This window comes from Onychostruthus taczanowskii, unplaced genomic scaffold (genome assembly GCF_017590055.1).
Source record: "Onychostruthus taczanowskii isolate IOZ18803 unplaced genomic scaffold, ASM1759005v1 scaffold48, whole genome shotgun sequence".
Taxonomy (NCBI): Eukaryota; Metazoa; Chordata; class Aves; order Passeriformes; family Passeridae; genus Onychostruthus; species Onychostruthus taczanowskii.
Genome location: NW_024502347.1, coordinates 1,405,242 through 1,693,599, shown reverse-complemented (window position 1 = coordinate 1,693,599; position 288,358 = coordinate 1,405,242). Strand labels below are relative to the sequence as shown.

At 40.6% G+C, this 288,358-nt stretch overlaps 4 protein-coding genes and 1 long non-coding RNA gene across 9 annotated transcripts in view; 3 read left to right on the top strand and 2 right to left on the bottom strand.

Annotated features, from left to right (window-relative positions):
• FOXO3 (forkhead box O3) overlaps window positions 1-30,243 on the top strand; it is an 88,868-nt gene extending 58,625 nt beyond the window's left edge. The window contains exons 2-3 of the mRNA XM_041414922.1: window positions 13,366-14,800; window positions 26,085-30,243. Of these exons, the coding sequence (XP_041270856.1) occupies window positions 13,366-14,766 (1,401 nt within the window). The 3' untranslated portion in view covers window positions 14,767-14,800; window positions 26,085-30,243. The remainder of the gene's footprint in view (window positions 1-13,365; window positions 14,801-26,084) is intronic.
• A 44,264-nt stretch (window positions 30,244-74,507) lies between these two features.
• Window positions 74,508-77,595, bottom strand: LOC121341429. Its single transcript, XR_005953423.1, has 2 exons — window positions 76,901-77,595; window positions 74,508-75,718 (listed from the first exon to the last, which is right to left on the bottom strand). It is a non-coding gene; the product is annotated as an uncharacterized LOC121341429 (long non-coding RNA).
• A 31,633-nt stretch (window positions 77,596-109,228) lies between these two features.
• On the top strand, window positions 109,229-178,271 carry ARMC2 (armadillo repeat containing 2). Of its 2 annotated transcripts, XM_041414931.1 has the most exons (21): window positions 109,229-109,368; window positions 109,612-109,664; window positions 112,155-112,402; window positions 113,020-113,092; window positions 115,275-115,446; window positions 116,611-116,821; window positions 129,216-129,286; window positions 133,072-133,164; window positions 135,989-136,167; window positions 137,386-137,488; window positions 139,938-140,158; window positions 141,453-141,573; window positions 144,414-144,552; window positions 146,746-146,845; window positions 159,056-159,371; window positions 160,779-160,901; window positions 162,679-162,792; window positions 164,096-164,228; window positions 166,227-166,381; window positions 170,443-170,617; window positions 178,149-178,271. In XM_041414931.1, exons 3-20 carry the CDS (start codon window positions 112,185-112,187, stop codon window positions 170,574-170,576), a joined length of 2,676 nt encoding a protein of 891 aa, XP_041270865.1. In that variant the 5' UTR covers window positions 109,229-109,368; window positions 109,612-109,664; window positions 112,155-112,184; the 3' UTR covers window positions 170,577-170,617; window positions 178,149-178,271. The 2 variants fall into 2 exon arrangements, with proteins under 2 accessions (XP_041270865.1, XP_041270866.1); XM_041414932.1 differs by lacking the exon at window positions 141,453-141,573 and having other exon boundaries at window positions 144,407-144,552.
• Window positions 173,750-252,446, bottom strand: SESN1 (sestrin 1). Of its 4 annotated transcripts, none has more exons than XM_041414933.1 (10): window positions 251,938-252,446; window positions 183,203-183,268; window positions 182,118-182,318; window positions 181,017-181,199; window positions 179,605-179,847; window positions 178,214-178,361; window positions 177,265-177,377; window positions 176,834-177,024; window positions 176,459-176,603; window positions 173,750-174,874 (listed from the first exon to the last, which is right to left on the bottom strand). In XM_041414933.1, the coding sequence occupies exons 1-10, from the start codon at window positions 252,337-252,339 to the stop codon at window positions 174,788-174,790; spliced, it is 1,779 nt and encodes a 592-aa protein (XP_041270867.1). In that variant the 5' UTR covers window positions 252,340-252,446; the 3' UTR covers window positions 173,750-174,787. The 4 variants fall into 4 exon arrangements, with proteins under 4 accessions (XP_041270867.1, XP_041270868.1, XP_041270869.1 ...); XM_041414934.1 differs by lacking the exon at window positions 251,938-252,446 and adding an exon at window positions 190,476-190,529; XM_041414935.1 differs by lacking the exon at window positions 251,938-252,446 and adding an exon at window positions 188,627-188,696.
• A 7,540-nt stretch (window positions 252,447-259,986) lies between these two features.
• On the top strand, window positions 259,987-276,928 carry CEP57L1 (centrosomal protein 57 like 1). Its single transcript, XM_041414873.1, has 11 exons — window positions 259,987-260,184; window positions 265,889-266,033; window positions 267,936-268,115; window positions 268,703-268,812; window positions 269,233-269,349; window positions 269,622-269,699; window positions 271,424-271,522; window positions 272,244-272,321; window positions 272,424-272,644; window positions 274,225-274,369; window positions 276,505-276,928. Exons 1-11 carry the CDS (start codon window positions 260,005-260,007, stop codon window positions 276,718-276,720), a joined length of 1,569 nt encoding a protein of 522 aa, XP_041270807.1. The 5' UTR covers window positions 259,987-260,004; the 3' UTR covers window positions 276,721-276,928.
• Window positions 276,929-288,358: the final 11,430 nt, after the last annotated feature.

Sequence of the window (288,358 nt, the reverse complement as noted above, 5' to 3'; positions counted from 1 at the left end):
TATAGGGTCTCCTAACACAGAAGGCCTTGTCAGTTGATTTTGTGTAGAATTAGCTTCAGTCCTTACTTTTCTGCTGAACAGATATTTTCTAGAGTATGCATATATTTCTTAGCTACTTCACTAAAATGCAACTTACTAAAATGCAGCTTGCAGCATGGAGTCCAAAGTGCCCAACACTTCTGTGGTGTTGGTAAAAAGATGCTCCTCTGTACACAGAGCCTTAAGGTTTCTTGCATTCCTGACTTTAATTGCTTTTGACACACTCATTTAAGGGTAGTGGGGCAGGGAGGGGACGCAGCTCTTCCATGTGAGTTAAACAAGAGGACCCCAAGTGCTGCCTGCTCCAGCTCGTGCAGGCAGAGTGCCACGGGGCAGCAGCTGATGAAGATAGCAGCTGATGAAGATGGCAGCTGCTGCAGATGCAGGAAAAGACCTGTACCCAGCTGCTCCCTGCTGCGCCTTCCCCCTGTGTTGACAGTATAGCTGTTTGTCCTGCTGAATCCTTGTGTGGCTATCACAACCTGTCTCCCCAAAGACCAGAGTATGGTGAAAGGCCAGGCTGCTCCCAGTCTCTTCCTCCTTATTTATGTGTCACAGGAGGAAAAAACCTAGATGGAGATAGGGTGTTTGGGGTCATCCTGTTGTAGTCACAATGATGGCAACAATTCACAGCTGAAGCATTTGATTTGTTAACCTTATAAAAATATGCCATTAAATACTGTATTTAGCTCCTCAGGGGAAGTAGCCTAGTTTCTTTTTCATTTTCCTTTTCTTATCCCTGTTTTAGCACTAGTGACTCAGCTGTCACTCTCCTGTGGAAGGGCTGCTGGTGTCATAGCTGTGATTGGATGGCACCAAAAACCCATTTCTGCTGAAAATAATTAATATGGTGCATTTTCACCTCAAAAAGATCCTGTTACAAAACTACTAGAAGGTTTTCATTAACTTTTTCAAGCTTTGAAGCTTCCCTGTGTAACAAAATTGGAAATTTCTGTGTGTCTCCTTGTGTTTATCCTTGTCGACAAGGCAGAGTCCGGCAAAGGCTGGTGCACATTTACCCTACACATTGAGGGCATTCCTGTTCAAGCACACAAAGTAGTTCATATTCATTTAGACATGCAAAAAAGCCTTTGCAGGTGAGAATCTCACTTTACAACAGGCACATAAGCAGATCCTCGTAAAGAGAATTAATTTCCACTAGCTCTGAAAAAAGTCAAACTGGAGATGAGTGTGGACTCTTCCACCTCTTTATTTTTTTCATTCCCCTTTTTCTAACTTTGATCAGAACAGGGCTGGTTCATTTCTTTTTTTCTAGATATCCCATCTCCTCTAAACTTCAGTCATGGTGGGTGGGGGGGCGGAAGAAGAAGGAAAGAAAAAGCACAAAGCTTAGTAAGCCCATTTTATATTTTGCATATTGTCTCATGTTGCAAAAGTATTAGCAGACCTGTCCATAAAGTAAGAACATCTCAGGGTTCTTGGTGTAGTGGGTTCTTTCCCCTTCCAAAGGAGGGAAAATATCCCCAGAAGTATTTGCCATTGCTCATTCTTTTTGCCCACATCTATTCAACTGCACCTTGAAGGTGCTTGTTTCTTGTGTACTTTGCTTATGAAAATGATACCTGGCATACTTAGGAGGCCTTGCATTCTTGAACTGTGAATGCTGTGAACAGTGTCATAAGAAAAAGATGATGTACAAAGGCATCATCATTCTTGGCACTGTCCTTTAAAATTTGCCCTGTGTCTTGGACGTGTAGGTGTTGAAAAAGAGCTTACTTCAAGCAGTGTAGTTCCATTAATAAAACACATCAGTTTTCCCCTAAAAACCAGATGTGGCCTGTGTCCACCCAACCCATGTGAGATCTGGGTTAGTTTCTCTAAGAAGCAGAAAGTTATCTGAGAGAGAATATATCTGGAGGAATTGTAGGGGCATCTCAAAGTGCATACAGCTACTGCAACCCCAAAATGCGTAGATTTTGATTCAGCAAGTCAAAACTTTGAATTTTCTGGGGTATAAGATGGTGTCTGTGAAGTTGGCTCAAGGCCTGTCCCAAAGGGCAGGGAAGACAAGGGTGGTTTGTGCTAGCAAATGAAAGCAAAGCAAGTCTCTTGATTTTATTTTCTGTAGAATCTTTATGGAGTTAGTGCTTCTTTGTCTGCCTCTTGAGGCTGTAAACTTTCACATGCAAGTGTCTTCTACTGGTGCAGTCCTTCCTACACTTGGAGCTCAACCAGACTGCATCCTATAGAGTAGATAATTCTTGTCATATTACCTGGTGAGGGCTCTTGCTGTTGACACAGTCGAGGTCCTAAAACCCATTGTCCTATGGCTCCACAGCTGCCTCTGAAAAAGGCATGTGTGGAGCAATACAAGGACCCCATTGTGGCCCGAGTATTGGCCTCAGGAGGGATTACTCATGCGTACAGGTTCAAATCCAGAACATGAAAAGGCTCCTCCACTCATCATTCTGCTATTCAGGCTCTGGTGTTGGGGTGGGGCTTGAACAAAGCATCGAGTGCTGAAGCATTTTGACGCAGTCTGGCTTTAAGCTCAACATTCAGCACTTGGGATTATGATTGTATCGATGACGGTGGTCTTGTTTTCTCAAATTAGGTAAACGGCTTTAAAAAAAAAAAAAAAAAAGATGACTTTCATACTTGTGCATTTACCTGGATTGTGAGGTTTCTGGGATGGTGCTGCTGCCAGTTACATGCGAAACAGGAATGTCCTGCTTGCTGCAGCAAAGGTCTGATTCATTGGCATTGTAATAGGTGTCATATTCCCTTTTGTCAGCTCCTCGGGTATATTTTGCCCTTGCAGTAAACAGAAAATAAATTTAAAAAATCCAGTAGAACCAGTAACATGCAAGTCATCTGAGTCAGGTGAGGTTCAATGAAAACTAAACCAGTTCATAAGTGGGGTTAGGTGAGGCTGGGATGAATGCGGAGATGTAGAGTTTGGTTTGCTTGCAGAGGAGCTCTCTGAAGCTGCCATGCCCTGGGAGGCACTGGGAGTCACCATCCCAAAACCTGCCTGCCAGAGGATGAGATCTACTCCCACCAGCAGAGCGGGTCAGGTGCTCTTAGATGAAAACAGGAGGACAGGCTGGTGGGCCTGTTTGGTGGAGGTGCCCCTTTCTCCCCAGGGCTCCCAAGGGTGGCTGGTGTCACTAGCTCCAGGTCTGACCTGGAGCTGCCCAGATTTTAAGTCTGCAGAAAGGCTTTTTCCATAGGGAGGGAAAAAGAATCAAGTGCTGTCATCTTGGAGATTACATCCAGGTCATCACAGCATGGAAACTAACGCCATGTGCCTTGGGTGGTGAGTTTCTGGGCAGACCTGGTTTTGGAACTGAGTGCCCTGATGCAATGTATCAGTGGAAGTGAGATCAAAGAATGGGCTGGGGCAAGACTGCTGGAGTAAACCCACCTTGCTCGTCTTGTAAAAACGGTGTGAAGATGGATATTTTTGTCCACCCATGTCATCTGGCACAGCATGAGCTGTGTTTATGTATACGGAAAGCAAATCTGTAGGATTCTTTAAATATACTCCTAAGTGCAGTGTTTAAAACATGTTCCCCAATGCCGAGGGAAAATACAGGAATCTATGTAACCAAGAGGCTAGGGAGGACACGTGTTATTCTCAGAATGAAAGCAGAATGCACATCAGAATACATCAGAAGGAAAACTGATCACTTTCTACTTTAGAAAGGCATTAATATTTTACAGCTGCCATTACGTTTTGAAGAGTGCTCAGGTATTTACTGGTAGCTGTCCAGTCTGGAGTCATGAAGGAGATACCTGTTTTTCAAGTTGTTCTGTTCACTTATCCCTTGTCTCCTAATTGACACCCTGTCCACAGCAGTGCTGCAATAACTCGGTGGATATCTGGAGTCACAGCTGCGTGTTCCCACACCAGCTGCCCTTTGGGAGGCTCCCAAGGGTTTTTTGCCTGTAAAAGTCAGTGGGTCAGACCCACTGAGAGCCACACTTAGGTGCATTCCCAGCTTCCCCCAGAGCTCAGGTCTGTGGAGCAGGACCATTCCCTTTGCCACCTCAGCTACCAGCTGAAGCACATCATATTTTAAAATGCTGTTGTTTTTTTTTTTTTTTTTTTTAAATGAGAGAGTATCTTCTGGTTCAATAATAAAGTAATTATGTGCTTAAAATAGCACAGGAGAGGGGTCCTGTTTCAGATTAGCTGACAGAGCAGAAATGCTGGGGGCTGGTTTGGAGGTTGCTTGTGGGCTTTCTCATGAGAAGGTCTCAGGTGCCTGTGCTGGCTTCTGAAGGGCTTGCTGCAGCCTGATCAAACTCAGTCAGGCGACAGTGTATCAGATCTATTCCTCTCATCAGTCACATGTTTGCTGTAACTGTCACCAGATTCACAATTTAGTGTGTGCAGCTCAACACTTCCAATTAATCCAGGCCGGGTGTTTAACAATCTATCATTTCAGAGCTAGCACTTTGCAGAGCTGTGTGCAGGGCAGCCTTGAGCTTGGCTTCCAGGAGTCCTGGAATGCTGTCTCCATGCACATAGATTTTATTCTTCCCCTGCCACTGTGTGGTGGGAGTTGTTGCTGGTTTAGTTGCATTTCATAGAAAGTGTTAAAAAAATCAACCCATGACTGCAAAAGATTTCAAAAAATGAGGATTTATAATAGGTGATTCAGCAGTGAGAGGCTTTTGTGATCTTCCAAGGGAAGCTGCTATTTTTAGTGAATTATTATAAGCAGTAGCATCACTCACATTTATTTATAAAGGCATGAAAGAACGCCCATACGTGTTTCTAAATAGTCAATGTATAGTAACAGCCATATGCTGAGAATGAGTAAAAATAGAATTGAACACTCTGGCTTCCACAATGATACGTGAGAGTTGTGCTGGGATCTTTGCATCTAGGGTATGAAAAACAGAGGCTTTTTTTTATTTTTTTCTCCCTAGATCTTCTTTCTAGCAATACAAACCCAAAGCCTTCATGGTGAAATTCTGCCTTGCAGTAAAATTTAGGATAGAGGACACAATCTCAAGTTAGGTCAGGGAAGGTGTAGGTTGGATATTAGGAAAAAAATTTTCACCAGAATAATAAAGTTCTGGAGTGCTCTTCCCAGGGAGGTGGTAGAATCACTATCTCTGGATGTGTTTAAAAAAAGTCAAGGACATGGCACTTGGTGCTGTAGTCTATTGAGGTGTTAGGACATAGGTTGGACTCATTGATCTCAGAGGTCTGTTCCAACCTCATTATTCTGTGAAAATTGCATTGTTTTCATTAAGGTCAGTGGTCTGGGTGACCACTGAGGTTTGGGAGGACTCTTCCAGTAGCTTCAGCAGCTGGTGGATTGGGGCTGTGCTGACAGGAGTAGCTGTTTTTTGGGGTGTTACTGTTATGTACAGTGTTCAGGTTGATTACTTGTGTGTGCTTGCACTTCTCTGGGAGCTCTGTGGTGTGGTGGAGAAGTGCAGCAATGCTGTGCTGAAAGAGCTCCACAAATAAAGCATGGTGTTATTTCCAAAGTTCCTGCAGTGGAAACATTTGAAATGCTGTGGCTTGCCATTGAGAAACAATAGGAGAAAATAAAGATGTTATCTGCTGGTGATACCACTCCTGAACAGAAATTACAAGTGTTTTGCTCTGGCTCTGTAAAGACCCAGCCCTGTGTGTCCATTGCAGCCTTTTTGTATGCAATCCTTGGGTTTAAGTTCAATAAGGGCAACATCTCCCACTTTCTTGCTGACTCTGTTCATGTCCCAGTCAAGCCTGTGAGTTCCCTTGGGATTTCACCTTACAAGAGCAATGCCTCGCAGTAAATTCTTGCTCATAATTAAGTTAAATCCTTTTATTTAAATCAGCTGTGGTTTTGAGTTTTGGGCAGCCACAATATGAAGTGGGTGGAAGGGACTGAAAAAGATGCCTCTTGACAAGGTACCCTAGTAACCTCAGTGACAGTGCCTGCCTCCTGATTCCCAAATCCTATTCTAATGTGGAAAAGCATTGCCACAGCATGCAGAGGATAACACTTTATTTTTTAGGGGACTTCCTATAGCAAAGGGTGCTGAGGTACCTGGCTCCTGACACTGCTGGGGGTTGCTGGAGAGCCTGACCTTCCTGGTCTGCAGCTGCGTTAAAGTATCAGCATTTTCCTTGCACTCTGCTTCCCGTCTCCCAACACCCAGTGTAAATGACAGCCAGCATGCTCTACTCACAGCAAAACAAATGTTATTTATTGGAGTCCTCATGTGGTCAGAGCATGTCTGACTGTAAAATAACTGGAGATTTTTCTGCTAACTGGAAGCGTGGTGCTCTGAGGCAATTTCCAGGCAGTGTATATTTTCAGCTAAGTTTTATTTACGTCAGCGTAGCAATTTGCAATATCACTGTTTGCAAAGAGTGAAGCAGTGGTTGTTTTAACTAGAATTAATTTTTTTACTTTTCCTACTTTTTTTTTTAGGAAAAACTTTCAAGTCATGACTCAATTCCCATAGGTCCATGCTTTGAGATGCTTTTCTTTTGAAAGAGGAGGGCACAAACCCCCTTGGTGGGCAGGTGGCTCGCTGCCTGCCCTCGTGGCCAGCGCAGCTGGGGAAGCGTGGTGTGCGTGTCGGGGAGGGTTTGTTTTCCCTGTGCTAATCACTTTCTCCTGTTGGAATTTGGCACGGCGCAGTGCCCCGTGTGCGGGACGCAGGAGGCAGATCCATGTACTGCTCTCCTGTCCGAGCACATTTCAGGGAATAAACCTTTTCTGGACTTGCTGTTCTCCCAAGGAGCTTAAATCCCTCAAGGCTCTACTCTTCTGGGGTGGGGGACAATGAGCAGAGGTGCAGGCAGAGCTGATCACAGTGCAGGCATCTTCTGGTGTTCTTCCCCTACCACCAAGGTCAGAAAACTCCTCTGAAGAGAGGATGAGGAGGGGAAACCACAGAACCACCCTTCACATGCGAAGCTGACTTTCTTAAATCTGTGGGATATTTTTTTCCCGTTTTCCTGAAGGAGGGCGTGCTTGGGTAGGGCTGAGCCTGCGTCACCCCACATGTGCCGGAGTGTGAGGATGGTGCCTTTGCCAGCTGGGTGTGAAGGGGTGTACCCTGCAGGAATCTGGTGTGCTCTGCCTGCCTGCTCCTGCTGAACAGCTGGTGGGATTTTTGAGAGCTGCCTTAGGAGCATGCAGACGATACTAAGCATCAGGCATCAAAACCACTTTGGGTGTCAGGAAAGATTTCTTTTTCTGTGTGTAATTTTCTTAATGCTTGTTTTGTCCCTGCAGCTTCCATACTTTAGGGAAAATATAACAATCTGGAACACATAATACTTTTTTTAATATAGAAAATAGGTATATCAGGACAACATGGCTGCATAGATATTGCGGGAGAACTCTCTTTATATTTTAGTTCTTGATTTTTCTGTATCTGCAGAGCACCCTCACTACTTTATTAAATTATATACATTTTTTCTGGTTTGAAAAAACTCATAGGAAAGAGGAAGAAATTTGGAGGCCACTTTGGGACTTCAAGGTTCTTTGAGAAGTATAGCACTGCAGCCTTATGCAGCTAGGCAACAAGGGACTGTATGGAACCAATAGATTGGTACTTCCTAAAGATCAGCTTCCCTAGGCTTGCAAATCCCTTTCACCAGGAGTTCGTATGTGTATGCACACAGTTGGCAACTTCAGCCACTGCATCTGTTTTCTTGTTTACTTGCAACTGAATCTCCTTGGGGACTTTAAAGCAAACAAAATGTAAAATATGTGAAATGTAAAATGTGATTGTCCCACTGTGCTCTGCACTGATGCAGCATCCCCTTTAGTCCTGTGTGCAGTTTTGGGCACCACAGTGTAAAAAAGACACTGAGCTATTAGAGAGTGTCCAAAGGAGGGCCACAAGGATGGGGAAGGGCCTTGAGGAGAAGCCATAGGAGGAGCACTGAGGTCACTTGGTCTGTTCAGCCTGGAGAAAAAAGAGACTTGGGGAAGACCTCATTGCATCTGCAACTTCCTTGTGAGAGGAGGGGCAGACACTGGTCTCTTCTTTGTAGTGACCAGTGGCAGAGAATGGCATGAAGCTGTTCCAGGGGAGGGTTAGGTTGGATATCAGGAACAGGTTTTTCACCCTGAGGGTGGTTGGGCTCCCCAGCTAAGTGGTCACAGCATCACTTGTCTGAGTTCAAGTGTTTGGACAATGCTCTCAGGCACATGGTGTGACCCTTGGGGTGTCCTGTGCAGGGCTGGGTGTTGGACTTGATGATTCTCATGTTTCCCTTCCAACTCAGCTTATTCTGTGATTCTATGATTCTGTGAAAACTGGTAGTTGAAGCAAGTTTTGAGTTACTTCATGAGAAGGCACAGACCCTGGTCTGGACAGGTGGGCAAAATGTGTTGGATTATTAACAGACTCCAGTTTCATCAACCACTGAATGCAAAAAAAGTAGGCTTTTCGTAAAGAAAATAGTTTTTTGGTGAAAGCTGTTTCTAGGGGTGTTCATCACCTAGATGACAGCATTTTGAACAAGATGACATAAGCTGAAAACTGAAATTCAAGTGAGCAAGCAGAACCATGGAGAAGTTGGACTGCCTCTGTTCAGCTGGAGGCTGATAAGCTGGAGTTATTTTCATGGCTTCTTTTCAGTGGTATTAGATCTGGTGCCTTTCTCTGCTGCATGGCTACCAAACAACTTCATATGATGAAGTGAAAACATTATGCATGTTAATACAGGATAAAATAAAGTGTAATTCTCCCAAATGAGCATTAGCAGCATTTATGGGTCTGCAGATAGTGTTTGTTTTTCTCCCACCATGTCTTAATATCCCACTTGTTAAACTACTGCTTTTGAATTTTAGCCCTAACTTTACAGTTTAGGAGCCCATATCTGAAATTGCAAATTTGCTGCTCACTACAAAACACTGAAAGAAAAACAGACCAGTGTGTAACTTGGACTCATCAGCCAGCAGCTGCACCTCATCTTGCTGATCTTTGGGCTTTTATTTTTCTTTTTTTTTTTTTTTTTTTTTTTTTTTTTTTTTTTTTTTTTTTTTAAAAAAAGGCAGGGACTTTTAAGAGTTAAGTTACACAACTCTCATTTTATTTTTAAAGTGAGTGGATTCCTTGTTGCGTTGTCGAGGATGATAAATTGATACCACATGTTGCTTCCAGACAAAAAAGACTCTGTACTGCAGTGGAAGCACTTGCAGCTGGTGTCTGAGTTAGTGGACAGGCTCCACAAGGTAAACACTGCTTGGAAGAGGCTGAAATGGGCACAGGGAGGGGGAATTTTCTCCATTTTAAAAGCTCAAACATTTGCTGCTGTTGTCTGACTGAGTCTGAGTGTTGAAATAACACACAGTCCCAGCCTCCTTGGGAGACTCATTCAGTTGTTTGTATCAGATTAGGGACAGGGCACTTTGGAAGTGCTTGAGTGTCCTCTCTGTCAGCTTGCCTGTTTGCAATCTTATCAAAATATTGAGAGAGGCTCGTGTAATTAGGACATGCTAGCTGATCTGGGGGGATTTTCTTGCGAGCAAAGTGTAGCTGGATCCCTCGCGGAGTATTAACCAAATAAAACACAGTACAGTGGATCAACATTTGTTGAAGTTGAGAACGTGTCCCTGAGTTTGGGGAAAGTGGTATAAGGCCTGGTGTTGCTGCCCTGGCTGTTCTGGCCCCCAGCTCACCCTTTCTCCTGGTGCCATCAGCCTAAGCCAAGGGAGAACAGCAGCACTGCTTGCCTGTGGCACTGCACCAACCTCTGCTCACACCAGTTCTGCCTGGTCTCTGTGTTCCTCTGCCCTGAGTCTTCCTTGTCTCCAGGGACAGTCCCTCTTCTTGCAGGACCACTTTCAAAGGGGACTTCAACCCAGCTGGTCTGGCCTCAGGGCAGTACATGATGCTCTAGATGTTATCTGCAGGAACCTCAGCCTTCTGGCTTTCAGTAGAGCACACAACATTCTTCAAGTCCAGTATAAATAGTAACACTAATAAAGGGAGGAGCTCATCATATTTCTTTTTTGCTCTTCTCGAGTACAGTCCATATGTTGTACCCATCGGTGGTATCCGAGCTGTCTGCAGCCTGGCTAGCATCTCTCCCATCTACATATGGTCTCCAGGACAGATGATGGAAGTTCCTTTATGGATTTTTTAAAGCTTCTCATTGCATTTTGGCATGGAAAAATGTGTTAAGTTTCCATCATCATGGCCTAATTCATCTCCCACATAAGTCAAAGACAAATCCCCATTAATTTCATCAGCAGTGGGTTCAAATGATAAACCGTATTTTCTTTGCTTCCGCACCTCCTTTGTGGTTTGTTGCATGGTCGTATATTAGTAATGCCCGTAGTTGTGAGCAGCAATTGTCCCCATATACTTTCCTGTCTTTTAAGCAGATGGGAATATTTTCTGACAGCTCAGAAAACAGGTAGAAAATACAGTTATTTCCATCCAGATGGCCACCTGGTAGCACAGTGCAACAGCCTTCACTGATGTGAGTTGTCAATCCTGGTGGCTTCTGTAGCAAAACTTGCATGAGAAAGGATAATAGGATCCAGCCCTGATCTGATTTGGCAGGGCACCCAACAGAAGGAGAAACCAAAAAACTCAGATACTGTTGCTGAAGAGGTTAGTGGGGGAGGTTACGTGAAAGAAGTGGGTTTTAAGGCAGTGTTTGAACAGAGGGTGGAGATGGGGTACACAAAAATAAATTAGCCCACAATTATGCTTAAGAAAATCTTCCTGCAGAAGAAAAGCAAAGAAAAACAGAAGCAGGATTGTAAGTGGCATAGTGCTTAATGTAAAGGAAAACAAACTGCTTGGATTTTTTTATAGCTAGCAATTTCCAGTGCAGAACGATTATTACATTCTTTTATTATTTGAGTAAAACCGACACTGAGCAAAAAGATGTAGTAAGAAAATTACACATGTGCATATACATATCCACACATGAAGCAGTCCTCATCCTGAAAGGTGCCTCAGTCTCACAATTTTACCATTTAGGATTTTCATGGTTTTATGCCAAATACTTTCGTACTACGGATACCAGCAGCAGAAATAAGCCCTTTTATGAGAATACTATAGGCTAAAAACTGTTAGCTGCTGGCACTTTGGCTGAGTGTTTTTATATCTGAAGCTGTGCATGGCACGCTGCATATGCCACTTCAGGTGTTTATCCTCTCTTAAGATTTATTTTTCATTAGCAAGAGTCATGATGCCATGTATTCTTATACCCAGCATTTGTAGGTGGGGAACAGAATGGTTCATATGGCTTTTGAAGCCTGACGTGGAGTTTGCATGGAGAAATCCCCATGCAGATGTTCTCACAAGTGGTTGTCCATGGAAGTTACAGGGAGTGAGGATGAGAGCTACCTGCAGAGATGCAGTACAAGCTGGAATATCAAGAAAGGTTATTTTCTAAAAAAACATTGGTTCTCCAGCTGGTTTTACAGGGAGAAACCTGAGAAAGTAAGGAGTGGTACCTAGTTATTAGAAGGTAGACTGTTGCCAGACTCAAAATATTGTTAAAATGCCATCAGTTAAACAATAAAAAGCTTTTTCCCTCCTTAAACTGAAGAATTATTATGATGCAGCTCAATCCACCATATTCTGATGGCATGGTAGTCCCTCAGGAATGGACATGTTTATAGCTGAGGCACTGACCCAAACTTCTCTTGAGCATGTCAGCAAAGTCTGATCAGTTGCTTTGTGTAAATTGTTTAAAACATAACAGTTGCTGTTCTGAAGCATGGTCCATATGATTTCTCTTTTCATTAAGTGAGAATCACAACCACGTCTGCTGTCTGCGTGCGAGAATTTCAGGCATGTTTTCCATTTCACAATCTGACAAAAACCACAAAACAGTGGGAAAAGAAAGGCATTTTATACTGAAAAGAATTGTTTTTAAAAAAAGCTGGGCTGTGCCTCTTTATATGTATCTCCAGTTTATTTATGCCAAGCATCCGTGTTTCCTAAGGATGCAAATATTGAGGTGATGGTGAATGATTTGTTGACTGATTCGTTCTTTGCCCATTTAAATCTGGAGTTTCTTCAGTGTTTTGTAAACGAAGGGCGCTTGTTCTGAATGGTTTGATTGTGTTATAGTCTTGCTGACTTTGTGTTTTTAAAAGTTGATAGGACAAATGTGATTTTATCCTTTTCATAGATACACCTGGTAATTGCCAAAATTTAAGAAAAAAGAACTCTACACGCTTTAAACTTAAAGGAATAGCACAAGGGGTTTCTCAAAGGAATATGGGATAGCTCCAAAAATCTTTTGGATTTCCACATGAGAAAAAAAAAGTTGGTTTACCAGACCTGGAAGCATTCACACTAACAAATACTATTTGCCTTTCTTTTCTTTGATCCATATTTTAAGCACAAGATCAGCAGGATGAGTGAACTGGGATTTTCTTCTGAGTTATTGTGGTTTAAATCCAGTGCCGTTTCTCTGGGGATACTGTGGACTGGTTTCTCAGGCTCTTTCTGATTCTGGGGTGATTATCATTGGTTTGAGCCAATGTGGTGTTTGGGCAGTTTGATACTGCTGACTGGTGCAAGCAGGTACAACGCAAGAGCAAGCTGTGTGCAGGCTCCCCTGAGAGCCCTGTGTTCCATGGCATCCTGTACAGCACGGAGTATCCGGCTGTGCACAGCAGCTTCATCCAGCTCTGTATCCAGCAGCTTACGGGGACAGGGATATCGTTGCAAACTGTGTCACATCATGTTTTGAAGACGGTGAGGATACTATAGTGAGGGGACAGCTGGCCAGCTACTGCCGTATGGGCATAATTCTGGTGCCTCTAATCAAGAGAGAAAGTACAGCTTAGTCATGCACAGAGTGCCTGTGGGAGAGGAGCAACAGCACTTGCAGTTTTCTCAGGAATTATTATAACAAATATACAGCACACGTGCCCATGAAGAATTAAAAAGACATTTGCAGAGGCTGTGATGAGTGTGACTACCCCTCCAGCCAGATTTTTGCTGTGCCTTCACACTTCTTATTTCAAGGAACTGATGGCAAGATTACTGATAATAGTTTGTCCTGAGTAAAAAGTGAAGGAGAAACATCTAGCTCCTTTCTAGCAGGAATGTCACTCTCTTAGGAATGTCATCTTTTCTTAGGGTGAAGCTTTTAGGAGTGTGGAGGTGGGCACAAGGAGTGCACAGCTAGTGCAATTTGGGGCTTGCTTTACAGCAGGACACTACCATGCCACAGTCACACTCCAGCCCTCCCATATCCAGCACCTGAGAAATTCATGAAGATGTCCAGGAGGGTCCAATGATTTTATTCATGTGGCTGTTATCATGGGATGTTAGTTTAATGATTGAGATTTGGGTTGTAAAATAAGTGGGGTGCTGGTCTTGATGCTTTATTTTCTTCCTTTCCTGCAGAATTCGATCCGGCACAACTTGTCACTCCACAGCCGATTCGTCAGGGTGCAGAATGAAGGCACCGGGAAAAGCTCTTGGTGGATGATCAATCCAGATGGTGGAAAAGGCGGCAAGGCGCCGCGGAGACGCGCTGTGTCAATGGACAACAGCAACAAGTACACCAAGAGCAGAGGGCGGGCGGCAAAGAAAAAGGCAGCCCTGCAGACAGCCCAGGAGACGAGTGAGGACAGTCCTTCCCAGCTCTCCAAGTGGCCAGGGAGTCCCACCTCCCGCAGCAGCGACGAGCTGGATGCGTGGACAGATTTTCGCTCCCGTACTAATTCAAACGCCAGTACGATCAGTGGCCGCTTGTCACCAATTTTGGCAAGCACCGAGCTCGATGATGTTCAGGATGATGATGCTCCACTTTCTCCCATGCTGTACAGCAGTCCATCGAGCTTGTCCCCATCGGTAAACAAACCGTGTACTGTGGAGTTGCCTAGGTTGACTGATATGGCTGGGACAATGAACTTGAATGATGGACTGACTGATAACCTCATGGATGATCTCTTGGACAATATAACACTCCCTCCCTCCCAGCAGTCACCCACAGGAGGGATAATGCAGAGAAGCTCCAGTTTTCCTTATGGTTCCAAAGGTTCAGGGCTGGGCTCCCCGTCAAGTAGTTTCAACAACGCTGTGTTTGGGCCGTCGTCCCTGAACTCCCTCCGCCAGTCACCCATGCAGACAATTCAGGAGAACAAGCAGGCCACCTTCTCTTCCATTTCTCATTACAACAACCAGACGCTGCAGGATCTCCTCACCTCTGATGCGCTTAGTCACAGCGATGTCATGATGACGCAGTCTGACCCACTCATGTCCCAAGCCAGCACAGCTGTGTCCGCCCAGAATTCCCGCAGGAATATAATGCTCCGCAACGACCCCATGATGTCGTTCGCCGCGCAGTCCAGCCAGGGCGGTTTGGTCAATCAGAACCTGTCCCATCACCAGCACCAGTCCCACAACTCCTCTCTTAGTGGCAGCCGTGCCTTGTCCAATTCCATCAGTAACATAGGCTTGAGTGACTCCAACAGCTTGGGATCCACCAAACATCAGCAGTCACCTGTCAATCAGTCTATGCAAACACTTTCTGACCCGCTGTCAGGCTCCTCTTTGTACTCCTCTAGCGTGAACCTCCCGGTCATGGGACATGAGAAGTTCCCGAGTGACTTGGACCTGGATATTTTCAATGGGAGCCTGGAGTGTGATATGGAGTCCATTATCCGCAGTGAACTCATGGATGCCGATGGGCTGGATTTTAACTTTGATTCCCTCATCTCAGCTCAGAACGTTGTCAGTCTGAATGTGGGGAACTTCACTGGTGCTAAACAGGCTTCATCACAGAGTTGGGTACCAGGCTGAAGAATCTTTGAGAACAGGGAAAACGGGCAAACAGGTCAGTGCCCCGTAGACGTGGTAAAATAATTGGTTCCTTAGTTTTATTGGAGTTTGCACCGAACCCTTAGTAGTTAGTGCACACTAATAATAGTAATTTGGCTTGTGATGGCATTGCTGTGTGTTGGTATGCAACAGGCACAGCCAAGAAACGTGGAGGTGTGGAGGGAAACGAGGCTAAGCTATAAAAGCTGCTCGACTGCAACACTGTCAGCACGCATCTGGTGTTCAGCGCCCTTCTTAAATTAGGCATGCGAAATGTTAATGACAAATCAGGCAAACCAAGGTGGAATACTTGTGGTTTTTAGGAATAACAGAGCTCTAACTCGTCTTCTTTGAAGTCGCAACAGATGGATTCCCTCTTGCAGCCGATGCCACGTGTAGCCAAGCTGTGTTACGCAGGGATGGGCGAGGGGCTCTGCAGTCAGTGGAGCAGTGTTGCTGTGGGGGAGGAGGAAGAGTGTCTTTGCAAGATCAGAGCACTCACTTGGGATAAGGTGTGTGGGACAGATCTGGACAGAAGCAGTGTTGTGCTGCTGCTGTGGTATAGCAGCACTAGCAAAGTTGTTTGGGTTTGTTTTTTCATAAAATTATGTGTCTTGGCTAAAAAAAAGTATCAAATGGAGGAGTTATATATTGGTGGGATCCTGGTCTCAGGAATGTCCTGGCCTACTTAATGTTTTAAGTATGAAATAACTGTTTTCCTTCTCCCCCCATCCCTTAATGGGGTAGTTGTCTTTTTCTTTTGGACTCCTCCAAGAGAATATCTGTAGGTTTGAGTTCTGACATAGGTGTTTTTCAAATGTTAGCTTCTTCAGATTATTTTTTTTCAAGATTGATGTGGTTTTTTCCATTGCTTATTTTCCACAGCTGGGGACTTGTAATCATTGTTTCTGTCATTCTTTTGTGATTCTTCGGGATCCTGCCCATACCTCTGCCTGCTCACACATACATATTCCCTGACTCATAGGGCAGGTGCCACACAAAGGGCCCTTTCTCCTTTGTTTATTTATTAGTTTAAGGGAGTAAATTTCAAAATGTAGTAGGATAAAAGGTTAGCTATAAATTATTGAAAGTGTTCTATTAACTTCAGAATAGTATGTAGAGCATCTCAGTGGTGAGGTTAAATGATGCATTCATTCAGTTTACAGCTTACTTCCAGCTTTCTTATTTTCCAGGTGAAGGACAGGAAGGAGTCAGTGTCCTTTGACTTTACAGTGCCTAATTTGCCCCTTTCATCTTTAATTGTGTTTTCATTCACTGTTTCACAGTTAGATGTTCAAGGGGAAGCTTTGTGGTAGGTGAGCAGCAGTGGTGAACCTGAAGAATGTTCTCCTGTTTCCTGTGCGTACGGAGCACCTCAGGAGACGTGCTGTGATCTGCTGTCTGTGAGGGACAACAAGGCTGCCCAGGCAGCCTCCTTTCAGTCGATCTGCAAAGCTGCTGTGCTCCAATGGAGTTGTTGGTGTGCACAGTCCTTTCTCTGTCAGTGCAAGGATATCCTCTGGTTCTTGCACATCTTAGCAAGAGCATTGCAGTGCACAGCCAGGAGACAGGCTGCAGAGAAGGGCTGTAGAGGACACTGTGTCCCACAGACCGTGAGCAAAGCAGCAATTTGGCGATGCCAGGGCCAAACATGAATTTTGGGGTTTCCTCAGTTCTGGTAGTTCTGGAGAATTTAGGAAAAGAAAGTGCGGGGGGGGGGGAGGGGGAAGGGGAAGAGACTTGATTCAAAATTGAGGAAGCAAAAGTTTGCAGCAGATCATGCTTGCTGACCAGTTCTCTCTTCCTTCAGGTGCGTGAGCTGCTTGGACTTAAAAACCTTCTTTGCCCAAAGTAAAAAAAAAAAAGGCTGTAGGGACTTTATTGCTGTGCAACATCCAGCAGTACAGTCTGTCAAATGGGGCCTGAAAAATAGATGTTGCTGACAGTTTTGCTTGGCACAGGCAAATAGGGCAGCCTCTTGCTTCCATAGCTTCATGTGCTGCATGTAGGTAGTGGCCACCAAGGGGGACTTGTGTGGGCAGCATGGAGGAGACACAGCACCCCACCTCACTGATGCTCCCTTCTGCCTCTTCACCCTGGTCTCTGGCATCCATGGAAAGCATAGCTGCCATGATCTTCTTCAGGCTGCTCCCTCTGAATAAAGGAACTGACACATCTGTGTGAGCAGAGTCTCATTGCAGAGGACAGATTTATTAACGAGACAGCTCTCCTCGGCCGATTGCTGTCCAGTCATCTGTGGAAGCCTCTCTCCCTCTCCCTGACAAGTGGACCGGCTGCTGTGGGGTGCCTCTGGTATCAGGTGCAAGCGCAGATGATTTCTGCTGAGCTGGTTCATCATGCACCCTTCCTCATCTGTTAAGCAGCGCTGTTTGAGAGTTTGCCTCCCTGTGCGCATCTCGTGTTTTGATAGGGGCTTCTCACATGACATCAGATGCCATCGTTCTGAATTGCTTTTCTTGGTTACTTCTCCAGTAGGGATCCCTGATTTAAAATATTCTCTCAGCAATGTTCATGACCCCAGTAATGAATCTTTGCAAGCCCAAAGACTGGGGAATGCTTTTGGCAGAACAGCCTGGCAGTTACTTACGCTAAATCTGTTTCACAAGGGTAGACAGGTGTGTTTTGCAGGCAGGCAAAAGCGGTTACAATGGATTATTGGTATACCTAGGAATAGTGAGTGCTGTGTTCTATTAAAAATAAGAGAAACATTGGAGTCAGTTTTCAGGAAGAAAAGAAAGAAGGCAAATACACAGGTATTTAATTTATACATACTTAGGTATAGAGAGAGGTTTACTTTGGAAGAAAATCAACTACAGTTTCTTCATAGGGAAATTAAAAAACCCTGCAGGAGATGCCACTGTTGCAGGTTTAGTGGCTGTGCACATTTGCTGCACACAAGCCTGTGCATGGCCCCTGCAAAGAACCCTGGCCAATCCCACTCCACCAACCTGTGCCCATGAGGCTGCCCAGGCCCAGCCTTTCAGAGCGCCCTCATTGAGGCATATAAATGAATTTGGGTTTGGTTTGGTTTTTTTTCTCTTACAAGAAGGAATAGAGAAAATCAATTTTTTTTTTCTTGCTTTATTTGCTCAGTCATAATTTTTCCCTCTTATACTGCCTGGGGCCTCTGTTCCTCTCTCTCTACCTGCTTTCCAAAATAAAATGGATAATGCCCTCCACCCACTCAGATAATCATCACCTTGGTATTTCAGAGGCTTTAGCAATAAATAGACATCAGTATTCCCTCACCTGTCTCTATAATACCTTTTATTTTGAAATTAATGGGTCCTTCTTTTAGTCTGGGATTCCCACAACTCTGCACTTTGCTCCGGGGTCTGTCTCACCTGGCAAGTTCAGAGGGACTTGGCTTTTGCCGAAGAATAATCCCCAAAGAGAGCATCAGGGAAGACTATTCAGGACATGTGCTGCTGCCTGGAAGGTCAGGAGCTGGTGAGCAGTTGCTGCATGGGCAAACATTTTCTCTAGCACCAAAACCCATCCAAGAAGTTGCTTTTACCTGGATTGTTTCAGTGATGTTCAGTGATCAATCCAGTTTACAATGGCATCATGTAGGCAGCAGTGCTGCCAGGGTTAGACATAGGGTGGAGAAAGGCTCAGCACGAGCAGGGCAGGAACTTCTTGAGTTGGTGTCATAGGCTGAAAAACTCATCTAAGCTGTTTCTTCTGAAGGAGGTTTCAATGTGTCATTTATCAGGGTGCCTCTGGGCTCTGTAACAGAGCTGTGCTGGACTCACGTTGACTTATTTGAAAATTACATGTAAAATACCTGACAGGTGAGTTAAAGTCACTCATTTTCCACTAGTATCATCTAGGTCCCACATCTTCTTATTGCAGAATGCACAAGCTGCAAACAGCAACGTCGTGTAATGTTCACACTTGGTGACTAACATCTCTGGTGAAAAAAAATCCTAGGAAACCTAACAAAATGTCTGTTAGTCTTTCATTAGTCCATATCAGCTTGTACTACTTGCCAGTTTGTTACTTGGTGTTCAGCCTGTTTCTGTGAACAATTCATACCTAAGACAAATTGGTCTGAGAATGACTTCACATTTACAACACCATCTTAAAAGTGAAAATAGGTAGTCAAAGATCTCCATTTGGATGGAGTTTTGAATCAGAGAGTTCTGTATAGTTTGCCACAAAGAAAATGATTTTTGTTTTCTGCCAGAAAACATCTGCCCATGAAAGCTGAATTACTGGATTTCTTACGTGATGACCTGTGACTGCCTCAGGATCATAGCTGCACTTCCTTCTTTCTTATTTTCAAAAATGAGGTCTTAGGGATAGGGCTGCCAGGTTTCTTACACAGAGCTAAGGTGGGGCTCTCTGCCTTCAAAAAATTAAAGGAAATTCATGAGCAGCACATTCTTCTGCTCTGTTTCTAGTAGGCTAGTGGTTAAGGTGGTGGCACTTGTAACGTTTAAATGTTGTTTCTGCCAGCCCAAGTTTTGAAAGATGGTTTTGTGACTACCTGAACTCCACACATGCCAAGTTTGTTCTTTGAACAAAAATATCTATGTAGAAAATGTATTTTGTGGGCAATAGGGATCCCTTCATCTCCAAGGAGGGCCTGCCCTGAGCAGGCTCCTCAGTGGCTGGGGACATCAGTGGCACAGGAACAAACTTTGTGCTTGTGGCTGCTGGGGAGGAGGAGAGGGGAAATCGGGGCAAACCCTATTGGGACTGCCCCCCCTGACGCTGATCAAAGCCCCTTGCGTACAGAGGCCAGTCCTGGGCTTGCAGGGATGCTGTGACTTTTGCTGTGTGAGGACAGCAGGAGCTGACACACAAATGAGTTGCTCACTCCTTCTGGGAGTAGGGCTTTTTTGTTCTGGTATGTTTTTAATCTGGGTTTATTGTTTGGGGTTTTATTAACCCAGGAAAGAGATCTGTAAAAACTAGGATTGGCTCCACAGGCTTGTGTTGTGAGTGTAAAGCAGCTGAAGCCAGGACAGCGGTCTTATCCTGTGGTTTGGGTGTTCTTCTGTTGGTGTTTTATATAGATGTATTTTTTAGAACCTCATGCTTTGTCATGTGATTCAGCAGCAATAATTAGGCAGAAACTTGCTGTCCCTGCAGATGCTAAGATTACAGGATGACATACTCTCACCAGATGACAGCACAAACTGATATTTTTAGAACAGCCCGCATCAACTGGTCTCCCCAGTGCTTTCCTCCTTGGATCAGCAGTGCACAGGTTTTGTTACAGAATGAGTCTTCGCAAATCGTCTGTCTTATGTGAATGAGCCATAATGATTGTTTAGAGCTGCAGATCAGTGTTGGTCCCTCGGTATGTGGTTTGCCTGATAACTCGGCTGGTTACAGGTGGCTTTTCTTTGTTCATTCCTTCCTTTGAGCCAGACTTTTAAATAGCCCCCATGAAAGCATGTTTTCTTGAAGAAGTGCGTAATAGGAGCTCCTTTTTAGAAACATAGCGTCACGCAGCTGAGGAAAGGTCAGGATCTTTTTTTCATATCAATTGGGCACTCGGCCCAGGTGATGAGCTGACAGCTGGAGAGGTGCAGGTCTTGTGTTGATGCCAGCCAAAAAGCCCAGGTACAGTGTGGCAGTGGGAGTGCACGTTTGAGTAGTACTGATAGCCAGCCTTTCTGTCCTAGCCTGGGGAAGGGGGATGAAGGATGAGCCACCCTGGGCTCCTGGTGCCAACGGTGAAGGTTCTCCAGCAGGATGTTCCCATCAGCACTGTCCCTGATCAAGTCCCGAGCGGTGTGTGGGGACGCTGACCCCGTTAAATCAGGTACCTGTGGTGGGTGGTGGGAATGCCCTGCTCTGGTCCGGTCTGCCGGGGCTGTTTAATCAGCTTTTCCACTCAGATTGCTGCACGGGGTGGCAGTTATTGGAGTCTGGCAGAGGGGACATCTGCTGAGCAGGAATCGGACAGGGACACAGCTCGGCTAGCGGAAGCCGCTGTGCAGCCGCGGCTGTCTGCCGTTCCTCCAGGAAAAAGGCCACTTTTCCCAGATGATGCTGCAGAGAATGGCTTGTGCATATGCACTTCTACAGCTGAGCTGAATGTCTTGCCCATTGTTTTTCCCTTGCACTGCCTGCATCTCCTGGCTTTTATCTACATAGAAATGTAGATAAAATCTGGGTTTGAGGTAGGACCTTTTCTCTCTTGCCTTTTCTCCCACTTGTAAGTTACGATAGAAGATGTCCATGGTATTGGCCTCTCATTTTCAATTTACCACACAGAAACAAGAAGATTCCATAGCATGGAAGATGTTTTTAAAATAGGCTTGGTACCTGGCAAAGAAAAAGAAGCTGTCTATGAGCACATTCAGAATAACGGGTACATAGCATGTTCCATAGCACTATAAACCCATAATTCAGGATGTCTCTAGCCATGCAGGTACCTCTCACTCTAAAATGTGACTCTTTTTCTTCAGATTCAAAAATGCAAGCAAAATTCTTCTCTGGTCTTGCACAGGTGCAGTAGTTGCACATCTTTTTGTGATCCACAGTAGACAGCTCCTTCCCAGTGCTCCCGAGTGCCTAAAGAAAGCACAGTTATTCCAGCTGATGGGCTTTACCCTTAAAATAAGATGTATTTTTTAAATCTTTTTGGCCTTCTTCATCTAGTCCAGCAGCATCCTGCCTTAAAAGGGCTGTGTTGAACACCCGGGCTGATGTCTCTCAGTCACTGGCAGTGTCACCCATAACTGGCAGGATTTCCATCCCACTCTTTGGGCTCCTGAGCAAAATAAAGGGGATAAAATTGACCAAAAAGTTGTCAAATAAGAAACTTGATGACCTTGTGGAGAGAAGTTGTCCTGTATCTAAGCTCTCCTGCGTTAGCCAGGGCAGAGGATTAAACCCAGCCAGATGTGATGGTTCTCAATAGTAATTGTCTGTCAGCAGGGCTCAGAGTTTCCTTTTCAACTGTAAAATGGGTAGATGGGATTTTTCCCACCTTTGTGGGTAAAATGAACTGCCCAGAGGAGCAGTGGATCCTCGTGTGCTGGGAATACTCCATACATGACAGGATCCTGAATAATCTTACCTAAGGCCCTGCCTTGAACAGAACACTGGACCAGATGATGCTGATCCCTTCCAGCCTGGACTTTTATATGGTGCTGTAGAGCAGTGGGATATCAGAATAACCTGCTTAGAAATAGTTGTGGCACCTCACTACAGTTCTGGCCTTTCCCAGGGCACTAGTACAGGATGAGAGAATGATCTGCTGTCTTAAGTTACATTTACTTCCAAAATACTTGGTTGTCTCCTATGGTTTGCAGTGTTTCTTGGAAGAAGAGCAGCAACAGAAGGAAAAGAGACACTTTTGTGCCTTGCATGCTTATGCAGCTACAAGCACTGCAACATTTTAGCTCCCATAAGTCCTGGTTCTTTGCTGGCATTCTTCCTCTTTCCATCCTTCAACCCTTACTCTCTGCCCCCAGTTCTGAGCTGGGAAAAATCTATTTTTGTGAGCAGAATTGAAAGAGAAAAAGCGAAATTGCAACATGCCTGAAAGTTCAGGAAATAAAGCCACATTAAGTTGCCAACTCTTTTTTTTGTCCGTGGGCTTTGTCCCCTAACCTCAGTGTTGTCCCTCAGCACCAGGCCATCCTGTGGCATGGTGTCACTGTGGCATACCTGCTGTGGCATTGGGATTTGCAATTTTTATTGTGCTTGAAATATAAATCTCATGCTGTAATTTTGTCATTACAGAAAGACTGGCCATGATAGTTATCTTTCTTAGCTGTTTTTAAGCAAATTCTGTGTATTTTTCAGTCTTCAGCTGTGAAACCTGAGGCAGAATATTAACTTGTAACCATACATAATCAAGTCTTGCTTTTTGACCCTACCCCCACTTTGGAGTAGAAGCTCTGTTGCAAGAAGTGATGACAAATCGAAGGGCAGAGGCACCAGAACAAATGCACATCTGTCACTGAAGGACACACGTTTCCTTGAAAATGTTTGTGTCCCAAGTGTCTAGACAGTAAAAGTAGTTACTGGGATTTCCTGTCCCTGGAGAGTTGTTGCAGAGTGATGCCCAGGGAGACCGCTTGTTTTACAGACCTCTAAAGGGTGATATTTTCCAAGATGAGGTCCACTCAACAAGCCAAATCAGGAGATCCATGTTAGGCTGCCGTACAGAGGAGCTGTGTGTTGGCAGTGCAGATTCTCATACCATAACTGTGTAAAGGAGCACACAGCTTTTCTTCCAGCAGAAAATTTTATGTACTGGGGGCTGTGTTGGCTCACTGATAAACCAAGGGCACATTATCTATGCCCTGCTTTGGGGAGCATTTGCACACCACCTTTCTGTTCTGAAGAAATTTCCAGTGCTTCATAATTGGCACCATTGGGAATCAAAGGGAGAAAGCAACAGGTGGCAAATGATTCTTCAGAGCTGCTCTGATGGTGCACAAGGTGGCTTGGGGCTTGGGAGTCCAGTTAAGTGGCGGAATGATGTGAGGCAGAAGTAAAGAAATGTTGTTGCTGGAGGGATATTAGAACTGGTCAGCTTGGCCACAGAGTAAAATGGGAGTAGCATTTGTAACTGGTCAGTGGGAAGGTAGAGGATGGGAGGGCAGAGAATAGGACAGAAGAAAGGGGCATCTCGTCTCCTGCATGACTGTTTGCAAAGCTTTTAGCAGGGCCTGTTGCAGTAGGACAAGGGTAATGGTTTTAAACCAGAAGAGGGTAGATTCAGATAAAATAAAAGGAAAGCGTTTTTTACAATGAGGGTGGTAAAACACCACAACAGGTTGCCCAGTGAGGTGGTGGATGACCCACCCCTGAAACTGCTCCCATCCAGGTTGGATGGGGCTCTGAGCAGCCTGATCTAGTTAAAGATGTTCTTGCTCACTTCGTGGGGATTGGACTAGACAATCTACGAGGTCCCTGCCAGCCCAACCATTCTATGATTCGGTGATAAATGAAGATGTAACTGGAGCACGCGTTTCCGTGCCTTGATACAGTTTTCATCTCTGTGGGGTAGCTAAGTCAGGGTAAGTAGGCTTTTTGTGGTGAGGCAGAAAGCAAGGCTGTGTGAGTCTGTTACAGGCTTTAACAGGGTAATTTGAAGGCAGGCAAGTTAAGACTTTGATCTAGCTCTTTTCATTTTTAATCCATTTGCAAAGTCCATGTAAGCAGAGCTGTGAAAATGGAACATAGTTTGGTTCTGCTATATGATGCACACCTCAGCTGTGCATCTGTCTCCAAAATGTTGGCACTGTCTGAAGTACAGGTCCCACAAGAAAAAATATTTGGCGGTGCCACTTCCACAAAAGATGGTCAACTTAACCCATCCTCCAGAGTTTTTTCTCATCACTTGGTTTCATAGTATAATGCTGCACATAGATTTTTAATTTAAACGTTAAGCAATGCGCTGGTGCTTTATTGGGAGTTTCTGTACTCCTTTACTTTAAATCAATAGCTTTTTTCAAAGTCAGCAAGGCTTCTCACACATGCCACAGTTAAGCCCATGCTCAACATAACTGGCAGCTGCCTGAGAGGGAGCTGACTTGCTGGGCTGTGGCATTTGGGACACGAGCCTTGCCTTCAGAGGATGTTGTGCTTTGCGAGGTCACTTATTTCCAGCCCCCTCTGGTGCTCAGGTTTTAAGAAGTAGAGAAATGGGCTTGCACTTGCTTGAGCCGCTTACGAGCCACTAGCCAGGTTTTACTGGGGCTGCCAGGCCTGTCTGGGTATCTTCTGCTGACCCTGTTACGGCCATCGGGGCAAGCAAATGGAGTCATCGGCAGGCAGTCACATTAACCAACAGCCAGCGTTAATTTGCCCTTTGAAAATGAAGAAATCAATATGTTGATCCAGTTGGAAATCCCTTTATTCACAAAACAGTCTACCCCAAACCCCTCTACATAATTAAGGCTAAAGCCAAATTTTGTTTGGGTGAAATGCACAATCTGTCTGCTCCCTAAGCTGTGCTGAATGAAGTTCTCCCCCAATGGCACAGGCAGCAGCTGTCACGCTGTTGCTTTAATAACCATGAGACAAAATGATTAAATTTCCATCAATCATTTAGCATTATCAGAATAGATCATTTTAATAAATTGTTATCATAGGATCAGTGCCTTGTACCTTAGACAGGAGACAGTTTGAGTGATCCTCCTTGCAGGAGATGCCTGTCCTGGTTAAAGCAGCAGTTCCACTAAATCCACGATTTTTCGTGAGGGTGCCTGCTAGCTGGGTCTTTTGAAAGTAAAGACAGTCCTGTAATCAACTCAGTGGCTTTTGGTTTCAGGCAGTGTCCCCTTGTTCTTGCACTGTATAAAAAAATCATCAATCTTTTGTCTTGGGGAAAATCCTCAAAAGGTAGTAAGTGTGAGGTGTGAGGGAACTAAACCCTGTTTTCAGAAGCCTTTTCAGAGCCAGAAGCTACATGCCCAGCAATACAGATGTCTACCAACTGAGCTTTCTGAGAAAGTGAGAGGATTTCATGGGAATGTTTAAATGTACATATTTTTTAAAACCCTGTGTCCTGCCTGCCTATATCTCTAAGCCACTGCGTACCTTTAAAACTCTGTCCCCTTGGCCCCCTTGGTTGAAATGTTCATCTGTTTTCAGTGTTTTACCTACTTACCTTGTTTCTTCATAGTCATCTCCGTGGTGTATCCAAGGTGTCTTCCCCATGCTTCTCTCTCCTCAGAGAAGTTTCTTGGCTAGAGAATAAGATAGACCCTAACCCAGTTTTTAAAGCCAACTGGACCCTGTCTGTTACTGGTGTGTTGTGTGAGCAGGAAAATGGAAAACTCCAAAGTCCACACTGAAATTCATTACTCCTTACTGTTTGTCTTAAGCATTCTCTTCATCTGTCCTTCAAGGGTGGTGGTGGATGTCAAACACTTACAGATTTATTCAGCTTTTTGGTGATGCTGAGAAAAGGTGATCATGAAAAATGGAGAAAAGCTGGAAGATCCTTCATTGCTTCTACCTGGAAATACATTTAACAAATAGACAGTGCACTGGGTTTCTGTAAATCAGACTTGACCGTCATTTTTCATTGGAGAGAGGGTTTTTGCTGTCCTGTTTGGGAGCAGCTAAGCCATCAAAGAAACACATGAACCTTGGCAAGAGAAAAGTATTTTCAGGCAGGGTCATCTTATTCCTTGCTGTATGTTTGAAGCTCCTGGGTGCAAACATGTGCCTGCAATGTTCCCCAGTGTAAGCTGTTGTTTTGTTTGAATGTTTGCTTGGTTGCCTTTTTTGTTGTGGTTTTTTTTTCCCTTTGTGCAATAATCTCACTGTCTTTTCTTCGTTTTCTTCTCCAGGCCCTCAAACTGACACGAGATGTAGAGAGAGAACCCTTTGCCAAATCTGCTGTCAGCAAGTGGACAGTGATACTGTTTACAGCTTACGACCTTTGTGAACCCTGCATTATTTTCCTAATGAAGCAGACTGTTAATAGGCCCTTTACTGGAGTGAAGAACCTACTTTTTTTTTTTTCCCCTTTTCTTTTTTTTTTTCTTTTGTTGTTGAAATTGAACTCATTCTGAAGTATGCAAAATCTTCCTTTTCTGGGATGGCCAAGCACCTGCTGTGGAGACAATGTTCAGCACCATCCTGTTGAGAACACACTGTGTAGCCTTTACACTAGTTACTTGTCAATGAGTATGTGGTGTTTCAATATATTAATGGTTTATGGGATGTTTTAAGTTGGCTTTTCTTTTTGGAGGTTTTCCCTGTCTGCCCACCCTCCCCTCTACAGCCTCCAGTTTGATTTCTGTAGATTTTTAACCATTTTTGCTTTCTCTCCCTGGGGAATCTGAGGCACTGTGCACATGCATGGAAATGACTGTGACCCAGCACTGCTCAGGTGTCAGGGTTTTCTGAAGGCACAGCGTTTGCTAGTCCTGTCAGCCAGCTGGATTCCAGAGAGGGGATGTGTGTGGCCCGTTTGTTTGTTGGGTTGGTTGGTTTGTTTCTTTCTTATTCTTTCCTTAAGTTTAATGGTACACCCCTGTTTTCCGTAAGGGTCAACCCAGAGCTGGTTGCAAAGCAAGGGAAGCTGGCGAGTGTTGCCTCTTGGCTCACGAGGACGGACTGATAGCGGGTGCCACTGCCCTGACACACACCGAGGCACGAGCCCCTTTCCTGCCCGCTGGAGCAGGCTGCCCTCCTGCCTTAGGTTGGCAAAGCTGCCCTCACTGCCGTGGGGAGCTGCTGAGGAGTCACGGGCTGAGCTGCCGCACGAGGTGGATGCAGTCACCTGTAGAGATGTGTTTGGAAGCACAGAAATTAAAGGAAACCGAGCGGCTGGGCGTCGGCAGGTGACTTGCAGTGACAATGCCAGGAGCTGAGGCACAGATCACTGCAGGGTGTGTTATGGCATTAGTGATCCTGTTTATTTTTGTTGTTGTTGTTTTGGACATATCCTTGATTATTTTTTCCTTCTCATTATGTATAATCCATTGTGGCAGAAGCAGGAGTGGGAATGGCACAGTATCATACAAATGGCTTTTCGTATGAGCGTAGATTGTAGCAGGATAAATGACACTGAAAGACAAGGCAGTTTTATATATTTTGCTTCTAAGATTTTCTTTTGTAAAATGAATAATAATTAATAATAATAATGAATAAAAGGTATGGTGCTGTATAGATCCTCTCTATAATCTGGAAAGTTTGATTACTTTTTATTAGTATCTGGGGGGGGAGGGATACAAAAAAAGAGGGGAAAACACCAGTGGTACACAGGGATTTGGTATGAAGAGGTTCTGAATAGGACAGTGTATACATAATTCTCCAAAGCGATATATGAAGTTTTTTTTTTCCTTTGCATAAAAGCATTATGCATATAAATATATAAATATATTTTATTATGTACAGAAATGGATCATTATGCATGGATGTTAGGAAAACAAAACTAGCATTTTAACCCAAGGTCTCAGTGCATGAGTTCCCACCGACCCGTGTCCCATGCAATGTGGAGTGACTCCCTCTGGCCACTGCCACCACACATGCACAGTCACGCACCAACACTCACACGCATTCGTGGGCCCTTCCTCACTCCTTACTTTCCAGGTCCCTGAGGTGATTTTGGTGAAACAACGGCTCCCAGTGTGATGGAAGTTTTGGTTTTGTACCGTAACACCCATGCTGTTCTCTCATAAAGGTGCACCTCTTGGTTTCTCCCCCCAGTTACGACCGTGTAGGCTCTGTGCAGTTGTGGTTAGCATAGCCCTGTAGTATATCAACTCTTTCAAGCAGCCAAGGGTTTATCATTTGCCTTTAAAAAACATTCTCTTTTCTTTTTACACTGAGGGGTTTTATTTGTTAGCACGTGGCCTAGTTTATTGCATTCGTTGGAGCTGACTGGTGCACATTGCCCATGTCTATCACCAGCCAGCTTCCCAGGATGCTTGTGTGGCACAGCTGGGCACCCAGCTTAACCGAGTGCAGTTGCAGGCACCTTTTACTGAAATCGGTCAAGAGTTCATCACTGGCCTCCCCTGAGCGTGTGCCATTAGCTCTTAGCTTCCTGGTGCACCCCAAAATTTGAGTGTATGCTGAAGGACTTCCCTCTGGTGTTTCTTTCACTGAGGCTTCTCTGCAGCTGCTGCCCTGTGGCTGGACTTGTGCCCCAGCCCCATGTTTTGGCTGTCAGCAGAGCTCAATTGGTGGCTCCCCATGCTGAGGTGCAGCTTTTGATCCCTACACAGATGAGCCTCCAGTGAGACCCGTGGTGCTGCCCAAAGAGCCACTGTCACTGACAGATCAGTAAAGCCTGACTCGATGATATGGCCAAAGTGACCAAACCCCATAATTTGTTTTTTTTTCTTGGTACAGATTCAGTTCTTGTCCAAGGCAAGGGAAGGTCTGTTGAAAACTTAAATGAAAAGGCTGCAAATTCTGCTCTGTTCCAGCAACTTAGCCTGCTTGGGTTCAGAGGAACTGCTTTCCACTGGCAGAAATGAGAGACAAAATGATGGCCTGCTCTGTTCAGAAAATGGAGAAAAAACACTTGGTTTAGAGACAGCCCATCAATGGCAGAGAAGTTTTTTTTAAGAAGAAATAATAAAAGCATTAGTGGCTGAAAGGCTTAACCTGCCCCCCAGCAATGTCAAGGGGAGCATTTCCATTGGCGTGGCTGGGACAGCTTGGGCCCCTGCTTTGCAGAACATCCCAGCACTCACTGAAGAGGGATGGACTTGGCCAGCCTCTTCGGTTTGGTTTGGTTTCTATTGCTCAGTTTTGGGGCCAGAATTTTCAAGCAGAAGTGCCTGGTGTCAGGCACCAAACATCAGGGAGTCCAGCGTGGTCGCAGGGGACGAGCTGCTCTGCTCTCATGGCTTCTTGAAGGAAGGGGAGGGGACAGGTCCCCCCAGGCCCAAGGGAAGGTCATCGTCCTCTGCACCTGCTGAGGTGCCCAGCAAAGGCCCTTTACTCCAGAGGTGCTAAATAAATCTCCCTGAATTCAAAGGGCCCGTTATTTAGGTGTCAGAATTAAGCCTTGAATAGTTAGTTTGGGGAACCTACATTTTGAAAATTTGGCCTTTCAGTCTTTGAACGTTTAAGCCTAGAAGTTGTCCTTGTGAAATCATGTAAAACAGATGAAGGTCAAGGTCACAATTACATGGTTGTCTTTTGAACACTTGATCTAAACAAAAGGTCTTAAAAGGTGTTATTTATGCAGTTTCTAATCACAGGTTGGGGCTTGATTTAATGATTTTGTAAAAGAAATTTTCTCCTAAGAATAATCGGATAGTTAAACACTGCTTAACTCCAGAAATTTTTGTGCCACTGCTTAAAAAAGTTACCTTTTAGGTCATGTATTTCTCCAAAATTATATCATTGCTTGGCAATTGGTGTCCTGTAAGTGTTTCAAGTACACAATATACCTTTGGAATTGCCAACAGATGCGAAGGGGGACCAGATACATTTCGTAACTATGGGTTGGAAAAAATGGATTGTACATTTGGCTTCACATGTTTAACTTTTTTTTAAAAAGTTGCATGATTGGAAAAAATATGTATACAGTATCTGTAAAACTGTTTTATCTGTTTCTGTTTCAAGCCATGTAAATTGGAAGAATATTAAATCCACAGCCTTATCGCGCATGGCCGTCTTTACATACCGAAGAGCTGAACAGTTTATACTTTTCATTTGGGCTATCTTGTACTTTCATTTGAAAGCAGACACTCTCACGTTGCAGTCTTACTGAGGATTTTATATTAAAAAAAAAAAAGAAAAAAAAGAAAACAAAGAAAAAAGATGCTGCCCTGGAGGAATATATTACCTTGCTACTCAGAGGTTGGAAGGAAGTTTGTTTTGGAGCAAAACCTGCCCCTTTCCAAATGAAGTAGAGATGCAGTGCTTACTCCACTTGGTGTTAGTAGATATTGCCTTGTGTATTCCATTTTAAATTGTAATCTAGTTTGTAAAAGAGATGGTGACGCATGTAAATAAAGCATAATGGATCTCTACATTGCACATTTGCCTTTGCTGTTTTATTGTGTCACACACAGGACCTGGAGAAGGGGTGACTTTCAAGCAGCAAGTGAAAGTGGCTGGTGGGGTGCTTGGGGCTGGGCAGGGGTCCCCAGCCTGCATCCAGCAATATCTGTCAGTCCATATTGACATGGGCCTCAGCCCTTCAATCCTTCAGCCAAGCCAGTGTAGTTTTGGTGGTCAAATACCCCCAAGGGGGATCATTTACTGCTGCTAAAAAATCACAAAGTTTTCTTGAATCTGGGGACAGAGGGGGTTGTCCCCAGGGGTGGCAGCTGCACGCTGCAGCTGCAGACCAGCTCGCCTGAGCTGGGAGAGAACCCGTCCGACCACAGACCTGTCCAGAGAAGGGTTACAGCCCCACCATGGCTTGGCTGGGTTTCAGACTGTCTTTGAAAAATGCCTGGAGTACTTGAAACCACCCGTTTGGGATTTGGGATAATGAAACCAGCAGCCTGACTCAGCAGGAAGTTATACTGAGGGCTCTGGCTGAGGCACTGGAGAACGTGCTCAGAAATGAGAGACATGTCAACAAAAAAAAACTCTTCTCCCACCCTGATGGGAAGCCAGAGATGTACATGGTCTTTTTGACTCCTTTTTCAGGAGGAAATTGTATTTTCAAGAAAGAGGAGCCTTTCATCACAGGAGGGAGGGGGTTTTCATTACTCCAGGGGGACAAACTGTGATGGTGTCCTTGCAGAGCCCACAGGAACATTACGCTGAAGTAAGCAACAATAAAGAGCAGCTTGGGGATATCCCTTGTTAAACACAGCAAGAGCTGTTCAGGTTTTGATCTAACTAGAGATAGCCTGAAACATGACAAGATCCAGACAGAGTAAATAGCCTTTGACCAGGAGAAAGTGTGCATTAAACTTGCCAGAGTGAGAGTGCACTTGCCCTGCAGCAACTACAGCTTCCCATCACAAACAGAGCTGTTTTGCTTGGTTTTTTCAGAAGGCTTCTCCAACAAGGCTCTGCCAGGGAAGGACTCGGGCCCTCTGCCTTGGTATTGCTGCGCTGATATTTGGGACACTGATATTGTGATTGTTTGGCCTAGTGAGGTGCCTTGGCCTAGTGAGGTGCCTTGGCCTAGTGAGGTGCCAAGTCAAAGGGACTCAGCTTTAACCTGAATTTAGGCAGGGGTGGCCACAGTAACGAAGATGAGCTGATCAGCTCCTGAGCAAGTTTTGTGCTGAACCTACTTGGGTCTGTTGTGCAATGCCTTAGCTGTGACCTTCAGTTCACACGGCCTTGGAATAGATCATGCTTATCTTTCACAGTACTTTCAAAATAAGTCCAAACATTTTAAAACTTCTCCAAGTTATCCCAGAAGGCAAAAGACTTTTCACGTTGCTGCTGAGGCTGGTGAGGCAACAGAGAGCTATTTTGGGAGCTCCCCACCGCATATGCTGAGTCGTGAGTTCAGCCAGGCCAGGGAAAACAGTATTTTACAGCTCTTGTTTGGTTACGGCTGCCAAGGAAGTTAGGGGTGCTTTCAAGAAGGCTGAGATAAGTAAATCTGGGAGGCTACCTCTTTTACTGGTTGGAGCCATCATGGCTGGAATCTCCCCCTTCAAAAGGAAGTCTTCCTGGATGAAGTGGAGCCCAAGCCAGATGGAGTAGATACTGCTCTTGCTGGTACACACGTTCATCCCACTGCCAGCGGCTTCTGCGCTGTTTCATGGCATCTCTCTGCCCAACCCAGCCCACAGAGCTTTTTTTCCCACTGGGTCTGCCTGTGGAATTTTTAAAAATGAAAATATATTAATCACATAAGTACAAAGCATAGAAAATTCCACTAGAGCAACAAAAAGACCAAGTAAGCTTTTTTAAATTTTTTTTTTACTGTGGTTTAAATCTTTGAGAAACTTTGGAATTGTCTGGCAAAATTCAGAATCTCCGGATTGGAATTTTCATTTTTGCACCTGGATTTTCTTTGCATACTCATGACATGAGCAGTTTTGCATATGTCAAAACATTTACTTACTAGAACAAAGTGTTTCCTGCTTTTATTTTTTGATGGTTTGATGGCATACCAAGGACCTGATTTAATCTAGAAAATGAGATAAAATGTCCCAGTTCAGTAGGAACAGCTGGCATGAATGAGGTTAACTGTTGTAACATTCTTTTAATGTTACAATATGCCATGCAGGTTTAAAGATGCCTATGTCCTATGAGTGACATGGTGAAATGGGGGAAAACTAAAAATACATGACATCTCATAAAAATGTTTCCAACTTCCAAGACAAATACAATGCTGATCAGGAGTATTTTCCCTCAGTTTTCACTCTTTTTGAGGCAATACCTTAGAATTTTGTTTTTGCTGAAACTTAAAGCACAGAGCAATTCCCACATGTTGCCTTTCCCTGGGGATCAGCTTTCCAGCAGTGCTCTCTGCAATGGGCATTGATGCTGCTGCTGGCGCCTGTGGACCCTGGCAGCGCAGAATGTCAGAGTTTGGCTCTATTTCATGCTCTGAGGACCACTGTAAACCCTCAGTTGTCCCATGGCTGGTGCAGCAGGGTCCAGCACTGGAGGATGGGAAGGACATCAGTGGGAGCAAACCCAGCAGATACCAGCTCCTTGCTCTGGTGTGTGATAACGTCTCTAAAGATTCACCTGCTGCATGGACAGTGGTTCCTTCTGCTGTTCCTAACCACCTTGGAGAAGGATGGCATTGGTTACAAAGTGCTAGTTAAGAAATACAGGTGTACTCTACCTCTGACCCCCAAAGCAGAAGATGGAGAGAAAGTGTTGTGCGTTGGCAGAGTCACCTCAGAGGTGCTCCCTGGAGAGCAGCAGAGGAAGCTGCTCCTGACACCTTCCCCTCCAGAAGGGAGAAGTCCAGCCATTCCAAGCCTCTGCCATGAATGACTGGCCTGATGTTTGTCTTGGATTTGTTGTTTCAGAAGAAAATTCATACTTCACCAGCACTTTATCTTAAATCTCTCTTAGGCCTCTCTTACTTAAGGTTAACCAGGCTTGTACACCATTAACTAATTCATGGATGAATGTCCTGGAGAAAAGTCACTGCTTAGGAAGCAATAAAGCAATTCATAAAAGACATACAATAAAAAACCAAAGTCCTTTTACTCATTAAATTAAACCCATTGTCAGTCACACTTCTCTGGAGAGTCATATTTGCAATATCAAATTGTGTTATCAACCTCAGTGTGCATCTGTTAGTCAGAATTTATGGCGAGGCTGCCTTGTTTATACAGAAGTTTTTGCCATGCACTGTCACTCAGCCTAGCAGACTCCCATGGAAAAGCCACAATTGAAGTTAAAATTCTACTCTGCCATAGCAGTTATAAAATTATAGTGGCTTTCAGAACTGGACAAAGTCTCTTCCTGAGCAAGGCAGTACCTTTGGGTGTCTTCTCTGAAGCTTCTGCCTCTGGGGAAAGCAGCAGAGGGGAGGTCAGGCATGGATGTAGAGGGGATGTGCAGGGAGCTGTGTTTGCTCTGCAGCCTGGGCACGTGGCTGTCACCAAAGGGCCGGCACTAACCAAGTCACACAGACAGGAGCGGTCGTGTGGGAAGTTTCCTGGAGTAACACCAATGCAGAGCTTCTTTTCCCTCCTCCTCACCCTTAACAAGCACTTCAGGGTGAGCCCATTTCACTTGGTTTTTCACCAAAGGACATCAAGGTGAGAAGATGCCTGCAGAAAGTGCCCTGAATTGCTGGGTCCTGGGGGACGTGGCTGCATTTCCAGCCTCTTAAATCTCCTACCAGAACATCTTTGCTTTTCCACAATGTCTTCACCTTTCCTTGCCAAAGCTTTGTTCCCTTATTAAGAAAGGGCCTCTGGGATGACAAGATGATGTTGCTGTTAGCAGGAGACTCTCAAGGTTTGGTTTTCCCCCACAAAGGGATGTGTAAGGAGCAAGGGGGTGGGCAGCTCCCACCTTATGGATCTCATGGACCATGCATCCAAGGGGGTTTCTCCTTGGGTGCAGAGGAAATGTGAAGAGATGTGAGCCCACAGGAGTGAAAAACAAGGTGACAAATGGAAAGGGTTTAGTAAAATACTACTCTTTAAATGATACAATGCCATGGGGGCATCTGAACCACTTTCTCATTCCCTTTGGTCATTCTTCAATCCATATCTAAAGTCACCAGTGATTTTCATTGCTGTCAGCAATGATCTTCCTATCTTTTAGTCCTCATGAACCCTTTTTGTAAATAAATTTTTTTTTCTTCTTTTTTTTTTTTTAAATTTTCTTTTATTGATTCTTTTTTACATTTTCTGTTTTTCTAAGACCGGTTATTATAATGTTTGTTGGGTCAATTATATAAATTGTGGACATGGTTATTTTTTTTTTAAGCAAGAAGCCCAGGTAACACAGTTACCTGGTAAGAACTCACTACCAGCACAAGTCGCACCATTCCAGCTACACTAGGAAGAAACACTCCTTGTTTTGCTGCTTCAAGCAGCAGCTGAGTCTGAAGACAAAGTTTGCTGCTCTAGCTGCATAAGCCACCCTTTCCTAAGACAGGCTAAACGCTGGACATTGCTTCACTTGGAATAGTAAAGCTTGCAGCCAGTGTGGTCTGGTGGCTGTGTTCACAGGTCTGCTAAGGTAAGGAGAGGTAGAGCTGAGACTACAAATGGTTTGTGGATCTTTTACCAGGTATGGCAGCTCAAAGGGACCCCAGCCCACCACTTCACAGCAAACTCCCACAGACAAATAAATGGGAAAGAAATTAATGCCTTGTTCTTTTAGGAAGTGTCTCTCTTTGTTCATGTTCTGCCAGGTTTTTCTGTGAGAAATGAATATTGTGAAGTAACTTTACACAGTTCAGGTGCAGCCCAGAACAACCAGCTGCAGAGTTGACAGGGGTGTCTGCTCTCTGGCAGTGCTGGCACGTGCGACGTGGGCCATAAACTGCAAAATAAGATTGAAAACCTTTGATTCTCTCTATTTCAGTGAGTCAAGAATCTGCAAACTTTTCCAACTGAAGGTTATCAGAAATTGAACATTTAATGCTGATCACCTCATCCATAAGCTAACAAAGGGCTTATCTGTTTCTTTTCCACAATAACTGACAGCCCTTTGTAGGCACATGTTCAGCATTTCAAGACTAACTTAAAGGTCAAATTTACCGTACGGGCAGAGTGGGTGAGCTCATGGTTGAGGAAAGACCATCTAAGGGTGACTTGTCTAACATCAGTGTGTGTACACACACACACACACACTCTCAGAGGTCACACTCATTTCTTTTTGGTCTAGCCTTGTCCCAGACATGACCCATGTGCCAGAGTATCAGGATAAAGCTGTGCTAGAAGTGTTAGATGTGGGTTGAATCTGGCACCTGAAATACAAGAGTCTGACAAAAGAAATGTTTGAAGAAAGAGATGGTGCCAAATTACATTGTTCTGACCACTCTTATCTGAAACCTGAATTATGACAAATTGCTGAAGCCCTCTGTGTTCAAGCAGTTTACTCCCAGATTTTGGGTAGGCCATTATGGGATGCAGACTCTTATGCTGGGAAACAATGACCAGTTCCTACATTTTGGGGATTTCTCCACTGTGTCCCACAAACTTTTTGGCCAATTGTCAGTTTTCAGCCCCTCTACCTTTCACCTGGCAGGAAAACCACAGGTGCTTGACCAGAGAAGAGGAGTTTGGAGATAACAACTGCTTTTTCACCGAGGCACTTCAATACCTACTGGCTTGCCTGTGTGCATCTCTAAAAGTTGGACTTGTGTGCCATCTCCCCTTCCAACTGTCCCTTCTATTCTCCTGTGAGCCTAATCTTGTGCCACACTTGTCCCCCTGCTCCTCCTGCCACCTGCCCCACCCAGCCTTGGCTGGATGCCATGGCCATGGGGCCCTGGAAACCCAAAATTTGGCAGCAGCCTCCGAGTGCTGGTGCAGGGTGAGGCAGCCCAGCAGCTGGGGGACACGTGCCCAGCACCCTGCAAGGGCCACATGCAGAATGAGGACTGCCACCACGTGCCAGCACGGGGAACTGGGAGGGAAAATCAGCCAGGTGAGACTCAGCAGACAAAGATGCTGTGCTGAGGAGAGAGACCAGCTGGCAAACGCCAAGTGGGGCTCAAGCAGCAGCCCTGGAAAAAAGGTGTTGTGGGACCAATGAGGTGGAAACTGTCTGAGCTGCTGCTGTGGACTTGTGGCACTGGGACCCCTCAGATGTTTAAGCCAGGCTGGAGAGGAGCAAGAATGAGCAGGGCAGTGAGGATGGGGACCAGTGGGAGAAGGCTGATGTTATTTGTAAGAACAAGTTGAGAGGGGACACATTCATGCATTACTTCATGAAGGAAATTACTTAAAACCCCCACCCTTCATACCCACTAAGGAGAGGACACAGCCGTGTTTCATCTACAGGAAATTTAGGTTATGTTCTCTTAGCTATGAAGATAATTAACACATTTCCTAGAGGTGTGGACTTTTCTTCATTAAGGGTGTTTTTTGGGAGCAAAATGTTTGCCTGGATTTTCCACGGCCCTGCCTCAGAGCAGGAGGATGATCTCCCGAGGTCGCTTCTAACCTCATGCTCCTATGACTTGCCTTAAGGACTTAAAGCGGCTTTAAAACAAGACAAAAAAATTTTAAAAAGCACAGAGGCTTCTGTCTTTTCCTACCTAAGGCACAGGTCTCTATGTACAGTAGCAAAGTGTTATCTTTTCTGTTGGTTTGCCTGTAACAGGTATTGGGTAATGTTGTCCCACCGTGCTGACGCATGAGGCAGGGTATGCCCCCGACCCCAGGGAGGTATTGATGTAGCACAATCACGGAATCACGGAATCTGCTGACTTGGAAGGGACTCTCCAGGATCATGGAGCCTGACTCCTTCTGGACCAGAGGTATAAATACAGGTGAAAATATAGATATTCCTGCAGTGGGTCAGGTTTGTTTCGGAGTTGGCCTGCTTTCCCTGCTGAGGGCACGTGTTGGCCCTCCTGGCAGGGCCAATGGACCAGACCAGGAAAAGGTGCAAGCAGCAAAGCCCCACTGACTGTGAGCAGCAGGACTGGAGTGGGCAGGGACATGTCAGGGAGAGGCAGCTTTGGGTGAGCACCAGCTTATCAGAAAACCCAGGCCCTGGTGAAAGATGCAGGCTGAAGCCTTTTGGGGTGTCCCCATCACTGCTGCCAGGCCACCAAGGCAGGTGTTTGGGAGGGTGACTTTCTGGGCCAGGAGGATCCAGACAGTCCATAATGGCAACTGTGGGCAAACTCCGGTGCCTGAGCAAACAAATTATGCCGGAGGACGAGAAGTGGGCCAGGAGGATCCAGACAGTCCATAATGGCAACTGTGGGCAAAGCTCCGGTGCCATGCTCATGGCAGCAGCAGCCTCCTCTGCTGCTGGCAAACAAGAGCGATGGCTGCCTCCATGCCCAGCAGCAACCTCACCACACAAGGGCCCAGCACAGTCAGCCAGTAAACTGTACCAGACTCGGGCTCCCAGACAGAAAAAACAACCCCCTGCCTGTGCGATGTTTACATTAGAAGTTTATTTTACAGTTCATTTCACAATCCGTTTCTCTTCTCCCTTTGCTGTGAGGTGATTTATGGTGCTGCAGATCCTATCTGCCTGCCCTGCCCAGGGCACTAACCTGGAGAGAAACCTGCCAGGGCTCTGTCCTTGTCCTTGCTGCTCTTTCCTCCACAGCTGCCCTTACCTGTGAGTAAAACTAGAGCAGTTCCTTCCAAATAATGATAAATTAGTCTCTGGCTCCCTTGTGCTGGTGGTATTTTGAGGGGTGGGCAACTCAGGGTCTCTGGAGAGAATGAGCAAACAAGCAAACCTGAGCTTCCCTGTGGCTGACTGCTCTCCTGGTCCCACTGGTGGGGTGCTGGGGACTCCTGGCTTGCTGTGGCACTGCAGACCCCGTGCCCTGGGCGAGGAGGTGCCATTCCTGGCTGTGAAGCTGTTGCCATGATCCATGGCTGCAGGACACGGCTGGTCCCTGCCCATCCTGTGCTGTAAGGGACTTCCAGGGGCTGGTGGGATTAAGTGGGATTAGTTGCTCCATGGTACATTTAGATGCTGATTTTTATGTTTCCCTGTTTTAGCGACATTCAGGGAGGTGGTTTAGCTTCACTAGTTTAATCAAGAGCTCCAGAGCTGAACGTGCAAAAATGATGTGCTGCATTTTACTGAGAAAATAAGAGATCTGATCAGAAGATCTGGTGAGAAATCCCTGAGTAATACTTGACCTTCCTTGCTGTCTGTGTGCTTTGAAGGCAAAGGATTTAGTGCTTCCTTGTGCAGAGCCAGGTGTTCCCTATGAATAACTGGACCCAACCTAAAAGCAGAAGGAAGTGTATTTAAAAAAAACAGAGGTGTGGTAATGACACTATCAAGCTTTCTGTGTGTTGTGTAATCCACGGCTCCTGAAGAGCCTGCTCCCCAGTCATGCCTCAATCACTGCATCAAAACAATAACAAAAACCTAATAAGTTGACTGGCAAGAGGGGTTTGCTCCTTTTCCCCAAGAAAATGGTGTTCACCTCACATAAATATGAAGTTCTGTGGACTGAATGCTCATGTGACAGACAGGGTGCCTTGTAAACATCAAAGCCAAAAGTTCTGAAAGAAGTTTTCTCTTACAGTTTTCTTTATCACCACTAATTGCCCTGATGATGATGATGTGTGCAGATGGTAAGAAACAGAAGAGTTTCATGAAGAGGCCACTGAGAACCTATGATTACCTATATTAACAGCTAAATAAGTGTCTCTTCATAAATGTTAGCAATTTACACCTTTTGAATTGCAGTTGTACCAAGTGTGGGGGGGTTAATGTTAAGAACCTTAAGAAGAAATTGGTCTCTTGTTCAGCCTAATGCAAACTAGAAGTCTAGAAAAAGGGCATCGATTTGGCAATACTTGTGTTTGGGCTTTAGGTCCAAATTTATCCATTCCTACAATGTTAACAGTTCTTAAAGGCAATATAAAAATACCTGCTTTTTCCTCCTTTCCTACAAAAAGCACATGGGAGTTAACTGTAGAATGATTCTTTCTTGTGTGTAATAATTCTCCAGACACTGGAGAATGATGTTGGAAATAGAGACACAAAATGGTCAGGTAAGTACAAACTTCTCTGCTTTTATACACATGACTTAATACTTGAAGGGAAGATCATTCCACCATTAATTTCACCATCTAATGTGTCAATTATACCACCAAACAGTGCACTAAAATAATAAACTAACACTCTAGCTATAGAAATTTACTTTAAATTAGCTAGAATTCTATCTGATAAGCCCCAGTAAATCTTAAACCATTTGCACCACTACTATGAAGCTGAGATAGGTGTTGGGGTTTATTTTCCTCTAACTGAAAGTGCACATTTTAGGAAAGGCAGCAAAGCTGGCACTGCTCAGCAGCCTTGGTGGAGACATTCTTAAAAGCTTGTAAGGAAGTCAAAGGTAGAACTGAAAAGCTGAGGGATGGCAGCATCAGCAAAGGCAAGGATGATTTCTGCAGGACGAGCAGGAGGTGCATTTCATAAGAGAGAAACCTTCTCCCTGGATAGTTTTTCATAGCTAGCAACCATGAATTGCAGTTTCTATGTTGCAACACAAGCTGTCTGCAAAGATTGTGTCTCCCTACCTGACCTGCATGCCCTGAAAGAGGGCCATGAAGCCTCAGGGGAAAAACACAGCCCTGGGGTGTCCTGCGGACCCCAAATAACCTCTCAAACCTGGTGTAAACTCTGCCCAAGAGGCACTTGCAGAAAACAGGCTTCCTCCTTGCAAACCTGCCTTCATGTGGAGCAAAAGTGGAGAGGTTGTCCCCTTCACCTCCTGCCAACCTCTCTGGCCAGACCAAACTCAAAACCCCAAGGGAAAAGATTCAGCTGGTGTGTTGCAACATCCTTCCTCTGTTTTTGCCAATCCTATTTCTCAGTCTCTTGGCTAAGGTCCAGTGTAATATCTCAAGGACACCCCAGTTCCATGGGGGGAATAGGAGAGATGCAAACACTTTTTGAAAACACTTGTTTACATTATTTGGTAGTTTTTTGGGAATCTTAAATTAAATTCAACCACCCATGAAATGAAAATAACCCAAGGGAAAATGTTAGTAAAGGGCTTGCCAATATATCCAGTGAGGACTACAACATGGTAAACACGTTGCTACTAAAAGGAACAGAGGTATACATGCCAAAGTCTGGGTTTCTCTGGTTTGTAAGTGGGATTTAATTCAACTCAAATTTGCTCAAATTCAGATTTAGTGCCCATTGAGGGTGTCCACTTCCCAGTTCCTAAACAGTTTCTGAACAGTTCTTGAACTACTGATTCTTGCAGTAGTCTCTGTAGGTTTGAGTCTCCACAGTTCTTTTCTACAAAAATCCTGGCAGTTCATGAGGAATGGTTTTCTAGCACTTTATTCTATCACACCTCTCAAGAATTTAGTGTAGGATTCAGACAAATCTCTGATATATTTTCAGAGCAGTTTGCATTTAGCAGTGCAATACATGTAAAACTTACACAGGTAAACCTTCCCCTAAAGGTACGTGCTGGACAAAGGGGTAAGCACAGGGCTCTGCCAGCCTTGGCACTGGAAGGAGCCAGGTGGGACAGGGCTCCAGCAGCTGCATCCAGGGAAGGATAGCTTCATGTGGGACTGGCAGCCCCGGGATCTGCTGTGGAGCAAGCTGTGAGGGCTGGGGACCATGGGCATGCAGGCCAGATGTAAAGGAGCAAACTGCTGGCGTTAAAAGAGCTCCTGCTCTTTGTTTGGATCCAGAAATGGCCGATGATACTGGGAAGGAATGGATTACAGATCTGTGGAGCTCTACTTTTTCATACTGATTGAAGGGGACTGCATTAATAGGGCTGCTGAATGTTGATAAGGGCTGCTACAGTGAGAGAAGTCAACTGATATGATAAGACATGCATTTTTGTGTCGTGTTTCAAGCCATTTAATAGCATTGGGTGGGAGTGGGGTGAACAGGAGCAAAAGTTGGGTTAAAAGATGTCCTTCGTGTTAGAGAAACCTATTTGAACTTGCTTTCCTGTAGTCTAAATGAAAAACTGGGTTAAATTAATTCTGATAAAGCACTATCTGCATGAATTATTGTTCACAGGCAGGAAAAGTGCAAATTTCTATCACTATTCTGCCCGTGCGTCGTTTTGGGTTTGGGGAGGGTTTTTTATTATCCCACACAGGACAGTACTTGGGGCCTTTCCCAAATAATAGCATCAATTGCAAGACACTGCATATGAGGATTTTGCATTGCCACTAGCCCAGGCACAAGGATGCCAAACTTGTTTTCATTGGAGATGATTTGATTAATCTTTTATTGAGTCCGTGAAAGGCTATTGAACCGACTCGGACATGGTTTCTGTGTTTCAGAGACCCAAGGTGTTTTTTTATCCAGTCCCTCCCCTTTCCCTCCGAGCCCAAAATTCCTGCAATTACAGGCAGTTTTCAAGGATGGCAGCTTTTGCTGACAGCCAGGACTTGTTGGGGCGCAGAGTGGAGGAGCTGGATTGCACTTGGACCAGAATGAAAGCTATTCCAAATGGTGCCACTCCACCCCCCAGGGCTGGGACCTCCCCTCATTTCTGGATGTGCAGGCTTGGAAGCCAGGATTTGGCCTTGGAGCAGGCATGTTTTTTGATTCTAGCTGCAATCAGTTGCTCCTCTGCTGTGGGAATAGGCACCCAGTGAATCCATATGCACTTCCATGTCCTCTGCTAGCTCCCCTAACTCCTCTGGTCCTGCCCCCCTCTGCAAACCAGGAAAGGTTTGCATGAAAACTCTCAGGGACTGGGTGATTACAGAGATCCTCAGTCCTGCCATGCTTGACCAAGAACAGGCAATGGTTTCAAAAGCTGCTGTAGGAGTGTCTGACCTTGTACCACTTGCTTGTGTAGAAAACCCAGCCTGAACAAATCTTGAGCAGGCCTGAGTGCCTTTGGAGAAGATGAGATTTATTAATTTGTCTCCTGTTGCCTGGAGGCCTCAGGATTAGGGTCTGGGTCTTTCCATGACCTTTTCCAAGCTCCCCTTCAAAGCCTTACCTGCAGCTTTTGAAGGTGCTGGCAGCTGGCCACCAAGAGGCTGTGGTGGTGTGGGCTTGTGGCAACACAGGTGAGACCCTTCAAAGCCTTACCTGCAGCTTTTGAAGGTGCTGGCAGCTGGCGTTTATCCATCAAGAGGCTGTGGTAGTGTGGGCTTGTGGCAACACAGGTGAGGACACAAAAAGGGCATTACCAGAGGGAGAGGGAAGGACACCATCTGTGCGCTCTGGTCTTCTCAATGAACCTCAGGACCCTCCATTAGAGGGTGGTGACCTGCTCCTAAAACTTTGCAGTGGTGAAGCAGCTCCCTTTGTAGGACTCACCACCCTGCTCTGATGAATCTCAGCCTACATCCAAATCTAGGTGTCCTGGTGGGTGCTTCGTGGTGTCACATTTGTCTCTGGATGGGATCTGTCTCTGTCACTGCAGACAGCTCTGCCCTTTCAGCCTGCAGTCGAGATATTTACATGATTTTTACAACAGTGCAGTATGCTCATAGAGGCAAGGCAATTTTTTCCTCCTTGCAGAGGCAGTTCTGGGTCTTTCTGGCAGCTTTCTCTCTTGGCTCACAGGGTCATTAATGCTGTTAATGGTTGTAAAATTACTGTACCCATTCCTAATATCAGTTGACTTTGGCCTGGAGAGATGGTGCTACCCTTTACACTTTAGCATTTCACAAAGACTTTAAATGCTGGCAGAGAGAGCTCAGCATGAACTAATCTGGGCAGCAAGTTACAGGTTGCTTCACTTAAGCTTTTCCACGTGTTGACATCAGGATCATAGTTACTGTATGATTCCACTGATGTAAATGTGAGAGTTCATTTTTCCCCCTGCATTTGTGACTGAGCTTGAAAAATTAGTTCCTCTGAAAGCCAGTGTGTTTTAGCATTTGCTAAAGTGAACCTTTCCTTCCAGGCAAGTGGAGTACTGGGCTAAGATTGAGCTTTGTGATGCAATCCTGCAACTTGCAGCCACTCCTCACCCTTGGCATGAGGTTGAGGTGACATAAGGTACAGATCATTTCCTTCAAATAAAAAGCAAAATGTTCTTCTAAGAAGGCCTGAAATATCCTTGGTCTGAAAGTTTCTTTGGGAATATAATTTATGGTGCCTGTTTTGGTGTAGGGGTGTCAGGTAGACATATCTCATACATTTTTATCTGCACAATGTGCATGTTTCTTTCTATGATCCTTCACCCAGAATTGTATTTTAATGTTACAACTGAAGACGCATATTTAATTATTGTGGTGCTCGTAAGGAACTCCTCTGAAGTCCTCTGACAGTGCAAAGTGTTGCACAATGCATGAAGAGGTAATTTGCATGGAGAACCAATATGTTAATTATTGTGTCAGCGCTTATTGTTTTGGCGTGTTTGTTGCTCCTTGTCCCAGGGTACACAGCCACGTATGGCCCCAATTCCTCTGCGAGGTGTGAGATGTGCCTTGGCTCTGCGACAGTCACAGGACTTGTTAAAAGAGATGCAAACCAAAGAAGACTGGCACAGCTTGTACTGCCTTACCCAGGCTAGCTTCATTCTGTCAGGGAACATCAATTAAATCAGATGAAGAAATTAGGGAGCTTTTGTCTAGCTGGTGAGTTAAATAAATATTGATTAAAATAAAAAGATTGCTAAGCAGATGAGTCAAAATAACCACCATACCAATTTGTATGTTTATATAAAGCCAAGTGGTGTGGGAATACAAGTGTCAAATATAGGCCCAGAGATGTTCTCCTTCTTCGTTTTATTTATTTCAAAGATGGTTGTGCTCTGAGTCAGGGACCAGGAATAGTTGTGCCAGGCGCTGCCTCGGAACAAAAGGATGAACTTTGTCTCTTGGCTTTGTCGGCAGCCTGGCGGCTCTTTGGGACACCGGGGCCAGGCACACGGGAGGAGCGTGAGAAACAGGCAGGCAGTACAGCTCTAACACCCTGGATCCCAGCAGGAAACCCGGGGTACAGCCTGGACACAGGTACAAACACAGGGCACACACAGCCTGTGCTGCAGAGCTTTGGGCTGCTGAGTTTCTGACAGATAACGCCATGATGGGGCTGGGAGCCACCCAGGACGACAGCCCAAATTGTCCTGGGAGCTTGGAAAAAGCCACCAGAAAACACTATGTCTCTCTGCTAGCCCTGTTAGTTCCTAATTGCTCCACAGCAACTAATAACTGAGCTACCTAGGAAGAATTACAGTGCAGACTTGGATTATGCTTCCAGTTTTAAAGTGCTTGCTTTAGGGACTGTGGATACGTGTGGGGCATGGGGAAGGCTGGTGGAGAGGTGCTGTGGATTGGGATAAGAAGTCATAAGAGAAGAATGTGGCTCTTTTCTCACCCTTACTGTCCCTGGATGCAACAAAAAGTGCAGGCAAAAGGGACACCTGAGAGCTCCCTGTTGTCCAGGTGTTCACAGCACAAATGAGTGTGGCTGGACTTCCTGCATTTGGCCAAATGTCCACTGCAAACTTTCTGGCAGATCACTTTTTGTGATCTGACAGACCACTTCTGTTTCCCCCTCACCTGGGAAAAAGGCTGCTGGATTACTGTTTTGCCAGCCAGCTGCTAAATTGCTGAACTAGCAGCACACAGTCAAGTCTGACACCCCACCTGACCCAAGTTTGCTTACCAAACCCTGTTACTCACCTCCCAAGGAACAGAATGGCTCCTACACCCACCCTGCATATGTCTTCCCTGGGACACACATTTGTTGTGGATCCCAGACTTGGGGGGCCAGGCCAGAGGCTGGTGGGGGTGATGCTGAGTCAGTCTTGCACCTTCTCCATGCTTACTCCCCACCTCCAGCATGAGGAAAATAGTTATTTACTCTCCCTCTACTGTAAAGACAAAAAGCAAGGGCAGGGAAGAGTTTCTAATATATTTATATTCACTAATAATTTTCAGGTATACTTTTTCTAAGTCTCTGTGATCAAGAGCTACGGTAAAAACATTTGTAAATGGTGCTACTCTGAACCTCAGGCAACCATCAAAGATTTCTTTTCACAAGTACTTCTAGCTTTACTTTATCAAGGCTTCCAAGGGCTTTCTGAGCCTAATGACAAGTCTTTTAATTTGAACAAGCACATCTTGGGTGGGTTTCCTCCCAAAACTTGAGAGATTATATACATGCAGGGTGAAGCTAACCTAGAGATTATCTGCCCTGCTGTTGGCTAATCTCTTTTTTTTTTTTTTTCTCTGATTTGTTTTGGGTTTGTTTTACTGGAAAATTTCAGGGCTACATTTGTTAGGCTCATGTTCTAACACTTCATATTTTTCCTCTACATGTCAGCTTTTAATTTTCAAATTGCCAGCTACTATCAGGTAACTGAGGTCAACAGAGGTCTCTTTCTTTAGCTGTAACTTAGAAAGCAGAGGAAGAGTAGAGACTATTGAGAAGTCCCACTCGAAATTTGGCAGGGTGCTTTTGCTCCTTTACCTGCAGTAATTAAGCTGGCCCCCCACAGCCTCTGGAAAGCAGCTCTGCCAGCGGGACACCTCCGGCAGCCACTCTCACAGGTGAGCACAAAGACTCGCAGAGCAGAAACGCCGTCGGGCCCCTGGCATGTCAATAGGTCTGCTCAGCTATGCCGAGTTTAGTCATGCATTTTAAGTTTCTTCCTGAACCCGGGTCTTAATTCTTGTGCCATTTTACTGGAACAAAGAGGTCAGATTATTTATAGGTCGGTCGCCTTTGTGTGCACGGAGCTAGCAATGCCTTCAGTGCTCCAATTTCTGGGACTCTTTTTCCCTCGGGCTCTTAAGTCCCGGCTATTCTTTCCTAATGCAATAACAGTAATTATCCTATCGCCGGCCGCTGCAGCACCCTGCATTAGCGCCTGCCTCACCTAGTGCACAGCGAGGCTGGCAGCCAGGTAAAACCCCTGTAATTTATAGCTCATCAGAGAAGCCAGCCAGCCCACGGTCTTCCTGTTTTGCAAAGAGACAGACTTATCACCCAGACGCTGCTGCGATGGGAGCACTGGAAAGGCAGGAAGATAAACTAGTGCACATGCAAGCTCTGGCCCCATCTCTGTTTGTGTTCTCTGTTGTTTCATCCAGGCATGCAGTCAAGCAAAATCATCATGGCTCGATGCAACCAGGAGACAATATTGATGTGTTTGTGCTTCCCAGTAGACCCATGACATTTCACAATGTAATTGTTGTTTCGCATCCGGCTGCTGAGTGCGGAATGAGGGATGTGGAGCCGGCCATGCCAGGGTGTCTCTGCTAAGGCTTGGATTCAGATGGGAACATCTCAGATGTTTTATGTGACTGGTGTCCTATGGCACCCTAAAGGGTGTGCTGTAGGATGCATGGACTGACTTCTTCAGCCCCTGTACAGTTTGATGAGCAGAGAGCTGGAGCACCTCTTCTATGCAGACTGGCTGGGAGAGTTGGAGTTGCTCAGCCTAGAGAAGCGAAGGCTCTGGGGAGACCTTACAGGACCTTCCAGTGCTGAAAATGGGTTACAAGAGGTCTTGTTCAAGGACATGAAGTGAAAGGACAAGGGGGAATGGCTTTGAACTGGAAGAGGACAGGTTTAGATTAGATATCAGGAAGAAATTCTTCACTATGATGGTGGTGAGACACTGGAACAGGTTGCTCAGAGAAGTTGTGGAAACCCCATCCCTGGAAGTGTTCAAGACTTGCTGGATGGGGCTGTGAGCAGTCTGCTCTAGTGGAAGGCGTCCCTGTCCACGGCAGAGGGTTGGAACCAGATGGTCTCTAAGGTCTCCTTCCAGCCCAAACCATTCTATGATTCTATGGAATTCTACATGACAGCACTTGTGGTGAGTCTCGTGAGGCAAAGATGTTTTCTTTTACTGCTAGGCTGACAGCAGGATTTGGAGGACAGCAGTATTTGATGAGGATAGATGAAATTAGGAGCAGATTTTGAAAGAATCACTGTTGACACTTATCCCAGCCTCATGCAGGCAAGGTCAGACAGTCCTTTGTGCAGAGGTTGCAAACACACACACATCTGCACTGGAGACAACAGTCAAGCAAAACCTTCTCCTACCCTTTGGACTTGGCCTGCTGCTTCAGATAGCAAAGAGAATTTTCTGACATGCCTTAGAACACCTTAGCTTAGGATGATAAGCAAAAAATTACTAGCAAAGAAGTTTCTGGGTATTTTGCTGAGCAGCTTTTGCACTTCTGATTGTCCCATGGCCTCTGAAACTCAGCAGGAGCAAAGCTGCAGGGTCACAAGTGCACTTTCTCTTGACTCCTTTAGCTGCTGTTCATGTTTTTGGCTGAGATAAAAACTCTTTTGGAAATTATTCATATCTTCGTTCAGTGCTTTGGCAATCTGAGGAGCCTCCATTACTCAATGATGCTTCAAATTAGCAATGGTAGGGCCCAGATACCCTTGGATTTGACAACCAACAAACATCTTCATCAGTGAAGTCATACAAGGCGATGCTGTTTTGATGTGCAATTAAGTTACTAGAGATCTAGTCGCAGAGCAGAGCTTTGAACTAAGTAGCTCTCTCTGTTTGAAGCAAATGGGGAGAATAAACACAAATATGTGTGTGTCTGAGCTCAGTTTGCCAGCGGGCAAGCTGACAAGTGGGGCAACGTTCCTCAGCAAAGCTGACTCGAGTGGAGAAAGTGGAGGCTTCTGTGCAGGGGAGGCACAAACAGGGGTGTGGAGGTGAGGCATCCTGCACCCTGCCTGCTCACTCCACATGACTGGGATGCTCAGTTCTCTGGTTAATTCTGGAAAGCCTGGCAGAAAGAGGGCTTTATCCTCTAGAGGCCGAAAAATAGTAAGTGTAAGCATCAGAAGCAAACCTGAACTGAAAATTGCAAAGCATTCCAGAAAAAAATATGGGAAAAACTTCTTCAGTGTAAGAAAGGAAGAAAAACAAAGTCAGACTGTTGTGCAGTAAATGAAATTAAGATAATTTAGGCATGGCCTGCAATCAAAGGAGTATTTTACCTCTGCTCTGGTTTAAGGAAGACAAATCCTAGGGGTAAAAGAAGGCTGGTTAATGGGAATAGGGATATGGAAATAGAATTGTTACTGTGCTCAAAGAGCAGGCGGTGTTCCTCTCGGGAAGGCAGGTCATGCCTGTCCAGGAGTTCTGGAAAGACCAGCATGAGAGGTGGCACGTCTACTAGCAACTGTTTTTATAGATCTGCCAAGTCAGAGAGGGACCCTGTGACTTCAGGATATCCATTACAACGTGTTCAGTTGTGCAGGGTTAAAAAATAATCCAGCCAACCATCGGCGCCCTTGTAGCTCTGACCTCACTGGTATGCGGGGCCTTGGAACATGCCTTGAAGGTTAATTAAAAATGCAAAGGCACATCAAAAATGGGATGAAATGCAACTAAAGGCACATCCTGCCAGACTAACCCGATGGTTTTCTTTGATAAAACAATTATTTTTCCAGACAGGTGATATCTGCCAGATTTCCTTTATCTAGACTACTTTAATGTATTTGCTGTGATGTCAAGTGAGAAACCACTGATGTTGCTGGAGACAAAATAGATTATTAGAGAAATTGTGTTGTTGGTAAGAGGAGGAGACAATGAGTGCTGAGGCTGGAGATCTCAGGTTAGGAGAAGCTGTCTGTGAGAGTTCTTCAAACAGTAGTTTTGGGACCAATTTTGTTTCACTGTTTGCCTTAATGGCATGCTCCTGGAGCATGTGAGCACTGTGCTGATGAAACGTGCTGCACCAAGCCATGAGGCACTGCTGGCATGGAGGTGGTTTGCAGGCCAGGCAGGATGAGCAGGACACCTGGAGAATGGCTGTAATAAAAGGAGTATGACATTCAAGTAAAAGACAAAGAGTCATGCAGGTGAAAACTGATGTCAGAGGTGGCTTTTGCTATTAACAGAGAGTGAATCGGTTGGGAAAAGAACTGAGAAAAAAGAAAAATCAGCATTAGATACTCACAGGGGATTTGTGTGCTGCCACATTGATTCTGATGTTGCACCTATTTCCAACAGAGAAAGTATTAGTGCCCAGATCAACTCTCCTCCCTTCCTACACCTCTTTTTGGGAAAGATATATTAACAACAGAGCAGATCTGCAAGGGAGACCAGGAGCCTGGAGACCCTCTTTCCCAGGAGGCCACGGGGAGTTACTGGAGCACATGCATGTGGTGATGGGGATGGAGTTTCATGAAACAGGCACCCTCCTGCTGTCATAAATATCCAAGTGCTCCCCGCTCCAGCCTAAGGCCAGCCCCCAATTGTTGCCAGCCACTAGCATACCCACATCTATTTTCTGTGGATTAGGGTCAAAAGCAGCCCCTGGAACAAGAAGCATAACTGGGGGGAGGGTGGGGGATAGAGAAAAGCTCAGTGGTGCCTCCCAGTGCTTTGGTACCAAATGAACCTGGGAGCCACATTCCACTCTGTCCTGGGAGCTGCCAGCTCTTCCACCCCCAGTCCCTGGCAGCTGAGCTGTAGCATCAGGGGTCCGGCTCCAACACTGGCATTCTGTGAGGAGCAGTTGCAGTGGCGTGCAATTGCATTTGTTTTAATGTTTTTCCTTAAAGCTTGGAAAAGCAATGAAAAAATGAATAAAAACAACTGCCTGTCTGCATGATTCACAGCCAAAGCCACCAACTATATCTTGCTCTGCCTAGCAATTACCAGAGTTTTCATACATGTGTTGTGGAGAAGGGAATTTGCAGGAGGGCCCCAGGTGAAGCCTAACCAAACAGGTAGGAGCAGAACCTGACCCTCTGGCTATGCCTCAGGCCAGTCAGATATGGAGCAGCCTGGCTCTGGAAGCTACATTGCTGCCTTTGCTGGAGATGCACTGGGAGAGGGGCTGCTGTGGTGACCTGCCAGACACGGCCCAGAAAGTGGCCAAGAAATGGTTTCCAGCCCAGGTTTGTTGCCCCAGTACTCAGGTCAGCAGAAGTGCTGCAGGGCCTTTCACAGAGGGACTGCAAGGTTACATTCCAGAATTCCTTTAGCTCCTCTAGGAGCTAATATTGTCTCCATCACTGCTGCCTTTCTAAAGAGAGGGGTGAGAAAGGCAAGAATCTGAAAGAAGAGTAAGTGAGAGAGAGAGAAGAGCTGGGTGCTCATGCAAAACTGCAAAAATTAAAAGTGGTGGCTCCCAATGCTTGTGTAAGACCCACACGGCATTTGCAGCCTTGGCAAAGCAGTCAGGCAAGCTCCGGTTCCTCTCGTGAGAACAGAGCAGGACTCTCCCACCAGGGAGCTCTGGCAGGCTCTTGATTAACACTCTGGTGTTGAGAAGCTAAGTCAAATACAATTATTAAACTGATTATTCATATTCCATTCTGTTCACTGTGGGAAGATACTCCTTTTGGGCTTGTGTTTATGGGCCATACAGACTGTCGGAGTGAATCTAATTAGCAAGAGAAATCCAAATGGAACAATGACTGGTAATTGTTAATGATGCAAGTGTATATTATACCAGCTCAAATGAAATCTTGGATAGCAAGCAGCACTGAAAGACAAAAGAAAATTTACAGTTGTGCATAAAACACTACTAGTCCTTACCTTGCTGCTCTCAGGTGTGGTTGAGCTGAGCTTCCACCTGTACAACAGCAGTGATTTGTGAAATTATTCCTGGCCACCACCAAAATAAAATGCTGCAAGAAATGAATGACCTGCAGAGCTTTGGTAGGAGAGGTGGTCTGTGTCTGGGCTGAAAGTGATCCCTTGCTTTGCTTTCACCACCACAAACCTCAGCTGCCTACTGAGCTGATTTAAAAAAACAGACCCTTTTTACTTTCCCAGTCTCTGGACTGTGTCTCCAGCCCGGGGCTCGGAGCATCCTGGACCGCCAGCTGTTGGTGCTGCTCTTGGCATGCTTCTCCAGCTCCACCAAGCACATGTGGGGCAGGCTGCCATCCAAATATTTTGGATTCAGTTTGGGTGGTGAATTATGCAATACACACAGGCACACACACAAAACCTATTTTGCTGTTTCTGCCAAAACAGGTGGCAGAAACAACAGGAGGTGGGCACGCAGACCTTTCCAACTGTACAGCGAGCTGTGCATCTGAGTTTGTTGAAATGATGCAGTCCAGAGCCTGCATTTTGGTTAGCAGACCCCAAACCAGAGTGCTGGTGACTGGCACTCTCACTCTGTGGAAACTGCCGTGCTTGTAGCAGGCGTGGATTTGGTCCAACACTGAGCCTCAGCTCTCACGTGAGATGGCCCTGATCCCATGCCTTGCTTCTCAATTTCCAGCCTTGAAAATGTTTCAGATGGCTTTTCAGTTCAAGTCCTACTTATTCCTCTGTGTTTTCTGGGTAGGATGTGTTTGTAAGACGTGAACTGTATCGAAAGGTTGTGAAAGATGGTTTTAGTTGCAACATTCTGGTTTTCAGAGGTTAAACACCCGTTAGATGTCTTTTTGGCAGTACTACAAATGTATATGTGATGGGAAGCCTGGACAGTTGAAACATTTTTTACTTATTCATCTTTCCAAATGTGTGTGGGCAAGACAACATGGTGCAGAAAAAAATGCAGCATCTCCCTTGTAGTACTTACTTTACATTTTCTGTGTCATGAAAGGTGGGAGAAATAACAGACAAGGGTAGGAAGGAAAGTATAAGGAATAACATGAGTGATAGTTGTAAGACCAGAGCATTGGATAAGGCTTCTGTGTCCTTGACCAGAATGTGCAAGCTGGCTGATAAATATCCTTTTCATTCATATGGTGTTAGAGTGTTGGAGTTGAAGTAGGACATTCAGCTAAAATGAAAATATTTTTGTTAAAAGAGAAAAAATGTTTATATTAACAGTGGTAGAACTTGAATAAAAACAAATAAAAGGGCTGGAAAATCTAATTCAGATCCTTTTGTTTTAAATAGCATTGAAGAGAGGTCTGACATGGTTGGTGTCTTATAAAAACACTTAAAATTTCAACAAAATTTTTTTTTAATATAAATTTGGCAAAACTGTTAAAAACACAAAGAAAGAAACATTTCTTCTGTGTATTTCTCTTTCTAATGCAGATTTGAGTCATCATAAGGAGTCCACTGAATGCCACTCAGTTTTGCCATGCACATGTGAGATTGAGAATTAAAATCTGTGAAAGTACACAGTACATTTAATATATTTCAAGGATTTTTTGTTTGAGGTTTTTTTCCCAATAACTTTGCATAGAAGTTTTCCCATGTGACTAAAATCATACCTAGAAATGTATTTTTCAAGGCTAAGAATGTCATCATCACTTCAATTTTGCCTTAAAAATAATGATGAGATTTGACTTTTTCTATGCTTTTATTTCTTCAGGATTATAAACAGCAATTTTTTATTGCTCTTTGCTATTGAGATGTGTCAAGGAATTTCAAAGGCAAACAAAATGTTGTCATTGAAAGCAAAATTCCTACACTGTCAGGTAACCCTTGTTTTAGACATTAAGACTGATTTTTTATTTTGCAAATTATTCAAATAAGAGAAAGCAGAAAAAAATCCCAACTCAGTTATATTCAAACTCAGTTGAACAAGGCACCTTGGAGCCTGAACAAGTGTAAAAGTTGGTCCAATTATGAGCAGGGGGTTGTACCATAGGAGAGCTCCAGAGGTCCCTTCCAACCCAAATTATTTCATGCTGCTAAAATAAAATATTTTAACATCACAATTTCTATTTTTTCTAGACTCATGTGAATTTAGACTTCTTCCAGATTTGAACACTTCTTTTAAAAAAATCAAAACTAGGCTCAGAGTTCATTTATCTTTTCATGATTATCAGTTACAATAAATAAATCTGTTACCTTCAACTGGAGGGCTAGAAAATAATTTAAAATTACCACAACCTCTTGGTGTCACTTTAAGAAGAGTGAACAAATGCTCAAGAGGAATCTTCACAAGGCGTTTTGCTAATTCACTTACTGTGTAAGAAGGCATAACAGAACCAGCAAGACGTCCTGGATCATATTATAACCAAGCTTTATTCTGTAACAGCTTCAATGCACTAACAAAAACCTTACGTCTTTATTGCCCAAAACCATTGCACTGCAGCTAACTGAAATTGCCTGGTGTTTTAAACATACTTGCATGGAGAAATCTCTGTAATATGAGTTTCTCACTGGATATTATCAATCAATGGAACATTTAAGAGTACAGAAAGAGAAGTGTGGCAGAGCAGGTTGAGGTGGGCTCCCCAGTGCAGAGCTGGGCTCTCCCTTTTCCCCACATTTAGGGAACGCACCATTCCATGTATACAGTCCCCAGAGGAGTCAAGCAGGAGGCAAGTCTTATTTATTCTAGAATCCATGAACCTGTATAAGTGGAAATTATTTGTTTTGTTAAGCCATAGATCAATCTTCCAAGCCTGTTTCTTGTAGCATGGCTCCTGTGGGTTTTCAGGAGCTGGAACAATCCCACCTGTGACTGAGGGTGACTTAGAGTGACTGTTTTTGTGTCTCAGGCACAAAGAGTTGTTATCAGAAGACGAAAAGACAAAAATTGCAATAACATTTATTGATTAAATGGCCTCATCATTTTTATTTTGAATGTACATTCAACGCTATCCCAAGATGTCACCCAGTGTCAGTGTCCACTACTCCTTTTGGTCCGCACAACTTCTCCATTCATTTGCTCTCCTATGGGTTGAGGTTCTGTCTTGTCTACAAATACAGAACCAGAGGAGGAAGCAGAAGGAGGAGAAAAACCAGCAGCTGTCCAGACAGGATAGGAGAACTTGTGTTCCCAGCCTGTGAACATGGAAACCTGAGAGAGATTTGTACCAGACCAGGATGAGGTTTACAGCATCAAAATTCCACACAAGTCCTAACACCTAATGTCTACTGTTGGACATTTGTTCATCTCCTGAAAAACATTGGTTAAAAAACCCCACACCAATACTTTTAAACTTCATTTCCCTAATCCCTAATTATAAAATGTGATTACCAAAGAACAAAGAATTTGCCCTACTGTCTTTATGATGTACAATTTACATACTACCCCATCCTCCCAGTACAGTAATTTTTAAAGGGCACTAAAATATGATAATAACAAGTATTATGCTTGCTGATGTATTATGAAATGTATCCCATTAGTCACTTTATATCTGAAAGGCAGAAAAAATTTCAACCTAGCAACAGAAAGGCTTTTAGGATTAAAAAAAAATATTTGGCAGGCAGTAGGCGTGTTAATCTATGCCAGGAGGAACCCAATTGGAGGTTTCTAGAGACAACAGGAGCATAAATAAGTTGCCATCCATGTCGCCCACCACAGAGCTGGAAGAAAATTCAAAGTTTTGTAACCTGAAGGAGAAAAGAAAAGTAAAGGACAGCCTGGTGGCAGCTGTGGCCTGGCTCTGGGATCCTGGGGAGCAACTGCTGCCCTCCAAAGCCACAGAGAGAAACACAGCAGCAGATATTCCAGCTCACCTGGGCCCCACTGTGCCATGCTGCTGCTTGTCATGTGGGTCACAGCAAAGATACCTCACTTCCTTAACTCAGAATAACTGATCCACTACCAAAAATGCTCAGTTAATGATGGTGCTGATGAGACAGATTGAGAGATTTTTGCCGACACTTCTTTTTTCCCTCCTACACAGGAAAATTGCTAGCACTAGAGATTTTACTGGAAAGCAGAGCAAGCAGAACACTTCAATTTTGGACACAAAGCAAGCCAGGCAAAGGACAAGAATATTTCCTGTTCTTTATTTATATCGGTAACTACTAGAAAAGTTTGGGTGTTTTTTTTTTTTTTGCTATGATCTCTAACTTATTCTGGAAGAGAAATGTCCTTGATTGGCCAGGCAAAGGCTTTTCCCATGAGAAGAGTGTTTTAATCACACTAAAATTTTCATTCAATCCTTTTTTGTTTGGACAAGGAGCTCTTTCAGCAGCAGAGGAGCATGCAGCCAGAAATACCCTGTATAGCTCAAGAATGATCTGCTAAAAAAAAAAAGGCAGCAAAATTACATTTCCCAGGTGTGTCCAAGCTCAGGACCAGGCAGTTCACATGGGAGACATGGAACTTCTACAGACTTTATTGAAGTTAAGAAATATCCCCCTGCCTCAGCAGGACACATACCTCAGCCACACAGCGCTATATTCCCTAATGTCATCCTAAAATGGGACGGAAAAATTGCTTTTTCCACTTTTGAAGGGACACTGCTTTAATGTCTGAACACAGTAAGTAAAATGAGCAAAATGAGTATCAACTGGAAGGATATCAACCTGTTGGAGAGTGTCCAGAGGAGTGCCACCAAGATGATTAGAGGGATGGAGCACCTCTCCTATGGGGAAAGGCTAAAAGAGTTGGGATTTTTCAGCCTGGAAAAGAGAATGCTCTGGGATGACCCAGTTGTGACCTTCCATCACGTAAAAGGAGCCTACAGGAAAGATGGAGAGAGACTATTTACTAGAGAACGTAGTGACAGGATAAGGGGGATTGGCTTTTCACTGAAGAGAATAAATGTAGGTTAGATATTAGGAAGAAATTCTTTACTGTGAGGGGGGCGAGACACTGGAACAGGTTGCCCAGAGAAGCTGTGGATGCCTCATTCCTCAAAGTGTTCAAGGACAGGTTGGAGGGAGCTGGAAGCAATGTGGTCTAGTGGAAGGTGCCCCTGCCCACAGCAGGGGGGTTGGAACTAAATGATCTTTAAGGTCCCTTCCAACCCAAACCATTCTGTGGATCTGTGATTCTATTGAATGAATTCATTATGCATGTCACCCCTGAGTGCTGGAGAGAGCTGCCCTATTCAAGGACACTCTTTCTGCTGCACACTGCAGACCAGCAGAGGAAGGAGGCCTGAGAAAGGACAAGCTACACCTGCAGGAGTCAATGTTCCTGCTCTCAGTGGGAGAGGAAGGTGTTTGCCTTGTTTCACTGGCAGTGAGTGACAGTATTCCTGCCAAATCTTTGGGAAAGGCTCTATGCTGCGCAAGAGGGCAGCAGGGTTGCTGAACTGAGTGTTTCACAACACTGACAAACAAAGAAACACTGTCTGTGCCCCTTGCAACCTGGCCCCCAAATGCCAAGCACAAGTGGCCTGTTGGCACTCCCATGGAGGATGCCAGTGAGAAAAACACTGCTGGGCAGGGGAAAGTGGTCTGCTGCTGGTTATCTGAGAAGCCTTCAGATGCTTCCTTTTTTACTAGAGAGGCTGCTGGGACTGATGAACCTCTGCCTGGAGTGAAACCCTTCCCACCTTTTATGTTAAACAGAACCCACTTTACTCTAGTTTGGAGACAAGTCTAAGCAGTAATTTGAGGATACCTAAAATGGCTGTGCACTTCCCTTCTGTTCAGCCCAGTCTTTGTGTTCCCTATCATGAATTAGGTAGGGCAAACACAGCCAGACAAAACACGGGCTGAAACCTGCCATCAGAGCTCGGCCCCATCACACAACCAGTGCCCGAGGCTGGAATTCGATCATGGGAGAGCTAATAATAACAACACAGAGCAAAGAGCAGAGTACCTTGCTGCTGCTGCTGAAAGCATGAAAAATACCATCTTAATTTAGAGACTTATTATGGCATATTACGGCCGGGTATGCCCACAAACGTGCTATGAAGTGTTATGCTAGGGTATGTACTCTTATTGCAATAATAATAATAATAATAATAATAATAATAATAATAATAATAATAATAGTAATAAAAATACCTTCTGAAAATACTGTTAAAAAAAGGACATTCTGCTGTTTATTCAACAATAAAGAGGAAAACTATGACATCCACAAAATACTCTCTTTAAAGTTGGCAAAAATAAACTAAAATTGAGCCAACTTACTTTTCTACTTCTGAAAGCCTGTTAAATGCCCCCTTGGCCTGAAGAATATTTCACACAAATTATTCTGATCTTTTTCAGATTTGTTTTCCATCATTGTTAATATATTCATTTTGTAAAATTTTATCCTTAAAACTAGTAAAGCTCACACTCAAAGAAACACTGGAACTTCAAAGCGTGGTGGCATTTCATGGCTTTCACTTTACCTGGATTTGAGAAAAAAACCCTAAAAACTCTAAGACATTGCTGTGAGCTCAGGTAGGATGCAGTGCTTGCACACATGTGCAGAACCCATTGCTAAGCTGGCTTCTTGTGCTGCTCCAGCTGGGAAACAGAGGGGGCTGAAGATCTGCTGTTGGGGTGAAGTAGGATCTCAGCTTTAGGCAGCCTGAAATTCCTTGCTCCTCACTGCCCTTGGCTTCCAGCAAACCAGGAACAGGACAGGTGGGGAAACTTAGGCATACCACAGGGTTCCTGTCCTTGGACATCCCTCATCACTGGTACTCTGCACCAGAGCTCCCCAGTGCCAAGCTGGATTCAGGCTGTTCTTTGCTCTTTCACAGCGTCTCCTACAAACCACTGTAGTACAGGAGCAGGCTGCACCACCTCTGCACTGTCAGAGCTTTCCACATGCACCCTGGGAGGTGACCTGCATTTCATTTAACAGCAGCTTATAATTATTATCTGGGGTTTCTTAGTGAAATACTAGAGGAATCCTAAATTCGGTTGGAAAAGATCAGCCTTTTCTGTTTACAGTTACTTGCTGGAGAGATTTTTCTCAGGAGTTATAAACCATCCTCCAGCAACGAAGGAGTGTTTGGGATTTCCAGCATTAATGCTCCTAAGAAATCATTTGGCTGTCACTAACGTTATGTAAATAGATGGTTCATGTTTATACTCTACAAAATGCATTTACAAGAAAAAGGCTGACTAATTCAGAGGTCAGCTTCTAATTCAAGGTTAGTGCTCAACAGTTTTTTTCCCCTGCCAAATAAAACCACTAAAGGCTAAATTAAAACCATGTGCTCTAACTTACCTTTATGTAGTTACTGATATAAAGAGGGTGGAAGCAATTTTGCTGTCACATTTAATGCCTCTGTCTAAGGAGTGAAGTAAAACATCCTACAGGAGCTTTTGCACAAGGGCACACATCAAGGGTGCCTGACCTAGAACGTGTGAAGTGCTTGAGTACATGAAAGCCACCTTTCAGTGACCTGTCACTGTTACAGACTAGAGGCTTTATTTCCCAGGAATACATTGAAATAAATAGCAATTGAATGAACAAATCATCTTGCTACAGGGAAAAAAAAAAAAAGATCAGTATGAAGACATTTGACCCATACTATATGGTAATATTAGAGATGGTTGCCAAATTTCTAAAAACTACCAGCTTCCAAAGTTTGTACCAGCATTTCATTCTCCCTTCTAGCCATTTGTTTATTGCTGCTTAAATGTTATACAGTCTTTGAAATTCACTTAAAATTGAAATGAAAACTAAACTCCACTCCTTTTTATTAGCTTCTCTGGTGTAAATATCACTTTAAATTTATCCATCACTTAAAACATGTTGCCTGGAGAGAGTGGGAGTGCTCACCTGAGGATGTGAGCAGAAAGTCAGTGATGCTGTTCAGCTTCTGCCAAACTAGAAGTAGGGTGCGATGTTTCCGTTCAGCCCCATGAACATCCTCCCAAATGGTTGAAGGACTGAGGTCTCATCTCATCTCTCAATCCCTCTGTGTCTAAGAAACATTTATCTAAGAAACATTGTGTGTCAGAGTGACAAAAACCCAAGGAGATATAGTGCTTGGGACTGAGGTGTGCAGGCAACTCCCATGCAGAGCCAGCCTGGTCAGGATCTTCCCAGCTCCTTGGCTTCTGAGCTATGGACCCTGCTTGGGGTCACGTAGCCTCTCCCACAGATCCCAAACACTTCTGGTGCTTACAGTTGCAGAAGAAAACCTTTGGCTTACGAATGGATAATTCAGCTGTGTGGCATTCATCTGTAGAACCAGCCAGCTCAAAAAGGTTTCTTTCTGGCAAAATTATTGTGGTTATCTGACTTTGAAGTATAAAATACAAGTTGGATTATTAAATAAATTAAAAATGTTTGCACTTCATGGCCTCAGTAAAATCAACCACTTAGTTTGTATTACGGAAGTTTGCATCTGTTTCACAGCGTCAAAAATGCCACCTGTCCAAGAGCTCAAGTTTCCCACAAAGTCCAGTTGTTATAAAACACTTACACATCACAGTGGCCAAGTGCATACCACAGACTACAGGTGCTGAAGGAAATACAAATCACAGCCAACTGTAGGATGTGTGTCCAATTCAGTGAAGGCCAGGAGATAAAGAACATCCATCTATTTAACGGCACTGGGCAGGGACAGCATGGGCATATGGTGGCTGAATGCAGGGCTGGGTTCCCGTGCTGGCTGCCTGCTTCCACCTGGGTCAGGAGGGCTCCTCTGCCCTCACAGCACTGGAAGGGTCCCTACAGCAAGGGGGGATGTCTCAAATGACACATCCCAGGTGCTGGGTATCTGTGTTACCTGGAAATGCACCCTGCTCCAAATAGAAATAACAGGGATGGCTCCAGGTTCAAGGCACTGGCTCAGACACTGAAGTGACACCACAGCCTGAAAATTACTGAATCCATTCAGAGCAAAAAAAAGATCTCACAACTACTATGAGAAGTGCTGAGTACTGACCCTCTCAAAAGGATTTCTCAGATGCTGAACCTCACACGTTTCTGCTGAAGTCTCTCATTTCCCAAACCCTTGTCTCATTTCAGGCTTTATGTTTATAATGTACCTTTAAGCCCAATGAATCCTAAATTTCTTTGCTAAACTGAACTATCACTCAATGTAAAAAGATCCATTTTCAGTATGAGCCCAGACTAGATGTGGTGACACCAGAAGAACTGCTGCTAGAGACATCTCATATGCAAATGTTTTTGTCTCTAAAAATGGTGACCACATGCTTTTATTGTAGGCTCAGTCTGTAGGTCAAGCACAATGTCCAGGGGTGGGACCCAGCACTGAAGGGGAATAATCAGAGGATTTATTATCTAACATTGAGCCTATATAACTTTAATAACTCCCATTGCATCTGTACCCATGACTGTAGTGGTAACATGCCTTCCATGAGGCAGGATATGCTGCCTGAAAAGAAAGAGCTTTAGGTTTTTGGATTAAGTGGAGAAACGGTTTTGAGTGGATCAGCCAAGATAGCAATAATTGTTATGAGGCTTAACGTAGCTTGTGCAGAAAATATTTCTCAATTGCTTATGGTGGATTGTCAGATGTAAGAGCAGGCAAATTGAGCAGACTGTGAAAATAATCCTAGCATAGCTTCCAACAACAGAAGTTAAACTTTTTTGTTGCTAAGAAATGTGAAATTACAAAAAGCAGTAATACCAGTTGCTTCAGTACCAGCAAAAGCATAAAATATGTTAGCTGCAGTTATTCATTATACATTATCTGATTAAAAGAACCTGATAAGTAGCATTTTCCAAGGTTTGCCCTTAGATAAAATTATGTTTTGGCAGAAAAGGTCTTCTGTATTGACAAATATTGCATGCTGAGAAAACATTTTTAAAAACTTTACTGAAGAGAGCATATTTTTCCTGCTGCTCACTAAAGATTCACATCATATTAAAACACTTCCAAAGGTTTTTCATTATTTGAACAGGGACTGATCAGTTATTTGTCTGAGGAATTTCAATATGGTAATGCAGCAGGGATAGAAAATTTTTGAAAAAAATAAAACAGTAAACTAGATTACAACCAAATTATTTGTATTTCAATACTATTCTTAGTTGCAGATGCCAGTATCAACTCTGGGGGATGCTACTTTCTAAAAATTTAATGAAAAACGAGAATGAATGATTGCTGCCAGCTAACTGTTGAAATCATATATATTGCATACATCCATAATAGATGATCATTTAATCTTCATTTAATCTTGAAGGTTATGCTTAGCTTTCAATCATTTAGGGGGTTTAATCATCTCTCCAAATGTCAGAATTACCAACCTTTGTCAAACTTCAATTTATGGGAGTGATAAGGCAAGCCTTCACATGGCAGTTTATCTCTATACCCTAAAGTTGAAAGATCTTAAAATGTTTTCCAGCTAATAGAAGTTATTTTTGTACAGTAGTTAAGAATTGCTCAATTGTAATTTTAAAAATTCCTTAAGGATGAGTTAGACAGTGATGAAGGAAAGACGTTTTTGGTGACTGAATACTCCTTATCTTCATCGCACACTGTGCTAAAAGTTTGACTGCTCTAATTTTCAAGCTATCTAATCTTTTATATGCTAAAGCATATGAAATCATGTATTATTAGAAGTATGAATTACAAGAAGAGTTCATTTATGTGGTGTTCTATATACCCTTTATCTAAAATGTATTATGTGGTTAAAATTTTTTCATTTGGTAATATTCATTGAGTCTCAAACTCTTCTTTCAGAGAACAAAATTGCTTCAACCTGATTGAGATATTTTATCTGGGGAAAGAGTTACTTTCTTACGAAATCCATTATCATCAGTAAATGTTTTGATGCTTGAATTGGATGTGAATCCTGTGTATAAGGGATGTTCTTTACTGGGAGATCCATTCAAGTGAGTGCACAGGCCTCAGGAGTCTCCCAATGGAAAACAGCCACATATTCTTCCTCCAGAAATGTGAGTTTTTCAATTTCTTAGAACATGTGGAATGTGTTATATTCCTTTCACTGTTGCATCTGAGGCATGCATGGCTATTTTCTTTGTATACACATAGCTGGAAAGAGGGAAATCTATTAAAGGCAAACTCTATTTAATGTTGAGCTTTCCATTTAAATTATTTTCATTGTAGAAGTAAGGAGTTTTATCACTTGATTTTTAGTAAAGATATGATTATAGCACTAAGACAATGCTATAATTTTACAAATAAGGTGAAGCTTATCAGAGTGGAATGCCACAGCTGAATGAAGGGGACATTTCCACCTTGAAGAAAATCAGACAATGCTTGGAAGGCAAAATAGAATTTCCCTGAAATGTCCTTTAAAATAATGTTCATAATTTCTACCTGAAATGGTGGCCAACCTGCCCAAGAATGATGCTTTCAGGACAGATGATTTGTTCTACAGTGAAAACACAGTTGAGCCTGCACTTGTGCTTTTTAGTTTAGTCCTAGGACTTGGGGATTAGTTTTTTGTTTTCAAGTGTCACTAAATCTTTCTCCCTGCCCCTCTGCTGCAAGATTAATTATTTTCTGTACAAGGGCCCTTCTTTCAAAGTCCTCCATTATTCTGTTTTGACCATACTGGGGAACTTATCCAAGTCAACAGAAAGGCAGCCTTTATCACAGAGAGGCTGTTCATGAAGTGGATGGTTTCATATATTGCTGTGAGAGAATTGCCTTAACATCGCTTATTCACACTGCTGTGCCAGGTGCATCCACTTACACGGCTCAAAACGCTGCTACCACCACATCCTCTGCTGCCAAGACCATTATGTGCTCCGAGTGATGGGGCAAGAGGCAGGACTTAGATCTTCTCTGCTGGGAAGCGGAGGGAGAGAGACCGAGCTTTGTGTCTCAAAAGAAAAAAAAAATCTGCTGTAGGGAGCCTTTTAACTCGCTGCGGCTCTGCTACTGCGAGCGCTTCGGAAGAAGATGGGGAGGAAAATAGCAGGAGTTTAGAACAAGATTCTGCTCTGCATCACTGCCCCAAGATACTGTAAAGAGGACAAAGGGAAACTGGGATATAAATAGAGAATGACATTTTCCTTGCATTGTCCACAATGAATACATTTGTACATGAACAAAATCGTTGGAACGAGTCAACATGCATGCCTGATGCTGAAGAAAAGCTTGTTTGTGCTTAGTACATTGAAGACATTGTTCGAAAATAGTTCATCCTTTTGTAAATATTGCCTCGGCATTGGTGCCAGGGTCACTGTTGCTTTGCGCTATCAGCTGAATAAGTATCAGTCATGCACATGCTGCTGGGAGAAATTTTAATACGGGCACCAGATTTAAAAGCAGAAAATTATCCTCTTAAGGACTGTCCCCTTCATTTGTAGTTAATACTCCCTGCTTTACTCTTAGTCTTCTTTCTTCAAAACTTACATGATTTTCTCACAACTAAAGGGTGTTTCATACATGCCACCAGGAAGTAAAACTTGCCCCATCCCTCAGGCACTGCTAATGTGTGTACAGAAAGCAGATTTCCCGTTCTGACAAAACCCTGGTAGGAGGAAACCTTGCCTTTGCTTTTCATCTGCAGTGAAACAACTACAGCAGATACAGGCAACGCTCCCGCCCTGTGCAAAGTGGCGGAGGTCAGCTGAGCGGCGCCACGGTGGAGATCTTGGCTCTTCAGTTTGTTTGCTGTTTTCTGGAAAGACATTTACGTGGCAACAATCCTTTTCTTTTCTCCAGAAGTTTTGAGAATCCAGCAAAACAAATACTTGTACCACATGCAAAAGCAAATCTACGAAATTAATACAGTATGTTCTGCATCCAGTGAAAGCTTCCTTGTATCCCTACGCAGAAGGCAAATATGATGAACAAGATGCATCTATATTCATCCCCATACCCAGATTTTTTGGCAAGATAAACAAAAATCTGAAACTACAAAGTATGTAGGACCCTCCAGCATTTCATGCTACAAGCAAATACAGCTATCCCTATGATAAAGTCAAATAGATGAGGGGAAAGTGTACTAGTGACTTGAAAAAAAAAATAAATTGATCAATGGAAAAGCTGAAAATTATACCTCGAAAAAATTCTATGATGTCCAGGCAATTTTGGAAATGTTTCTCTGCCCTAAATAATGTATAGTTCAATTTCAAATAAGATGTGATAGGAGCTATTGTGTCAGGCTCACACAGCATCTGGATATAATGATGCCACACATCCTGAAGATTACTATACTCTGCCACTCTCTGCTTTTATCTCTATGGCCATGCCCCAGGGTTAAAAAGGTTCAAATCCTCCAGATTCAAATAGTCCAAGCCTCCAGATTTTGCAGGTGGAAGTGGGAGTTTCATCAGGCTGACAGAACAGGGACATCCCGTGTTTTTCTTGCAGCCTAGTTCAGTTGTATTGTGCTCACCCACCTTCACCTGGGCAAAAGGGCCAGACACTCCTGGCTGGTAGGACAGGGCTGAGGGACACGAGTCCTGCTCTGCTGCTGGCTTCCTTGGACACAGTGGACAACTCCTGAGAGAGCCCTCTGGGAAGAATGGTGCCTGGAAGCTAGGGAGGCTGGAACTAGGTACTTTTTAAGGTCTTCTCCAATCATCCCAGGAATTCCATTTTTTCAGGAGGTCTGTGTGCTTTAGTTCAACCACTGCTTTTATGCATTTGAACTCTGCCAGCATTTATGGCACAGAAGTTGTGCTCTTCCGGCTGTTCCCAGCTCGGATAGACTTGTCCTGTTACTCCCTTGATTACAGCTCTGGTGGGTTTTTGCCATGTTATTGCCTTTTGTTTTTTGACATGTTATCACAATAATAAAGTTTTCACATTGTGCTGTCTCCTAAAAAAGGGTGAAATAATCTATAGATCAAGGATGAATGTCCAAAGAATGTACTAATTAATTAATTAATGGGAAATTTACTTCATATCTTGTAATAAGGATTTGCTACAAATTACTCCAAAATATGTCACTTCAGGTTTTCTGATAAATACCTTAATGAAAGAAATTTTTATGTTTTCTAATTCAGGTCTGCTGTCCAGGAGCAGTTTGGAGATTGTGAAATACTAGATAATTGCCTACAAAACTGTTACACCTATTTGTTTGTCCAGAAGTAGTATCACAGCACACCCCAAACTAAAATATGCACATGCTTTCACATATGTAGGAGCCAACTAATAATGGCAAAAAGTATATAATTGAAAAAAATAAAGGCAGGCCACTAAAATTCATGGTTCAGTCTTTATTATTACTATTACTGAAATAATGTGTGGCTACTGCACAAGGTGATACATGGATTTTTATTTATTTATTTTTCAGATCGGTTCCATAGGTTTTGGAACTAAAATGTTGAGAAGACTGCTCAAAACCAACCACAATAGCCAAATGGCTTTTGTTTGAGCTCTGGACACCTTGAGCTCTCATTTCAGGGTAGCTCTCTGCACATTTTCCAGCACTGCAATGGGTCTAGGATTCCATCCTTCCTCTCTCAATGGTTCAAAAATAATAAGGAAACCTAGGGTTGAAAGTAAAACAAAATCTTTTTGTAGTCAAATTATGTTGACTAGAAATGTGAATTTAAATCAGAACTAGAATCCATTTCTCTAGCAATCACTGCAGTGATTGGCTTTTGTATATGGTAGAATTTAGCTAACTTTTTGAGTAAAACTTGTAAACTTTATTCCAAAAAAATTGGAGTTAAATGTTCCTTCGGCACAGCAATAAAAAGAAGATTAAAAAGTTGCCATTGTAGAAGTGAGGACTGATTACTCATAGTGGACTGAGTAATCAAGGAGACAGTATATACCTATCTTAAGTAGTTATAGCTTACCTCCCTAATTGCATTTTGCAGTGGGTATAGAGCCTCAACCTTCTTCCATATTTCTGATAAGCAGAATGGAAGTTTATCCATATCTTCATAGGACAGAATGATAGCAAAGATATTGCAATACAATGGAGTTATTTCAAAATACTGCTTCTCTCAGTATTGGGTGGTTCCTTGATAACCATGAATATAAATATTCAGGAAAAAGGACCGTCAACAAAAGAACATCATATCTTATGCCCTGGGAGTGATTTAAAGTAAGTAATTTTATTAATAGGGTTCTGGCAGTAGCCTGTACAAGGTTTTACCACTGTCTTTAGATGACACTCTGACATCACAAACAAAATATATTATTAGTTAAAATTTGCTTTTATCATCCAGGTGTTCCACTTCAGAACAGGGACCTTTGCTCTAGGCACTGTAAAAATTCATTAGAAATGTGTCTCAAAAGATTAAGATGAGTATCTGGCCAGATCTTGGCCTTGATTGCAAAAGAGCACTGTCAAGCATCTTAATAACATATTTACTGGTGCTCAATTAGATGCTAGAGAACAAAATTGATCACCACACTTAAAAATATTTGCTGCTGCCTTACAGCAGTGAAAAATGTTGCTATTCATCATACATATGGCAGAACCCTTGGCTTAACACCAGTTCCTGCAATCACCCTCCACACCTTGTGGAGGAGCTGCCAAATGGATCCAGCCCTGCTTCTCCTCACCTACAGTTTTCCATGTGTCCCTGAGCAGCTATGACAGGGAAGGCTGTTGAAGTCTGAGAACAAAAGTCCCCAAAAAAACTATGCCCTTCCTGTCCATCTACAGGTCAACAGATCCAATGGTCTCTTGCTTATCAATCATTTTTAGCATGACATTGAACAACTGCTTTACCTTTACTAGTAGATTTGATCAATGAGAATAAAAGAGGGGAAGAGAGGTGCAAATGAGGATCAAACTATCAGACTATTCTATATACTCACCTTCATCAACCCTCATCATGTTACCAGTAGTGCCATAGCTATCTCCTCTTATGTTGAATTTTTTTCCTTTTGGCTTTTCTGAATGTGGGGGAGAAGCCTGTGAAGCAAACTGTTGTTTTCCTTTAGTGCAGTGGGTTTTGTTTGTTCGTCTGATATTGGCTTTCTAGCTTTGATTTTGCAATGTTTTTAAACACAGGCATTGCCATGCCTTTTTGCTAAAGGCAGACAGACCAAAGAAACATGTGCAGCACTTAGAAGGTGGTAAAAGAGTTTCACGCAGCACCATAATAATGAGATTTTATTTTTTTTTAGATTTTGTTCCCTGTCTCTTTCTTTGCAATTCCTAATGTTTTGCATGCTTTTTGAACCACTGCCAAGCTGTGCATTGATGTTTTTGTGGCAGCATTTATTGGAGCCCCACGAGGCTGCTCTGGAGGGGTAGGAGCCAGCCAAGACCCCTCTGTGTATCACAGGGCATTTATCCACAGCAAGGCTAATCTGCTATTTTCTTGCTCGGTCACTCTGCTTTGTGGCCTCGTCCCTCATCCTCTCCTCATCCTCACAGTGATCTCTGCACTTTTATTCTTGCCCCTTTACAGAACATTTCTGAGCATGCTGGTGGAGGGGCTCTGCTACTGGACTCCCATTACCACAAAAAGTGACCATTTGTTTCTGACCTTTGCTTCCTCTCATTTGTGTGATGTTTGTCCACATGAGAGCTGCCTCTTTGTCTGTGCAGCTTAAGGTTTTTGAGAGCCTCTGGTAAAAGGTGTTAAATGTCTTTCTTTAATTCAAGTGTGTTGTCCAGATTTCCCCTCCCCGTAGAGGGATTTATGAGGCATCGCCTCCCTTTGCAAAAGCTGCCTGCTTCTTCCCCTGTGTCATGCTGGTTTTGCTGGTTTTCTTCAAAATACTTTTTTGATACAGTTAATAGTGGGTTTATATATATATGTATGTATATATATATATATATATATATGTATGTATGTATATATATATACATATATGTATGTATGTATGTATGTGTGTATATATATATATATATATATAAAACAAGCCAGCAAGATGTTCTTTTCTGGTTTCTCTATTTGGGCATAACTTCAGGTTTTTAAAGGATGCTTTATAACTTGTAGCAACCCTGACCAAGTTGGTTAGCTATGTTCACACTCTTTTTAAGACTTTATAAAACCTCCAAGATATGATCAGCCCTGGGCTGGAGTAGAATTGAAGTGTGAAAGACTTGCAGGAGTAAATTGCAGGACTTAGAGACTCTTATATATATGGTCTTCTCAGCTATATGTTGAAGACTTCAAGAAAATCCATGTTTTACTACTGTCTCTGTGAATGAGTTTCTCCATGAATCCTTTAGATGGAGGTGAAATGGCAAAAAAACCCAGAAGTTTTGTTCTGGGTTTCTTTATTTCTAGGTGGGCAAACTTGGTCCTTGAATCCAAACACAAGAGCAGTCACCTCAGCTAAGATTTTAGAAGTAATGAGACTTTAACAGGAGGAAAAATTGGGACCTCCCATCAAAAACTTGGATGCAAGGATGCATGGGATAAAACTGGGTAAATAGAAAAAAGAAAAACACTACAAAGCTTTCCTAATAATAGATGATGGCACACTAGCCAGACATTTACAAAAATGCACCAAACCCTTTTCTGCATCAAGGAAGTGAGCAGACCTAATCCGACTGGATTTCAGGAAAACATTTGTTAGTATGCTAATTGAAAAAAAAAATAAACTGAGGAAGATAGCAGTTGCTAAATTAACTCTTAATATGAATAAAAGCTTGCAAAGCAGTTTGGTAGGGAAAGTCTCAAGCTAGCAGAAAGTTTGTAGTGAACTTCCTCAAAGAATGATCTCAGACAGATCTTACTAATTATTTTCACTGACTACTTTAAATTAGGAATGATCAACTGAGGATTCAAAGCTGGGGTACTGCCTGCACAAAGTGGGGCTGGAATATTTATAACAACGGGCATGAGAGTAATTTTACATGATAAGCTTGACTCAGTAGCCTGGAACTCTGCCGATGCCAAACTTAGGAAAAGTGGAAAAGTTCTTCAGTATGGTATTTTCACTATAAAGACAAACCAAGTGGTCATGCTTCTTACTTGTTCCGCAGGCACAGAAGTAAAATATATCAAATAAAATTGCTATATAAAAATGCCAAAAAGGCCATGCAGCCAGCTCCAAGGGAAGGAAAAAAAAAAAGAAATAAAAGAGAAAACATATTTTTGCTTGTTTAATTAGAGACAGTCATAATGTTAGCTAACTTCCACAAACACAACAACGAAATCTTCCAGATTCTTCTATTTAAAAAAGCAAAAAAGAAGATTCTTATTTTTAGATGTTATTGAAGAGTGCCACAATCCATTCCTCCTTCAACTGTACAGGCACCACCTGTAAACTGGAGATTAACCTACAAGATCAATAGAAACAATATAATGAGACACTAAGTCCATTCCTCTGTTGTTCCTGTAAAATACTTCAGAATTTGGTGTCTTGCTCCCAGAGCTGTCAGATGAAGCCAATGCAGGACAGTGAGTCAGAAGGGCTGTACAAACTCTGGAAGGCTTACCTGAGCTAACACACCATGATGTGCTGGAGGTAACCTAATCCTAGAGACAGCTCTGTGCCATGAGCCAAGCTAGCTCACCTGCAGTGCCCTGTGCTGTGTCGTGTGCGTGTGCCAGCTCACGTCCATAGTCGTGCAAAGCGCAGAGATTCCCAAACAAATCTAGACATGCCGGGAAATTCAGGGGAAGCCCGTGGCTTGTATGAAAGTGATGACACCCTTTCATAAAAAAAGCCTTTTGACACCCTTGTCATGCAATACCAGCACGATAGTGCAAAGGTCAAGGTCACAAGCTAGGAATGAAGAATGTCTGCTGTCAGTATCCATAAAAAAAGGGTAAGTTGGGTGTTTCAGTCAATCCTTACAGCTTTCGAGATGTTGAGAGCAGGTAGCTTCAATATTAAAATAAATACATTAAAAATCAAAATATTAGTTTCTTTGTATCCAGGAGGCATAGGAAGATATTAATGCCACCATAAGAGGCATTGGCAACATCTCATCTGGATCACTGCGCTTACTTCTAACCCCGCAGATTAAAAGAGATTTCCTGGAAGTGGAGGTAAAAAGGAGGGTTAGAAGAACAGTCAGGGAAAAGCACCCTTCTCTGTGACAGGCACGGCACAGCTGGTTTGGCTGAACTCGGGCCGAGCAGTTTTCGGCAGTAAACTGAAAAACTCAAGGGAGGACAGATGGGAATGGACTTTATATCGGGTGAGAGAAATGTTCTTTAAACTGAAGTCAAAGACCTTGCAGAATGTGAGAGGTTCAGCTGGTCATGATACACAAGATCTGAAATCTTTAATCATGCAGAGGAACAGAAAAACAGAGGTAAGCTGATGGCAGGGGCAGCTTCAAAATGGAGTCCAGCGTCTCTGCATGTTAAGCTGAGTGCAACACGACTGCCTGCGATAGAGAGGATCAGGCCCCACAGCAGAGGAGGTCTTCTCCAGCCCTGCCCACTTTGTCAGGGACAAAGCTGGCTATGAAAGCTCTGATTTTCAAAACACATATCAAATTTACCCATTTGTCACCGGCCAGTTTATCACCACCCACTATCTTATATTCAATAGTGTTACACAAGAGTGTAAATTAATGTGGAGTGCAATACTCCTAATTATTACAGTTGGGGAGCAAATGGGGCCATGCATATGCAAATATCTAATTAGTCACATTGTGGTTGTCTGTCTGTGGAAATACCCTGTGTGACTATGAAATCATACTGCCTGCTTTGGCTTATACAATGATGTGTGTTGCTGTGACTCTTGCATAAGAAGAATTAGTCCTTCTGTTTTAATAATACTGCACCATTCTGCTCAATTCTGAGCCCTTAATCTTGCATCACAGTGAAACACTGTAACAGCAACACATAATTGTCTATTTTTCCTATTCTCTATTTTGTAAAATGCTAGTTCCTGACCTCTGCTGAATGTGTACAGTGGCCTACCTTGACACAATATTAGATTAATCTTAACTGAAAAGAGTTTCAGTGCAGCTGTAATAGAAAAAAGAATATGACTTCACCTACTCAGGAATTTCGGGTTTCGGTCTTCTTTTCTCAGAAGAATGTTATCGTTTCACTATGACACATTTGTAGTTTCATGAGTTCTGTTTGTTTTAGCCTGAGATGACCTGGCCTTATTAGCTCCTTCTATCCCCTCCAGTTTTGGTGGGGTCCCAAGTGCCTCCTTAGTGGTATTGCAAAAGGAAATCCCCATAAACCACACAAATCCCTAAAAAAAGCTGATGGCAAAACTGAGCAGATCTCCGTTCGGGCAGGCAGCGTCCTCCCCTTGCGCAGCGCTGCCACGGGTGTCGATCGCAGCCCAGCAAAGAGAGACAGAGAATGGCACAGCAGCCTGCACGTTCTGCTTGCTCTCCGTGACTGAAAGGACACCCTCACCCAGAGCACTTCTTCTGTATTTGCTCAATTTTAAGATACCTCTTTGCTGCGATTTCCAGGGTAACATCATCACTGTGGTGCTTCTGTAATTTACAGATAAAGGGTGACAGAAATGTGGTTTGGAGGACTGCGCATGATATAAGGTTGTGTTCACTAAGGCTGGCAAGATCTCTGCCTTTCTGCTCAATTCGTAGGGCAAACTGGTTTCTGAATTATCACTACTTTGTTTTGAGGAGCGTCAGCAATGGATTGATAAAAAAATGTGTTTCTGTGGTTTTATAAATACCTTTACCTTTTCTCCAGAATACAATAATTTCTTATCTTACTGCTTATACACAGCAATTTATATTCCCCATAATTACTACTTAATTTTATGGTTAATTTCACCTCCTTCCCCCTCTTCCAAAATGCAATCATGTATATTCTTATGTACATACGCATACCTCATCAAAATTATTTCAGCATAAGCGTGAATACCACGAACCAAAAGTTTGGCATCCCTGCTACAGTGAAAGATGACTGCCACCTATGGGTAAGAGCTCATGTTAACATATTCAGATAAAATTTTAATATTATCCTTTTTAGTTCAGTTTTTAATTATCTACCAGGACAGAGTTCTGATTAATTTGCTTATATTTTGTCAACAACAATCACTGAAAATTATGCTCTGAAAGTTAGGTATTATACCACCTCCCTTACAAAGGAGCATCAGCTTTATGACGAGTGAAAAAATGGGGTACGACGTTCTTATTTTTCTTATTCTGAATAAAGACTACATAGAAGTGCTCTAATTCCCTATGCAAAGTAAAAAGACTTATTGCTATGCAGCTAGGTACAGCATATTAGATAAAGCTGTATTTAATGACAACGATAATTTTAAAGTTTAGCCGTCTCAAGGTTTTAATGTTTTACATGCTATTTCTTTTACTAAATACATACAAATAGCTTAGCTGTGCAGTTTCATGAAAAAGTGTGTATAATCAGTATGTCATAGTAATTTTCTTTTCAAAATTTTTCATTTTTCATAGTAAAATGAAAGCTAAGTGGGGGAAGGGAGGCAGTAGAAAAATGTATGTCCCGATTACGTAAGCCTCAATTTTTCTGATAATCAATCTGCGCAGCATTTACCTAGAAAACTCAAAAGAAAGTACAGACTGGAAAGCCAAATTTATCGTATCAAAAATACTTTTTTTCTGATTCAGTTTTCAGGTACTTAAAAGCAAACAGCCTGACAATTCTGTATATCTGACTACCAAAGAGAAAAGCGCTCGATTACGGCTGCTACACTGTGGTAAGCTGCATTAAAATGGACATTACAATCTCTTTCTCAGAAATACCATACGTAAAAATTGCTGGAAGTCTAGCAAATTAATGCATGTATTTCAGTTTGGGAAAAAAAATCATTTTGCACCAGTAAACAGAAGCTAATTGTAGCCATTATATTTCTCCCTTTCGGAGCTGGGACACGGTATTTTTGAAGGAAGAGAGATGAACTTAACAAAAGAAAAAATTATATTAAAAGAGAGAGCAACTAATACAAACTAAGTCCAACACTGATTTTTTAAAAAATCTGCCTTTTAAAGTAATCTTAGTCCTGGGCCTTCTTATTCGTATTGTACTTTGCTAAATATGATAACAGGCCTATCTAAAAAACCCCAAATCAGTATTACACTAGTGCTTACCTCCTCCATTTTCACTAAATAAAACTAATTCTAAACCTATATTATAAACTTGCAAAATACTGTGAAAGTGGTGAGTAAATGTTGCTCAAATATCTGAGGTTCACACATCACCATTTCATGCTTGCTTTCCAACGGCATCGGTACCCTTTATAATCTACATAATTCAGACGCCTGCGGTAAAATCTTTGTGCTTCATAGATAAAACCATCTTCTAGGTGAAGTCACTGCTCCACAGTAATAGATTAGTGATCTATTTTCCTGATGTATTTTAGGCCAAAAATAGCATTCTTCAATTTAGCTCCTTGTGTCCACTTTGGCTACTGAATCAAACTGTCACCGGTCCTGTAACATTTCCCTGTATTTTCAAACCACGGTTTAAACTTAAACCACTTAGTCTCCTTTAATGGGAACTTCTTATCAGACAGAAATTACTCCTTAGCACGTTTGATGAATCCAGCTTAAAATAAAACACCAGAACTGCATGAACATCTGCGACAAATGACTTGTCTCAGTCATCCTGTTCTTTCTTATTTAATCTCCCACTGGAGTACAATTTCATAGGTACACTATTTTACAGTGCAGACCTCCTCCCACCAACCTACTGCTTGCAAAAGGAATTTAAAAAAATATTTTCCATGTGTCATACCAAAATCTGAACAAATTATAGTTGAACCTTTCAAAATAATTAGAAATGAGAAAATTGAAATAAACAAATAAGCTGGTACCTCAAATTTACAAAAGTAACAAAAGGTAAACAAATTTAGAAATGCAATGAAGGATTGTTAAACTAATAGATCTACTAATGGAATATGAAACAAACCCTCCTTTCCTGGTGACACATCACTGAGTTACTGCCTGCATATCATACAAGTAAAAAGGAAGATAAAATATTTTTAAGTATAGTTAGTATGATAAATTTTGAGATATTCCTATTTCAGTCTCTTTAAAAGGAAGGCCATGTTAAAAGAGAGAATACTCGGCATGATCTACGTGATATTGGAAAACCCAGACAGGTTTTTCCTGTCAATGTCAATGATCAAAAAATGTCAATTTTTTGCTGCCAATGATCTCTGTGTTTTACATAGGGAAAAAAATTCCACATATCAGGCAGCATTCTTAATTCTCTGAAGTGCTTGCTGTTAATTTTATACCTTTACAGAATGACGAGTAAAATTCCACTTTCCAAGTAAATACAGAACGTTGTATCATAGCTTTAAAAAATTATACTTTCTGTTCTGTATAGATGTCTCATCAATTTCACCTGAATGCTGCTTATAACACAGATTTTACTTTAAATAATAGTACTTAATGCCCATATGGATTTTTTGTTACCTAATAGCTTTGCTAGATTGGTCATGGATTTTTTACTGTGCTATGTATTTTTTCAGTACTTAGTTATACGTCTGCATTCTCCAACAGACGTTGAAAATATTACTGCATTCTGATCTACTCCACTGTTTTGACACTGAAGTGCATTAAGATACTCATAATGTGTTTACAAAGGCAACTAAACAAAAAAACAGGTTACCTTCTGATGTTCTGGAACGAATGGGACCTTATTCTAATGGGGGAAAACCTGTTTGTTTGTAATAGCTTAGTTTGTAGCTGAGAAAGAGAGCTGCACACCTGGAATCACCTCACTGAAAATTCCAGAAATGCAAGGAGCTTCACAAAAAGTCTGCAGTTACCTTGTTTTTTAAATAACCATGCAGAGCTGACAGCTATTAGCAGTAGCAAGGACTTGCATAACGAGAACTTGAAGGAAGGCTTAGTACTATCCATGCCGGAGTGATTTAAAGAGAATGAAGGCACGTATTTCTTTATGATACATTATGTAACAACAGAGAGGGCAATGTGAGGCATTCAAAAAACTACAGGACTCACACTTGATCTAATTCTTGTTATTTATCAGACAAATATTTAATAGTGCTTCCAGCAGAAAGCTTATGAAACACCAAGCATAGGACTGTTGTCCGGTATAAATTAGTTTGAAATGTTTTAGGTGACGTATTCTATGTTTTGTACATCTTTATGAAAATGTAATTGGCCCTATAATTCATCTGCTTCAAACTTCTGCAATACATGCAATCTCAGATAAAAATGTCAAAATCAGTGATAGCTGGACCCTCTGGTTCACATTAGTGTGAAGAGAAAACTGCTGTTGAGCTGACACATTGATAGATTACGAGTTCTGCTGAAGAATAGCTAAAAATGGTGATTCAATCTCGTCGCTACTATACAAGAAGAATAACAGAAGTGGTGATGATACTCATGATATCATGTCTTTTATCAAAACCCTAAAAGGTATTGGTGCATCGAACACATTCTCTTTCTGAGAGCTTCTGGTTCCAAAAAAATACCTGTGTAAGTAAACGAAACTAAAAAGGCCTATTAAAAACCAGGATCACTTTGTGCCCTAAATTGATTTAAACATTGATATAAAAAGCAGTTTGTAAAAAGACTTTTTTTTTCTGGGGGGTGGGGGGGGAGGTGATCAATCCTCTCTCTTTCTGTTTTTTTTGTTTTTTTTTTTTTTTTTCTACAGTAGAGATGCTGGTCTTGTAATGACGAAATGGAGAGCTAGGAGGATTATGAAACACAAGTAACATGAAGGGCAAATCTGACTGAAAGAGAGGGAGAATATTATTCTGATTATTTAAAACTTCACTGGGTTTCTTTACTAACTTACATCCATACAGGTCCCCTGAAATCTATATGGTGGTACAGGATGCATGTAAGGTAATGTGGATCATCATCTTCTGTTAGGACAGTAAATAAAAACACTTGTATAATCATCTTTTCTGAACAGCTCCCTAATCTTCAGAAATGCAGAAGAGAACTTTTAAATGAGGCACCTTAAGTACTTCTGCTATTCTACCCCTGGTCCTCCTGTTATGTGAAACTTGCGTGGTCGTTAATGCTGAAGTGAAGTCAGGTTTAAATACTGACTTCTGCCCCTCAGTGCTTCATACTTCCCTGTGCTGCTGCTGCAAATCACCACAGAAGGCTCAAGATGGAGGGAACGGGGCCTGGGTGGCTTGTGCCTTCCTCCCACAAAGATCACAAAATGCTCCCAGCGCTTACTTCCGACGCATCCAAGGAGTTCTGCAACAACAGAAGGGGAAACAAGGCTTCACAGTCCTCATCTTTCACTGACAGGAATAACAGGTAAGGAGAGGAAGGAAACAGAAACATGGGGGAGGACGGGGGTAACGATTTCATTTTAGAGGCTCCCCTTTTCCAAAGGAAAAGAAACCTTGACACAAACTTCATCAAGTCACAGAGATGTAGACAGGTAGGCACCTCAGATTTCTGATAACTCGGTGGGTTTGTTTCAGGGAAAGATTAAGCATTAATTGGATTTTTAGTTTTACATTTACCGGGGCCTCTACAGCAAGAATTTGCAGCTTCTCCTGCAATAATTAATGTTTCATGTTGCATAGGAATTTCTGATTACATAAAAAAGCCCTCTCCAACAAAACTGTAACTTAAGCTGTGTTCTTAATTTGATGATGGATGGGGAAGAAAAGCAGCAAGGCAGAAAGTTTATCACCCTACACTAAAATGCAGGGAGAGCCAGAAACCGAAATCAAATTTAAAAAAATAAAAAGGTCTCAGCCTTGTTCCGTGTTTTTCCTGCAATTCTTACACATGCATTTGCCTTTTGAGTGTGCAGGCCGACATCTTTAGGATATTCAGGCAACGCATTAACACACTGTAGATATGGGAAAGAAATAAGTCAGAAATATTTGTAGAGTGTAAAGCAGTAAACAGTAACCAAGAAGCAATGTTTTACGTAATGCCATCATGGCTTGGCAGCAAAGTAGATTTTTACCATGTTCTTTCAAGCTAGTAAGCTTGGTGACAAGTGAAATGGGTTAAATTTTCTGAGTTTGGAGCGCAATTGATTTATGTTTTTTCCACAGTGCTACGCAGCTCTTAAATGTGCGAGCTCCTGCGGATGAAAGTCTGCTTTTAGGACAGGCCCCGCAGTGACAGGCTGCGGCACGGCAGGGAGAAGCCCAGGTAATTCTGGCGGGGCAGCGGCTGGCGATGCAGGACGCAGCAGGTACCCCGCCATCCAGCCAGCCCGCCTTACGTAAGGACTTCATTTTCCTTCGCCTACAGCTCGCCGCCGCGCCAGGCACGGCAGAGAAGGCTATTCCATCTCCCCGTGCAGCCCCATCCCCTGTGCCAGGCCCAATGACCGCATCCTCGCATGTTTTAATTCTTTAATTAATTTTTTTTCCTCCTCTCCAAACAGCACATCTACACGGTGGCGTTTACCTAGTCGCTCGCGCCGTGGCTGCCTCGCAGCCTATCTGGGCGGCCGGCTGGCACAGCCCGCGGTCACCGGAGCGATGCCGGGGAGGAAACTCCCGCTCCCTCTTCGGGCGAGGGGCGCGCTGCGGGCCGGCTCCGGGCGGGCAGCTCTCGCTCCTCGGCGGCGGCGGGTGTGCTCCGCTCTGCGGCCAGCGGCGGGCAGCGTCCATTGCAGCTCGGCGGTCCGCGTCCGGAGTCCAGGGGCTCCGGCAGCCAGCGGGGGCACCCGGCCCCCGCTCCCCTAAACACCGCCGGCCAGGTGCGTTTATTCCTCATCCCGTCCTCTTCCCACAAATCCACCGTCTGCGGCCGCCGAGCCCCAGCAGCAGCCCGGCCAGCCCCCGAGTCACCACCGATCGCTCTCCCCTCTCGCTCTCTCTCTCTCTCCCTCTCGTTTCAAGCTCTCCCCGAGGAGGAAACAGCACGGCGGGGCCGCTCGTTCTGCGTTTCACCGCCCGGGAGACGCCGCCGCCGGAGCGCTTAAAACAAAGCGGAGAACAGCCACTTTCCACACTGTTCCCTTCCCTCCCCGCGCCGAGTAACGCGGCTGGCTAGGGGAGCTCGCCTAGCAGGGCTGAAAACCAAGGGGGGGCGAAGGCAGCAAAACCCACCCACCCAGCCAGCCCCAAGCCCCCCGGCTGCTCCCCGTTCCCGGCGCATCCCGGCGCACCTGACAGCCCGCCGCGCGCGCTGTATTTCCCTCCCTTAGCGACAGGGGAGGCGCGCGCCGACCGCGGCCCCGCCATTGGCGGAGCGCAGCGGCGCGGCGCGGCCATTGGCCGCGGCGGCGGCCAATGGGGCGCGCTGTATCCGGGAGGCAGCGGCTGCGGTGCTATTTAAATCCTGCCCGGTGATGTCAGCGCGGGGGGAGCTGTGGGGAGGGCGCGCGGGAGCGGCCGTGCCTGTCAGGCCGCGTTAGGAGCAGCCCGGCCGCCGCCCCCTCCGCGGGGAGCGGCCCGGCCGCGGCCCGGCGCACCTGCACGGCCGGCCCCGCCTCACGGGACCTGCCAGCGCCCCGCTCCCCTCCCCGCTGGCTTGCTGCGGCGTCGCTCCTGGAGGGTGCGGGTTAATCCCGGGGTGCTGGGTGCGCTCTCTGGTTGCGCTAAGCCCTCGCTCGCGGAGAAAGCAGAAGGGCCGCTCTCCGCGCTGAAAGCAAACGCTTGTGCCAGCTGTTCGGGGGGGTGGTACCCTCGCTGTACTTCATTTGCACGCAGTGCTTCTCTGTGACACTGAGGCCCTCAGCTCAGGAAGGACATTGAGGGGCTGGAGCGAGTCCAGAGAAGGGCAGTGAAGTGGTGAAGGGTCTGGAGCACAAGTCCTGTGAGGAGCAGCTGAGGGAGCTGGGGGTGTTTAGCCTGGAGGAAAGGAGGCTCTTTCCTTTCCGACCTTATTGCTCTCTACAACCGCCTGAAAGGAGGGTGTAGCCAGGTGGGCTCGGTCTCTTCTCCCAGGCAACCAGTGGCAAGACAAGAGGGCACAGCCTCAAGCTGTGCCAGGGGAGGTTCAGACAGCATGATGAATTTATTCACAGAAATGGTGATTAGACATTGAAATGGACTGCCAAGGGACATGGTGGAATCACTGCCCCTGGAAGTGTGATGGAAACTTACCCATGATGTGACCAAAATGCAGGCATCTTACTTTACACGAAGGTGTGTCACCCATGATGAGAGCACACAGCTGCAAGATTTTCTCAGTTTGCAGATGGATGTATGATGTGACCATAGTTTTTTGACCCATATTAACTACAGGTATTTTGGTTGCCCAAAAATGTGTGTTAAGTTACGTGACTGCAGAAAGACATATGTAGAGATGACATGTAGAAGTGGTTCCCTAAAAGCAATTCTGTGGTATGGTGAAGGTGAATGCAGAGGAGGTCACCAAGCTGAATATTGTTGATGCCAAAGAGGATTTACCATGAGAAAATTAGGACCAAAAGCCAGGAGGAAGGAGGCTGTCACTGAAAGTGTGTTTGTTTCTTTGCCATGGCAGGATATGGCAACAGAAGCAGGGGACAGCAGAAGGCTGATCATGGAGGTGGCTTCTGAGAGGTTAGGGATGGCATATCATAACTTGGGGTCCTCAAGATGATTCTGATATTCTTTTAAGGACATTCTTCCACTGAGAGTCAGATGGAAGAATGCAAGAGCCTCTTTCAGGAACTGACTCCATGTGCCTCTTCAGTCCCATTGACATTTCCTTGTTTTCTGTATTTGGGAGGCTGCTTGAAATAAAGATTATCTCACTACACTCAATGTTGTTTATGTATTGTATTTGTCCATCAGTACCACTGAACTCCAGATTTTCTGTGAATTAACAACAAGGTTCAGGAATAACATTTTTTGTTGTTTTGACTGCACTTTCGCCCCCTGGTTCCCAGCTCTGTTACTTCCAGGGTGACTTGAGGAAATGTTACCTTCCTCTAAAATATCAAATTAGCATTAGCTAGAGGTGAAAAGCTGGGCAGAGGTGTTCATGGTGGCCCTGCTCCTGACACATGCATCTTGCTCAAATGCTTAGAACTAGTGATGAGATCTGACTTGAGAATAAATTTTTCTCTAATATGGCCAGTTGCATTTGAGGTAAAAAAAAAAAAAAAAAGTAAGGGGGAAGAATCCACCCCACTCAGCAAGATGGAATGTGGTTAATTTTGGAGACAAGAACCTTTGGACAGAGCCTTCACCCTAGAGCAGTATAAACCTTAAATTTGTTGGCAGAGGGGAGGAGCAGAAGAGGTTAATATATCTAAGTGGAAGACAAATGGATGCTATGGCATAAACTTACAGGGGTGGAAAGGAATGTGAAGAGTTCATCTCATCTATCCCATGATTTTACTACCATAAAGCAGGATCCAATCTCCCCATCTCTTTCCTGGTAAATACCCAATTTATGCAAATATTTTTAGGGATGAAACTTGATAACCTCCCCACGCATCTCTTTGAGTGCTCTGCTTTCCTTAGCTTAGGACAGTCTAGTTCTCTTTTTATGACCCTCAGAGAGTGCAGTCTCTGACTCTTCCTCATGTAGTTCCACACATCTGCTTAAGAAAGGTCTGGAGAAAAAGGCCAGTAGTTATGTCAACATTTCCTCATGGTTTTATTTTTTTCTTCCTAAACAAGCATGGTGAATTAACAAAATTAATGGCAGGTGAAATTTGCAGCCCTGGGAAAGTAGCACACGCTGCAGGGGAAGATGGATGGATGGTGATGAAACGATGACATCAGCTCTAAAGATAAAGGTAGAGACAGCTGGGTGCAGCTCCACTGAAATAAAAGGGGAAAAAAAAAACCAAACCCCTCCAACCTGCAAATTTTAGCAGGTTTAAGGAGAGGGATGCTGAATGATGAGCAATAAAATGCTATTGTAAATGATACTCACCGGACATTACAGTGTGTAGCAGTAGCTCAGCTTCAGAGTTTTGAAGGGTGTGCAAAGATCACTGCTAGAGCCAGGTAAACAGAGACATGGAGAAACCAGGAGGCAAGTGAGTAGCTGAAGCTCAGATGAGGCAGAACTCATCTGGAAATCCTTTCCCAGTCTCGACACTGCTTCTTCCTGGCCAATCTTTAGAAATCATTCCTGCTCCACACTAGTGATACATAATAGTGTCATTTTTCCTGTTAAGAACACATTTTGCAGAAGGGTCTATAACAGTGTAGGATTCAGCTGAATTCAGGCTACAAGATGGGGTCACTGCAGTCCTCTGCTTTAAAACATCACCAATAAAAATCTTACTTTAAATGTTCTGGTCAGGACTAGTGAAGCTTTTCAATTTTTAAATGTGTTTTGTGTGGAAAATCCCTCTGTTAAATAATTAGCAAGTGCTCTGAGCATTACTGCATATTTTATATTTCATCTGCCTGGAAGAAATGGACAGTTCTGTTGCTATAGATTAACTGCAATTTATTTTGTAATACTCTGGCTGCTGGAAAAGAGAGACTTCTTATTTCTTCTTATTTCTTTTACATCCAATTACTCAAGGAATGGAGCAGGACAGGAAAAGGGTTTAGCCATACCTTTTCTTCTATTCCCAGTCCCAGTGGACATTTGAGTTTACAAAAAAAAAAAAAATCTGCACAAGCTGTAAATGTGAAAAACAGAGACTGAGTGGTTGAGCAGTACAGAGAATTCCAATGCTGGATCTTATTTTCTTGGAGGCATTAGCTAGGATGGCTTGTTTATTTTACCTTTTACATGGCCTTTTTCCACATTTTAGTGTAAATTTTCCTCAGGCAGAAAAAAAAATCATTGCTGTTGCATGAATTAGTCTTAGGTACCAATGGGCACTAACTGTGTTTAAAAGGAAGAATTCAGCATGAAAAGCTGTTCAGATTTAACCTTTTCCTCTTAGAAGTGACATTACAAATGATTCTTTTAATGGAATGAAGGATGAAATCACCTTTTAAGTAATTTTGATGATCAGCTCAGTGTTCCTGAGGCTCTTTGAATGGGAAGTTGTGTCAGAAGTGTGGCCCTGGCTCTGCTGTGGGCATTTCTGTACATCTCACTGCTGTTAGGCTACACCAGCAGGCCTTGGTGTGACAGAGTGCTATCTGTTTTCCTAGGAAGTTGTTTCAGTCTGTCTTCAAGATAAACTTTGAATTCTGAGATAGTTTTATATCCCTAGAACTGTAATGGGCAGCACCGTTCCTGAAGGAAAAAAATGCTCCAATTTTCATGAGTGTTGGACCTGACAACCCTCCTGGCAGTGTGTGGGAGCCTTTAGTCTGCCAGAAGATGCAGGTGGGGTTCCTCGGCCTGAAGGAATTGCTATGGATTACAGAACGCCGACAAACGCTGATTAATCAAACATGCCTCCAACACAGAAAGTTCTCTAAGAGTATAAGCTAACTTCCTAGTCTCCTCCCCTGGTACAGCACCAATAGCTCAAGTCTCTAAGCAGACCTGTGCTTAATTTCACAGGCACTGCTTAGGTGGCTGCTGCAGTTTGGTTTGCAAGCTGCGTTATACCGAAGGTGGTTACCTGTGCGTGCTGTCTCTGCACGCACTGGGGCTCAGTCGGGTATGTTGCCCACATCATTTTCTTCCACTGTGTTGCCTGGTTAGCACGTGCAGCAAGCATCCTGTGAAGCCTTTAGAAAAGTCTCTTCCAGCTTGCTGGAACACACAGGATGCTGTGTCCATCATGGACTACAAAAGGGATGTTTGCAGTGGTACTCAGTGGTCTGTTAAAGACCAGGTCCCTAGTCAGGCCAATGAGGATTGCAGGGAAGAATCAAGGGCTTGAATAAAACTAATTCTCCATTCTGGCAATCAGATGAGGAAATGAGTGTTTCCTTGCAGCCCTGCTGCAGCTTGTGCATTTTCTTCTGTCTCCAAAACACTGCAGAGACTGATGCCAATGAAAATAACAGGCAGAAACATTTTTAACATTTATGCTGCTCATTTGCAATTCAAGTATGGTGAACTCCTGTGTGCTGAAAAGCAGGGAGCAGAACAGAATGGACCGATCTGTTTATGAAGACTGCAGAAGTTATTTAGCAGCTCTGAGATTCAGAGGATTGTTTGAATGTTATTGATCAGCATTTCCAAAATGGTGTTGAACTGGAGCTTTCCTGTTGTGATAAAGCTGAACGACCACAATCTTGATGCTTTGTTAGTAGGCTGGCTCCACATATCAAAAGGCACGGGGCACCAAAGAAGGCTGTAAGAATGTGTTCAAAATGGCATAAAGGAGAATTCCATGTAGTATTTCCTAGGTACAATGTTCCTAAAGAAGTGAAATATGTTACTTTATTTTTTCACAAAACTTAATCCTATGTGTACAACAAAGTCTGGTTTTAAGTATTGGTTTGTTTGAGCAACTACTTTTAGATTTGGGATGAAGGATAATGTGATGTGATATCATGTCAGTGGGCAGTATTAATCTCTGCATAATTTTCCATAAAGGGTATGGAACTTTAGAGAAATGTCCTTTTACAATCCCCTATAATGAAGGAGGAAGCTTGTCAGCTGATTTGCCCAGTATGTGGATTATTTTTGTTTTTAAGAGTTAGCTGTCACATTTCAGTGTGGTCTTTCTTCTCCTCACAATCATGAAAAACAGATTATTCAATCACTAGCATAAAATTTTAAGTCCAGAGATGACTCTTACAGTAAATACCAGTGTGACATTTAATATAAATTCTTGCCTAAAATATCTGCAATAAATCTTAGATCCTATAGGTATGCATATGTATGTATTGGTACTAGAGGATGATGTAGTTGGGGGTTGAGCACCATGTTCCAAAAAAGCAAAGCCATATAAACTACTCATCACCTCTTCATCATCTGAGCATATGCAGACACCTACCATTTTTGTGACACGCTTTTAATCCTATGTGGAATGTCTTCCTGAAGGCAGCTGCATTTTTAGCATACATAGAAGATTACTGAGCTCAGCACAGAGCTATTTCCAGTCAAGAATGCAAAACAGCAGAGATGGTTACTGTCCATTTCTTTCCTAATGGACGTATATTTAGAGGATAGAGGACTTGGTGAGGAAATCAGACATTCAGCACCATCAGACAACAATTCCCACTTATTACATGACAGATTTCAACTTAGTGGCATGAGTGGAATCATGACACATCCTCTTCCATGGTTTTCAGAGTTGATTTATAGTCTCTACTATGCTTGCACAGGACTGTTTTCCTTTCTATAACCACTTAAAATGCCATTCTCTTCTAGTTTCTGTGGAATTTGAGGTTTGTAGTAAGGAAAGGGATAATTTTAACACAAGAACTGAAATTGTGTCTGACTCTTGAGTAGATAGAGAAGAATATCTCTAGTGCTATTTACATAGGTCTTTAAGTTCTAAGATAAATAATATATATCTATTCTCTGGTACCAACTTCTCTTGCATCCTTTAAATAAGTGTTCTGTTAGGAGTTTTAAAGCACACAGTGCTTTTCAATTCATCCAATTCAGCATGAGGGAGAAGTGTGTATCAAATTTAAGGACCCAAATGGAATCATCAGTCACTCACAAGGCAAGAAAGCATTTACAGCTTCTTGTCCTGGGCAATACAGAACACTGACAAGCTACTGGGTTAACTTGTCCTACCCAACACAGAGCAGAAGCCCCTGGAGTAAATCTAGCATTACTTAACTATGAGCTGTGTCCATGTGTTTGATTGGTGTGTTGTTTTGGTTTTGTTTTTCCACGGGAATCATAACTCATTTGCACAAACAATCCCTCGTCCATAATGAATGCACATACCAGGATTTATAACAGATAAATTAAATTAAATGAGATGTGCTCAGGGCAAGGCATGCAGTAGTAAAAAGGGAAAGAAGTACCCTTTTCATTCTGCCTGATAAGAATGATCACTCAGAGCAGGATATAATTTTAATTTCTAAGTTATCCAAATACCCACATCAAAAAAGGGAAACAAAGAGAAAACAGGTCATTATGGGCACATTGATATCACAAGTGCTTTGGTATCTTGCTCTTGTGTTCAATATCTGATTGTACAGCATAAAGCACCAAAGCACAGAGCATTTATAAAGATGTCATTAAAAAATGTGACAGCCTAGGCTGCAGGAGGCAGAAAGGAAAAACCTGTTTCCACTTAATAATTTGTCTGAATCTTACATGACTTTTTCCAGGGCAAGAAAAACAACGTCTGTTAAACAAGTGGCAAGTGAGCTGCTGCTCAAAGAAAGGGGTGCAACTCTATATGGCATCATTAAAAAATGAGAGCCAAGAAGATGTGATCTGCTGTAGACAGCTGAGGGTGTGTGTTACTCTTCAAATTAATTTAGGTAAATTTAATTTATCAGTAAATCAGCTATGATAAGATGCTGGAGAGGGATAACCAGGTTATAGGTGTGGGTGGGAATAATAAGCACAGCAAAACAAGCTGGTTGGGTGTGTGGAGAAGTGTGTTACTGGACCATCTTGTGAGATGCTTCAGCTGAAGTATCGTATATAAACTTGTGTCACATGCTGTTGATCAGGCAGAATTCAAATGCTGAAAAGTCTGAGCTGTGGCAGCCTCTGGCTTTGTGTGATTGCCAAAAAAACCCAGTGTGGAGCACTTGGTAGCATCTTAACCTCTAGTTTCTGCTTGTAATGTCTACATGGTGCTGTTTCATGGTGATTTTGAGGTTATTTGAAGGACTCTGGAGAAGGCAGCCTGAATGGCATATGGCATTGCAATGGACCCAGCAAGTGCTGGAAGATGCAAGAGGATTCACAGGGCAGGAGAAGTGCAGAGGGCAATGGAGAGAAGCCAAAGTGAACAAGCATGGAGTGCAGAGAATGAACAGAGAGGTGCCATTATCTACCATGATGGTGTAGTTTAAGACGTTACCTAGGGCTGCTTGGACCTGTGGGAAGCTGAAGAGAGCTCTTTGCTTAGCATGGCAGACCTGCTTGTCTAATTATTTTATCTGTGGTATTTCTAGAATACAAGTAATGTGCAAGCTGTACTGCAATGTGGAGATAAGCAATAAAGGCAATTCATCGGCTGGATCTCCAGATGCTGATGCCTGAGGTCCCTCATAATCTGGTATGTGCCCAGCAGGAGAGGAGGAAGTGTAGTAAAGAAGAGTCATAGTGCACTTGGTTCCATGGTTCAAACAGCTACAGCTGTCAAACAGTAGTGCTTCTTGTTTTGGAGTTAGCTTGGGTTAAAACTCTTCAGGCCGACTTGCCTGGGGCAAGCCTCCAGGCTACAATGATGTTAGGAATTTGCAGCTTAAATCTCTTTGGCAGCACTTGCCATTTTTCAGCTTTTGTGGCAGTGGAGCAGGTTCCTGGGAATGGTAAGGGAAATCTCAGAAGGTATTTGTGAGACACCTGGGAGATACCTGTAAGGATAGGGAGGAAATCTGTGAGAAGCCACCACGATGTCATGGGCCTGTGGTAGACCTGCAATGAAGGGGAGGCTTCACTCAGTTTCTTTCGCTTCTCTCAATATGTTCTCATCTTTTCCTCCTCAGGGGTCGCTCCTCATGTTCTTGGGAGATTTGAGCTTTTCTCTGAAGCCCACAACTGTCTACTTCCCACCCTACAGCTGTCCTCCTCTATCAAGTCGATTGTACCTTGAAAAAGCCCTATTCATGGCTTTGCTGTAGCCTCTAATTATTCTCTGCTGAAAAGAAGAGGATGCTGGTGTGGCTCCTATTACAGAGCAAAGAGGAGGCAAAAGCTGAGTGGGGATTATTTAGGCCAGAACAGAGGTTCTGTGTCCCAAGGCACTGTCCCTTACAGTCCTCAGCTGCCCCTGCTGGGCTGACCACACTCAAGTAGTACAACTGATGTCAGAGGCTCACTGTTCAATCTTTATTATATTGCTGTTTAGTTGTCAAGCATTAACTTTTCTTGGGTAAAGCACGATCAGGCACATCTTATTAAGGTAACATGACTGGTAGCAGTAGCAGAACTGACCTAACACAAAAACACTTGCCCAGTGACTCAATGTACCCATCATCAAGCAACACTAGAATGAAGAATGAACCTACAACCAGTAAAAATCATCCAACCTGAATGGTGCTCTCCACCTCATGAAACTCATCTACCTTAACCTGAAGGGCAGTAACAGAGCCCTACCTTCAGGGACATCTGGGACCACGCCTGTGTAGGTGGAACCAGCACAATTAATGCTGCTCCTCCCATCTATTGACAATCGCTGGTCCTGCCAGCAAGCAGACGGGAAGTAGAGACAGCCACTCTTCTGTAACTTTGTAGTGTCCTTTGCATTATTAATCACTCTTTCATAAAGGTAATGAATAGTCACACTCCTTCCCACATATCCAATTATTGCACAATAATTAATGTGCAATTCAGCCCATCCTGACCTAAACCACAAGATGCTGAAGTCTCTTGAGTCAGTTTAAGACTGTCTTGTAGGTTTCTAAACCAGGATCAATTAATGGTGGGTATTTTCTGCACACTGTCTGCAAACTCCTGTCCCAGTTCCTGCCCTTTGCCTTTCAGATCTGTTTTCAATGCAGTGGTGGTCAGGCAGTGGTGGCTATTGGATATATCAGGACCATAGCTCAGTGGAAAGAGCCCTGATGGACACACTAGCCTCTTTTGTCTCTACACCTTTGTGTGTAAGTAGAGGTTATGTTTATATAGCTTTGTGTCTAGTTTAAATGTGCAACATCCACTTGCTTAACTGAATGTGCATTGATGGAATAAAACATTTTCCTTTTCATTCCAGGTCTGTTTTCTAGCAAAACTAAAATCTTGTCCAGTTGATGTATCTACCTCATGGATAATGTCCACTGTCTCTCAGCATAAATAAACCACAGCTGTGTGTTTCCTGCTAGTTAAACTGACTTAAATGACTAATCATCTTTCATTCGTGTATTGCCTTTGGTCTTCTCAGGGTCCTCATAACCATGCAGAGTGTAAAACTGGATGTTTTTCCCACTAAGTTATCCCTAAAATAGTTCAGTCTTCTTGAACAATAGAAAGTTACCTGGACTTTATTAATGAAAGATGAATTTCAGTGTTTGGAGAAGCTCTTTGTTCTCTTTCCTGGTTTTCAAGGAAGCTGGTTCCTATCATTGCTCAGAATGTTTCCACAGTGGCTTGTCTATTTGAGTTTCAACTCATGCTTCAAATTCCTTTCTTCCTCACTAGCCTTGAAGTCTGAATAGTCCTTTACAAACAGGTAATGTAGGACATATTAAATATTATCCTTCCAGTCACTCTCCAAAGCTATCTGTCATGACAGGCCTGTCGTGGCTGGAATTTAGTTGCAGACATTCCAGGATTTACACTCATCAAATGTCTTAGGTTGCAAATGCAAGATGTGGCCAGGGGTGTGTATTCTATTGCCATCTGTCAGAACCAGGTGGGGCAGTTTTCTTTATCTCTTCCACAACCCATCCTCCATCCAGGGAGATCTCTTCTCTTAGTGGGCCATTGAGTCTCACTGCATGACTGATAAAATTACACCATCCCACTGTGACATGCTCCACCCAGGGGGAGGAGCCAAGCTGGATATAATCAGAGATTTGGAATACCTTTTGGAATTTCTTTTGAAAATCCAAAGGATTTCCTCTGGGAGTCCTTTTCCACTGGCTTCCCAGAGGAGCAACCTTTTTTCTACTGCATTCCCAGAGGAAGACCAGGCCCATCTACACCAGCACTGGACCTTCAGAGGAAAACTGCACCCTTCTACAGAATCACTGCTCAACAGAACCACGTGTCACTCCAGGAGGATTGCAGTCATCCTTTAATCAGACTGCTACCAACACCCTGACCAACAAGGTGTCAAGTCATATTCTGTCAGTGTTATTTTGTATTTCTGCATTTTTATTTTTCCTAATACAGAACTGCTATTCCTACTCCCATATCTTTGCCTGACAGTCCCTTAATTTCAAAATTATAATAATTCAGAGGAAGAGGATTTACATTTTCTATTTCAAGAGAGGCTCCTGCCTTCCTTGGCAGACACCTGTCTTTTCAAACCAAGACATCACAGTAGCTACTTCATAGATACCATCTCTTTCTGCCTCTGCATCTACCTCTCCTTTTCCTAATAATTAAATTGCACAATCTTTGTGACTGAGAATGTTGTCCTGTTGCTCTCTGTTTAGTGAGATGTCTATTATAATTGGCTTATCATTCATGACTGGAATTCTTAGGCAGCAGCGAAATAAAAATTTAAAAAAATTAAATTATGTATTCATTCAAAAATACCATGTGTTTTAAGGGAGTATTTTAGGATATTTGAGTGGAATATTCCTGAAAACACAAAATGTCAGTGATTCAGGATTCTATCCATAAAATGATATCTCTATCACTCCAGTTGTCATTAAGTTCTTCTTTTTACCTTGTTTTTAAAGTCAATATTAAACACTTTTAGTGTTTATCTGGACTCTCACCACAAGACCATAAACTGGATCAACCTTCACTGTGGAAATGCAGTGATATTAGGACAGAGCAGTTTCAAAAGCTCGGCAACTGTGTATTCTTTTAGATACCTAAAGTAATAGATTTTCTAAACTGTATAATCTCACCAGATTCTTAAAGGACACCATCTGTCTGTACCATCACAAAAGTCCAAGTATGCCCTCCCCCTCCCAAAAAATGCAAGATGTTTTTTAATCATAACTGTTGAATGTATTTTCACAATTCAAGAAATTTAACAATGTTTTTGAAGATGAAAGAGCACCAACAAAAGTGAGAAAGCAGATTGTGGGGCTTTCCCCCCAAGACCTGATGGGAATGTGGAATTTGAAAAATGTTTGTCCCCCTTTGTTCCCCCAGCTCAGGAACACCATTCTTCCTGTACTATGGACAAAAATCATAATACAGATCTCTTGATGTACTGTGGGAATAACAGGGCAGGAAACAAAAGTTAAATATTTACAAGTGACCGAGTCCTACTCTGTTTGTACCCATGACAGCAAAGGATCCATTTTCTGAATGTTGTGCTCCTGGTCAGAGAGGCTTCCTATACTCAGGGACACCATCCCTTCATCTCCTTTCTCAGCAGTACCATTAAATTGTGTGCTGGCATGGGTTTCTGTGGAAATCCCTCATGCACATAAATGAGTAGAACGATAATGACAGCAAAGTGCCTCAAGCTGAAGTATCAGGATGCAGTTTCACAATTCGCCTACACTGCTCTCAGTCCATTTTGCCATATCCTTCCCCTGTGCCCCACACCTGCCAGCAGCAAAAGTGGTCCTACAAATACACAGACTGATCAGCCACCCTATTTGGCAAAGCCAGCTGATTTTGGAGAGGAGAGAGTCTGTTTTCTGTTTAGGCAGGTCCCTTGCCCCCTACACAGCCCTGTGAGAGTCAGCACCAACACACAACAAGGGGGCAGGGGCAGAGCACAAAGGCAGGACATAAGGTTGTCCATATCTTTAGCAGCAATGCAGATGATTTAAGTTGGTAAAATCTCCCACTAGAAAAGGCATTAGAACAGATTGATAAAAATGAATTTAGAAATTGCCAGGACTTGACAGTATCTATTCTTCAATTTCAGCATGGTTAAAATATGAAACTGCTCTATTGCTTTTTGTGGTGTACCACTTGAATTGGGTGCAGGAATTGAAGGTGAGGAGTTTGAGATATTTTTGGTAAGCATAAGCCAGTATGTCTGATTTCTGCACCAAGAAAATAAACTAAAATTGTAACCAAAACTAGAACTACTGTATACAGCAGGTGGATATAATATGAAGAGTCAATATGGCTTTATCACAGAGAAGTTGTACTTCAAAAATCTATCAGTTTTTTATGCTGAGTGTATGAAAGTAAAGAAAGAGCTGAGAGGGGATAAGTTAGGCTTTCAAAATACTGTTGACCAGCTCCCTCAGTAAAAGCTCATAAAAATAACTTTGATGAAGCAAGAAACAAAATCTGTCGGTTAGTAACTGCTTAAAACTGTGCAGCAATGGATAAAAATACAAGTGTTTTCACAATAAAGATTTGTTACTATTTGTTCACTGTTATTAGCTTTTCATTACCCAGTGAAAAGGTAAAGAATACTATATAGTGGTAAGGTTTACTGATGATACTAAGTTCTTTAGGATACTAAAATTAAAAGCCAGCTCTAAGGGGATGCAGGAGGACACCATGAATGAGAAAAAAGCTAACAAAATTAGGTAAACATAAGCAAATCTTAACTTTTCAATACAGACTAATGGTTTCTAAAATCACTAACATTCAAGAAAGAAGCCATAGAATAATTTTGACCAGTTTGATTAGAATAGTCACAGTTCAAAGGTAAACCATAAGGAAAGAAACTGAGATTGAGCAGGAAAACATTGTTAAAGCACTCTACTTTTCTCTATCTCGTATTTTTCCAGGTTACAAGGAAGATCAAGAGGAATGATCAAAGGTGTGGAACATTTCCATCTGAGGAGATAGTAAATGAAAAGTAAACAGACCAAGATGTTTCTATTTGAAGAAAGGGCAATTGAGGGGATACTATGAAGGAAATCTGTGAAATGGTGACTGGTATTAGGGCAGATAGAGAGCAACCACATACAACTTCTGACAATAAGAGAATTGAATGGGAGTCTATAAAATTGTCATTTGGCAGGTTCAAAACACAAGGAAGCAAGTATTTTTTTCCATAAAATAGAATTGAATGTAGAATAAACTTGTTGTTATGGTAATAAAAATGAGAATGGGTTAAAAAAGGAATCAGAGCCATCTTGGAGAGAAACTATTGAAGACTATTATGCAGTGGTCTAGAAAGAAATCTCCAGCTTGGAATTATTGCGAGTTACAGGATATACCCTGGAAAGAATTGATTTTTATGTCTAATGAGCTTTTCATAAGCACCCACAATTGGCCACTGTGGGGAGGAGGGAAGTGAACTACAAAGACCTCTGGTCTGTCCAAGTACAGACATTTTAACCTCTACTTTCCAAACACAGTAAATTACTTTAATGAGGCTTCTAATATCAGCCACATAATGTGAGGTCAGCACAGGTAGGCAGTATTTTAGATATTATATCTAACTCCATATTGCCTTGATTAACAGCTATGAAATATCCAAAGGCCATTATTCAGCATCATTCAAGTGGAAGTGGTATTATGCCATGGATGCAACAGACCTCTATATGAGACCAGAGCACTTTCTTCTGGTAAACACCATGCCATATGTTTTTATCAGGCACTAATTTGGGGGAGAATTAATCTTTATAAAGTTATTACATTAGAGTGTCCTAGTTATGTCAAAGTATAGAGCTGGGGGCTTCTTCATTTGTACAAATGTTGCTAAACATTTAATTTCAGATTTTCAGTCTGGTGGATAATAAAAAATGACTACCCACCAAACTTGGGGCATTAAATTGAGGCTGTGTTTTTGGCAGCTCATCGTAGTGGGATTAATATTACTGGAATAGCTTTGTTTCTCAGCAATACCTCCTTAAAAACAGCTTCCTCTGAACACATATTTCTATTTTATTGAGAAAAGGAAATACACTATTAGAAATCAATGTTTTTAAAGGGTAATTTAAAGAAATCTATCTTGGCAGATGCTGAAATATTTTCAATTTAAAACAAATAGTATTTCTGTCATCCAGTTGGATTTTTTAAATTAGACCATTACTCCTTGATAAGTTAATTACAAAACAGAAAGAGACTCAACCAATCTAAAAAAGCGTATTGATGAAAGTATAGAGCACATGTCTAAAAGCTACTTGTACTGATTTATGGGTGAAATTTTACTTTTTAAATGAAAAAACATTGTCTCCAACGTCTTAAATCATAGGGAAAAATGCTCAATTTTTCACCTTATCAAAACTAATGTTTTACATTGGTACACTGATGGACTATTGTTTTCCTGTGCTACCATCCATTAAAAAAAGTGACAGCATCATAATTGAAATTATTTAAAATATGTTGCATTTAGATAATTCTTTACTTTGCTATAAATATGACTACACAAGAAATGCTGCTACTGGAAATTGCTAGGATGAGATACCAAAATGGAATCATTGCTCAGCAAGCCATATTCCTCTGGATAGGAAATGAAAAATATCAGAACTTCCTCTGAAATGCAGAAAGGTTAAAGGAATGGAAGGAACAATTTTTGTTGTGTCTGAGATGCAGACAAGGGAAGCACAGAGTATGTTGCAACCATGGGTTGAAATTTCTTGAGGTCTATCAGCTGAATCCTGGTCTCACCAAAATCCCTGACAAGTCTTTCAGCTGAGTGAAGTCACAATTTCACCCCAAAGATTTGGTAAAAGGAAGTAAGACTCACCAAAAAAAAAAAAATTGCACTGGGTGATTAGCTTCGCAATCTCTGCCCATGGATGTCCCTGTAACTGTAATGCATGGCAGCTTTTTATAGTAAGAATTTGCCAAGGTGCCCAGTGGGAATCCTTCTGGATTAAGTGCTGGGGTCTGAGCCAAAGTCGTGGCAGGTATCAGTCTAAGTTTAACAAAATGAATAGTGGCAAGCCAGAACCCAAACTAAATGCCATCTATGAGTAATTTACCTGTATAGAAACTGTCCCACAGAGCCAACAGATGTTGCTGTCCTAAAGTAAACAGGCAGATTTAGCATTTTCAGATACTGTAAAATTTTACAGAATTTCACAGAACTGGCCAGCTGGTGAAAAAGAACCTGGCCAACTGCAGAAAAATGGCAGAAATAACAAATCTGGATTATGGGAGATGTTGTGTCCATGAAACTGCACAGTATCTGAAAAGGCTAAATTTGCTTGTCCACTTTAGGGCAGCAACATCTTGGGGCAAGAAAATATTTCTCATATTATAAATGCATTAAACAGGACTGGCCCTAGAATTGAACCCAGATGAACACTGCTGGTGACTGGTCACCAGCCAGTTTTAAGCACGATAACGATCCTTAGACTGTTCAAGACCAGGTGAAATCATAAGAAATTTTAACAGAAAAATGTTCGCAGAAGACTTCTATACTTCAAACACAGGAACAAAAAAAAAAAAAAGAGAAAAGAAAGTATGGGACACAATAAAAACTCCAGTTTTCTGAATATTTTCCACTGTTAACTTTAAAAACCTAGAACTTTTGAAAAAACAGGCAATTTCTTTAATTACAGGATAAGTCTACATTATACAAGGCTTTCCATATTACTGCTCACATCAATACTATCTCAGAGATAACAGCAATCCATAAATTACAATATTGTATTTTATTGCTTACCTTCCTAAATGTGGAGCAAAATTTAGGCCGACACTATGTATTGGTTGTATACCTTCCTCTCCTCCTTCTGATGAACACCAATACAAGTACCACTGTAAAGTTTGTAAGTTTATGCTGTTACATGAGACAAAGTAATGATCTTCACTCCTTCTATTTAAAGAGAAAACCTGTCTTGTGATGCTTTTTTATCTTTACCTTACAAAGTGACATAGTCTAAGGACCCTGAAGGACAGGCATGTCAGCTCTAAGTTTTGATTTGAGATTGTTCCAGGTTAGATGACTTTTCAAATACCCCTAATTACCACTATGGAACAGTTTGCATTTTGATACAAATTAAATCCCTGTCTGTAAGTGTGGACTTCTAATTTCCACAGAGGAAAAATGGAAGTCAGAAGTTCTATATGAAAAGTAAACATAAGCAGCATTGAAAATTGGACTTTGGATCATTATTCAATGGTTCACATTAACATGCATTAGGGAAGTTACTGTGGGCATGGTAACAGCACTGTAAGTCCAGGTTCCAGGTCTGTCACTTGCTTGTGGCCTTTCAGCAGGAGTTTCTTGCATTGCTTCATGGTGGAGCAATGTGAAAGGTCAAGTGGGGAGTGTCACTGAAATTCTGTGTTAGGGACAGTGCCTGGGCTAGGAGAATGTGTCTGAGTCCATTATCAGGCATTTGACTCCTTTATTTATCATAGTTATTAATGTACCAGCTCAAAAGGTCAAGTGACTCACATGATTCTCACTTTTCATTTGAAGAAAAATGTGTCCCTAGCCTTGTGCTTATGGAGAAAAGATAAAAATGTAAATGTGCAAAGGCTTAAGAAGTAGAATGATACTTAAAAAATCATTAAAAGACACACTACACATGTAGAGTTTTTGATCTGATATTATGATCTGGGGAATGAATTCATGACTTTTGAGTCAGGGATAGAAAAGATTAGGACGGACAATAGAAAAAGGAGTAGAGCAATCTCCCAAAATATGAATTATTTAAAGAGCTATTCCCACGTGTTTAAAACTTGAGGTAATATTTTACTGTCTGCTGCTGTAGACTATGATCCTTCTGGTTATCTCACTTCAGTCAGTTGTAATTTTACTGACCAATAACTTGACATTTGTTGTTGCAAAGTAGATCCACAAAAGCCACATCTGTCCACACAGCCCAGAATTGCTCTTCCACAAGAGCCTCAACACCTGCTTCAGGGCTGGTGCCTCTCACCAGTCAATTAAATACACTTATTTTTATTTTTAAAATGAACCCAGATTTTACAGGAAATCCAAGAGAGCTGTGTGATACAGTCTGCTGTGCAATAACTATCAATGGTCAGGCCTGAAGTAACATTTTGGTTAGAATTTTGTTCTGAATGGTGAAACGCTGGAACAAAAGGTGAGGTAGTTTAGTGAGCCTTCAACTACTGCAAAGAAGATCTAGTAGAATGAAAAGAGGCTGAAGAACTCAGCTGAGTGTGAGAACTCTTTGGGTAGAATTTTCACATTTGCCCCAACTCCAGCTTTTGGCAAGTGCTGAGTCTCTTGGCACATCTCTAACTAGTCTGTTGCTGTAAGCTTTCCTGTTCCATCTCTGCGTATCCTGTCAAGAGCTTCCCACAGGCTTGGTGATAGAAGCGTGGGGTGCAAATCATGGTATCTTGCACCGTGAAGTGTTTTCCTATTAGCACTTGACATTGTTGGCCGAGTATGAAGAAGTTCTCTCTATCAACTTGATGACTCCAAAATTCCATTTTGATCAGCCAGTGGTTAGATTTTGAAGGGAAGGGCACAGCTGTTTCAAAAATGAAGTTTAGTGGTTCTTCATAAATGCCTTCTATTTCACATCCTTTGATGTCAGGAAACCTCAATATCTCAGAAGTTTCCAAAAGTTGCCTTCTAAAAATCACAGAATTAGAAAATTTTCTTTTAGTGACCATATATCCATACTTTTCACTTTGAACCAATTCTCTGTGGTTCAGCTTAATTTTTTTGGTTCATCTATCACTTGCAGACTGATAACACCCTGGTGTCCAGTCATGGACAGCTGGGTCTTAATAATGTGAGATGATGTATAAACACACTTAGCAAAATGATGTTCTATCCCAGAGACAATTTTTGTTCAAAACAATCCTAGAGACTACTGTAAACCTGAGAAAGGAAGAGGATTATTGGTCAATACACAACAGACTGTCTTTAGCTTGGCAGAAAGTTATCTTTTGTCACATATTTGCAGCCTTAGGGTTGCAGCTGTACAATAAGAGATCCTTATTTTCTTCTTATTTATTAATATTATGTTGTTCTACTTGCATCACAGCTGGAGAATGTTAGAAAGTACTGAACAAAACTCCTTCTGCTTTTCCCTTGTGTGGGCTTGATCCAGGAGCAGTAAGTGGAGAGCTGAAAGGTAGAAAAGAACTCTCTGAAAAAGCTGTGTGATAAAAGAAGACACCTAAGACAAATACTGGAGCTTTTAAACCCCTCCCACTCAGCAATGATGTTTCTTGCACCTTCAGTTTCATCAGACTATCTATCTTACCAAATATGCCTACCTTTCAAATTTACCCCAGCTTTGGACTGGAGGTAGCAGCAGCTGCAAGACCCCACAGGTTGTGATTATCTGTCTCCTGCTGATTATGTTTAAACATATGCTAAACTGTAAAGGTCATTTTTCTAGCATGACTCTGGAGTACACTTAATGGTAGTCTTGTTACCAATTGACCTCCTGTACCTGACAGAGATTAAACATCTTGGGCAAATTTTCATTGCTTAAATCTGTGCCAAATCCTTTTCATATGTGAAGGACTTGATCACTTTTAAACTGGTGATATAGTACAAACAAGATTCAGTTGTTTGATGCCAAGATGCCTGCTTGATTTTTGAAGTAAAGGAACAGAAATTCATAACCACTATGAGAAGAGCAAAAGAAAACACATCTGTGCAGATCTTGTTGATAGCCTAACCTGATTCCTCAGTACATCCTGCCTGGACAAGGTTGAGTGATGATGCAGCAGCCAGCAGAACTATAGCCATGCTACCTCACGTGATGAAAACACATTATCTGTGTCCATGGCTTACCATCAGAAGCATAACCTAGCTTTCAAAATAAGGGATATATTTTTAAAAGTATTCATATTGAGGAAATTAAAGCAAATTAGATCATGTTGTAGTGTTGGTTTTAGCAACTTTTACTTACTCTGCTTCCAGCATATTTAGACTTACACATATCTGAAAAATCTCACTAAATCTACAGTGGGGCTATTTTCAGGGATGTCTTTTATGCTCCATTGGCTATTAACATTTCACAGCATGTCACAACTGGCCATTCTGATTCTATTGAGCCTTGCTGAATGGGAATTTTTCTATTATTTAAGAGCAATTCATGGCACTGCCTATATTCTATATCACCTCCTCAGAAACAGGGATGATGACAGGTGATGTCTCAAAAGATAAGTAATCTTCCACTACATACCCTCTGTCTACAGTGAGTTCTCTAGATGTTGTACATGAGGTTCACCAGGAAAATTTATCATGACATGTTACCTACTTTATTTATCCATTCCACTTGATACACCTACTAAAAATAGCTGTTCTTAGATGAGTGAGCCTTGCCCTCTCACATGTGTCAGTCTGCAGGATCTAATTCTGTAGCTAATTTTACAAAAGTGAAGAGTCATAAGATGAATGGGCTAAATGGAAAACTGTATCCTCCAGGGATATGTTGATGATTTAAAAATTTCTTAGGATACATGTCAATTAAAAGGAAAAAGGAAGAGGAAGGACTCCATACACCCTTTCATGCTTATTTCCTCTTCTTCACTGTTGTTTCCCTTTTATTGCATCTGTCCTCAGATAAGCTTTCTGTTCACCAAATCAATTTTGCCATTTTGCATATCTTTTCTTTTATCCTCTTTACTTTTGCATCTTTGTTGTGGTTTAATCTGGCGGGCAGCTAAACATCGCAGAGCCACTCACTCACTCACTCACTCGCTCTTGTTTCCCACCTCAGTGGGATGGTGGAGGGAGTTGCATAAGAAAAATACAGTCCATGGGCTGAGATACAGACAGTTTCATAGGACAGAAATAGAAAAATAAAATTAAAAAATAGAATAAGCAAAACAAATGCTGCACAATGCAATTGCTCTCTACCCACTGACTGATGCCCATCCAGTTCCTGAGTAGCAGCCCCTGGCCACCTCTCCCCCTAGTTTATGTACTGAGCATGACTATGTGGTGTAGAATGTTCCCTTTGCCAGCTCAGGTGACCTTGTGTAGTTGTGTCTCCTCCCAGCCTCCTGTGCCCTCCAGCCTGCTTGCTGGTAGGGTGGTGAGAGAAGCAGAAAAGGCCTTCCTTGACTTTGTGTAGCAACAACTAAAACATCCCTGTGTTATCAATATCATTCTCATCCTAAATCCAAGCCACTGCACTGTGATGGTTACTAGGAAGAAAACCAACTCTATCCCAGCTGAAACCAGGTACATTACTACTGTGTGAGAAAATATTTCTTCTTATTTCCAGGCATTCTCTCTATTTTTATTATTAATGACAATGAGATTGGAACCAAGTTCAGCATCAACCCGTAGCTGATTAGTGGTCTTAGTACTTCTGATAACAATGAGCAGATAACAAAGAAATTTTGAAGGAGAGGGTAATGATTATAAAATTTTGTTCATGTTTTGAGCTTTTGGTGATACTTTAAGTAGAGAAAGTAGATGGCTGAATTTAACAGCTTCTCACCACTAGAATGGTGTTCTTTACACCATGACTGAAAACTGCACTGACAGGAGACCACAGAAAAGCTTGCAAAACCTAAGCTTTAGGTTTAACATTGGCTTAACATTTAAGCCTGGTTTAACATTGACAACAAATGTTCTCTGCACTACGACAGAAAGAATGGGACAAATTGTGATTTGCTGGGCATAGGAACAAGGACAGAAGGACAGAAGGAAAAATTAAGTCTTTCACCCAGTCTTTCCTTTCTGTGCTCAGAAGCAGGTTGTAGAATACAAGAAATTATGAAAAACAGCAGGTGCAAAAATACTGAGTAGGCCAGCCTTTCTTCAGAGGTGGTGCTGAGCAGGTCAGCAAGGTTGCAAACTGAGGTGGGTTTTAGAACAAATACGAAAAGAGTACATCTGCAACAGTCACAAGGTCAGGCAAATACCACTCAAGTATCCATGAATATTTGAACTGCAACTGCTGCCAGAAATTAAAGTGTTTTTTCTTCCAGTGTAATTCTACAGGTAAAAATATATTTTGTACATAGGATCAATCCCCACAGGAAAGTGTGTGTTCCAAAATAACAAAGAATGCCCTTTTTCATTCGTTTATTTATCATGGAATAGAAGTGTCCACACAGGCAGCTTTACATTCATAATTATATTGTAAGATTTTTAGTGGTTCATTTTTTCAATGAGTCAAGTCTTAAAACTATTACTTGATGGAAAACCCCCATCCTTTGAGGAAGAACAGGAACAATCTTGATATTGCTGTGTTCTGGAGATGGTACCTTTGCATGCAAAATCCATTGCCCTCTTTGGGCAAATCTGGACCATCACACACAGCACTGTCAGCAATGGAGCACTGTGATTAGCAATTTAGGAGAGGAATGTGATGCCATCAGAAAGGAACCCCAAGAAGCAAAAATATGGTAGCCAGAAAATTATATATCAGCAGTACTAGTTCGAAAAATAATGGTTTCCAAACTTTTCCACGAGGCATTAACAGCTCTTTAAGGGATAATCTTTATTGCTTTGTAATGTACAAAGCAATAAACAGCTGCTGAGATTGATTAATAGCCAAAGCAAAGTTGAGGCATGTAATCAATCTAAAAAGCCATTTATTGTGAGTCTACTACAAAGCAATAGCGATTATTGCTGTTGCACAACAAACCATAACAGGAAACACACAAACACACACACACACATACAAACAAACAGTTGTTTTCTTTTCAAGGCTTGGAGTGCCATGCTGCCTTTTCCCGGAGTTTTTCTCTCTAACAAAGGCAGGCAACTGGCCTTGCAGCAAGCAATCTACTGGGAAAGGTAATGCCCTCTGAACTTCAGTGTTATCTAAAGGAGAAATAATATTTAGTATTTTAGTTTTGTAGCTAGAAATACAAAATTCCACAGGTATTCATCTCATCCTTGGTAGCAGTACTGTTATTTATATTACCAAGAAAAACAAAAAATTAGCTTACCAGTCAAAAAAATAATCTAATTCATGCAAATGCGGTGCTCATTTAGAAATGAAGACTATTCACTTTTATGGGGTATTTTTATGAATGGCTACTAAATCACTTCAGGTTTTTTCAGAGTAACACTGAATAAAACAACTGGCTTTCACCTCCAGCTATTTCCAGCAACTACCCCACCTCATTCTTTTAATGCAACTTTAATACAGCTCTTAATATAGTTTGGTTTTGACTTCTCCAGTCTTCTTGGGAGGCTGTTTCAGAATCTTATCTCTCTACTAGCTTTAAACATTTTAAAAATTTTGCATTCTGATTTTTCCAGGCCATATAATGCTCATTTGCTCCTGAACATAAAATAAATTGCTTTTTATCTTCTTTAAAGAGATGATATTAAGAAAGTTTCACACCCTTCCCTTTGGCAGAATAAACAAGCTGTGTCACTGTAGCTTTATGGCATGATAGGTTTGTCCCTGGATTAGTCTCACCAGCCTTCTGAACACTCATCCCAGTCTCAGTCTCTCTCCTGAATCTGGATGCTCTGGATGGCACTGAGCTACAGAGGAGCTCCCAACACTGCCTCCTCCTGACATGCACTCACCACATCTGGGAATATCTCACCCAGCAGACCGAAGGATCAAATTTGCCTTTTCCACATCCCCTTAACATTTGAAGCCAATTGTTAACTTGTACTTCCAGGCACAACTCGCATATTTCTGCTTCTGAACTGATGACCTTGCAGCTTATGACAGAAATTTGTATTAGTACAGAAGGGCACAAGCTTGCAATTTGCACTATTAAGTTTCAGTCCATTTTTATTACTCTGGTTCTCAAGGTTATTCAGGTCTTCCTGTATCATATTGCCATCCCTTTCCTTATTAACTATGTCTCCCACTTCCGTGTCATCAGCAAATTTTATTAACAAACTCTGTCTTCCTATTCTAAGGTAATGAATAAAAATATGACTGAAGAGCTATCCTTGAGGAACTCTTGGCAAAATACCACTCAAAGTCAGGTATCACAATTCTCCAACTGGAATTTTCCAATTTCACATTTACTGAAAATACAATTCAGCTCAATGAAAATTAATTGTTGGATCCTAGTGGATCAAAACTTTCCAAACTGTTATCTTCAAAAATCTGAAACTATTTCATATCTGCAATTACCGAAAGTTTAATAACACCTACTTAAAATAATAGAAAAAGGATTTTCATAAATACATGTACATACCTCTTTAGAGATATAAAAATTTGGAGTATAAGAATTGTATTCATGATGTAGTGGTCCCCTTGGTTGTTTCTAAGCATTTGACTCTGATAGTTAAAACAATTGTTTTAAAGCTATTATTGCCTTAGCAGCCAATTTTTCCATTTATCCAGCCTTATATTTAACTTTTTATCACCTTTGTACTATTCCTGCAAGTCACAACTTCCCTGCAGAAGATGATCTCCAGACTTGAGATGACATTGTCCATGTATTCCTTTTCTCTATGGGTCTGAAATTTCAAATTTCCTCATGTTTCCATTTTCAGCAGCCATACCATTCTTATTTCAGGAAATGCTGGACCTAGACCCATGACCTTCTTAGCCCTTCTCTACTTTTTTTCTTTCTTTTTTTTTTTTTTTCCCCCAGCTGGTGAGTTCACTGTCAGCAAAATCAATGCAAATCTTTCAATAATTATAAGTGATATTTCTTTTGTTCCTGCTGGTATTTATTTGCAAAGGGATTGTCACTGAAGTACATGACCTTTTGTCAAAAATTTTAGAGAAAATTCCCACTTAGAGCAGCCAAATTGAAGCTCTCACCTATCTCAGCTGTGTGTAACCCTACACCTGTGCTCAGGAAGCATCCCGAGGCTGTGCACACCACTGCTGCTGCTGCTGGCCTGGTTTCATCTGGAAAGTTCTAGTGGCAGAAGTTCTGCTGGCATGTGCCACTGACATAGCTGTTTTGGCAGGATGTGTTCACATTTGGCTGTTTTTTAAAGATGCAGTACGTCCTCAGATCATCAGGCTTTTATCAGCAAGAGAAATCTGGTGCTGTGGGAGGTTAACCCAGAGTACCTTGTGCCACATTTTGTAGATTGCTTTCTGGTAATTCTTTGCAGCATGTTGTGGAGCTGCACTATATACTGTGAGGTACAGTGTCCCATCCTGAAGTCTGAGTAAATATTGGGTCAGATTTAAAAATGCTTTTCTATCTTGTACAATAACTTGTTTTTATACATATTGTTTCCCCATATTGCAGATTTCTCACTGCCATAAACCCAGACTGTATCCAACAGCAGAGCTCTCTTGCTCATTTAAGACAGATGAAAGAATTCTTTTATATCCAGAGAGAAGCTTAAAATATTGGGTACTGTGGGCAAGTGGGACATAGAGACAATGAATGATAGCTAACTATTTGCAGTAAGTATTTGCTAAACTACAAGAACAAATTGTAGTTTTGAGACACACTGTAAACACTGGATGAGGGAAAATTTCAGGGCTGGATGTAAAGTTTGTGTTGTCCTCACAGCACATTCACTCTGAGTTAAGAGATGCTTAAAGCAAAGACAGTGGGGAAATAGGTGGTGCCAGCATTCTGGAAAGCTGTGCCAATATGGGCATTTTGGCATTATTTGAGGTGCTCAGACTCCAGTAAGATACAAAAAATTAAGTATTTCCTGCTGCACAGTCTTTTCATGCTGGGTAATGTATTGGAAATCAGAGATGAACTTGATACAATAAGCTTTGCTGATTGTGGTGGAACAGTAAATAAGGTTTATGTCCAATTCAGTCCCATCTTGTTTTGAATACATAAAATGAAAGCAGTGCTTCTCAATGGTGATCTCTCTGGAGATTATTTTATATCAATGTTATTTGTGAGACAGCCCATGCTCTCCTTCCCATCTATACTGTTGTCAGTAATAGAGCTTCAAAGCCAACCCTGGCAGCAAAGACAAGGGAGATCTGGTTGGCAAGGTGTTCGTGAAAACAAAAACGCTGTAAGTGGACAAAAATAACACCAACCCACAAACCTTTAATTTAGCAGTCTCCTGCAAAACACATGAAGGGTCTCATAGGGTCCCTCAATTTCAGTGGAGTTTCATCCTGTTTCCTGAATTCAACATAGAGGCAGTGGCAGTGCTTTGTATTTTTCCATAACATTTCCAGATATTAGAGACAAGAAGATTCCTTAGAATAGCTATCATACATGCAGAATATACAGATGGATGGAAAACACATAAAGCTTAGAGACTGTATGTAGGCATGGAACCTGCTGGGTTTGTGCATAAGCACACGTGTAAGGCAAGTTCCAAACAATGAGTCTGACATGTTATGGACCTGTGGTCTGCAGGCAGCCTCTGTGTACATGAAAACAGGCTGAGTTGTTCAGGCAGTAGAAGAGAAGGCTCTGGGGAGACCTTATAGCACCTTCCAGTACCTAAAGAGGGCTGCAAGAAATCTGGAGAGGGTCTTTTTACAAGGGTATATAGTGACAGGATAAGGGGGAATGGCTTTAAACTGGAAGAGGACAGATTTAGATTCAATATCAGGAAGAAATTCTTTACTGTGAAGGTGGTGAGACACTGGCACAGGTTGCCCAGAGAAGCTGTGGATGCCCCATCTCTGGCAGTGTTCAAGGCCAGGCTGGATGGGGCTTGGAGCAACCTGGTCTAGTGGAAGGTGTCTCTGCCCATTGCATGATGTTTAAGGTCCCTTCCAACCCAAACCATTCTATGATCCTATGACTTTTTGAACTTTGGCTGAAAACTAATATTTCAGCAATCTTAACATGCCCTCCCACCAGATACAATTTGACATGAAAATCTGTTTGGAGGAAAGGCAAGGAATGCTGCTGTAGATACCTTGAGAAAGCAAGTAAGATCACCATGCTCTATTCAGTTAATGCACCAGCTCTATTCAGTGAATCCCCTTACCTGATTAGCTATGTGTGTTCATTGAGCTCCCTAATGGATTCTGTATCTCAACAGTTTTGACTTTATCCACATCTTTGTGCCCAAAAATCCCTTCCAATTTAGTCAGTTCTTGGTATTCTTCACCACAGGCTTCTGTGAATTTTAAGTGCAATGTCTGAGCTCAGTATGCCCCATAATGAATATACAGCCATTGTAAGTTGTGCACAAAAAAACACTCATGAAAGAAACACTAAACTGAAGGTTGTGTCTTCTGAGAAAAAAAAAAAAAAGCCCTTTCTTTTTCATCTTTCACTGGTTCTTAACTTGCTCTTTAGGCTCTATGTTGGATTGCAAACTTCAATGACCTTCACATTTTTATTCCAAATTTATTTATTCTTCAAGAAAGGTTGTGTCTCCAATATTTCTTCCTGTCTGGCCCAAAGAAATTTGGGTCTTGAATTGACAAGGAGCACCAAAGTCATGGGGAGTTCTGTTTGTCTAGCTGTTTCAAAAGGCAGAGTAGAGGAAAATCAAGCATTTCACTAACATGCCAGGGATTTCCAGTCACTGGCAGAGGCAGCAGAAATATAAGGAAATCAGTGAAAGCAATCATTGATGTAGGGACAATTGCATAGTGGGTGTGAAGCTGGTAGATTGCTCACAATGCTTAGTTAGCTGGTACAAGAAGTCTTTGCATGGTGTGTGTCAGCACAAACATGGGTATAACTGAAGCCTATTTCACTTGGGAAGCTGGTGTAACTTCACTGGGAGATCTCAGCTTTTGGCTGAGCAGCTTTCGAGCACTGAGCATGGAGGGAATCAATTGCTGGTTAGAGAGAGGGTAAGGGACAGAGTTTGCAGGATGCAGTGGTTAAACCACACCATGCAATGCAAGCTAGAGATTGATCAAGGCAATTTCCAAAATCTAAAATTCCAGCCAAATCTGAATAAGATTTTAAGAAATTTTTAAAAATTTACATCTATCCCAGAATACTTAAGGTTTGAAAAAATCTCTGGAGATCATCTAGTCCAACCCCCTTGCTCAAAGCAGTTAACTAGAGAAGGTTCTTCAGGGACTTTTTCAATCAAATGTTTAATATCACCAAAGATGGAGACCATACAAGCTCTATGAACAACCTGTTTTAATGTCTGAGATGCTTAGAGATAACCATTCTCATCACAGAAATTTGGTTTTATGATTAAAAGGAGTTTCATGTATTTGTGCCTTCTTTCTCTTGTTCCTTCACTGTGCACCACCAAGAAGTCTGTCTCCATGTTCTTTGCACCCTTCCTTCAGATACACACGGATGAGTTCCCACCAGAGCCTCCTCTCCTCCAGGCTGAACAGTCCCAGCTCTCTCAGCCTTTCCTCATACTAAAGATGCTTCATTCCATTAGTCATCTTAGTGGCCCTTCTCTAGACTCCAGTATGTCCCTGCTGTACTGGGGACACCATGACTGGGCCCAGCACTGCAGCTGTGGCCTCACTGGTGCTGCACAGAAGGAAAGGATCACTTTGGTCTTCCTCCTGGCAGTGCTTTTCCTAATGCAGCCCAAGAGGCTTTTGGCCACCTGTGCAGCAAGCGGCACATTGCTGGTTCAACTTATGTCAGCTGGCATCCCCAGGTCCTTTTCTGCCAAGCTCCTTTCCAGCCAGTTGGCCCCCAGCATGTACTGGTGCATGGGGTTATTCCTCTCGAGGTGCAGGACTTCACATTTCCCTTTGCTGTGCTTCTTGAGATCCCTCTTGGCCCAGTTCTCCAGCCTGTTCGGGTCCCTCTGAGTGGCAGCACAACCATCTGATGTACCAGGCACTCCACCCAGTTTTATATCATCTGTAAACTTGCTGAGGGCACACTCTGAGGATGAGTGGTCCCCAGCTGCATTTTGTGTGGCCAATCTCAAACCTCTGAGCTCTGCAGTTCTGCCAAATTTAAGTGCAGCTCCAGATCCATCCCAATAGCCCATGCTTCATCAGTTTGTCTGTCAGGGTGTAATGGGAGACAATCAAAAGCCTTACTTAAGATAAACAGTGTACGCTGCTCTCCCTTTATCCACCAACTAGTCATCACATCATATACCCAGCACTCTTTCCTGTGACAGATTTCCCTGCTGCATGTAATGGAGAACTTCATAAGCTTGCTTTATTAAGACTTATTAGGCCACTTGATACAGGATTGCTTCTAACTGCTATGAAATGAACAGCTCCACCTGCCTTTGTAATGATCTACAAGTGACACACAACATTGAGCTTATTTAACAGCACATACCAGATGGTTTATGCAAGGTTGAATATGACAGGAAGATTTTTGTCCAGATTGGGGGTGGGACTGTTGTTTTACTTTGAAAAAGAGGAAAGAAATGCAGACAAATGGGGTCTGCATTGCCACTTGTGTTGCTGAAATTGAACTAGAGGCTGCTTTTACAGGTCAGCAGCTAGGAGGAGCAAATGTGGTCAATGAACACTCAGTGGGTAAAGTGCTTAACACTGTTAACTAATTCTGAATTGCACTGAAATATAGGCTTGGTATGTTTGGATATTCAGGTAAGTTTCATCTCTAGACAAATTTAAATTAGCCAGACCAAAACCTGAGACTGGATACCAGCACAAAGCCCCTTCCGGGATTTTCAAATTAAACAAAATTTTTTTAAAAAAGGACTTTGAATGAATATGACATAATTGAATACTTTTTCATTGCATATTTTTTTTCATTAGTGAGGCAGAAATGTTCAGAACACACTGCTTTTACCTTAGTAATCACTTCAGCAAATACTAGCTTACCTAGACCAAGTTAATAGGTTTTGATTATATTTCTATCCTAAAGCATTGTTACTGCAAACAAGATTTAACTATGTACCTGCATTTAAAAGAGGTGCTGAGGGAGTTCCATCAATAAAAAGCACGGGATAGAAAGGATTTAAGTGAGAAAGTTATAACAGTTGAGACATAGCAGAGAGATCACAAAAGAAATATTTGCTATAATTGCCAAAGCTCAGAAAATGAATAAAATTTAACTCTTCGATTTGATGACCTAGAAAATAGAGAGAAGAAATAATGTGCATATGAAAAGGATTAAAGAAGAATCCAAGAAAGGAGGCTTAGTGGGTTTAACTGGGTGGATTTAAAAATTGTTTAAAGAATGATAACAGTAAAAAGAAATTCAAACTGGCTATACCAGGAAACAGATCTACACATTTTTCTGTGAAACTTCCCTTGTATTATTTCAATAAAAGAAAGGTTCAGAAGAAAGTAACAGAAAATGAGCTAACTGTGAATGATCTGAAAATAGCATACATACATGCACGCACACACATTCTTTTGGCTTTTAAAGAAGAATATACAGAGAAAAGCGGGTACAATAATAACAAGGTTTTCATTACTTCTGAGGTATTGAACTTGGCTGCCAAAGAAAGAGGACTAGATGTCTAATAATTAGAGATAAAGTAGAAGCTAGCAGAGATAATGGCATGTGTTATGTAAACCAGGTAGCGTTACACACGGAGATCTTTTTACTGCTATCATAATGCCTGTCAGAATCAAAAAAGGAACTGGAAGAGGGTATTTTTCTAGAAGAGAGTGGCATAACAAAGCTTATCATAAAAATCAGAAAGACAAAGAAATTTAAAATATCCACAAACTTCTTATGTAGCAAACATTAAAAAGTTACGTTAGCAAGCAATTAGTAAAAGGAACTTCAAGCTAGTAAGAGATTTATATATATTTACATATAAATATATATAGAGGATGAATTTATTTGGGGAGTGCTTTTATTGTGAAGTACACAATAAAGGAACAAAGGAAGAAGTTGGGTCAGAGCTGTATTTGTTGTGTTTTTCTATTATTCACAGAGGTAACAACTACCCTCCTACAGCAGTTTTTAGATAAATTTCAAAACGCACTCAGAGATAGTGAACAAAGTCAGTCACAAACAACCCACAAAAGGCCTGTCTTTGTTGTTATTACATGTCTGGAGATTTTCTGATACAGGCTGTGATCACATTACTCATTGCAATAGCAGGAGGCACGCGAGGGAGCTGTTCTGGTTCACCTGGCCAATGGGAACCAAACCTGGAAGTGGATGCATTTTTGGTGAGACCTTGCCAGGAGGCAGCCTGGGGAAGTCACTGCAAGTGACCCCTTTGTGCCACTCCAACAAAGCCATCTGGCCTGTGGGACCCATGTGTGTGAAGCTCTGCTGCAGCCAGTGTGAAAATGTCCATCTTTTGGCCTTCCAGAGAACAGGAGGCAAGCGGGAGGTGAGACAGCACTTCTGCCCTGCCAGGGAACCAGTAACGTGAGCAATCCAACCTTCACTGCCTCACCAGAGTGACCCAGGCACAGGACAGGAGTTTGTGGCTGCTGCTACAGTGTCTGAGACCCCAGTTTTTTACTTTGGAAAACTTTCAATGTCTCCATTTTGGACCTGCAAATCTGAGCTGAGAGAGAAGGTATTACAATGATGCTGACACCCAAAGAGTCAGAAATAGCCAACGATCCACCCAGAGAGTTACAGAGAATGTGAAGGGGGTTGGGAAACAGAGTCTTGCCTTATCAGTGAAACAGGCATCATAGCTTTAAAGGAGTGATCCTGAACAGAGGATCACCTGGGCTTTTATCCAATAGTCTGGGGTCATCCTGTGAGTGTTCAGCTCCTGCTGCGTCACCTGTCTATTGTCACTTGCTGTGTCTCTTGTCACCTGTCTGGCCACAGGTCCCGTGCCCTTTATAATGCAAGGAATCAATGCCAGTTCCCAGCCACCATGGAGACTCAACCACAGTTGACCACCAGCTCAAAAGAAGAGAAAGATTGAGCATTAGTACTTAATAGCATGAGAAGCAAGAAAATCATTAAACCAACAGAAGGCTAAATACTCCAATGAATTGTGATTTGTTTGCTAAAACGTGTATTTAGTGTAATTTAAATGGACTGCTTATGGTGGTGGTGGAGTCACTGACCCTTGGAGATGTTTAAGGAAAGACTGGATGTGACATTTAGTGCCATGATCTAGTTGACCTGGTGGTGTTCAGTCACAGGTTGGACGCGATGATCTCAGAAGTCTTTTCTCAGAAGTTAATAAATTCTGTGATTTTGTAAATTTTTGAGAATCCGAGTTGATTTGTGCAACACTTCCACTCTGCACCCTGCATAGAACAAAAACCATCTCCTGTCTAAACCGGGCCCGTGTCTGTGTTTAGCGTCCCTACATTGGCAACAAGCGCAGGTCACCCCGAGTAACTTCTGCCAGCTGTGCCCTGGGCGTGTACCAGCCGCCACCACGCTGTCCATAAACGTGGGCCGGGCCTGGCCCCGGAGGAGAGCTCTCCACCAGGCACCCACCGTCCTGCAGGCCAGCGCCCCGGCAGGAGCCTGCACGGGCACTGCCATGCCCGGGATGTGGGCACGCCATCCCTGGGATGCTGGGCATGCCATCCCTGGGATGTGGGTACGCCATCCCCGGGATCTGGGCACTGTCATCCTCGGGTTCTGGGCACTACCATTCCTGGGATCTGGGCCCCCCATCCCGGCCAGACAGCGGCCGCGCACGCGCCCGCGCGCGCAGGTGCTCGCGCGTGCGCCTCGGGCGGCTGAGGCAGGCCGGGGCCCTGCGGAGGCGCTGGCGGGTCCCGACCGAGTCCCCCGGGCAGCGCCCGGTGCCCCCGCCGGCCGTAGTGCTCGTCCCTGGGGGTGCCGCCTGGCCGGGCGGGGGCGAAGGGCCGGACTGTGCGGTAAGTCGGGCGGGAGGCTTTGGAAAGCGTCCGGAGACTGACAATCCCCGTGCCGCCTCCCGGCAGCTTTTCCGTGCTCGGGAGAGAGGCGTGATTGCCGGGTGTGGCTGGGACAGCGTTTACTCCGCCGGTGTTGCTTGTCTGGGGGGTTTCCCTGGGATGTGTTGTACCACGGCTCACCTGGAAACCTAACTGCGCTGAGAACTCAGCTCTCGTAACTTCGTTCTTGTTTCTCTTTGATAGCGATTTCTTTGCGTCAAAATTTCACCGGGGTGAAAGTGCACCAGTTGTGATTGGTAAGTTTCTGTTAATCAGAATTATGTCTAACAATAGCTGTTGTTCACACACTCCTGAAGGGAGGATTGAGTGAGGTGGGGGTCCATCTCTTCTACCGTGTCTGCAGTGAAAGGACGAGAGGAAATGGCCTTAAGCTGAGACGGGGGAGATGCAGATTCGATATTAGAAAAAGAAAATTCACTGTTAGGATGGCCATGCACTGGAATAGGTTAGCCAGGAAGGTGATGGAGTCACCAGCCTTGGACGAGTTTAGGAGGGGTCTGGATCTGGCACTGGTTGATGTAGATTAGGGAGTACAGGGGCAGTGCAGGGTTTGCTGGTGGACTTGATGATCTTAAAGGTCTCTTCCAACCTCAGTGATTCTGGGATTCTTAGTGAGTCTGTACCTGTGTGCTAACTGTTCTAGAGATTTGCCAGGGCAGACAGAACATGGATTTAGATGTCAGAGAGCAGAATGTTCATAGCTTGAATACAGAGCTTCTCTTCACTGTTCTTAGTGATTGCAAATACACCCGCTCTGCACCCTAGCAATTAAACCAGTCTTGAGATGGGAAAGAGGATGGCAGAGGCAGTGTGAGATGGCAGAGGCTGTGTGAGATGGCAGAGCCAGTGTGGTGCCATATCTGATGTAGCCAACCATGCTTCTCTAATCTTGACTGAGCTAAGAGCTGTGAGAGTACAGCTGTCTCACTTCTGCACGTGGCTGGCACTAATGTGTGGATCCTGTACTGCTTAAAATCTTTCTGTACAGCAAAGACCAGAATTCTGGAGTAAACAACTGGGGAATAAAGACAAGAGCCCAAGTATGGGTTTTCAGACACTGCTGTGATACTCTTCTACCTCACAGCAGAGAGGCAGAGAGGAGCTCTTGTGCAAGTTAAAGGCTACTTGGGAAATGGTGACAGTAGTGAGGGACAAGATCTGTGTGTACCAGTTATTATGCTGTCCCCGTTGACATGCAGTCTTCCCTCTATCTGTTTCCTGCTGGGACTGGAGAGTAAAAATTACAGAATCACAGAATATGCTGAGTTGGAAGGGACTCACAAGGACCATGAAGTCCAGCTCCTGGCCCTGCACAGGACCATTGCCAACTGTATCAGACATAAGGCCTACAGAGAAAACCTTCCACTTAAGGTGAAAATTCTGGCTCCCAGTAGCTGGAGGAATAGGGAATAGTAGTCTATCTTGCTTTTTTCAGTGAGAACTGACTGTATAGTTTTTTTTCTAAACAGACAGCTGCAGTGGAATTCCTTACTGTTTTTTTAACCACATTGTAATAGAGGGAAGAGTGAGGAGCATACAGAACAAAATTCAGTCACAGTGAAAACAAGTAATATATTAATGGTAGTTGGAAATATTAAAAACACTGATAGTCTCAGGCTCCTGATCTGTTCCTGAGGGTTTTATTATTATGCATCATTTAGTGAAAGAGTTGGTGCAGTTCTCCTTTTTTATATTTTTTGTCTCCAGTTTTATGTTGGGTGTGCAACAATGACAGACACTGCCAGAATGTGCTGGCTCTCAAAGAAAGAAGAAGCAGCTGGAAAAGTTAGACTGCAGAACAGGAATAATTGAACTAAGAAACTAAGGATATAAGATTTTTTTTTACTCCATAGTTTAGAAATAAGCCAGATGATGGTGTTTGATCTACTGTCAGTTCATTGTCATAAACTGTGTGAGAGAATAGAAGTTACCAGATGGTCTGAGTCACAGTGCAGAAACATATTTTTGTTTTTAGGTAAGCTTGAAAGGAGAAGAGGAATTTTGCATGCTGTAAGACTCATGATGAGTTTGCTGTAAAATGACAAGGATGATACCTACAGAGAACTGCACCATGATAGTGATGGGCTGTGGGTCCAGGGAGTGATGGAGCAAGTCTGTCACTGCCCACTGCATTTCCCAGAAACTACAGCAGGACAGAATACTAATTAGAAGTTTGGGTTTATAACTTGTATTGGTGTTATCTTTCTTTGCCTGTGCTTGGGGGTGGGTTGGGGAGTTGGATTGGAAAAGGAAAAAAATTGATTGCCTGTTCTTCCTTATCTCTGCTTATCAATTGCTGAAACTGTGCTTGCCCTTGGTAAGGTCGATAATATGTATCAGGGTTTTCTTAAGTTGGAAAAACCTGTCTCTTTGCAGCATATTATTGAATTCCTGTTTTGGCTGTGGTGTTTCCTAAGTAACTGGGTGTCAAGAAACAGATTTTCTATGGAATTGTAGAGGACCACATTTGGCCCATGAAGCACAGTGATGGATTTTAGTATCCTGTAGAAAAACTGAAGGTAGATCCTTCATGTCAGATGCTTTCTGGTTTTGAGTATTTTCCTACAGAACTGAAGAACAGAGAGGAAATGCATTATCAGTGTACCTTATTTCCCACTATTTCAGCACTGTCTAGGATTTACTGTGGTAGCATAACCAGTGATTAATTAATAGTTTGTAATTTAAAACTAGTATAATACTTTGTGCCATTTACATATATTTTCCAGTGGTCTTCCTGTGCAGTACTTTGCAGAGGAATGCAAGCTTCAAAGACTGAAAATAGAAGAAAAGCAGAACCATTCTACTGGCTGTCAGTGGCAAAGCCTAAGACCAGTTCTGAGATTGTAAATGAAGCCAGAGATGCCCTACAAACAGTAAAAACTCAAAGATTATTCACACCTACAGATGAACAAAGGAAACTTTTTGGGTCTCAATCGTCACAATGTCCTCAAAATAGACGCCCTGTACTTCTTAGGTACTGTGGCTTTAAGATGTTTTCAAATATCATTTAGCAGCAAGAGATTTGATTCTCTAATTATGCTTCTGGTGGTTATTTTCCCTGTGTTAATCTGTATTCCTAGTCACATCCTTTGCCTTCTTCTAATGATCTTTACTGTTGGTGTTATTCTGCATGTCCAGGAAGTTTCTCTGGATTAGAGCTACCAGAGGCAGTCACTACACTACTTTTTTATGTGTAAAATAGTATAAGAAAATAGTCTGTTACTTACCTTTTCTTGAGACAATTGAATGCTTTTAATTGAGATAGTCTTCAGCTTTTTTCCTAGAATATGTGAAAGCTTGCTTGTTTCCTATAGTGTATGGGCTAGATCTTTTTTCAGAACCTTCTGAGATCTTTTAAATGTGAAATTTTAGGTCCTGCAGTTTGAAATGCTCATTTTCAAACAAAGTTTTTGCTACCTCAAAATTATTTATGGTTGGAGTTTTGGTGCCGTGGTGTGCTCTTGTCACTTTTCCTTTCTTCCCTTTCCCCATATTCACTGGCAAAGGGAAGAAGCATGCAATTAAAAAAAACCAGCTGATCACACAACTCTGCATCTGCTTTATTCTAACTATGTTCAATTTCTTCATTAGTCTTGATACATCCAGTTCTGATTTGCCTGAATCAAGACCGAATTCTGCTGTTCGTCTAAGTCCACTGACTCATGTAAGTACTCTGGAAATAACTCATGCACTACTGATATAAAAATATGTGTCTTGGTAGTGTTAGGAAAATAAATGGTTTATAGACATTGGGGGAAAATGGAGGCTTGTTGTAACATTAGTCTGAGACTTATAAAGTCAGTTTTGTCATTTTTCCTCCAAAAGAAACCCAAAAATAATTTAAACTGCTTAACTATTGCTGTATTACTTTGTGACTCAAAGTGGCATTAACAAGAATTGGAAGACTGATACTTGAGTCAGCTTTCTTGTGAAATAGGTGAAGTTCATGAGCGTAAACATGTGCCAACAGCGTGCCCTGGCTGTTAAGAAAGTGGCTGATGGTATCTGGGGCTGCATTAGGAGGAGTGTTGGCAGCAGGTTGAGGGAAGTGATCCTTCCTCTCTGCTTAACACTGGTAAGGCCACACCTGGAGTTCTGTATGCAGTTCTGGGCTCCACAATATGAGAAAGACATGGAGCTACTGGAGAGAATCTGATGAACGTCCCCAAAGGTGATGAAGGGACAGGAAGAGATTAGAATGTTCAGCCTGGAGAAGACCAAGGGAGGACCTTATCCATGGATGTAAATACCGGAAAGGCAGATGCAAAGAGGACGGGACCAGCCTCTTTGCAGCAACTGGACCAGAGGCAGAGGGCACAAACTAGGGCACAGGATGTTTCCTCTGAAACTCAGGAAACAGTTTTCCTGCTGTGAGGTGATAAGGCCTTGGCACAGCTTGTCCAGAGATCTTCAGAAGTTTCTTGGGCATGGTCCTGGGCAACTGAGTTTAGGTGACTGTAGTTGAATACAGGGCTTGGACCTCCAGAGGTCCTTTCCAACCTCATCTATTCTGTGGTTCTGCGAACAGTAACTTGAAGGTAACTAGGTTCCTTTCTATTTGGCTTACATTTCTATAAGATGTTATGATTGTAGTTTATTTCAAAACAGATAGAGGTCTTTTAAGAGCCACTTTTCTTCCTCTGTGAAAGCTGTGAATTGTTTTCAATTTATAAGTGTATCTGCTCTTTCACAGTTTTTTTTATATTTGGTCTTTAAATATAGGATTAAGTCACGACTGTTTGTTCAGTACCCAAGATAACAGAGTGTGCTATAGCAATTAAATGTGCTTACTGTATACATTGCTTTTTCCAGACAGGAACCTTTAGGAAATTCTTTAGGAAATTAGGGGAAATATCCAAGAAATTTTATACTTTAGTAATTTGGATAAGGGAATGTATTTACATGAATCAAGTTTAAAAATTCTGAGCATGCTTCTCTTTAGATTAAGTATATCAACATTTGGATTTAAGAACTGGTGTTAAATTTTCATGTATTTTGTGAGAGTGGAAAAAAATAGAGAAAACTACTGACCAATGCAAAACATGCCTTTTTTTTTTTTTCCTTTATCAATGGCTGTAAATTAATACACTGTAAATTAAGAGTTTGTATTAATTATGGTGGTTGTAAGTAGTCAGTCTCACCTGTTGGCTCCTTAATACTGTGGAGAGCTCTGAAGGATTGGCTGGAGACTTTCTAGTGGATTCTTTATTTTAAAGAGATTGGTATTGATTTTAGAGGTCAGTGCTTTTATGTAGGTCAAGGGCACAGCAAATGCTTGATACTAGAGATTCAGGGACTTGTTCATCTCCTCTAAGGTGCAAGATACTGACATGAAACTAGGACTTGCATGTCTCTGGATCTGCATGATTTGTCTCAGTGTGATAGAAAGTAGTACATATGATGTGAATGTATTTGGAGTGTTTTGGAAATACTGTTTTAATGCTCCAATGCAAACCAAAGAATAGATGTATCTAGAATTGTCAGCAATAGTCATTGGCACAATATTTTCTTTGATAAATAAGCTTGCTGCAGATGTAGTTAAATGAGTACTTAGGAGGAATAAATAATTCTGAGTTCTACTCAAGCTAGGTTTTGTTTTCTGCATCCCCTGAATGTTGGCTTTCTATGGTGATAATGGTATAGACATCTGGTTTGTTTGGTGGAACAGTATCATTAGATTCAGGATATGAAAATTTCTTAATGAGCAAGCCAGTGTAACTTCTGTTCTAGTTTGAACTTAGTCCTTTGTTAGAAGTTATGTGGGTTTCTTTTTCTTTATTTTTTACTTAAATGAAAATTAAATTATCTGTGCTTTTGTTTAAAAGTCTTCTTTATTTTTGTCACAGAAACCAGTAGTAATAATTTCTGAAAAAAAAGATGAAGCTTCTTCTGTTTTCCATCCAACACCTCCTGCTGATGCTGCAGAGGTTAGAAAAGTCAGCAGTGCTTGCAAAGGCTTATTTAGAACACCTTCTCTGAAAGATTTATTTTCTGCTAAGGTGGTTCCTCTGGATCAGAGTAAGAATGTTTTGATGCATATTATTTGCTAGAAAGATAACTGCATGATGGGTTTTAATATTGGTAATTACATGAATTATTAATACATTAAAGGACTTGTGTGTCCTTTCAGTGGGAATTCTGGAAGTATTTAAATAGGTTTAAGGCAGTTTTGAAACTGTGGCTTCCCAAAATTATGCTGGCTTGCACTACTGAAAATGAGTTGAAAACTACTGAGGTGCCTCTTCTTCCTATAGGTTTCCAAGTAATGGAATCTACTGGAAGTTGTCATCAGTGAGTAAAATTAACATTAAATGCTGACATGCTTGAAGAGATAATGAGATGCCATCATCTAAGGAGATTCCCTGACGGATTATTGAGCCTAAAAGGAGGAATAAAAAGAAATTATATGTCTTGACAGGCCTCCAACTACATCATATTTGTTGTTAAGACTTTCATTAGTGGTGATTTAATAAAGGTCACCAAATGTGGGATTTAAAAGTAATTTTCTTGAAGATGGGAAATGGCATCTTGGCTTCCTGCATGTTGGCTCATAATAAAGTGTGCTGGGACTGTATTTCAGAAGACTCATTTATAATGACAGTTCTTATATTGTCCAGGATTGTTATTTACATTATAACTGAATATCTCACTTTTTACCTACTAAACTTTACTTAATTTTTATGTATTTATTCTATAAATATACATTTATATAATGTGTCATTTCATATAACCTTAATAAGCTGGTGTTACTTATTGAAGAAGTTGAGAAGGTAGTGTACTTGTCTCCTGCCTTGGTCTCCTCCCATTTTGGGATCATGGAAATGTTATGTGTTATCTTATTTGTGGAGGTTCTTCTTGTATGTACATAGAAGCTACAGGATTAACAGCTACCTTTTTCCTGAGTTCCTTCATAATATTCAGGTCCTGAAATACAATCACTTTTTTTCTCCAGGTACAATCCACCTATTTGTAAAAGGGAAATAAAGAAGATGAAATATTAAAACTTTAAACACAACCCCAAAAGACTTTAAGAGATACTGTTCATAAGAAGACATTGACTACCTTACTCTCAATAGTCTAAAGCTTTCTCACCTTTTAAATTGATACAAATTTTGTTAATGTAACACAACAAGTAGTAATTAATAACACTTGAACAAAATGCGTTCTCTTTGACTATTTCAGATGGAGTGAAACTTGATTTTGAAGAGCCACCTATGATGATGAACAGTCTTGACAGAAGTAATAATAACTGCTTAGCAGAACAAAAGTTGTACACATCATTTAATGATGAGAGTAGACAATTAATTTGTAATGAACATACCAGCAGATCAGGAAGTGAAGACTCCATGGAAGGAACACCAGGAAACTTTTCACTTCAGCTGCAAGGAGAAAGGTTAGCATTGGTCAAGTATGGTAATGTGCATTTTCCAGACAACCTTCTTCCTAGGTACTCAATTGTGCAAGTATCAAAATGCTTAAAATTAATGATATTTGAAGATAACATTACGTGTGCTTTAAAATGAAATTGTGTTTGGGTTATTAGAAAAATTGACATTTCTTCTTTTAGGAAGTTTCTACATTCAAAAGACAAATTTGTAAAATATTGTTGGTAGAAATTTGTTCAATGTGATTTGTTTGATCATGAACATTTCAAAACCAGGTCCTCAAAGAAATCCTCAAGTAAAATCCTCAAGTTTAAATTTAATGTGCTTTCTTTTGTAGTTTAGTCCTGTTGTTTTAAAGTGCTATACCATCTTCACCTAGCTTGACAGATGAGTAGAGCCATGCTTTCAGTTCTGGTATGTGATCATACACCAAAACCAGTCTAAAACTCTTCAGCAATAGAAGCAGAATTTTTTGTGACTTCGAATTTTTAGGGGTTTTTTTTGCATGACCAAATAGATGTAAGAGATTAATGAGACTCACATGCCTGTAGTCTGTTTTTACTGGACCTGGAATATCATATCCATTCTTTAATTCATAATTAAATAATTTTTCTTTTGATTCAGATGTGAATTCTTGCACAGGGAGGAATAGTCCTGTGGCACTGTATATAGTTGGTGTATCAGTCGCTGCATTAGCAGTCAGATGAACAACTGTTTTGTGGTAATAACATTGACAGATCTGGCAATCTCAGCAACAAGGAATGAAAACCACTTTATTTTCAAAACACATCCTTGTAAAACTTGTTCACTATTAAAAATACGTATTTGACAGTAGATATCTTTTTTCTAGCATGTTTGTATGCTTAGGGAAAAGCTATTTCCCTGGATATTCTTAAGCACCTTTGATATTAAAGATTATGTTCTTAATTTTATAAAATGAAAGGCCTTTCGTTTACTAACTTGATGATAGCACTTAATAGTTTAAGAGAATGTTGTCCATTGAGGCTGTTATAATAAATGATACCTAACAGAGCTATCATAGGACTCTTATATTAAACGGTAAGCAGGACTTCTAAAAAAGATTCTAAAAGAATAAAGACTTGTTATATAGCAAAGAAAAAACTCCATGAGTGTGGAGGAAGAATGAGAAAAAAAGAGCGGAGATGAAAAATGTAGGTGAAAAAAGAAAAGCACCAAAGAGAATACTTTACTGCAATATAATTTTCTCTCTTTAAAATCAGTGATCTAATAACTTCTTAGATAAAGACTAGTTGGATTATCATACTACATAAATTACTGTAGTTTGAATTTTATTTAATAAAGGTGTGGTGTGAAGTACTTCAGTGTTGCAGTGGAAATGGATTGATCCTTTGTGGAATATGCATCCTGCTGTGTTCAGTTCTGCTTTCTGTTTGGGTTGCTGTTTTGGTTGATGGTGTCCAAGTGCCTCTAACAGGAAAGGGTCAGTTGATATTTTTGCTAATTCAAAAGGATGACCTTCCTTCTCAGTCATAATTTTAAGACTTGCGTGTATAATTGAACAGCTAACCCATGAGGCACGCTTCCTGTCTGTTCAAAATTGTACACAGCTCCTTATCAGAACAAGAGCTCTGGAAATTTTTAGTTTTGCATTTTTGTTACTGGTGCTTTTTGCAATCATGAATCTCATACATCAATTAAATTAGATCTCAAATTACTGGCCTTAACATAATACAAGAGACTGCTTTCCAATATTGTTCTGACTGGTTTTCTCCAAAATGGAAGAGAAATATAACATTCCTCCATCCTTCGGTGTTGAATGCAAGATCTGTATTTTTGAATGGCCCATTTTTACCTCTCCTGTGAGTCCTCTTCTGTGTACTCAAGTCGGAGCTGATTTTTGCCAATGCTTAGGAAGCAAAGCTTCCTGACACCATTTAGGTGCTCATATGGCTTAGAGCACCACGGGTATCTGCAATGCTGCAAGATGCACAAGAGTAATACAAAATGCTTTCCCTTTAGCCTCAGACAAAGGTCTCTCATCTGTATCAGCCCAGGCAGTTCATGCCATCATGTGATGGGTGTGGATCATCTCAGCTGCTCTCATAGGTTGTATCTTCTTGCTAAGACCAAACACATCAGTCCAGTGTTTGTGTATGATACTACACAAGTCAGGCAGACCTTGTTCTGTGTGCTTGGGTGATGTCATTCTTCATCTGACACAGCAGTTGAAAGGTACCACAAACCTAGCCTTCCATATAGTTTGTTGAGTTTGGTCTTCATGATAGTTGTATGTAAATAGCTCCAGAACCATATAGGGGCCATTGCAGTGAGAGATTTGGCATTCTTTCTCAGTAGAACATGTCTACTAGATGATTGTAAGGTTAGATTTCATCTGGTTCTGTATCATAAATACTTGAGGCATTTTGTATAGGGTTACAAGATATTTTCTATTTAAAGTACATTGCATTCAGGAGTAATAGGATGAAAGCTTAAAGGAATGTCAAATCTTTTATTATCTAGTGTCCTGTCATTTCCTATATGAAGCAGGTGTCAACCTCAATTCTGTATCACCGTGACTTAAAATCCTTGCAGGAATTAAGCAAGAGGGTTGTAGATATAGTACACTTCATAAACGGAAAGCGTGGGACTTCCTACTCCCCTTTCCCTACAGTTCCTATACATGTACTGAAATAACTTCCCTAATGAAACTGTGTTTCTGCTAATGAGGAAACAGTAGAGCATGGCAAAATAGCATGGCAGATTCCTGCCATTAGTGCTACTATATTTATTTTAAAGACAATAGAAGGGAGATGTTCCATTCCAACAAGAGACTTGATCACTTTCTGTCTCACATTCTTTTGTTGTCTCCAAGACTGAAGAAAAGAATGAACAGTGCTAGTGAAATCACAGCTGCCTTGTAAAGGTACTGGAGGAAAAAAGAAAACTACCTTTTGAGGGGAAAAGCCATTTGCCATTTTGTTTGCAATTCTGTTTTGCAAATAACCTTCTAGATGTAATAGAATAGGTATATTAATTGAAGCAGATTGAACTTATTGACATATTGCCTCAGGAAAGCTAGGAACAATTTCTGGCAATCATAAGGAAGCTCAGTTTTGTTTACATCTTCCTCTAACCATTGTGCCTTGCCATCTATTGTGATTGCTATAGAAGTGAAACTTCTAAAATGTTTTCTGCATTCATATATTTCAAGAGAAGTGTCAACAGTGATGGCAGATTTGCTGATGAAGAGCAACAGTTTCCTGGGTGTGAAAGAATGATGATTTTTTTTTTCCTACTCCAATTTCTCAGTATTCTGAAAGCTTAGATGTCATTCCAGGTCTTCTTAAAAGCAGAGCCTTGAGTGAGGAAGAGTTTGCAGGCAAACAGTTCATTCCCAAGTGGCCTGTTCTTTTTTAATGAGTGAGTTTTATGAAGAGCTACAAAAGGAATAGCAGGTACTGTAAAGAAGATATACTGTGCCCTGTTTCCTCTCACCATTGCTCTCTTTATTAATTGCCTATTTTACCGTATCCTTGAAATCTATTCTTCTTCCATGAGAGTAGTTTCTCTTTCTTGTGCTTTTTTAGAGTTTTGGAATATTTCAATAGAAAATTATAAAAGCAAAGGATTAAATGGTAAAGTGAATCATATATTCATAGAATAGGGTGGGTTTGAGGGAACTGCTGGAAATTACTTCTCTCTGGTTACTTAAACTACCTTCACATCTGTGCTTAAAATATGCACTCTTTCTCTTCAAAGAAAAGGATTCCCACAAAGGAGAGAGATTTTTTTTTTTCCTGAGGGGAACACTTATTCTGTTTTGTTCTGGATGATTTTTTTGAAATTTGTGATACGGTGTGGCGATTGGTTTGAAGTACGGTGTAGCTGACTCTCCAGCATTTTTATCTTTTTCTTTTTTTTTAAATTATGTATATTGACAACTTTTGGAATTCTCATAAAGACAGGGAAACAGAAAATTAACCTGCTCCCAACTAATCGTTATCTATTTCTGCCTCAGTTCCACTGGCTATTTGGACCACTGATTTCAGAAAGAAACAATTGAGTGGTGGGAAATCCTTCATAGGAGGAGCTTTCTACAGTGTTTTCCAGATTGTGGCACCTACTCTTTAAAGAAGGTGCCTGGTTTGGTATAGGGTTAAGGAATACTGAGAGAACACTGGGAAAGAAGAATTCTTTTTTTCAGAACTTGTTACAGACTTCTAAAGAATAGGGTAAGAGTTAACTTTTATCTCTGGTCTCTTAGCTCAGAAAAGAGACAGAGGAGTTTAGGCTCATTTTTACCCTGTACTCTAAAGAGTCTTTCCACTCTAGCGCTTAGTTTTAGGCCAGTGTAATTGGTCTCCAAATCTGGGAGATCTAGGTCTTGAGAGTCCTTAATACCAACTGAATTGCAATTCTGGAATGGGAAAGTGTGCCATGCAAAGGGTAGACAAGAAATGTCAGTTCAGTCTAGGTAGACCTGTAGTAACAATGGATTTAAATTTATTTTCTGTTTAGAAATGCAATGTTTATTCAAGATTCAAGTTAGGAAGATGATGCGGGTGTGGTTTTCAGACTCAAATATATTTAGGCTAATGTTCTAGATACTTTTTATGGTTAGAATTAGACTGTCAATTGTCTGGTTGCCTAAAGATACTCTGTCACAAATAGATACCATTAATATTTTCAATATTAGACAGAATATGCAGAGACTGTGAAGAATAAAAAGGATAAGGATAGACGTTTTTCATCAACCTTGATTATTATTTTGTCATACTGTTTAACATGTGCATGAGGGTCTCCATCAACAGCCTGTATAAATAAGAAATACTGTACTTTTTGTCGCTGCAGTTGTCATAAGAACTGAGTGAGCTATTCCCATGATTGTGTTTACAGGATTGTTATTTACTCATCTTTAGGATGACTCAGAGAGTGGGTCTATTTGTCAATATATTTTTACAAATTATGTTGTCTTTCTACTAGTTATATTTTCTCATATCAGTGGTATCAGTTATATAGTTGATTATAGTTTTCACTCCCTTTGTTTTTTTCTCTTCTTATGATGTTCCTTACAATCCTCTGCAGTTCCTGAAATAATTTCAGAACATCTACATTACCAGATTTTAAATTATTTTCATGCTTTTGAGAAGTTTTGTGGATGAGAAATAAAATTGACTCAAATTGTGTGTAATTGGCTTAATACTTTATTTTATATCTCTTTTAGCTCTCTGCCAGTAATTTTGTCTCCATTGTTTTTTTGAAAAGGAAAATAGTCTTTAAAAATTGAGCTATTATACTGCTTTTTTTTTTCCTTTGAGGCGTATATCCAGATTGTGTTTATCTGTCTTGTTTGTCCCTCAGATGACATCACAGAATAGAAGATTCTGTGGTAGCTGAGCAAAATAGGGACAGATTCTCTTAAGTGGCTCAGTGAAGGTCAATTGTTTGTCTAAAAGGATAGAGTGCTTTTCAAGTGCTAAGTTATGGGTCAGGAAGGAATCAATTGGTTTGTAATAAAAAACATATTCCCTACTATTCAAATAATGAAAGACAATACCAGAAACTAATTCTGATGTCCTTCTGGCAATATGAAATATCTGGATAGTATAATGAAATTGGAATAAAGGGATTAATGAGAAATGCAAATGTTAATTGGTATGTGGAAAAATTAATTTCTGTGAGAGTATATGACAAAACTAAATACTATTTTTTCTCATTTTGCCAAAAGCTAAAAACACTTCCTACTAGTTGCTTTGGCAAAAATACTGAAATGTTGTTTATACTTCCTTTCAAAGTCTACAGGGCAATGTCTTGTTAACATCAGTAATTTTGGTTTAGAGTTAAAACTCTTGTTTCTTGATCACTAAACACTTACAGTGGAGGAATCATGGTAGCAGGGATTGTGTTCTGAAGCACTGGCTCCTAAAAGCATTGTGTAAATGAACCTGCTCTGAGAAGATCCATTTCAGTTTCTCTCACTTGCTGCAGCTCTGCATCTGACTCCTCCCCTTCTTTGCCTGGGGGCCTTGCACCACTTTGTCCCTTGCTGCTGATTCAGCGTTTGCTCCATTGTCCTTAGTGCCCTAATTCCCAGGATCACCATTAGCTCCTTTAACTTTCTCTGGAGCCGCTACTGTTCTTTTTGAGACAAAGCTGCTGAGTTTGGCTGTGCCCTGATAAACTTGGTCTAGAGTCCTCCTTATCTTTGCACAGTGCTCCACAGTGCTCCTGCCCAGAGATCTGACAGGCTGTTCATGAGACCACCGTTCTGAATAATTTTTTAAAAAGTGCTGACAGTAGATAACCCATTAGCTGATACACTGGAGGGTTGTCTAGAGGACCCTCAGCAGGCTGGAGAAATAGTTTGACAGGAACGTGATGCAGTTTAACACAGACAAGTGCAAAGTCCTGCATCTGGGCAGGAACAACCCCGGGCACTGTTATATACTGGGAGCGATCCAGCTGGGAGGCACCTTTGCAGAAAAAGACCTGGAGGTCCTGGTGTACACCAAGTTCATAGAGCAGCTCAGGATGGGAGAGACCTCAGAAGATCCTGTGGCCCAGTCTTTTTTTGGAAAAGAGAATAGATGAAACTATCTATCACGCTGTTCATTTGTGTCTTGAAAACCTCCACTACACCTAGGCTGCTGGGACCAGCTCCAGGCTCCCCAATGCAATAGACATACTGAAATTAGTAGAGGGAATCCAGCTACTAAAATGTGAAGGAATCCTTTGTATAACGAAAGGCTAGGAGATCTGGAGCTGTTTAATGTGGAGAAAAGGCTTGGCAGTGGTTCTTACCAAGATCATTCAATACCTGGAGGGAGGGTGCATTGTGACACCATCGCTGATTGTGGGACAAGAGCTCTTCTCCTCCATGGCAAGCACTTAAAACAGGAAAAACTATTTACCTGTGATGGTTCTTTTTAAGGATTTATTAGTTATATATACTTCCACAACACCTCCTTGCAGCTTTTCCCTTTGTAGTTCATATAGAATTGTGAATCTTGGGTTGAAAGAAAAGTGCTCAGCTGCTTAAATAGCCAAATGATCCTTATCAATATACGGCATGCCATCCTGGACACTGCTAGCAATAAAAACAAACCCAGATTACAGTGTAAGTGTGTAGTCACACTCTGAATATACAGGTGAGTAAAATCTCAAATAACATTATTTCTAAATGGCCTGTCTGTTTAAGGATTATCCACAATCAAGGGAACCTGACTCTGATCCAGTCTGGAAGAACACTTTTGTGCCTAGTAATCATTTTGATACATCTGGCTCCCAAAATCTGCTTAGCATCGCTTGTAATCTGTTCTTCCTAACACTTAGTGAAATGTCTTGATTTTGGGGTGTAGATACACCATGTCTGGCTTTCCAATGCACACGACGTGTGTTGGTAAAATCAGATGTTCAGTGCTTGTATTTATGTATAAACAGTCTGCATCTACTGCAGTGCCTACATTGTTTTTAGAGCTTTGTGAAAAGTTAGAAATTGCTCTCCTAGACTTTTGCAGACCTGAAAACATTGATATATCATAGATCCAAAATAAAATTTGTAAAAATTTCAGTCACATTTTTGGTTTTAAATAAATTAGAAAAAGGAATTTTGTGGGAGCTGAAGGGGATGAAGGAATGAAGGAAATGAAGAAATCAAGGTAATGAAGGAAAATACAGTGGGGAGAAACTGAATGACTATGAGGGAAAAATGGAAGAAAAAAGGTTTGTTTACCTTATCAAAATAAAGACCAAATATAAAAAGGCTCTAAGGTTTAACAAATGATCTGGAGCTTAGATTTGCTTCTGAGGAAGTAACTTAAAGATAAGAATGGTGGTTCTATAGATATAGAAAGGGCTCAGCAGTTATAGATGTGTAGAAATCATGTGCTCATAATTAGAGTTCTTTGGCTTAATAAAAAGGGCATGTTTAAAAATGGAAAAGAAATCTGTTTCCAGACATCAGATTTTGTCTACGGTCTAGGGCTTCCTTAGAGCATTTACTCAGGGCATGCTCTGCACAGTCTGTATGTTAGTAGCTCTCTGCCTTTTTAAGGATCTGTTCAGGTTCTGGTTTACATGAGATAGTCCCAATTCCTGTCTCTACTTTAGGAGAGAGTCCATAGATCCAGCTTACAAGGGTGCAAAAGGAGAGGCTCATAACACCTGGACAAGCAAAGTTGTGTGAGGCCTTTGCACTTGCAGAAGGAAATACAATGGCACTTATGACATTTTCCATCCCCACTGCCCTCATCTTTTTCTCATTCCTCTTTATTCCTGCTCTTCCCTTTGAAAAGTAACCTGTTATATTTTTACACTGTCTCAATTACTGTGCTTATCTTTTCTTCTCCCACTTTTTTATCTAGTTTTGCCTCCCAAAGCTGTAAGGTTATGTAAGATGTTACAGGATCCTTACTGTGAGGAGAGGGTAATGTCAAGAGGGAATGCCTTGAAGCTGGACAATTCAGAAAAGATGGTCATGTTCTCTTTTTGTTCTAGTTGAGCTTTGCTATTTCACTGACCACAGGTGCTTGATAGATACAATTCTGCAGAGAAGAATGAACTTGTTAGTATTAGACCATATGTCCCTCTTAACTGGTAACTAAATAATCAGGGGTACCAGCCATACATCTTTACCAGTAATTAATAAAATTAAACAAAGGAGTAAGTCTCTGGCTTGGTGGCTATCTGCAGTATCATAGGTTATATCAACACAATGAAACTATTTTTAATTACCTCCCTATTTTTAATACATGCAAGGTAGTGTCTGAGAATGTCCCTACCTCTGCTTATCTGTGCTCTCTACTCAGGCATTTGTCAAGGAAAATATCACCTTTGCTGGGCCAAAACTGTAGCAGGGGTGATGCTAAGGGTCTAAATCTGTGGGACAGTGTGAGACAAAATTCAGGCCCATTGCCACACTCTGTTTAGCAGGTAGGGAGATAGTCAGCTTCTCAGATGTTTAAGGTGCAGTATGAAGAAGGAGCCCATGCACTCCTTCACTGGGATCTTACTTTGACATTTGTGATTCAAACCTTGCTGTTGTGTGTAGCTTCTTTGGAGATTACTAGTTCAATTCTTTGCCTCTGGGATATAGTTCATAGAAATGTAGTTTTCCCTGGAATACCATGGAAGGGTTTGCAGGTTTACTATTAACAATAGGCACATGGCAAGAACAAGCAAGTAAATTCCTAAACATGCAGAATTGCTTAATAAATGCAGCTTTCACTTAATTATCCATTCTTTCACCAGGGGAAAATACTGAAGGCGTGTTGGGTCTGGCTGAGACGGAGTTGATTTTCCCTGGAGCAGCCCTCACAGTGCTGTGCTTTGCACTGAAGGGTGTTGTTGATAACACACCAGCAGCTGGCTGCTGCTGAGCAGCGCTCCACAGCATCAGTGCTGTCTCTCCAACTTCAGTCTGTCACCAGTAGGCTTGGGGTGGGCAAGTTGTTTTGAGGGGACATAACCAGGACAGCTGGACAAGACTGACCAAAGGGATTCCATAATGTATGATGCCTGCTCAGCAATGAAAGTTAAGACAAAGGAAGTGAGGGGGCACTATTATTATGAAGTCTGCCCTCCAGAGCAATCACTGCATACTCAAGCCCTACTTCCTTAGAAATGGCTGGACATTGCCTACTTCTGTGAAGTTGAGCATAAATATTTTGTTTTTCTTTGCTTGTGCAAGTGGCCTTTGCTTTTGCTTTATTAAACTGTTTTTGTCTTGGCCCATGGGTTTTTCTCCATCTTGTTTCTACCCTCGGTCCTGCTGAGTGGGGGAGTGAAAAGAGTGGTGTGATTGGGCACCTGACATCTGTCCAAGGTCAACCCACCACACCACATTACTCCAGTACCAGCTCACTTTCCTTTTGAAGTCCTCACACTCTGTGTACTTTCAAGAAAGCAGTGTTCTTCATTGAGGCTACTATGATTTCTTTTATATGAGAAGGATAAATGGTCCAGTTGCCAAGTTCTTTTTCTTCTGTAAATCATCGGAGCCTCTGTCAGTTGATTTCTTGATGAGGCCCTTATCAGACAATCAGATTTCTGCCAATTGACTTTGTTTCCAAGGCAACCACTCTCTTGACAAGCCAGTTCCCTTCACTAGTAGGTGACTTATTTTTTATAATAGGTTGATTATATTTTAACGGCATTGTTTTAATAAGATACTTCTATTTAAATTTCAGTCCTAAATGAGAATGTAAAGATAACAAGCCAAAAGTCTGTGTAACTAAAATGAAGTTGGCAGAGTGGTAAAGACTTATAAAGGGATTTTATAATCTCTCACAGAATTCCTAAATTGTACATATTCCCTAAAGATAAGCCTGCCCACGAACCATTCCCATTTATATAGGTATTCAGTGTATTCATTTTCTGAAAATAATGGAAGTTCAGGTGACTTACGAGGATGTTTCCCAAAAGCATAGATGGTTGTATGGCTGGTATTTACAGAACAATTTGCTTTCCTACTAATTTAAGTCTCTAAACTGGTGATAATAGTGTTGATACTGGTGTTTAAAAAACAACAGATTCCAGCCCAACTTTTTTGATGCACAATTGACATGGTCTTACTCTACATCTCACACATGTGGTGTTTCTGGTAAATTAACTCATCCTTTGTTTCCGTGGCTTTTTATATTAATCTGCTTTTGCTTCCAACAAAATTCATAGGAGTGTCTTTGTTGAGTTTCTTGGATTCATCCTGGATTTACATTTTCAGGGAAGAGGCACAGACAGGATATAGTTACAAAACTCTTTCTCTGAGGAAAGTGAGTTCAAACATCCGTATTCATATAGGCATGTAGTATCATCATGCCTACACACAATTTTGAAGGTACTGATTTCTGAATATAGCTGTGTTTAGTATAGGGTGACTGAAGTTGTTCTCTTGCTTATCCAGCATCCTTTCAAGTTGTAGTCTTGTTTTCAGAGATGGCTGAAACTTGTAGAAACATTTCTGAAACTTTTAAAGTTTGTAGGACAAGGCATTCACAGAAATGGAATCAAATTTTTGTTTCTACCGATACATTGAACTGTAAAATGTGCTCTAAACCCCTTCTTTCTTAGTGATGTCAGACAATTTTAGAGAGGCAAACACTTGTCTTTTTTACTTTATAAAGTATTGCTTCTCCAGAGTTGTAGAAATGGCTATATGTGAGCTGAAATAATTTCAAGGTAGTTTGTATAAGGATTTTGGAGCACTTATATCCTCATGCTGTAAAAATAAAACATTATTCACTGTTAGCCATAATCAAGCAACTGTTCTTCTGTAGTGTGATTGCTTGGGAAATTTCTCACTGATCACAGTGAGCTATCCAGTCCCTTTTGCAGTGAACTGGTCTTGCAAGATCTTTGTCTTTTATTCTGTCCCCATCTGTTGATAGGATGACTTACATCTTCTGTCTGGACTGACAGACAGGATTTAGGCACCAATCCAGCAAACTACTTAAACAACAGTTTAGCTTTAAGCCTTAGAGTAACTAAATTATCTGGTTAAAAAAATTGAAATGACATTGCTAACATACTGTCATCTTTAGAAGAGTTCAGGAGATTGGGTTGTATTGGTACATGAACTTTAAATGGAATAAGAAGTGTTAAATTAAACATACACAGAGAATAGAAAACATAGATTAAGACTTTCCTCTTTAGTACAGGAGGAAAGATTCCAGTTTGATAGCAGAGAGTCTACACCTTGTATATTTCTTTTAAATCAGCGCTGCTTGAGTGTGTAGCTAGGCAAACAGAATAACTAAATTTATTATAGATGTGTGTAGTAGTTTCCTCTGTCCACAGAAAAATCATAAAATCAGCAGGAGTTATGGCATTACTTTGTAAAACAACAGAAATGGCACCATACCTGTTGTACTGACAGAACTAGTGACCACTACACAGTTAGCAATAATTCACTGGCAGACACAGAAATTCTAATATACACTTTAAAGGTTACTCAGGTGCTTGTTTCTTCGGAAGATCTTCTCATTAAATATTACAAAAGTGTTAATCCTGTCAGAAAAAAATACAGCCCTTGTGAATGAATGAACTTAGAGTTTTAAGCTAGTTGAGTTTTATATTCATTTAATGATGTTGATGGTAAAACAGAAATTATCTCTTTCTGAATTTAGTTTGGTTCATCTTTCATTTTATTGAGCAAGCAGAAATGCTTGGTTTTTGTGTTCCATAATGGTGACCTCTTGTGGTGCGAATATGTCAGTATTTCTGAAGGAGCTTTCTGTAATACATATGGGAGGAGGTTGTATCTGCATGTAACTTTTAATGCACAGCTAACTTGCTAACTTAGTAAAGTAACATCATCTTTTCTAATTAGTTATTAATATGCACAACTCAATGCATGTGAAAGAACAAGCATATTGAGCACAGTTTTCTGATAATGCTTTTCTGTGTTCATACTGTATCTTTTAGTGACCAGATGGAAGAGCCTGGCAAAAAGACATCACAGCTGAGGACTTCAGGCCAGAAGAGAAGAGTAACAGGTACAAGGGATTTCAATCTCCATTCAGAAAATGTGAAATACAGTCTAATAGAAATGATGTAATTCTTGTGATTTGTCAGTATTGTTTATTATTATTCACTGAACAATATTTTTTGGTTTTCTAGATATATTGGGTTTTCTTACTGTTCTTAATGAAAAGAAACAATATTCAAGAGATCTTCACTCTAAATATCCATTGGTATTTTCTATCTTGCTTTTCCCATATCTAGGCTTAAGAATTTGCCAATCCATTAATACCTTATTTGCCCATCACTTTTTCTAATCTGTCACAGTTGCACAGAAACTTAACAAAATTATGCCAGCCTGCATTGTCTGAAGAAACAGATTTTGGATTGCTGTGTAGGGATGCATTTTGCTAATTTTACATAACAGATTTTAATAATATTTCCTCATAGCTGGCACATTTCATACATCACAAGTGCATATTTGAGAGGCTGGTTTGGAGACCTGAAGTTTCTACTGTGCTATTATTGTGCTTTATTGCTATTTTTCTAGAACTGAGAAATACTGTTATTCCAGATCATTCTGGCAAAAGCTGTACTGTGCTCTGTGCTCATTTCTTTATGAGGAGCAGAGAGTATTTACCATGTTATGCAAGTTAGTACACTTACAAGCCTTTTAATTAGTTTGTGCTATTGTATTAGTGTTACTGAAAATATGAAGTGTGTTTTTAGGATTGTTTCTTTTTAAGTCTACTTTTCTTAACATTATGTAGCTTCCTTAGTATGTGCATGCTTCATCTTTTATCCCACAATAAAGAGGGGGATAGCACTAGGAATTCTCCATAATTTCTTCTCTGCAATGGGATTCTGGGTGGACTGTTCATTTACAAATTATTTTTATTTTCTGATATGAATTGTGTTTATCTTAACATTTTAGAGAGGAGGTAGACTGTTTCAATATTGATCTATTCGTGGCCACTCAGTATTCAGTGAAAAGGCTAAACATTATAAGTCAGGCAGTGCTCAGCTTTTGAAAGCTCAGTGTTGCTAAGGCTCTTGTATTTACATGCTAAAAACAGCAACCAATAAATGTAGACTGATTAGTGATTTTTTTTTTGACCAGAATGCAAAGCAGTGGTTAAGACCTATTGAAAACTGAAACAACCAATTTGAACTTGCTGCATTCTTTTGCCTTGAGTATTTTTTCTGTTGAATTGTGGTTTGCTCTATTAGAAAGTTCTGGACAGCTTCTGCAATATTTTAAATATAGCTAGTACCCTAACTTTTCATCAGCAGCTTAAAAAATCTCCCAGACACATACAATTTAGTAATGTTGCTTTACTTTATGGTTGTGTATTGTCTGGTCATTGTTACTGCTAGGATTAGTACTGTTTAGTAAAAGCTAATGAACTTCTTTTTTATTTAGGTATAAGCGATAATTATATTTAGATATAAGGTATACCTTATTTAGATATAAGGTATTATTATTTTTTAAAAAAATTATGCCATTATGACTTTCAGTTTGCTGTATTCTTCTGATGAATATGAGACAAGGGAAGCAGAGTAGTACAAAAAAGCATTGTTCTTTTTATTCTGAACTGAAAATTAAATGGATTTAGTATTTTTTTTTTAAAGTGAGAAGTTTGGCTCTATCTGTAAATGCATGCCTGAAGTTTTCTATTTCTTGACTAATGAAGTTAAGTATATGTGTAGTTAAAAAGGCAGTTCCATCTTTCAGTTTAAGAGAGGTAGCTACAGATAGAAAATAAAAGAAATAATTGAGTCAATATGTGGGCTTTGTGGCAGGAAGGAAGTGTGCACGCTATGGTAGTGTTCTCATTTCAGCTGTACTTGTACATTATCCTGGAGCAGAATTTTCATTAAGTTTCAGAATTTACATTATCTGGAGCAGAATTTTCACTTCATTGCAAGCACTGCACAGTGTTTTATTGATTAGGCTACTCATCAATTTAAATAAGACTGGCAACTCATTTGATCTACAAAATAAAATGCCATGCAAAATAGTAAGAATAATATTTGCTAATAACATGTACTTATATATAATATATATATAACAAATATAGTGTATTACTTATGAAATAGCAGCATTTTTTAATGATCTTTTGAAATAGGTATATTTGATAGATTGTGTGTAAGATGTAGATAGACAGTTAATATAAACCAAAAAATGAGTCTTTTGGTTATTTTCTAAAGAGCAAGTTTTTAAAATAGGAAGTTTTAAATTGTTTTACTGTTCCAAGTAATGCCAGTAGACAGTCACTGTCTTAAGGTCTGGGATACTTCCTTGTGATGCAAACCTCTTGTTATTGGTGTTCTCAGGTAGTATAGTAGTTTCTGTGTTCCTTCATATTTGTGTTAGGAATTTACATTGTCCTTTAAATGCAAGAGTTAGTAGTGAACAACAGGAGACGTTTTCAGAAAATCCGTGACTTAAAGAAATGTGTATAATCCAGTCTTAATGGCTTTCTTATTTAGTAGAGTTGTGTGACTTTTATTTCCCTATTAAAAAAACCTCAATGCAAAAACAAATCAACAAACCAGACCCTGTCTTTATAACAACTTTGCTTGCCTGCAAGAAAAAGAGCTTACCCCAGTCTTGAATTCCAAACACATGGCTACATGCACCTTGTAAGCAACTGTTAGATCCTTTACATCTTGATTTTCGCAGAAGCTCTGGCTCTCCATCTGTAGTGGCCCAATGGTCAGGGCCAGAGTTTTGTCACTTCAAAAATACTAGGTGAAGGTGTAAAGGATGTTCAGCACATCAGAATAATTCCCAGTGATACTGCATCCATGTGACAGTGAATCCTGGATTCCATTTTTTAATAAACAGTGTTTTCACCAACTTCCTTGTCCAGTCTGAAAACAGATCCATGCTCTCAGTCTTGTTTCCAGAAAAATTCTAGTCCACTGGTTTTTAGGTCTACCAATTTTTGCCTTCATGTCTGTGATACTTTTTTTTTGTATTTTCTTTCTGCAGCCAAGCGTAAAAAAGCTTAAGTATTTCTAAAAACTCTCTTTGTGAAGTGGACAAGGTTTCTGATAGTGAAAAGTAGCTTTTCCTGAGTCACGGGGGTATTTGGCTGAGGGCAGTCAAGAACAGTGGGAGTTTGTTGTCTTCAAGATTTCTGATATGTTTTTTGGAGGCAAATATCTTTCTCACATATCTATAGTTTCCTACTCATTTCAGAGGTTGCCATGTGACAAACTGCTGAATGCAATGAAGAATAGGAATAAACATGCATTTTATAAAAGTTTAGTCATGAAGTTCACAAAACTAATTGCATGAAGTAGTTAGAATTGCTAACAGGATGTAATAATTAACAGGACTTTCCCTAACTGACCAGTCAGTTAATCAAGCTTAGTGTTATATCATGCATATGTACTAGATAAAATTCTACAATCCTAGAGGATTGTCTGTAGTATATATATTTTTTTAAACAAATAATAAACTGTCACGTGAGCACAGAGCTGAGAAATAGTAGGACACTTTGATGTTTATGTAGTCATTACCTTCCAATTCAGTGATCAAATGAAACATTAATGTCAGCAAACAAAAGCTTTACAATACAGCTTTACGTAGCAAACCACTTATCCATCTAGTTTTGTTTGAAATGTTCATTTTTGAGAACATGTAAATAAAAATAAAATCTTTAATTCATAGAATAACCCAGAATATAGCAAAACGTGACATTTTTAGATTTTTTTTCTGACTAACGAATAAAGTATTTGTGGTTATTTATTATTGTAGAAAGTGAAATCTTCACTGAATGTATGCTCTTGTTTTGAATGTATTTTGAAGGCCTAAAGGATGAAACAAGAATAAATGAATGGGAAGAGGAAGATTTCTTTTGGCATACAAGGATTCTTCCAATTCTGCGTGACCTGGAAAAAAGTGGGTAACACTGCTCTGAAAGGGTGTATTTTCTGTACTGTTTCTTGCAGGAAGCATGGGACTCTTTTTTTTTTTTTTTGCAGTTTACTGCAAAATAATAACAGAATTGGGGTATGTGGCCTTTTGTGCTTCCATATGTTCAGTGACTTCACAGTGTAAAACTGGCCTGGGCAGTCTAGGTGGACCTGCTTGAGCACAGTGGTTCCACCAGATGACATTCAGAGGTCATTTCCAACCTTACCCATTCTGTGATCCTGTAAAAATCTCTAGAACTGGTTTAGAGAAGATCTTGTCTGATTAAATTACCTTATTTTAGACAGCATAGCTCTGCCAGCTTAGCAGTCAGTGTTGAGCTAATAATTTCAAGAATAAGTAAGGCACAGATTCACTGCTTTACCCATAGACTGTATTGAAGGTCTCAATCCATTTTGAAAAACTAAGGAAATCTTAATGAAAATTTCCACTTGTGATTAAAGTGTTAGATGTGCCAGAAAAGTATGTAATGACTCAGAGTACTGAAGCAAAATTGAGTAAATTAAGTATAGCTTGAAAGGTTATACTCTGGAATCCATTTTGCATTGAAAAAGTTGTTCAGTTGCCTTCTGTAGACACTGTATTTATTTGAATGGTGGGAATATAGAAAGTAGGTTTGTTTTTAAAAGTAGTTCTGTTTTACAGGATGTTTAGCAGTGTTTGTGATAGCATGTGACAGATTAGAACATTTTTTTGCATAGTTTTGCAGATGTTTGTGAATATGAAACACCTGTGCAGTGCTAAGTGATTCCCAATATATGTAATTGTTTAAAAAAGACAGGATTCTCATTCCCATGTCTGTCACTGATGTATAGAAAACAGCGATCAGGAAATTTGAAAACAGCTATGTAACAGCACATTTTCCTTGCTTAATGCCAAGATTGTCAAATATCAGCCACTGAGTAACGGTTTTGCATGGTGAGATGTTCTTTATTTGTAAGAAAAATAAAATTTAGAGGTAAAATCTAATCATGTCTTTCCCTTGTCATGAATATAGCTAAGGAAAATCAGTTTTCATGCTCCCTTTCCTCAGTATTCACTTGATTTGGTTAGTGTATTGGGGTTTTTCTAGCTTTTATAAAAACCTGATTATGGCTTAGTTTTTCTAATAATGGATGACATTATCTAATGATACTTTCTCACCAATTGGTTGAATGTAGTACTACATATACATGAAGACCTGAGTTTTACTACTTCTTTAATATTAACACAAATTGTAACTGAATTGCATCACTACCTCCTGCAACTGTGTGATATATTGCTTTCTTTAGACTATTTACTGCATAATTTTTATTAATATTAGAATTACATATTTGAAATGCTTTGAATGGGTCTGTTGGTAATTTGATATTTTTTAATTTCACGTGCAGTCATTTGCTTCGTAACTTTTACCTCATTCCCTGCACATGAACTTAGGTTGCATTTAGTTTTTCATCTATTAATGGAGAAGCCTTTTTCTTCACCTTCCTCATGCAAAAATATTTGCAGAAGCCTTTCCATGCAAAAACAAATCAGTAGTTAACCTGGAACTTATTTATTGCCTAAATTCTTCTGAATATCATGTGCTTGAGTTGTTTATAATATGACAAAAAAAACCCCTGAAGTCTCTTTTTCTAGAGGAACAAATAATTTATTTTGTTACATTCCAATACTCAGGAGGTTAAGCTTTAAAATGCCCCATGGGATGAGTGATGAATAATTTTTGTTGTTAATTTTGATGAAATGGAGAGTAAGACCTTTCAGTTTTGGTTCCTTGCCACTCTGTTTACAGCTTATTGGAGCAGAGCATTTAGGATCATGCTAAATTTTGTTAAATTTTCTGTCATGATGGGACTAGAAATGGAATAGTCATTGCTGTTCCTTGAGTGTGATAATTGAAAATTGAGAGCTTCCAGGCACTTCTCAGCCTGAGGGATCAGTCCTTGAATCTGCCTACAGGGTAGGAGCCTCAGACATGTTTCATCACAAGTGCTTTGCCTCCTTGAATATGACTTTATTTCAGCTGAGAAGTACACCCTGAGTAAATGCAGAGTTTATACCGCCAGCTCGTGTGGATTTATGTGGACTTTGTAAGTGTCACCTTATGGGCAAAAGCAAATGTAAGAAAATCTTTTAAAAATCTCACTGTTCAATTTTAAAAATAGAAAAGACTTCTCCTTTTCTCTGTAAAGTAAACATGTACATGATTCCATTGTGTTGAGATGCACTTTTTGCAATTCTGTTTTATTTTTGTATATTTTAAACAGAGTCTCAGGGACTTGGGTGAGGAAGTAGATCACTTTTTTGTCAATAGGACAACATTCCACTCAAATGTGTCTTACACCTCTACATTGAAGAGTTCTAGCAAGTTTTTACATTCACTTTTTTTTATCCCAGCAAGGTTTGATGTATAAAGTTACGTATATGGGGAGAAAAATGCTCCTTAATGATCTCTTTTTCACATCTAATGTTCGGTGGAGCGCTTTAAAGAATGTTTTCAGAGACACAGTTTCCTGGTAGACATTTGGTCAATCTGATTATCAAGCATCAAAGGTGAGCTTCATTTTAGCTGTAGGTTTTATTTTGGCTCAATGATTTCTCATCTTGAGTCTCCTTTTTTTGACAAAGCAGAATAAAATTATTCCTGGGGATCACGTTATCGTGTGAAGACATTTATTTGGTGTCTTATTTTTGTTGTTGCACAACCTATTCTTTATTTTGTTCTTCTGTGTCTTCATGTATTGAGATGCTTTGCATAAAGTGGCACTGATAATTAGTTTTTATTTTTCTCTCCTTTCCTACACCCTTCAAGGAGAAGACAATATAGAACACCTTTGTCTAGCTTGTACCAAGCTCCATCAAGCACTGGGTGATGGAAATATGCTTGGAAAAAGATTTAAAAGAAGAAACATCCTTCTGAAGACATTATATAAACTTGTGGACCTTGATTCAGATCCACTTTCCCTGAAGCTGGCAAAGATTATTCTGGCTGTAAGTGTTTTGAAATGCTCTTTGGTAGAATGTGAAGCCCAAAATCATGAATTACAACTTGCACTTAATTTTTCATTTCATACTTGTAAACTGTGTCTAAATGAACCCTTTTCCTAAGTACAGTTTACTACCACAGGGATACTAGTCTGCTGCCCATCTACATCAGCACTTGTAGCTTATTTTCTGCAGAGAAGTTACATCTGGGGGAGGAAGGAGGGGCACAAAATAGAATAGTTGGTGTATGGTGGCAGTAATATTGTATAGGCATGGAAAAGATACAGTGTTCTCTACTGGGATACACATGCAGGGATTTAAAAAACCCAGTGATTATAAAATGTACAATAGAAATTAAGCTTTGTTTTTAAACAATGTCTTGATCTTGTTCTGAAAATACTAAAATAGAGGGGGTTTTTTTTGAAGGTGTGTGAATGTAAATAATCTTTTGCTTTAATATTTCTGATTAAAACTCTCAATTAAATTTTGTGCTTTAGAACATCTTTGTTCATGTTCTACAAAGCATGTATGGGCAGTCACTGGTGAAAGGATGCCCACTAACATTTTGTTGTAGGCATCTGAGTAATGTTTGTGTCTGTTGAGGGAGTTGTGTTCTCCTATAAGGTAGTGTAAGTTATCTTATTGAGAAGATACAGTTACATACTCAGATACCACAGAGTTGCTAAGTGGTACTTATTAAAGAGAAAGGTTCCTTTACAGACATTTTTCTTTGTAATCTTCCAAAATCCATGAGCCTAGAAGAAATTGCCCTTGAAATGCAGAGGAAAGGAAGAGAGATGTCAATGTATTTTTACCACCTTTCCTTCCCTTTCACAATCTCTCATCATAAGATTGTGTTTTCTGATAGCTGAGAGTAAATTTCATTATGGCATGTATTGTTGTACTGGAGGTCTTTGTGGTAGGGCCATAGACGCCAAACCACTGACTTCCATACAGAATTTCTTTGTAAGGGAATTGGAGAAAAAATCCTGCAAGTTATTGATATACTACCTGTTTATATTAATACATTAAAAGTTAAAAATGGTTATTTTAAAGCCAGCACAGTTTGCTAAATAAAATTTAAAATACCTGAGTTTCAGGTTATTTCAGTTTCCTTTAATTCTGCATACATCTTCAGTTTGTTTTAATGTATTGTTAGGATTTCAGCTGTAATTTAATAGTTGTGTGAGAGTTGTGATTTTATGTCTTTTAATTTCTTTGCAGATGAAAGTAGATGGAAAAAATCTTCTCAGTGTTTGCAAGCTAGCATTTAAAATTTGTAGGAACGAAAAAAATTATTTCATCATTCAAAATGATACGTTATTGGGTATGTATTCTTTCTTGTCTGTAAGTCAGATGTTGAAATTCAACAGTTAAAGTTGTTCATCTTTGAAAAAACATTTTCAGAATGAAAAATTCTGAAGAAAGACTAAAAATTGCCTGACTAGGTCAAACTAATGGTTGGTCTAGTCCAGTACTCTGTGTTTCAGTAGCAATGGGGATGGGGAATGCTGTTCAGGGGGAGCACTGGATCTTGTGTGTTTTCTGTGATCTGTTCCCCCAGCGCTACTCCAGCATCGAGAACTGTTCTATTCTATTAGGGACATTGGATGGTGCATCCCTGCCTAATCCCTTTTTAGTTTCCATTTATATGTCTTTTGTTCATTCATTTGCCTTTTTGGATTTTCTGATTCTGTCTCCCTCTATGACGCCATAGAACAATTTCCAGCAATTCTCTGTGTGTTTTAAATCTATATATTTTTCTTTCCCCCTGCTTGTAGTTTTACAGCATTTATAAGAGTTTGTACAGTCAGTTTACCCTTCACCTTCAGGATTTTTTAAAAGGCAGTCTTATCACATATCTCTGTCTTCTCCTTTTCAACACTGAGGCATCTCAGCCTCTTAGCTCTTTGAGCAGATATTGTGTCATTCAGTTGCTTTATAAGTCCTTTTCTCTACCTTCTCAAACTCCAGTGGATCCTTCTTGAGATTTATGGAACAAAACTATCTGTAGAATTCGAGCTGTGTCTGCAGCAAATTTTATAGAAATGAGATAATGCTGACTGTGGTGTTGGCCATCATCAGGGAGGACCTTGAGAATAGTAATTTTTTAAAATATTTTTTATAGCTGCTGCTTCACATTGAGCCAATGGTTTGCAGAACTGTCAGCAGTGGCTCTAAGATCTTTTGTGTTTGCAGCAGTGTTTGTGTCATGCACACCCTCCCTTGCAAATATGAGAAATATAAAGAAAATTAAAGTGTGCAAATGATACTTGGTATTGATTGAAATCATTCCTTTCATTAAAACTTCCGTATGTTTTACTGATGTAGGCCTTGGTCTTGCAAGCAGTTATTGCATCTGTATTGGTTAAGGCATATGTGTATATTCGCTTAAATAGCTGAGAGTATTCATGGTCTTAATGTTTAGTACAAAATTGTTGTCAGAAATGAAGACATGGTGTTCAGGTGGTAAGGAAGGGACTCACAGGAAATAGAGCAGCTGGGTTGTAGAAATCAGCATCATACACAGCATTTGAACAAGTCATATTTTTCTCTCATTTCCATCCTCATTCACTTTTCTTTCACTTGCTCTTCTTCCCCTGTATTTTAAAAACTAGTGAAGGAAAGAGTATTTGTAGGTGTTATTTGTTTATTCACTCTTTGTGTTTTGGACCCACCTTGTCCCAGAAGAAGACGTGACCCTGGCCTATCATCACAATTGCCCAGATCCCTGTTACAGTCACTGGGTTATAGATTCAATTTCTTTTTTGTCTTCTGTCCCTGAGAACTATTTATGTGCAGTGTAGCATCTCCAGTAGAAGAAATAAGTTAATCCTTCATCCCAGCATAGACAACTACTGTTCAAGACCCTGTTTGATACTGTACAGAGCAGGAACCTGAGTTTGCACATTGCCACAACCCAAGTGATTTAATTGGTGAGGGTGGGAGTTTGCACAAGAACCTAGAGTGTATACTTCATTCATACATACATATATATATATATATATATATTTATATGTACCATTTCCCACAGCTTCAGTTGAGACAGAAAAAAAAAATTAAATCTCTTCAGTTTAAAGATATAGGAAAATGTTTTTATTCAGATGGAACTGAATGGAACACAGGAAGCAGAAATAAATATCTCTTTGAATCAGTTACTAGAAGTTTAAAAGTATAATGTTGGTTAGGATTACTCATTTATTTAAGATACCCCACTAAATTCAGAATGTCTCAATTTGACTGCAAAAGATACCTTGGCCATGTGTTAACTGTAAATTTTAACATTTCAGATGTCTGACAGTGGTTGCACAAAACAAAACTTCTTTGTCAACTTTACCTACATAAAAAGTAAATCTAAAAAGACTATGAACAGATTGAAAATGTGAGAGTTGAATTAGGCACCTGTGCCTTTTAGTGTTCCATTTGAGATGCTTGAAGACGTTTGATTTTTAAGGAAGTAGTGGGAAGTACACAAAATTCCAGGCCCACACAATCACTTTTGCAAATCTTGACTGAGAATTTCAATGATTCCTGCTATGTGTTTACAGCTTATACTGGTTCTTGAAGTCTAGAAGAACAAAAGTCAGGCCCATTCTCTTATTCATTAATAATTGTTTCTTGGTTTCAGTCCAGATATCCAATTTTTCTAGCCTACTTATTAGAAATGTAAGAGTTCAGTCTGAGGGTGTTTTCCAGTTGTTAATCTCTTTAATGACTGGATTGTAGCAAATATAAATTTTAATATTAGACATTCTGAATGATAATTTTCCTTTCAGATTATTTGTTGCAGGTTCTGTGGAATGAAGACCTACAAACAAACCACGAAGCTCTTGTCTATTGCATGGCAGCTATAAAAGTCATGTCTGAAAAGGAAGTACTTCGTTTTAAAATGGTCAGCAAAGGAGCTATTGAAATGTTTCTGGAATTAATGAAGCAGATTAATAACATAAAAGAACATGACACATATTTCTCCAAGTTGGGCCACTTATTAGTCCAGGTTAGCATTTAGTTTTATTTCTAATGTTCTTCAAGGGCAAATTAAAAATTTAATTAGAGGAGATAAGCTAACCCTGTGTGCTACTGACAGAGTTGTACCTCTATTTCAATAGATTTATTTTTAAGAAGTTAAATGAAGTTGTTCAGACCTAATGCAGTTACCACAGATGTTTGTGTGTAGTCAGTTTTAAAGGCTTTAGAAATTCTGAAGTTAATAGAAATATTTTCATACCTAATAAACCAGTTTCTCATTACTACTTTATTGTGCTGACAATATTCTGGATACTGTAGTAAACAGATAAAAATGTGTTCTCTATCTAAATTCTTGAAACTGAAATAATAAATACAAACTGGTTCTGCAATATTCTAGATTACAAAAAGTTTTTTTATTACAAGAATAATATATTTTAAAAATATATATGGAAATAGCTGTGTTTCTTTGACAAAGTGTTTTTGAAGAACTGCAATATAAGGAAAAAGTAGTTGCAAAAGCAAACACCTTTTAAATCTTTTGAAGGCAGCAGGCTCAAAACTGTTTTCACATACAAAGCACCTTGATAAGTGGTGGCTCTGAAAACTGATCCTTGTCCCTAAAACTTTTTAAACCCATGTATTTTAGAAACACTGTGGGATGGATATTGTGTTTACCAAGGATTTGCCAGGTAGATTCCTAGCATTTGTTTGGAAGTTACTGATGTAATGTTTAGTCAATGGTTGAATTGTAAACTTTCAGGTACATCATAGGAAAATACATTGGACAATTTTCTGAGGTAGTGTTTGCACTCGGTTTGTCAGCTAATTATGCCAGATTTCTTTAATTCTCTACTAATTTATAAGCACAGGATTTTATACTTCTTGAAATTATATGAGAAAACAGATAGCCTACATCATCACATTACTATTGGTTATTTTTGTCTGATTTTTTAAATCTTAGTAATTAAACTAATAAATCAGTTTATTTCCAGGATTTTGACTATCTGCCTGATATTCCTCACAACTTCGGAGGAATGTTTTTCTTCCATTATGTGCCTCGGATAAATTTAAGGTTTTTTTAAGCAAGGGTTTAGTTTGCACATGTGTAAAAGGAAAATGTTGTATTTTATGCTGTCTTTAAGAAATCTCTCTTATCTCTGCTTTTTTCAGTTAAAACGGAAGTGTAGCAAAACTGCTTTGTACTGTTTGAATAGACTGACTGTTTCTAAGAAGTTCTTGAGTGTTTTCTGGAGAAGTCAGTACTGACAGCTGTCTCTTATTGAGATTGCTCTTTCACTTGTTTGTGTTCTCTTCTATAATAGTACAGATACTTCGGTTCTCTTCTTCTTGTGAGAAAAGTAGTGATTCCTACTTCTATGGGATTCCTGTGTGACTTTCTCATATTGGTTCCTTCAACAAATCCATGTGCACTACTTCCTTCGTGTGAGTTAATTGATCAGTCATCATAGATGAACGAGTAGTTCTGTTTTAGGGATGGTTGGAGAAAGTCTCTTCTGTGATCGATGCCTTCAGAATAAAGTTTTCATAACATACTGCATCTTGTAGCAACAGATCAAATAGCCAGTGATGTACAGAAAGAATGTCTTCAGTTATAGAAAGCAAACTATATTGGAGGAGAAAAACACTTTAAATGGTCACAGTGGTCTCTGAAGGAAGCTCTGCTATCTCTTAACCTTGGGAACTGAAGTATCCCATTTAGTTGGGACCAACTCTTCATTCTTTAACTGTATAATTGCACAATCACCAGATGGCAGTGTTATACATAATCTTGCTTGATCCTTTTTGTGGGAATAAAGTCACTATCTGATTTCTTCATTCTTCCGCAATGTTTTTTTTGCAGAAGTCATACAATACAAGAATAAAAATATTTGTAATATTTTTTCCCTTAATAGAGGGCATGAAACCAGGGTTAACTTTGATTAATTTAGTGTTGCTTAACCTAACAGTCTGTTAATATTTATACAAAATACAGTAATGCTTACTCAAAAACCAGGATTTTTGAAGAGTCACTGTCAAGACTTAATAAGTACTCCCTGTTCCTTAATTGAAAAGCGCTTAAATGTCTTCTCCTTTAAAAATAGCATTTGTCAGCAGTTAAATTTTCTGTTTGGGTGAATTTGATCTTTCATATGGCAACATAAGGATTAGGACTGGTGGGGGTTGCTAAAGATAATTGTTATGCATTTCTCCCTGAAACATAGGGTCTGCTTGAATCAATCACAATATCTCTAGAATTCAGCTGCTGTCTGGCTAGCTTCTATTATTTTTCAAACTGTACTCTTCAGGTTTCAGTTGTACATTAACTGTGTTTTATGGATATAGACTTCTGTGAACTGCTGAATGCTGTTTTCTTGCACATTTAAATGTATATGTAATTTTGCACTGCTTTTCCTTTCCAACCTGTCTTTGTCTGAGGGTGACTCTTGATAGAATTTACTGCTTGAGGATTTTGAACCATCTAACTGTATCAAGCATTGAAAAATTTTACTCTCTTTTTGGAGACCTCTTTACCATCATCTATTGACATTTTTTCCATTATCCAACATGTAAGTCTCTTTGCTGCAGTGAAAGCTCTTGTCTGGGTTTGGACAACACTTTTAATATGTGCCTTATCTTTCATTTCCTTTATTGTGTCTATTGAAGCTTAGCTAGAATTCAAAAAATACCATTTTTTGAATGATAGGCTGAACATCTTGTATGTAAGCATTTGTATGTGAACATCTTGTATGTAAGCAGTGAATGGAGTCGCCTGTCTCTATTCCATGTGACAAGAGTTTTTCTACCAAAACTTTTGAAAAGCAAAGTATTTGGTCAGAATATATTTATTAAAATATATCTGTTGATTTTTGAAGCATCATGACTTGAGAAAGAATATGCATCTGGAAATTTTTTTTGCAGTTGTTCAGTTAAAATAAATAAGAAAAATCCCAGGTGTCTTCTTAAAATATAAGTGATGTGAAGCAAATGGCTTCTGTAGGTTCAGATTCTCTGTATTATGAATATAGTATAAATTACATTTTTAGTGCTGAGGCTAAATCCATTCACATAATCACATTTTTTTCCCCTCTATGCCTTACTTCTCCAATTTGATGTGTTGCATCTCCTGTTGCTCCATTACAGAGCATCATGGGGTTGCTGAAGATTTGTACTCTGCTGTCAAATTTCTTTAAGTAGGACAGCAAATTTGAAAGCTACTGGGGAATGGACAGAATATGCATAGAGTCCTATGTGCAAAAGCTGAAACAAAACATCTTAACCTGCTCTTTGTCGAGAGTTTTTCTTTAAAATTAGCAATTACATGTCACTCAATAAGCAGTCCAATTTAATGATAAAATGCTTAATTTCCAGAGTTTTTTGTGATAAGAAACAATTTGAACAGATGGTTTTTGTGCCTTATCAAACTACATTCAAAGCCAAATTGAAGTTAATAACTTCACTCTGAATAAGAAAACTTTGAAGAATTCCCATATTCACTTAAGATTGAATGACTTCATATTCATTTTGTAGTAAGTTCTGGATTAGATCAAAATTAATTTAAATGTCATTGCCTGTCTGACCTTGTCATTTGAATACTCTTGCCTTGGAAGAGAATCAGAATATTTCAAGATGTGCAATAGGTGATGTATTTGTACATCTACCAGAGTTAGATTATGCTTTAAGCTCCTTGAAATAGAACAGTATCATCTGAAAATATTTTGGTTTCTTCAAATAGACCTGAGCACGTAAGCTTTTCTTTTTTATATTGTTCAAACAGTGGATTTCTTTTATCATGATTAACTTTTAATTTTTAAATTTGAATAAATCTGATTGTGTTTTAAAATCAATTCATTTTAGTTTGCAGTTTGCAGTTACCATCAAAATATATATCAGTATTTTCAAGATTTAAATATAAATTTGCAATACTAAGATTTATTGAAGAATTACGCAAAAAATTTATTTTAACCATCCACAGCATTTCACCTAATTCCACTTGGTACACAGCTGTAGACATGCAAGATTTTAAAGCATATGAAAGATCACGTGTCCTTCATGGAAGGAGGTTACATGCAGGCAAAGACCAGTGTCAATCTTACATTTTCAAGCAGTTATCCCAAACACACCGTGTTGCTGCCTGCAAGTTTGCTGTTGTTATTGATTGGTTTATACCAGCCTGCAGAGTGTTAACAGGCATAGCTTTGGGTGCTGTAGGTGAGGGCTGGCCTTTGCCGTGCTGCGAGCAGCCGTGGTTAATGCCTGTCCCATGTCCCGTGTGCAGCTGGCAGCCACTCTGCGGATCCTGGCCAACTGCGCCCAGGCGCGGCGCCAGCTCAGCCCCGGCGCTGCCATCCCCGAGCTCTGCGTGGCGCTGGAGCAGCGCAGCAGCGACAAGGACGTGTGCATCTGGATTGTCAGCGTGCTCAGGTACGTGGGAACGCAGTTGTGTGTGCAGGCAGCTCCCCTCCCTCAAAGGAGGCACGACCAAGCGCTGAGATTGGAAGATTTACATTGAACTCTTTTTTAAAGAGCTCTATGTAGCTTGTAATGGTATTGTATGTTAATTGTGTCTCTGTTAATGCTTACAGAATTGTTTAATTGTAGCCATACAGACTTGGATTCATCATCCCCATGAAAAATATTTTGTTGTATTGTGTCATTCTTTGATCCCACCAATTCTGATTGAGTTTTTTAAAGTACCGTTTCTTGTATTTTAAAGCTGCATAAATTCTTAGGTATTTATTAATCCTGGTTTACGCCATGTTTGAAAAAAAAAAATGAGAGAAATTACACAAGGAACTATGTATTGTGAAATAAAGTACACAAGAGGGAAAATGTGACCAGTGTTCATTGTTTTGAGCTGTTACAGAGTGTTTGAGAAGATTAAGCCCTGGATCAGGGCTTGAGTGTGCAGATGGAAGTGCTGAAAGAATCTCAGTTTTATGAGCAGCCAGCGGCTGCTTCCCAAGTTGTGCTTTTTAGAGTGAGATCAGTATGGGTTAGTCACCACAAAGATCATTTTGTAGTCTGAATAGTTGCTCAGTCAAAAGTCTTCCAGTTACCAAGCATCAGCTTGCAAAATTCAGTGCTAGATAGACTTGCAAACAATGTAAGGATTTGAAAGAAGTTGTGAAATTGGCTGTTGGTAATTTCAGGAATAATGGGATTATAAGTGCAATTTATGAATGATGTGCTGGATGAAGTATTTGCATTGCTGCTTTGTTACTGCATTGAGTCATGTTGCCTGTGGCTCTGTGTTCAATGAGATTCTGTTATGGACTTCTCCTCCTGTTCAGGTGCTCCAAATTGTCCATCACGTTCTCCTCTCTGAATGAGGTTGAGTTGTGCTTTGAACAATGGCTACATAAGGGGCTGGCACTCCTTCCTCCCCACAGCTGAAACCAGGCAAATCTGCTCCTTTGCTCTTTGTGCTAACTGTAAAGCATGTGAATGGCTTCCCCAGTTCCATGCTACCTTTTTTCACATCTGTCTCTAGTTTTGTTCCTAAAAATGAGCTCTAGCAATGATTACAGCACTTTGAGCATATTTACTTCTTCTGAGGAGGGAGCATTTCTCCTACTTGGAAAATGCCATGAAAAGTGGGATGAGTTTGTAATTAAGTGTAATTGATACTTACACTGTAATTCTGATAAGGACATTTACTTGGTATAGAATTCAATATGGAGAAAAAATTACGTACCTTACCCAAGGTTTCCTACTGCTTCAGTTTTTTTTCCTTAAGATTAGAAGTACACGCTCCAATAATACAAATTAGCCATAAAAATAAATTTAATTAGCTTCCTGGAAGTTGCAGTCACAAAAAATATGCAGTAAAGAGCTCAGATTTGAATTTTGTTTTGTCTTCTAGTAATACAGAATGATTATTCTCTCAATCAACTTTAGGCAGCTTCTTTGTAAAGAATATGTTCAATCTGTTCAGATTATTCATTCAATAAGGCTGTAAATCTTCCTGTAATAAGTTGTAATTGAACATCAACACAGATCTTTTCTGGTTTTGACTACATAAGAGGTAAGATGTTATCCTAGCTTGTTCTGTTACTGCATTTTTATGGTGAGACCAAAACATATCCAATTCCCTGTTTTGGCAATGGGCAAGGTGAGCAGTGTAGGACTGGAGCAGCTGTTAGGAAATGTGCAGAGATAAATCTTGCCAGCAAAGAGGCACAGTCTCTGTATTGCTGGTGAGAGATGTGTTCTCTTGGTGCTGTTGCTTGGCTCTACTAGATGTACACTAGGAAGGGACTCCTTATTTCCTCTAGTCTGACTTCCCACATCATCTTGAAATTCCAGTTCTCCCCTTTAGCACTAGAAGTGCTGGTGTCAGCATACTGTGCCCATATGGCAAGCAGGTTGGGAAGCTCCTTCTGTTTGCTGCTCCCCATAATTCACTGTAGCAAGGATAGCTCAGCTTCTCTTGTGCTCTTATGTAACTGCACATGCCTCTGCTAGAAGTCAGAGTATTGGCTTTCACTTCATTTGCTGTAAAATACAGCTCTGAGAATCTAAGAGAAAAGTGCTCTGAGAAAAGTGACTTTCTAAAAAATGTTTTGTGGAAAAAAGTCCTTTTGTTCATTTATATTTTATTTTTTTTCTTTATAGCAAACTTTCTACCTACAATGACTTCTGTGCAGCTTTAGCAGACTGCTCCAGATGTTACATTGTATTTTTAGCCCTGCTAAACAAATACCAGAAGCAGCAGGTCAGTTTTTCATCTCTTGATTTTTATATATTAATCCTCTAATGTGTCTGTGTATTGTTGTGTGTAAGCTTGTTTTCAGTGTCCTACTTTTATGCATTTACCAAATAAAAATTTTAAGTGATTGACAGCATTTCTATGTAGTAAATAATTGTAATGAAATAATTTAGATTAAAAATTCAAAGCAATGCAGCAGACAGTTGATTAACTTGTCTGTCCATGTATAGAAACAGTCCTTTGAGTACCTATTTTTTTTCCTAGTTTCAAGAAGTATTTTTTAAAGCAAAGAGCTATTTGAATATTTAATTGTTGGAAATGGTCGGGCTTCCTCCTGTCCTCCACACCTGCAAAAGAAGTGTGACTTTTCTAGAGCTAAGCAACGTGATAGCAGAGGAAAATATGTTCCTTGCTGTCATGTAAAAAGGGGAGATTTCCTCAACCCCTTTGTGTTTAATTAGTCTGTGAGAGCCCCAGGAAAGCCGTGACCCCTATGCCCAACCAATCTGTCAGTGTCCCATTATGGGACCCTTCACTGAGCAGTCCCACTGGATCTGTTCCACTGACTTATTCAGGGTCACACACCTAACAGAAGAACCTCCTCCTCCTCCTTTACCCACGATGGGCAGAGGGCAGTGCCCTTGGAGGACTCGCATTAACAGTTGGCAGACTGACACTCTTTATTAATAGAATTGTGAAAGGTTGAGGTTTGAGACTTGCCAGTGATAGTATCAGACTGCAAAAAGTATATTCAAAGCAATATACAAATTTAAAGCAATGTACTAACAAGCTCTAATCCCCAGTAAAAGCTGGTCTGAGACAATCACTCAGCATGCAGAAATCACATTTCTTACAGGCATCCCTAAGAGGGAGAAGACAGATTCAGCTTGTCGACTGATCCCAGAAGTTACACTGGAGTCTTCCCCCATTTCTCCCCATTCTTAACTCATTTTTATACTATTTCTTTATGTTTAGGTGGAACTTGAGTGGCTTTAGTCATACCTCTTAGTCAGTGAGAGGTGGTTGTACTAGGGGGTGGATATCTCAGGATAGTACCTGAGATAACCTTGGGATGGGAACATGCATTAGTCCAAGTAGAATGATTTCATAACAGTTGCTGATTCAAGAGCAGGACATTTTTCTTTATCTCTCTTGGTTTTCAGCTGCTATGGGGCTTATCAACTAGGAAGTACCACTGAATTCCCTCCTCTGCAAGGGTTTCAACACAGTGCCTGGCCATGGTGTCTCCACTCTGCTCCACCCTCTCTTGGGTCCCCCTTAGATTGCATGGTGTGTGGGAGGTCAGATATGCTGACCATGTTTCATCCAGGGAGTACAACTGTGTTTTCCCCTGTGACTTCCATACCATTATCTTCTTACCCTTAGTCATCTTCCCATACTCTCTAACTTTTGATATCTAATAAGATATCAAAATGTATCTCTCCTTTACCAGAGAAAACTACATGCTTGGAGTACTGCATTTGGGATATTCATGTAGAAATAAATGTTTAGACTTTGTCAAAATGCCTTGTATCATGAAGTAAAATTCTGAGTATAGTTGCTGCCAACTTTATTAGAATTCCAAGGGTGTTGCTCTATTGTCCTGCTTTCTTACATTTACTGAAGATAAAACTCAGAGCTCAGTGCAGGATCCCAGTCTTACAGATTGATGCATTGGTAAGAGTAGAGTGCCCTATGTAGGGCAAATTACTCAGCTCTATTGCCAGGTAAGTTTTAAGAAAAGCATAATTTTTCTCTGAAGCATAGATGTTCAAATGTGGAACAAGGTTTTAGAACAGAGAATACTAAATTACATTAAGATCAGTCTTAAAAGTAAGGAACTTTTTTGGCTGGTCCAGAATCTAAACTAGTTTGAGATAATTTAGTTATCCTATACAATTTATCCCAGGGTTAGTAATTCTTGGGGCTTTATTGGAAGGAGGTCTTTTGGATTGCTATCATTGAAGGGAGTTAATGAAGGTAACTGGATTGGCTATACTGAACAATGTTCTTTCTCCTGCCAAATACAAAAATAATTTGTTCCTTTCCTGTTTACCAGCATCCTTGTTGTCTGTGATAATGCACATGGAAGAGGAACAAAGATTAAGTTGTTTCTCTTCTAAATATCTGCTGTAGCATATCTGAGTATTTCTAGGATCAGACTGCTCTTGCCTAGTTTAGTCTTCAAAGACACTTCAGTAAAATACTATGTAAATAACATGAAAAATGTCAAAGGCATTGTATTTTCCTAAATTTATAGTTATTCTTCCTTGTGACCATTGTATTAAAAACTCAACAAATTATGGAACCGAGATTAGGGATCTTTAATTAAGTAACACCTTTCTCCTAAACATAATCTGTCATTTTAAGGGTAGGTTTTCTAGGTTCCTGAGATAATAGCTTTGTGTCATAATTAATTGTAGGTTCGTATCTACTCAAATTGTTTGTTATTATTTAGTATTCAGAATTTAGCTTCTTATTTGGCTATTAAGTGGTCCTAAAATACATCTTTCTTCACAAGGTTAGCATTGCATTTTGTGTTAAATTGTCAGTTGTTTTATCAAAATACAAATGAGAAAAGAAGTAGCTTGTGTATTAGAAAAAACCTTAGCTATTACATTGTGTTGATTATATATGCAATGTCTTCCAAATAAGTATTTCTTACTGCAGTTTTGAAACAAGCATGTAATTGTCAGTTGTCAGCTTAGTGAAGCCCTGCAGAAATAAAAAGAAGAACATAGATAATGTAATGCACCACTTTTTCTGTAGTATATAATAAACACTTGAGCTGTGTGGAGTGCAAATGTTTTTCCTGAGGTGTAGTTGGCACTGCTAATCTTTTTTTTTTAAATGCTGACAGCTAATGAGTTACAGTATGAGTTGGTATGTGTTGAAAATAAATGAGTAAAATTGTCTGCTGTGGGAAGAATCAAAGAGAAGGAAAAATCATCATTATAAAAGCGTTAAAAATCTTCAGGACTAAAAGCTGATATGTGAAGAAAGGAAGTGTGTCTGTGTTCTGAGTTTTCAGGTTGCAGATTTTGTGGGATCAGGTTTTTTACTGGCAGTCATAGCAGCTATAAACATAGGGGAAGAAATAGAGGAAAAACAGCATTCTGACTTTCTCAAGGGCTATCATAATTGTGACTTTAAAGATAATTATTAAATACTGTGAAAGTAAAAATGGGAGCACTGGAAATAGGCTTGCACCCACACCACACACTGAATTCCACAATAATTGCAACCCAAATAGTCTCTGTTCTTTGCTCCACACTGCAGCTACAGCTCTTTTCCCTTCTTTTCTCAGCTCATTTTCTCTCTTGGGTGAAAGAGTCAGAAGGAATGGAAGAGTAATGATTCAATGGTATGAGGCAGACTTTTGGGGAAATTGAGTTGGCAAAACTTGATGATAGCATGTGTCATAGTCTTAGGTAGGGAATACAGAAGACTGGAAAAGCTGAATCTTCAGGCCAGGACTGGGGAAGTCAACGGGGCTTTTACACACATCTGAAGTAGGTATTCATGGTTGGCTTTGGACCTTACTTGTGTGGAGTAACAAAAAAAAATCCTTGCTGGTTGCCACATGCTGTCAAAACTGTCAGAAGTGTTTGTGTAATTCCTCTGTCTTACCAGATAAGCTTTGCATGATTCTGTTTCCAGTCAGCATTGTAGACTTTTGCCCATCTCAAGAAATCTTCTAGCAGGGCTCTGTTCCACTTTCCCACATCATTATCATCTCTAAGCTTTCCAGATAGACTGCATAAAGAGTGACTTTCTCAGGCTGTGGTTAATGTCACAAGTCACAGGCAGGCCATGCTTTTGGAACAGAGACATTGCCTAAACAGGACAGTAGCTTCTGTCAATAAGTCAGTCACTACCTGAGCTTAGGTGGCATTTTGGGGTCCTGCCAGCTTCCATGTAATGTTTTATCAGTTAGGAGTCTGTTTTCAATCTAAGAGCAAAAACACAGGGTGTGATACTAAAATTTATATAGAAGCCTGCTGTATAGAAAGGTCCCCTTACACTTCAGTGTATCCTAATTTTGAAATTGAGAAGCATTTGTTTAAAAATCTGACATCACTGGATGCAGTAACTGCCTATTCAGCAAAATGATAATTACATTGGATCACATGAGCAGTTCATCCAGTCTGCTCTTGATACTCAGCAATGGTGAGATTCAGATGTCTAGAGAACAGTAAAAATGGAGCAGGCTTGTGTGATACTTCCTGTGTGTACTTACCAAACCTCCAACTCTTTCCAGTTTGGAAACACCCTCAGCCAGTTGTGTGTGAAATAAACCTCAGCTGACTTCTTTTCCATGAAATTCTACAGTCTGTCTTCTACCACATATAAAGTTTTAACATGTTAAAGATCCACTGACAAGGAGTTGCATAGCAAACAATTCCTTTTGCCTATTTTGAATTTTCCCTTAACTGTCTTTATTTGATGCCTTCTGGTTCTTGTATTGCAAATGTGGTGAAGCCCATTGATCATTTCACACTTCCCTCGATTTTCTAGGTGTTTATCCTACTGTCTTCAGGTTACCTCTTTTCTTTCCATGCTGAGGAGTCCTTGCTTACATAGCCCTTTCTGATAAAGAGACTGTTCCATGCTGTGGTGTATCCATGTTGCTTTTCTCATAACATTTTCCAATCCTGATTCCTGTCTTTTTTTTTTGATAGGAGGAAACCAGAACACAGCACTTAAGATGTGCCCATGTCATAGATATATATGCCTGCATAAATTTATTTCCCATTAATTCCAAATAATTTATTTGCTTTTATGATCTGTGGTCATTAAACTCTGTCATTAACTCCAGGATTGCTCTATAGGTGGATATGGTTGGTTTAAAGGCTGTAATTTTATACACGAAGATATGATTACTTTGTTCTTTTCCATAGATCCTTTAATGTATAAATTAATGCATTTAAATTTCATTTTCTGTTTTATTATCAACTGACTACAATTTTTTTTTCAGCTCTTCAGTCAGCCTTTATCTTAGGAACTTTGAATATCATGGTGCAGTCAGTACATTCTTCCACATCACTGCTACTGCCCATTTTCTGTGTTCATGGACAAATTGAATACAACAGATCTCAGCACAAAACCTTGGGAATTCCACTGGTCATCTTCCACCATTGCAGAAACTGCTAATTTACTCTGTTTTACATTCTCTAATCATTTATCTGTACCAGGACATTCTGCCTTACAGCATGACTCCTTAGTTTCACTAGGATTTTGGTGAGTGACTTTGTTAAAAGTCTCCAGGAAAGTCACATGGGTGATATCAGATGGGTCTTTTTTATGCATGTTTGTTCATCCCTTCTAAGAACTCAGTAAATGCATAAGTCAGAAATTAGAAGTCTTAAATGACTACAATTTTATCTGGCTGTCCACTCTTTTTTTTTTTTTTGGTTTGTTTTTGGTTTTTTTTTGTTTGTTTGTTTGTTTGTTTGTGTGGGGTTTTTTTGGTTTTTTTTTTTTTTGTGGTCTCTTTTAATTTATCTGGTCCAGACACCAGACTTTCTCACTTGGAATCTTTTCGTGTTTGTTACAGCTTTAGGAGGTTGCATAGTGCTGTTAGTAATTAAGCTATTTAATTAATTAGTTCTTTTAGAACTGTTGGATAGTTATCCAGTCCTGGTGATTGGTTACTCTTTGTTTTGTCAGTTTGTTCCTTAAAGTTGTTTGTGATTGCTTCAGTTTTGGACAGATGGCTCTGATGAGCCTTCCCTGGAGAATGCTGTCGCATTGAGATCTCCCAGTTGCTTCTAGAGTGGGCATGAATCAATGCAAAGAACTCATTTAGCTTCTCTGCAATTACATTTTCTTCTCTCAGTGCTCCTATTTTATCCTGATCATCAATTAGTTCTTCAGATTCTGGCAAACTTCCCAGTCCTGATACGTTGGAAAAGATTTGTTATTATTTTTGCATCTCTTGCATCAGCTAGAAGAGCTGCACTTATTTTCAATTGTAATTTGCACACTGCTTTACCTGGTTGATTTAGCAATCAGTTTGTCAGAAACAATTTAATTAAATGAAGAGATGTTGCCTTGTCATCCTCTGTAAGGACTTGTCCACATTTATCAGGTTCACTGTGCCTGGATCTGTCCAGCTTCCTTCCCAAATGTGTCTACCAGGTATCAGCTCCCAAATCAGCTTATTGTCTTCTGTGAGCAAGCAGGCTTATGCTTGTGAGACTTGCTCTTGTCTCCCCCAAAGAAAAAACCTTGTTTCAGGGCTGTTGAATGTCCTTTTTGCTCTTGGGAGTGCTGCTGTGGGGAAGGTTGTCACAGGTGAGGCCTCTGACTGCAGGGAATTTTCCCACTGTGTTTCTGGCTTTATTGATTAGGTAAAGGCTTTTCTGCATGTGGTGTTGGCTGGTCTTTCTGGCTGGTGTTTTGGCTGGTTTGTGGATAACTCTGTGATGAGCTCCCAGGAGCCCACCATCTGTCTGCTTCAGTCAGTCACAGAAGATAAGTCATGTAGTGCCCAAAAGCAAGCACAGGCTCTTCCTTATGCAGTGTAGTGCTGCACCTGTGTTTACTTCAGGTACACATTTGCCTTTTAAATATTTGAGAGTTATTGGTGCTCTGCTCAGTGCCATCACACTCTTCTGAGATTCCACAGGGGTTTTTTATTAATGTTGTATTGGGGGCAATGGTGTTTTCCTGTGTCTACTGCTTGCTTCTAAATAAATGGTTATCCAGTGCTGACCCAAGTGTTCTTAGTGTTTTGGTTACTCACTTTTTTCCTCTGTGCCATCCCTCATTTGGGCTTAGGACAGCTGTTTGTCTGATAGCATGATACATCATGTCAGAGAACTGATCCAGCTTCCAATAACCCTAAAACTGAAAAAAAAAACCAAACTCCAGTCCTTTCCTGGTTATCATCTGCATTGCTTTCCATACAAATGCTTCCTTGATCCCAAATACTGAGGCAGCAATGTGGGAAAGGAAAGAAACTCTGTGTGGAATGGAGATTGAGTGCTGTTCATGCCATTACTTGTGCTGAAATGCTTGTCTACAAGGTAACCCTACAAAGAGCTTGCCTTGATAAAGTGGTTCTTTTCTCCTCCATATACTAGTACATATTTTCAGTTGTATTCCTCCTCAGTGTAGGCCAACATTATAATAGTGCCTAGGACAATTTAAAAAAGGAAATTGATCAGTAATGTAATTTATCATTAAAGAGCAAAACATACAAGATTTTTCTCCAGTGTTTTATGTGTGTACTTGCATATTCAAAACTGATCAATCATTCTCTCTGAATTTCCTTTTTTTTCCAAGAAGAGAGTAACAATTCTAGGATAGATATTCTAACAACTCTGAAGGAATTTCCCTGCTGATAAAGGTGAATAACTACAGAAGGTCACTCTTTCCCTACAGTATTATTTCTGACGGTGTGCTGAGCTGAAAAGTATGTCTTCCTAAAGCTTTAGTTATGATTTTTTTTTCTCTTTTTTCTTTTTTTTTTTTTTTGGCTGAAAGAAAAAGCAAAAATGTTAAGTTTGATCTGTACACTGAGTGTAAAATTATCAGAAATGCAGTGTTCAAAGTTTGTAATGAACCAGTTGGCATGCATCATATAGAAACCTGCTGTTCTGGTGAATCAAAAGATGGAAGTGAATGCATGTAATTACTAGATAGGTAAATAATAGAGTATCAATAATAATAATAATAAGATATTACTGCTTGGTGAGACACATTTATAAAAATATGTTATTGTAGTTTTTAATTGAATTTCTCTAAACAATGCTGAAAGCTTTTTTTAAAGAGGGAACACCTCTTTAAAAAAGCTAAAAGAATTACTAGGGTTAAAATGCCCCAAGGAAATTAATATATCCATGACAAAGGTCAGACCATGAGCAAGCTGCCTATTAATAGAATCTGCACAAGGAAGACATTTCTGTTAGAAGACCAGTCTTGAATGTAGAAGAAAAAAAAAAAAAAGAGCTGTTAAGAAATAGGGGCTACAGTTGTTCAAATTTTAAGTAGTAATAAGAATAAAGATTTTAACAAGAGAGATCAGCAGTCATTGGAGCAATACCATGGAGGATATAGTTTTCAACTTTTTTTTTCCAATTAATTTAATTTCTGAAATACTGTTTTTTTAGAGAGCCTACACAGCTTTTCATCAAATATTAGTCTGGTGTCAGTGTGCTTGCTTTTCTTCTTTACCTTTCCCAGGTCTCCAGGTGTCCACAAACAAACCTAAGCACAAGTTCTTGATTGCTGAAATTCACTAAGTGCAGTCTGAAAAGTTTAGCTGAACACATCAGACTTTGGGATGTAGAAATTATTGGGTAGAAATTATTGAGTAGGGTCCTATGGTGTGGATAATTGCATTTTACTAATGGTCTCTCCTTCTCCTCAAATGCATTAATATTTGGGGCGGAAGGAGGCTCTATTTACTGACAAGGTACTCCCTGTTGTCACTGTGGCAAAGCTTCTCCCTGCTGCTTATTTCATATTACTTAGTTCAGAGGTTCTCTGTTTGTTTTTGATATTTCCAGTGTGTTCTACACCACTGCCCTCTCCCCCTTTTTTATTCTTTAAATTGAGTTTCATATTGTGACAGCTGTCATTTCTGGGGTTGAACAGAAATTTTTCCAGCTAGAATGTCACTTCAAGATGAATCTTTACTGTATTTGGAAGAGATTAGCTCCAGGTTAGTAAAACTGCAGTAATTTTGCCTATAAGTAGACTATTTAACCTTGCAAAGAAAACTCCCAAGTTTTCTTTCCAAGGTGCATAACAAAGCAGAAATACAAATATGGAAGTGAAGTGTAAATTAGATTTGAATGAGAAGCAGGGCAAGTGGTAGAATTTTGACTAACTCCACTGAAATTTGGGTAACATGGAAAGCAGATTTCATTTGCAGCTGATGATTCAATAGGAACTCAGCTGCTGGCATCTGACCTTTTGTTTTGTACTATCCCCCTCATTCTGAGGGCCCAGACACCAAATAAAGTAACAACAGGTACTTGGCCAGCATTCACAGGTTCTAGATTAGACTGTCCTTCCTTGTTGATCTTGTTTTAGTTAGAAACTACTGACCTAATTTGCTTTCTTCCCTTACTGATAAGGACACCTGTACAGCCTGTACCTGTGCTCATCGTGCTGACGCTGAAAGGCAGGTGTACTTTAATTGCCAAGATAAACTGTTGTCAGGTTCTGTGACTCAGCAGGTCATGGGGCACCTTTGCTACTAGGGCAGTGCAAGGAAGACAGTTTCAGAAATAGATAAGCAAAAAAAAAGCTTCCATATCCGTGATGATCAAGTGTTTATGTGTCAGTTGCCAGAAGAATAATAGTTAAATGCTGATGGAGTAAGTGGTGCCATTACCACCTCAAAACCCAAAATATCACAGTTTCTTCACAGATAGGAAGCAAGAAAGAAGATCTTCTAAAGCTTTTCTTGATGTATTTGTCCAAATTTATTTGTGTTGGTGAAGCTGTGTGCTCTTGTATATAGACTTCCACTCAGGTTTCAGTACATCTGTGTTCATCATGTCTCACATGAATGCATCACTATAAAAAGATGAAATAACTGAGTGTAATTCCTATCTTTAATTGAGTTTGTCTTCAATGCAATACGTTTAAACTTCCATATGATGTAAATTGATCTGATAAATGTAATTTTTCTGTAAGTGTGAAACAATGTCTGAAATTCCATATGCAGTTAATACTCTAAACATGTGGAAATGAACAGTAATCTCATTTATTATATTGATTTTTTTGCTATGTACAGAAAGGCCCATGGGCCTTGCACAGGTTTAGTCTTGCAAGCAGTTTCAAAATATGTAGCTTTGCATGTATCTTTTTACACAGCCATTCTAAGATGGTGTTTCTTACTCTTGCAGTCCTTGCCCATGAGCATTTAAAGAAAATAGCCAAAAATAATACAAACCCTTGAGTATTGTACTACTCAGGAGAAGCTGTGCAGCTTTCCTCTTTGACCTTGCTGGTTAAATTTTCACTGGAAGATAATGCAACTTCGGTACTATTCTATTAAAGCCGGATGTGCTTAGCTAAAAAAATAAGTATTTTATAAGTTTGTTTTGCTGGGCTGTAGGTGGAAAGCACAGCTGAGATCACACTTCTGAAAATATCAGTTGATTGCTGTGTGGTACCTGTTTGTCTCTTTCCTGATTGGGTAGAGCTGTTGCTGGGCTGATACCATTTTGACCAAAATTAGAAAGTCAATATAAACGAGTCAAACTAGATTGCCTGCTTTTTTCAGTTCTCTCTTCTGATTCATCAGTTGTTTGTTTCAAATTTTTACAGCCTTTGTGAGTTGGGTGTTGTGCCAGCAAAGGTGAAAGCTCTTAGTGGTTAGTCATTAAGAATATTCATAAAAACTTGTCGTGATGACATTTAGATCCTAACAAAAATGTGATGCCTAATTAAAAAAGTGGAAGTGTGTCCTACAGAGTGATATTATTAAATACATGAATGTGAAAACCAGTTCCTCACGTAGGAGACTGCTGCTTGTCATGTTCAAGCATAGCATTCATCTTCCTGAGAGGATGTTATTGCCAGTGTCTTGTGGCAGAGGCTTAGGACCTGAAACTTACTGATGAAAGCAGGTATCAAAGATGATGCCTAATCATCTTTTTTCCTTCAGTGTTAGCTTGTATACTTTAACAAGTTAGACTGTGCCTGGTTAACTTATGTTACTATTACCAGGGAGGGTTAGAATATGTGTAAATATAATTATGATATTTGAAGAAATGCAGCGAAATAATTGTTCAGTAAAATTCTAGGTGAATGCAAGTACAGGAGGTTGGCAGCTAAAGGAAGATGGTTCTCATGTACTTGAAGAAATGCTGTTACTTAACCTGCACCATTAAGCCAAAGCTACAGACTTTTTAAAAAATGAGTAGATTTTGATGCAAGGGACAGAGGGAAATGTTTCAAGTAGTTTAAACTTGAGTTACTTCAGACTTTCAGAATTTTTTTTTCTTGTCACATACTGGTGGCTAAGAAAAAGATGGGGATGTCTTTGAATGCCATTCAGTTAGGATCCTCTTGTCTTGCCACTAAAAGGTTGTAACCCAGTGTGTACAAAATCAAGGTGCTTTAAGAGAGCAACTTGATTAAATCATGAGATCTCAAGACACCTTACAAAAATAGAAAGTAGGTCTCATTCAGCAATGATAAAAATAAAAGGGTAGGAAGAGCATATAAAATCAGGGGAAAAAAACCCAGCAGAGCACAAGATGAGGTGCAACTACAAAGGGACACAACAAGAAACAAAACTTTTTATAGTAGATTGAGAAGACAGCAAGGAAATAATTTCTCTGGTGTTCAGAAGAAGCTAAGCAGTACTGGCAGGTACTGTGATAGTGAAATGTGAAATGCCTTTTTTTATTTTTTTTTTTTTGCTTCTTTTTCTGAAAGGGTTATGTATGACCAAATGAATAATCTCTACTTTAGCCTGGATTCTTTTGTCACTAACAAACAAGCATATTAAATGTCATCAAACAAGCTGATGTAATTTTCCTTTTGGTGTTTACAAAAGGACAGAAAGGGGACCCAATCTCTGAGATTCTTGAAAAGTTATTGCAAGAAGAATTGCAAGGTTGTAGGGTGCCTGTTTTTAAAAGGAGAAAGAGAAGGAACTAAGGAATGACAGACCAGTCAATTTAAATTATATTTCTGGTAGAAATCGGGAACAAATAATTCAGCTATCTGTAAGCAATTAGAATGAACAACAAAATGAATTAAACCTAATTTGGATTTAAGAGTAACAAATCAAGGGGAAGGAGTTTAACCTCTACAATGGTTACTAGGCCTAGAAGAGGAATGGTTGTGGTCTCTTCCTGTCACAGTTGACACTTGCTTTCTTGAAAGATTAGTAAATTCTAACCCATATGATTATTCTAGTTATATAAAGTGTGGTTTTAAGATGTTTTAAGATTACTGTGGGCTTGGTAAAAATAGATGACCTCTACTAAGTATATCGCATTGGTAATTACTCCAGTGGTATACTAGTTCTGTCAGATGTTTTTGATTTCTTCTGTAAATCAGGTTATGAAAATTGGTAGCATAAAATATTATTTCTAGCTGCTGTGTTTGGCATTCCTTCAGTTGTTCTGTATGTGCTGTTATCTGAATTGGGAAGCAAATTAAGTATTATCTTCTTTTTAAGCAGCTTCCGCCTTCTGATGTTTTCCATGTAACATGGTTTGTTTATTTATTTTGTTACAGGATTTGGTTATCCGTATCGTCTTCATTCTTGGTAATTTAACAGCAAGGAATGACCAGTCCCGGGAGCAATTTTTTAAAGAAAAAGAAAGTGTTAATACCTTGACATCATTATTCCAAACCTACTATGAACTTGATTTGAATGAAATGACACGGCACCATGATAGTAAAGGCAAAAACCAACAAAAGTATCCTTCAGAAGCAGAAGATGTTCTGATAAAACTAATAAGAGTGGTGGCCAACCTCTCCATTCACCCTAGAGTAGGTGCAGCTCTGGCAGCTGCCCATCCTGTTGTAGGATTACTTGTTACAGTACTAGGTAATAAAATTTATGTTGTGTTTGTTATCTTTGTTCAGCCTGTAAGGAGAGTTTAAGACTTTCCATTGCAAAAAAAACCCCAAAGTCAATTGGCTGATGTTCATAAACTGTTTCATGTAGGAGGCCTGCTTGAGATAGTGGAGGCATTGCTACTTTGGTACTGACTTTTCAGTATCTGGGGAAAGATGTTGTAGAAGTCTTTAATTCAGTGATCAGATTTGCAGATAGGATCATTAAAGATAAGAAATTTTATTTTAAACACATCTCACTGAGAGTTAATATATAAGGAAAGTTTGTTCTTATCAGGTGCTATATAGATGCGTTTGGTGGTGATGTGGTTTTTTTAAAGGTTTGCATTTTTTGTGACTGTTTTGGATTAAGTGTTGTTTCTGTTCTCTGCACCCATAACTTTCAGCCTCTTCAAAGAATTTTCTCTTACTTTTTTCCTTCTTTTTCAGTCTTCCAACCTTTTATCTTTTCAGATGGAAGAGTGTCTCCCTCCAAATGGAGAATTAGGACTGCAGTTCCTTTACCACTTACTGATCCCCTTGTAAATCTAATTACAGACTAGGGCTGGTCTGTTCTGCCCATAATAGAGTTTAACTGTGACAAGATACATGTTAAACAGCTCAGTATATTTTACTGTGTAATGAGAACATTAAACATTATGTTAAGGTAATCAGCCTGATTGTACACTGTCTTACCAGTCATGAGGGATGAGACAAGTCAGACTCACAACTTGGTTCTGTCTCATGGGTTGAAACTGTCTTAATGGCCTGATAATTTTGTAAGTGCTTTTGACCTTCAAAGCTTCACTTTGCTACCCTCTCCTCTTCTTGAGCACTCTATCAGTCAGTTTACTACAAAGTGTTCTGTCTCCCTATGAACTTCTGAGACCAGAGACCTCAGACAAATAAGTCTTTCAGACTTTTAGACAGGTTAACATTCTGTCAGGAACTCTAAGAGAAAAATCTTTCAAATATTGTTGAAGGGGTTTTTTACCCTTTTTTTTTCCTAGATACCTGACAGTTCAGTGTAATAGTCCTTGGCATTTCTCCATGTCTGTCACACAGCCCTGCTCCTGCATGTGGACTCTTTTCGGTGCCATCTTAAAACAGCAAAGAGGATTTGTAAAATGTCTTAACTAACTAAATTTTGAACTATGTTGCCTGAGTCACAACGACTTCTCTAAATTAATAATGGGGAAGAATGGTTTTGTATTACCATTTTTGGATCAGGTGTTCCTGTTAGCTTCTGCTATGTTACTGAACAACAGAAGGTCTGACTGTAGTAATGGCTGTGTAAACCATTACTCAGTTTGCTTCTGGGATCTAATGCACTGCAAAATTAGATATGTGTGTGTGTTTGTCTACATATGCATATGTTTTGGGGTTTTTTCACTCTTAGAATACAAGTCAGTTGATGCATGTGAAGAGTTGGTCATAAATGCTGCAACAACAATCAACAATTTGTCCTACTACCAAGTGGAGAATTCTGCAGTTCAAGACAAGAAGCTACACATTGCTGAAAGTAAGGACTTTTAAATGAGTACTTTTTGTACAGCTTTTAGAAAGCAGAAACATTTTGAAACAACAGAAAGACACATAACATTTTGTGGTATTATATTGCAGGAGTATAAAGTTCATAGGGCTAAATTCTTTCAATAATGATTTCCCTTTTTTTTTTTTTTTTGGAAACACTATGACTTACATGAAAATAGTTGGGTTGTTCACAAAATCTCTTATTTTCTTCTGCAAAGGAATTTGCAATATTGTTTTCTGTTCAGCAGTTTTTGCCAGATTTGTTCAAAATCCATATACCTGAGCCAAAATAATCATGTTGCTTTTTCCTTCTAATCACAGTATGGCAAGAGGGTTTTTTCTTCTTGTTACTTTCTGTACCTGTAAAATCAGATTTCTGTCTGTTTCTGGGTTGTAAATCCATTGGCAATATTGTATTGAGTGATTCTCTCCTCTCTGACATTGTGGACAGCAATCAGTTATGTGTAGGAGCTGCGCTGACTTCTGGGACTGTTGTGTTAATGTTGTACAAAAGGTAGAGAGGCTGTGTCTTGCACATCTGTCTCAATAGACCAGACATTGGGGAGAGACAGAACCTGAAGTTCACACAACAGATAAAATGAGGAATAGGAAGAAATATCCTGGCTGTCAGCCCAGTGCCTGGACTAGTAGACATCATAGTTTCTGTAGGTAACATCTCTGCTGTTCTGTCACGACTCCTTGTATCACCTATAAGCCAGCTGCCTCTTGTTGCTGGTTGGAAACAAATTACTTCTGTCCTGTTTGTTGGCATGTGGAGCTAGTCCCATCACCTTCCTGAACTGAGGAAAGAGGAAACCTTTTGATGCAAGACCAGCAGGCTTCCTGCTCCTGCAGGCATTTTGAGAATACTTGCTGTTTGATATGAATGGTGGACAAAATCCCTTCAGATGGCTTTTTAAGACAAGTTCAAGGTGTGTTCAGTATTGCAACATCCAGAGGCAGAAGTAACGAGGAGAAAGCCAACCTCCCTTCTATATTTTTTCTCTCTTCTGTCATATGAAGGGCTAAGGGTTGACTTATTTGAGTCCTCTGTGTCATGGACTGATTTTAGTGTTTTGCTTTGTACTCACAGGAGACTGATAAATGTAACTTCTGAAACATCATTCCTCTGCCATGCACCAAAATCCTCCACAATTGTAGCTCTTCCTAAGAAATGCTGAAGGTCTCATTCATGCTGCTGAAGCACACACTGATCATATGTGAAAAGCAGAAAAGCAGCAAGAAAGTGAATGCTTCAGATTGGGACAATATTAAGTAGTTGTTCAGAGAAAATGTGTTTGGTTGTTATATGTATGAGAGAAAACAGCTAATCTCAGAAAATAATTCGAGCTTGAGGAGACATCCCACCATAAGACCATCTGTTCAGGATCTATATCAATTCTCTTATATATTACAACATTTTTTTAAATTATGTCTTCTTGGATTTTCACATTAGCCCACTCAAACTGCATAGTGAAACTGGCTGCCCTTATTACAACTGTGCTTAGACTGTCTCCATAACTCCTCATTTGTTCCTTTGCATTTAGTTCTATATTGGAGCTTTTTGTTTTATCTTCGAAGCCGTACACAGCTTTGTTCTTGTTCTACCATCAACTCACCCCCTTTGCTGCCACCAGGCAGACAAACAGCTGCTCCCATTTTTTACATTTATTGATGTTGCTGTTTGCATTCTGATATTCATTGATAAAAAAGAGCCATGTATTTGTGATTTGCAATTTTTATTTAATTTCTCTGCAAATCAACAGTGCTTTTAAAGCTGCTAATGAGTGACAATATGGATGCAGTTGTGGAGGCTGTCAGAGTCTTTGGCAATCTTTCCCAGCATCATGAGATCCGTGACTTCATCGTGCAGAGAAAGAGTGAGTTTGTAGGAGTTCTATTTTTAAATGTCCATGGTTCTATAAAGAAAAAGTTGTTAATAAGCTGTCTCAGTTAAAGGGTAGAATCAATCTTCCCTGATGTTTTGCAAATTAGGCAAACATTAGAATCCAATAATAGGCATTATAAATACCATTTTATTTCAGTTTCATTGAAATGGAAATATCGGAGAAGGAAAAATATGCCACAGTACTTTCACAAAGGTAAATATTACAAAAACTCTGTTTTTCCAGGAGTTTGAAATTTGAAATTTCCCTTTACTCAAATATCTTTTCAGATACTGCAGGTTAGTAGTGATATGATATAAAATTAAAATCCAATTAAAAATCTCATTTAGGTTCATAATCTCAGATTTTTGATTCCCATATTTGACAGCTTGTTAGCACTTTGTAACATGTGGCTAGGATTTGACTGCCTCAGCAAAGACTTCCTATTTGCCTTGGGGTGAAATAGGATACAAGTCTTCTCAAGTCCTTTTGCTTTGGGTATCTAAAGAGCTTTGGGGAAAATGGCAACTCCTTGCTATCCACAGAAGGTGTGTCATCAGCTTAGACACCAGTTCATTGTAATTTTTTTTTTCTCTCTGCCTCTTGGTGCTGAAGGTGAGGTGATCATGTCACAGTATGCACTGTGAAGGGAGAAGTGACCTTGAAGGGAGAAGTGACCCTTAGTAGCTGGTTCCCAGTGAACAGTCTCAGTCAAAGGACTAAATTTTGCAGCTGGGAGAGACTGTGGTGTTGGTGTGCCGAGCTCAGGAATTGTGAGAGGCTTCCTCTGTGTGAGGCCAGCCCAGCTCCCTGGCATCAGTGCCAGCAGGTGCTGTGGGATGCTGCTCCCACATGAGCCCCAGGCTGCTGCGCCTGCAGCTGGACTTGGTGCAGTCTGGGGCAACCCTGCACTCACAGGGGAAAGAACATTCCCCTCTGAGTGCCAGATGCCAAATTCTTGCAGTTTTTGCTGACTCTGGGATGGAAAGGTGGGTAATACTTTCAAGAAATAAGCTGCAGTTCAGTTTGGTCAACTTAGCCTCTTCTGATGGGATTTTCACATTTCTTTGGTGTATTTTTATTACTAGAATTTCTGGTTTGTTGATTTAATGGAACTGGTGTTCAGCATGATGTTGCTCTGTCAGTGTCTCCTCTATAAATGTCACAGTAATAAGCTACAAGGGTGAATTTTTGGATAGGGTATCTTGCATTTGACTGCTTTCTTATAAATGTGTTGTAATGCCACTTTGTGGTAAATCCATCCTCCTAGTAATATTGTTTCCTTTTTACAATCCAGTATACAAGTTTGTGATTGCTTTGCTCGATTCCAAGAACCGAGAGGTCTGTTTTCCTGCCTGCGGAGTTCTGCTCAATCTCACAGTAGATGAGAACAAACGAGCTTTTCTCATGGAAGAAGGAGGAATTGGAAAGTAAGTTCCTGATTGTGCTTGAGAAAAGGTAATTTTTAGTAGTTTGGCCAAAAAGTTTCATTTGGATTGTTTTTTATTGGGGCCGGTAGCTTGTAATAAAGATGCCAGCATAGTAGATACTTAGTATCTAAAGTTCTTTGAGAATGAGCCTTTCATAAGAGCCAAACCCCACAGAAAAGTCTCCGAAAGACCCTCTGTGATGTACAGAGCAGAGGATGCCATAGAAGAAAGCAACTCAGGCCTGGCTTTGCAGCAGCTGCTTGTGCTTGGCTTAACTGGATCCTAGGTGGGCTGCAGTGCACAGCACGGTCGGTGTGTCTGGGGGAGTGTGCAGGCGCTGCAGGGCTGATAAACCACACGGTCCCTTGCAGTTTTTGTAACCACTTGGTTCTGTAGGGAGAACTTCCTGATGTAGCCATACTCGGCAGGGAACAGCTCCTGGGTCCCCTCTCTCTGGGACTTCAAGTTTAAGGCACTGTAACATTGTAAGGGATATTAGACCTTGAAAAACCACTGGATGCAACACTTGTGGCTTTGATGTTCAGATAATAGCGGATCCAGCTTAATTGGAGCAACATGAAAGATCATGTTCCTGTGCTTGTGAAGCAGTTGGTGCAGCCCACAGTTGTGAAACAATATGCCTCACTTTGAAATGCTTTCCTGTTCGTACATCATATAATTACTTTTTTATACACTGTAAACAATGCATAGTCCTTCCTTCCCATGTTCTAGTTAACTTACAATATAAAGCTGGAAAAGGAGAATAAAAATAAGTTGCTGGAAAATTGAATAATAAGTGTGAGAAATTTCTATTATATAGAATATTCTGTAGCCTATAGAACCATATAAATTCAGAATTTTCTATACTGTGTCTGAAAATTTGTGAGGGAAAAAACAAAAAAAAAAAACCAGTAACAGCATGGAATGAATCTAGAGAATTTGGAATCATCATTAGAGATCATTCTGACATTGCCAAACCAGCTCTATGGTTTTTTGGAACTGAGGTTATTTTACCAATATATAGTGGCCCAAAGAAAATAGGGGATTAGTCTTTTCAGAGAGTTATATTTTTAAAAAGTTAGGACAAGTTCTTTTGGCTCCTTTTGTTCCACAATGACTGCCTTCTGAGAGGAGGCAAAAAGCAAACCTCTTTTTGGGTGGTCTTCAATGACTGATATTTTCAGCCATACCTGAATATAGTAGTTAACCTTTACTATTCAACAGATTATAAATCTCTCTGTGAAGTGGAAAAGTGAGGGAAGGAGGGGTTCCTAAGGTTGAAGAAGAGAACAGCAGTGAAGGATTACTGTTGGAGAGGTCACCAGGGACACCTTAGTAAAACAGGCATTTCTGAGAGGAGTCCCTTGGGAGTACAGGCTGAGGAAATGCAAGAATGGGTGAGATTGGCAAAATTGTGAGACTTCACTGAATGTGAAAGGTAATTCTTTGATCATGAAAGTAGCAGATTCCTTTGGATTTGTTTTTGTTTTTTTTTTTTTTTGGTGAGATGATCTGATGTGTAGTAAGATGGACATTCTGACTGAAGCTTTTTCTGCATTCCCACCACCGTTTCCAGATGAATCATTGGTGCCTGATAAAGTTTGGCTTGGTTTGCAATCTCTGCTTTAGTGATAGTCACAGATTTGGGACAGTCACATATTGTAGTGAAATTTGATGGAATTTTAGTGTCTTTGAAATGGTTACATTTGCCAAGTATATGAGTGAAATTGGTCAGTTGGGTTAGGAAGTTACAGAGGATGGGCAGCTGCAGGCAGGCACACACATGTGTAGGCAAAAGTCATGTTCAGATCCTTGGGGAACTACTCTTAATGAAAAGGGGGAAATTACTGAGGAAGAAAGTAGCATCTGAAGTTTATTAATGTAGAATTTTCCTGCAAACTTCCATGGAGCTTGCTTACATTTCTAGACTGCCAGATTTTGAAGAGCTCAGGAGTAAATTCCATGGAACAAACCACTGGTTTTGTTTGGTACTGACAGGTTGGTTGACTGCTTACAAGACTTTGGGCCGGCAGACTGGCAGCTCTCGTGTTTGATCTGCAAAACCCTGTGGAACTACAGCGAGAACATGGCGAGCTCCTCCTGCTTCGGGGGAAACACCACCGCGCTGCTGACGCTGCTCACAGCACTTCTGGGTGAGACTCCTAGTCCTGGTCTCTTTTCCTCAAGGAGAGAAACAGAGGGAGCAAAATCAAAGCAGGATTAGTGTGGGTGGGATGTCTGTCCTGCAGCATTCAGTGGCTGGCCGGTGTGGACTGTCCAGCAGCACAGTGGTCCCTGTGCAGCACACACTGGGCCCCTGGGGATCACGGAATTTCTGGGGTGCAGCGGGCGTCAGCTTTGTCTCCTTGTGGGCAAGGACAACATCCTGACAATTTCTCATCTGCTCCCTAGAGCCAGGAAGGGTGTTCTCATTGCTTCACAAGGCTGAAAGGTTAATGTAAGAACCTTGATTTGCTTACCCAGTGGGATGTTTTCATCCAGACATTTACTTTTCCTTCAAATTTTACATAGTTCAGTGGCTGTGTAATAGTCCTGTAGTTGGTATATGTAATTTTCCTCCTTTAGTTTTTGAGCACTGCTTTGCTTATGATTTTATTTTGGGTAAGTCACTTGCAATTATCTTTAAAAAAATCTTTAAAATATAAATCAATTTGAAGGAAACTTAACTATATTTGATATGGTTTTAATTGGAAATTGATTAAAGATGTATACTTACTGTCAGACCCAGACAGAATGTGAGATCTCATGGTCTCTTTTGTTGTAGAAAATCAGAAAAGTGGGTGGATTTGTGAGGATTTTTTCCAGTTACAGCAGAATTACTGCTATTCACTGCTGTAATAGTTCCTTGTATTACATTCCTTGCTAGGATGAACTTTATCTTAATGTGTGCAGTAATTCCATTTATTTACCCAAAAATAGCAGTGTTTCAAGGTTATTACTGCACTTTTTAACATTCTGCAAGAGATCTGCAAACTTACAGCCACAATTGTGCTGGAATTTTCTGGCACACAGCAAGAGGTATATATCTTTGTTTTAGAAAGTACATGCTTATGTTTTCCTCTGCATTTAACACTGCTTATTGAAGCAATTGATTTGACTGCAGACTCCAGGCTGGGTAACAACTGTAACTCTCATTGAATAACTTTTGTCAACTGGAAGTTTATGTACAATTGCAATTGCAGTTACATCAGGATTGTAATGCAGCTGTGAAGGTAATTAATTAGGAATAGGTTAGAATTAAATCAGAAGGCCAGTCATTCTTCACACTGTAGTAAGAAGAGGAGCTGTAGAAAAGCACATCTTATTCACTGGATCTGGTTCCTCTGTGTGCAGAGAGCCAACAAATCTTAGTAATAGCAGCTGGTTAATATTGTCTACATCTTCCTCCTCCCATTGTGTCCAGTAACAGCCTTGAACCGTCATTGCTCTGATTCTATCATTCAGGAAGCAGGAGGCAACTGCTGACAGCCAGTGAACTGTACTTGAGCGTCAGCACACCCTCAGGAAGCGGAAAAAGTGGAGCATGGCACAGCAGACACCTCGCTTCACCTGCTGTGCTTGGCCTCCTCCCCTTTATTTTTCCCTCCCCCATCTGGCGCAGGATGACAAAAGATACAAGGAAGCAAAAGGGAATGGAAGTGGCCTGGAAAGATGTTGTGCCCAATAGAAAGGCTGGACAAAGGGCACTATTTGTTTTTCTTTTGCCCTGTCTGATCCCAGCAGCCTGGGATGCAGTGGCCCTGCTTTCCAATGGCACTTGTCATTCACCTTCTTTCAGCTGCTTGACTTTCATGTCACTCTGCTGGCTCAGAGCTTCTGGAGGCTGCTGTTCCCAGGCCCTGGCAGCAGCTTTGCCTTGGCCCAGGCCCTCACGAGCAGCAGTGGAGATGAGCTTCTGTCTTGAGAACATTCTTCTGTTTGGCCATTCACTGAAAAGAAAGTTTCTCCCTCTCTCTCCAGACTTTTTCTTGTGCAGACTTTTACCTCCACTATCAATTCCTGGAGGTTATTTGGGAATCTCAGTCCATGTGAGCTCTTAGATGACATGACAGAACTTCCAGGGCTGCCAGCCCCTGTCTTGCCGGTGCTTCAAGGATGGGCAGCCCTTGCAGACTGCAGGAGTCTGCACTCCAGTCTCCAGTTTCCCCCACAGTATGCAGGCCCACTGTGTTTGTCTTGTTCCTGGGCTTGCAGCCAGCACATATGCTCTTTGGCCAGGACCCAATATTGCTGGTGTTTGAGGAGAGTCGTGGGAAAATTAAATTATCTGAGGATGCACAGCTTGCATGCGGAACGCTGATCCTCGCTGATCCGCAGCGTTACTCACGTTCTGCTTTGGGAAATTTACTGTTTCTGTTCAACACTTCAGCTTTGAACTGCTTCTGACCCTTGTTCTTGTAGCCTGGAATTCTCGACCTCAGTGATTCCATAAATATTCAGTCGACTTCTGGGGAGCACAGCTGTCTAATAAAAGGGAGAAATGCCTCTTGCTCTGTGTTTGAACAGAGTTAATTTGGGTAGAAAAAAGCAGGAGTAGGCAAAGCAATTCTCCTTGAAAACAAATCCCATAATCCCTTATTTTCCACTTCAGGGTCTCTGGCTTCTCTGCTGCTGAGATTGATTTTAGGTATGTTGGGTTACTGTGCCATTGACAGGACAAGAGCTAATGGGCTCAGGTTGCAATAAGACAAAATTCCAATTAAACATTAGGAAAAGAGATTTCCACTGTAGCAGAAGCTAAGCACTGGAACAGGCTGCTGTCCTAGAAGGTGTTCAAGTACTCAACAGTACACAGCAAACTGATACATGGTGACTCTGCTCCAGAGGTTTTTTCCAACCTAAATTATCCTATGACATCATCAAATATAGATTTGATGTCAAAGGCTAGATTTTATCTCTGATTACAAGTTTTCTTCCTTTAGAGATATGACATCCTTCTTGAAAGACTGGGTTCTTGTCCTCTTTATTTTGTTACAGAAAGACTCCTTTCTGTCATCTCCTTACACAGAACCCATTTTGGAATCTTTCTCACAATCAGCCTCTGTTTAATTTTTGTAGTTGCAGCGTAGTGGCACAGGACCCAAGTACTGTTTGCAGTTGCTGGTAACTTTGTGTGAGCTGGAGCCCATCTCACACACAGGAATGTCATTTCCTCCTTCATACCTGTCTCAGCTCAGACCATCTGATCGGCACAGGCACCTTGGCATGCTTTTGGATGGGAGTAACTGCTGTTGGAGCATCTCTTTTCTACATAAAGTTTGATTCAAAGTGTGGCTAACTGAAGTTTCTCCTCAGCCCCAAGTTGCCTTTACCTGCTGTGATTGTGCAATAAGCTCCCTTACAGAGTTATTTATTTAACACATTGTGAATCTGGTGCTTTTTCATAGTGTAGACCAAGGGTTAAGTATTGCCCATTTGGAGCAGGATTCGAGGTTCATTTTAGGTTTGTTATGGCCTAAAGCATGTAAAATATCTCTGTTAAACTGTGTGAAATCATTCAGCATTAGCAGTTGTGTTTGTAGATTCCTGATTCAGGAGAATGCTTCTGGTTGCAGACTGATTTGCATTTTCTCTAAGAGTTTGTCTCTTTGCCACATCCAGTGCTAAGCAAAATGGATGGGGAAAAATGATTGATGACTTCCTTTCATTCCTAACATTGTCTTTAATAAAGACTGTCCTGTTGTTTTATTTTTGAAATTTGTGAGGAAGGGAGGGCATCAGTAAATACAGTAACCAGTGTGGTTCAAGTTCCTTCAGTGTGAGAGTAGATAGAGTTTGAAAGAGTTTCCAGATTAGCAGAGCAATTTGGGACAGGAAAAACATAGTTGTAGTGAGATGAATAGATTGCTTGAAATCCATTCAGCAAAACTGCTGTGGGCAATATTAAACCCTGGGTACTTTCCAGACTGACAGTCACAGTAAATGATCAATCTCAGAGACAGTTTTTGTCTCAGAGACACCTGTGAGGTGTGAGAATAAAAGAACTTGCAGTACCATTTTCACTGTTCTACTGACCTTACCATCCTTTATTTTCAGTTAAATCTAAGACCCTCAGACAGTGATGCTTAACTTATCTCAAGTGCAGTTGTTTTTAAGCCATCAGCATACACAGCTGGTAAGCTGTATGTGTCACAAAATACGCAGTTGAGTATATTTTTATTTGGAACTGATGACAGTATTTCCTTGATTACAGATGAAGAGGTAGAGCTGGAGGGCAGCCTTGACAGAGATATAAAGGACTGCCAAAGAGTGTATTGGGAAAGAGAGTTCAAACCCGTGGCAGAAAAACTTCTTGACAGAATTCAAAGCCATCGCTCTTCCAGCTGAGTTTATCGCTCCATTTTAACCAGTCGGGGTGTTTTTATCAGGTAAATTGCATATTTCTAATATACCTGTACATTGCCAGCAGTAAGCTTGTTGGAGAGCATGACTATTTAAAAAAAAAGTCAGAAAAGCCTGGCATTCATGTACTGTATGCTATCTTCTGAAGAGCTTGTATGAAATCTTTGCATGTGTAATTACTTTTTACAATATACCTGAGCTGATGAAGCAGCTGTTCAGTGTGACTTACCTAGTAATTGTATTGTTTCTTGAACTGGAAAAATGAAACAAAAATATTTGCTGAACTTCTAATTTTTAAAAGGTAAGTTATGAGTGAGTACTTGGACCTCTGTGGTACCAAAAATGCTGTGCAAACGAATGTTATGTGACAGGAGCCACATCTCACCTACAGACTTTGACACGCTTTTACCTTAAGGAGCTTGTGTGACAGAGTAACCCAGTGCCCTTGGGGCATTGTCCTCTGTTCCTTCATGAGCTTCACTCTTCAGATCGAATGCTGTTGGTGGTCAGGGAATGTCACCCCCTTTTCCTTCTGACACTGGGGGCTAGGGTCTGTGGTATCCCAGCTAACCCAGCTGCTGCCTTGATGCTTGTGGGATGTAGGTTCAGCTGTGCTGGTCTTTCTTGAATTGGGACTTCCCATCTTTAGGCAAAACACCCATATCCCTGATGTCAGAGAAGATTTTACCTTTTTTCAGTTGGTCCCACACTCCCGGGAGCCACCTGTGTGCCTCTGCTTCTCAGATTTCTTAGCCAGCTGTCTCCCCTGAACCTGTGTCTCCATTTGTGGGGCCATAACAGGCCTCTTTCTCCCTGTTCCCCCTGACTGCTGCTGCCTTGTTTATTGCTCAGTTTTTATCCTTCCAGTGTGTAGAAGTTCCCGCTTGTAGCCCGTGGATTAGCGCAGCAGGCGCATTGCCGACCTCCAGCGTTATCAGCCCAGTTGGCCACAGTGAGCTTTACAGACCTGACCCATTTCTCTCTTTCCTGACCTCAGATTACTGAGAATAAATGGCTCTGCAGGGGCTGCCCAGCTCCTGCTCCCGCGGGTCAGCAGCATCGCGCTGGGCCGTGTGCCACAGGAGCGGCTCCAGCTTCTCTCCCAGGAGAGGCTGGAGGAATTTGTTGGGAGGCAGCGATTCATAGCTCCCTCAGTGGCACTGCTCTCTCTGCCTTAGGTAGTGCCCAGACCTCTGCTTCCAGGTGAGCAGACAGAGGCTGGGAAGTAGCACCATGGTAGAAGGGCAGCGAGACTTCTTTCCTAGTTTAGATCCCTGCTTTTACGGAGCAGGGAAAGGGAGACATTGTGGTCCAGGTTTTGGGAGTGATGAAGAGGAAACTTCAGTGAAAGTGATAAAATTTGCTCCATTCTTTGGGTCTCAGCAGCTCAGGTGTTATTTGTGCCCAGCAAGGCTCAGCCCTGCTTTGGGAGCTTGTGTGTGGACAGCCTCTGTCACGGAGGCTGATCCACAGGAGAGAAGTGCTCGGCATTCAGTGTGGTTTGGCTCCAACAACAGCTCTGCTCAGCTCAAAAACATCTCAATTATCATCCCTTCTTTTGCCATTTTAATTTTAGCTGAAGGGAAGAAAAATGGCTTCAATGTCCTATTTGTTTCTGGGAGAAAATAATGGATTTGCTTTGAGAGAGTATTAAAGAAAGGATGATGGGTAAGTAGTCCCTGTGGGGAAGAAGCTGGAGGCATTTGTTCCTGGCATTTGTGTCACAGCAACACAGGCAAACACCCAGCTGTGCAGGGCAGGGTAGGGGCACTGGAAAAGGCCCCTGTGGCTAAGCCCTGTTAGCAGGACTAATCAGAATTGACAAGGGCTGAATCTCTGTCAGAAGGCAGCTGATACTGATGGCTGGCTGAAGTCAAGGTGGTGCTTGGGCAATTAAGATTTGTTCAAATGCAACACTAATTATGTCAGTTATTCCTGATCAAACTGTAACCAAGAGCCTGAAGCACTGTCTGCAGCTGGGCAGAGCTGGGCATCCTGGGGCAGCCACCATGTGTGAGCTCTGGCCTTTGTACAGGAAGAGAAACGTTCAGAGGAGCTGGATTGAGAAGAGAGGGTGGCACAGGACTCCTGAGCACCCCTCCGGTCGAGCTATACCAGCCTCTGTCTTTCTCTGAAGGAAAACCTGTGAGCAGTAGGAAGCAGCCCCAGCATGCTGGATTTCAGGTGTGTTCTTATGGCATCGTTCACCACTTCACAGCCACGGGCTGGGGCTCTGCCGGAGCTGCCCGGGAGTCCTGGGCAGGGAGTCGGGATTGCCTGCAGGTTGTGGCTTCTCCTCTGATGGCAGCTGTGACCACAGCTGCCATCTGTGATGGCAGATGAAGCCACTCACAGACAGATCCACTGCAGTGTTTACTGCTTGAGAAGTGAGAACGTGCTTGGATGTGGCTGGAGAGCATAGGATGGAAATGGCCAGTTTAGGTTTCTTGGAAAAATTCATGTCTATCTTTGACCTGAGAAAGCACCTGGAGACTCAAGTGCTGCAGAAACTGCTCGCAGACTGGAAAGGCACAGCTCAGCTGTACAATGCCCTTAAGACAGGAAAGTTTTGCTCTGTTTTTGGAACATTAAAAATCCTGTATTTTCAGTTAAGAGGAAGCACCAGATGCTTCCTGTTAGTCACAATTTTTGACAGTTTATTAATCTTTCTCCCCTAGATCTTTTTAGATATTTTAGCTTCTTGGGCTGTAAACTTAAAATTGTTCTCAGAAGGTTCTGTAGAAAAAGAAACCAGTCTGAGCTGAGACTCAGGCCAGAGGACAGAAATTGAACTGCTTATGGGCTTGGGAAAATCCATTTCACAAAATCACAGAAAATCATAGAATCAGCTGAGTTGGAAAGGACCCATCAGCATAATCGAGTCCAACTCCTTACCCTGCACTAGACACCCCAAGAATCACACCTTGTGTCCGAGAGCTTTGTCCAAATGGGTGAAAACATCAGCAGTACAGAAGAGGTCTTTCCACTAGTCAGTGAAGCTCTAGCTCTGTTTTAAACTTTTCCTTCACCATTTTAGATTCAGTTAAAAAATTCATGCCTCGTGATTTTAACTATTTGCTCAGTTACTGTTTCAAACATTTTAAATGGCCTTAAAACCAGTAAGAACATAAGCTTAAAGTTAAACCACACAGAAACACTAAGAGAAAAAGTTGTTACCTTTATTTCAAAAATACCAGTAATACTGACAAATTTAAAAAGCAATTCACACTCATACAAAAGTATTCATGTGTTCTCCAAAACCACTGTATATTAAACGTCAGCATTTTAATCACGTTTTGATTTACTAAAAATAGATGTTTTTTAGCCTAGTTATTTAAGCAACTGCAAAAATCATTAAGACCAGCGTTGGGCATGTAATACAGTAGGACTGTTTGGCAGTCTAGAACAACATTCCCACACCTTTTCCTAGCTCCTTCTTGGTTCATCCATGAAAAGGAGGACAAGAAGCTACTCGATACTTTGTCTAAGTAGATCTCTAAGAAGCTCTGAGGACTCCAGTCCCCTTCTTTCCATAGGAAGACCATTGCACTTTGGAGCTCACCAAATAATGCTGAACAAACATCCTGTTTTTAAGGCTAAACTAGTTGAGAAAATTGACTGCTATCTTTCAAATTATCAGTGTGGACAGGAGAGGTTTAGTTCTGATTAAACAGGGAATCTAAATAACAAGGCTTTTTTGAAACCACACACAATAAAGGCTCAGACAATAGCAGTGCTCACTTTCACTTCTAGCTCAACTGGAACAGCCTGGGTCTGTTCACTCCACCTGCACAAATAGCAGCATCAAGATTTTCTAGAATTATTCTTGTAGGGAAAGCAAATGTCATCGAGTCCCAGTTCTTTTCGCACTCCGACTCCCGCAGTATTTGCCTTAACACAAGATCTATGTATCTATGGTTTGCTATATTGCCACAAGTTCAGAGAATGTCCCGGGCTGTCTAAAGCCAAAATACCATGAGCAGGCAGCACTTCTGCACAACCCTGTCTGTCAACTGCCAAGCGTTCGCTGCCCAGCGGCAGCAATGATATTCCAAACATGGAAATAGCTGAAACTAAAGGAGTTATGGCACAATGGGCATCTTAACTTATAGCTACTGTTGGTCCTGAGGCTTCGTATCTTCCTCTGCCATACTGCAGCTGCAGAACATTCCAACGTCGACAGGCAGCCAGAGACATCAGGTCATATAGCGAGTAATAGCTCTCAGAGCATAAAGTAGTTCGGCTTGCATCCGAGCTTCTACCAGAAGCAAATTTACATGGACCTACAGGAGAGAGAAGAAGTTCTCCTTTAGCACCGTGCTCACCGCCACGCGCCGCAGCCAGAGGAAGCTTGGGGGCTGTGGGTGTGCGCTGGTGCAGCAGCAGCAGGGGAGCACTGCCCGTGTCACCAGCCAGACCTCACTGTGAAGCTCACTGAGGGGGCAGAGGAACCAACGCCACACCCTGTGGCACAGCGTGGCACTGGCTCACGGGCACACTTACACAGGGCCAGGGCCCTAGGAAGAGGAATCATCCTTTAGCAGACCAGCTGGTTTAGTTAGAAATACAAGTTTTCTAGCACACAAGCCCTTCTTCGGCAGCACAATATGCACAGCTGGTTCAGTTTCAGTGAGGCTAATGATTAAAGGTCCTGTGGAACAGAGTGGGGTGCTAGCAAAGGCAGAGGTGATAAGGACATTTGTCCCTGGGGACTGAGAGAGAAACACACAGGCAGCTCCCACCTGAACAACACAGAGTGGTTGGCCAAGGCGAAGCACCAGAAAAACTCTCAAGTGCCATAAACCCTCTATCTACTGAGATACAGGTGTTCAGTAGCTACTGGATCTAAGAATTTTAGTTCCTCACATCATCTCCTCAATGCCTTTACTGCATTTCTTTGAGGATGAGATCAGAAACTTGTGGGGGGAAGGGTGTGAAAGTATTTTCTCACCGACAGCAGGTTGCTGTGAGTTTGCTCTGGCATGTAAGGGTTGTGTGTGGTTTCATTTGCATGATCTCTGTGAGGATGTATGGTTATTGCATTCAGTGACACATATGAATTCATATTGTGAATGAGCCTTGGCTTTTGATGGCTATGGAGATGCAAAGTTTTGGGCTTTAAAGAAGGATTTGTGTGCTTGGAAAGCTCATCTATCACAGTTAGTCTAACCAAAACATAGGCAGTGTTTTACTTGAACAATCTTAAATCATTGCAGTTACAGGACCCTACTTTAAGGGGTTTATCAAGAACTAGAGCCTCTAATCATATGAGCATTAATGATTTCTGCATCTTTATGTTTGTAAAGCACTGACTTTAAGTCAGGCCAAGAAACACCTTTCCAAAGAAAAACTGAAGGACATAATGGATTCAATATCTGGGAGTTAACAGCAGGAAAGTGACTGGGAGATGTAATTCAGGCCATAACCCAGCAGCAGAGCTTTCAGGCTTTGATGAAAACCTGGTTTGGGGCTATCCATGCCAGAAGGACCAGGGGACTGGAAAGACCCTGGGCCAGCCAGAGAGCTGTTCCAGGTCTGCTGCCAAGGGCTGGATGGATCGTGCACCACTTTCCTGCCTCTCTGGGATACAGGCAGTACTGACTGCAGTTGAGATGAAGCTGTGCCATTCTCGTGTCTAACCCCCTGTACTGCTCAGAGCTAGCCCAGTCCATGTCAGCTATTGGCCAGCACACAGGCAGGAGGAAAGGGGAGATTATTTCAGCCTGGGAACACGACACTTCCCAGTGACTGGACTGTGAGCAGAACCCCAGGAGCACCAGCTAAAGCTTCAGCTGTGTGGCTGTGGCTGTCAGGGAGACACTGATCTGGGGCCCCTGGCTGCCCCTCGGCACGCACACCAACTGTACCTTCTCAGAGTGTTCAAACTGTCTCCAGAAGCTATCATACATTCTTTTTGTGGTCTTTTCAGGAGTGCAAACCACAGTCTTGATATAAACTTTAAAGCTGCGGTCCAACAACTGATTAATTTCACCATAGTCATAATCATCGTATCTGTTCGGAATTGAAAGAAAAACACTTTCATTTTCAAGCAGCAGTTATTTCACTTGCATTGTTTCTAAGTTCCTATGGCAAAACAAATTATTGGGTAAGTGTAGCACTAGTGGCCCTCCCCCATAAACAAAAATATGTTTAAAAATACATGCATGTTTGCTTAATAAATAGTTCTGGTTCAACCCGAGAAAGAAAAGCCAGTGTGTTTAGAACAAAACAGTAAAACTGACCTTATTCCAAACATACAATGAATATAGTTCCAAATAGCTCGTCTTAGCATTGAGGTATCCACATCTTTGTGCATGGCCATTGTGTTGTAAGTCAGATTATAAGCAATATGGAACTTCTCATCAAGTAGTTGTCCCACATCTGGATAAAGACGATTAACCAAGGAATAGCCATGGTCTTCCCAGGAATAATCCTTGGAATAAGTAAAAATGCAGAATGAAGCATATCAGAAATAAACTTGTGAAGACCCAGAGCTTCAGTATAGTTAAAGATCCCACGGCAGATAATCCACTGGGGGTGGGGGTTGTTCATTTGCTGGCTTAATTTAAGCCTCACCCACGGGGCAGTGAGAACACAGCCATTTCCAGGTTTGGTAGGTGGCACAATGAGCAGGTTGTTCCCTAAGCCTCCCGAGCAGCCCCCAGCCTTTTACCTGAACACGAAAGGTGGGCACGTGCATTCCGTGTCTGGAGAAGTCTTTGTACCCATAGCTGGTATCCTCAAAGTGCCGAGACACATCTCTTGTTGCTGCAGATTCTTCATCTTCTGTTAATGTCAAACAGAATGTCACACAATTTGAAAAAACAAATCGGAAGTGTAGGAGCAGAACTCCTGAAGAAGAATGGGTCTCTGTGCTTTTTAATCAAACACATTTTCACTGGATTACCCGTATTAAGATTCTCTGGTACAGTTCTGTGACTGCAGCTATGGTGTTCAGAGGCAACTCCATGAAAAACACTCAGGTTTTTTCTTACAGACAAACATTTTTTTCTCCCTTTTGTTGTACTGCAGTCTTCACCCTATCCCCTGAATCTAGGGAATGTACTCCCCCTAACTCAAGAGGTTTGTAAAAATGTCAGGGGCAAAACCTGGTTTGGAACAGAGAGCTTTTTAAAAGAGAGACTTCTGAGACTCCCATGCCAAGTGTGTCTTAGAGGAAATTGTACTGAAGAGCCCATTACAACCCTAAACTTGCAATAGATTAAGTACTGTCTCTCAGTCATCTGAAAAGTAATGTTTCATGCACTTAAATAACAAGTCATGTCAAGTGTCTTGTTTTTAGAGCGTCTTGCAAGATGCTTAAATCTCCTGTGAAACTTCTAAAACTCTCAAGAGACAGATTCCATTTCTTCTGGAGATTTCTATTAAACACATTTTGGTGAGAGTGTTATGGTGTGTCTGCGAGCAGCCACAAATCTTGGCACTACTTTGCTTTTAAGTGTTCCTGGAAGAAAACAAGGCATCCCTAATCTTGATTCCTTCAAAGAAGTTGTAATGTTTGTGTGACATCTAATAGCACTTATTTCCATTTTGCAGGAGTATTTCTTCAAATAATTTGGAAAAGTCTTAATAAATACATATACAGACTACAGCTGCACTACCTGAAGAGCACACAAACATGCTTTCTCTCTTCTCTCTCTCAAAACGCGTGGCCATCTCTTCTTGGCTGGCTTCCTCTTCATCTCTGCACTCCTGCAGCTGCTTCATCTTCTCCATAAGAGCTTCAACTTCACAGACAGACTCTGTAGACTAAAAAGAAGTGACAGACATTTCATTTTCATGCAACGGGAACTGACAATGATGGCAGTAATTGCCAAGCCAGAAAGTTTAAAAACAACTGAAGTCCTTTACATCTTTAAATAAAGATTTTTCAAGGAACACAGTTTTTGAAAGAAACCTGTACTGACACAATGGTTTACGTTTAGTCATCATCTTTTCTCAATTAGACCCCTGGTATTTTTAGCATGATTTAAAAATCACAGCATTTTGGAACTAGTTGTTCTCACACTAAAATTAGTTTCTCTTAGTCTAAATGTTCAGCAACTGAAAAACAAGGAGCTGTAACAGAAATTCTGATAGAGGAAGTAACCACAATTTACCACCCAACTGTATTTTTCTCCTCCTCTGCTCACAGAAAAGAAACATTGAAGGAAAAGGAAGGGGGAGTATAAATGCAGATTTAATGAAGCCTCAAAAGAAAGCTAGTGCAAAATAATCGTCTTTCACAACAGCTGTTTTAACACCACAAGAATTCAGTAATTGATCTTGTAAACATTCATCAGCACCAAAGTAGAGTAAAATTGTCTTTATACAGCTCTGCTCCTTTCCTCCCTGCCTTTTGCAGTTTGGTCCTTCAGAGAGCCAGCAAGCTCCATCAAACAAATTTAAATGCCACCCACACCACTGCAGTAAAATATCACAGGCAAGAATCTTGCAGTGAGAACACCCTCATGGCTGTTTCTTAAACCAACATTTAGTTCACATCATTCTTTTCACCAAGGGAAAACAAGTCCAGATCAGCATAACTGCTGCAGGCAGGAATGAGTGTTTTAAATAGAGTCACAAAGTTGTGAATGATCTGTTAAAAATGATCTGGTGTGTGATGCATGACAAACACCTCAAGGCAAAAAAGTCAGAGCCTGGAATCAAAGGAAGAGCCAACTTTCCATTGCACCGATGAAAAAAACATTCCTGGCCACTGCTGCTCAGGACACGTGTCATGAACTAGCTGAGGCTGGGACTCATCTCAATTCACCTTTATGAATGACAGGCAGAAAAAAAAGACAACAGAGATTGTCTGTTTCTCCCTTTGGTAGCTTTCCCCAGCTTCCCAATATCATTTCAGCTTCTCTTAAATGCATTTTTTCAATACCCACATGTGGATTAGGCTCATCAATCCCACTCTCAAAGGAATGAAAAGAGACAGGCACCCTCCACGTATTAAGTTTACAAAGAAATTACTACTATTGGAAGAGATTGTTCAGACACTTACTGGAATACTTCCAGCTGGGCTGGCATGGATTTCATCCACCCCGTGGTAACCATTTGTTATATCACATATGCAATAGTTACTGACAGAGGGGGGCCTGAAGGTGTGACCACCTTCACAGTCGATCTCTGGGCTGATCCCACAGCCAAACGTGAAGGAAGCAAGGGAGTGGTAGTGTGTAAGGAGAACGACTGCATGGATCAGCTCTGCCAGGGACCAGCTGTTCTCTTCTGTCTTCAGAAGTTGCTTTGAAAATAATGCAAGACAAAAGTATTAAAATAATTCATTTGACCCTACCTTAGTGCAGTTTATCAACACATTTCTTTGTCAGGTAAAATTACTTTTCTGACACCCAAACATGCTTCCTAACTCTCTGCTGCCATTAGTGTGCTCAGTGACCTGCCAGACAGACCTGCGTGGTTGTGCCACAAAGGACACAACTTCTCTCCCTTCTCTGTCCCTGGGCAATTGAATAAGTTGGGGTTTCTCTTTTGCACCATGTGGTTTGTATCGAGGCCCTACTGACTTGCACTGCAATTTCACACCTCTGATGAAGATGCAACCACAACTGTTGCATGTTTGTTCAAATGGTCTTTACAGCATCAGAAAACCCAGGCAACTCCTTGCAGATCAGCGAGTAAAAACCTGGCACAAGCTTCCTCCATCTTGTCCCTGTGGGTGGAATGCTCTAGATTCTACAAGAAGCTTCAAACCCCAACTTCCCCTTCAGGCAGGAAAGTGTGGGAGGTTTGGGGCCTTCTGGCAGAGCGTGTGCCCTCCCCCACAGCACAGCGTCCTGCCTCAGCTGGACCTGCCACCGCCTCTCACCAGGCCAGGCAGCACTGAGGAAGTCCCAGCACCCACGTGCCCCTTGCTAAGGACACAGAGGAGAGCAGAAAGGGTGGGGGAAGCAGCCCCTTGGTGGTTTGTTGGTGCTGCAGTCCCGGCTGTCTGTACCACCACCACTCCCCTGGGCAGCTGCCAGCCTGCTCTCTCCATCCCACCTGAAAACTCAGCACTTGAACTGGCAGCAAGCCAGACAAAAATGTGGTGGCTGGTGTTCTGCCTGACCTCTGGCAGCATCTCAGAAACACCTGGGGGTTCTGGCTACTGAAAGCACACAGCTTGAGCAGGGAGGTGCACACCTGAGCATTGTCACTGCATCAACAGAATTCCAACATGACAGAGAAATTTCAGGGTGCTGTAAATTAAATTCGCTACTCATTTAAAAGCAGTTGTGATCCTGTTAGTTTTACAAAGCGGGGCACAAGAGATATTAGATCATGCAGTGATGTAGCACTGAAATCAGAGTCTACCACAGAACATCCTTCACCCTGTCTGGCTCTGAACCCCAAGAATCTGTGATTGCTTTACAGAAAAAAGGGGACATTCACATTACTCCATGAAAGACCTACCTCAATATGTTCCTTGGTGATAAGCCAGGGTCGGTGAGCCAGCATTTTGTTCAGTTCTCCTAAATTTTGCAATTTTTGAGGTGCATTTTCGAGACCATTCAACCATTTAGGATCTCCACCAACATGAAGGAAGTCATTCACGTGGAGGTTAACAAGGTAGGAGCACTGATGTCGTGCTGCGGCCTAGAAAGGAAAACAGTGTGAACAGAAAACAATTGCAGAAAGCTAGTACTTTATGACAAATACCATAAGGCATCATTTCCTCACAACATCCAAGAATAAGACTTGCACTGATCAAAGACTCAAGTAAAAAAAGATTTACATCAGCTTGTTTTGATTATTGTTCCTGCAACATAAATATCCCTTGTTCATACACACCATCGTTATGCTGGCTACAGGTGCAACATGCCTATACCCAGGGAGAAATACAGGCATGGATTTATTGCATGTCCTGAAGCAAGTAACCCATACTGCATCCTACTCCCCAGGGGGAAGATGCTGTCTCTAGCTGCATCTTTACCAGCAACAATCAAAAGCAGGTTTTAGATGACATATGGCAAGAGAGACTACAAGCAGCTTCTCAGCAAAGAAAGGCCCAGTATCGTTTACTCCAACATTTTCTACATCAAATTAAGACACAGCCCAAAACTTTAATTCAACTTCAGCAAGCAAAGATCATTTAACTGGCAGATTGAAAATTAGAAATCAAGCACTTTTGGCAGAAAACTTGCTCAAAATTTACATATTCAGAAATGCACAATGGAACCAGCTATTGAGTTAGACGTGTATGCGACAGGACACAGATACAAGAACGAGCTTTCTTGAGAACAGTTTCTGAGATACTAAGGAAGCCAATAACAAACAATTATCTCATTTCTGTAGCACGCTTTTCCCTCTTTTTCACAGTCCTACCAAATCTATGAACATAAAGTGCTGATCTTCTGAAACCATCTGTAAAGCAGACACCAACAAACCTACTCTGCTCTTCCCTCAGCTGCTGGTGAAGTGCCTTTCCAGCTAGAAACTGCAAAGGCCAGCACCAGCTGCTCTCAGACAGGGCTGGAGCGGCGGCCAGCGTGGCGGTTTCTGCCGGCTGCGTACCATTATCCCGATGTAGTGCCGGTAATGGAGCGGGAGCGGGCCATCCATTTGCAGGAGATAGTGCTGAGTTTTGAGAAAGCTTTCGAGATACTGCGGGTGGAAAACCATCACCAAGGTGACGTTGTCCAGTCGGCCCAGCGTGGCAAAAGACTCTGCAAACAGCGTGTGCATCGTGGCGTCCTCCTTTCCCACCTGAATTGTCTGATTGGAGAGAAGGAGCAATGAGCAATATTGTCCGAGCGTCACCAACAAAATAGCAAATAAATACATTACCACAGCACCCAGAGGCCCCAAGTGAAAGGAATTATACTATAAATCTATTAATGGCGTTAAGTCAGTGCACATAAGGCACATTAAATCCCTGTAATACCTCTCATTTAGGAGATCGCAAGTGGTTATATCAGCAAAAGGAGATTTTTGGCTTTAGTCTCTCTAATACAATGCTGACTTCTCATTTTTAACTGCCTCACCTTCACTTTCTTGAAAACCCCAGGTTGATCTTAGTTAATTATAACTAAAAGCCAATTGAATCATCACTTTTACTTATGGGAAAAAGAGGGAAAGAAGCAGAAAGCTGGCTAAGATGACAAAAGAGAAAAAAAAAGGAAATTGAAAAAGACTAAAATTCCTAGAAAACCACAGCCATATTACTAACTTTTCCTCTGCTCCAAATTTCTTACCAGACAATCAGGAGAGAAGCAGCAGAAATGCTCATCCAAAGCACTCTGAACCTTCTCAGATTCTTGAGAGTGGTAGAGGCAGCTCAAGAAAAAGCAATCCCAGAGCAGAGGGGCAGGTACCTTGTGGACCAGTAGGAAATTACATCCGGATGTTCACAAGGAAACAGTATTGGGTTTCTCTCATACTAGATAGCAGCATGGGAGGGGTCATAACTATTCCAAAGCTCCCCAAGGCTCTCACTGTTCTGTACACTAGAACTGTGGCCAAAGTCTCAGGACTGAATGTGATCACTGCTGAAAATGTTTTGCAGATCAGCAGCTGTCCTGAAACTAATGTGGGCTACTACTAAAATGATGTTCCTTAAAAGCATAAAGTTCACTATGTACTTGAAAACACTACCACACCTCCTTCTCAGGGATGAATCTGCTTGGTCCGTGTCCCAGTGGTCTAGGAATTCTTATTCCAAGTTCCTAGAAAAGAAAATTACACCACCTCAGCATTTAGTTATAAACAGCTTTTTAGCTGTGGTTGCAGGAAAGAAAAGAGTTCTCTCCATTCAGAGCTGGGCTTATTTGGGTACTTGTGGTACTTTTGCACAGGCACTTGTACTGTTTGTACAAATGCAAATCATTTTTTTATACAAGTGCTTTATAATTAGCTGTGCTTGTTTACAGCACACTGCCCCACTCCCGCGACAAAAAGTTCAACAACAAAGGCCCTGTCAACCAAAGAAAACACACACAAATTTATATGCATGCACACACACACACAAACACACTACAGGCTGGTTCACAGAAAATTCTGCATAAAGCATATTTTGGCAGGGTGTCCAGGACAAGGAGTTCCGAACATGCCGGCTGCTGTGTGGTTATGCCACTGATACAAAACGAGGCTGCTGTGTGTGTACATCCGCAGTTCGCCAGCACACAACACCCTGTGCATCTGTCAGGAAATGAAACAGCTGTAACCCTAATCAGATTTCTTCTTCCCAACCTCAAAGAGCACTTAAACTGCTGAAAGTACCTGATCTGCATTTGCATCTGCTTTCTTTTCAAGATAGGATAAAAAGCTATTCACATTTACAGGGAAGGAGGGAGGGAGGGGAATTTGCTCCATCAGAACAGCACAGCCACGTCCTTGCACCCACTTGTGTGGATGTGTTGCCCTGCAGGGAAGGTGGAGGCTGGATGACCCTGGCAGTTCCCTACTTGTCCTCTCCTTCAGCCAGACAAAGCCTTCTGACAGGCCTGCGGCGGCCTGGGCCTTTCCTGCAGCCAAGGAGCAAATACGTGTAAGACTTGGGTGCATGTGTGTCCTGCCCATTAACACCGTTCCCTTTGGAAGGGGGAGCCGTGTGTTCCAGGGCAGCCTCTGTAGCACAGAGCAGCCCGCTGAGGGCACAGCAGGTTCCAGGGGACAGGTACCAAAGCAGGCCATGGCCTCACCTCACGCTTTCACACATGGCCCCATGCCATCGCAGCAGAGGCTCATCTGCAGCGTGGCACTCGCTGCAAACCAGCTCTCCTGAGGGGATTACTCCCCAGTGAGCAGCTTGGCTTCCCCAGGAAAGGTGGGAGCCCTGCCAGCTGGTGGCATGGCACTCTTACAGATGGGGGGAGATCTGGGATTAAAGCTGAGGATGGAGCTGAGTGCTAAACACTAGGTATTATTATATAAACTAATGGTTTGGGCTCCTTACCTGTGCCCTCTTTCCCAATCACCTTTTAGAACATATGCATTGCCTCTGTTCCATAGCCAAACCCACTCATTTTGTGACGATACTAACTTCTCAAGCAGGTTTAGATGAATAAATACCAAGGACTGAGCCAGTTCAGGCCACACAGAGGGGCACCTTCAACTGGTCCAGGCCTCAGAACATACGATGCCCCAAGAGCTGCCTGCCCAATGCAGTTGTTAACTTTGCCACATTTTCCCCACATAGGTAAAGGCCGTTATAAATATGAAATACTGGTTGCACTCACTCCTGCACTTTTTTTTCTCTTTAGCTGAGGTTTCTATTTGCACGAGTTTCACTGTATGAGAAGCAATTTTATTAATCAGTTACTGTTTCCTGAACTTTCTCCTAAGATTAAATAACAACTTCAGAGAGCTGGAAATAATGAGTGCAGGCCTAAGTGGCAAGTGCCAAACTCTTTAGACTCTGACAGTCAAACCCCAAAGTCAGATGCCTTCATTTCTCAAGTCTTACTTGGATAAAATAAGATCAAAGGGCATCTCTTACAACTATCTTTTCGCTTTTTCCCTTCAGTGTCGCTTTTTCCTGCTATGGGTCCCACACACAAGCAAATTTTGCCTGTCAGACAAGGAATGGCACTTGTAGGATGGAATTTATCAACATCTCTCTTTAAAACTTCAGCAGAGCTTCTTCTTATTTTGGCTATAACTATAACTCGAGAAACAGAGCCAAACAACAGCAAGCAAAAAGAGAGATCTTTTAAATTGTAAACAGGATTTAATTTAGCAGATGTCTGCAGTTTGCCAGATCAAGCCCTCCAAGACAAATACCTTGAAGTTTAATTCTTGAACAACTATTTTTCAGTTTTTCCTTTTCCCAGAACAGTTAGAGGAAGGAAAAAAACCCCAAACCCAGATTTAAGAATCTGAGATCAGCAGACTGCTAGTGTATTTTGCTTCACAATCTAAAATACATCACAATCAATACACTTCTGTTTATTAAAGCATACAGAGGTCAAACTTACAATTACACAGCACGTAACAGGTTATATACTCAACCATCCAAACCCTCACTGCAAAGTGACTTAAGAGGTTTTTTAACGATTAAATGGGTTGTTTTGTTTTCCATCAGGAGAGGGATCATCCCCCTGATATCATGGCACCAACCTAGTACTTGAGAAGCTTGAGGTCAAGGCTGTGTTGTGACTGAGACATAACAAACGAGCTGTGAAGATGACCCTGTGTCCCGTCTGCAAAATGGGGGTTTCTTCCAGAGGGTGCTGAGAACAGAAGCAACTTGCCGTGAGGGGCATGCTTAACACAGTCATGAGAGCTGTGTAAAACCTGACCAAGTAGAAGCCTTTTGAAATCTTGTTCTTCAGTTACAAGCTATGGCAGACCTTTTTTCAAAAACTACCTTTCTCTCTTTTTCGGAAGCAGCATTTAATCAAGTTCTCCTAGTACTTCAGAAATAGCTGTGTGCTTCCAGCATTCCAGCATTTCAAATATGCAATATCACAGTAATAATAGTTCTCCAAACAGTCCTAGTGAATCTCTCCTTTGTCCTGAATGTATTTCTATGCTTCATGATACCATTCACTAAACCTCTATCTTCCTAATACACTCAAGTCAGGGAGCAACACTCTCCCTCTCGAAGGCAAGACCTGCATCCTGACCAGACACACCACTTCATCTCTCTCCTGCACCTTTCTCTTAAAGCACCACCAAGCACTTGGTGAGGCAGTTGTGTCTAGGACAAGCAGCAGCTGGAAAAAAAAGCCTGTATTCTTTTTGGTTATTCCGAAAGTGTAAGCAACTTTTATTCGATTCCAGACCACAGAATTGCACACCAAAGTGACCTACTTAGTGACACATTCTCTGCATCAACTTCTCCTGGCTGCTTTCCTCCTGTTTGCCAACCTCACCACACCACTTTCATTCAGTCTAGAAACTGCAGCTGAATACAGCTCAAAGCTCAGCAGAAAGCCAACCACAAGTGAGGCTTTAGGTGCAAATAAATAATAACAATAACAATAATAACAATAATGATGATGGTGATACATCAGACGCACTCCATCTTCAAAGCCAGAACATAAAACTCAGGTGGCTGCAAAGCTGAGCACCAAGGGTGGAACACCCAGAATTTCAAGCTAATGGAAGGAGGTGGGCCTTGCTGGATGGCAATCCACTCCACTGCTCACTTTCCAGACATACCTTGCCTGAAAAGCAAGACTTTAGCCAGGTAAGTGCTGTATTGCTATGTTGACAGAAACAACCTCGAAAAACACAGGAAAAGCCTGCTCTTCCCCCTTATCTAATGTAACTTGTGTTTCTGTACAGCCACTATTATGATTTCCATGGGAACTATGCTCACCAGCTACCCATCATTTCTCAATCTACACATCCCTCACCATTGCCATATCAGCCCAACATCACATCTCATGCAAGATTTAGATAATGCAAGATTCCTGTGAGGTAGGACAAGTACATTATCTCCAATCTAGGAGAAAAAAAATCCCTCAGAAATGGAAATGCTACACATCTTAGAGAAGCTGCTACAGGAGACTGGTGGCTTGAGCTGAGATCTCTGAAGTCACAGGCTAATGCCCAAACTATCAGACTGTGGGTCTGTTCAGAGACTTCTCAGCCAGGAAATGCTTTATGCAAACTTACACCCAGAAACAGCACTGCAGAGCTGAGACAGAAAAGTTAATGAGACAACTCTGCAAGCTTAATTATATACTTCCCAGTCACTACTTACTCTCACCAGTCTGGCTCAATTAGCACATCCAACTCCACAAGGACAACTAGACCAAAATGTCTGTACTGCCTGCACATACCTGCTCAGAGAAGACCACTCTAAAACCTCAAACATGTGAATTCACACAATGTAGAGCTTTTCTGTATCTTACAGCTGTTCATCCAGCCCAATTTTGAGGTTAACTTTTTTAAGCTTTCTGACAGGAACCTCATTCCTGTCAAATTTATGTAAAATCCTGAGATAAAAAATTGAACTGCAATAGTGTAAAAGAGGTTTGTAAACACTAACAGTACAACACACATTACCTCTGCTAGTAAGAGAACATCATCTGCTTTTGTTGTGAATCTCTTAAAAAAAAAGTCACAGTCTAAGCAGACACACAGTATCAGAAATTTCACCTAGAAACACTGAAAACAGAACTAAGCTACAAGCCAGGTCACAGAGCCTCTGGAACAGGAACAGCTAGCTAACCTAAGCTACAGTTCTTCCTCCATTGTATGCCTAAAATGCTTTTCCAGATCCTTGTTGGTCCCTCACTGCTGGCTCCTTGCAGCTAGAGCTCTGTCCCTTATCACAAAACCTCTCCCAAAATTCCATGGTAGTTTTGTCCAGTGAATCTGGGGACTGCTACCAAACTGCTAATTTTCAGTCATTCAGGACTGATGAGCTATGATCCACAATGCTCACTCAGACTGCTTCCCTGGTGTTAGCACAGTGAGTCATTTTGCTCCCCTCAAGTGCAGTCAGTACCACTATCAAGTCTACCAGATTTGTATCTACCTGAAAGACTTATTTACGTACTTAGGCCTTCTCACCCGAAATGGCAAAGGGAACATTTTATCATAGACAAGCCACAGGCAAAGTAAAATTATAATTATCTATTTACTTCACTAAACTACATTTGAATGAACATCTTTATCTAAATCATCTATGTCATGATTAAGCACTAAGTCCTGCTAGATTCAAACAAAACTATATGAAAATCACACCCCATAATACAATATAAAACAATCTAATGTAATGAACCAGAGAAGGGAAATGAGATTTAGGTGAATTTTTTGGAGGTAACATTTTTTCTAGATAACCAGTCATCATTTTACATAATCTAAGTGCTTTCCTACCCAAGCTTAAGGTTAAGAAAGGCACAATGAACTGTGAATTAAAAACTCTTCAACACAATCTCCCGGTAGAATTAACTCCTCCAGCACGCCTGTGTTGAAAATTCAACTTAGCATAATATGATGAACATTTGAAGCATGGACATTAAAAATACCCATTTAGGGTATTTATAAGCTTAGAGGATGAAATGCTCCTAAGCATATAAGTGTCCAAGAAGGTTGTGCAGCATTTCCAAGGGAGACTTGGCACTTACCAGTCTAAGAGGCTTCATGCTGCTCCTGCTGCTGCGCTCACTGTGAACTGTCTGGTTCCTACTTCCCCTTTAAAGGCCACCGACAGCAAAACCTCACTGCTGGTGACACTGAGGCTACAAGTAGAGTTTCCTTGTTTAGGACCTTAACAACAAGGACGGGCACAACTGGCCCCACAGGACAAGCTGTCCCCAAGCTGATACATACTCAGCTTAAAAACTATATTTTCAGTTCTGCTACTGTAGTTTCCATACTGGTCAGAAAACTTTTAGGAAAGAGGGAATTAAGAACAAGGAGTGGTGATTAAATATATTTCTTTTTCTACATCTTTTCTAAATGTGGGGCTATGCAGAGCTGGCTATTTTTCCTATTTTATTTGTTTATCTAATCCTGAAGTAGCTGCAATTATTGTGGCTTTCCCAAACAAATCTTGATTCACATTAAACTGCAAAAAAAAATTATCCTAGAAATGCTCATGTACTTTAAATTTTTGCACTCGTTCAGTTTGCTGGGTATTTCAGACTGTCATTCAGCTGAAGCAACAGACATGTCTCCACTTGTAAGGATTTAAAGAACTGGGAACAAGTACTCCCCCTCTGTTACAAAGCACTTTGTTACACAGACCTACCACTCTTCACTGGAATTAGAGCATGGCAAATGCTGAACTGTTCCTCTTTCATATAGAGTATGTTATTCTTACATGAATTTAAAGACGTAAATTACTTTAATTTCATTATAATTTCTCTGTATGTCGCAAAGTCCTTTGAAATGCCCGATTTTAAAAACATCCCCATCTAGTTTATGTGACTGGATTCAAGACAGAAATCAAGGCAAGGGAAAGTGTGTCCAAGATCACACACCTTGTTCACAATGGCAGGAATGAAAGCAGAGCCCAGACTCCTCTGTCTCCATCTCTAGCACCTCTTCTCTGGTCATTTTCTAGGTACAAGCAGGTTCAGCTACAGCAGTCTCAAGGTGCCTGCCTATGTGCTACCTGCTCTTACTCAGCATTAACAGCTCTTCCTGAAGCGGTTTTGTGACACAACTGCCTAGAGTCCACAACCCAATTTACTTCTGATATGAGCTCACTGAAACTGAGGCTAACTTTCAATGATTAGTGCCTTGCTTTTTTAATATGGCACTTCTGTAATGAAAGAGAAAGCGTTAAAGGGCGAAGGATTTCGAATGAATACAAAACAGGCTCTGCCGCAACCTACTGAGGATTTAAATCCTTCTGAGGATTTAAAATTTTCCTTTAAAAGAAGAATCTTAATGTGGTGACACTAAGAAATTTACAAGAGAGATCCAAATCAGCAGGTTTGTTCCTGCCCAAAATAATGCTCTTGGACTTGCATTTGTTTATAATTACAGCCCGCTCTTCTCCTGAGAAACAAAAGACCAGCCTTACTGTTTCAAAAGGATAATCCAAATCTATGCAAGAACGACGTACAAGCCGGGCAATTCCGAGGCAAAAACCACCTGGACGAGCCCGAGAACTCTGCAGAGGTACCCGGTTACCACCACACCAGCGGAACACAGCCCTCCTGGGAGCAGGGGCGCCGCGGAGCACAGCGACAGCATCTGCACTGTCACTGCAGGCAGCAGCTCTTGTCCCGCGGCTGAGCAGGACCTGCGAACCCCCGAACGACACCCTCCGAGCGAGGAGCCCGCGGGGAAACGCCGCCGCTGCCTCCTCAGCCCCGCGGATGATCAGCAGGGGGCTGCCCGAGCCCCCGTCCCCAATTCCAGCAGGGATTTCTCGGGGGGATGCACCCGAGGAGAGAGACCCCCGCCCCTGGGGCCTCAGCGCCGCGGGGACAGCGGCGGGGCACCCCGGCCACCCGCGCGTACCTGCTGCTGCCGGCCCGGCCTCGCCACCATCCGGCCGGCGCTGCGGGNNNNCAGGGGCGGAGCGGCGGCCGGGCACTGCCCCGCCGGGGACCGGCGCTCGCTGCGACCCCGCGGCCGCTCCCTGTGCCCGGGAGTGGCACCAAATGCCCCGGGCGGGGGCACAAGAGGCGGCAGCCCCCGTCCAGTGCACCCCGGCCCGGCAGGACAGCCTGGAGCCCCCGACCCCTCGGCTCCGTTCCGCTCTCCTCCCCGGCCCCGAGACGCTCCTTGGACGATGCTTTCTGCCTCCCTCTCCTGTTCCTTATGCAAGAGTTTCTACCTTCTCTTTAAGCAACAGAATAATTACGGCTTTTAAACCGAGAAATCGCAGGAGGTTCACATTTTGCAGATATTTGTGTGACTAAGTGCGCTGCTGCTGCAGAAATCTGGCCTCCTGCCTATTCCCAAGATCATAACAGTCCTGGGCAAACATATGTTTTGCAATCGTATCAGCAAAACACTCGGCCTTTGTTTGCAGCAGGCTGTGCTGCGCCTGCCGACCCCCCAGGACTGCAAACTCTGCCAGATGCCTCGCATCTCCCACCTCTTTTGGTCTGGGATTTTATATCATCAGTTATTTCAAGAGAAACAAGTCCCTGAGAAACAAGGCCCATGTGATTTTTACTTTTTTTTTCTTTCACAACATTATAAGATCTATAAAGCTACATTCTGTTAGATAGTTTTACTTCAAATAATTTGAATTAAAATAAAATATTGTAGATCCCAAGAGGAGATCTTCTATTGCAGTTTTCATGGGAGAAGGGCCAGGACAGCTCTGAACCTCTAAACATACTCACCTGGGGGAGGAAGGCTTCTGCCTACAATTCAGGCTGTGCGGTTTTCAGCTGTACCAAGTTATCTTAAAAACCAAGCAGGGAAATTCCACGGCACTGAACTTTACACTTCTGTTAAATGTAAAACTGAACACTGCAAAATTGCACACAAGCTGTTCCTGTTATCAAACCTAGCAGCTAAATGCAGAAAACACTGAGGACAGTGCTGGCAGGGGAACATGGCAACATGACGCAAGGCAGCACTTCTGCACATCTCTAATTCTGGAGCCTTAAAGGCTTGCTTTCCTCTCCAGTTTTCAAATACCACCACACCTCTGGGTCATGCAATTAACGTTGGAGAACGAAGGGATACTCTACTGCTGAAGGCTTAGTAGCAGTTATAAGGTTAAATTACCTAGAGATGCCCACGTACCACAGCTCCATCCTTATTTGGGGCCTTGGCTTGAAGCTGCTGAGTTTCTCCAGAAGAAACTGAGTGTCCTTAACTACTTGCACTTTATAAAATGCTCAACAGAAGCATGGAGCAATACTGGCAGAGAAGATGACATTTTATGAGCTAATAAAATAAACTAATGAAGAACAGTGTTTAATTCCCACTGCTTGCTTCCTTACTTCAGGCCAGGGTGCAACAAAAAGGCGGCATGGGCTCCTCTTCCAACACAGGCAGAGAACTGACTTGCACTCACAAAAACTATTGAAAGGGAGAGAAATTACCTGAAAGCTGAAATACAAGATGCCTCCCTGGATGACAGACAAATGGTCATCCCCTTCAATGAATTGGTTAATACCCTTGGAAGAAGGGGTGCGGGAGGAGGGGCAGAACTCCCTCACTTGCAAAGTGGTTTTGTCCCACTGTGGTCATTTGTACTGCCTGGGTATTTGTGAGGAAGCCTGTTTATATTAACAGTTGTTCCCTATACAAAGAACCTTGGCAGATACAGATTCTTTTCTGGCATCGTCCAAGGGAAATTCTCTCTCTTTAAACAACCAACTCAACAACAGAAGGTAGGAAATTGTATCGGGCTCTCCGCTTTCTCTGTTAGGAGAGATGGAGACAGTGACAGCTTGTCAGAAAAACTGTGTACAAAGGGGAAAAGGAAGTTGCACAGCCACAGCAAACAAGTAATAATGGACTTAAAAGCTCTCCCATATGGCCAGAGTACACAAGCCCTGCTCAGGCCCCAGGTATGCCTCTGCCTTAGCAGAATCCCATCACCCAGTTTGCTGCAAGGTCTTTCTCCACCCCAGTCCTCATACAAGTGTTTCCAAAGTGCAACTCCTCCAGACCGAAGAGCCCCCACAAACCTGAGCCCCCTGCTCATCTAGAAATCAGACTGAAATTATTTGTATTTGTGAGCTAGTATGACCAATTACATGAGCAATTTCATAACAGAATATGGCACAGAGCTCACTTGGGCACTGGTGAGTGCAAACCACAGTGCAGCTGGGGAACAGGGGGACAGATCCATGGTTTGGTTTGCATAACTGGAGCGTTCCCCTGGGGAAACACAACAGTATGTTTGACCATGTATCAGTGCAAGTAAACAGAGATCTAGTGAAATGCTCCTACGGGAAAACACAACAGATGTTTAACATGAAAATATCGATAGATACCGGGTTCCTTTCACCCAGAAAGAGTGCATGAGATATAGTCAAAGCAAACACCACCTACAGCATGGAAGCACACTCCTTCATAGCAAGCATATCCATAGAGGTTGGCATTTAACATCTGTGCACTCTAAGTTATCAGAAATGCAATTTTTCCTTATTGCTACATTTAAAGAAAAGCCCTGGGGAAGCTCAAATGAGACCAACCAGCTACAGTGTGAAAAGCCTAATCCTGCAAAACAAAAATGTCTGCACTTTACTGCTTTAAGTTGAAACTGTTCTGTTTCAGCCCAATAGGGCAACTTTTTGAGTCAAGTTCAGCACAAACATATGACTCCAAAGAACTGGCAAACCTAGATCTTAAATTCTTTCCACAGAAAAGCCATCCAGGCAGGAGCATTTGAAATGCCAGTTATTGCAATGCCCTGGACATCAAATTAGTATCTTGGAGGATGATCAGATGATTCTTTCCCTGGAACATTTACAACTAAAACCAGGTAATTCTTTGAGGCTATGAGCTGATTTGTATTAGTTTAAGCTCCACCTAATATGGTGCCTTAATGAAGTCACCAGGTGTTTCAGCAATGACTAACAGCCCCACACTGGCCACTATGAACATTTCCCTGTGGATTCCTCTCATTCTTTGCTGTCCACAGCCACTACCCTTTTCATAACAAATTTCACATGTGTCTGTTAATCTCTTCTATCCCTTGATTATACACTTGTTATTTCTCAAACAGCAAAAATCTTTATCATGATAACAATACGGCACAGGAATCAAACCATTCATTACAGTGATGAAAGAATTTAAATTAAATAGAAGAATGTACCATTGTAGCATGCAAGTAAAAAAAAAAATTTAAAAAAAAAAAAAACCAAAACATGGCCAGTATTTGAAAGCATTCATCTTTATTTAACCTTAATTTGATAGTCTGATTTTTAAAAACTCATTCTATTATTAGAATAGGTACACACAGTTCTAGGGAGGAGAATAAACTGTATTCTTTGTACAATCTAAATTCTTGCTGTATGTGTCAAAAAGGATCAACCCTTTAGGAATGTCACTACACCTGATACTTTTATAATAATAACAAAAACAAGTTGTTTATTAGAATGGAGAGCTGATAATGGGCCACATCAGGAGATAAATTTAGACCAATAGACAGAAGCTTTCCTTTTGCAGTCTTTAGGACTAAGGGTTGGCTAAGACCAAACATTTTACCCTATTCATATATTAGATTTATTGTCTTTTCTTCAGACCTTATCTGTCCTTGAAATGCTGGTTTTCTATTTCTAGACTCTGCTTAAATGCTGCTTTCTTAATGGCCACATCTTCAGCATTAATGGGCAAACAACTTGCAAGTGATCATGCTGGTTTGTGAGCAATTATAAATCAGGTCATTCATTCCTAGCCCACTGTATTTCCCACCAAAGACACCATCTTTTCTCTCAGAGCTGCAATAGGCTGTGAGACTCCTTTGTTTCACCTGAGCAGTTACCACAATTGACTGACTTGAACTCACCAAGCTGCAAGAACTTCAGTGGTTTTATTTGTTTCCTGAACTATTTGGTTCATCACTTAGGACTCTTACTGCTCCCAAAGAGTCCTTCTTCTGGTAATTTCTACCTTTAAGATATCTACAGCTCACTCCCACCTCTACACCACAAGTTGTTTTGTTTTTAATGTCAGCACGGCTTATCCAAATTTAACATTCTGTTCTGCAGCTATTAGGTAGCAGAAGTACAAAGTTTAATTTAGGGAGCTAGAAGAAGTTTGGATCTTGAGATTATTCATGCTTTGGCAAGGACACAAAAACAGAAGTATGGCTTCTAAGACTACTGTAAATAGGTAGATTAAAGATGCATATCTAAAGCTTAGAAGATTGAAAGAGTGTTTTACCAGATTATCCTTCCCCTTTTTTATGAGGGTACACAGCTCTTCCTAGGCTGATAGGGAGCAGCTGACCTATCAAAGTTGTTTGTCTGGCTGTGGGTTCTGCCACTGCTGTTCTGAGGTGGCCCCAGACACACACACCACAGAAGAATATTCAGGTTAACAATTCCTCCCAGATCCAACTCTCCCAAAATCAAAGTCTGTGTCAGCTAGTTTCAAAGCTGACCTGGGTATCTCAGAGGTAACTTCTGAACCTTTGATGGTTAGAGGGTGTATAGGGAGGGGATTGGCTGTCCAGCTGCAGATTGTCACCACTCCCTGGGGAATGGAACATCCGTGGGCTGCCAGTCACTCTGCAGTCTCTCAGTACTAAATAAGCATTAAGGTTAAACAAAACTAGTTTAACCTTAATAAGAGAGTGTATTTGGAGTTCAGACAAGAAAAATAAAACTTAGCTCACAGCTGTCTAGAACTGGTTTGGCCTAAATATGTCACCTCTCTTTCCTTTAGTAGCAAACTGCTGGGTCACACCAATGCCAAACATATTTCACAGCTCCTTGAAGCTGGGATACATTCTACCATCTTATACTGATGTCCCTTCTCTCCAAGATGAATACTGAAAAGGGATGAATATGATGTGCCCACTGAGTGAAAATTCACCCTTAGGAACCTCCTGCAACTCCTACTGCTCATGACTGATTGAGTGAGACAATGCAGTACCTTACTTGCTGTGCTGCCTGGAATGTTGTCTGACCCTGCCTCACCACTATCACGTGAAGATGCTCTTGGAAGGCCTGTCCTGCAGGGATGGAAGTGTTCCTATCACTCACTGAGCAATCAACTGCCAACAAACCCTTTATACAATGCAAACATATGTCTTCAAAGCAAGGGAAGGCAAGCTGAATCATCTCTGATGAAAATGACAGAACCAAAAACAAACACATCATTCTGTGTTTGTTTTTGGTTTTGTTTTATTTTTTTAACTGCATTTAACCAGTTACTAGAAATTAACTAGAAACAGTCTTTATATGAAAATATAAGAAAAAGACAGTGAAATACATCTCATTTCAGACAGAAATAAGACACAACAGTAAGCACATGGGAAGAAGGAAAAGGCCTTTAGGAGTACTGGAGTGTTACACTTGGCTTACTGGAATTGGCTGAGACCATGACAGCAAGTGACCCAGAGCTGCAATGCTGTGGGGCTACAGCAAGTGTGCAGGAAATGCTGTGCAAGCGTCCTGTAAAGAAGTTGCATCTAAAACCTGCTCTCATATTCTGAAACACACAGACATGCAACCCAGAAGTGTATCTTACCAGAAGCTTTTTGCCATCTTTATTCCTAGGGGTTCGAGTGTGTTTCTAGAAAATTGCTTCATACTGTGACCCAAGGCTCATGCCTGCTTTGATTCTGCAGATACAACATACAAAAACCTTACTTTTGCAGAGCTTCACTAAGAAACAAACTAGAAGTTTATAAAATGCTTTGTCAAGTAGTCAAGTCAACACTTAATGTCATATATATTCACACTGCATTCAAAAACTAAGATATTTTTGTGTGTTTTCTTTGTGTGTGTGTTTTGGTTTTTGTTTCCTTTTTTTTTTTTTTTAAATAAATTCAATGTTTTCACCACAAAACCACAAGCAACAAGAATGGAATATGACAAAATGTCATGCCATTTAGTGTACCTCAAGACTCAGCTATTTATCTGTAGCTTAATTTTACAATGAGATAAATGAAGTGAAATAGTACTAAACTAATAATGTCAGTTACTGCTGGAGATTCAGGAACCCTTCTATCAGTAACTGCACTTTGGGGAACTGTTTTATGGCTTCTTACACTTGTCACTTTCAGGCATATGCTCAGAGTGCCTAAGAGCAGCATCCAGGAAGAAAAAAAGAAAAATCAGTTCATTTATTTTCAGTTTTCACAGTCTAGCTGTGTCCCACATAATGTCAATTATTTTTTTGAGTCCGGGAATTCTGGAAAAAACATCACAGTTTTTTATTAGGGAAAAAAAAATCCATAATAAAATAAAATAACCATAAAGCTATATTGTCTGTAATGACCTATGTTGTCAGGAGGGTTGCAAGTTCCTGTACTGAATCTCTCTCCTTATTTACCTAATATATGGAGCCAAGTACAATATACTATCATATAGGATTTATCAACTCCTTTAGAACAGTATCTTGGCAAAAAGTTAAGTACAAAAGTAAACAGCATCATCATAGAAGAGCAACCCACATCACTGATTTAATGATAGCCATTAAGAAGACAGATCATCCTCTAGGTACTATTCAAGAACTGATTGTTATAAGTTAAGGAGATAACAGCAGATCTGTCATTTTCTTATCAGATCTGTGTCTTTTTGCTTTTGTACTCAGAGACAAACCCATTAAGACCTCTGCATGAGGAGAATCATAAAAATACCAGATTAATAATGCATTTCTTGTCATTTTTGGCAATTTTATTGGTGTTTTGTTTAAATTCAGACACGCTGTGATCTTCAGTATTCCCATTTTCAGAAGACATGGCTAAGATTTTTGAAACTAATAATTTTTTGGCCTTTGCTTTCTAAATCAGAAGAACTGACAAAAGCACTGCTTTCGTGCTGCTACAAACCCTAAAAGATCTGGCCTGTCTCCTACTCAGGAATTGATACCGTTTCCTACAGCGGGTCTTACTATGTTGCCACTTGCAGCAACATGTCATTTCTTCCTCTTACGGCGAGTTAAGAGGTCACTGACCCTCGCTGGGGTGCACAGCAGGGAGCAGAAGGCTCCCAGCCCATCAGGAGCAACCCCTGCCCTGCGAGCAGCGCCGGCCAACACCCGCTCTGATGAGCCCCAGCAAACTGCAGTGCCTCTGCCAACACGCGCCTCAAGGACATGGTACACGTGCCTCTGTTTAACACCACACAACTTCTGCATCCTTCCAAATCCTGCGTAACTTCAGAGCTTGGAGAGCTTCCTCAAGGCCCCTGGGACAAACTGGCCTGGCACCAAGCTCCTGTGGGACTATCATCCTCCTACTGCCACCGCCACCTTGGCGGTTTTCCACTGGCCACAAAGGCTTTGGGTCCCCGCAGGACAACCGTAAAGTCACAGGAGGTTTGTGCAACTGAGCTGCTCAGGATTTGAATAAACCCACATACTCTTCTGGACTTTGTAACATTGCTGTCTGCAATACTGTCATCTAAACGATGCAACTGTTAATACCTTCCCCCATCTACCCTCTCAAAAGCATAATTTGTAAGGCAACTAACTCAAAACAGGCTTGAAACCAATTCTAGCACTTTATGTTCAAATACTGTTACCTTTTTTTTTTTTTTAAGTTAACCAAGTACTGGAACTTAGCCTTAAATCCAATTTGTTACAATCATAACTTTAAATCAACCACTTGCTGTTGTGAGGGATGAAAGGCCACCTACCACTGCCTACCTGCCTACTTTCTATACAGCATTTTAAACCCATGATTCTGAAACTTTGATTCTGTCATAAGTCTTGGGAAAGGCCAGCACTGACAGTGTAGCCCCTCAGATTCACACATACTGAAACCACACACAAAATAAATACAGTGGATATGCTGTAGGAGACACAATGCTCTCAGATTTCCTTATCAGAATAAGGATCTTGTAATCCAGTATCTTGTAATCAAGCTACCATTGAAGCCTGAATAGTAGCAATTTTCAAATGTAAAGTAAGTAAAAAAAGTAAGTAGGTAAAAATGCACACATTCTGTATTAAACATACACAATTTTACTAGGATTAAAAGAGGAGCTGATAAATCTGCATATGAAGCTATAACCATTTAAACACCTTCTCATTTTGTCAGTGAAGCTACAAATCCATACCTGACCCTCTACTCCTCACCAGCATGACATCTGCCCTCTGGACACTCAGCAGGGATTCCAAACCAGCAAAACAGAGCAGAAAACTCAGGCAGAACTGGATCATATTTTCACTACTGATGAATGATCACTGATGCCTGTAAACTAAAATGTTAGCAAAAAACTCTGGTTCATTTGCTAACTTGCCTATATTACTAATAACAGCAGAGATAGTGACTTTTCTTTATTAGGGTGTGCTTGTCATCTTCCTGAGATGTCCTTCTCTTGACAGAGACTACCACAAAAATAATTCATTCCATTATTTTTGTAAATGTAAATTTCATTCCAGTAACAAATTATAACTTAATGTGAAATGTGACTTGAAATAAAATCATCTGTCCCATCACATTCCTCTGAAGCTGGTAGGGTGAGACTAAACCAAATTTGGATTGTAGCAAACAAGGCCAGAGGCCAACTCTTTAGAGCTGCAGCAAATAAGGAATTACTTGGCAAAGCATAGGTCTGGAGATGTCAAAGGTCACTGCACAATGGCTAAAACATACAAGACTGAGACAAGTTCCAGAGAAATCACTTTGGTGAGCCTAGATCAGGGGTTTACAGAGAAACCAGAGTCAGGATTGGCATTAGGATTTGAACCACCATTGACTGGCAGGGCAGAATTCAGGCTTTGGGCTAAGGAATGAGAGAGAACTCCTTAGCATCATCTCTCTAGATTTAAACTTAAGCCTAGTGGGAGTAATTTTGCTGTTTGCACGTCCACAGCCAGAAGCTGAAGTGTAAAACTTGTACTAACCAGAAAGGGAGGTTCAAATGTGGCAAATGAGAGGGCTCCCTGAGTCCCCTCTTGTAACAAGAGGCTGATTCTTTCCTCTGAAAGAATAAATAAGTAAAACCCTGTGAACCTGAGTTAACACTACAGTATCATCTATATTCTTTCTTCTAAATGCAAGGACTACATTTTCTACAATTAATTCTTTCTCAGGGCTATAGAACAATAATGCAGCATTAGACACACAGGCAGGCACTTTCTTAATAGCTGTCCTGCTCTAATTATTTTGTTGAAATACAATCAAGACATTGCTGGAAGGGAATGCTTTAAACTAGAGTCACTTGAGACTTCAGGTTGTTTCTGGCAATACATTGTCCTGGCTGAGGGAAATGGTCTTGTACAACAACCAAAATTAATCATCTGACCACGCCTAAGCTGACCTGAACAGGAAAGAAAGATAACCCCCATATAAGCTTGTACAGCAAATATGTTAGGAGTGAAGGACTTTGCCCAGTTTCACATGATACAGCAACTGGACAAATTCTCCTAACGGCTCTGAACCTCAAACACAGGCTGCTCTGAAAGCAGAGGAAAGGAGAAATTAGCTACAGGCAAGCTGGTTTGCAGGGAGAAACTCCATAAAAGAAATGACAGGATAGAGTTAGAATGTTTCTGCATGGCAATGTGGGCACAGCCCAGGTGGGCAGCATAGATGATGTTAAATCAACAAATTTTGAAAAAACATGAAACATAACTGCAGTGCATCCAGAACCATTTTAGTTCACTGGGTACTGCCAGTGACCTCCCAAGTATAGTTTGTGTGACAGGTCTGAACCTGCTCCAAAAACATCGGACACCTGTGTGTATGCATACAGCCATCATTTTACAGACTGTAACCAGCCACCAGAAGCCCCAAATGACCAAATTCCTTTTTTCCCTTGTCTATGCCATCTTCCAGGAGGGGAGGGGATGGCAGGGGTGGAAGGGACAGGAATGTGTGTGGGTAATGGCAGCTCTGTTTATGAAGTCCTAAAAACAGACTAGCTCTCTGCATGGGTACTCACTGATGAAAAAAACCAACCCACAACTGCCTGCTTTGCCTCATAACAAGACAGATGTTCACATAAAACAAAACACACATTTAGATTTTTGGCTCAGCATACTTGTCTCTGAATTGTTGCTCTGCATATCAACAAGTGATCCTTTGTTTTGAAAAAGCCTTACCAGCCACAAGTTTCCCAAGACAGGGACATCCTCAGGCACTGACAGGCCTGCCCGGTAATATGTAACCAGCACGTATGGGATAGATGGCACAAATCCAGGTCTGAGTATAGAGGAATCACAAGAATACTGGCCAAGAGAGAGTTTAAGTTAAAAAGCTAACTGGGTACAAGAATGACAGAAAAGTACTGGACTCAGTTATCCTACAACCCTGCTATGCTGCTTTGCATGCCAGCTTGTTGACATTTATGTGGCTATTAAAAAATGAGAGAACAACCACAAACAAGTCACTATGCCGAACTTTTTTTCTAAAAGTACAATGTTAAGGAACATTGGACACAGAGGTATGCAAGCCAGTCTTAAAGCAATCAGCCTCACATTGAGAGTTACTGGCTAACAATCCTCAGTCAACAGTAGCTAAAAACATTCAATCCCAAGCACCTAGAGCATGGGAAAGACTGCAGTCTATTTAAAAGTCAGGAATATCAAAAAGCTGCAGCAGAAACAGAAGCCTGGACTTGGCAAGTAAATGCCTTTTCCACTCCTTTTTAGACAAACTTCCTTGATGGAAGTTGTCCATTTTAAAGGAATTGAATTTTGCATCTGCGTAGCCTATTGATTTCTTAACTAAGTATGGTTAAAACCTTTTTATAAAATATAAGAATATAGTAGCTGTTTTTTTCATGAAGTTTGTTGACAGACTAGAGCAACAGCACTTACATTATAGTTTTCAGACAGTAAATAAAGCCTCTAAAAGCAAATTTATTTCATGTTTTCTCTGTTAACTAGCAAAGTATCAACGAAATGTTATTGGCATTTATCCTGCTATTTTGGTCACAATCAGATTTGAAGGGATACAGCTGCACCCATTTTTCCCATGTGTTTTATAACAGTGTCTCCCTAAATGTTTTCTTCCTCTCACCGTCTAAAACTTCCACCAACTGTTGGAGAAGCTCCCCAGCTGCATTTGACTCCAGTATGAACTTCCTCATCAGACTGTCTACAACCTTTAGCCCATGTTCCCAGTAGCCTCAGGGGGCAAAGGGAGTGGGCAGTTGCTCAGAAAGCTCGTAACTAACAGAACATTGTGAAAGGAACATGAAGGGAACTAGAGTCAACAAATTTGATTTGAAGATTTTAAGCAAAGTGCCTGAAGAGGCAGCACATATTTTCAGTCTGGTAACAACCCCAACCATTACATAAGTGTATTTGTACATCACCCTGGAAAGCCTACGGTTCCTGTGGTAGAAGGGTGCTTGACCTCCACGGTTTGCTGCTTACAAACAACAGTTTACATCAAGCAAAGTGTCCCATCTTAGATGCCCTTGAACCAATTTGAAAACTTATTAAAGCAGCATTGCAATTATGTGAAAAGCAAGTGGAGAAAGACCCAGAAAAAAAAAAGCTTCAAAGGTTTTCAATTAACTTCCAAGTGGCATTTCCAAGAATCGGCACGTCTGTTCCATACTGTGAAATAGCTTTCCAACTGTTTCCTTTGCCCAGTATTTTTCCAAACTGACTAGAACAGCCAAGCACAGCTCGGCAACTCAGAAGAGTGCACAGTGAAAGACATTTCAGAAGAACCCTGGGTTCATGACCCATTTTATGTAATGGAAATATGCTTAAATATGATTCTAATGTAGATATAAGAACTCTTCACATTGAGATGATATCGACCTATGTGTGGCTCTCTTACGTGCCAGCAAGGCTTGTACATCACGTTCTTCCCTGATAGGAGGCCCCTTCAACAAAATGAGGCTCAAAATTTAGAACACAAAAGCTAGTTTTCTGCTGCTTTATTGTTTTCAGTTTCTCCTGACCCAACTGGTTCCCAAACTAGTTCAGCTTTTCAATGACATGAGAACTAGAAGGAGCTAGAGCAGTGTACTAAGGTTTAAGGACAACGCCTCAAAACCAAAGCAGCCCCCAGTTCTCCTCTAAACTTCCACCTGCAAAGACTTTCTTTCACATTATGGAAGAGACTCATCTCTGCTATAGGTTGGTGCTATTAAACAAAAAATCTAGCTCTGCAAGAGCTCATTATTACTTTGATGATGTCTCTGTATCAAAGCCACCTAAAGACTGAAAATATCTGGTCTGCCCCAGGAAAAACAAAGTCCAGGAAAATTTATCTAAATTTGAGCTTGTTATGAAGCTGAAACTTGCACAAGTTCAATAAATACAGGCTTTGTCTCAGCTAACTGTGGTGGTATTACATACAACTTACTTCTGCCTTGGAAGAACCAGGAAAGCAGAGGTTGAAAACTCTCCATGTGCACATGTAAAAGTAGAAGAAAACAGACTGCACTCCTCCCTGGTGCCTGACAGCTGGATCCACTGATGATTAAGGACAGGGGAGAGAGCAAAGCCAGAAAAGGCAGTTTGTGGACATGGAGGATGGCAAACCAGAGGCTTAGGCAGAGAGAGCAAGAATGAGCATGCAGAATCAAGGACTCCTAGGGAAAGGCATCCCTGTACTTGTTGGGCTTAGGGACAGCCAGCCCCTTCTTAGTATGGGGACTCACCCAGGACAGGAGCCTTGTAAATTGCTGTGTAGTCTGTCAGGAACTAGTGGAAACCATCTCTCTCAGACTAAAATCAGCTTTTAGGGGGTGAGATTTGGTGTGATTCAACTTCATTGAAGTTTCAAACAGTGGAAGTTTAAGATTAAGGGATTTCATGGAAAAACATGGGTTTACCTGAGTCTGTGACCAAAATGCAACTAAATGCTTCCCAATGGTCTGAGCTTTGCTGTATAATCTGTTCAAATGGATTCAATCTGTAGAATTGAACTTGCAAGTTTTATTATTAAGCACAGCTGCTAGCAAACAGAAACACACAAATCTGATGTGAAAATAAAGTGGTAGCCTATCTATTCCTTCCACTGTGGCTACTGTATTTGTTCTCTCTCTTTGGACAAACACTCACCCAAACTTGGGACAATTCCAGCTGGTTACATCAGCAGTTTACACAGCAGTAGTTACAGACAAAAACTAGCCTTCATATTACTCTATGGAGTTTATTACGATTTCCTTCTAAAATCTGCAGCATTAGCAACAACCTTGTATGTTATTAAATCTATAGCATCTGAAAAAGAAAATCGAAATGCTTTTATTTTTCATCTTCAGAACAAATAAATCAGAGTTCAACAGAGCATCCAATTATCACAGAGATTTTCAGAGACATCAAATTATCATCGACTTTGCAATTAACACTACAGGCCAGTGACAAATGATGCAGGAGTACCTCTTAACACAATTTAACAAAACCAGTCAAGTCCCAAAGCAAAGAGGGATTCAAAGCCTTTCAGATGACAGGAAATAGTGGCCAGCTGGCAAGAGATTTAATGAATACAACAGCATTCAGCAGCAACTTGAAAACTGTCTGCTTTGGTAAGGCTGAGTTATTAAAGAAATCTCCATTTATAAACAGTGTTGATGGGATTTGAACAGCCTGTGTAAAAAGGATTAAAAGTCAATTGAAAAGTCCGTACAGATAAGAAAGCAAAAAGAAACGGTGCCCTTGAATTCTGTACACAGTGATTAACCTTATCTCTGTCTCCTGGCACTCAGCAGGGGTAAAACAGGCTGCCTTATGCTGGTGAGGTGGGCTTTGCATTAGGGTTATTTAATTCCTGTACAGTGCTTTGAGCTCTACTGTCCCTTCACTCTCCCGCTCTCCGTTTTTCCAAACTGTACACTAAAAATCATCTTTTGCCATTCCACCAGTTACATTTAGCAGATACCAAAGAGACACAAATTGCAAGAGTCTTTCCAGGCATGCTATAATGATTAGGTTTTTCCTTCCTTTATGTAATTGACAGTATTGCTGTTCTCTGTTAAGACTTTTATAACTGTACACTTTCAATATAAACCAGTGTAAATATTGACAATGGAGATTGGCAAGTGGGGATTTCTGGAAGAAGGAGGAGGGAGATGAGAACTTGTTTTTAAGGGGTTTTTTTCCTCTTGCCTTCAGAACATCCTGTAATATTCTGCTTTACCCAAGACTTACTATGGCTCTTAATTTATGTATCACTTCTTAGAATAAGACAACAGAAAGGAACACAAAACTAGCTCTTTTCAGTCCTTAATCCCTCCCCTATCCTTTCTCATCTCATCCCATCCAAAACCCAGCCTATTCTGGTAACATAAGTTGCCTATTTCTGATGTGCCTCTTGTAAAATGGCCAAAGCCAAAGAGCATTTAAGGTGAAAATGTACAACGCCACGTCTTGTCTTGGTTTCCCTTCCCTGTAACATAGCCTAACATTTGATTTGCTTGCTTTGGTCTTGTCCAGGATACAATAAGAGCTTTATGAAAAAGCTCTGTAAGAATCTGGGCCATTGATTTGAACAAGGGCTATTTAGCCATGACACAGCACCAAAGAGAGCTGCTCCACACGCCGGCTCTGGAAGCAGCAGTGCCCTTGCAGCGCGGGGCTCTTTACAGGAGTGCAGTGCTTGGCAGCACAGCTGGGCAGCTTCTGGGACCCAGGTTATCTCCTGGCACAGTTCTGCACCTCATTGTGCCAGCCTGTCAGAGCTAGTTCAGGTGTGTCCAATGCTGTACCACAAACATGATGTAAACATATTCCAATTACTTATCTGTGACATTTATCAGCCTATGTTTTTTTCCAAGGCATTGCAGAAACCATTACATAAACATAACCAGAATATTACTTGCAGAAGGGGAAAGCTATTCCACTGGGAAGTAATATTTAAGAAACAAACAAACAAGCCACAAATACTTATGTGTACATTGCCTCCACGCAAATCTGGGGTGGAAATGAAGAACATCAATATACAACTGTCCTAGGGAGATTCAATGAACTTATATTCAATCAGCTGTGTTTGTATAAACCTGTATAAAAATCCAGTAGGAAATAAATTTTTTCATTCAATAAGTATGCTTTTATATCCTTCAGAGTAACAAGTGTATTGTCACTCAAAACACATTTGTGACTATTCATTTTGCAGCAATTTTTTCATGGTCCAGTCCTTATTCTGGATGACATACCCAGGTAGTCCTCACTGAGGATATAGAAGTAAACTTAGCAAAACCAATCCCTCCTAAAAGCTCATCACCTTTTAATGTAGCTCCTACTGAAAAAAGGAGGGTTTCTTGGTACTTTCTTCTGTTTGGGCTGCAAAGTCAGCATAGGTAAGACAGCCAGGTCTCCCTATTTGCTAGGGTTTCTACCATCTTAATATGACACTAAAAAGGATTGGATTGCCATTCTGTGAGGGCCGTGAAAGATGAGGTGAACCTTAAAAACTGAAAAACCACCTTGCATCTGAAAGTAGCCAGGCAGCTGCCTCATTGAAACATCAAGAGTATCAGTCACAGTTCCCCTGCCTCAATGCACGTACCTAAGAGAATTATGATCTAAAAACGAGCAGTTTGGCTCCTTCTGTAACCTCATGATGTTATTTGGGCATTTATGAATAGCCAGATCTCCGTGTAGATGAGCTGCTAATAACATGGCACGTACCAATCACACTGCAAAGCAAGTGATCTCACCTAGGCAGCTTGTGTAAACACAGCTCAGCTACAGAAATATGACAAGCTTCTGAGCATGCTTAAGGTTATTCCATGAAGAGTATTTATTATGTTGCCTGGAAACACATAAATAGGGCTTTTGGGGATTCCCCTCCAATTTTTCATGAAGAAAATTTAGACCAAGAATTCCTTCAAAGAAGGGGGGTTTCCTATGGTGGTAATTTAGCATACCATATTCTGAAGATTAACTTTTCTAAACAGCATTTCCAAATCCAGCAATCTTCCTTCCTGAACATCTATTTCCATTAGGAAGTATTCTGCTGTTATAGCCAAGAACTGATGGCACTTCCAGTGGCCTATTTGAACAAATGCACACTGCTAGAATTAAGACTTCTCCCCATGAATGCATTTTGGAAAAGTACTTTTAAAGCACCCTGGACACGACAGTGAAACTGAATTTAAATTCTGAAAGATAAAAAAAGTCCAAACCCTTTGAAAGAAGCTATAAATATCTGTTATCTTCTTCCTTCAATCAATAGATATTACTTACTTGTTGGCAGACTGGTAGGAAAATAAAGTCTTTGGTTATTCACAAGGTCTACCATTAAAAACAAAGAATGGGTAGATTCAACTGTCTCATGGTCTCATGGAGAAACAGCTAAACACCAGTTCTGTCCAGATTAGAGGAGGGTAAATCCTATTTACCACCATTTAATCTCCCCTATACTACATTTTCCATTATTAACACTTAAAAAACCAGAATTCTATTTCATATGGAACAGTGTTAAAGAACAGAAATTCCATCAAAGTAAATATGAAGGTCACTCCATATGAAATTTCTGGTTTGCAAAATATTTACCAAAGAATCCTGTAAGAAGATAAAGTTTGTTTTTATATAATGTATTTCATTATATCAACTAAAGCAGTTGGAAAACTACAGGGGGCAAGCTCTACTTCAGATCAGGCTTAGAAGCTTATCTACTTTTATCAATTGTATGAGCTCATCTAAGAAAAGCAAGCACCTCTCCTCACAAGTCTGATTTGCTGTTATAACAGCTACAACACTATTTTTATTCAAAAAGAAAGACCAAGTTTAGAATGTTTGCTAAATGTTTTTAGTTGGTTTTTCCCTCCCCACCAAAGCAGCAAATAATTATTTCCTTAAAGGCTCCACTGCTACAAATACCAGATCAGGACAAGAAACAGTGGTCAAACAATTTATTTTAGAGATATATACTCTGCATTAAGTGGGATTTCAAAGAAAAATGGTATGATAAGAAGGTTTAGCCAACAGCTTTGGCTAAAGAGCCCAAGGTTTTTTGATGCAACTTGGTAAAATGGACAGGTATTTATTTTCAATATATAGTTATTGAACTCTGCCTGGCTTATCTGATGGGTGCAAAAACTGATGGACAAATGACAGAAAATTATGACATATTCTTCATTGTTTTAATCTTCATAACCACCAAGAGAAAAACACCATGAAATTTGAAAATTTGTACAGCACACCATGCAGAATATTTCAGGAACAGTCAAAGGAAATTACAAAAGTATCCCAGCTGTACAAAAAGGACCGATGGGACCCCTAAAAACCTACTTGAGACCAACCTCCCATTTCAGCAGAATCAACTGCAGCTTTGTCATCCTGACAGATGTTTGACTAACCTGACAGAAGTGCCATGAGTCCTTAAGGAGTGCTTAAGTAACCTTATTAAGAACTATATTTTACCTGGTACCATTATCTGAATGAATCTGTGAACATAGAATGATTCTTCAGTTATAAAAAAAAAATTATCTCTTCTATTACTGCTGAATAATTTAACACACCACCAGTTCTCAAAGAACATATTGCTAAGAAAAACTTTTATTATGTTCCTGCAGTGTGACTCAGCTGCTCGATTGTCTTTTCATCCAGATATAAAGCAAAACAAATTCAAATCTAGAAGCAAAGAGCATCAAACATAATGCACGACAGAATGGAAATGACAACAGGTATTTCAACTTAAGTGTAGCTCAAAGCATTGTTGTTCTTTGTTGTTCTCAATTATTTTATGGCTTCAGTGGATTTGTGACTGAGAAATAGAGGGACAAGGATAAAAACCAGGGTGATTTAAAGTTTCTAAGGAACAATTGTTTTGTGATAAACTTCTCAGAACAGGGGAATGAAGCTCCTAGGAAGAGCAGCAGTACACAATCTTACTGCACCTTAGAACAATGCTTTGCAGAGGACGGGGGATTGAGAGGTCTATTCCTACTCTATCATAAAGCTGGTTGCAGTACACCATTAGCAAAGGGTGGTTCAAAAGGCTTAGATCCCATCCCTATTCAACCCTACTTTTGCACCAGCTCTTGCTGACTTTTGAGAATTTCTTGTCCTTCTCCAGCAGCCCCACTATTAGTTACTCTGTCAGGGAGAGATTACTTCTTCAGAGACAGATAAGTAATGACCTTGGACAGCAAGTTTGTTACTTCATCTTTGCCTCAGAAGATGGGGACAAAATGTTCTATTTGTTCTGTGCAACCCTTGTTACTGCAGAAAACAAGTAGTGGCTGATGTACTGCTGTCTCCTTCAGACTGAACAAGCCAAGCGATCTCAGCTCCCCATAAGGCTTCCTCTCCAGACCCTTCACCATCCTCATGGCCCTCCTCTGGATGCTCTCTAACAGCTTCTTGCTATTATATATAATGCATCTTTCTTGCATTGTGGTGCCCAAAACTGCACACAGGACTCAAGGTGAGGTCACACCAGCACAGAGTAAAGTGGGAAAATCCCCTCCCTTGCTTGGCTGGCCCAGGGAGAAGTTCCTCTCTGTGCTTCCTTAGCAGTGGCTTCATATGGAACTTTCCACCTGCGCTCTCCTCTATTGTTTCTTTCAGTGGTAATTTACTGCAATTATATCCCCATTCCCTGCTCACACGAACTCTGCCAACAGAAAGCAATCCTGCCCTACATCCTGGAAGGCCCATATATTTTTTTGCTCACACAACAGATGTCATCACATCAAAGAACAGTGATGATTATCAGCAAGCCTCTCAAGGCACACACAAAGGCAAACAAAAACACACAGCTGTTTAAGAAGTCTTGTTGAGGACCCTCGGTATACTTACAAATATTCAAAAAAAAGCAGGGCCAGTGAGCCTCCATGCAAGACTTCTCCCAAATGCATGACGGTCAGATTTTAAAAAATGAGTCACAGGTGATAAAAAGAAGGAATGCATGGAAACTCTTTTCAAGTTTTCAAGGTAGAGGTGAAGCAGAAGAATGGAAGTCCAAGACCCAGCCAGTGTACGATGTAGGTAATGGCTGGATAACAGTAAGTTTTTGCAGTTTTACTTAGTCAATGTGAAAGGATATTTCTAACGCTACTAACAAAGGAAATTCAGGGTAGAATGGAAAAGGGCTCAAGGACATTTCAAATGTATGTGACTAGAAAAATCAATCCTACAGGAAAAAAGGGAGGAAACAATGCTGAGTGCAGCTCTGGAAGACAGTGGTATAGCTGACAGGAGCACCTTTCCCTCCACTGGAGCCTTGGGCTACCCTAATTTGTGAACATTTGCACGTGTGTATAGAATGGCACAGTAAAGACAGGGAAAGAAAATGGCTGGAATACCATAGGTCTCTCTTAACACCCCATGTCCCTTTTATTTTATCCTACATTTAACCTAGGACTCCCTGTCTCCTTTCAAGAACTCCTTACAGAAAAACATTTTGTCTGTAGTCATGCACACAAGCCATATTTCCACCTTTGTTTGTCAATCAGTGCTAGCTTTTCTTCTATGTTAAACTGGCTCTTATTCACTATTGAGGCAATGATCAGGCACTTCAGTCTGTATGGAATAATTTCCTATGAAAAGTCTTAGACACTTTTTCCTACTTTAAAAAAACTTACAATCTCATTGGAGAACAGCAAAAAGAAAACATCATGCTAGAGCAGTTACCACAGTGGAAACACAGTCAATGATTACGATGTCTGGCAACTGTCACAACATAATAACAATAAATTAATACCTGGGGAAAAAGACTAAATCTCACTGTTTATTGAATTATAATACGAATTAGTATAGCAATCCATAAAGGAAAAAGAGGCTACATATGTGATCAAATTCAATGTGAAAGCCCTCTCTACAAATATCTAATACCTATTATTTATTATTGTAATCTTTAAATAATTGATCTTATGTACTCAAGCGCTGTACTTTCTGAAACTGAAAGCTTACTTTACCATCAAGAGAGGCAATTCTTTTTCTACAGTTGACATTTCAAAAGAGTTCTCTTCTGCTTAAAAATGTAGTTGGGCTCCATCTGCATTATTTGCTTGCCCTTGCACTGTATCTGAATGATTCCATAGGAAATATACTTAAGTCCACAAACAAAGCTTTTTTAAAACCAGTTTTCTACGGTTGTATAGCTGAGCTTGCAAATCCATCCAGGTTCAAAAGTCTAAAGTGCACCTCTACAGACCATCAGTGCAAGAAGGTGTCTGAACACAAGCCAGCTTCGGTGCAGAAACCATATACTTCTGACACTGTTTTCACCATTTCAGAGCTAATAAACTCTGCCTCTTAAAATGAAAAACAGGTCTAATACTTCCTGGAAGACATTCAACCATAATGAAGGTCAAGTTATATCCCAGATGCATACCTGTAATTTCACTCTGTTCACGTCATTAACAACCATACAAAACTAGAAATGGTATCAGATTTCAGGCAGCTAAAATGGCTTTGCTGATGCTGCTCAATCCTGGACAATTCATTCTTACTCTGCTGGGGAGTTCAATAACCTAACAGATTCAAAAGCAGTGAGCATTCCTGCAGATATGCTCAGCAGATAACTGTACTGTAAGAGGAGACAAGATCTGTTGAGAAGGCAGTCTCTCCATGGCCTTAGCTATATGCAGTATTTGCAGGTAAACTGCTACTGATTATTTAACATGGGTTTGGTTAAACTGCCACAAGCTATGCCTGTACCTTTTTAAACACCGTTTACAAATGGCTTAAACAAGAAAGAGATAAAACCAAATGAAAAAGAAGCTTTTATAACACAGTGTACATTTATCTACATCAAGACTCAAACCAGCTTAAACTTTAATGATGGTTATATATGGAAGAGCATTTGCAAAACAGACTACTGACAAAACTATGCAAACACTGCTCTTGCAGTACTGTCAAGTCAGCTTGGGAACAGCTACTGCTGTGGTTTCCTTGTGAAAGTGTAAGCACCTTAGGATCTGATAAGAGACACTGTAGGAGTCTATTATAATAAACACAGGATTTCAGTTCCAATTCTTCATCCTCATAAATTCACTAGGCTAACAAAAGCCCCATATGATATAGGTGCAAGTAATTCTGGGCTTTAAACATGAAAACTACAGGTATGAAGCTTAAGTAGTTGCATTTGATGTTGTCTATCATTACTAGCTGAGCCAAGCAAGCCTTCAAACTCTGTTCCTTTTCAGCTTCAGAAAAGAAATTTATGAAAAGCTTAGCTTCCAAACTAGAAAATTTAAATATGCATAACCCAAATATCTGTATGTTGTTTACTTGTAATTCAATATTACATACAGTTCTGTGTAACTGGACTCCAAAAATTCTGCTGGATTACTGATGTCAATTTATTGTTGAAATGCTAATTTCAAACAATGAGTATAAATGAGTTTCTTTTCTGCCCTGTCCCAAGAATCACCCACTCAGCCATTACCTGGACACCTAAAAAGTCTATATATTGAAGAAAGAGCCTCCTTTATTTCTCAAATATGGTAGTACACCTTCTAAACCAGAACTTTTACCTGAACTGTACTAGTATGGTTTCAGAGAGAAGTGTAATCAAAGCATGAAGGGGAAATGGCTCTCTATGCTTCAGGTATCTTCAGGTACAATGAGGAAGTTATAGAACTGACAAATCGTAAACCTCAAAAACAAAGAAATCTGCTTCTTGTATAGTCTGTATGATAAGAGCTCAAACCAGTAAATTTTGGTATACTCTGTAATTAATCTTTGGACATACCTCCTATGATAAATACTTAATAAAAACATTTTAATGCATGTAACTTTTTCAAAACATCAGTTGGAGACGATCAATTCAAAACCACCAATGGAGACATTGCTCAATGAGTCTAGCACAAAAGTTTAAATAGATCTGCAACAGTCTTTAAAGGAGCCAAGAAAGCCTGTGTGATGTGCTACTCTTTCCCCTTCAAAAAAATGCGAGAGGTAAAGGAAGTTTTATTTGACAAGCTTAGAAATTTAGGTTTGTTTACTTGAGACTCTAGAGAACTAGCACAGCTACACTGCAATTTTCAGCAAGTTCAGCTCTGGCCATAAATTACAGTGGATACAGCCTAGCAGGCATGACTCATTCCTTTTGCAACTGTGCTTTAACATCTAAAAGGCCCTGCTCATCAGCCTGTTTCCAGGAATATCATATTTTTTGCACACTTGCCTAATGATCACAAGTAGAATTCCAGGCTTTTGTTTTGCTCAGGTCCCACTCCTCCAAGACCTGATGTGCCCAGCTGTGTCAAAGGCATGTGAGTACAAGTGTCCCCAGTTTACGTGTCAGCCTTGTTGACAAGCACTTTCCTCGAGACTCTTTGGTCCTCTGCTCCAGTGCCACAGGACTTCACTACTAGACAATAATACTCATCTGGGCAAGCAAAAGGAGAAAATTACAATAAAGACTGGCTATAAAAGGATTTAATTCTGGATGAGAAGGAGATTTACAGAAAATGAGTGAGGAAGGAACCACTGGTAGGCTTCTCTCATCTTTTGTTAAGAAAAGATACGTTCTTTTTTACTTACTAAATAGAAACACATTGCAAAGATCAGAGGGAAAATACAGAGTGATCTCTCAAAAACTTAAATATATTTACCATTTTATTGATAGTTTAAATTAACAGGATGCAATCATTCCTTTATAATGAAAATTTTATACTCACTTTGAACATTCCTCTTCTCATTTTCAAGTTAATCAGACAAAAATTGTCAAAATCTATTACCAAGAAAAGCTGATTTTCAAAACCTGAAATTTCAAGATTCACCTTCTTAAATGTGCCTGCATGAACAAAAAAATCTAAATCATTAATTATCTTGAAAGATTTCTGTAATTCATCTGATTGTAAAATTGCTTCAGTAAACAATTCAAAGCTACTTGATAAATATAGGGACTACAACACTATTTAAATGACAAGACTTTCTTCCATAAAAGTATCTAAAAGGCTGTATTTCAGAAATCTGTTTTTTAAGTTTTTGTGTTAACCATAATGAAATCTGTGAGCATGTGTGAACATAACATGTATTTTTTAAACAAAAAGATTTTCCTGACAAGGAAACCGGACCTGGCTGCAAAAGCCATGGCTGACTTCCTGCTCTTTCATTGGACCTAAATAATATTTCAAGGCAAATTAAAAAAGGGTGGACATTTCTGCTTGTCCAGGAAAACTCCATCTAACAACCAGTTAAAGAGTTCAACTATGAAAGTAATCTGATAATATCTTAGAAATACTTGTCTGGATCTTCTGTCCATATTCTGCTTAGAAACAATATTATCCTTACTTGCTTATTGTATTTTGTCTATATTGTTAATGGTCAAAAATAACTTGAATTATTTGGTACAGCTTCTATTTCTACTAGCATATGCAATTAAGATCTAATAGGGTGTTGTAACACAGGCAAACAAGGTCATATGGCTGTATCATGGAACACAGACTTTTAGGGCCCTGAAAGAAAAAAAAATTGTCAAAACCTCAGAATTTCAGCATCTACTAAAACCAAACATTTTGAAATTCTGGGATGAGATAATAAGTGAATGGAAAATAAAAAAAAGGCAACACAACAAAACTATCTGAATTTTTTTTAACCCTCAAAGCTCAACATTGACACAGAAGACAGAAAGTCAGTCTAGACAGAAGCAAAGAAGCTTAGCCAATTTTAAAAAAATACTTATATTTCACCTTAAATATATACAGAATTGACTGAAATGGCTAGCATTGTTTTCAAGATTTTATGGAGGATGGGCAAAGTACCAAAAACTAGAGAAACAGGGAACAATGCTTTTATTTAAAGAAGGAAACAAAAAAGGAACCAGTTCAGCCAGCTGAATTTCAATTCCCAAAAAAAAAAATAATTGGCAAAGCAGTTTCTAAGTGCCAAGGCAATAATATGTGAGAGGGTAAAAGGCAAAATTCAGTTTGACACACATGCTAAGGACAGATTCTGAAACCTTTCTAGCTTGCCTTCCCCAACAGATAATAGGTTCAAACAAGGGAGGGCACATGCTGCTGGTAGCCTTTAAAACAGTCAGATAAAACTTCTCATACACAGCCTAGATATAGTAGTTTAGTAATTGTTTCTTCCCTGGGGCACCTCAACTGACCTAACAGCTCTCTTCAGCACCTTCCCTACCTTCCCTGTTCTGTGGTTCTGTGAAAATGCATTTTAATTTAGCTATCCCACACATAAGGACAAAGAAAATAATCAACATGCACACTTGGGAAGGTAATTTGGAAAGCACTGTCTCCAGAAGGAGATTGTTTATGATGATTTTCCTGGTGTCAGAATGCACTTGAAAATACTAGAAGGATTTTTAAGGCTCCTGTTGATTTGGTAAAGAGAGGGGAACCCCTCAGTACACACCTTAAAAACCTCACTATAGGCAAATTAATGGAAGCTGAGAGATTACTTGATATTTTTGCATATACACATATATATATATTTTATATATACACACACCTTTAAGTACTGATTAAGATGTCTAAGAATTAAAAAAAGATTGGGAAAAAATATTTTTTTTCAAAATCATAGATTAACTCACAGAAAACCACAATTAATAGAAATTGATATTACATAAATGTGTCTTCCAGAGGTACCACTTTCTATCAGCAAGAAAATTACTCTGAAAGCTCTTACTTGATGATGATGTCCATTCCTTACAGGAAATGAACACCATTGCTTCAGATTTTAAGTAACTTTAGATACCTTTCAGAAACTTAACTTATATTCTGCTTCTGGGAGAGAAACAAAACTCTGACCTACACACACAAGACTAAATTAGATCATCACAATTCTCTAACCTGGCCTAGAAGTCTGTACACTTCTCTCAGCTTCTATGAGATGCTTCCTAGTCTGTGCATTTTGCAGCAGAAGGGACTCAAGACAAAAGTGCCCTGATGCAAAGACAGACAGAAGTAATACTGAGGTAGCTGAAAACATATACCTCAAAGGCCATAGTCATATAAAAATAACTCCTTAGATTCCACAAAGTAAGAAAGGAGCTTTAAGACTTGGCAAGTGGAAAACTCAAAGAACTCTATGGAAAGGAAAGATGCAAGGAGAAAAATCAACATATCAGAAGGAAGATGACTCCTATCCATCAGGGAAGAAATGGTGAACTGCCTCTTCAAAAGGCTCTGAAATATGGGTGAGAGAAATAAAACTCATCTTCTCCCATAGCCTGGGCTGCCTGACATCTTTCAAGTTAATAGTACCTCAGGCTTTCTGCTGTCCCTTCGTAGGCTCAGACTTGCCTGACAAAGCAGTTCCAAAGTCAGGGACATTACAAAAAGCAAGCATTTTATTGTTATTGCTGTACTGATTAATCCATGTCTAAACCTACCCTGTACATTACATACAGTCTTTGTTTACATTTTATTACTGTACAAATTGTTCCAAAGGAATCTTTCCCTTCCCTACAGTAAAAACCAGGAAAAAAAAATTCCAGTAATACATTATGTTTCCAAGAAGGAATCTTTCCCTTCCCTACAGTAAAAACCAGGAAAAAAAAAAATTCTAGTAATACATTATGTTTCCAAATGTGGTAATTGTCATAACAATTTAACCTCCAGTCCATCCTAACAACCATTGCTAGAACAAATTCTCCCTCTGGCCAGCAATGCATCAAGTCTCACTCCAAAATACTGTCAAGGCTGCTACTGGATGCTCAGCAGAAGACTTCAGCAATGTAACTAATTCATGCTATCTGTCTGCTAAAGAAAATTTAATACTGCCAGTTCAGGCAGGATCTTTTCTGTGACAGCAAAATAGCATATTTGACATGTTTATAACTTTCAACTCCCAGGCTTAAAGTCTCAATATCTCCATCACAACGTTGTCCCAAATACATAGTAATAATGAAATTTTGTATGTCAGAGTAAATTATAAAGTGGTTGGAAAACAGAACCTCAGTTAAATATAATTAGGTTATTTTTTAAATTAAGACATTACTGTAGAAAGGATTCTTAGAAATTTAATAATGAGAAAGATTTATTATGTACCAACACATACAGCATTCCAGAGGAACCCAAACTAGATATTTACTCAGAACAGGAGAACCTTAAGACATTTTTGCTGTTTTGGAAGACATGACAGAATATGTTAAAAGAAATACACAATACACTCATACGCTATATCCTCAGATCAGTATATTTGATAAATAAGTATGTTAAACATTTCCTAGGGCTTTCAGACCATGATGAATCAATGAATGGTTGATTGAACAGTACGTCCAGGTGCCCATGGAATAGAGGGTGATATGGAAAGGCACCCTTTAGAAAACAGTTCTAGAGCAGCTCAGTCCTGAAGTCCTATTTCTGCCTGAATGAAATTTTGAGTTCCTGGGACAGAAAGATAAAACCTTGTTCTACATGATATGAAAACAACAGAACATATGAGAATTGAGATATAGGAAGAAATATACATATATCAGGGATATGCAGGGAAGAAGCAATTACAATATAGCACTCATTACAGACCTGAATAATGAAGAACAGGAAAACATCATCAGCAAAGCATACAAGAAAAGGGCAGGCTGACTATGTTAAAGCTTTTCTGGAGCTGAGCCATCTAACAAACACGGGAAACATTCTGAGAGATAAAATGCTCCACAAAGTGTACTGAGACAAAGTGTTCGTTTAAGAGATGGGGGATTTTTTTTTCAGCATTGTAAGGTAGGTTTGGCTCCTCTTTGCAATGTTGGGTACTTTATAGCTGCTTAAACATCTGGCCAGTTAATATTATGATCTTCTAAAACTTCTAACATTATCAAAACATCTAAAAAATTACTTTAAATGTTCATAACACTGAAATTAAACTTCATATGTCTTATAAACAGTACTTCCTTTGCAGAAGAACAATACAGTATCACTAAAGCAAAAGCCTAAATGACAGTACAGACATTACATTAAAACAGAAGCATTCTCTATTTTGGAGAACTGCATTTAATGTTGATATTTAACATTAGTTCATATTTCTTGAGCTCCAATTACATGCTGTAAACATTTTTGTTTGGTTTTAAGCCAGAAATGAAACCTGAAATTCTTTCTTATTTATTACCCAAGGGACACATTAGCAGCAGTACCTCCTTACTGAGCAAGGCTGTACATCTATTAAAGGAAAGCATCTGTCACCTGAACAAGCAAACCAGGAGTTGTCTGTTTCAGTCAATACTTAATTTCCACATGAAAGCTAAGAACATGTGCACCCACCTAGAAAAAACAACTCTCAACTTGGCAAAACACACAGGGTATAGGTTTATTTTTTACCAATACCAACAGTGTATAATTGTTTCTTAGTGAAACTACCTTAACCAGCAAGTAGAAAAATTCCTGGGAGATTAAATACTCAGTCCTCCAGAATCAGGTTTGAATTTTCTACTTAACATCAAATTCATGTTGTGATGCTGTTATTCTGGGAAACAAACTAACATTTTCTGTCTTTTTTTTCCATGCCCCGAATCCATGGGCAAAGAAACAGTACTAATAGGTTTGTATTTTAATTGCTGGTACAAAACTATTCAGTCAACCACTTATTGATTCATAAGGCTCTGAAAGTCCTAGGAAATGTTTAACATCTTTATTTTTATGATTTCCATACGTAAATCAGATATTAGAATAGGGCTTAATTACAAATTAAATTCCCCCTCCTCCCCCCATGATGAAGAGATACAGTACAAAGCTTTCACTGTAGGATAAAGTTGATGAAAGTGATTAAAATAGAATTTGCTGTTCAGTTGCTTAGAACCACACTCTTGCTTTCTGCAGTTTCAGCATTTCCAGAACGTGGAGGAAAGCATAAATAGACTACAACAATGAAACACAGCTCCACCAGAGATCTGAGACAATGTGTGCAAACACAGGAACTTCCCTTTTTCAACCCTTGGTAGTCCCTGATTCACAGAATATCCTGTATCAAAAAAGTTTATATCATCTAAAGTTGGACATGGGAAAGGGGTAAATTTGTGTTTCACTGAAATTTGAGTTTATATTCTCAGAATTTAACTGGACAATGACTGTGGTGAGGATTGCATTTTCTAAGCAATTGAAAAGAATGTCAACACTCGGGGGAAGAATTCAGGTTGCATGAATGATTTTGAACACAAGCAGCACCTACATAAACGCCCACTAAACTTCAAGCCTGCAACCTTTGACATTGTGGCATAATGCTGCTGCTGCTGGTGCCTAGGGTACAGGGATAACTTTACACCCAAGCAGAGGTTTCTTTACACTTGGCAGACTGTTAGAGTCCAGAAATGCCAGTGAACCACAATAGTTATAGCATGGGCCAACTGTAATATTCCCCCCACCCCGCCCCACAACTCCAAGGAAAGGGAAAATCTACCATGTCTACACGACTATACTGCAGATTTGAAGACAGAGCCCAGATGACAGAGCCCAGTTTTACCCTTACACCTCCACTGTCACTACTAATCTGACAGCTTCCTTCAACTCCTAAGCAATGCCTGCAACTGCTGCGAAGTTTTCAGAGGCTCGTAACTGCACAAAGGCAAATCCTTCTTTTTAGCACTTATAGGCTTGACAAATCTGAGTGGTAGCCATGGGGAAAAAGAAAATTCCTCTTGTGTAGTTCAAGTGCTCCTGTCAAATATCAAAAGATCTGCTTAAAAAAAAAAAAAGGTAGACTCTCTCAAAGAAAAGGTCATAATGACTCTTTCCAAGGAAAAGTCAGGGCATATCTATGCATGTTTTTTACAAGGTAATGTCTCAGTTATGCAAACCAACATTAGTTTAGAAAAATACATGGGTAGGGTATAGCTGTAAAACTCTCAAATTAAGTCATAGTAATGACAAGACAAAAGCACTTCTATTGCTACAGTTTATAGCTGTGGATAAAATGGAGAATAGTTTATAGTGAGGAAATTTTAGACTGACAGAAATATTTCTGAGTAGTAGCATTTGAAACAGAAAAAAAGAAATACAGAAAACTCTGTAAATAAGCAAAAATACTGAAACTCATCTTGATATAGGATGATTTCCATAATCTATTTGATCTATAAACCAACAAACCAAAACTATTGACCCATGAACTTCTTCCTCCCAAATCAAACCATATTCAGTGTCTTATCCAGCTCTGATTTAGTACCTCAAACATTACATCAGTCACTCTTATGTACATTTACTTTGTGGCATTTCATTCTTTTCCTTCAGTTGTTCAATACAGAGAGGTTACATACACCTGTCTGCAGAAGTAAAGACAGAGAGGAGGGGGTTTAAGCTACAATATCTGGAGCTTTTACAATGATTGAAAAAACTGTTTATATATTTTACCTTAGTTTCCACTTGAAGCAGAATGATATAACTGAGTCCAACCCTTCTGTGTGGAAGGCAATTATTTATCAGCTTCCTTTTGGCAAAGAATTCTTTCACCTTTTATTTTAAAGCACTGAGGGTACCAAGGTGTTTCCTGCCCAGCCATTTATCACAGCAGGCTTATAATTTATTTTAACAAGAAACACAAAAAGGATATCACAGAAGTGCAATGCCCCATATTGTAAAGGGAATGCAATTCTAATAGCCACCAAGACAGGTTTCTAATGCTGAAGATTCTCCTACCAAAGCAAGCACTGTTAATCCCTGTTGAGTCAGAGCATTGTCCAGACTGCTGATGTATTCAGGAATTACTGCCCCCAGTTAGACTGTCCACAGAACTATGAACAATTGACATGTAACACCAGAGATTACCACCAGCTGTATATGCACACAAACCCATTCCCATGCACACATGTACAAACACTCCTCACCATGCTATTAAAACACCACATTTCTTCAGTCAGGTCTCACCTTCTCAGAGGTGTGTACATGCTGTTCCAAAAACTAGTCTGAAAAAATGAACACTTTTACCTTCATTTCTAAATTAACATTCTTCATTGTGAGGAACAATTAGCACCAGCTGATGGAGCTATTACTTTGGTTAAGTTTTGAAATTGGTACAAAGTTCACAGTAAGTTTCAAGTCACTAAAGAATTGATTTTTAAATTTTTATTTTTTTTTGCCAACATAAGAGAGATGTTCCGACTTCCTCCAGGAAACATACCAGTCAATTCCAGAATTCATTAAATGTTTGTGCTCTGCCTATTCCCTGAGCTGCATGATAGATCCTGGACAAGTGAGCATAACTGAAGTTAAACATTTCCAGCATTCAAGAATAAAATTTTGACCTTTATCATCTGAAAGAAATCCAAATTTTTTTTTAAAAAACCTTCACTTTTCCTTTAATATTTAGAAGAAGAAAGTTACACACAGGGGGATTTTGAAATTTTTCCTCTTAAATTTAACTTTATTATTTGCAAACTCCTGCATCCTCTCAGCACAAGGAATTAATCAGTTCTTCTCTGAGCTTTTCCCTTTTCCAAGCCAAACATCTGCACTCGCCTTCCCCATCTGCTGTTCTTGTTGTTGAGTAGTTCACCACCTCAATCGCAACAACTTCCTTTTCAGTTTCACTAAACAATAGGTTGGTGCTCTCCTGAATGAGGTTGCCTTCTGTCTTTTCTATCATTCCATCTTTCCCCTTCACTAACCTGAGGTGATAAGAAGAAACACCACAAGCAAAAGCTCGTCTCCTTTGCTTTAAAAGAGAAATTTATTTCATTTTCTTCTCAGTAACTCTCCATGCTAGTTTTTTAAAGATTAAGATATGCAAAAATACTAAGACAAATGCAAAGACAAGCCAAGAGCAAGGTCTTATATATATATATATATATGTGTGTGTGTGTGTGTGTGTGTGTGTGTATAAACACTTGTTTTAAAGCAGACTAGGAAGAAGGCCATTTAAAAGCAACACAAACACATTCCTACAAACCACTGTAGCTATTGTTAAACATTTACTTGGTTTTGCCTGTGTGTAGTGTTACCCAATAGGCCATTTCCATTGTATTTAATAAAGTAAGTGTGATGAGATGCTACAATAGCAGAAGTTGTCAATTCATGACACATTTTTGTCACATATGTGTTGTCCTGATTATACAAACCTCTAAATTTTAAATGAAAAATAAACCAAATCTGTAGTATGTGAATCCTACAGGCTGAAGAGCCTGAGGGCAGTAAACCAAACCTACAGCCTATTTCTGTTAAGTCTCACTGTTTTGAGAGCTGCTAGCAGCCAGAAATGGATCAGCAGATCGGACTGAGGAAGGGAACTTACCCAACTGCAGACTCAGCAGCTTCAAAACCAAACCAGCCCACCATTTTATCATATTGATCTACATTAAAATAAAAGACCTAAAAGAATTTTCTTAAACTACAGTAAAATAAATTTAAATAATTCCTGATATTCTGGCAACTAACATAAATGAGTAAACTCCAAAGTGTATTTCTTGGGATTTTTTTGTTATTATTGGAATGGTGTGTGAGCAACTGGAACTGTAAATCTCATGCCAACAGTTAATTCCATATTGTCTTGACTCAAACAATGATGTTAAACCATTTCTACACAGATTTTCAATTATGCTTTCTGTAAGATCCTCTTTTGCCACTACCAGCCCATCAGTGCCTTACAGCAGTATGCAAAGTATCATGAAATTTAGTTAATAGGAATCCATATTCCTCTCTAAGCCTTTTCCAGAAAGAGGAGTACTACATGTAATATTTTCTTCTAACTTTTGATTTATCTTTAAAATTAGAAGCAGTAAGCTCAATGTGTTCTTTTTACACTTTCAGGGGAAAAGAATAGTTGGGAATGTCCTTGAAGATACCTGTTTCCCCATGGGCATTTAATTCATAATCTAGGAACACTCACCTCCAAAATAAATAACTCTATGCTTCCAAAGTCCCCACTATGTTTTCAATCACAGTCTTGGGGTTTGAGTCTTTTGACATCTAAGGACTCCTTTAACAATGCTAAGCCTTGTACTTCTTTTAAGTATTGGAAACAACTGGAGATCTGACAAAATCCAGGACTACTCTAGAAATTGAAAAGAAAAAAGTTACAAAGTTTAGTTGTTAAAACCAGAGATGTGACACAGTTTAGGTCACTGTGAGGTGACAGCCTCTCTGAATAAACAATAAACACACCAACACTAAACTCTTTCCTATCAGTATCTCCAGATATCTATCACCCACTGTTTCTAAATTGCTAAAAGTAACTTCTTACTTTACTGATTTGTCCAAGAATTGTAAAATGTTATTTGAGTAACATAATCACCTCTGCAGATAAATACTAGTCCAGACTTTTTGAGTTTGAGAGGGGAACAGAAGCCGAATCTCCTAACAATTCCTTAAAATATAATTTTGACTTTTTTTACTCCACCCTTCCTCTTTTTATTTATAATCCTCCGCACATGAGGAGGACTCAACACTGAGGGAAACAGTTCTCCTGAACACTATCCCAGCCACTCCAGAGTTTGCTTTTTGTTGCCCACTTCTCATTTCATGTATGTTGAGCAGAGGACTAAGAAAAAGCATGCAGCCACTAACAACCCTCCTTGGGACACCTTCAGCAAGGGGCAGCCTGTGAAACAGGTGCTTCACTCTGTCTCCTCATTTACATCTTTGACACTTGGCCTTCTTCTTTCTACTTGCAAGTGCAATCCCCTCCCAACAGCATGGATCACTGTGTTTTTGAGGGAGGGATACTCTTTTTGGGACAAAGGCACAACCATCCCCTAGGTAAGTGCTCACAGCAACAGCAACCAGTACCAGAGGCCCAGAAAACAGGGTCAGGTACATGTCTCAGCCCACTTGCCCTGTTAAAGCAATGCCTGCCTGCCTCCAGCAAGCTGCCATTCAGAGAGCCAGAGTTGGGCAGCACATTTTAACACCCTTCCAAAACCTCTCCCAGATTCTGTGCAGTTGTCTGAACCAGTACAGTCTACTAGGAGACATACTAGCCTACAGAAACAAAGTTTCACAGGTTAGCTGTGCCTTATTTAAGAAAAATAATAAAAAAGAAGTAATCTCATTTTGCTTTTGAACTACCACCCAACAAGGATATTGAAAGCCTTTTACTCTTTCATATAAGGCAGAAACAGCAAAACACTGTTCCCATTCTCTAACAGGAATTAGAATTTTCTAATATGAACGGACAGCTCTATTGTCATTTCATATAATTCTGAATAGCACATAGAGCACATAGAGCACAGCCTGTAAAATGAGAATTTGCTTCCCCTTACATGCATATCTTGCAGTTGTCAGTCAGAAATGTCATCTGCTATCCAATCACACTTTTTGAAGCTCTCTGCTACCAGTTTCCCATTTTACTAACCAGCTTAGTATCAGCAAATATTTTAAGGAGGTTAAGAGACTGTCAATTAAGATAACAAAACAAGAACTCTAAAAATTGCTTCACTAGCTATTTTATGCCTATGGAGTAAGTGAAGAGATGCATCTTCTTTTTTTCCACAAATGTCACTAAACAGCAGCAACGTTTATGTAAAGTGAAGAGCACAGTTCAACATTTTCATATGCAATATAAAAGACTATAGAAATACAATAATGAAACTCCCTTTCAAATTTAGATCTGAGAGCACAGGTTCATCCTTCAGTCTCACTAAGTCTCAGGATATGCAAACAATGCTGGTAAGCCAAAGAAACCCTAAATTGTTGTATCAGCCCTAAGGCACAGATATAAAAGGTTATTTTCAGGACTTCCTACAGATTACAAAAGGGAAGCAGCCAGAGAAGCCCTTTCTCAAAGCAAGTCTTCAGAAATCCCTGCAGCACTGAACAAGATTCCCTCCTTCACACAGCTCTCTTAATTACCATAATTTGAAAATATTCCAATTAACAGCTAGAAAGTGAGCATAAAAGGAATGAGGCTGCTAGCTCTTCCATTCCTATCCAACAGGAAGAAAGTTTTCTTTAGAGAAAAAGTTGCTTTTGCTTGTTATCTAGCTGATAACTAACGAAAAAACCTAGAAATCAACATTACCATTACCATACCACTACTCCATTTGCAGCTGTGGAATTCCATAATTTTTTTTTTACGTTTCTGAGAAAGGCTTTTCTCTATCACTTTTCTGGGTTAAGATTTTAAACAAACAATTAAAAAGACTTGTGTATTAGGGAATTGAAAGTATCTTTTGCTGGAAATGCCTCCGTAAGCGCACGTTATTTCCTCCTCATTTTGCCCCAAAGAGCAAGGAATTTTAATAGAGTAATGCAAAAGCTTATAAAACCATCACCGAGGATGCAAAGATTTAAGAAGGGAATGTTTAATATTAATTCAACAACACCAATAAAGTATCACAGCTGGTCTTTTAAAAATCTCAACAGTTAATTCTGTATAGATCAGGAAAATAAACGCATTTCCAAAAGCTGATTGGCAATTTAAATATTACTGACTACTGCCTTTATCCATATTTAAATATAACAGAAGCATATCCAATTATTCAAGGAGGAGGGGGAAAAAAGTGAACTTGGGTTTTAAGAGCTTTCTGGTAGTCAGCCTCTCTTGCCTTCAATCTTCCCTCTCATCTATTTCCATTCTCATTCTCCTCTGTATCTTTGCCTCTTCTTCTGAAGGCAATAACTCCTACAGTCAATATTCCTGTTTGGTGCTGGTCCAAATCCTTTCCTTGTTACTTGATAACAACCACAAGTTCCTGCTTCACAAACTAGCCTGCTTCTGTATGCATCCCATGTGAACCACAACAAAAGTCATATGTGTTTTCCATATAATTTTCTACCTTTTTTTTTTTTTTTTTTTGAGAGAGAGAGAGAGGAAGTAGGTTAATGAGTTCTGATGTATTCAGTTATGCCAGATACTTACTCAGCTGGAACATTCACTGCAGATGACCAAATCACTCATTCAGTTGCAGTCTGGAGTTATTTTACATAGGGCATCAAAATAGTTTAAGTCCTTAACTTAAAAAAAAAAAGAAATTCCAAGAAAATTCCAGATCTATTTAAACTGATTAACACAATAAAAAAAGAAACTCACTAAAACATGATCAGAAATAGCAACTTGATATTTACAAAAATAATGAAAGACAGGACTGCAAGTGTAAACATTTCACTGAGCAGACATAAAAACAGCTTTAGAAGAATAAACTGCCTTTAGTATAAGCTGAGGTCAATACATTCTAAAATGTGAAAACAACTTTCAGCTCTAGCTAAGATGCAACGAACTTCTCCAATATGATATACAGTCACTCAGAAAAATGCAAACAACAGATCTAGACAACTTGCACAGGCACAATTTTCTCAGGAGAAAATGAGGAAAAAACAAAAAAACACCACCAAATAAAACCCCAAAAACTTGAATTCATTCCACCCATCTAAAGTACTACACCTGTTCCAAAGAAGTTAACTGTGTTTGTTCTGGTTTATTTGGATATTAAATGCACGATAAAAGATCTCTAGGCAAAATGTAAAAGATTGCATCTTATTTTTGGGAAATAAACAGATTCCAGAAATAAATTCCTGCCCAGCCAATCCCGAGGCTGTTGTGCAGCTCTGCCACCTCTCAGAGCCCAATCACAGCCATGAAGGGAAACTCGTTTTGCAGTTTGTCTCGGCGGTGCTGATGATGAATGGCTGCTTCAGGGGAAGAGATCAAGCTGTGCGGTAAATCTTCCTATTTGTTCCATCTGCTTTTCTATTTTAAACAGCTGCAGTGATCACCCTGGCACCCTACATTATGTACATGTGAATTTCATAAGAGAAAACATTTCTCTAAGTGACTTAGGGAGGACAAACCTTTGTCAAACTGAACACTGCAACTTCTGCAAACAGTTGCAGAATTTTACTATTATTTTGTATCTGCCTTCCAAAAAATATATGGCATAATCATAGCTCAATTTTACAGTTTTTACAAGGTCTACTTTGCAGCCATAGCTGGTTTCAAGATGATGGTGTTCACCTTCCACCCTCCTGCAGCTCCACTTTGCAATACAACTTGTAAGATGGCAGAAGTAATATGCAAACAGAATATGTTTATTAGAATATGCAACTTAAATACACAAAAGCCTAACTTGTAAGCCTTACTTATTTTGTAACTGTGCTGAGGTCGTACTAATGTAAGGTATGCCAATACAGCCTGGCTCCAAAGGTCACCATTTAAAGGGAATGCTTTCAATAAAGCCCATTACTGATTTTAGGCCAAAAAGACTGGTAAACATACTGAGACAAGCCACAGGTCTGGGTATTTTTTTCCTTTGGTTATAAACACCAATTTTTGACTGGTCAGATTCCAGTGTAGCCAAATGCTGCTTTCACTTATACTTTCACTGTGTTGTTCTCTGTCTCCTGACATAATACTGTGCAGCACTGCTATGTTCTGCTAAACAGCTTCCTCACTTCTCAAAGCTAGCAACATTTCAAATGCCAGCAAAACAAATTTTAGTGTCTTGATAAGAATATCTACCCTACCCCCAAATTGAAATGTTTTAGGATTTTAAGGAAGGAGAATGCTAGCACATGCGTCTACATGTGCTAGATTATAACATAGTTGTTTTCCTATTACTGTTTCTTTCCCCCACCTTAAATTCAGTGTCTTTGAAAGTCTGAATATGTTTAGCCACTTCTGAATTGAAGTAAATGAAAAATGAAGTGAAATAGCAATAAAATGAAATTGCAAATAGCAGCACTATAGGTTGCTTTTTCAAAGTCTCACAAGAAATTACAACATCTCTTAGATAATTTCCACCATACTCTATGGATAATTTTCTTCACATTAATATGTCATGCTATAGAAGTTTTCTAAAGCGCAATGGCATATAAAAGTTAGCAGAAAATATTTCAACTTCAACTAAATATACTTCTATAAATACATCCTATCAGCTTTTCACATAACTCAAAACTATTGTGAAGTTCCATGAGTATTATTTACATTTTACAGATAAGCAAACTGAAATGGGGCTATAACTCATCCAAGATCAGAGAGTGGCAAGGCCAGGAATAGCACTCATCTCTCAGGTCATTCCTAGAAGTGTTAAGCCCATTTCAATATTGCTGAAGCAGGAGAAAGTACATTTTAGGGAGAAATGCCAGAGGAAGATTTCTTACTAAGGAGTCAGAGAGAACACTCATGTGCCAAGTTCTTGAGAGATCAAAGTCTCGATTATATTTCTGTCCCCTCCTTGCAATGAGACAACTTGTTGAAAGTGCCTTTCAACAGCAGGACACATGAATGTGAATGTGACACCAAGCTGGCAAAGGCTTCAGAAGTTAAGATTTGATCTTAAAGACTAACTACAGTATCTTTTGATTAGCAGAATTTAAAGCTGACATGTTTATACATTCAATGTATAACTTTGCAAATACAATGACTGAGCAACAAAATAACCACAATCCCAGTCTTAATCTCTTAGGAAGAAATCAAAATTATTTGAGAACTGTCTTTACAGTTTCTATTATTTCATGAGTTTCATTTTAAAGAAGATTTTAATATTTAAATAAGTTTTAAGGCTACTAGAGACACTTGGCACCTTTAAGGATTTCAGGAAAGGAATTATAACTTTCTGTATTCAGACAGACCTAAAGTAGTCATTTTGAATATTATTGTAATGGTAACACAATACATGGTTAAATCATGCAACCAAGGCATTTTCTTTTGGTTCACCAGTAAGGACTGGAAAAAATTGTGCAAAAAGCCCCTGCAGAACCAGCATAAAAAAACAGGTCAAAGTAACAAAACAAAACCCTGAACAAAGCAGAAAGATTCTACTTCACTTACCTGCTTTCAGCAGTATCTTAGATTTATGCAGATAATCCTAAATTGTCATGCTCTGTCAAGGAGCTGGAACACTAAATTGTGACCTCCCTCAGGCTGACAGTTTTTCTTTCATTTGGGATTTCAAACAGCTGAACTTCGTTTGCTTTATTTCCTCACCTCCCCACCCCCATGTCCTGCCTCAGCAGTACCTTCTGTTATGCTCCCGTGCGTCAGCAGGATGCGTTCCTGCAGCCCCGCACGCTGCATGATGCAAGAATGTGCAATCTGGAAGGGCTGTTATTGATACAGTCCCGGCAAGGTATGTGCCTTATGGGCACACAAAGTTGGCCAGATCCTGTCTGTACAGTCAATACAGAAATCAATATCTTTATGTAGTAAGCACAAGTGGAAATGAACAGATCTTTAAAAACAAATTTTTGATTTCGTGACACAACGTGAAAGTTGGCATCCTGTGACACTGTAGGAAAATAGTAAGATGATGGCAAAGTAGGAAGCAAGAGCAACGGGATGACGATGACAGAACACGGCAGGGAAAAGCTGAAAGGAGTTGAGTTTAGGATATATTAACTAAGGTAGTCATTGAGTCATCAGACATGAATATGATCTATGCCCAGACAGCTGAGACAGAAAATGGAATCTGAAATTCAGAGACCAGAGATGGTCTACCTCAAAGAAAATTAATAGGGAAAACTTTGATGAGTTTGATAGTGCAGAGTAAGTGCAAAAAAAGCTACAACAATAATACCCTGCACATTTAATTAACGTGAACATAGAGAATTTGCACAAAAACACTAGAGTCAAAAATCTTTATTAGCCTAAAGACATTTATCAAATGGATTTTACCATTCATGTTGCTTTCATTTTTAAATTCTGCCAATCTAACATTTGCAAGTTCCTCTCTTTCCTTACAATCCCTGGCTGTTAAGCTTAGTGAAGTGACTGGCTGCTAACTGCCAAGTATTCTTGTGCAGGATATAGGCACTTCATTCCAGTAACATGATTTTATTTGGCAGTTGGCACAAAAGAGGCATTAGGGTTATGATTCAGTACTTGGTTGTCTCAACAATCTAATGCTGAATGAACTTTTATCTCCCTAGCCTTTGATAATCAGACTATTAAAAGGTTAAAATGGGCAAAAATGTTTCTAAAACTTTTTTTCTACAGAAATCTTCATATTTCACAGAGCACTTTTCAAGGACAAGAACACTAAACAATCAGCCAGAGGTGCATAAATTCCAAAGCAATATTTATTGTGTTACTATTAGCTATGCTTTCTACTAATACCTCTCTCTACTGCCCTATATAAACATGCACAGAAAGCTCTTACTGAAAAATACTGCTTGCTTTGAAAATATGCTCAAAGCTTTATGTTCTCATAACCCTCATAGATCACAGAATTTTCCTTTCCCAGAGTATAGCAGCAAAAGAGAGATAACACTGAACAAGTGTCAAAAAATTCTACCTAACTTCACAAGCTACTGTGTTGCTGTCCCTCACCAACCTGTACTTCTCTCTTCCCCACTCCAGAAACAGTAACCTGACTTCCTCTCTTGTTTCAGTTCTGCCTCCAGAGAAGCAAGCAAGCAGCACCCATTACAACCCCTGCTCAGCTCTGAGCAATGCTCCCAGCACTGCTGCACAAAGCTCTGCCTGGCTCCAAACTCACCTGAAGCAGTAAATCCAAAAGCCTCTGTCCTTCAACAGGCTGGTATCTTGAGCCAGAAGTGCAACCTGCTAGACTGTCATCTGCTGAAACCCACATCTCAAATTCTTCTGCTCCAAGAAGGATGAAAATAAATCACTAGAACAAATGGTTGTACTTGAGCTTGGACTGTGTCCTCATTCCAGGAAAGCCTAATGCCAGAGTTCAGCACTTGTTTTCCCCTTCAGCTTATAGAGTGGTTCTTCCAAAAGGTAAAAAGTAAAACTCACAAACCAGCACTTGGACAATGTAAATTGTAGGTGCTCAATGCTATTCCCGAACTCTAATCCAAGTACAGATCTAACTACTCTCACTAACACCTCTATAAATCACCCCTTTCCAAACCAGCTGGGTCTAGTAATGCATAAGGGCTCCACAAGAAGCAAGTCACTGTGGGGTAGATTAAATTAATAAATGTCCATCATTTAAGTTGGGGATATTCCCAGATTTCCAGCAGGAGAAATGAAGCAAACCATTACACAAGCACAGCCTTACCAGCTTCCATTTTGCACAAACTGCTATTTTCCCTGGTTCCACTCCCAAGGTATAATGATCTACAATGAAAGGGTTGATTCCATCTTTTCAAGGACATTGATAATTTAATGTTAAAAGGAAAACTATGGGGTTTTTTTCCCCTTTTGTTTGTTGCTTGTTTCTCTATTTGATATTTTGAAGATTAAAACTTCACAGAAGAGGGAAGGAATCGCCAAAAAGGAAGTCTGCTAACTGACAATGGGCCAGCCTTGGGTTTTATGCTAGCTATTCCAGAAACAACAACGAACCAAACAAAAAAACCCAGGCTATTTTGAAGTTCCATATTTATAACTCTAGGCTTCTGATGTTCATAAAAGCTTTTAAAACTAGGAGGTCACTAAACAGTCACCCCAGGTAGCATATAACTAATTCATGTCACTTGGGGAAGGTAGGGAGAAAACTATTAACCCAGTCTTGTGAGAAAACAGGGAAGAGCTGGCCATCATCAGCCACCTTCTTTAATCTACTGCCAATAGATTGAACCAATAATTGTCTACAGCACCACTTGACGTTTGGCATTTGCTACATTTCCTTCCTTTCAAAAATCCTTTAAAAAAAGTTTTGAAGATTATGGAATATATGTTTTAGCATGCAGGCATGCTTTAACACAGACAGAAAAGTAAACATTAATAAGAGCTGTTATCATAATAAGTTCCACAACTGCAAACAATCAATTTACCACCATTTTGTGAGTTAAATCTTGTCACTTCAGCCACAGCAACTGACAGGATGCTCCCCATTTGATGTGTTTTACACAGCAAGTCAGACAAATAAGTTTTTATAGATGAGCTACTCCAAAGTTAATGGTAATTTAGTTCACATGCAATCATGGGAAGTTATCCTAAAGTCAGAAGACCGGAGTGTGAAGGGAAGTGTTAGTGTATGTCTTGCAAGTTCAGTCACAGAGAAACACTCAGGGTTTCTCTTCAGGTTGCAGGTTTTCATGGTACTGTTCATGAAATCTCTGGCATTTCACAATGCCCATGGCCATCCACTATGTGCAAGATTCAACTGCACACATATCTATGTTTGAAAAAAGGTCTATTAAACAAAGTGGAAGCACAGTGTCATAAAGACACATGTATTTCATCTCCTATTGTTTGATATAATTAGGAGATGGGGAAATAAAAAGGCCTCTGCACATTTAATATATGCTATTATGTCATCTAGTTGCATGTTTGCTTGAGGCTTACTTCATTTGGCCTGAATATAAACTTGGAAGAACTTCAGGTTCTTTTAATGCTAATGATCTAGTTCCTGCATAATACAGTCAAATGAAAAAGCTTGACATGGGAAAACTTAAATAGTACCAAGAATACAGAGTTCTCTTCAAGAAGAATTTCAGCTTCAGCCTCTGTTAAACTCAACCCAGTGTACAATACTTGCTGACAGTGTTTTGCTCGTCCTCCAGACTGTCCTCCTGGTTCTGCAACCCTGTTTCAGCCACTTAGCTGCAACAGTACCGGTTACATCTCGCTGCACTTGAATTTTGAAAGCAAGTTGCAAACCCACTAGAGACTAATTATTTTCTTCCTAGGTGCCAAACTGTTCTATGAAGTCTTATACACCCATTGATATTTTAAAGAACTGTTCTTCTTTTCCCTTAATGGGAACTTCTAGATGAAAACATTTTTCTCCGAAACTAAAGATAAATGGAAAACTCATACAAAATACCAAGAGACACCCAGTTTTGGTGCAAACCTCCACCAAGAGGTGGCAGTCAGTTATAAAGGAATAATGAACCTACAATGCCCTCACGTGTGAGGGGATATTAACTAGAAGAAGTCTGGAGATATACCAAGGGAGAGAAAACTTCTCAAGGCTTCAGGAAGGACCCTCACTGAAAAAAACAATGCTTTCCAGCACGTGGGGATAATTGCCCTCATGCATTAGGACAGATTGGGTACTATAAACATGTGCAAGAAACAAATGACAAAACATCTCCACTTTCAACTGCCTTTTCAGATGCTTGTGAACTGAAAGTTTCATGAGCATTCCCATCACAGGAACATAATAAAGGCAGTTTAGTTATCTAGTGTAGAAGCCTCTAAACAGTATTCCAAGGAAGGGCCACCTTAGTGGAAGGTCAAGCTGACATATACAATAAACACTGTGCAGACAAGTTCAATGATGTTGAATACAAGAACATTTCTTCAAGTGTCTGAATCTCTTAGCAAAGATCACACTTCACTCTGTTACCCAAAAGTTATCTTTTCTACAGTTATACAGAAACTGGGGAGGGTAATGCACCTTAACTAGCATTCACAAAACCTGTAGGTCAAGTTGGAAGTCATCTAAGTTAACCAACAGGAAGCACCAAAGACATAAGTGCCTTATCAGTCTCATCTTTCACTGTGCTAGAGCTTCCTGCCCACCACAAAAAGGCAACTGTATCTATTCACGACCACAACCTCAATCCGAGAGACTGGTGCTCTCACCTCAGCACTGAGATCACTAAAACAAGATAGAGGCCAAGTTCCAGTCATTAATGGGCCCAAGGTGATTTCACCTCCTCCCTAAATAAAGTTAAGCTGTTTAATGATGACAACACAACCAGCACTTCCAACTGCAGCAGTCCTGCTTTACATGCAATTCTTAACTTGTTCACAGGCCCGGAAATGAGAGCAAAAGCTACTTCAGTTCTCTCCTCTTGGGAGCCCAGGCATGTAAAGGGCATGACTTTGAACCACCTCAGGGAGAAAAGGTGCTGAACCCAGAGTCCTTACTCTTTGGAAATGCTCTAACCACTAAGCTATTTCTCAGGAGTGGGAGGGGTAGCTCTGATTTGTTTTGTGCAAAGCCCATCTGATAGGTCTTCAGTAAACATGCTCCAAGAACACCATGTTCTGCAAGCCCTGAGAGGAGATAGAAGGAAACATTTAATCTCTGGATCCACAGTGAGCTTACTTGAGCATAGGTGTGGAACTACTGCCCACTTCCAGACCTGAAACAGCCTTAGCACAGCTAAACATCTGATGATCTAGCTAGATGCCCACTGACTTCGGCTCAAGGGTTAGAAGACACTTCCAGACCTGAAACAGCCTTAGCACAGCTAAACATCTGATGAAGATCTAGATAGATGCTCACTGACTTTGGCTAAAGGGTTAGAAGGATCCTGAGTTTTGAAGCTCTGAGTTGGGTCATAAACACAAGCTTCCTGAACTCAGCTCCTGTCTTTAGACTGCGTAATTGTCTTTCAGTGACTTGGTGAAAACCAGAACCTTTGTCTTGACAAATAATTATAACACACCCATATTGGTGGCTGTAAGTGCAGAAACCTAAAGTTAACTTATTCCATTTAAAACAAACAAACAAACACCCAAAACCCAACAAAAAAAAAAAAAAAACCCCCAAAACCCCAACAAAAAAAAAAAAAAAACCCCCAAAACCCCAACAAAAAAAAAAAAAAAACCCCCAAAACCCCAACAAAAAAAAAAAAAAAACCCCCAAAACCCCAACAAAAAAAAAAAAAAAACCCCCAAAACCCCAACAAAAAAAAAAAAAAAACCCCCAAAACCCCAACAAAAAAAAAAAAAAAACCACAAAAAAACAAAAAAAAAAAACAAAAAAAACCAAAAAAAAAAAAAACCCAAACCAGACCCAAACCAAACCACCAAAAAACCACCAGCTGTACTATAAAGCAAAGCATTCTGATGTTCGCAACTACCAGAAGTTGAGTCGCTCTAGATTATTTCAGCTTTTAATTTTTAAGTTTTTGTTCTATTGTAGGGAGAACATTTTCCTGTTAGGGTTGCTTTTTCCTATAGTGCCATCTGTTGCAGAACCTGACCTCTTTTATTGTTATTGTGAACAATATATCAATGACAAATCAGGGACAAACTTGTCAATGAAAATACTGCATAGTAAGCTCTGTCACAATCATGACCTAAATGTATCCCAAGTGGCTGAACGACCATTCTCTCCTGTAGGAGGCTGCAAGAAACAGTAACAATGTGTAAGAAACAGTAGAGCACTGCCCCTGAAAATACCTCCAAGATACAAGCTAACTCTTTCAGTTGCATACATATAGTAAGGGAGTTCAAAGAATTTGAGGAGTATTTGCATCTAAGAGGCCACAAGCTCCAGCCCCCTTCTTTCACTTAAAATACCACCTATGTTCTGATGCATTAGATACTGGTAGTAAATCTCTGGGAATACAAGCAGCCTGCTGGGTCACTGCTACAGCCAGGGCTGAATTAAGTAGAGCACCTTTCCCACTAGATGAGGCCTTGTCATACAGCAGGATAAAAGCTAAAACACAGCAAAGAATATAGTTTCTTCTAGCTAGTGAGGACTGTCAAAGAATTCTATTTTCCACTATCTGTCTTTATAATAGCGGACAATTAACTGTATTTAAACAGATTTTGGCCTTTTAGCCTTTCACAATGCAGTAATTTTACTCTGCTTGGAGTAAAAAAAAAAAACAAAAAAACAAAAAAAAAAAAAAAAAAAACAAAAAACCAAAAAGCAAATAGCAACACTACCACACAACCCATTATTTTAAAAAAAAAAAACAAAAAACCAAAAAGCAAATAGCAACACTACCACACAACCCATTATTTTACTTAAGATAATACAGTTTAGCAGAAAAAAAATTATTTTATTCCAGAGATAGCTTAAACATGTGTATTGGTTAATTTTGTTTAACAGGAACTAAAAAGTCCTAAAACCTTAAATATCAGCCCTCTCTACCCAGCTAGAATCTACTCTTTTGTTGAATCTGTTCTTAGAAAAACTGGTTAGGTGCCATGTGCTAGTTTAAAATTCTTCGTTGATGAGCTCAAAATTAAAGTTAAGAGTTATTCACCAAAATTTAATAATAATTTCATTTCCCTTAAAGTCCTTCATATAGATTCCTTGCTAGATCCTTCAGAAAAAGAAAGACTGATTATGCTATTATTTTCACTTAGTACCTCTACTAGTATTTTCTGGTTAGGTCGGGGACATGCAACATGACATGCTGCCATGGCCAGCAACAGAAGACACCATCATACATACTCAGGACTGATTTCTTTCACAAACCTCAGCTTTTTGACCTCAACTCTTTCAGTTATTAAAACATCACTGTAGTTGGGTAGGGGATTTTTTTTTTCCGTTGTTGTTTTGGCTTTGGGGTTTTTTTAATCCGTGGGAGTGTGTGCCTCCTGTGTTCAGACGTGGTGACTTGCAGTGAGGGCCTTTTTCCTTCTTTCAGTTTTGTTTTTTTGAAAGACATATTGATGCCAAGGCTTCACTAACAATACAGAGGTAATATTAGGGAAGTTTCAGTTGGACATAAATGCCTTACACAACTGAAATAGTGACAATAGTGAATTAAAACAGAAATAGGCATGAAACTTGAATATAGTGGTGATTATTCATAATTAATATATAAGGTGCTGATTGACCAACTACCACAAACTTCTTATTCATGAATGCTTTTCTTCTCCCTTTACTATAACTGTGTCAATCATCACTGCTTTAAGTCAGTTACAATTACATTATTTCTAAAGAAAACTAGCAAAATATCATCACCAACAAAAAAATGACTAAAAATATGCCCCATCTCAAGAAGTTTTCATGTTACTATACTGCAAACAGAAATAGCATGAGACAAAAAGGACAAAAGTTTCATTTCTCAAGAGTTTTAGAATAATACATCTCCATTTATATAGATGTCACTTCAAACAAATTAAAAAACTGGCAACAAAACATGAGACATGAAGTCTCCCCCAAGTGTTCCTTCAAATTCATTACATCTTCCTGGAGCAGGTGCACCAGCTTAAGTTCATTCCATGTGGAATTCTGTGAAGCACATACAACTGAAGAATGTCTATTTACTGCTGTGGTAACTGCCACACCTGGTAGCCCACACTGAGCCAATTTAGTCCTGAAAATACTGCAGCTGCATTCATATGACATTACCTTTAACCTCCCAGGCCCTGCTGAATGGTACACCACACCAATAAATAGAGACACTGTGCTTCCAGGCTCCATATGGCCCATCCAAAACTTGCTTCCTGCATCCCTCTACTCACAGTGTAACTTCTCAGATTAAGAGACAAGTGTGAGTGTCAGCTTGGCACAGTGATCACACTTATGGCCACAGGAACTCCAGGAAACCTGAAACCTGTAAGAGGAGACACATGATTGTTCATAACAAATGGAAATACTAAGAGAGTTCTGAAACAACTCTCTTGTTGTGCAGCAACATTTCAAGCTACTTCTGGACAGACCAACCAGCACAGAGGCCTCAACCCTGCAAGCACATGCATTCTACCACACAGGAGCAGCCATTCTGGCAATTTAGGGCTGCTCCCAGGAATAACAGGCAGACGGGACATTTTTCCAGATAATGCCTGTGGTACACTACACCAACACTACACCAGGTACTTTTAATGAAGTACCTGCTGGATTATTTTTAACCTATAATTTTTAGATCATGTGATGGTATTAATGTAAGTACCCTCAGCAAAGCAGTTCCCTCCAAATGTGACAGTAAGTGCCCAAAATACTACTGCTAAGACAATAAATACTTCAGAAGAAAATCAAGGGGAAAAAAAAAAAAACAATAAAAAAATCCCACAACAATCTAATTAAACTGAGGTGTTTAATATAATACTAAGTTTAATCTAAATGAAGAAAAAATGCTTTCCTCTTTTTGTACAAAAAAAATTGTCCTATTTCTGTAGCACGACACACTCTTTACCCCTCTTCAAAAAAAGATCCCAGAAGCTGAACTTTGAAAAAGCCATGCAAACATGTACTTCATCCTAGTTTTCTGAAGTCAGCATATTTAGAAGTGTTCTAAAGTTCTAAAAACAAAGAGAAGATAAATACTTAACATTTTGACTGGATAAATTATTTTAGCATATTTCAGTCTTCACCAAAATTCTTGTTCAACTCACCTCATTAATCTAACTGGATTACCACTACTCAGGTTAAATCCTTCACCCACCTTACAGGGCCTTCCAAGCTTTCTCACTACTTCAGCTTTACTATAAAGCACTTTGGACTGAGGTAAATAAATTTCACAGCATCTGGACAAAATGTGTTTTTTTCCTAACCTGATGAAGTTTTAAGACCTCAGGAACTTATTTCTCAATGTGACACCTTGTCAATAAAAATTACCTTTAGGGCCAAGTTAAGTTTTGAGGTGAGGCAGAGCAAGTTTCAAACTCCAGTTCAGTACAGATCCCACTCATACTTGAATAAGATACTCATACATCCAAGGCAAATGCTCTAAGATTTTTACAACTTTAAATGAAAACATGAAACTCCTAATGCCTGAGAAGATCTACTTTGTCTGTTCAACTGCCTTCACAAGTCACTTACCTGAGAGAGGCAAACCAGAGACTGGAATGTGAGACCTTCATGTTCATAGTTTTTGGCTATTCTAAGGGTATTTTTCTTGCTGTTCTTCATGGGACTTGCAGTTATTACTGAGGAAGTCTTTTCCTGCAAGCACTTTGCCAAAAGCAGTGCATTTTCACAAAAAGGAGGGTTTTTTTGAGACATCAATCAATTTTGTAACAACCAAATAAACAGTGATATTCTAGCAAATTCTAAATGTTACTCTCAAGAAAACACACCAACAAACTAGTTCCAGTATTGTGGTGGGTTGATGCTGGCTGCACACCAGGTCTCCACCAAAGCTGCTCTATCCCTCCCTTCTTTAGCTAGACAATGTAATAAAAGAAGCTCGTAGGCCAAGGTAAGGACCGGGAGAGATCACTCGCTCACCAGCTACCATCACAGGCAAAACATACTTGACTTGGGGAGATTAATTAAATTATTAATAAATCAGAGTAAGATAATGAGAAATAAACCCAACATTTCAAGCATCTTATTCCCCTCCCCCCCCACCCCACCCCCCTCCTGGCCTTAACCTCCCTCACAATTTTTTCTACTTCCTCTTCCCTAGCAATGCAGGGGAACAGGGAATGGGGTTGTGGTCAGATACATTGTCTCTGCTGTTCCTTCCTCCCCTGCTCCAGGGATCCCTCCCCACAGAAGACAGTTCTCCATGAACTTCTCCAAAGTGCATCCTTCCTCAGGGCTGCAGTTCTTCATGAACTGCTCCAGCTTGGGTCCTTTCCAGCAGGGTGGAGCCGTTCAGGAACGGACTGCTCCAGCATGGATCCCCCTCGAGTCACAGATCCTGCCAGCAAAACCTCCACAGCTCCATTCTCCACAGGCCACAGGTGCTGCCAGGAGCCTGCTACAGCACAGGCTCCCAGACTTCCTCAGGCATCCACCTGCTCTGGTGTGGGATCCTCCACACCCTGTAGGTGGAGATCTGCTCCACCACAAAGCTCCACTGGGACATCCCGCCTCACCATAGTCTGGATCATGGGCTGCAATGGAATCTCAGCTCCGGTCCCTATAACACCACTTCCTCCCCCTTCTTCACTGCCCTTGTCTGCAGAGCTGTTCCTCTCACACATCCCTCCCTTCTCTCACTCCAGTTGCTATTACCCAGGGCTTCTTCCCCTTTCTTAAAAACACTACCCCAGAGGTACCACCACTGTCACTGATGGGCTTGGCCTTGGCCAGTGACAGGCCCATCTTGGGGCCAATTTGACATCTGGGAAATTTTCAGCAGCTTCTCACAGGAGTCACCCCTGCAGCTGCTATGAAACCAAAATTTTGCCATGCAAACTCAATACAAATACAGAGCCAAGGGGGTAAAAAAATAAAATCCATTCTTTATTAAATAATCTGCCCCACACATTTCCTGGACTTCATCTCCACTACAAGAGAGAAATAAAAAAGATCACTGTAAGAGCCTTCTAGAAATTTAGAATTTGCATCAATAACGAGAACATTCCCTTTAGGATGCTCTCCTGCAGATGATGCCAGATTTCCAAATCAGACTCTGTGAAGAGTCATGATCTCATCTAGTTATGTGAAGGAAAGCAACTGCCACAAGGACATAATAGCAGCTTCTCTTCTGTATTTTCTTATAGTAGCTGAATATTGTTCAACAGACTATTATACGGCATGCTGCTTCAATTCTTTATCATTCTATAATTTTCAGAATTGTTAAGAACTCAAATAACTTCTTAGAAGAAGCTCCTCCTTGCCATTTCAAAGTCTCAGGGTTCAAGACTTCTCAGAGAGCTCAATAGTCAGAAACACAAACTATGCAAGAGGTATCACACTATTTTGAAAATAAAGTAGTTTACAGACTTTATTACCTATGTGAAGACTGTCTTAGTCTGTTGGAAAGCTTGATTTCAGTGAGCATCAGAATCTACCATTGCACCAGATAAAGGAATCTAGTCTCAAATTCAGCTATTAAATTATATTATCGCTGGCTTCTATTACATACAGAAGAAGATACTTCACATGATACAATCCCTAGGAAAATCACTTCATTCTATTTCAAAATTAATTATGCTTGGCTTAAGAATTTAGAGTTAGTTCTTTGTTAGATTGCCTCTTATATTGTATATCCACAATAGAAACTTACAGCACATGCTCTTTCCAGTTTGATTTCCACTTACATTTCTTAGCAGTTTTAGACAACAAAGGAGCTCAATGCTTTTTTTTACAAGCCCTGTCCAGTTGCATTGGCAGCTCTTATTTTTGAACAAATATTCAAGTAGTACTGTAGCAGGATACTCTACCCCGGAATGCGGTCAAGCAACTTGGACAATGCCCTGTTTGCATAGCTATCAGTGGTGGGCTGAGCTCAGGCCATGTGCTGGTTTTGGTGTTGAACCACACTAAACCGGTCTGGTCCGGCTAAATGACCCCAATTCAGTATCCTGATAGTGAGGCAAAGGTTTGGCAGACAAGCTGTTAAGACAGACATGGAACTGGCAGTCAGTCACTTGATACTATGGAAGTCCAGTCCTCTTTCATAACGTAAGGTTTCTCTAGCATATTCCTTCTTGTGACACTCGTCAAGGTTAAGAGAGAGATCTGCCCACGAGCAGATTGGTAGGCTGAGTTACATCCATGTCTACTTAATTATTCCTTCTTGTGAGCTTTAATATAATTGCCTTGCAATAGTGCACTGTACCATCCTATACATACACTGCCAGCAGTTCTAGCTTTTACACTGCGCAGGAAAGAAATCTAGGGCTAAGCTTGGATCCAGCCACACCTGGACCTCTCTCTGAGAAGGAGTTTAGAAAGCAAAGGGTTCCTTTCAGCACCTCATGCTTCAGCAGCAGGACTTGTCACTGCACCCTTGACAAGTACATAGAGCAAATGTTTAGAAGATTACTATTCATTTTTCTGCTGAAGTTTTGAAAATAGAAGATGATAGACTTGTATATTTGTTTCTGTTACAGAATCAAGAAGGTGTCACCTTACAGCTGTCTAGAAGAGCTACATACAAAAAGAAAAATTTCACACCAGATCATCACACAGGACAGAACCAGACAGGTTATATTAGCAAAGGATAACCTGGGATAAGTTTGCACTAAAGCCATAGACTTCAAACAAAACTTCAAGCTTTGGCCCTCCCACACCAGCATCCCTGACACAAACTCTGAGATTATATCTTTGAAGACATTTTATTCCTCAAAAGGCATTTTTATTCATGAAGTCATCATTAAACAGGGAATTTGTGAGTCTGAGTGAGTGTGCAACTAGAGAAATTTTCAGTTTCCCAATACAACCAAGAAGAGATTTAGAAGATAGTATTAAAATCTGATTTTATTCTCCGTAAAATGCATTAGTTTTTTTGACCTCAGGACGTTGTCCCAAGTATTTTTTAGCAACTGTTTTTTTTTTGAGGAAACAGGCAGCAATTAATTTAGCTTCCATGTGAGATTTCCATCAGAACTTTGCAATCATCTTAGCATGTTGTCATGCACATGCATGAAGATTTATTGCTACTGGAAATTATTTTTGAGCCACGTGGCTACCCTACCCCAGAGACCTGCCAGCCAAGAACTGTACCTCCCCCCAAACCACACGTGTGTGACACACTGCGCCGCAGACCTTGGGCTCTGGGAGGAGGAACAGAGGTGGAAGCAACATACATGGGGAAGCACACCACAGCTCACTAGTACAAAATTAATTTTTGAATCATGAAGCAGACATATTTTCCACTGTCCTTAGGAGTAATGTTCTGCACACTGAATTCAGAGTGTATAAAACCAGCACTTTTCCCAAGTCTTCTATCACTATACACAAACATACAGAAAACTTTACAAAGAGCACAGAACAGTCCATGCTTCAATCTCGGGCATTCATTTAATGCATAAGCTACAGAGTTAGCTACTACCTTTATTATTTTTAGAATCTAAAATTAAGATTTCTACATTGTGCACTACAAATGGTATCTTCTGCATTTCATTCCATTCATGCAGCTTTCATTCCTAGTGAAACCTTACTCAAAACCTTAAATCCTTTAAGAGAAAGGCCTGACACCAAATAATGAAAGAAAAAGCGGCAACATTTGACATTTCCAATTTACATATACTGACAGATTATAGACAATATCAGACAAGCAGAGCTGCCATGTTCTGAATAGCTAGAAAAGCAGAACACCACAAGCAATGATACCAATATGCCTTCTAAAAGCCAGACAAAAACATTTCCATTTAGCTTATTTTCCTGCCTTGTGCAACAGAACAGTAGCAATAAAAATGTCAGAATTAAGCATCTCTTACAGAATAGTATTTACAGATCAATTTCTAGGTAAATATAAGCAATCATTACAAACATAACTCTTAAAAACAAAATGTAATCTAGGTGAAGTTATAAGGTTTCCAAAACCTTTTCTGTAACACAAGTAGGAAGGACAGAATGGACACAAAGGAAGTTACAGCAAATATCAAAAGCATATCCTGGTAAGGCCTTATCTCGTAACATGGTGAGCTCCAGAAAACGTTTTGTGCGCCACAGTTGCCAAATATTTAGTACTGTTAAAGGGACATCAGCTTGCACTCAGCACTGACTTGAAATTCACAGAAATAGAAAGATTTTCTTAAACTTTTTCCTTTCCTCCATCTTTCTTCTACAGGGGTATCAGTGTGAAACTAGTTTAGAACTAAAATTTGAATAAATGGAAAATCCAAACAAACAGTTTAATCTGAGTGGAATGTGCTGTTGGCAAACAGGCTGCATTTAAAGCTAAAAGTTTTGTAGCACCAGAACACCAGCAACAGGCTCAGCAGCAAGCTGCAATGGAAAAAAAAGTCTTTCAGAAAAGAGATTCTCCTCCTCCCAGAAACAAACACCATCCCCTCTCCTCCCTCAAAAAAAAAGAAAAGAAAAAAAGAAAAAAAACCCAAACCACAAATGCACACAGGAAAGGCTTTAGAACTTTTAAATAAAGTTTGCATTTTCAAATTTGTTCCTCCCTTGAATAAATGTCATATTGCTCCATGTTTACTCTCTAGGAGTTAAGAAATCCTTGACAAAAATATTTGCCTCAGAAGAAAACCGTTTAAAAACAATTCAACAGCAATCAACAATATCCCAAGGAGAGAAATTTGGTGAAGAGGTGATTACGTTTTGAGTCTCAAAGCTAAGGCCCACAAAGCCAGTCAGCCATTTAGGCAGACAAAGGACTTGCCAGGAAAGACCTGCAACTAAGAAAACTTTATTGCTGACTCCAGAAGGCATAGAACAGTCAAAAAAAGTTACAATTTTTAACTAATTTACAAGGAAAAAAAAAAACACCCACGTGTTTTCAGAAGGAGTTTTCAGTGCTCTTCTACAATACAGTGCCTGAATTGAAAGCAAGTTCTCACAGTTGCACAGAAGCTACACATTATCAGATTACATAAGTAGCATCACCTCTATTTTTAAAATACCAGCCCAGTATATTTTTGGGTAATATTATTGCGCTAGAGCACAGCACTGGGTGATACTTTTAACCAAAAATTACATGAAAGAACAAACTTGGTTTCTACATAAAGCTGAAGTAAGAAAAATGGTAAATTGTTTACCAGGTTTAAATAGAACTAAACCAGTTCACCTTCCCAAACCAACTTTTGGCAGCAATTTAACTTAAGCTTTCCATTAAAAAAAAAAAAAAAAAAAAAAAAAAAAAAAAAAAAAGACAAAGGGAAAGAAAAAAAGTCAAAGTCACTGCAAACATCAGAAAGGCAGTAAACATTAAAAAATGCCAACACTTAACTTTTTGGGTTTAATGAATTTATGCAGCTTCATGTGAAGATTTCCATGTTTCCAAGAAAAAAAAAAAAAAAAAAAAAAAAAAGACAAAGGGAAAAAAAAAGACAAAGTCACTGCACACATTTCCACAACTTTTCGGGTTTAATGAATTTATGCAGCTTCAAGTGAAGATTTCCACGTTTCCATTGATTTCTGGAAAGAAACCTAAGCTTTTCCCACCCTCCAATCCCTGTTAAACTGTAAACAATTTACTGGAATAGAAAACCATACTGACAGCAAACCATATTTTTGGAAATTTAAACACTCGGTATCCACAGGAAAATATAATCAAGCTTTCAAAACCTTTTTTTCTGGCCCACAATGGTATATTCAGTACTTTTCCACTGTGTTTATTTTAAAAGGAGAAACCCTGACCTGAAGAAAAAGTCAAGAGTAAGATGACAAAACAGCAAGTATTTCTTCAGTGCTCACTTTGCACTTGTCACAGTAAGACAATGTAATTTTCTTTAAAGTAACATGCTTTGATCAGGCTAACAGAAGATACATTATTTTACATAAGCTAAAAGTCCATACTTTTTTTTTTTACTTAATATTGTACACTGATTTACAAAACATTGCAAAATCTTCGAGCTTTTCCCTTTGCTTGAACATCTCCTCAAAATACATAAAATTTCCCCATTTGTGAGCACAAAGCACCCAAATGTATGCCAAGAGCCCAAAATGAAGACAGTTATTTACTAATAAACAGCACAAATTATATTATAAAAAACCCCCCAAAAATATAAATAAATTGACTTTTTTGAAACGTAGAGCAGAACTTCTAGGAAAATCAATGCAGAGAGGGGAAGGATCACTGCTACCCATACACTATTAATAGAGTCAGAGCAAGAAAAACAATTTCAGATAGAGACCTAAGTGGACACAAGAACATGAGTGTAGGCTGGAAAGGATCATATCCAGTTACGAGTTGAAATGAACAGCCAACTTCTAAAATTACCTCTAGAAAGAGAAGCAGAATCAAAAGAAAGTTTTAAAAAAATCTGAAAAAGCATTCATGTGACTTAGTGACTGCTAGATCAGGAGAACAGATGCTGCTATTTACAAAATGCATTCAAGCTGAAGCATCTCTGGCTCCTACAGATCTCTAGGTATTAGCCCCTGTTTAAAAAAAAAAAAAAAAGAAAAAAAAAAAAGACAGGAAACAAATATTTTTTAACTAAGCCACCGATGTACATCCTATAATTGCTTACCTCATTACTAAACAGCAAGAGATAAGGAAACGTTTGTGTCTGATTTCTTGAGTTTTAAAGCACTTCAATGCAGTAAAAAAATAAATATTAACCAAGACATTACCAGAAGTGTGCTTCATGCTTCACGTATTTTAAAAATAAAAATTCTAGTTATGATGTCCTGAAAACGAATTCAGCAGAATCACATATATTCATAAATTTACAGATCAAGTAATTTCCAACAATTATAAGGAAAAGTTGACTAAGCAAAGCTCATTTCCATACATGAAGAGCTGAATACTGTTAGCATGGAAAATTATGGGAAGGTTCCAAACACAGAAACAGCATTAGAAGTGCCCCAGGTGCCCTACTTCACATCATTTTGAGAACCTCCACTGTTTCCAAGCAACTCCTTATTCCAGCCAAAGACATTCCCAAGGTCAGACAATTCTGGAGTTGACAAGCTCAGCAAGAGAAAATTTTCCTTCATCTCTCTCAACAGACTGCAGCCTTAAGAAAGAAGGCAAGTAGGCTGAAGGAGGGAAGAGTCAGATAAGGCCATCTGAGTTTTATTGAGCATTTAAGTCTTTAAGAAATATGTTCACACACCTGCTCAAAATATTCCTTGACACGTCAAGAGTAATTCTTCTCCATTAACATCAGCCTCACCCCACAGAGGTGATACAGACCCACCATCAGAACATGTTTACAATAAACACTGCAGAGGCAGCAGACACTGTAAATAAGACTGATCATTTTAAAGCATCATGTCATTACTTCAGTATTCTCTCTCAGTCTGAGAAAAGCAAGAGTATTAAACACAACCAAAAAAGCCCATAACAGACAGATGCTTGCTAAACTAGTGATCTGGTAAAGCACCATGTGGATTTTGAAGGGAGCACCCTACAATGAATAATTAAATCCATTCCATCCAATGGCTGGAAGAGACAGAACGTGCTTTTGCTATGAAGTGAACTCACAAAAAAGGATGTTTTAATTCACTGTATATAAGAGCACCATGAGAAACAGGAACTGATTTGGGTATTGGCATTGTGCAGAGGGACTAGTCAGCTTCCACATGGATCAGATTCACCAGCACCAGTGACGATACCATACTTAAAGTCTTAAGCTTGAATAGACTACAAATTTCAATTGAGACACTTTTCTATGGTGGCTGACCAACAGTAAGCATCACAGGGGAACATCCCTATCATGCAGCAGGACACAGTCAAATTAACTTGGACAAAAATCCTAAACCTAACAGATCTGCCTAGCTAGAGATCTCAAAATTCACTAAAGAAAACTACTAGTGTTGTACAGGAAGGCTAAAAAATACTTTAGACAAAGTTACAAACTCCTTTTTCAAGGACTATCCCGAAGAAGATTAAAAATTTGGAAAGTTAGACAGTCTTCCGTGACACCGCTCATCAGGATAAGCTATTTGGGAGCAATGAGTGTAATTTTCACCCTTATTACTCTTAACCAGTGTGCACCACAGAGCTCAAACACACAAAGCAAAGAGTGAACTCTCTTGTGAATTCACATTGCTAGAACAAATATAGCAATGAAACAGAAAAGTAGCTCCTATTTTACCCTTTATGGATGCACACAGGGGAATTACTACCTCCTCTCCTGGCAGAGGCTTTATTTGTCCTACCACAGTGGCAGAGGACACAATGTCTGCTTTGGCTATGACCAGAAGTCTTCCCATCCTTTCTGGATGCTCATTTAATGTAAACGATACAAATATTTTGCCAGAATTTGGAAAGGAAGGATATTCCCTTCCATGTCCTCTGCCATGCAAGCCTCGATCCCAATCAGTCCCTCAAGGTTTTAAGACAAGAAGATATATTTGGCTGCTCAAGTAACCCCTCTCTTCTGTGCCATAACAGCCCTTGCCAAACTGGAATTCTGATACATTTATCCACAAAAGCAGCGGGCCTGAGAAAACAAAGAGATAGTCAAGACCACCCCTTCAAGCCCACCCAATGCTTTTATGTATGAGACAGGTTTCAGACCACAGGTTTGAGCACTATTTGTCAGGTAAATACAGCCTTGAAGATCAAAGGGAAAGGACTTAAATGGTTCTTGAACTCCTTTAATCAGTTACCAATACAAAACACAGAAAAAGAAGCTGGAAGGAAAAACCATCCAGTTAGCAATGCTCTGCCTTTCCCAGGGAGAGATCAAATAAGCACCTCACTCCTGCCTGATGTTGAACAACAGTTCAGATCTAGAGATGAACATGTCTGGATAAGTCTATCCTAATATTGAAATTTTCCCTAAATGTCCAAACCAAGTCATTCTGGAATTTATATCCATTGTTCGTTTACTCTAGCTCATGTTTTCTTTGTTTTTGCAGCAGGATTTTCATCCCTTTTCATCCCATTTCTTTGGGAACATATTATCTTAAGCCTCCTTTTAGCCAACCACACCACCACTAAGTACTTCAAACTTTCTTCACAAAAAAACTCCAAAGGACTAGAAGGTATGATACAAGCTCACATTAAATATTAAAGTAATTTTAAATTATATGATTGCTCTCCAGTATTCTTACTCTCCCTCCCAATTCATAATCTATTCTACAAAGCATAAAAATTTGTTAATCAAGACTCTGCTGGACAGGACCCTGTAGAGCCTGTACCAAGTACTTGTTAGGTGACCTCGCTTGCCTTCTGGGGATGGTTTTCCAGCTAATTTTACTCATTAAAGTGCAGTTTACATATCACAATTCCCCAGCTTGTCAATAAAGCTATCATGTGAACACTGAGGACTCCAGTATATCAACCTATTAATATAATAGAATCTCTCTGCACCACAAGGCCTGTTACTCCATCACAGAAGCAGCAGCAATGCTGGATTTAAAAGAATTTATCCTGGCTAAGTCTGCTTTGGCTGTTGTTCAACTTCTTTTCCTAGGCACTAAAAATGTGTTCCAACACTGGTCCAGCATTTTTTCTTTGAGCTACAGTTAAAACCTATCAGCTTCCTCTCCATCCCATCCCATTTAGCCCACACTGAAGAGGCATGCACCAATTAATCTGAGTCTGCTACTTCCCTCCACTATCTTGAAATTACAATCCACTACACAAGATCACTTCAGCTAGCTGCTTTTTTAAGCACCCTGGAATTAATTTCACCAGGCCCGACCAGATTTAAAATCTGTTGTTTATCCAAGTAACCTACAGGTTTTCCCTCCACCCTCGGAAGGTACTACTTATGCTTTTATCATGGGTATTGACTACACAGGCCGGATTAACCATCTCAGAAAACATTTCAATCACCTCAGCATTATCTGTTAATCCACTGATCTGTGGATCTTCTATTTCTTGCTTTCTTCCAATATTCATTTTAGCTACGCCTCCTTATGTTTTTGACCACCCTAGCTTTAGTCATACATCTTTGTTTACTTTCTATACGTTTCCTTTGCTTACATCAATGAAAAGATCAACAGAGAGCGGAGCTATTTTTTCATTACCAATTTTCCCCTTCAATGCAAGTGTTTGATATCATTAGACTACTTCTCAAAGAGGTAGAGATTGTTTCTTTCTTCCTTATATTTGCCCCCAATCCAGCTCTACGTGCCATATTCTCTGCTTTTTGACACTTATGGGTTTTATTCTGCTGTTGTCATCTTTCATCCTATGTAGGCTAGCATCTTGTTGCACCTGCAGAACCTGCCCTCCATCTCTGTATTCCCTTTGTTTATGAAGAGGATGAATTTACACACCCATGGAGAGCAGTATGTTCTGCTGAGTTTTCTCCACTGAATGGTTAGAAGAGATTTTAACTATCAAATCTCATCCTTTCAGTGATTCTTCTCCATCTACGGACAGACACCCTGTATTTATATTCCACTCATACATTACTGATTGATCCAGCAGAGGCTGGCAGAAGACTTTTCATGAGCATGTGTTCAGACATTCCACTGCTGCTCTTTCCCAATATATTTGTGTTGGTGTGCGGACACCCAGCGCACCGGGAGCAATGACGCACCACTCTGCAGGGTCATGGGCACTGTGCTATAAATACATGCAACACACCCCAGGAGCAAGGATTTACCAAGAGCCTGTGATACATATTGGGGGTTTTACCTCAAAAACCATTCATCAAACGTTTTCAAATGCAAACATTGAAACTGTTTTCACTTGGTTAAAGCACTGCAATTGAAATATCTTTAAAACATTTTTTAAATTATCTATTGAGGTCAAAGTGGTTTTAGGAACTTGCTTTTATTAATAAAGGCAAAAATTAGAAAAAAGGGACTCATTTGCTGACATTATCTTTATAATAACCCTTACAAAAACAACTCATTCTAAATAGAAAAACAGATGTATTCTCTCAGATTAAAAAAAAAGTTATTATACATATACAGACATATAGCCTACAATGAGAACTCATTATCCTGAACATAAGTCAAATCAATGGGAATTTATATTAAGCAGTAATTAATTCTATAGATTCTGACACAAGCAATATTATTTAATAATAATATCATTATTAATTCTACTTCTTAATAGCAAAGAAGAAAGCTGTACACTTAGCAGTCCACCATACATCAGAGGAATTTTTATCCAGGGGGAAAAACCCCAAAACATAACAAAAGGCAGGATTAGAGGGATGCCACGCTGACACAGACTGCTTACACCAGCCATATAATGCATTCTACCAACCTGCTCCAGACACAAAGCTGCAAAATCACCAGGAGCACCAGTTGCTCATGCCTAAATACTTGCTGGCTGCCCCAACAGGCAAGAGGGCACTAACTCAAAGAAAGAAATAGCAATCAGACCACGTGGAAAATTCTAATCTTTTATTTCCTCACTGATTTATGCTGGAAGCAAATCTGAAAGATGAATAAAGCACATTTTGCAGTTCTCCATATTGAGGCAGCTGGGGTGGGCAGGAATAAAAAGAAATATAGGAGTCCAGGCTCAGAGTTCTAGTCTGGGATGGACCATTCCACAGGTGAGAGAATGAGAGGAGCCCCAGTTCACAGAAGAACTTCTGGCTTCAAAGTTGCCTCTCCTGCCTTGGGTCCCATGTCATTTAATAACTCTGGACAGCATAATTGTACAAATTGCTGTGGAGTTCAGTATTGTTTCAGATCCCAAAACAGGGAGATAAAGTAATATAAGTGCTGATGCTGTCCGGAATGGGACTGCACATTTTTATGTTACTAACCTTTGGAAGCACTGCTGAAAGCCACCAGTTCTGTGGGGTGATAATATTTAATAGTTTGCTCTATCTGCCATCTTCACTGCAAAGATCTGAATAATATGATTCTTGGTCATTAATCAACAGAAAACCATTTCATGCCTGACAATAGTCCTCAGCACCCAAAACAGAACACTTGCACTGGATTATTTCTCCAACAATTCTCCAAAGATTACAATGAAAATTTTCATTTATGAGTACAGACACAAGAACTAAGATTTGCTGCTCTACATTAATAAAATAGAGAATACTTCTCTCTTAGATCTCTGCTTCTGAAAAGGAAAATTTACAAAAGCAGCTTTTAAAAATTTTCTTAAAATAATGTTCTATTTTATTTTATTTTGCTTAACTTGCTGGAAAACTTTTGCTGCACCTTGTGTGTATACAATTGGTTTCACAGCTAGTAAACCTTTCACACCTATGTTTATTAATCAAACCAGCAAGGACCACGGCATTTGAACTTGCATTTGCTGTATCAAGATGGACATTTTCTGCCAGAACTTTTTGGCCTAGTTAAAAAAAAAAAAAGCTAGTAACAAAGCTTCTAAACCACACTAATAGCTGAACATGTCACTTACTACAAATACATAAAAACTAAAAGGGAGTCATCCAGTCCTGTATTCTGACCTCACCCCAAAATTTAGGTGAGAGATCACCATCTGTTTGGCCTTTGAATAGACTCTGATATCTTGAACCTGGCAAAAACAAGTCTTCCCTTAGCAGTCTGTTGCAGTAACTCATCATTCTCACTGGTAACACTCGCTTCTCTTATGAACCTTTAACAGGGAAAAAGCCAGATTAAGTTTTCAACTCAATATTCAAGTTTGGGGTGGTTGTTTGTTTCACTGGCTTCGGTTTTTAAAGAAGAGCTGTCAAACTTTCCACTTAAACCATGTGAAACCATGAGCTTTGAGAAAAACTCCACACACAGCCTAAACTGGGTAAAGTAAGTTACACTGTATTTATTACATTGCACACTACCAAGAAGTTAGACAAAATAAACAGAGACTCTTTCACTCCAATAACTCAAATTAAGAATGTGTTTCTATATATATATATATGACAACATATAATGTTTTTTATGTTATACATATTTATGGATATAATGTATAAATTATTTTATCTACTTTCATATATCATTATTATGTTTTAGTACTTTCATATATTATTATGTTTCCCTGGATTTCCCTATATTCAACCTGTTAAAGCACAGTAGTGAGAATCAGGCAGCTTTCTCCAAGCACAGCTCTCTGTATTCACTTGTGATTAAAAGAAACACCCGAATTTCCTTTTCCTACTCTGCAAAGCTAAAAGTAGCATCTCTAGCCGTGCTGCTGGACCCGTTGATACAAGAATTCCAAGACCCGGGCAAAAACCTGAGGTGAGCAAGACAATCGCAATGCAAGTAACTATAATTAGACTGTAAGAGTGGAAGAGTACAAAGTAACATTTATTTTTGTTAGCATTAGGTCAGTAAATGTAATCCTCTATTGGCTAGGCTGCCTACGAGCTAGGAAAAAAAAATAGTTTGGATCCTATCGATGCCAGTGGAAAAGCTATTTACCAATAAACAACAAGAAGGGCATTCTGACAGGCTCTGCCTTAACAACAAGCTCATATGGCTTTTAAAAGCTCCAAGACTTCCCATTTATATTTTCAATTGGCAACACTAATATCAATACCCAAATCCTTCCTGCATTTCTGTTAAAGTTAATCGGGTAATACCACAGCACTGATCATACAGACTGAAACTAGAGCGTTAAAGTTGTCATTTTAGTGCTTCCTTGGGGATGCCCCAACTTTCCAGCCATTCATTGCCAAATCCTCTCTGCTGGATTCCACTGAAAGACTTCGTGCTTTCTTACAGAATAGTTAGGGTCCCCCCCCCCCCCCCCCCCCCCGGGCCTTTCAATCACGTTTTTTCCAAACGTTCATTCGGGAAGAGAGCCATAGAGGTGGAGAGCACTTAACACGTATTAATTGCAGGAATAAATCTGACAGGGCGGATCAGACGCCCACCTCGTCGCACAGATGAAACCCGAAGGCGCCCTGCGTGGGACGGGGCCGGGAGAGCCTCCGGTCCCAAAGCCGAAGGGATGGCGTGCCCGCTCACCTGCACCCCGCTGAGGATCGCCTCGCTCTTCTCCCTCACGTCGGGGAAGGGGCACCTCTTGGACAGCATGAGCAGGCGGGCCAGCGCCTCGCCCAGCCCGTCCCGGGCGGCGGGCACCGGCAGCCCGTCGGCGGCCGCCCCGGAGGCGACGCTCTCTGCGCGGCGGAGCACGGCTTGCCCGATGGTGTCCAGGGCGGCGGCGCGGGCGGCGGCGTCCCGGCTGCACAGCCCGTCCCAGCGTACCTCGCCCTCCCGCTCCTCCATGGGGCCGCCCGGCCGCTGCTCCCCCGCGCGCCGGGGCTGCCGAGCGAGCGGCGCCGCTGCGGCTTCGCCTTTCCCGGCGGGGAGAGGGGCGGCCACCACCCCACGGCGCCGGCGGCTCCTCCTCCCTGCCCCGGGCATGGAGGGAAGAGGCGGCCCCGGCCCTGCCTCTCCCGGGGCGGCCCCTCAGCCCTCCCCGCCGGGGCCGCCGCGGACCCCCGGCAGTCCCCTCACTCGCGGTTGGGGGCAAATAGTCCCGCCCAGCACGGGGAATCCGCACGACAGACACGCCGCTCGGCCAATCGTCTTTCAGCGCCCGCAGGCGGGGGGCCCAATCGCGGCGGGGAGCGGCAGTTCCGGGAGGGGCTGCTGGGATCTGTAGTCCGGCCAAAGGGCGGTCCTGCGGCCCTCGCGCGGGAAGACTACGTGTCCCGGCAGGCAGCGCGGCGCGCGGCCGGGATCCTGCCAGGGAAGGGGGAGCGCTAGCGCTCGCAGGGGTGCGCGCATGGTGTTCCCGTCATCCTGTTTGATAGGGGGGGATTTTGGGGGGATTTTCCGATCCATCCCAGAGTTATGGAGCGCCGATGGCTGGCGGCAGCCGGGGGTGAAGCAGTCCTGGGGTGTATCCTAAGTAAGCGCGTCGGCGGGAGCGGAAGATCTGTCGGTGCTAAGGAAACACAGTCCCGTCAGCACTTGGGATAAAGAAGGGATGGGGACGAGGGCGGGGAAATCCCCGCAATATTCACATTGAGCAACAGTTCCGCGGTGTTCTTGTCCAAATTAATCCCAGGGGATTTTTTAAAATCCCAGTCGTGCAGGGATGATGAAGCTGGAGAAGGCTCGGGAATCTTACCCGCGCATAAATCCCGACATTTATATGTGCCTGGAGGGAAGGTGCGGCGAGGATGGAGCCGGGGTGCTCTCGGTGGTGCCCGATGACAGTGTCAGGGGCGAGGGACTCAAAGTGAAGCACTGGAAGGTCCCTCGGAACATCGGGAACATCAGGAAGGACATTTGTTACTGTGAGGGTGGCCAAGCGCTGCCACAGGTTGCCCAGGGACGTTGTGGACTTGCTATCCCCGTGCTGTGATTGAGTGTAATCTGTCACTAAGGAAGCTGGTATTGCTGCTTTCCTTGCTTTTCCTGCAGGGGAAAAAAAAATAAACCCAAAAAAAAAAAAAAAAGTGCTGTTTATGATAAATTTTAATTTTCAGCCAAGTCAGTTCCTTGATCCACTTCACCTCTTGGCAGAGAAGAGGAGAAGAAAACAAGGGCAGAACTGTTTGCAGCTGTCACATTGAAACAATCATGAAACTAAAATTTTGAGTACACAGAAAGGCAAAAGAATACTTGGGAGTAAATTAGAAACAGGACATTGAGCCTGCATAGGGTCTTGCATAATTATTTCTTGCTCCTCACGTACACATTTCCCGCTCTAAAATTCAGATGTCAAAACTGAAGGTAAATGCAGAACGAGGTACTCTTATGCCCCAGAAGACACAGAAACCACTTCTGAGTCCAGGAGCAGAGCCTGGGCTGGCTCACCAACACCATCCATCGTCAGCTCTCTTCTTTGTAAAGAATCTGATTTCTTCATCTGCCATCCCTTTGTTTTCTGGAACAGTTTCTTCCAACTTGCATTTACCTGTGCCGTTGAAGGAAGACCAGTCTGTTTTTTCCCATAAAATCCTTTCTGCAAGGAGGCTGCATTGCCATTGTTCAGGAGGGTGGACAGGCCTGGACTGCTTCACGCAGCTGCTTCCTCCAGGCCTTTGGCACCCTGGTGAACAATGTATCTGCTGAAATCAGCACTACCTGTAATAAATGTGAGTCCTGACTTCTCTGAGCACTCCGGGCCTCCACCCACCATAACTGATGGGTTCAAAGCAAATAGTTCTGCCCGTGCCTTTTATGTTGTTGGCGGGGTTTTTTTGTTTGTTTCTTCTGTTTTTTACATTAGCTGCCACTTCAGCTTCCCATCCCATTCTGTTGTCACTCATTATTTTCCCGTGAATGGGCATGTCACATCTGTTTGCTTTATTTCTATCTAGATTTTGATCTCCTGAAGTCGGCTAGATCTTATTTTTCCCGTCATGAGTTGTTGGGTGTCTCTGACAATGACAACACACATCCAAGATCAGAAGAGTGAACCAGAATCAGAGCTGGAGCTTTGGTGTTTTAGACTTTGGTACAGCTATATTCACACACTGAATGCCAAGATTGATTGAAAGTCACAGCACTGCCTTTTATCTTTTAGAAGCTGTTTTTTCCACTGGCTCCAAATGAACTCTGGCTACAGGAAACAGATTGTGAAACTGGCTCCAAGGCCTAAACTTCAGATTTCAGCCCTTTGTTTTATAGATTTTAATGTAGTACTTAGGGAATAGCGATGAGGATGGCTTTATTTTTTTTCCAAACCAAATCTCTGCAGTTTTCTGATACCAGGTCAGGCTTCTTTATGCCCTGCAAGACATTGTGGAAATCAAGGTGAAAGGCTACCAGTGGAATTAATCAGAGCCCAAAGTTAGGGGAATGTGTTTGTTTGATTTGCGTGTTCACAGCCCGAAGTTAATATGCTTGTTTTTGATCCCTAAAGAATGGATAAGAGAGAGGCAGAATTATGAAGGAAACAATCTGGCAACTCATCCAGAATTACAGCAGTTGAGTTTTCAAAATGATAAGCTGAAGAAAAACAAATTTGTGGCTGTTTTAAACCTCAGTATTTCCTTCCTTCATGATTTATCAACTTCCTCTTTTTTTTTAACCAGATAAGGACTTCTATAGCCATATGCAGATGACATCCTACAGCAGAATTATTTTTGAAAACACAATATCTAGTAATTGTATTAATGTTCTTTCTAAGATAAAAGATCGAAAATATATTTACTTTTAAAAGTTCATTTCAGTTTATGTATGTCACAAAAGAGCACTTTACTCAATAATGCATTTGGTCAAATACTGGAGCACTAATAAGAACACAGTAAAACTTGTGCAGTCTAGAAGGAACTGCTTTTTAAATTAAATTCCTTCAACTGTTTTCCTTTACACCTGGTTTTCTTAAGGCTTACTTCATTCCAATTGCTAAATACCTAGGATGGGATGACTCTTCAAAAAGTTCACCCTCCCTTTTTAGATCTGTTTTGGCATGTTGCCACAATAAATGGCACTCCAGATTAAAATGCATTTTTCTTCACAGCTACCCTCTGAGAAAACAAACTTCTGTGACTGCTGTTTTGCAAAGAGACACCAAAAAGCCAGAGGCTGCTCCTCTACTGCCTTTGAACCCAGGATCAAGTTTGGTGTCAAGTCCAAACCATTCTGTTTGGGAGGAGATGTGGCCTTTTTTTGCTTCCAAGCATGTGTTTGCACATCTAATGTGTTCTGCTCTATTATGTGTTGCAGGCGTACATTTGCACCAAACCCTGCCACCCTCCCTCCTTAGAGGTCACAAATACAGCAGGGATGGGTAAATTAGACACCAGCTTCTTCTTAGGAGACCAAATCTTCCATGCAAAAAGTCTGTGGAATAGTTTATGCTGGGGAGAGGGTTGCTTTGAGAAGAGCTGGGCTATGAACTAGAGCTAGGTCAGAACTACTTAAAGTCCACAGCCACTTAAAGTCCTGCTGGATGTTGCCAATTCTCTGACTACACTCCACTTAACTGTATAAATGTAACCTGAAACACTGAGAACCAGGAAAACAGTATGGGCAAACTAAAAGTGCAGTTCTGAAAATCTCCTCTGAGCAGCCACCTGAACTCTTGTTAATCTCTTTCTGGAGAGAAGTGTTCAGAATTGCCCCAAACTGGGCACGTGGAAACCTGTCTCCTCTTTGTGCCTATTTGTGGTTTAGGAAGTAGGTGGAGCAGCTCTAAGAGAAGTCCTGCTGAGTGGAACCTCTCCAAGCCCAACAAGTCAGGGTCTTCTGTTGCACAGATGGCTTCAGTGCCTGGCAGAATTTGGTAGAGTGCTCACCTTCAGTACTGTAACCCAGGGATTGAAGAATTGCCTTTTAGCTCGAAGGCATTTACATCAATACCTCCTAACTACCAGGAGAGTGTCCCAGGTGCTCAGGAGGATTGCAAAACAAAAGGGAACTATTTATCACCTCACTTGGTGAATTTGTGCCCTACTGGAAAGGATGGCAAATGTGTGACAGTAGTGTGAGCTAGAAGGAAGGAGACATAGGGATCTGTAGGCACTTATTCCTGGTTTCTGATAACTTTCCCCAGACCAGTGTTACTGCAGAAATGCATAAATTAACCCCAGGACCCTGTTTTGATGATTGAACTAGATGAGAGAGACACCTCCGTGTTTTGCTCTTTGGTCTCAGCTGCCTTGTCCTTGTTCGAGCCACACATGCTTTTTGGAGCAGGGTCATAACTTCAAACGAAAAGGTGGTGACTCCCTGTTTCCTTCCTGCTCTTCCTCCTCCCAGTCTAGCATGGTGGTCAGGGATGAGGCATGAATGCTCCCCAGGAACTCCCACTTCCTGGCCAATGCTCTGACCACTGGCTAGCAGCACAGAGAAGGTGGACACTGTTTCCTCCAGCTGCACTTTAAAAGAAAAGGAACGTTGCTTATTGGGAATTTCATATCTGCTGACAGCCCAAAAGGCCCTATAAGCGCCTTTGGCAGGCTTTTAACACCGACCTTGGTGTTTTCCAGCAATAACACAAAGAAAAATGCTGTGACCAGCAGCCACATGAACTGAAGTCACAGACCAGAAAAGCTACAGGGACTCTTTATTCATTGTTTTAAAGAACAGATTTTGGCACTCACTGCCAGAAGAGGACTCCAAATTCTGAGTCCAAAGAAGATAAAGGTGCCAAGCACCAGGGTGGGACTTCACCCACGTCTATGTTCATAGAGTTTCCTCACCCTGAAACAAAGCTCTTGTTAGCTCCTCACTGAGTGTGCTGCTTGTTTTGGATCTATACCTGTATTTCTTTTCATGCAGGGAACTAAGCCTGTCATTAGCACACTCAGCCCCAAGGCTGAAAGGCTCATGTATCCTGAAACATCAGTCCCTTATTAGTCCCAACCCTCTGATTTATTAAGGTCACACAGAATGACAAAAATTGGAGTCAAGAACCTAGAGACCCACTAAATTTCCTTCATATATGCATAACTATTTGCATTCAAAACTGAATATAATTAATAGGGAAGAAATGCCTATTAAAACTTTATAATCAATTGAAGTTAGTTTTCTGCCTGCAACATTGCACAGGATTTTGTAGCTTCTTACTCAGATTTGCTTTTTCTGTATCTCCAAAGCCATGCAAGTTTAAATATACAGATTATATGAAACAAGTAATGCCTTTGACAGTTTTAAGTTTCCCCTGGCAACTCAGGGTAGAAATAGTGATAAAACCATTTCTACATTTTTGAATACTGATTATACCATATGAAATACAAACTATTTGGCATTAATACCTAGAATATTGTGCCTGTTCAGGATGTGCCACATGAATGTTAGAATTGCTGTGATTATTCTGGGTCATGTAAACAGGTAATATTTTTAAAAACCATTCTTCAACAAAATAGGTCTCCAAAATAAGATCGAAGAGTTACTCGAGGAGTTGCTTTCATTTTTTCTGCATATTAGAAGGCAACTATTTCAGACAAAATATGATTTTGGGAATAACTTCTTGCCTGGAGAGAAACTAATTTTTTCTTTTCCTTGCTAACTTTTTTTTTTTTTTTTGCCTCATTCTGTTTCTTAGGCTGCCTGATGTACAAATGCAGAATGGAGTTTTTGTTCCTTGCCAGGTGCCTAGCTATCGGCAGCACAGGAATACATGAAAAAAATGTAGGTGTGGTAGTTGGTAAAAAGAGACAAATCCTATGAATAATCACCCTCTTTGTGTTTCTCTGCTCATCCATGTCAAGCTTTTGTGGTTATCTGTCTAAAATCTACCTCCTATTCCATCTTCAGGCTAGGTTAAAGGATAGTGGATGAAGAGACTTGACATTTTCCCTGAGAAAGTATTAGTAAAAACAGAAGTTTACTTTAAAAATAAATTCCAAGGCAACAGTGGGGCACAATCTGTGTGTTTCATCTGCCTAGAGGGCAAGTTGCAACGTTCAAAACCATCTTTCAGTGATACCATTAAATATTTGAGACATAAAAGGTGAAAATTATCATGCAGTAAAAGTGTTTACTGTGAATGAGTCAACACCTGCAATAATCATCCCCTACCTTCTTATATTTCTTCACTATGATTGTCATTTCAACCCACCCTCATATTTGCCCTGCCCTACCCTAATGTGCCTTTTCCTTTTTGCATTTACCTTTCTAATATCTAATTATTCTGCCTGTGCACAGATACAGTCTTTTATACTGGAGTCAGTTACCCTTCAAAACCTTCCCTTTACACAACAGCAAACCTTCCTTTTTTTTTTTTTTTTTTTTTTTTTTTTTTTTTTTTCCCGAGGGTATATAGCCAAAGCTTTTTTTTTTTTTTTTTTTTTTTTTTTTTTTTTCTTTTTTTTCCCCAAGGGTATATAGCCAAAGCCAGTAATTTCTTCCTGCCTTCCAATCTATCAAGACACACCAAACTAAAGAAACTACATACGGAAGACTGTGTGATGGCATCAGCAGAAAATAACAGAAGACAGAAAAAGTAGCCTTTTACATTCTTCATGTTGAGTATGAGGAGAACACCTTCAATTTCCACATCAGTCAGTATACTAAGGACAAGCAGCATCTCTGGATTTTAAGTATAAAGGGAATAAACTGGATTGTTAATCTGGTGGGGGGGGGGGGGGGGGAAGTGGGTATTTTTACTTTGAAAAAATCCTAGTTTTTTGTGCTAGAAGAGGGAGTAGGATAAAAAGAATACCAAATAGCAAAGGGCAAGGAACAAAGCTATAGGATCATGTAAATAGAATAAAGAGAGAGGAGATGAGGAACAAACCCCATATGTAACAGAAGGTAAATGAAAGAAGAGGAACAGAACTGTGGGTGAAGTGAGGAAGTGTATTAGTGATCATTTACAGTATTTGGGTTTTGTTTGATGCTCATTACAAAAAGATTATGTTTAATTACTTTGGACTGATTAAAGATATATAAATGTAATTATTTTGATAGCACCAGCTAAATATTTTCATATATTTTCATATATTTAGCACCGGCTAAATATACAGGCTAAATATTTTCATGCTAAGATAGCAATTATTTCTAGGTAGGAATTGCAGTCTTGCTCCTCTAAAGTTCAGTTCTCATCTGCATGTAGAGGTTAAAGCAATTTACACCAAGTTGATTTACCCACCAAGGGTTGATTGTGAGTGTATCATGTACTTTTGGATGAAGGCCCAGTTGGACGAGGAATTTGGTCTGCTGTACTCATTGAAGAAAACAGCAAAACTCTAATAATATTTTGACCCAAGTTTGCATGCTTGATACATTGCCAGGTTAGAATCTATTCCCCAAAAAATTGTTTTAAAATCACAGGTTTTTTTCTCCACTAGGTTGTTTCTTTGCCTTGCTCACAAAGTACTCGTGTAACTCATTCCACTTTCTTTCTTCCTCTTTTTTTTTTTTTTTTTTTTTTTTTTTTTTTTTTTTTTTTGTTCTGTCTTTTCTCTGTAGCAAACAGGAACTAGAGAAATATTAGTGTGAATGCTTAGAAGTGAAATGCTGACACAGTGAAAAGTCTTAGGAGTTTTGGGCATTTGTTGGGTTGTTTGTGGTTTGGGGTTGTTTTCATTAAAATGCCAGGTTTTGTCCTACTTGACAGTACATATGGTGTAATGAGCAAAAAGAATGCCTTTTCTTTCCCTCTTCTTCCAAGAATGAAAAACAATGATTTTACGAAAGTTCTGCATAAGGCTTGATGGGCTTTGCTACAAAAGTATCAAAGAAGAGACTGGAAATTTAACCTTTATGTATCCAGTTCTCAGATTGCCAGTGTGTATCTCACAGTTTGCACAACAAACTGCCTCCGGTGGATTTGGCTGTGTCGGTTTTTCCAAACACTCCCAGGTTCCTTAATTTCTCTAATAAATTTTTGCCATTTGCTCTGAACTTACTTAAAGTGGAAGTTGACAAAACTTTAAAAAACACTTTGAAATGCTTTATTGATTCAGTGAGGTTTCACTTTTTATTAGTTTTGCAGCTGCCACCATTTCATGTCTAACCCACTTATATTAGAAGAGATATGGGAGTATCAGCTGCTTAGATATGTCCTGAGCATTGTCATGTGTTTCAGGCTGATTAAAGTGGTTGTGTCAGGATGCTAGAGACTGGGTGTTCCCAAAACAACAATGCCGTTTGCCCACAACATTATTTATTTCTTTTTTTCCTCTGTGGAAGGGCTGTTCCTTGTCTGCTGGGAATAAGGCTGAGTGTTGCAGCACAGCTAGTACAGCTGACCAAGCTTTTCTCCCAGTTCTCAAAGGAAAGTGAAAGGGGAAAAAATACACCAGTTTGGATTGTGTCACAAAAATGGCTTCTCACATTACCATTAGCCAACAAGACTTGGCTCAAGTAGACAAGGCAGCAGCCAGAATTTTGGGAGCTTCTCGGTATTGCCTGTGTTGGGGCAGTTCTTTAGAACTTCTCTTATGTCAGATAAAGACTGAATCAGTCTTTGGCTCATCTAAGACTTTGTTTTCAGTTATCAAAAAAGCCACTATAAATTGTGCATGCCCGGTAGGTCAGGCCAGAAGATAGATATCTTCGTATTTCTTTCTGAAAAATGCCTTGATCTGCTTTTTCTTTTTTCTCTTTGAAGGTGTTCTGACAGCATCTCTTTCTTTGGTTGTAGAAGGTTGCCGTCACAGCAATTTGAATGAACCAGTGTCCCTGTGAGATAGCAAATATCGGAGAATTTAGTGGAAGTATCCCTTACATTATCACATTATTCATTTAGTGTGTCTTTTGGGAGACTCTTAAGCCAGCATTATTACCTAAGTCTGCTATTGTTTATGTGTGGGAAAAGCTTTTCCATATGCTGCTTTACAACATGAGACATAACTGTATGTGTGGCAGAGTGTTTCTGGACCTTTCACTCGAGGAGACATTTTTTTGAAACTTTGTAATGAAGTGACTTGCATTGGAGGGGAGAAACACAGGGGAAGGGTGGAGGATGATGAAGAAGTCACAAGTGATCTTTCTGTAATACTTGGGATGTCAGTTGTGTTCAGTAATTCTCCACTGTTAGGATACTTGCTTGGGCCAGACAGCAGTAACTAAAATGTCAATTGATTTTTACAGCAATCCAATGCAGTACTCTGGCATTCACTGCAGGCCATAGTAAACAGAAATGGTATAAAGGTAAATGGTATTAGTACTTAGATGACTCTGATGAAATGGGAAGTTCTCTGTTTGTCTTAAGGTACCAAACTCCAGTTTGCTTGCTCTTTTCTCAGGCATGAATGTCACATATACAGGGATGGACCTGATGGTGGGATTGTTCCCCAGCGTACTTTGTGCAAGCTCACTCTCAGCCTGCATGTGATGCTGAGCCAAGAGGCAGAAGTGGTCCCACTGAATGGACCAGCCCTTCTCATGCTCACAACCCCGGGGCTGAGCACTCCAGCTGCAGCAAAGCAAGAGCTGGGCAGAGTATTTGCATTAATGCAGCACTGTTACAGAGATAATGTGCTGTGCCTGGCATCACGCTCCATGCACAGGGTTGCAACTGTGTGGCACAGAGCTCCGTGAGCCTCCTAGCTCAGACATGGAGAAAAACATAGCTGGCTTGCCCAGGCTGATATTTAATCACAGAATATTCTGAGTTGGAAGGGCCCCATGGTAAGCCCATGAGCAGAACTAAGTTACCCCATTCTTGATGCAGCCAGTGTTGGAACCAGTTACTCTGTGTTTTCTGGGTAAAATAACGCTGGGTGTCTGAGCATCACTACTGCATCCACCAACACAGGCCCTGCCATTTCCCGTTAAAAAACCCAAAGGGCCACTGTTGACTCCAGATATAACATGCACAACACAAGTGCTTCACCCTGCTCACCACAGCAGTGTAGGCTGCTGAGGTGGGAGTGAGGCATTTCTTCCTTCTTCCCCTCCCTTCTGCATGTAACTGGGGTATTTTGACAGCCTCTGTTTAGTATGCATACTTCTCTCTTGGCTCTTGCCCAAATTCAAAGGAGTGCACTGCTTTCCTCAACCAAGGGCTTGTCTAAACAACGATATTCCGGCTGCTTTAACGAGTGTTGTTCAAGTGCTAAATCCCCCTAAGCCTTGTGGAGTTACATTAGTACAAACATTGCTGTTTGGGAAGCAATATCTGCTTTAAAGCACCTCTCTAGGGCTGTGTACCAGGTGTCCATGGCAGCAGCACCATGAAATAAGAGAGTGGTTTAAGCTTGCTGTATAAGAATTTTTATAAAGCAAACCTGGTTGTGATGGTTTTATAGAAGATTAAATACTTGGGGGGAAAAAAGTTGTGGTAGGACAGTTGACGTTCAAGCATACGTCAAACTACTTAACTATTTCCTGATATGTTCCTTGTTGCATTGGGCTGGAAGTGGCCAGGATGTTTAGTGATATCTTGCTGGTGTAGATTGACCAGGTCCTTTTCCTGGTGTGCATCTCTTTGCCTGAGGTCTGCAATGTTGTAGACGTTCCTCCTGTGCAGTTTGGTTGCTATAAACTGTATTTACCTGCTGAGACATTAGGACTTGTCTACACCAGAGCACCTCTACCAGAGTAATTATGCTGACACAGCCTCAAAGCACTATAGCAACCATGCCCTCAGCTGCTCCACACAGGCTCTGTATCTGAGGAAGCTGTGGTGAAGCAAGGCGTCCCTAACTGTGGCTGCAGCAGAGTTTCTGCAAACACAGGTGTCTCAGTCCTCTGGTGTTTTCTTTCACACCCTTTGCTGAGCCTGTGCTTTTAGGAGCAGTGCGGGGAGCTCCCCCCTCCAGCTGGAGGGTGTTTATTTTCACGTTTAAGTTCTGGGGTTTTTGTGCTGAAGCCCACACCGGATTAGCTGAATCACCACCACCAGGCAGGTGAGCTGGCCTCTTCTCTTTCACTTCCCATTGGTTTCACTTGCAGAACTAAAGGGGTTTTATTTCCCTTTCTGCCAAATAGGTGTCCTCCATGCCCCCTCCCCCCCCACCTTTTTATTACTGAGCTTGTCCACAAACTCTCAAATATTCTGCTTCTTTATTCCCTCCCTTTTTCATTATTTGCTTCAGATCACTGCCCTCCTTACAACTGTCCACAAACCCATCTCCTTGGAAACAGCAGAACTTGTTTACATGAAAGTAATAAGGAAAGTAATTGATGTGTAGCTGTGCAGGCATGCAGGGGAGCCATGTTCCACTCGAGGATGTTGGAAAAGTGAGTCTCCACTTATGCTGACTGCCAGAAGGTTGGATGGTGTAAGCAAAAACCACCCTCTTCCTCTGCTGTTTCCAAGGTTGCCTTTTATTCATATACTTCTTGCCTGTCCATGTGCTCATTTTTATGGACTTTTTTTGCTGGGCTTTTTTATCACCAATGTGAAGGGGTTGAATAGCAGCAGGAAAATATTTAAGTCTTGCTGCTCTCTTATTTTCTGGAACTCCATGCTGATGCACTGTGCCATGCCAGGACCATCTCCTCTCTTGTCTTGGCCCTGACCACCTCTGTGACCACAGGACTTTCTCATCCACGTTTTGAGGTTTCTGCTGCTCCCTGCTTTGTGCCTTTGCCATTACCCCTTGTGCTGTTGGACATGGTTGATAGACCTGGCCAGCTGGCCAGGTATCCCACGATGGTCTTTCCCAGTACTTCAGGACAGAGCAATGTGAAGGGGTTGAATAGCAGCAGGAAAATATTTAAGTCTTGCTGCTCTCTTATTTTCTGGAACTCCATGCTGATGCACTGTGCCATGCCAGGACCATCTCCTCTCTTGTCTTGGCCCGGACCACCTCTGTGACCACAGGACTTTCTCATCCACGTTTTGAGGTTTCTGCTGCTCCCTGCTTTGTGCCTTTGCCATTACCCCTTGTGCTGTTGGACATGGTTGATAGACCATCCCAGGATGGTCTTTCCCAGTCCTTCAGGACAGATGTAGGGAGGCCTGTAAACAGCTTTTGTGGCCATAAATGTGGTGGGATCACCAGAGGGAACCTTTTCCAGGTGATGGTGGGATGCCTGGCTGTCTGCTGCTGCCTACCCAGTGCCAAGTGTTTGTGGCCTGGCCGTGAGTAGGATGGCAGCAGGGCCCCATGGAGAAGTCTTTGGAAAAAACCTGTGGCATGAGGGTAGCCTGGATAGACTCCCTCTTTGGGACTCCCTCTTTGGGCCCGGGGGGCTGCTCTGAATGGTGTGACCTTGGAAGTGTTAGCACACAAAAGTGGTGCTGGCTGGGAGGCCCCTGGTCAAGCAAGCCCTGGTGAAGAGGGGCTCATGTTGACATCTCTGTGATGACAGTTTGGAGGAAGAAAGGAGGATTTTTGCTTGCCTTCAGTTTAGTGCATACCTTGAAGAGGCAGTGCAGCTGGAGATTATTATTTTGGGGTTTTTTATACAGCCTTTGAAACAGGCTGTAAGAGCTGCAAGTGCTCCTAGAAACTTTTTTTTGTTGAAAAATTTTCCTTTGTTTGCCACCCACCTGTATGAATGGCTTCTCCTGGGGTGTGCTTCATCAGCAGGCCATAGTCTTGGTCCCTTTCTTCTTCGTGTTACTAGATACCTCCTTTGGGTGATTTTCTTGGGGAATCACATCTGTAAAAATAGCCTTACCCAAGCAGGAAGACTGCTCCAGTTTTGTGCCTTGTATTTTAAACACAAGTGATACAACAATCATAATTGTTCTATCACTGAACCTTCAAATAAGCTGTTTTTCTATTAGCTGAACCTGTATAGACTCTTCTCTTCTTACACTGTATCAAGTGAAATGCTTGATACTACTTTGACAGGTCACTCTAGGATGATTTCAAACTTGCTTTAATTCCTAGAGGTTGTATAAGCCTAAAGCACTTTCTGCACATTTCACTGTTCATGTCTTGAGTATCAAGAAAAATTTCTGTTTGACAGGGTGTGAACTGTCTTCAAATGTGCTTCTCATAAAACAAAGAATGTGAAAGGGTGGAACAGAAAGGGAGTGAAGAAACAGGACTTAATACATGCACCTGATAATGGAGATAATACTGGGGATATTGCATATTAAATCCTGTTATCTCAACACTAAATGTGGAGAACTGTGTGTTTATTATGGAATAATGTTACAATTTTTACCATATGTAATTTGGTTTTACATCCAAAAAGATGGGAAGAGGAGCACTAAGGAGGCTGCAAATTGAAATAGGCTGTAAAACCTGGAATGTTTGCTCTGCAGGGAGCACTTAAAGTCAAAACATTGAAGTCTGTAAAACAGTAGAAAATGCTCCTGATGCTTGGGTTTTTAAAGGACAAAAATCAGCATAAGTTTTTAGAAAGCACCTAGAAAAATCTTGGAAAATTTTGGTTGGTCAAAGGAAGCTATGTTTTTTAGTGTTATGAAAGATATTGTTTTGGAATTGCATTAAAAGACAGGATTCCTCTGGTGGGGTGTGGGTATTATTATTGTTGATGTTGTTGTTATTATTACTACTACTACTATTATTATTATTATTATTTTGGTGTACATGATCTGGTTTGATATAAACAGAGCCAGGAACAGCCCAGTGACATACTTCTGAAAAAGAGTCTTTTAAAGAAATAATGTCCTTAAATGTCTCTCTTTCTACAGGCTATGGATTCTGAATCAAAGAACAGTTTCATAGGAAGCTTTCTTCAGCCACCAGATTGGAGGCTTCCTGCAGCCTTTGTTTATATAGAATCAAAGAAGTTGGCAGCTGCTGCTGGTGACAAGCCTTCTCTCCCAAATAACCAAGGTATAGCCAAAATATGTCCTTAAAACAGTCTTTTTAATTGTTCCATGTGAAATCTCTTGAGCAAACTCCCCATCCTATTTGACTGAGTTCAATGACTTGCTGCAGTTATCAGTCTGACATTAAGACAGGATGTATATGTGTCCTGAGGGAGTAGTCTCCCTGAAGTCATACGTCTAGAATGGAAACCTCTGCAAATCTTCTAACATCCTTGTAAACTTTGGCTTTGAAATTTGTTTAACTTAAAATTGTCAGACTTCCTCTGAAAGCAAAGGAGAATGCTTCAAACTCAGTAGAAGTAGTTCATGACTTCAAATACAGTAAAAAAAAAAGATCATTAGTATGGTACTGTGACCTGAAATTGGCTTTGCATGGTGCTATTTGACTTCTTACAGCTTAAAATCACTTCTAAGGGTCTGGATTTTTTGTTTGTTTGTTTGTTTGTTTGTTTGTTTTGGGAGGTTTTTTTTGTTTGGGTTTTTGGTGGGTTTTTTTGGTGGGTTTTTTTTTTTTTTTGGTTTTTTTTTTGCATGGTATATTTCCTTAGGAGAACTTTTGAACAATTCAGCCTCCCAGGAAAGTTAGCAGCATCAAAGTTAGTCCCTATGAAATATGGTTGTCATGTGCCTTAATGGGTCACTACTCTCTGGAGCTCACAAGGCAAATGCTCAGTGGCTTAACATATCTGGAGAGCCTGGGGAATATTAAGGATACCCATACTTGGACCAACTGTTATGGACAACTTTGCTACCTTGCACAGATATAACCTATGAGCGTGCATGTGATCATTGTTCTTCACCTGAAAATCTGTGATTTCTGTAGTAATCTTATTTCATACAGAGTTTGGGCTTTTTTGGATTACAGGGATCAGTTTCATGCTACGTAGCTAAGTGGTTAAGGAAATGTTTGGCATAGCAACAGAAAAGGTGATCCCACTTCATCCTTCTGCTTTCTGGTATTTGCTTTTGGGTTTGAGTTTTTGTTTGATGCTTGTTTAGTTTTTGCTGTTTTGTGGTTTTGTTTGGTTTGGTTTTTGTTTGTTTGTTTGTTTTTTAAATGGATCTGTGATAATATGGTGAAAGTTGTTATGGAGGTAGCAATATCTGATGGTATTCTTTTGATGAAAGAGTTTGGAATAGAGAAACTGTCAATTATAAAATGTCAGAAAATAAGCTTGACTTGTTGCAGGACATGTCTTAAGCTTCCACAGGCGTGTATGCTTTATGAGAGCTAGCAGACTTTTTCTTGTAGCTGAAATTGCAGCTTTTATTTTTGGTATAATTTGACACATACTGATTTGAGGCTGAAAGCAAAATCTTCCAGACTTGTTTCCATGGTTTAAAGAATCATCAAAAACATACTAGATACTAGATGTTGAAGCATTACCTTTTGAAACAATAAAGTATTTAACAATGTATCCTTTGCTAAATTGTCCTTTGTATCTAATTTCTCCCCATGTTCTGAGCATGTTTTCTCTTTTTAATCTTTCCAGACCAGTTGCCTTACACCAAAACTTATGACCTCACTTGGATACCTGTTCTCTGTGTTCTCTGTACTGTGTTCTCTGCTTCTGTTTAAAGAGAAGCCCTCAGGTTTATTATATTCTATTTGCCATGATTTCTTTGTGCTTGCTGCCATTTGGAGTGAAAATAGTTTTGCTTATATGGCCAGAGCTTCATACCCCAGTTATGCAGGAAACACATCCGTTTTCTCCCATAGGTGTCCTGCACATGTTAGTGTACAGCTGGGGAATATAATTAATTTTGGGAGTGATACTAGGAAGAAAATTTAGGTACATTAGTAAAAAAAATTAGTACATTGTAATGTGAAGTGTTTTCTAATAATGATAATCATAATCAAAATAGGAACTGTTACTTAAGGTGAAGCTGTTGTGTTGTCTGCTAGCTGTAATGGCAGCCCTGAGATCTCTGCAAGAAAAGATCCGGCGCCTAGAGCTGGAGAAGTCACAGGCTGAAGATAAACTGTGCAGCCTCTCCAGAGCAGCTGCTCAGTACAAGAAGGTCTTAGAGTACAAATCCTACGAGAAGGACGCAGCACATCGAGAGCTGATGCAACAGAGGAAAGGTATTTCTTTGGAGTGATAAGGTGTAGCCACAGCAACACTAAGATTGTATAATCCAGGGAGTGTTTTGTTTTGAAAAACTGCTAATTAGTGCAGCCCCTTTTTGTTTTTTGCTTCAGAACTGAGGAGGGACAGGAGCTTGATAATTGTGGATAAAGTTGAGATATTTTTTTACATATATCAACCGAGTGTTGTATAAGCCATAAAGCAATTTTAAAGACTAAGCATGTTTCAGGTGGTATGTTTAACTCCTACAATAAGCAAGCAGCTGCTTACATAACACTGCTAACTTGAGAAAAGATAGGAGAAGAGAAGATTCTTCTCTCTCAGATTCTGGTTAGGTATCTGCAGATACAAATCAAAGTAACTGCAGTGCTCATGCCTTTGGAATTCAAATTAGAGACTAGCTTTGCAAAAACATTTTGATTCTTATGTCTTCTATATAAAATACATTTTAACCTCATTACTTGTTCAGACTAACAAAACTATTCTTGCCTGTTTTGAAGACAGAGAATTCCTCAATGATGTGACAGTCCGGCTAAATGTGTAGCTCCCTTTGCTGTACTGAATGTCTTATTTCTCTCTGTAGATTCAAATGCAGTACAATCCCGCTGCTCCCTGCTGGAGAAACAGCTGGATTACATGAGAAAGATGGTTTCCAGTGCAGAACTGGAAAAGAGAATGATTTTAGAACAACAGGTAAAGCCCTTTAGCATAATAACAAAGTAGTGACATAGTTCAAAAGTATAGAAATGTGCAGGACCTGAAGTTTTTTGTGGTCAGTGTTTTTCCTCAGCTCTGTTCAGGCTGCTGGCAAACAGAAGTAATTTAGTGTATGGCTGATGACAACCATTCAATGAAGTGCATGAAAAGCTCCCTGGGTGGAACTCCTAATGAGCAAAGCCATGCTAATACTTGCACACTTGGTAGACAAAAAAGCTGCTGGAAGCTTAAGTCGTCTTTGTCTGCCTGGTATTTTTCATCACTTTGCAATTTAAAAAATATGGAATTGAAACTAATTAAATACCTTTATTCTAGTGTGGGGTGGTTTGGTGGTTTTTTTGCTGTCTGAAACAATTTCAGTCAGTTGCCAACTCCATTCTTGCTTATTTTTTCCAGGCTCAGCTTCAGAAAGAGGAAGATCAGAACCGGTTGGAACTGCATGCAAAACTTGAAAAGCTTGAAATGCTAGAAAAAGAGTGTCTTAAACTTACTGCTACTCAGAGAATTGCTGAAGTAAGCATGCATGGAATGACAGTCTGAAAGTTATTTGGTATAATTTTATGGCATACTATTAATAGTACTAAGTTTTGCAAAAGTTACCTCTGTTAAAGCATACCTGACTGAATGCCACCTCACCTTTGTGTGCATGAGTCTTTTTTCAGTCTGGGCTTTAGAATTTCCTACAGTCCAGTTTTATCCCCACATTACAGTTGTGAACTCCTCCAGACTTCTGATTCAGCATGACAAATTGAAGTGCAATTAATCATTCTTGCCTTCAAATTCAGGACAAGATCAAACACTTAGAAGAAAAGTTATGTAAAGAAGAGTGCCAGCATAAGCTAATACAAGAAAAAACTGCTCAGGTAGACTGAAAAGATTTTATTTTATCTTCTTTTTTAGTACTGAAGAAAGCTATTCCCTCTGTTCAAAATGCCCTTCTTGTTTTATTACATTTTAACTCCTTGTGTTTATTACCCAGGCAGAACTCCTGAAATACTACCTAGATCAGTTATAAGCCACATATTAGAAAGCTTGCCAGGTGTGTTGTATATTTCAATGAAGATTCTACTTAGGTTTGTATTAGTGATACAGTTCATCAGCCTCAACACTGCTCTAAGTGACCCAGGTAGAAAATTAATTTCTAGAAAATCTGTAACTGAATCAGGTTAACTTAATTTTCAGTAACTCAAAAGTGGTCACATAGGAAACCATATATACCAAGTGAGATTGCTTATTATGTTTATTTTCCTCCCTTTGTTAAGATCTTTAGAAATCTAATACATAGGGCTGTACTTGGAAAACACTTATTCAGTGATATGTTGTTCATCAAATGAGATCTTGTATAACTCATTATTCTGTGAAGCCATAATCAGTTTGTTGGGCCAGCATCCATCTGAGAGAGGAGCGTTTGCCGAAGAGAGCAAAATTATGAAACCTTTTGTTAAAGGAGCAAGGTCGTCATATTCCAAAACTCACTTTGTGCCTAAGTAGTAGCCAGGTTGAAAGAGAGACCAGTTGTGGGGGAATTCCCCTGGGGTGAGGTGGGGGCTGCAGTGCTGAAGAGTAATATTGGAATAATGTAAGCAAAGCTGATGCCTTAATTTAATTAATCACTGCTGTCAGCTCTTATACCTCATCCAAGGATGATAGGTTTTCATCAACCCAGAAAGCTTTAAATAACATGCAAATTTGTAGCCCAGATGTCTGACCACCTCCAGAATCTAGCAGAATGACAAGTTGAAAACTGGTAGGTTTTTTGGTTTCTTGCTTAGACTGCATGCTGCTGCAGAGCAAAAGACCTAGTACAGAGATTTTATCTTCTGTGAAACATGGTAAGAATGACTCTCACAGAGCAGATAGTCTAAACATTTGGTCAAGAAAGGACTTAGATGCAGTAAACTGAGTCCTAAAGTAGTGTTAGTACCATCTTAATATACTGCAGGATGGATTTAGGTCTGTTGGATCTGAGCTGGGAAGCACAGGGTGTGGTGTGGTTCACTTCCTCTTGATGACAGAAAAGCCAGAATATTCTCACTTTAGTGGTGGACCTCCAGCGTTGTTCAGCTGGAACTGTAACACATGCCAAACCAAAGCCCTTGTCCTGTGTTTAATTGGGGATGATTATCATCCTGTTTATCATGGGCCTTCATAGCAACTTCGAACCACCGAGCAGTACGAGGACCGTCCAGCAGGTTTGACCTCAATGTAACACACAGGCTTAGTTCTCTCTGTCCCCAGATTGTAGGAGCCAAATGTTCATATAATTTAGATTTTATGATCACATTGTCAGCATGTGGCAGGATTGGCTTATCTCAGTTGCTGGTTGTCACAGTGGAAAAATACAGCTGGTGCTGCAACTGAATATGAAAATGAGGAATACTAAGACAGAGCTGCAAGATCTGCCTGATACCCTGCCTTCCTAGTAATCTGTTCAGGTTTTAAGATTAGCTTATGCCTTCCAAGGAAGGCAATTAATAGTGCCCTTAATTGGTTCTTATCCATGAACAAGAGAATTAATTAAAACTTGATATTTCATACTTCTAATATTACATTAAATGTCTGTTTTCGTTTTTGCTTATTGCCACAGCTTCAAACAGGATTTGATGTGAACAGAATTTTGGTGTCTTCGGTAACATCTCAACATGAACCTGAAAAGGAAAATGGGAAGAACAAAAAACCTAGGAAGGTAACGTGGAAATTTTTATTAGCATACTGTTGCTGATAACATCTGACTTGCACAAAGACTGGAATTTGTGAAAAATTTGGTCATGTAAGAGGCACTTGATTAATCTGCTGCACTTTACTCCACTTCTAAAGTGACAAACAGTGCTAAATAACTATTTTTGCCCCTTTTTTTCTTTCCTTCATTAATTAAAATGGTACTGGGGCTGGTAGGACATCACTGGAAAACCTTCCCTTATCAGCTTGACAATTATCTCTGTTAGAGTCTTGCTGCCATCTCCCATGGTCTGTCTTAGCTTCCATTCAGTTTATCTGGCAAAATTAGTTTCCAAAGGAGTTTTAGCTCAGCATCTTAAGGTGGTGTGTTTTGGGGGGATTACTGAAATCAAGAGAATTTATTTTGCAACACATGTTACAGATCAGTCAAAATTTTTTAATTGTGGTTTTGAAAACATAAGTAAAAAAGGTTCAATTCCTTTAATGTTAGCCTAATTGTTACACAATCTCCTACATGCACATGGAATAAAATTTACTTGTGTCAGCTGTTGGAAAGTCTTATTTGTTACACATACAGGAGGGAATTTTTTTTTTTTTAAACCAGAAGAAAACTGAGGTGATGCATTTCACTGTGTATTTACTTGAATTTTACTTATTAAGAAAAAGTTTAAGATTGTACTCTTGAGTCAGCAGATTGGAATTTTTTCTCTTATATTTTCTTATGTCAGAGAAATCCTACAATGAAGAAGATGCAGCTTTCACAATTACATGTAAAGGCTGGTGAACTACCTTTTGTGGCTGGGAAGGTAGGTGAAAACCACTGTTGTCACTAAAGTGGCATCTGCATTTTGAGTAAGGCTGTGTAGTTGTTGATTACTTCTGTAAGCCACTGATCATTCTTCTTTAAGTCTGCCAGCTCCAGCCATTCTGTCAGCGCAAACGTACAAAGTGTTTTGCACATTATGAAGCACCGCAATCCATGTATCTCATCGCGAGGACAAGGAGGAGCTACAGCTGGGATTTCAGGACACAGTGCACTTTCAAAATCTGTTTCCACATCACCCACTGCCACCAGGAGCTTTTCAGACCTTCTGTTGGCCTTTCAAGATGAGCTGGGCCAAATGAGCTCGTGAGTACCTATCGCTGGTGTTGTCAGTAAATGTGACTTCAGCAGTAGCCCTGAGAAGCAACAGGGTGCTGTAGTCGAGTCTAGCCTGTTTTAGCTACAAGACTGCTTATTGACAGAATGACCTGAGCAGGCTTGACTAGTAGGATTTTTCTCATTCATAAAATTCTTTCTGTGTTTCACTGGTCTTGTTTTTCTGCTTCCACATTCTGTATTTAAAAAAGCAGCAAATGAAAAGCCTTTCAGACCTGTGCTTTTTAGACATTTTAAACATATTCTGAGATATACAGAGCAAACCAAAATTTTTCTCCTGGAGAAGGCTGCAAAGGTGGTGCTGATATTGAGTAGGCCTGCAGGATGCAGTCAGTCTAGGTGGTAGAATGGATTAGTACAGCTCTGGCATGAACAGTCCTGTCACAACATCTCTCCTGTTCCTTTGTACTCACTCCGTGTTCTTTCCTTACCCGTGTTCCTGCCGGGTCCTTGTGCTGAGTCAGTCAGGTGCTCGTACCCTTTGCTTGTTGATAGCAGGAGAACTGGCTGGTCCTGTAAGGGGGTTGTGAAAGAGGGACGGTCTCCTGCCAGAAAATGGGCAGGGTGTGGAAGAAGCTAACACTTCACATGGGAGTGCATGTATCTTTCTAGCCATGCAAGTAAATGTGGATTACAGCCTGTTGTGTTCTTAGCCATCTTCCGATTAATGCAGGCTCATGGGACTGTGGGCCAAAGCTCTGTAGCTGGTCATAGCAGACACGTCAACACGATGAGCTGTGGTTTGAACAGGGGAGGATGTGCTGATTAAACCAGTTAGGATGTTGACGCTGATTTGAAATCCTTGATGTGGTAAAATTTAAACTGGCAAGCAATCTAATGTTCAAAAAGCGATGTCTAGCTTACTCATGGCAGTTCAGAGACAGGCTTTTTTTTTAAACAGCAACAACCTGTTGCTTCAATTAAACTGTCAAGGAGAAGCAGTTACTCAGAAGTCAGAAAAGAAACTCTGACCTTTGTAAAGGGATTATTTATCTAAGAGGAGGTCTCTGGTTTCAACCTGTTCAGGTATCTGAGTATCAAGATCTACACAATTTCTTTTACTTAATCGGCTTATTTTAATTAAGCAGCCCACTTTTCTGTAAGTCTTTCTGAGCATAATGTTTTATTTTGAATAATTTGTCAGAAAAATTGTAACTTGAATGTACTAGTTTAAAAACTACTTTCATGTATTACACTAAGCCTTCAAAGGCTGTGCTAAATTGGCAGGAAGTGAAAATGTTGTACTGCATAGCTGCTGTTCACTTTCAAAAATCTCATTTTGCACAGTATTACACATGTAGTTGTTATGCCTGTGGGAAGAAGGAGAAGTAAGATGGGCATCAGCTAAAAATTTGGAATGAGAAAATCAGACTCACGGGAAGACCTTTTCCCTTTCTCATGTTAATATATTCCAGATTAATGTGTATTGTGTGAGAGTGGAAATAATGCTAAATTTCTATACTCCGCACAAAATGGCTAGGAACTCCTGCAGGAAAAAATCCTAGAGACTGTATCATGAATACTTAGATTGCTATTCTTGTCTTTAATAGGGAGCTTCAAGAACTTCTGAAGCAGATACAGGAGACTCAGGACTCCCAAGCTCGTGAAGACCTGGAACAGGAGCTGGATTGCCTTGTAAAACAAATGGAGATGAAAGGAAAACAAATATCCAAGCTGAAAAAGCATCAGGCTACTGTAAGAATGAAATGTAAACTCTCTAGCTACTAACACTTGTTGAAAGGCTACCACAACTCTGGCTCCTGTTGTCATCAGCTAGAATGTCACTGGAATGTTTTCAGCCAAGATGTTCCAGTATGGGTGATTATAATTAGACTGCTGGCTCATATTTTTGTACCTCCAATTTCTTCATTGGATCAAGAAAGAGTGCTTACAATCGTACAACTGGCAGTTAGGAATGTATGCTGGTGGGAAAGCTTCCTGCCCTGTGGCAGTTCTGCAGTACCGAGCTGGGTTGCACTGTCTGTCACTTCTGCTCACTGTGTTAAGACAAACTGTTGAAATTTCATTTCTTTATATCCTGTCCCTCAGGGGAATGAAAAAATAGAAACTGTAATTCCTGTACAGACTGGATTAAATGTCTCTTATATTACAGAAACATCGAAGATTTTTTTGTTAACTAGTCTGTTGGCCAGAGCTTCTCCAAAATCATAGCTGGGCAAGTCTTTCAGTTTTGTTTAACCTTTAAACTGCCCTCATTCTGTCAGTATTTAGTTTAGAGCCATAGATAGCAACTTTTCATACATGCCCATATAAAATCCCTCTTCTGTAGTTGAACGGCCTAACTCTTTTGTAGCAATTTGGTTTGGGCATATGATTAAATATTCAATCCATAGCTCTGTCTGATTGTTTCTGTTTTTTCATCTTGTTTCAAGATAAATACTTGCCTGAGAACTTTGCTTATACAGGAAACAAAACAAAACTCAGCATGAGACCTTATGAAAAGAGGAGGATTTAGTTAATTTAAATCGGACCAGTTTTATTCATATTAATTTTTGATGGATTTTACTCACTTAAACTTTTTATTGTCCATGTAATTGCAAGCATAGAGGTGGTTTACATCATAGCAGATGTGTCAGACTTGCATGTTAGCAATATGGACAAAGGGCATTGACTGCTGGGTTCTCACTGCCTCTCTTGACAATGTCAGCTGGTTTTTTGATAAAACTCATATTCCTGAAGACCCAACAATTATGGTGTTACTCCTTGCCTCAAAATCTTGCTGTCTTTGTCCTTAGGAACCTAAGACAGGTGCAACAACTGCACCTTGGTTTCTTTCTTTTTGCATATCTTTATGGCCAGAGTTTGCCTTTGTTTTGGGATGATGAATAGTAGCACATACAACATAGTGCAGCCTTGTTGTCTCTTTGCCTTTTACCAGTGTGCAGATCTTCTGACAAATCCTCTGTGCTCTGGTACAGCCTGGTCAGAGCACACTCCTTAGGGTCCTGCTGTAAATAGTAGTGTCTGTATGATTACTGTCCATCATGCCCTGGTTATCAATGCAGGCCATTCCTCTAACTCCTTGGCCTGTATATTTTTTTTCTGTGTTTTTGCACACAGACATTTCCATTTATATTTTGCACAGACCAATCTTAATATTTCTAATGCATATTTATTTTTCTAGAACCTGCCATACTAAAAGTGTCATGCTCATCTCTGCGTTTCACAGTTAATAATATGTTCTCGAATGCAATTAAAGTTAATTATTTTTAGAACTGGACTTAAAGCCTAAATTGGCATTTGGAATGCTTCCAGCCTAATTTTATCTTTGGGAAGTGACCTTTTCATGCCAAGTGCAAGTCAAGACTCATTATTTGACATTTTAAAAGACATTCTTTAGCAATTAACCCTATTTATTCTGTTTTCCACTTTTGTTAAGGAGGCTTCAAAATAAGCTGCTTAGATCCAGTAACTGATAATTAACAGTATACATTTTAGAGGTTTATTGGTTGTTTGGTTTTTTCATTAGAGTAGTACAATCTGAAATGAAAAGAAACTGTTGTAAATGTAGATTATTAAGACATTATCTTCCAGCTTTCTCAAGCAAGCATTTTCATGTTAGGGAGCAATGGGATTCAACAACCAATTGAGTGTGGGTAAGGTCAGTTTTCTGTGGTGGCTTCTTTATGGGCAAAGTCAGTTTTCTGTAACAGTGAGACAACTGAGCAAGGTTACTAAGCTTAAACTTTTTTTCTTTAATGTCTCTTAGTCATCTGTAGTTTAGAGTTCAGTAGAAATCCAGTCACCTCTACAGCTATGGGTCTTTGGAGTACGTAACATGCCGATTAGTAAATTTTTTTTTTTCCTAGGTGCAAAAATTAAAGAGAAAAACTCAGAAATTGAAGCAAGGGGTAACTTACGTCAAACTAAAGTGTGGTGAACAAAAGGAAGCAAATGAGATTGCAGTCACTGTAAAGGAAAATATGTCGAAACCTTGTCCTGGGAAGAAGAGCAGAAGTTCTCTTCAGCTGCTAAAAGCTGTGAGGCAACTTCAGCTATCTCTGAAAAAAGATTATGTCATCTGAGAAGAATAGTTCTGAAGTTTGTTATAAGTTTTTGAGTTGTCTGACATCTAGTAAATTTTCAGTTGTACAAAATACCTTTTAAAAATAAACTGGATACAGTAGACACGTACATTCTAAACTGCCTACTCTCCCGTAGGTCAGTTTGTTCACCTTAGAATTAACTTTCATGTAGTGCAGCTATAACTCAACTGCATTTCCTTGTAATAAAGTGTTTTAATGGACTAATGAAATGTTATTATTTGTTAACTTGTCAAATAAAATTTTATACTTTTTTACACTTAAAATAGTATGTGATCTTTCATGTCCTATTTCCCTGCCTGCCAAGGAGATATTTGGAGCTTGCTTTTCCAGAATAATTTGTGCTAGTGCTTCTGTATAAATAAAAACAAAGGTGTTCCTTTCTCTAATAACTGAAGATTCATATCACTATGAATGAGGCAGAAGAGGTATTGTCTCTTTATTTATATATGTTTTCATTATTATTATTACTTTAGAACCTCTATTGACTGTCTTAGTATTAGGGACAGCTGGGGTCTAGAAGCACAACCCATGACCTGGTATAGCCATGAGAGCATGGGAGTGTTCTTGACATGTGCATAGGAGGGGCCACTGCGAAATGCTCGAGTGCTTGTCTTCTCTTTAACAGAACCTGCTTCTAGAACAGTATACAGTCACTGAGGAGGAGACTGTCATAGAGGAGACCTGTCAGCTGTGTACCTGTTACCAATCTTCTTATTTATGGATTATTTCTAGCTTAGAAAAGCATATTGTATGCTTAAAGCTGCTTAGACAAAATTCGAAGCATGGTATTTTTTCATGGTGCAGATAGCTTTTCTGAGATAGTTTTATGCACTTCTGCATGCTGGAATCTGGATGCTGGTAGGTTTAGGGTACATAAATCTCTCTGACTCCCTCTGTACCTTGACCTGGTATTTTTGTTGACTACAGAATCCTGGGGAGAGGATGTTATTTTGGAGCTGGAGAAGCAGGGCTCTGGTTCCCCTCTCGGGCAGAAGCTGTGGTGGAGGGCTGCAACCTTGGGTCTGTCAATCAAGTACTGGATGGGGCAGTCTTTAAACAATGGCAGCATTGAATAGTCAGTCTTCAAAATGCGTGTGCTGACAGGGGCTGTCCAGTCACAGAAAAAAAATTGTGTTTGGCCTTCTGTGAGGTGAGTGGCTGGAGGGAAAGGGAAACAGTTGAACCTGGTCCTGCTGGCGACTGGGCATTTCTCATCTCTGCCTGCTTTGGAGAGGGACCAGGAGCTAAAAAAGCTGTCTTGCTCAGAGCCAGGAACTGGGATTTGAGAGGGAAAAATAGGAATGGATAATACGTGAGCTTACATTGGCTGACTGGTTACATCACTTGTATTTCAGCTCAAAAGATTTAAATACATTTTAATAATTCTTTTCTGCTTTTTCTTTCTGATGCTTTTATTTCTGTAATGTGTGTGTTTTCACACACCAAAGCAAATTTCAGCATCAGCTGAGAGATCCAAACCAGATACAAAGAAACTGTACCCCAAACCAGTTTTCTTGCTTGAAGAAAGGCATAAAATTTGTTTTCAGGTTGTATCTTGGGAGGGAGTGGTAGGGGAGGAGGTCAGGTTATGTATTTATCTATTAGCATATTCACAGTTTGAGGCAGTTGTCAGTCATGTAAAATAAGTCTACAAAGAAATATCTGTCAGAGAATAATTGTATAGAAGCTGCATTGGGAAGGTAAGCTTGTGCCAACTGTGGTGAACTTCAGCTCCATAAGAATTAGGCAGATCACAGTGAATTCTGCTGGGATTGAATGCTTCATGTCTTTATGCTCCAAAAAATGTTCTGGCCTAGAACTCCATAAACATACATTTGGAGAAAGCACAGTGGTCAGAGCAGGCTTCTTCACAAGAACAGTATGTTTTTGGCTTAGTAAGTGCTTACTCTATTCTTTTGCAAATCTCTGTTTTGATTTATATCCTGCATGTTTTTGTTTGTCTTCTCAGATGAAACTGTATATATCTCTTTTTTATTAATGGCTTGGATCTAGCTCTGCAAGGCAGCAGACAAAAGCACACAGTGATCCCAAAAAAAAAAGACTTAGCAGTTATTTACTTGAGTTCTGGGTTCTTTTGCACTGAGTTATGCAAAATTTCGACAACAGGTTTTATCGGCATTTGAATCAAGGATTGTATTTTATGGTTAGATATCAAGGAAAGCAAACAAAAGATGTAGGTCAAACAGTGTGATTAAAAATACAGACCAACATATTTCATCCAACAATAGTTCACTTTCCTGCTGCTAATGTATGCTGGCACAATTTAATGGCTCGTTACTTGAGCCTGCTGGAAAGACTTTGTCCTAGCACAAAAGATGTTCAGTTTGAGCATGTGTGTTACAATCTTCTAAATAGCAAAGCTGGAGATTGGACATAGCTATAAATCCAGTGTGTTCTGGGAATAGAAGCTGGCAAAAACACTCAGAGCTAAATAATCAGGGCAGGATCTTGCTGGGATTTGGATACTGGCTAACGTAACTAAGTGCAGATGTTTATGTGGACTGAAATACATTCCCAGAATAAGAATATTGTACAAACACATTATGATTTTATAGCAGGAAAAAAAGCCAAGGAAATTATGATAATAAAACAAGCACTCTTATTTTTGATGAAGCATGTTCTGTTTCCCTCTGCTTGCCTGTACTGAAGTGCCTCTACTGTGTCCCCTGCTGGGGCCTGTTGAAGCTTCTGCAAGTTGCTTGGGTTGTGGCTCTGGTGCTTACCTGAAGGTCTCCATGGGCTCCCACGTGAGTGCCACAGTCTGTCTTAGATGAGAGGAGAAGGGAGAAGCAAGCATTTCTGAAAGTGTTACTCTGAGGGAACAGCTGAAACAGGTCAGATTAATCTTATCCCAAATGCCTGGTCATTAGTTTTATAGCCATTATCTGTGTTATTTTTATCTGAACTCCACATAGTGGCATAATTTCTTTTCTCTTGGTTCCTTTTTATTTATACAGCAGAAAAATTGCCTTCTCTTTATTTTCCTTAGCAATTTTTAATTTAGCTGATGTTTCTTGCTTTATTTTGGGCTTCTCAGCCCTGACTTTAGCTGCACCAGTGTTTTTTTTGGGGGGTCACAATTGTGTCAGCTGTTCAATATTGAGGTCTGAATACATGCATGGGAGCCAGGAATACTGGCTTTTTCATTGTGTGTTTACCACAGAATTATGGTTGAAATTGAACGGAATGTCAAAACATAAACTGAATTCATTTCATCTTGTATATTGTAAGCAAAACTTTAGATCTCCCAGGCAGGCCAAGGGTGTCCTTCTTAGAGTGAAGAGGAAGCAGCTTCAAACATAATGCTGCAATGCATAAACAGAGTGGCTACATAGGAGTCTTTCCTTGGAAATGATGAGATGAAAGCTAAGATGATGTGTCCAAGTTTGGCATTACATTTCAAGGAAGCTGTAGACTACTTGGAGAATATGCGGAGTTACAACAGAGGTGAAGAACACTTGACTAAGACACTTGAGACAAAAAAGAAAGGAACTGGATTTATGCCTCTACTCTATTTTCTCTAGGTTATAAATCTTAAGAAACATGGGACATTACTGTAAAGGTGAAGGGAATAAAGCTCTGTTTGCATTTATGCACAGGACATATAATAGTGGGCTAAAAATCAAGCTTTCCAAAGACTGTGTAAGCTAAACACTGACATGCAGGCTAGGAGGTTGTTGACAATCTGTAATGGCCATCTATTTTTTAAAACAGGCTAAACAAATATCTTTAAGGAACAGATTTACTTTTTCCTGCCCAAAAGCGGTGAAAGTAGTAGATGGATTGTAAAACCCATTCTAGTCCTACCTTTTTAGGGCTCTGAAGTGTTCCAGCAGTTTGCTATGTTTTGCTTTTGGATGAGATCTAGGGGGCCTTTTTTACTGGTCCAGTTTTTCACCTGTGGTTTTAATTTTCATGCATTCATTTTTCTCAAATAGATAAAAATGATGTAGTGTATGCTTCTTGTAGGTATATTTATCATAGAACCTTTGACTATCTCAGAATGGAAGTGAAACATAAGAACCAAACATTCTAATTCCCTGCTCCTTGCAGGACTACCTAAAGCTAAACCAAATGGCCAAGAGTGTCATCCAGATGCTCCTTGAACTCAGGCAGATTTGGCACCACGACCATTTCCCTGGGAGCTCGGTCCAATGACAGACCACCCTCTGGCTGAAGAGTCTTTTCCTAGTGACCAGTGTTGATACATGAGAATTAAAAACCAGTTCTCCTCCTAAAGTTTCCTCAGCTTCCCCTTCTGTGACACAGGCATGCTAGGAAGGTGACAGAGTTGTGAAGGATGCTTGTCAAGGAACTCCACTGCACAGCTGCGCATTGTAATATGTATTTATAGGATTGACAAGTATTCAGATGAACTTTTTAAAGGCTCACACGATCCCAAGACTTTAGCTGCACCAGTGAAAAAAAAAAAAAACAAAAAAAAAAAAAAAAAAAAAAAAAAACCAAAAAAAAAAAAAGTGGAAGACAAGAATTTGCCAAAAAGTCTTCTAATTAAATAAATTCTGCTGTTGTCTTTTCATATCATTAAACTTGCTTACTCATAAATTCACCATCTGAGCTGTGTTGAGCCTGACAAATGTTTGGATTATGTCAGCTTGTGTGTAGCATCCTGTTGAACATTTTTTTCCCCTATTGTTCTGTTGGAATTCCAAAGGATGCCTCTTGTTTCAGAAAAGAAAGGGAGGTAATACTGAACAAAAGGCTTACAGGCTGGTAGATAAAATGCACAGTGGTTTAAAAAAAAACCAAACCTCTTAGATCTGCCAAGAAGTAACTGAAAATTAAAACTAGAGAAAGTAATATGATTTTTGAAATCTGGGCCTGTAAAGGCAGAATAGGAGGGGTCATAATGCTGCTTTCACTGTAGTAACACAGCATAACCCTTCTTTCATCTGAGTAGTGCTGTGCACCTGGTTCTGCAGCGTTTATTTATGTGACTACTCCCAGTTAAATTCAATGCCTAATAATTCTTTCTGTATTTACCACTTTAGACTTTTTTTTTTTTTTTAATTCAACGTACACTCCTTTTGCATGTGCCAGAAGCAAATGTCCTTGTTATTCAGGCTGCTGTCATGCAGAGGGAGTTAGAGAGCTGGAAATAGCCCGGAGAAGGGAGCACATGATAGTACTGCTGCTGCTCCACGTCGGGCTTCCTCTGGCTACAAGGACCCAGGAGCTCTCGTTGGCCCTGCAGGTTGCACTGTGCATATTTGAAAATAAAACCTATATGAAACTCCTTCCTGAAAACAGGCATGAACATGCCAGTATTTGCAGTTCCATTGCACGAGATGAAAATTTTCTCTTCTTCTATTTCTTGAAAAGATGGCAATCTATGCCAGATCAAATGGGCTGGGCCAAGGTTCTCTTAATTCCCTGAAGTTTTTGTGCTGTTCTAGTACATCTACATTGCAGGTTAGTTTTATTTTCAGTTTTTAAGTAGGTTTCAAATTTCTAGGTTCAGTGATTTAAATTCTGCCATTTTCCTGGTATGAACTGTTTTGGTTTTTTAATACCTGTAATACTTCCAGTGCGTCAACTTAAGGGAAGTACACTTCATGAATAAGTCTAATAGCACAGTGGTCTTTGACGGCTGATTAGCTGTTGTTTCCGTCTTACTCACTGATGCTAATGATTATATATATGCTCTTTAAGTTTCCTATTATGTCAAGATGCTATTGTTTTTGAATGTGTGAGTACTGGTTATTTCTGATTTTATTCCAGTTTCTTGCAGACAGAATTACTCAGCTAGTCCAGAGTAAATATTTGCACATCCTAAAATGGAAGAGATTTTGTATGGATGGCAGTGTTATTGGACAGTTTTATCCCTTTTATCAGGAGGGAACCAAACCTAGGATCTGTCATGCATACATCTAGCACAGCAGCTGTTCATGAAAAACAGTGTGTCAGCAATGGCTTTTTTCCCACCCAAATAAAAAGCTATTAACCTTGAGGATAATTTGTCTCCAGACTTTCATTCTCAGCTGCCTACTTATGATCAGAATTAGCTGGTCAGCAAAAGTTCCTGACAGGAAAGAAAAATCCAGTGAATGTAGTGATGGAGGAAGATTTGCATCTAGCAGTTATAGCATGTCACCTACACTCTCTGAAAGTAGTTTTCTCCAGGTAAGATGAGCAGCCTTTGAATAGTGAAGCATAATTATGAAGCATTTTAAAAAGTAAACAGAGGAAGATCAAATTCAATGTGAGAAATCTATAGGTTTATAAATAGTGAGCTAGGCTGCATATATGTGGCTTTCAATTTCTTTTAGCAGATTGCTTTTACTGGAAAGGAAATGTTGCAGTGATAAAAATTATTTAGGTTATTAATGAGCTCCCTGCATGCAGCGTAGGTAATGTTGACCTGCTTGGATTTGAGGAGATCTGGGATGAGAAGGAGAAAGCTTGGAGAGACTTTTTTTCAATATAATCACTGTGATGATGTTTAGATTGAGCAGGACACTACTGGGGACTGAGACATCTCAATGAGGCCTGCAGACTTGGGGAGTATTTGTTTAAGCATCACCTTTTGAAAATAGTTTTGAATACTTCCTTATTTATCCAATTTAATGATATTATTTTATCAGTGCTATGTGTCATTGACAGTGAATAAACAGCTAGAGTTCTGTTTTTTCTCTTTTGTGTTTAATTTTGTTACTAAATTTGCTACTGAACAGTTTATATGCTTTCTAAATGACTAAGAAAAATAATTGGTATGTTCTTAACTCCAATTCTCCAGAATTTGCCTATTTCTCATAGAATGAATGTGATTGAAGAGAAATATCCTGATGTGGTTCAAGACAATTGGGAAAAAGTAAGAAGTGCTTTAGACAGGAATTCAGATATTTTTAATACTGATGTGGTTCCCTGTTCAAGAGTTTTAAGAAGAAATTGTGAAGAATTGTCAGCTTTCCTTTAAAACCACAGTCCTACAGATAATACATTTGTTATATGTATTTTCTGAGAAAAGTCAATACTGCAAACGTTGCCATCCTTGGTTTGTATGCTTGAGAAATCTGGAGTGTGGCTTTTAAAGTCAGCAGGAATCCTGGAAATCTGGTGCTCAGATTCCAGAGTCTGAAGCCCTGAATCCACAGTGGTTGCTCCTCTGGACTTATTGTGTCTTGGACTGCAGAAACAGGCAGTTCAGAAGGATATTTGTGGAATCAACTTGATGGAGAAGCCAAGATACTGTCTCAATTATGCCAAACCCTGAAACTCATTCTTCCAATCTTCTGCAGCAATATTATTTAAAATATTTCTGTGGGTGGCCTGTTTCTGGATAAACTAAGAGAAGAAGACTCTTGTTTAAAGACTTATGCTGAAGTATCTCTAGGTGTCTCTAGATTTTCACTCTAAACTGTCTGCTTATGATCAGAATTAGCTGCTCAGCAAGATTCACTATGGGACTGGGTATCTAGGGTATCTGCTTGTGGTTATTCCCAAGTTCTCTTTCCTTTTGAAGGAAGGGAGGGAATTGTTTACACAGAATTACTCAAACTATTTTAATTAATTAGCTAATTAGCAAACAAAGCAGAGTGTTTAAAACCTAGGATGTAACCCATGCTGTTACAGAACACTGTGGAACTGCAGCAGTTCAGAGCATTGTCTCTGGAAAAGTACAACCCCTCTCTTCTGGGAGCTAGGCAGGTCTGTGCCTCATCCTTGCAGGTGAGGTGTGGGTTGCCCAGGGTGGAGGATAAAAAAGGAAAAGGTGCTGGGACTTGTCCTCCCTGTCTCCTTTCTCCACCAAAAATCTCTAATGGATGTACCTGTGGATTGGCACAGGGGAGGAAGGCACAGCCCTTGGCCCGAGTGGGACTGTCCAACCAGTGACAATTGATTGGGACAGTGCTAAGGAAAGTACAGATTTACCTGGGGCAAATAAGGGGCCTGTAGCATTTAGTTATGGCTCTGACTGGTTTAACTGGTGGTGCTGGTGCAGCCATTTTTCACTCCTTAACCCAAAGGGGTTCCATGATGGGGAGACACAGCTGCACTGCCCCAGGAGTATGGCACTACCCTGGGAGGAAGAGCAGGGTTACACCCTTTGTCGCAAAGACAGCCTCTTGAACCTGCCACATTTATTTTAAATGAGCAGGATAGAAGGAGGGATGATCCATGATCTTGGATACAATGGGCTAATAATGTACAGAGAAGGGAATAAGTCCTACAACATTACAAAGTTCACCTGAGCCACTCTGTGGAATAGCTCCTTATTAGTATTAAAAGCAACTCAGATGTGCTCTGGATCATTTTGATCTCCAGTATCTGGTTATCTAATATTTGAGGAACAGTTTCATCTTACCATCATAAGTGTCATTCATCTGCTATCTAAATCTGAGCATCATAGATGAAACAACAGAATGATTAGACAAGACATTAAAAACAAAGCTGAAATAAAGCATGGAACAGAAACACAGATGGCCCTGTATTGATTAAACAATGAGATAAAAATTATATTACATGTAGTTCCAGTAAACCCCAAGAGTTGTGCTGAATTTTAGGAAATTCTGTCTTACCTGTTGGGATCATTGCACACATAAGCAATACTCACCAATACTGGATAAAGAAGAATCAGCTGATACTTATGTAGACTTTCAAAGATCTCTGGAAAATTAGTAGCAGAAGTGCTGCTGTTTGTTATAGTTTGGCCTAAGACAAAAAGCAACCAACCAACCAAACTCCCAGTGTTAAATATACACATCAAAGAGCTGAGAAAAGGGAAGAAAATGTGACAAAACTTACAGTAACACAGTAATTTTGGCTCTTCAAGGACGAACTAATACTGGTATTCTTCAAAGCCTTGAGCAAGCCTGAGATGATATAAAGAAGAAGGAGAAAAGAGTTTTCTTCTAAAAATGGTTGTTATGATGCCGACAGACTCTTCAACACTAATACCAGGCCAGACTCAGCCATGCCCTGGACACCCTTGTTTCAGGAGCTGGCAATAGCAGCATTGTGCCAGAATCAGAAACAGAGGAGTGATAACCCTGAAATAGTAACATACTTGAAGTTCTCATGGCATGTGAAGATTTGGGAGGTGTGTGTGTGAGAAGAATGTTGTACATGCCTGAGCAGGACTCTATTCAAGCAGAAGGATTTGTTAGCTGATGTCCTTTCCTAGAGGAGAGGCACTCCTCCAAGGACTGTGGAGGTGCCTTGACCTCCAACATCTGTTTGTCTTTTGGGATCTGGCAGAAGGTCCTTTCTTAAAAGAAATATGAAAATAATAAAAATCCACACACATGGTTTCCCCTGCCATAATATTCCATTCTCTGACATACTCCTGCTTCAGGATAAAAAAGCCCAGGGAATTAAGTCATGGTGTGGATGAAAAGTAAAGGGCACTTTAGGGACAGCATTGCTTTCAGATATCTTGCACTCATGTTGCCTGAAGTGCTGGTGTTCTCCAGCTGGTCTGGGGTTTTTTTGCAGAGTCCTATCACAAGGAAAATGGTTTCACTCTACCCTGGCACAGCACTGAAACCAAGGAGCTGAAACCTCAATTCCAGTTTCTGCTTTCTCACTCCAATATTGACTATAACCTTAAGAATCTCAGTAACTCACTGATGAGATTGGACCTCCTTTCCCTGGTAACTGAAATGTACTCCCCAATGGTAAAGAAAAAAAGTTAAAAAAGGTCTTCAAAAGCATGGAAGAAAGTCCCATTTTATTATAAGTCAGTGTTTTGCATCATGGAAAATAAGATTGTGTTATTTTTTCTCCTGACAGGAAGCACCAGAAAGGCTCAACTCACACCCACTAAGCTCTAATAATTGCTCACATTAATATTTTCAGTATCTTGGTTCTGAGGCTGTGCCTTTGTTCTCTCAGGTCTCACTAGCGTTTTCTGTGCTTTTTCTCGAGTTTTCCTTCCTTTGTTTGGTATCTCCCTGAGGTGTGGTCCTTCCACTAGAGGTCGGCTGCAGCACATCATCAGCCAAAACTTGGCCAGTCTCTACAGTTCTCGGAATACCAGCAGGAATGAGTATCATTTTTATTGTCACCCAAAAGGCAAAACCAAAAGAAAATCTCCACCGTGTGACCAGAGACCAAAAGAGTTGTGTAGCTGTTAAACAGAAAAAACAGACTGCTTTTAAATGCATCACTTGCCTTAAAAACTGCACCTTGAATGAGCACAGGTGATCAGCTGAAAAGGACAAAGGTTTGATTGCATAAACTGATCTGTAATACTTTCCTCAAATTAGCATTTGAGCTATCAGAGATAAGCACAGGCAGACACGTTTACCCAACTAGTCAATGATGTACACTGCCTTCATTGTAAACTGGCTTAGTTTGTGGTTTTAGGTTTTGAACAGGACTTTCAAAGTATACCTTCTGGGGTAATGCTATTCTTACCAAAGCCATTGATAAGAAATTTGCTATTACTTTTGGTTGAAAGACAGTGGTTTTGAAAATCCTGGATTTTTATTTGGAGGTGCCAGAATTAACAGCAGGGAGTTTCATTGTGTCTGCTGGAAAAGAAAAGAAACACAGAGCCAGAATGTCTCCTTTGTCCCTTTACCACTCGACTTATTTTCATCTCTTTTTTTTTTTTTTTTTGGCTGATAATTTGCAGTATTGCTTTACTCTAGAATTTCATATCCAGCTGAGGAAATTTATATCAATACCATCTCCTTTTGTGCCTTATGTTCTGCAAAACTTTAGAAGCATTTTCTGCAAACAGCAGACGATGAGAACATTTCTAGTTTATGATGCAGAGACGTCTCAGTCAGAGAGCTGGGGCATGCTAGATGCTGGCAAGACTTTGGAAAAGAGAAACTACAGGATTCCTTACTTAGAGGTAATAGTGAGGAACTTTCCTTTTTCAGTTGTGTTAGTCCTAACTAGTCTTCAGGATGCACCAAGATACATTTCAGTGATTAAAGTCTAAAATGTTTATTTTGACAAACAGAAGGATGATTTTTTAAATAATTCGGGCCTTATCAAACTACAATACTTCTGTACAGTCAAGAAGCCCTATTCACATCTGCTGAAAATACAAACTGAATGTGTTGCTCTTGCTTTACTATATATAGCATCCTATATAAAACCATGTAGCAATATTCATAAGTTTTCTGGTTATTTTTATGTCAACCAGATTAATCCTAAAGTAGATCTCTGGCAGCAAAAGCTTTTGATGGAACTGCAACAATAGAAAAAAGGAGATAAACTGATGGATCTTCCTTCTAAATCTATAGAGGCAATATAACTGATTAAAGTGATTTCATTTGAAGCTATTTTCATTTATTTATTGGACAGTTCCAGGGAAATTGAAATCTCTAGAGAAAGGTTGCTTCAGGTTTATGTATCATGTGCTTATGCTTGAATTCATAAAGATTCATTACTAAGGTGCTATAGAGGTATTTTCCTCCTTCCCAGTTCAGGAGTTTCAAAAGGCAGCTCAAACACTTGCATAAATATTCAAAAGCTCTGAAGTTCACCCAAGCCAAGTCAAAATCAGCCCTGGAATTGGTGTCAAAGGGATTGCTCAGAACAGCTCTTTTTGTTATGTGACCAAGGTTCAGACCTGTGGTCAAAAGACAAGGAGAGATGCTCTAATAATAAGGTACAA

Coding starts and splice junctions, on each gene's coding strand:
- ARMC2 (XM_041414931.1), top strand. CDS start 112,185: ATGCAAGCTTCAAAGACTGAAAATAGAAGAAAAGCAGAACCATTCTAC. Junction 112,403..113,019: donor AGACGCCCTGTACTTCTTAG/GTACTGTGGCTT, acceptor TTTCTTCATTAG/TCTTGATACATCCAGTTCTG. Junction 141,574..144,413: donor ATGTGCACTACTTCCTTCGT/GTGAGTTAATTG, acceptor TGCAGCTGGCAG/CCACTCTGCGGATCCTGGCC.
- SESN1 (XM_041414933.1), bottom strand. CDS start 252,339: ATGCCCGGGGCAGGGAGGAGGAGCCGCCGGCGCCGTGGGGTGGTGGCC. Junction 182,319..183,202: donor GATTCATCCCTGAGAAGGAG/GTGTGGTAGTGT, acceptor CTCTCCAATCAG/ACAATTCAGGTGGGAAAGGA. Junction 177,378..178,213: donor CATGTTTGTGTGCTCTTCAG/GTAGTGCAGCTG, acceptor TGACATTAACAG/AAGATGAAGAATCTGCAGCA.
- CEP57L1 (XM_041414873.1), top strand. CDS start 260,005: ATGATTTTACGAAAGTTCTGCATAAGGCTTGATGGGCTTTGCTACAAA. Junction 272,322..272,423: donor TACCTTTTGTGGCTGGGAAG/GTAGGTGAAAAC, acceptor TTCTTCTTTAAG/TCTGCCAGCTCCAGCCATTC. Junction 272,645..274,224: donor GAGCTGGGCCAAATGAGCTC/GTGAGTACCTAT, acceptor TGTCTTTAATAG/GGAGCTTCAAGAACTTCTGA.